The 288,358-nt window shown below is 43.9% G+C and overlaps 3 protein-coding genes and 1 long non-coding RNA gene across 4 annotated transcripts in view; all 4 read right to left on the bottom strand.

Annotated features, from left to right (window-relative positions):
• Positions 1 to 2,626: 2,626 nt before the first annotated feature.
• On the bottom strand, positions 2,627 to 3,139 carry UCN (urocortin). The gene has a single exon (XM_030195121.1). The coding sequence runs from the start codon at positions 3,137 to 3,139 to the stop codon at positions 2,627 to 2,629; it is 513 nt and encodes a 170-aa protein (XP_030050981.1).
• Positions 3,140 to 3,146: 7 nt separating this feature from the next.
• Positions 3,147 to 51,359, bottom strand: LOC115465135. The gene is made up of 3 exons (XR_003941331.1): positions 51,295 to 51,359; positions 4,494 to 4,560; positions 3,147 to 3,157 (listed from the first exon to the last, which is right to left on the bottom strand). It is a non-coding gene; the product is annotated as an uncharacterized LOC115465135 (long non-coding RNA).
• A 30,774-nt stretch (positions 51,360 to 82,133) lies between these two features.
• MPV17 (mitochondrial inner membrane protein MPV17) lies at positions 82,134 to 228,221 on the bottom strand. Its single transcript, XM_030198599.1, is given in 9 exon segments — positions 82,134 to 82,390; positions 90,686 to 90,738; positions 111,244 to 111,276; positions 123,244 to 123,339; positions 130,528 to 130,620; positions 142,894 to 142,952; positions 142,955 to 143,011; positions 201,867 to 201,944; positions 228,206 to 228,221. Coding segments are annotated over 8 exon segments (534 nt in total). The 5' UTR covers positions 201,940 to 201,944; positions 228,206 to 228,221; the 3' UTR covers positions 82,134 to 82,320.
• Positions 228,222 to 237,853: 9,632 nt separating this feature from the next.
• The window catches only part of CAD (carbamoyl-phosphate synthetase 2, aspartate transcarbamylase, and dihydroorotase), a 448,399-nt gene continuing 397,894 nt past the window's right edge, over positions 237,854 to 288,358 (bottom strand). Inside the window, exons 36-43 of the mRNA XM_030198598.1 lie at positions 284,771 to 284,937; positions 282,958 to 283,032; positions 274,665 to 274,877; positions 269,856 to 269,981; positions 258,237 to 258,392; positions 256,872 to 256,973; positions 239,175 to 239,269; positions 237,854 to 238,270 (exon numbers count right to left, since the gene is read on the bottom strand). Coding sequence (XP_030054458.1) covers positions 238,168 to 238,270; positions 239,175 to 239,269; positions 256,872 to 256,973; positions 258,237 to 258,392; positions 269,856 to 269,981; positions 274,665 to 274,877; positions 282,958 to 283,032; positions 284,771 to 284,937 — 1,037 coding nt within the window. The 3' untranslated portion in view covers positions 237,854 to 238,167. The remainder of the gene's footprint in view (positions 238,271 to 239,174; positions 239,270 to 256,871; positions 256,974 to 258,236; positions 258,393 to 269,855; positions 269,982 to 274,664; positions 274,878 to 282,957; positions 283,033 to 284,770; positions 284,938 to 288,358) is intronic.

Raw genomic sequence — 288,358 nt, forward strand, 5'->3', positions numbered from 1 at the left:
CTGGTGAGAGACTTCAGGAGATCCTTGCCTTTGGAAACCTCTTTTCTAATGCATTGTGCTACTATAGTGCTGAATTCAAACAGAAGAAGTGGGACTATGAATACCATAATGAAATGTAAGCTCAAAACCCAGAGTTTAGTAAAAGTCTCCCTGAGTGGAGTGGAACAGGTGGATGTGAAGCGTCTGTTCACGCTTTCCAAAAATACTAGGACTAGGGGGCATGTGATGAAACTACAGTGTAGTAAATTAAAACAAATAGGAGAACATTTTTCTTCACCCAATGCGTAATTAAACTCTGGAATTTGTTGCGGAGCACATAGTGAAGGCGGTTAGCTTGGCAGAGTTTAAAAAGGGGTTGGACGGTTTCCTAAAGGACAAATCCATAGACCGCTACTAAATGGACTTGGGAAAAATCCACAATTTCGGGAATAACTTGTATAAAATGTTTGTACGTTTGGGTAGCTTGCCTTGACTTTGACCTGGATTGGCCGCTGTCGGGGACAGGATGCTGGGCTCATTGGACCTTTGTCTTTTCCCAGTATGGCATTACTTATGTACTTATGTACAGAAACAAGGTCATCTGGTAAGAATTAGAAAATATAGCTGGGGACAATATCCGTTTATGTATTTAAGCAAAACAGGTAGAGGAAACTATTAAAAATTTTAAAACACCCAGTAGGATATCAACAGAGACACAGGTTTAGGACTATTAATGACTGAGCCAGGAAATAATTTTCACCTTTCAGCTCAGTATATTCGGTAGAGTGTGCTAGGGAAACTAATCCCCAAATACCACCCTTCTTGATTTCCAGCCCTGCAAATAAATAATCAAATGGTTAAGAAACTGAAGCCACCAGCTTAGCTTTAGACTCAATATCAGAATGTGAAGGGCAATTCTGTAACAGTGTGTCTATTTGTGGTGATTACAGGGCACCTAGGTGGTGGACTATTCCATAAAGGAAATAGATACCTACCTTCCTATATAGATTACTAGCATAACATATAAAATATGCACCTATGATTTAGGTGTGAGCCAGTGATGATCCTTGGTCGGCTGCCACCCGGGGAGGATTGCAGCTGTGCACCCCCCCCCCCCAGGTGCAGCGGCATCCATCTCCCCAGGGTGCAGCATGACACCCCCCGGTGCAATGACAGCCCCCCGGTGCATCAAACCACTCCCACCCCCGGGTGCATTCTTAGCTGCTGGGAGCAGCCACACGGCTCTGCTGGTTCCCTGCTCCCTCTGCCCCAGATCAGGAAGTAACCTGTTCCGGGGCAGAAGGAGCAGGGAACCAGCAGAGCCGACAGGTGCACTGCTGCTCTTCACCCCTCCAGCAGCGTGCACCTGGGGCGGACCGCCCCCACCGCTCCACCTTCGGTATGCCACTGGTGTAAGCACTTATTCAGCCAGTTCAACTGCTCACATTGAAATTGCCGAAATGCATGTAAATTACAGTACGCTATAATGTTATGCATGGAATTGTGTGTCCCACCCATGCTCTGCCCAAACACTCCCATGTGCACACCCACCTTTCAACTACAGTATTGCACTTAGGCACCTTTTTAATAGAGTAGCGTGTGGCTGGAATTTTAACATTTTTACGCATATGGCACACACGTATGTGTTTTTATACTAGTATTCTAGTCATTTACATACATATTCAATGCATAAATGTTAGCACCTACTTTACAGAATTACACCCATTGTGTCAGATACATTTCCAATTGATTGATGCTTAAGAGGTTGATTTACAAACTGCTTAACGGCTGGAACAGAGCCAAGGGATTGATCTGCTGCCAAGAGATATCGGATGCATTAAAGAAAACTGGCAGGTCCCTGTCTTGCTTTGCTGGCAAACACTTACCCTGCTGTCACATCACCTAATCTGATTCAGAAACTGAGGAAGGGGAAGGGCACGTTCTGACTACTTTAGATTCTACAGTGAGGCAAATCCAACGTATATCATAAGGTATATGAACACCATACCAGAATGGAGAAAGGATGGTGAGGTAGCTAACATGTCCCCTTCCCATTTAATCTGTTAGGACACGTTGAGTTGAATAGCCATATTGTAAGCCACATTGAGCCTGCAAAGAGGTGGGAAAATGTGGGATACAAATGCAATAAATAAATAAATAAATAAAATAGCAATGTGAAAAGTTTTACAGTACCTTGGTACATTCAGGATTCTGATTTAAAATGTCGGCTTATATTATATTACATTTTGGGGTTAGTGCTTAAAATCTTCATTAAGAATTAGGAGGTTGGAAACTTCCTCAGCCTGTTTTATTTTTATAGGGTACGGCAACTCCCTTCACCCCAGTTCCTCTACCCCCACCCCCAAAGAAAATAAGAAAGGAAAGACACTAAAGCCTTCATTAAAATAAGAATATGGTCTGTAATCGTTTGATTTCTAGGTAAATCTTTAGGATCTCAAATGTAGACAGATTAGTTTATGATTTCAGAAGAACAATACATTATACACTCAAGACAGATCCTGCCATTTAGCTTTGCGTTGATCATGTGGCTGAAATTCTTTCCCTAGGTGAGGCAGTGGGTGAATAGGGGAGAAGTGCTACTGAGCTTCCTGGTGAGAACATCCCGCTCCTATCAAGAGTCTGGCCGTTATTTCCCCAGTGAATCGAAGATGATGCGATTCTGCTCCGCCTGCTGCTTCTGATTTTGATTCTTCGCAATTTCAATCATTTGTCTCAAAATGTGAAACGTCAGATCTATAGAAATGGGAGGGTCTTCTCGCTTGAGGCGGTCAGAAAACTCTTCGAAACTGCTCCTGAGGACTTCCTCGGCAGAGGAGCTTCTTTCTGGGAAGATGGACTGCAGGACGTTCAGCACCTGGGACAGCTCCTTGGCCGAGATCTGGTGATCGGGAAGAAAGCGTTCTGTGAGCGGAGCTCTGTTCAGGGTCACCAGAACCCTGGGATTTCCATTGAAATTCCTGTGGAACCTCTCCTTCAAAAAGTACAAAAGGGCTTGAGCGTTGTTTTCGCTCAGCATTTGATTGAGATTTAGATAGGATCCCTCGTAGGTGTTTCTGTCTGCTGGGCGACTGATACTGGGAGGAATATGAGCCAGAAGAAGAACATAGACCACGTGGAAAGCCAAAAGAGTTGTCTTCATTTTGGGCAACTCCTCTACCTGATTGAAATATATAAAGAAAAAAAACAAATCATGAAAGTTGTACAGGACATGCTGCATCCCTGAAAAGTTTCTAATTCACGATAATGAACAAGGCTAACTAGGAGCCCTCCTCTGTCCTAAGGTTTGATCAGTAAGTCGTTCCTCTGCACAACCCTCTCTCTATGTTAACAAGACCAGGTTAGAAGTTAAGCCTACGAACACCAGGTTCACATCTGAGCAACTTTTAGATGGAATATTCTTTCCAATTCCGTCTGTAGTGGATTGAAGAATTTTATGCAAATACGGATTCAGTGAGAGGTAACTTTCATTGTAATTTTCTAGTTGCCCGTGTCCAAATTACTCCAGTCCACTCAACTTATGCTAAGTATCTGCTCACTGATAACCGTGAAAAGCTTTTAAACATTTATCTTTGAGCAGCCTGAAAGCATTTCTGGTTCAGATTAATTTGAAATTATTTAACTAAACTCCTTCTTAAATAAAGTCAACGATTTAGGGCAGAGAGCTGGCAATGCAGCAGTGTCATTGACAGAATTTCCTCTAATAAGACAGAGCGATCGTCGGGACAAATGCATTTCAGTGAATGAAACTTGCATTTCTTGGCATAGCCATAATAACTATTCATTGCTGTGACGGCTCCAAGTAATTTCCCTGGACTTCAGCCTTCACCAATGATTTATTTATAAGGATGCACGCCCGCGTTTTTGTCTCTGCAAACCCGTTTATTACAGAATAAGAGCTAAATCATGGATCTGAAGAATGAGCAGATTTCTATTAACGGTGCTCTGTCAACGATTTCACCAGCTATATTAAAGCTGTCGTTTGTTCATTGGGTCTCCTGATTTTAGAAAGACAAAGTTTTGCATGATACTTCAGCTGGTGAAGTACCTGAAAGTTACAGTGAATTCTGCGCACCTAAATTGTGATCAAATTTTAAAAATCCATATTTTTAGTACTGAATGATTAATGCAATCACATGTTTCTCGCAAGAAAATAATGGCTTTGCAACTGGTGAACTGCAAACAAGATTTAAACCCTTACTGCATACAGAAACTGTGTCTTCAACTAAAAGCTTCACCAATTTTAGAAGGAAAGTAAGTTAAGTAAGACATAAACTGAGTTTTTAATCTGAGAGACTTATAGTTATGCCTATAAAGAGGCATGTTAATTCTTGCACGAATCCGTAAACAAAACCTAAGATCTGATTAGTTCAGAAACGAATATCATAAATCATAGCCACTGCCTTGGTTGAGCCCTTTCCTTCTCACACACTTTTCAGAGCATAAACTTTGTCAGGCAGCAAACAAAGTTACCACTTTTTCATTAATCCACTTACCTCCCGATGCTTTGAAAGGAGCTGCGCCCAGATCGGAGAGACCAGTCAGTGATCTTTTTGAAATGTCCTGTTTGTGAAAAATTAGTCTGTGAGGCTCCTTGCTCAATGGTTATATACATCCAAGGAAGCTCCAATTGACGTCAGTGAAAGTACATGCACTGATTATAGATGAAAGGAGCAAATCTCAACATCATAAAAATTCCAGAAAGGAAGAGTAAGTAACCAAATTGAATTAAAGGTTGGATACTAGCACAGTTTTTTCCTCGCCCATTTCCTAATTAAAATAAATATTGAGCTGCAAAAGAATGATGTCAGAACAAAGTGAGTTTACTTGCAAACTGGAAAAAAATGAAACATATCCTTACATGTAAATTAGGCATTTTGAGAAATGCATACAAGAGGCCCCAGGAGGGGAGATAACTGCAGGATACTGAAGGAAGAACATCCCTTGAACTCAAACTCTTATCGGTAGGGGAGGAGAAATCATTTCATATCATTTCGGAATTACAGCCAAGAATGATTCAAAATGCAGAGCTCATTAGTATTCTGTACAATGCAGAAAGGGAGGCACACTCTTTCCAACAGTATGATAAAGCACCAAGAGAGAAATAAGAAACAAGGAAATCAGAGAGTAAAACTATAGGAAAAAGGAACCACAGAGAGTCTGGCTAAAAGTGGAAAAAAAAAGAGACAAGCCAGAAAGAATAAGCATAGAAGAGAAAAACCTGAAGAAAACAATGAATGAAGAAATATGGAAATAGTTCGGCTTCCATAGCCTCTTAACTTGTCCTAGATAAAGAACAACATAAGAATAGCCATACTGGGTCTGAGCAATGATCCATCTAGCCCAGTATCCTGTTCCCAACTGTGGCAATCAGGTCACAATTACCTGTCAGAAACCCAAATAGTAGCAACATTCCATGCTACCAATCCCAGGGCAATCAGTGACTTCCCCATGTCTATTTCAAAAGCAGACTATGGACTTTTCCTCCTTTAGTTGTCCAAACCGTTTTTTAAAAAACAAATATGCTAACCACTGTTACCACATCCTCGGGCAGCAAGTTCCACAGTTCAACCATTCATTGAGTGAAAAAAATATTTCCTCCTATTTGTTTAAAAGTATTCTCATGTAATTTCCTTGAGTGTCCCTGGTCTTTGTACTTTTTGAAAAAGTGAGAAAATTGATTCACTTTACCTGTTCTATTCCGCTCAGGATTTTGTATACCTCAATCATATCTTCCCTCAGCCATCTCTTTTTCAAGCAGAAGGGCCCTAACCTCTTTAGCCTTTCCTCATATGAGAGGAGCCCCCTGCTCTTTATCATTTTGGTGCTCTTCTTTGAACCTTTTCTAATTCCACTATATCTTTTTTGAGATATGATGACCAGAATTGAATGCAATACTCAAGGTGAGATCACACCATGGAGCAATACAGAGGCATTGTAGTATTTTTGGTCTTATTTACATCCCTTTCCTAATAACTCCTAGCATCCTGTTTGCTTTTTTGGCTGCTGCCACACACTGGGCAGAAGATTTCAGCGCATTGTCTACAACGACACCTAGATCTTCTTCTTGAGTTGACTCCAAGGTGGACCCTAGTATCAGGTAACTATGATTTGGATTATTCTTCCCAATGTGCATCACTTTGCATTTGTCCAAACTAAATTTAATCTGCCATTTGGATGCCCAGTCTTCCAATTTCCTAAGGCCTTCCTGCAATTTTTCTCAGTCTGTACATGTTTTAAGAAGTTTGAATAGTTTTGTGTCATCTGCAAATTTGCCCCCCTGTTTACTAAACCACAGTAGCTGCTGCCGTGTGCTAATGCCGATAAAGCCCTTTCACTTTGAATAGACTGTATTGGCATTGCTGTGTAGTTTAGTAAACGGGGGGGGGGGGGGGAGTTAATCATCTTACTTGTTCCAATTCAGGTCATTTATGAGTAGAGGTGTGGTAGCCGTGTTAGTCACTTTTAAGGTAATCAATAGAAATAAAACATGGAAAAGAAAATACGATGATACCTTTTTTATTGGACATAACTTAATACATTTCTTAATTAGCTTTCGAAGGTTGCACTTCGGCAGATCGGAAATAAGCAAATGTTGGTAGATAACTATATATAAGTGAGACATCAAAGCATTTCAGTGACAGTCTAACAGGATGGGGGTGAATAGGTGAGAGACAGGAAGAGTCGGTTGGATGAGGGGCAGGGAGATATCAGATATGCATGGAGATAGGAGGGTGACAAAGCAGTACAATTTATGGTTTATAATGGGCTACAAACCCAGATCTTTGTTAAGTCCTGTCTGGTGGGTGTCAAAATATTTAATCATTCTGACTTCAAAGGTCTTACGCTCCTGTATTGTTTTAAAGTTTCCTTTCAGGATTCTTACCACGAAGTCACTGGTACAGTGTTCTGGTTTTGTAAAGTGCTGCCCCACAGGGGTGACATCCTTATTGGTACTAGCATTTTTCATATGGTGTCTATGTAAATTAAATCTCTTCTTTAGCATCTGACTTGTTTCTCCAATGTAGCAGCCTTCATTGCATTTTTTACACTGAATGAAAGGCCCAAGAGCTTGTCTCGATGGGCCCAGTTAAACGAGGGCTGGGCCCGTTCGAGAAGGCTCTGAGGGCGGGGGGGGGGGGGGGGGAGAAGAGCGTGCGGTTATGGGGGGTGGGGGGGTCGTGTTCGGCTGGAGAGCACGAGGGCAGCTGGGATTGGTCAGCTCAACAGAAGCTGACAGCACAGACGCAACACAGGCAGCTGATTGGAAAATAGGTTGCTGGGGGGCGGGGCTGTGGGAAGGGAATAAGGGCTCTGCTTCCTCCGAGGCTCAGGGCGTCGTCTGATCCTTGGAGGCGGTTTTGCCCTCCCTCCCACCCTCTCATGTACTGGACGTGAGGAGGCTTATCTGTGTGGTGTTGTAGATGTTGTTTTTCAGGAATGGCGTTGGAGTTTGTCGCACCGGCAAAAAACCTGAGCTACAGTCTGTTCACCATTTGCTACCTGCTGCTTCCCTGTGCCCTCTTATTTTAGCCCTAGTTATTTCCCACCTTGACTATTGCAATGCTTTCTATGCAGGCCTCCTTTACAGTCGCTGAAACAGTTACAACTGGTACAATCCACTGCAGTTAAACTCCTACAAAATGCACATAGATTTGACCATGTCACTCCTTTACTCCACTCAGAACACTGGTTACCAATTTTTGCACACATCAAATTCAAAATCCTTTACTTATTTATAAATCCAGACTACATTCAGCCCTCTCCTATCTCAACAACCTTCTCATCCCTTATACTTCTCTCCGTTGCCTCTGCCTCTGCAGATCACAACCTCCTCACTCTCCCCACTCCTTCTTTAGCTAGACTTTCCTCCACCCGGGAGTCTGTCTTCAGTTTTCTAGGCCTTCCCTTACATATCAGGAACCAGCCCTCCCTCATCACCTTCAAGCAAGCTCTTAACACACATCTTTTCCTCTGTCTTGTCAATGCTTCTTAACCCTGCCCCCTTTTTTTAAACTCTATCACTTCCCTATTTTCTTACTATTGCTTGATGCCTATGTGGAAGCCTAGTGGTATAGCAAGTGTACATAAGTACATAAGTACATAAGTACATAAGTAGTGCCATACTGGGAAAGACCAAAGGTCCATCTAGCCCAGCATCCTGTCACCGACAGTGGCCAATCCAGGTCAAGGGCACCTGGCACGCTCCCCAAACGTAAAAACATTCCAGACAAGTTATACCTAAAAATGTGAAATTATTCCAAGTCCATTTAATAGCGGTCTATGGACTTGTCCTTTAGGAATCTATCTAACCCCTTTTTAAACTCCGTCAAGCTAACCGCCCGTACCATGTTCTCCGGCAACGAATTCCAGAGTCTAATTACACGTTGGGTGAAGAAAAATTTTCTCCGATTCGTTTTAAATTTACCACACTGTAGCTTCAACTCATGCCCTCTAGTCCTAGTATTTTTGGATAGCGTGAACAGTCGCTTCACATCCACCCGATCCATTCCACTCATTATTTTATACACTTCTATCATATCTCCCCTCAGCCGTCTCTTCTCCAAGCTGAAAAGCCCTAGCCTTCTCAGCCTCTCTTCATAGGAAAGTCGTCCCATCCCCACTATCATTTTCGTCGCCCTTCGCTGTACCTTTTCCAATTCTACTATATCTTTTTGAGATACGGAGACCAGTACTGAACACAATACTCCAGGTGCGGTCGCACCATGGAGCGATACAACGGCATTATAACATCCGCACACCTGGACTCCATACCCTTCCTAATAACACCCAACATTCTATTCGCTTTCCTAGCCGCTGAAATAAATAAATAAATGATAAACAGCACCAGTCCCAGTACTCCACTATTCACCCCAGGGGCATAGTCAGACCTCCAGGTGGGAAGGGACCAGAGCCCAAGGTGGGGAGGCACATTTTGGTTGCCATCTCACCACCGCCCCCCTGCCGCTGCTGCCTCGCCACCCCCTCCGCCGCTGTATATCTTGGCTGATGGGCATCCCCAACCCCCGCCAGCTAAAGCACTGCTGCTGTAAATACCTTGGCTGGAAGGGGTCCCCAAGCCCCGCCAGCTGAAGACTTTGTCCAGCACTGGTCTCCGGCACCACTGCATTGCCTGCCCTGTTCTCTCTTCCCCTCACATCCAGCATGCTCCTTTTAGTGAAACTCTCAATTTCATTAAGAGGAGCGTGCCCAACATGAGGGGAAGATAGAGCAGGGCGGGCAATGTAGCAGCACCACTGCAGACAGCGCTGGATGAAGTCTTCAGCTGACAGGGGTTGGGGACTCCTGCCAGCCATCCAGGGGCCCAGAGCAAATTTGGGGGGCCCAGGCCCCTATGGCCCCACCTAGCTACACCACTGATTCAACCTCCTCATTGAGAAAAATGGCCATTTAATCCTACCCTCTGTTTTCTGTCCAGTAACCAATTCCTAATCCACAACAGACCATTGCTCCTATTCCATGATTCTTTAATTTTCTCAGGAGTCTCTCATGAGGAACTTTGTCAAAATCTTTCTGAAAATCTAGATACACTAGATCAACCAGCTCACCCTTATCCACATGTTTATTCACACTTTCAAAGAAATGAAGCAAATTGGTGAGGCAAGAGTTCACTTGGCTGAATCCATGTTCACTCTGCCCCATTAAACCATATTTCTGTATGTGTTCCATAATGTTATTCTTTATAATGGTTTCCATTTTTTTCCCAGCACTGAAGTCAGGCTTGCCAGTCTGTAATTTCCTGGATCACCCCTGGAACACTTTTTAAAAATTGGTGTAACATTGACCACCCTCCGCTACTACGGACAATTTTAATGAAAGGTTCATCCATAACACCTGAAGATTGGAGGATGTCCAATGTAATGCTGATTTTTAAAAAAGGTTCCGAGGTGAGGCAGGAAATTACAGACCGGTAAGCCTGACTTCAGTGTCGAGCAAAATAGTGGAAATTATTATATAGAATCTCTAAGCACATTAATGTCTTCCATTATCATTAAAGACCCTACACCTTGCTAAGGTTATTTAGGCCACCGCCTTGAATTTCTTTCTTTCTTTTTAGCTTTTGTAAGATTTCTTTTCATCTAATGTTTCTTTTCTATCTTGTCTGCCCAAATGCCTGGTCTTCTCACTGCCTGAAAAGGGTGAAATCAGATATTCTAGAGTTAAATAAATTAATTTCTGTTCCTGGCATTCCCACCAGTTACAAAAGATCTCACAGTGTATGAGAGAAAACAATGTGAATTGTTAAGGCAGCGTTTTTCAACCACTGTACCATGGTACATTGATGTGCTGCAGCTGTTTCCCAGATGTGCTGCGAGAGTTTTCTGTCTCTCTTGTCCTGTCCCCAGCCAGCAATCCAGCATTATAAGATTTCTTCTGTAGTGGTTGGCGGCAGTGAGCAGCAATTCAGACAGGCTGCTAGCACTAACCCCCGAGTCTTCTCTCTGCATAGGCGGGAAGCATCAGAGAGAGGGCTTGGGTTGGTGCGAGCAGGCTCTGAATCACTGTCCACTGCCGCAGACCACTACAAGAAAAAAGGTGAGGGAAAAACAGACAGGCTAAATTCCCCAGTTTGTGTACCCAGATACCATGAGGAAGTTAATGGACCCTTCATACTAAATCTACTTTAACTTGGCTATACATTGTTAACTGGCTCAATTATAGTGAGTCCTTGAGTTTGATATGTGCATTCCTGTGGCAGTTTGCAAGTTCTCATCATAAATTGTAACTAGATTATTACACAGTGAAAATTTTGTGACATTCAGATTGTGTCCATTTGGTATGATCTCATTACTTTGTCATTACAGAAGTAGTTCCATAACTGTGTGCCTGTGGGGAGTCTATTGTAAAGGAATTTAGGCCGACAGATCAGATGAGGTGAAGAGATGTGATCATTACCAGCAGTGTAGTGGGTGGGGAAGGGGGTATTCACTTTAAAATTGTTGTTTTTGAATACATGTAATTTGTGGCTAATGTTGTTACCTTTTGAAATGTATTGTTGCTCTTTTCCAACTTGTTTCTTCAATAAAAAATATTCAACTATAAAGGTAACACAATGATTAAAAATGTAATTATTGAGCTTTCAAACACAATCTTAATGCTTGTTTGTTAAATGATAAAATATATAGCCTTAAAAACTGATGGTGTGTCTTGACAATTTTTGTGCCTTGTTGGTGTGCTGCGAGATGAAAAAGGTTGAAAATCACTGTGTTGGTGGAGGAGTCAAGATGGTAACTGTTATGGAGAAGAAGAAAGGGAGGTTGAGGGTATATCCATCTGAACCGCTGCCCAAAGTCTTTTTCCTGATTGTCTTTTCCTCCATCAGAGCCAAACTCCATCTTTAGTCGCTAAGGTACTGGATGAGCTGATGCCACAACCCAGAGGTATGTTGAAGGACTTCGGGTCTGACATCTCATTAACTCCTGGCTTACGGACCTCCCCTCCCACCACCGCAACCACTCCTTGATGCATCACTGGTTTCAGAGACTGGAGCTTGATGCAAGACACCAGAGTCTCCAGCCCATGGAAGGATGGAGTCAGCATCACAGGAAGAAGTATTTTCTTCTCTGGGCCAACTATTGCTAGGAGTGCCATCATGTGGAGCTGAAGCATCAGATATAGATGGGGCTTCTGCTGTTCCTGGAAGCGTACCTAAGGTCGCTGAGCTTGCTGAGATTTTGCTCCGGAGAACAACTGGTGTTTTCTCTAGAGACAATTTGGACTGCAGTTTCAGAAATGGATAAGGCCCTCTCAGTGCAGATTGTTGATGTTAATACTAATATTCAGGTTAATGCCTCTTCATTGACCGCTTTACAGCTGCAGGTGTCCTGTGCCGAGCAAACAGGAACTGAACATGCTGGTCAGATTAAAATGCTACAGGCAGTTAACGTATCTATTATGAATGAAAATAATATTATGAAGAGGAAGACTGAGAATTTAGAAAAACCACACAAGACTTTGTAAACCTTCGGGTACTAATATCTCACATTTATTTGCCCTCTGCAAAAAAAGAGACGCTGCCACCTCAGGAGGAACAAGCTGTTGAATATTTTGGAAATACTGGAGTCTTCTGGAACTGAATTGGTATCCTTGGCCACCTTGGTGTTAACGTTATCTTTGGCTTCTGATTGTGACTGGCAACTTCATATGCTTTTTAAGAAAAGGGATATTGCCTTTCTGGGCTCACAGGTCAGGATTTTTCCTGATCTGTGTAAAGAGACACAGAAAAGGAGAAAAAGTTGTCTGTTAATATGATTTATAGTTGGAATTTTTAAGCTGCCTGCACTTTAAATTAATACAATATTTTTTGAGATATTTTGCTTCACAGTTTTTTGAAAACTCGCTCTCCCACAGTGTTGGAAATGTTTCCTTTAAATTTGTTTTTTCTTTTTGTATTTATTATGATATTTATTTATTTATTTATGTATGTACAAGAGTTTTGCCTTGGATGTAATTTGGAATTGTAATAAAGAAAAGAAAAGAAAATCACTGTGTTAAGGAGAACCTGTATCTGTGGGGATTCAAGCTTTTTAGAATGAGCACTGGGAACTGTCCGTAGTGCTGAAATAACAGTCCTGCCTAAACTACTGCTTTGATTTTATTTGTGGTATCTCAAATAGAGGTGAAATGTGAAACATACAATATTACTAACTGACACCTGCAAAACATCTGCAGGAAAAGAGACTGTACTGAAATACCCTTGCCCCTGCTTTCTGTTCTCCCTTTCCCTGACATCTCCTCCTTGTTCTTTCTCATGCCCCTGCTCAACTAGCCATTTCACCCTTCTCCTTTTCCTCCTCTATCTTGTCTACTACTACTACTTATCATTTCTATAGCGCTACTAGACGTACGCAGCATTGTACACTTGAACATGAAGAGACAGTCCCTGCTCGACAGAGCTTACAATCTAATTAGGACAGACAAACAGGACAAACAAGAGATAGGGGAATGTTAAAGTGAGGATGATAAAATAAGAGTTCTGAACAAGTGAATAAGGGTTAGGAGTTAAAAGCAGCATCAAAAACGGTGGGCTTTTAGCTTAGATTTGAAGATGGCCAGAGATGGAGCTTGATGTACCGGCTCAGGAAGTCTATTCCAGGCATATGGTGCAGCAAGATAAAAGGAATGGAGTCTAGAGTTCGCAGTGGAGGAGAAGGGTGCAGATAAGAGAGATTTACCCAGTGAACAGAGTTCCCGGGGAGGAATGTAGGGAGAGATGAGAGTGGAGAGGTACTGAGGAGCTGCAGAGTGATTGCACTCATAGGTCAATAAGAGGAGCTTGAACTGTATGCAGAAACGGATAGGAAGCCAGTGAAGTGACTTGAGGAGAGGGCTAATATGAGCATAACGACACTGGCAGACTATTAGTCGTGCAGCAGAATTTTGAACAGATTGAAGAGGAGAGAGATGGCTAAGTGGGAGACCTGTGAGAAGCAAATTGCAATAGTCTAAGTGAGAGGTGATAAGAGTGTGAATGAGGGTTCTGGTAGTGTGCTCAGAAAGGAAAGGGCAAATTTTGGTGATATTATAGAGAAAGAAGCGACAGGTTTTAGCAGTCTGCTGAATATGTGCAGAGAAGGAGAGGGAGGAGTCGAAGATGACCCCAAGGTTATGAGCTGATGAGACAGGAAGGATGAGAGTGTTATCCACAGAAATAGAGAATGGGGTCTCCCTCACATCAGATCTGTGGGTTCTTTGAACTCCCAATATTGAGCAAACTCCTTGACTGTGTCCAGGTAGGAGTAATTTGCATTGGGTTTAGCACCCACAATCATTTTGAAAAGTTAGCTCTTATGCCTTCACTTCTCCTGCCTATCAAACCTGCCCCTCCTCTCTCCTTCATGATCCAAGTCTTCTCTCCATGAATCCAACCTTCTGTGCCCCTCTCCTTCTCTCCCCATCTTCAGCTCATGGATCCCCTTCCCAACTTGACTCCAGAATCTGAATCTGATCTGCACCATGAGGCATGCAATTCTTACCAGTCCAAAACAGGTAAGCCACAACTTCCCCCTAGTCATATTAGATATACTATCCAACCAGGCTTTTCTATACATCTCAAAAGTTTCCTTATGAGAGGTACCATCTCCTTGTTTTAAAGTATGAGGGTTAAATGAAGAGTAATGCCTCCATCTCTATAATTCATCAAGAGATGGTAGCATTGATGCACTACCCTCCCAACTTAATTGATTAATAAGCCAATCAGTACCAATAATTGGCTGCTAACAACCAATTATTGTTGTTAATTGGCCTTAATTGGGATTTTTGCTGAGATCATATTCTATAATGATCTGAGCATAAATCCTAAGATGCATATTTTGGGGGGGGGGGATTTATGGGGTGTTTATATGAATTATGCACAATCTTATAAAATATGTCTGATGAGCACCTATAGGTGCCACATTTATGCCTGCTTTCAACAGGCATAAATGCAGGTGATTTAAAAGTTAGGTGTGGATTTGGTGCTTAGGTGTTATTCTATAAAGTGTGGATGCCCTTTATAGAATACCGCTCAATGCATAATTTTGTCTGTGCTGATTTTTCAGCATGATTTACTGAATCTAGATCTATATGTATTCACTTGTTCTTTAAAACCTCTACCTTCGCCATAATTGGTGAGAAGTGTCTGTGTGAAGAGGCTATTTTGCTATTACTTATGAAGTAGAGGTATGCAGTGAGCACTTGTCAATGCAATTTAAGCAGTGTGCTATGGTGGACTTTCTGACTGTTGAAGGAGTCCCTCCAAGTGAAATTCACTACCACATGCAGGCTGTTTATGATGACTGCATTGATGTGTCTGTGCATTGCCTGGCCAAAAAATGTAAAAACTGTAGACTGTGAAAGAGGGGCATAGCCAGACCTTGGTGGGAGGGGAGTCAAGAGCCCAAGGTGGAGGGGGCACATATTAGTCTGCCTCCCCTGCCACCTCACAACCCTGAGTGGCAGGGGAGGGTCACGGGAGGGTCAAAAATAGAGGGTGCCAGGACTAAATCTGTGGGGGCTCATGCCCCCGTGGACCCACGTAGCTATGCCCCTGCTATTAAAGGTTGACTTCTGTGATCAAAAACAAAATGGATGACCAGTGACAGCAATGAAAAAGTATCACATCAGAAAGCATATAAGACTCAGGTCTAAAGGGATCCTTTGCTGGCTTTGGAATCACCTTGGTCAAGGCCTAATTCACACAAAAAAGAAGTTTCCCACCCTCAAGTTACAAAATGTATAAAACCTGCAGCAGCTCTCCTAACTTATCATGCAAAAGTTTATAAAATTCACCTCTCAGGCCATTCAACTGAAGGGCCTTGTAAGTTTCAGCCTGCGGAATAATGAACTGAATCTCATCCATAGTAATCATAGCATTGAGCTCATTTTCCTGCTCCACCATGAGGCTCAGGAGATTATCCCATTACAAATAAGTCTCAAAATGATGCTCAGTGTGTAACAATTCATAGAAATCTTGGAACACTTGTGCGACTTCCTCCAGGGAGGTGACAGTCTGGCTTCACTGGTCCTTAATGATCCCAGTTTTTAATAAGAGAGGACAACATACATCCCAGTTTGTTCCCATACTTGTAATATGGAAGAGAATTTTTAGCCTTCTGATGAATCAATTCTATCAGTGAGACCAAAAAGCTTGCCCTCATCTCCATAGGGACCATGCAAGGCAGCTGGCACCTATCCCTATGGACTTGCCTCTTAAGTGTGATCAGTTTCCTGTCCGAGTTCCTGCTCCTCATATTTGTATTTATAATAATGTCACCCCTCAGGATTGGTTTAGCCATCTTCCAAAACAGAGTGCGTGAGTCATTGTGTTAGTTATTTTTCCACCTATATGCCTCCTATTTCTGGACCATAAATTCTGATTTCTATACAATGGGAATCACAACGACAGATATGTAGCTCCAGCTGTTGTGGGGACCCTGGAGGGACCCGGGAGAACAAGAGAGTTGGGATCTAGCAGGAGATAAGGGAGAAATGGAAAGTCCATGTGAGTCATATAATGAAGGAAGTTTAAGTTTTTCTGAGGCTGAAAACAGTGGCCTTGAAGACTATGAACTGTGAATGCTTGGCATGGGCTAATTAACTGTTCTACCAAATATACTAGCAAAAGGCCCCGAAACCTAGATATGAAAGAAAATAAGAAATTTGTCAGTAACATAGCCAAGGAAGGATGTGTGGGGGCCAACATGATATGGATATTGTTCAGGATGTATGTACTCCTGGATATATAGTAGAGACTCAGCATGTAGTTATATATGATATGCTTTAGATGTAGAGTGGTTGGGTCGAATGTGGCAGTGAAAGGCTGGTATGAGTGAGTTCCAGTGTCTGCATAGAGACTTGGATGTATATTTATTGACAAAATTGTTATTCATAATAAAGTTTTTGAAAGAATTATAAGAGGCGTATGTACAGTGGATTGTGTATTCAGGAGTGTACTTCTAGTTAATTCATTTGTTCCCCGTTGGATATATAGTACCTATTGATGGAACAGACAGGGCCTGAGAAATGAAAAAAGTGTGTTGCTTGCCAATTATGTTAACATGGCAAAGAAAGAATCTGTATTCTGAAATTTGCTAATAAACGCAGTTCAGCAAAAAGGAAAGCTCAGAGACTTATCTTGTAAGGCTGCTGGATTTTTGTAGCTGTGTGATAAACTCTTCCATGGATAGTTTTAGTTGTAACTGTAACCTGTGTTGTTTGTTTATTTCCTCAAACACGCTTTGGGCTCTGAAATCTAAGAACCAATGTAAGAGCAAGGAGTCCCCCAGGTTTCTACAGTCATCACAGCCTGTCCCCAAAACTGGTCTATCCAAACAAGAGAAAGGTCATATATGTCTAGAGGGGTGATCCCTGCCATCACTCCCTCTGATATGCCCCTTCATAACCCCAATCAGAGATTCCTAGTTTATGTTGGTTACTGCTGAAGAATTTTTCACATCACAAGTCTGTGAGGTCTGCAAAGACAAGCCATCAAAATCTGCCCTGCAATATGGCTGTTTGCCTGCCAAAGCGAGGCAGGAAACAGGAAGTTCCTCTATGGCTTTTCACAGGAAACACCAGAGTAGTAGAGGATGACACACAACCTTCAGACAGGAAGTATGGTTAAAACACCTTTATTGTAGCACCAACATAAGAGATCCAACACAGGTCTGTGTTTCGGTGGATGCACCGTCTGCTTCAGGGGTCACATACAAACACTGTATGTAAAAAACAAAAACAAACCTATATGAATACAATTACAAAACATAAGATCAATAAAAGCTGTGTATACAAGTGTGGCTATAACTAAATAGATGTAACATCTAACAAGTGGACTACCAACATAAAGAATTTTAAACAGTTCTAACCTGCCTATACACTAAGCGGTTTCCATAAAAACATACATATTAAAATACAAAAATAAAAGTAACAGAAACAAATCTTCATTGACAAGGAGAGGGAGGAGTTAAGATGGCGGCCAGATGTTGAACCATGGCGCTCCAGAACTTCTGCTGGAAAGTTTTCTTTTCTTTTGTTGCCTGTTTGCTATGCCTTATACAAAGCGTAAAGGGATAGTGAAAGCGTTACCCCCACCAGCCGGATCTTCATTCCCGCTCCATTAGACTTTGGACCTTACCAACACCCATTGACTTAGTGATAAGGTCTCACCCGTTAACCAGGCGGTAATCATCAGCATGTGTACACTGCTGATTGCCACCTGGTTAGCGCAGCGTGCTAGAAAATAAAAAATATTTGCTGACACATGTATTGGATGCGTATAAAAAATGCAATTACCGCCCAAGGCATGCGGTAGCCGGGTGGTAGTTCCAAGTTGACATGTGTTGGACGCGCATAGGTGCCTACTTGCATTAGTAAAAGGGTTCCTTAGCTGATGATGCACTGGATATCAATGGATAGCTGGTTATATCACATGATATAACCTGCTATCTGCTAAGTGCTAACCAGTGATATTCAGTGGAAGATAACTGGCGATCTCCCGCTGAATATATTAAGTGCCATTTAATCGGCTAGGAGTCGTTCCTGGCAGGTTAAATGGTTTTAAATATCTGCTGGAAGGAACACATTTTTAGAGAACAGGTCTCCCCTATCCCTCTGATGGTGTCATCAAATCACATCTAGTGTGCCAAAGCTCTGGGGGAACAAATACACATTTAGGTGCATCTCCCACCATGGTGCATACCTATAAAGCTCTCAGGTGAATCATGGAAATCAAGATGCCCCACACATATCCCACAGCTGTGCATTAGGTTTTTAGGTATGATTCACTGGCCAAGCTATTGGGGGTCAGCATGTCTTGTGAGTTAACACATGGGCTAGGCATCAACGCTACTTCATACAGGTGATGTGTCTGAAGTTACAATTACATTTATTCATAACCTTTTGCAGTCGCTTGCCAAATGGCAGGCATAGGTGTTTTACACTCAGAAAATGTTTACACCTGCCAGTAAGTCCCCTGGACATTTTTGTGGCTTAAACATGTTGTCCCGCCTTTTGTAAAATGCCAGTTTCTACATTTTGGCCATGAAGATGTCTATATGAAGGGATTTGGATGTTTAAAGCGATAGCATTTGTAAAATGACCTCCAAAATCTTTCTTAAATTCACAGTGCTTGCACAGTGAATTTTGCACGATTGTACAACAGTAGAGGTAGCTCCATGATTAAATTTTAGCCACTTGTGAGTCATACAGCAGTCTAATTGTGGGCAGCATCAATGGCTTAAAAGATTGATATATAGAGCTCTTCTACACATATTATTATTAATAATTATTCCATATTATAATATATTATTTATTCAGAGTGCATTTGTCAGTTCCAGGCAGTGCGCTTTTTCTAGCAAAAAAGGTGCCGGTACACAAATGCTAGGCCACCCTTCAGGGGTGGGGTGATAACTGAGGGATCCACCCCACAATAGCCAGGCCCCCTGCAACCAGTCATAGAATCTATGACAAAGCAGAATTGGTATGTGGAGCCTGAGCTCTTTCAGTTTTAGCAGACAATGGAAAAGGTGCCAGTACTCAGTACCCCCAAGTACCCCCTCAAAAAAGCCCTGGTTCCAGGATTGCTTTGTTATTGTACCTTTTTGGTTTACTAATCATGTGGGGGGGTTTTGGTACATTTGAAGTTTATACAACATAGAGGGGCATTTTCGATATGATGTCTAAGTCCAACTTAGGTTTCTGATGGGCTTTGGAGGGCTCACACTTTCCACATGTGTAACCCACAGTTAGAATGGGTTATGGTCCTGGGTCACCTTCTCTACAGTGCATTGCACCAACCATTAGTCTACTCCAGGGACCTGCTTGCTTCTCTAATAGGACTGGCCATAACATCTGAAACTGTCGTAGAGGCTGGTATGTACTGTTTCTTTTACATCTTTGGGGGGTGGGTCAGTGAGCACTGGGGAGTAAGGGGAGGTCATGACTTACTTCCTGCAGTGGTCATTTGGGGCACCTTTTCATGACTTAGTCATTATTAAAACAGATCTAGCCCAAAATGTCTGTTGTGTCCAAGCTACGTGGAGTGGAGGTGATCCCTTGTGACAACACCAGGGGGTGTTGATTGGCAGTTGACGATGCCCCAGAATCTTCACCTAGACCAACCACTGTTCCCTGAGAGTTGAGCTCTCAGGTTCAGGTGGCTGGCAGGACTTGGAGGGTCTCCTGGAGGGATGGAGTAGGGGAACCCCGATGAGGTTGGGCCGATGACGATCAAGTGTAATCAAAACCCAAGCACGGGTCATGTCAGGGCATAGGAAACAACCTTTCAAAATTATTGGGGTTGCTAAGCCTAGTGGAAATAACCCCTCCCTGGACACATAGAAGGAATTTTCTCAATATTGGGGGTGCTCAAACGCCCACAGCATTCACAGAGCTGGCTCCTATGGGTCAGGCAGCAAGCAAGTCATAGTCGAATTCCAGGCAGAGGTTAGAGTCAGGCAGCGAGCAAGGCATAGTTGGATTCCAGACAGAGGTCAGGTCAAGCATTGGGCAGACAAGGTCGGGGGCAAGGCAGGCGAAACTTGGAAGCAGCAAGAGCTAGCAGGACCTGTTGCCAAGGCCATGATTGGACTGTGGAGTCCCAAGATAAAGCCGGGAGTGTGTCTGACTCCGGGCCACCGCCCCAACATCGCTGGCAGCTAGATCAGCAACACAGAAGTGTGTGCACACCCGCACGGGGAGTGACACAGCAAGAGGGAGATGTGCTGAAAAGGTAGGATGGCATGACAATGTCAAGGTTTTAGCCCTGGACATTTTTGCTTTGTTCCATTATGGCAGAAAAACATCCAAGTGTTAGCAACACCAAAATCCCGCCTCCACAACACACCTTTGACATGCCCTTTGTGATTTGAATGCACTTCAGATGAACTGCATAGAAAAACATCTTAAAATAGGTTTCAAAAATGGCAATTTGGACTTTTGGGGAGGGAAAATGTCCCCCATTATCTTATTATAGCAGCCTGATGGCAACTCCTATTTAGTTATTCTGATGACCACATCTCTACTGTTATGCAACAATCCTCTTTATTCCAAGATGATCTGGAGCACGATTTAATGGTATTAAAGTGTCAATTTCTTCAGTCTAAACATTGTAGATCAATAAAGATCCAAAAATCTTTTTGGAAAATCATACGTTTTTGGAGAATGGGTCATCAATATTATAACCAAAACTCCATCATGTTTGGCTGCCTATATGGTTGGCATGGTGGAGAGTTGCATGGGCAACTGGGGCCTGCACAGAGAGGTGGGCTCTGGCCACCTTTTTGGGCAGACTGGAAGGACCATTTGGGTTTTTATCTGCTGTCATTTACTGTGTTATTGTGTGTAATATTGAATAATGCTTCTTGGATTTGATGTTTTGATTATTGAAACAGTATATGAGATGTGTGAATGAGAGATCAATACAGTTAAGACCCAGATTCAATCAATATGAGTGAGGATTCTTTTTGAACGCTCAACAAGATTTGGATCAATATAAACATTCCATCAAACAGGTTAAAATAAAAACAATTTCAGGGAGATAAGAATTTTACCAAACAGGCCCTGTTTATTCATGGCTACATGAGCCCCAGGTCTCAGTGAATAAGAAAAATGTTACATTTTATGCCTCTGATAAGTCCACTAGTAGTGAGAAAGAAACAACAATCTTGATAATCCAATTACTATATGTTATCCTCAGGTCAGAGCCATATTAATACTCAGATTTTAAAAGCTCCATTAGTTTCATTTTGCTATAATATAATCCTTCTTTTCAGAACCTGGTTTGTTATTGATCATGTTACATGAAGGGACATTTTCGATATGACGTCTAAATCCAACTTTGGACGTTTAGGAAAGAAGGTCATTTTCAAAAAAGAAAAACGTCTATTTTTTTTTTTTGCAAAATACTGTTTTGAACAAGGTTTCGTGATTTGGACGTTTTGTTTTTTGGTCCATTTTCAAAACAAAAATGTCCAAGTGCAAAACGCATAAAATCAAGCCACTGGGATGTAGGAGGAGCCAGCATTTCTAGTAGACTGGTCCCCCAGACTTCCTAGGAAAGTAATAGGGCACTCTAGGAGGCACTGCAATGGACTTCATAAAATGCTCCCAGGTACACATCTCACCATTGCTCCCTTATCTTGTCTGCTGAGCCCCCTAAAACCTACTACCCCCAATTGTACTCCACTATAATAGCCCTTACGGGTGAAGTGGGCACCTATATGTGGGTACAGTGGGTTTCTGGTGAGTTTTGGAGGGCTCACAGTTTCCTCCACATGTGTAACAGGTATTGGGAGGTATGGGCCTGGGTCCACCTGTCTGCAGTGCACTGCACCCACCACTAGACTACTCCAGGGACCTGCTTGCTGTTCTAATGGACATGAGTATAACATCTGAGGCTGGCATAGGCTGGCAAGTAATGTTTTAAATCACATTTTGAGGGATGGGAGGGGGTTAGTTACCACTGGGGGAGTAAGGGGAGGTCATCCCTGATTCCCTCCAGTGGTCAAGTGGTCATTTAGGGCACTTTTTGTGCTTTATTCATTATAAAAACAGGTCTAGCTTAAAACGTCTTAGTTTTAGTCCTGGATAGTTTTGTTTTGTTCCATTATGACTGAAAAACATCCAAGTGTTAGGAACGCCCAGATCCTGCCCTTAACACGCCCCTTGTGATTTGAACGCACTTCTGAAGGACTTCATAGAAAAACATCTTAAAATTGGTTTTGAAAGTACCAATTTGGACATTTTTGTGAGAAAACTGCCCAAATGCAGATTTATATCACTTTTTGGTCGTTTTTCTCTTTTGAAAATGAGCCCCTTAGTCACCCAGAGGTGGTGACCATGGTTTTCAATAAGCAAGACAAGAACAGTTCTGGATTCTTGAGACTGGTTTCCATACACCGACTGGTTTTAATAAAGACATTGAATGGAATATCATCTTATGATGATTTTTGATCACACATGTGTATTCCTATACAAAACTTGCAATACATATATAATATTTTGCACACCCCCTTGAAATCTGTGTATCCTGCTGCATTGTCACATGTAAATCAGCATTTACATATATAGGCCTTTTACATATGTACATGTCATGCAACTGTTCTAAAATGACTTCCTAAGTATAATTTTCTGTTGCTTTTTTATTTGTGAAGCCTTTTTGACTCATAAAATCTCTCTAGAGTTATACCTCAGACCAGGGGTGTATCTGGACTCCGGCGGTAGGGGGTGCCAGAGCCAGAGGGAGGGGGCACATTTTAGCCCCCCCCCCCCACACGGCCCCCCCACCATTGCCAGACCCCCTCGCCACCAATGACTTTCTCCACCTCCCCTCCCGCCGCCAACCCTCCTCTGCTGCCGTTGCTTACCTTTGCTGGCGGGGGACCCCAACCCCCGCCAGCCGACCCAAGGTCTTTAAAGTTCTTCTCTTCTTCATCCTCTGTGGCCGTGCTGCTGTTGAAAGCTGTTGAATCCAGTTCGGAGTCTGACGTCGCAGCACGTTGTACTTGCAGGAGTGTCCTGCAAGTACAACGTGCTGCAATGTCAGACTCCGAACTGGATTCAACAGCTTTCAACAGCAGCACGGCCATGGAGGACGAAGAAGAGAAGAACTTTAAAGACCTCGGGTCGGCTGGCGGGGGTTGGAGTCCCCCGCCAGCTGAAGAAATATTTTTAAAGGCAGCGGCAGGTGGAAGTGGACCTCGGCTGGCGGGGGTTGGGGTCCCCCGCCAGCAAAGGTAAGCAATGGCAGCGGGGGAGGGTTGACGGTGGTAGGGGGGTACAGGGTGAAATCTGCGGGGGCCCAGGCCCCTGTGGCCCCATGCAGATACGCCCCTGCCTCAGACACATTGCCTGTAAATATCACACTTTGTTGTAGATCATCCTTGGCAGCTCTGGTTTGTACCAGGGGTAACAGAGAACGAAAATGATCTCTGCCCAATTTCCCCAGTTGTTAGTTCGGCTACTCCACCTGAAGCATGTGCTTCACAGTCCCTGTGCTCATTCACAGCCTACTGCTGGCTCAGTTCTCAAAACTAGAACTTGCAGTTTTCCCTCGGCTACTTCTGGGGAAAAGGGCGTGAATGGAGACCAGGAGGGGTTGAGAAAAGAAGTAAACACGGGTTCATGGTAGGAGCCCACCAATGTATGTTTGCCAGGCCCCAATATAATGTTAATGCAGCCCTGGGAATGGATTCACTGTCCATTATCCACGAGGTGTGCTGTTGAACCAAGAGTTTCTTATTTAATGAAATAATTTAGATTTATATTTCACATTTCAGAACAAGTGCCCAGCGCAGAGAACAACAAGTTCTTATCCTGTGCAGTGAACTGTGTTCTTGGGATCTTTGTCACAGTGCATTAGGAGATGCATTAGCACAAGTGAACATCCCCATCTTGAGCAGAATTAAAAAAAAAAATTAAAGCTACATGTACAAAATTCACTTCACTTTCCTTATTGATCTGACTTAGCATGAATTTGTTTCTTCAGTACAATAAGGAGACAATTGCCTATGGTTAGGCACCAGAATGACATGCACTAACCTGGATTCTATAACAGAAGTTATGCGCATAATTGCTGTTATCGAACACCCCCTCCCCCCAAAAAAATACAAATAGTGGATCAATAATGCTTCAAATCTACTCCAGGATATAAAAGTGTAAGGTGATCATACTACTACTACTACTACTATTTAACATTTCTAAAGCGCTACCAGGATTGCTCAACGCTGTACAATTAACAAAGAAGGACAGTCTCTGCTCAAAGGAGCTTACAATCTAAAGGACAAAAAGTGCAGTCAATGAAGATTGAGGCAGTCTAGATTTCCTGGATAGGGGTACAATGGTTAGGTGCCAAAAGCGACATTGAAGAGGTGGGCTCTGAGCAAGGATTTGAAGATGGGTAGGGAGGGGGCATACAACCACACAGTTCCTACAACATCTCGCAGTTTGAATGCGTTGTAGTCTGCCAAGAGGCAATGGCAGGCGGATATAATCGTAAATCGCTAGCGGTGAGCTTATTCCCCTGAGGAAGCCTATGTGGTGAAATAGGTCCCCCGTTGGGAGTGCTCCTGCTTTGACACTGATTTTTTTACACGCACAGTATATACTCATTCTTGTTGAAAAGACTCAAGAAGAATTTATGTTTCTATTTCAGATAAAATAAATATGGAGGTTTTTTAAGACCAATGATAGAGAACTGTGAGCTCTTTATGAATTATAGGTGTCTACCTGACTGCAGGTCTGCCTGCTTTTTTGGTTAGGTAAGAACGAGGTCTTTTTCCTCCTTTTTAAAGAAATTAAAAAATAAAAAATGTAAAAAAGTAATTAAGTAGAAGGACACTGGAGAGATGTTATAAGAACTGTGTGGTTTTATGATCACCTTATACTTTATATTTTATATCCTGGAGTAAATTTGAAGCATTAGTAATCCACTATTTGTACTTTTTTTTTTTAAGGTGTGTTCAATTTTTGTAATGGTTCTCCTTTTTTTGTTATCAAACAATAGCATAAGTCCATATTTATCTGCCTAATTTTAGGCGCAAGCCCTTATGCCAGCCAAATGGGTGGTGTATATGTTCACACCTAACTGCCAGTTAGCAGAGATGGGTTCATTACCTCTTAAAAGTACTTAAGTAAAAAAGTAAAAGTACTGGCTTCAAAAGTAGTTAAGTAAAAAATACTCAAGTAAAAGTAAGCTCAGCTCTTAAAATTACTTTTTATTACAGAGTAAAAAATATTCTTAACAAGTTGGACCACACAAATCTATGAAAGAGGTTTCTAGGAGCAGATATTTGAGGGTGTGGAAAGTTACTTACTGGCTTGACGCCCAGTACTGCCTTTTAGGTATTTTCAAAAGAGGTGTACCACTCTCTTCTTTGCTGGAACATGATATAGGGAAATAACAGGAGGTTTCACTTACTCTTGTAAATACTGTAGGACCCAATAGCAGTCCAAAACAATTACTACCCTTAGGTTTTGCCTTTGAGTTTAAGCCAGTGGTTCCCAAACCGGTCCTGGAGGTACCTCAGCCAATCGGATATTCAGGATATCTACAATGACTATTCCTGAGAGAGAATATTTCGTCACCGTTTCTGTCTTCACAACCTCTTGCAGGTGGGCATCCTCCACCCTTTCTGTGAAAAAGTATTTCCTGACATTGCTCCTAAGTCTCCCACCCTTAACCGCAACTCATGGTCTCTAGTTCTACTGCTTCCCTACCTCTGAAAAAGACTAGTTTGCATAATAATAGCTTTTAAGTATTTAAATGTCTGTATCATATCCCCTGTATCCCTCCTTTCCTCTAGGGTATACATATTGAAGTCTTCAAGTCTCTTCTCATATATCTTTTGGCATGAGCCCCATATCATTTTTGTCGCCTTCCTCTGAACTGCTTGTTTTGTAGGAATCGCTCTATAACCAAAACATGAAAAATTCTCAAATTTGTGGTTAAATGTAGAACAATGAGATACCAATGGTACTTCAACTTTCCATTTCTGTACATTTGAAAGAAGTTCTTTTATATGTAAATTTAATGCTCTTCTGTGGTTTTACCCACATAAAGCTTATTGCAACAACATTTTAAAATAAGAAAACAAACTCAGGGCCCTGTTTACTAAGCAGTGTTATAGGCGCGTTATTTTTAACGCATGTTAACCATTTACGTGCCAACAATATCCCTATAGGCGCCTACGTGGTTAGCGTGCGCTCTAAGTGTAGGCGCACTAAAAACATTAATGCACCTTACTAAGCAGACTTGAAAGGTAAAATTATGTATAATCATACCTGATAATTTTCTTTCCATTAATCATAGCTGATCAATCCATAGACTGGTGGGTTGTGTCCATCTACCAGCAGGTGGAGATAGAGAGCAAACTTTTGCCTCCCTATATGTGGTCATGTGCTGCCGGAAACTCCTCAGTATGTCGATATCAAAGCTCCATCCGCAGGACTCAGCACTTAGAGAATTACACCCACGAAGGGACACTCTGCCCAGCTCACCACCGCCGAAACGGGGGAGGGGAATTAACCCAGCTCATCCCCACACAAGTGGGGGAGGGGAATCCGTCCAGCTCATCCCCGCGGAGCGGGGGAGGGACACCACACCCGCCGATGCGGGGGGATCTGGCTTATCCTGCAACCGCAACCGCGGGAGGAGCTGACTGACCCTAACACCGCCGAAGCGGGAAGGGTACAAAGCTGCCCTACAGCCGCACGAAGCGGGAGGGAGTGCCGGCAGAATTTTAAGTCTCAATCCAGCCCCGTAAAACGGAGGGGAGAGGAATGCAGCAGCTCACTGTAACACAAACTCGTCTTAACTCTTGAAAAATCCAAGTGAAAAAACTTGAACACGAAGTCTTTCTGAAGTAACTGAAGACTAAACTTGAACCTGAAATGCAACCAGAATAAAAACAGTACAGATATCTGGGAGGGGCTATGGATTGATCAGCTATGATTAATGGAAAGAAAATTATCAGGTATGATTATACATAATTTTACCTTCCATATCATCAAGCTGATCAATCCATAGACTGGTGGGATGTACCGAAGCAGTACTCACCCAGGGCGGGACATTGAAATCCCTGACCTCAACACTGAAGCTCCAAACCGGGCCTCCGCCCGTGCAGCCACAGTCAAACGGTAATGCTTGGAGAATGTATGAGCCGAAGCCCAAGTTGCCGCCTTGCATATCTCTTCCAAGGAGACGGATCCGGCCTCTGCCATCGAGGCCGCCTGAGCTCTTGTGGAGTGAGCCTTCAGCTGGATAGGCGGCACCTTCCCCGCGGCCACATAAGCCGCTGCAATGGCTTCCTTGACCCATCTTGCCACTGTAGGCTTAGCAGCCTGCAGACCCTTACGAGGACCTGCACACAGGACAAACAGATGATCTGACTTCCGGAAATCATTGGTCACTTCCAAGTATCTGATGATGACTCGTCTCACATCCAGATATTTAAGAGCAGAGTACTCCTCTGGGTAGTCCTCCCTACGAAAGGAAGGGAGACAGAGCTGCTGATTCACATGGAATCGAGAAACAATCTTGGGCAGGAAGGAAGGCACTGTGCGAATAGTCACTCCTGCCTCAGTGAACTGCAGAAAAGGCTCTCGACAAGAGAGCGCCTGGAGCTCGGAAACTCTTCTGGCTGAAGTGATAGCCACCAAAAAGACTGCTTTCAACGTCAGGTCTTTCAGAGATGCCCTCGACAAGGGTTCAAAAGGCGGCTTCTGCAATGCTCTTAGCACCAGGTTGAGATTCCACGCAGGCACCACTGAGTGCAGAGGAGGGCGCAGGTGATTAACTCCCTTGAGAAAGCGCACCACATCTGGCTGCGAAGCCAGGGAAACACCCTTCAGGCGGCCCCTGAAGCAAGCCAGAGCCGCTACCTGGACTTTAAGGGAACTGAGCGACAGGCCTTTCTCTAGACCTTCTTGCAGGAACGCCAACACTGAAGAAATTGGAGCAGTGAAGGGAGAAAGTGAGCCTGCTTCACACCACGCTGCAAAGATACGCCAAACCCTGGCGTAAGCAGTAGAAGTACAGCGCTTCCTCGCTCTCAGCATAGTGGCGATGACCTTGTCTGAGAAGCCCTTCTTCCTCAGACGCTGCCGCTCAATAGCCAGGCCGTAAGACCAAAGGGGGAGGGATCCTCCATCACCACAGGACCCTGATGCAACAGGCCCTGCTCCACTGGCAGTCGCAGAGGATCGTCGACTGAGAGCCTGATCAAGTCCGCATACCTGGGACGTCTGGGCCAATCCGGACCCACCAGGATTACCCTGCCAGGATGCTTTGCCACCCGGTCTAGCACCCTGCCCAACATGGGCCAGGGCGGGAACACATAGAGAAGCTCTTGTGTCGGCCACTGTTGGAGAAGAGCATCTACTCCCAGGGATCGAGGGTCCCGTCCTCTGCTGAAGAAGCGCGGCACTTGGCAATTGGCCGATGACGCCATCAGATCTAGGCTCGGCTGGCCCCAGCGCTTCGTGATGTCCAAGAACGCCTGAGCAGATAGCTGCCACTCTCCGGGCTCCAAGGTATGGCGACTGAGAAAGTCCGCCTTGACATTCATGACTCCGGCAATGTGGGCCGCTGAAAGCTGCTCCAGGTTCGCTTCTGCCCACTGGCATAGATTCATAGCCTCCTTGGCTAGAGGGGCGCTCTTGGTACCTCCCTGGCGGTTGACATAGGCCACAGCCGTGGCATTGTCCGACAGAACCCGTACCGGTTTCAACGCCAGTACCGGGATGAACTCCAAAAGCGCCAACCGAATGGCTCTGAGTTCCAGGAGGTTGATAGACCACTTTGCCTCTGCAGGAGACCAGAGTCCCTGCGCTGTCCTTCCCAAGCAGTGGGCTCCCCAGCCCGACAAGGAAGCGTCCGTCGTGACGACAATCCACTCTGGGGTCACCAGAGGCATTCCTGCAGACAACTTGTCCATCTGCGTCCACCAGCTCAGCGCCTTGCGCACTGCTGGGCCCAAGGGAAGGCGCACAGCATAATCCTCCGACACCGGAGTCCAGCGCTGCAGCAGAGAGTGTTGAAGTGGTCTCATATGAGCCCTGGCCCAGGGCACTACTTCCATCGTGGCCGTCATAGAGCCCAACAGCTGCACATAGTCCCAAGCCCGAAGAGGAGAGGCTACTAGGAACTGGTTCACCTGAGCCTGAAGCTTGACAATCCGATTGTCTGGCAGGAACACTCTGCCCACTTGGGTGTCGAATCGAACTCCCAGATACTCCAGGGACTGAGTGGGGCGCAGCTGGCTTTTCTCCCAGTTGATGATCCATCCCAGGGAGCTCAAAAGAGCAACCACCCGGTTCACAGCTTTGCCGCACTCTGCATAAGAGGGGGCTCGGATCAACCAGTCGTCCAGATAAGGATGGACTTGTACTCCTTCCTTCCTCAGGAAGGCCGCGATGACCACCATTACTTTGGAGAAGGTCCGTGGAGCAGTAGCCAACCCGAACGGGAGGGCTCTGAACTGGAAGTGTCGGCCCAGTACTGCAAAACGCAGGAAGCGTTGATGAGGAGGCCAGATGGGAATATGCAAGTACGCTTCCTTGATGTCCAAGGATGCCAGGTACTCCCCTGCCTTCACTGCCGCTATAACAGAGCGGAGAGTCTCCATGCGAAAGTGCCGAACTTTCAAGGCCCGATTGACCCCCTTGAGGTCGAGGATAGGCCGGACAGAACCTCCTTTCTTTGGTACCACAAAGTAAATGGAGTAACGTCCCTTGCCAAGCTGATTTTCTGGCACCGGAACGACCGCACCCAGGCGGATCAGGTTGTCCAAAGTCTGCTGCACTGCCACAGCTTTGACCGGAGACTTGCAGGGAGAGAGTACAAACCCGTCTCTTAAGGGTCGGCAGAACTCTAGCTTGTAGCCGTCTCTGATGACTTCCAGCACCCAAGCGTCTGAAGTTATTGTGGTCCACTCGCCCAGAAACGAGGACAGCCGTCCTCCAATCTGCACTGGAGCGTGGACCAAGACCCCGTCATTGGGTACGAGACCCTGGGGGAGGACCGGAGGGAGCACCTCCGGGACGGCGGTCTCTGCGAAAGGAACGCTGCTTGGGGGAGAAGGTCCTCTTAAAGGAAGAGGAGGCAGAAGAGCCCGACCTGCCCGGGCGGTACCGACGGGCTTCCTGAAACCGTCCTCTGGAGGTACCGGGGCGAGCACTAGCTCGAGCCCTGACCTCTGGTAACTTCTTGCCCTTAGACGTGCCGAGATCGGTCACGATTTTGTCCAGCTCGACCCCAAAGAGCAGCTTGCCTTTAAAAGGCAATCTAGCCAGGCGGGATTTAGAGGCGTGGTCAGCAGACCAATGCTTCAGCCAAAGCCACCGCCGCGCAGAGATTGTCTGAGCCATGCCTTTAGCTGAGGCTCTCAAGACATCATACAGCAAGTCTGCCAAATAGGCCAAGCCCGATTCCAGGGCCGGCCAATCATCCCTCAAGGAAGAATCCGAGGGGGAAGCCCGCCGCACCATAGTCAGGCACGCCCTGGCCACATAGGAACCGCAAACTGAGGCCTGCAAATTTAAAGCAGTAGCCTCGTAGGACGACCTTAAGGCCGCCTCCAATCTTCTGTCTTGGGCGTCCTTTAGGGCCGTGCCACCTTCCACCGGCAACGCCGTTTTCTTAGTCACCGCAGTGATTAAAGAATCCACGGTAGGCCACAGATAGGCCTCACGTTCACTCACAGCCAAAGGATAGAGGCGGGACATAGCCCTAGCCACTTTAAGGCTCGCTTCTGGGACATCCCATTGAGCCGAAATTAAGGTGTGCATAGCATCATGCACGTGGAAGGTTCTAGGCGGGCGCTTCGTCCCCAGCATAATCGCAGAGCCAACAGGGGCTGAGGGAGAGACGTCCTCCGGAGAGGAAATCTTCAAAGTGTCCATGGCCTGTAGCAACAGGTTGGGCAAATCCTCTGGGCTAAAAAGCCGCGCTGCAGAGGGGTCATCCGCTCCAACCGAGCGGGGATCCGTCTCCTCCAAGGAATCCGCAAAGGACCGTTGGGAGACCTCAGACACGCTGCCCTCATCTACATCGGAGGAGACAAATTCCTCCAAGGCCTGGGAATCAACCCGAGGGCGTTTGCCTCTGGGAACCTCAACCTCTTTACCAGACGAGGGAGCAGGGGCAGCGTTGTGCATGAGGAAGGCCTGATGCAGCAGCAAAACAAACTCGGGGGAGAAACCCCCCAAACTGTGCACTTCCGCAGCCTGGGCAACAGCCCTAGACGCACCCTCAACCGGCGCTCGCAAGAGCGGGGGAGAGACATGCTGCGCATCCAAGATGGCGTCCGGCGCGACACTCCGCGAAGGAGCCGCGCGGGAAGAACGGCTCTTAACTTTAGCCGCTTTTGTGCCGTCGCCCAAATTAAGGGCGTTCATGGCATTAATGTCTCCAACCTCAAGGGCGGCCCAAGAAGAAGCCGTCCGAGCCGCGTGGCCGGCCAAGATGGCGGAGGCGAGGAGCGGGGGATGGGCGTTTATGGTGGGAAAAACCGCCACGCCGGAGGAAGGACCGGGACATACATCGGTCACGAAACTGTCACCCAACAAGGGCGAATCAGGCTTGAAGACCCCCGCATCCCCTCTAGAAGCGCTCCAGCGATCCGGGGAGCGACCCTTTGCGCCCTCGCCCTCCGACGCCATATGCCACGAGGAGAAGAATCGGGGAACCCCCTGCCCGCTATAAAAAGGTAAAAATTACCTGCTGTCCGCTCCGAGCTGTAACGACCTGGTGTCCCAGTGAGTAGCTGCAATAGACGCTTAAATAAACGTCGAAATAAACGCCTTTAAGGACGTTCAAAATTTTTTTTTTTTTTTTTTTTTTAACGGAGCCAGCGGGAGGGGGGAGAAAAGGAGGGACCTGGCACCACCAGGTTTGCACTTGCTCAAAAGAGCCCTCAACCCCAGGCACTCAACAAAACCTAAAAATTAGGCTTGGAGGCCTAGCCAGAGCTGCTGCTGTGTGTGACCACCACCTGCTGAGATAGAGAACATACTGAGGAGTTTCCGGCAGCACATGACCACATATAGGGAGGCAAAAGTTTGCTCTCTATCTCCACCTGCTGGTAGATGGACACAACCCACCAGTCTATGGATTGATCAGCTTGATGATATGGAATTGGTAAAACTTTTGAGCTCGAATTTTTAATTATTTATTTATTTGGATTTTGCTTACACCTTTTTCAGTAGTAGCTCAAGGTGAGTTAAAATCAGGTAGATTGGGTATTTCACTGTTCCTGGAGGGCTCACAATCTAAGGGGTCCTTTTGGCCTGTGGTAGTGTGGCTGCACATATTGGATGCGCATTAGACCATTTCTCCACCGCATCTGGAAAACAGGTTTTTTGGGGGCTGGGAAATGGATATTCAGCAAAATGAAAACTGGCACGTGTCTATTTATGGTGATCCCGTCGAACTTTAATACTTACTGCTGGATCCTTAACCGTGGAATACTTAAGCTAAGTGCTTTTTCTAATATTGAGGAAATCATAGCAAATTGACTATAAGATCTCTAATTTATAAGCCAATGGTCTTTAATTTACAAGCTATCAGAGTTTTTTGCCCAATGATAAAAGCTGAACACTGGATACATTGTTAGACACTTAAAAACAGTGTTTAAAACCTGAGACATAGCGTCGGAGGTTTCTGAGGGCTTTTTCTCCGAACAAAGAAACGTTCAGATAGTACTAGAGCTATTGTGAATGAAACAAGCTAGAGCCTGTGTCACATATGAAATGGATATTCAGCAAAATGAAAACCGGCACGTGTCTATTTATGGTCTGAGCCCTTAACGCTACCCATTGACTTAGCAGTAAGGGCTCATGCGTTAGCTGAGCAGTAACCGTCCAGCACACACCAACTGCCTATTACCGCCTGGAATGGCCCCGCAGTAGAAACTAGAAAATAATTTTCTACCGTGGGTTTTCATGCCAAATATGGAATTACTGCCAGGGGCACACGCTAGCTGGGCGGTAATGCCAATTTGACATGCAGTGTAAGTGTGTAGGCCCTTATGCGCCTTTGTAGAAGGGCCCCTAAGCTTATTTCTGATCTCCAGGATTGATAAATTCTTTCAATTGTACAGTAATATCACTTGCTGTACAACAAACACATTTATGTGTCAGGGGTAGACCGCTTTGCACGACTGAACTTTGGTGGGTAACAGAGCTGGACTCAACAACTCCTTTAGGTTCTTGCTCCTTGAGAAAGCAATCTGAAGATTGAAATCTTTGAACACTGGACCTATTTGTAACATTTCCCAGCATTTTCTGACATTTTTTGCTCATCTGCACGTCCTACAAAATATTTCAAAACACAAGTTGTATTTGACCAATGTTTACCTACCAGTTTTGATCTTGGTTAATTTTATATTTGGCTCTCTTATAAGTCCTTTTCAGTACCCTTCCTTGATAGGCACATTTCTGCAAATCCATCATCAGTTTTTTGGCTTGAATTTTGTATTTACCATCATTGGTACAAATCCTCCTTAAATCTTAAAAATTGGAATAAAGGGAGGCTGTTTTTCAAACTGACTGGATGATTACTATTGTATTGCAAAATGGTGCTTCTGTCAGTCTTTGTTTTATACTCTGAAGTATGAAATGCTTCAGTATCTTGTCTAATATCCAGGTCCAAAAAAATTGATCCTCTCCCTAGAGAACTAATGGATAAATTGGATGATAGGATTACAAGAATTCAACAGTTCAACAAAACTGTGTAACTGGAACTCAACCCCAGTCCATAACTGAAAGACACCATTGATATAATGTCTCCACATATACATTTTTTTCCTCAAATCTGGACAAATTAGGGCCTTATTTTATAGAGATTATGCTCCAAAATATATGCACTTACGAGCGTAATATATGCTCCTAGCTCCTAATTTAGGGCCTATTATGCTCATAGATTTAGGAGTGTAACTTTAGGAGCCTAAATTTAGGAGCATATCCTTTACAGAAGAAGACCAATAGGGGTGAATTCTATATAAGGTGCCGAAAAAAATCAGCGCAGAAAAAAATGCTATTCTGTAAGTCACGCTTAAAGATAGGCGCAGTTTAAAGAATAGTGCTTATGTCCAGGAATCATGCCTAACATTCGGTGTGGCCATGTGCACCAACTGAAACATGGTGCAAATGTGCACACCTAAACTGGGCACATATCCCTTCTTATTCTATAACAAAGTGTATACATGCTAGAAATGCCCCCATTCTGCCCATGACCCTCCCATTTCTGTGCCACTTTTTTGTACTCGCAAGTACAATTTATGCATTGATCCCTGCTTAAATTTATGCTTGTAAATTCCAATTAAATCTAATTAGTGCCAATAATTGCTTATTAAAAAGCCCATTATTGGCACTAATTAGGTCGTTATTCAATTAAATTGCACGTTCAAATTAGGAGCATGCCCATACTTGGCAACTTTTACAGAATTAGGGGGGATAGAGGTTAGTAAGAGATGACACAAATGTTGCACCCATGGCTACCACCGAAATGTGTAAACACAGGTCTTTTTGAAACATTAAATAATGTTAAGAAAACTCATAATAGTAAATGAGGTTGTAGTCAGGGCCGCCGAGAGGGGTGGACAGGGGGGGACAAAATTCCCTGGGCCCGGGCCTCCGGGGGGGCCTGGCGCCGCCGCCGAAGTCCGGCCCGCCCCCTCCGTTGCTCCCTGGCATTGAACTTAAGCGCCTCACCTTCAAAAGTGCAGCAAGCAGCGGCAGACCACTCCTTCCTTCCATGTCCTGCCCTCGCCTGACGTAACTTCCTCGAGGGCGGGACACGGAAGGAAGGAGTGGTCTGCTGCTGCTTGTTGCTGCACTTTTGAAGGTGAAGCGCTTAAGGTCAGTGCAGAGGGCCCAGGGGTGGGTAGAGGGCCCAGTGACCTCAGGTAGGGGGGGGGGCCCGGGGGCGGCCTTGTCCCGGGCCTGGCCCAGTCTCTTGGCGGCCCTGGTTGTAGTTTTGAACTTGAAGAAATGAGTGAGATGATACACCCAAGGTCACCAGGAGAATCAGTGAATGAGGTGAGATGTCAGTGGGAGCATCAGTGGTAGACGTGGGCTTTCTAATTTCTTAGGCTGCTGCTCTAACCACTAAGCTATTGTGTCACCGGGATATGTCTGTGAGAGCCTGCATTTGTTTCTGGTAAATGACAGGGTAGATATTCAAACCGGCCAGAAATGGCTCCCAGCTGGTTAAATCGCTTTTGGGGAGTTATCTGTTGAAATTCAGCTACACTTAACCAGTTTGTGCCGCTGAATACCATCATATACCGCTAACTCAAAGTCGGCTATTTTATGGGCTGTCCAGGGATGGAGTGAGCACTTATGTGGTTGTGCTGATATTCAACACTTAGGGGCCTTTTTATAAAGCGGTGGTAGGACTACCACACATGTAACGTGTGCCAAATCGACACTACCACCTGGTTAGCATGCCAACCTGATGGTAATGTCAAACTTGGGACATGCTATATCCAGCGGTAGAAAATATTTTTTCTATTTTCTACCGTGCAGGGCATTCCCAGCAGTAATCAGCAGTGTGGCCACATTAGCGCACATAATCAAAAAAAGAAAAAAGCTCTCATAATAGCTGTGGCACAGAAAAGAGTTTGAATCTATCCCACTAAAGATTCTGTGCAGTGTATCTGTTCTAATTTTGAAAATACAACAAGGGAAAAGTCTCAGAATTCCCCAACCTGCAGCCTCTATATATACAAGGCTTCACATTGAGAGCCGTAATGCTCTTCTAACATTGGGGGGGGGGGGGGGGGGGGGGTTCTCATCACAGACAGAAAAACCCTTGTGTTTCAAAAGCTAAAGCATACTAAAAGAATCCACAGAATCAAAAAAGGAGGGGATCCATATCAAAAGAAGTAATAATAAGTTGAACTTAACTTTTAAGCATGCAGGTATAGATAAAGAAGTGTCATGGGTTACAAACACACCGACTCAGGCCTCAGTTTCGCAAAAAATCGCTGTATCAAGGCGTGTATTTACCACAAATTAAGACACAGGTCTGTTTCCTGCTTGTTAGTCCCTGCACATGTAGTGCGTGAGCCCATCCTGCTAGGTCAATGGGTGGTGGTAAGGGCTCAGGCAGTAAATAGCCATGCACTACTTTTAATTCTAGCGCTTGGCCATTTACTGCCTCCATTGAAAAAAGCTTTTTTTCCCCCAGCTGCGGTAACAAAATGGCCCAGTGCACAACAAAAACATGTGCCCACACAACCGCAGGCCATTTTTTACCACAGCTTAGTAGAAGGACCCCTTAACTACCTATGTTTAGCAGTTAAATCAGACTGCATAAAAGTCTGTTCCATCTTTATGCAGTTAAGTGCTGAAAATCACGCTTAATGGCATAAGAAATAGACATCCACATAAGCCTAGATATTCAACGCCAGTGCCCAGACAGCCTGGCATTGAATATCTGGGAATAACACCGCCAGTAGCTAAAAAAAAACAATCACCGTCACCAGCTGAATATCTACCCCAACATTTCTGTCTGATGCAACCAATGAATAATGCATTTGATTTATGGTTTAAGGAATCAATTTTTGTCTGCTATAAACAATTGTCCATTACAATCATGTCACTTATAAGTAAAATACATTTTATAACTGATTGCTCATTAAAATCATGTCCAATATAGAAAATGCAGAATGTATTAGTAGCAGAGAATTGTAGAGTGGAGGATGTAACATCAGTTAAAGGAAAAATACTGGAAGCCATCATAAAAGATAAGCTAGTTGTGCTCTTGGATGGGAGAGGAATGACTTGCTAGAATCCAAATGGATTCAGGAGGAAAAAAGTTCTCCAAAAATAACTGTATTGATATTTTCAGTAAATATGATTTAGGAAATATCCTGTATAACAAAACCCAGTTTCTTTCTGTCTGTTTTGATCCCCAAGGAGTTGTTTGGTGCCCTGCCATTGAAATTACAGATTGTTTGGGGGTCAGTGTGCACAAAAGGTACTAATTGTTTATGTCCCTATTTGTGAGCCCAGCACAACTGTATCTGAGCTTCAGTTTGAAAAAAAAAAAAAGTAATTAAATCTAGAAACCCAAATTCAGATCTACCCTGAGTTAACATAAGAATAGCCATACTGAGTCAGACCTATGGTCCAACTAGCCCAATATTCTGTTTCCAACAGTGGCCAATCCAGGTCAGTAGTACATGGCAGAAACCCAAATAGTAGCAAGCTTTTCCAAGCTGAAGAGTGCTAGCCTCTTTAGCCTTTCCTCATATGAGCGCTTCCGATCCCAGGAATAAGTAGTGGAGGATATGGGTATCACTTGATTTATGGGGATTTTTTACCAGAAGATCGTACAGGGTTAAGTTGAAGGATGGTTTCTCTTTCTGCTGGCCACAGGGATCCCCCCTTTCCCCCATACTATTTAATGTATTTTGGGGGGGTCTCTCGGCTTCTTGCTAGAAAGTAATGGGTTTTTACATTATATTTAACTTGATGAAATTTTTGTGTTGATCCCACTAAATTCTGTTTTTGATATTGATATTTCCAGAGTTCATTACTATATACAAATAGATGCTCTATCAGAAGTTGAAACTCAATTCTGAAAAAACTAATAAGCCAGAGAGTGCATTCCTAAAGCTATATGTATTTACTGAGATTAATATAAACTATCTACAAATATTAAGATTTTGGACATTCACATTGATAGTTCAATCTCCATGGAGACACAGGTTAATATGTTGGTTACAAATGTTTCGTTCCTATGAGGAAACTACGTAGCATCTAAAAATATTTTAAAGTGGAGCAATTTGAGCATTTAATGCATATGCTTCTACTGTCATATCTTGATTATTGCATTTAAGGGGCTGTTGATGAGACTTCAGACTGTACAAAATACAGCTATACGCCTAATCTTTGGATTATCAAAATATGATAGTGTTTCCTCATTCTATGTTAAGCTTCATTGGTTACCAATTGAAGCTAGGGCTCTTTTTAAATTAGCTTGTTTTATTTTTAAAGTAATACATGGTTTGGTATCAATGTTTTTCTATGCTCATCTTTGCTTTACAGTTTTGAGCTTGGATAACTAATACTTTCAAATTTTTCATTTTTCCTTCATCTAAGGGCAAAAAGAGATTGGCATTGTTTGAGAAAACTCTAGTATACCAGGCTGTCAGACTCTGGAAGGATTTTATTGGAATTATTTTCAACTTCTCGACATTATTTGTTATTCAGAAGAAAGGTTAAAACTCAAAGTTTTTATTACAGAATTGATTTGTATTCTTTCTTTCTTTAGTTATTTGTTATTCCCAGAGGATTGTTCTGGTCTCTTTTTTGTGACCCGCCTAGAACTGAAGGGTATGAGCGGGTTCTGAGTCCAGATGTTATGTTATGTCTTTCTTAATAGCAGATTATAAACGTTTCCTCCAGGAACTTGTCCAAACCTTTTTTAAACTCAGATTTGCAAAGTGCTGTTACCACATCTTCCAGCAATGAGATCCAGAGCGTAACTATTTGTTGAGTGAAAAAAATATATTTTCTCATATTTGTTTAAAAAGTATTACCATGTAATATCATTGACTGTCGCATAATCTTTGTACTTTTTGAAAGAGTGAAAAATCAATTCACATTTACCTGTTCTACTCCACTGAGGATTTTGTAAGCCTCTATCATATCCTCTCTCTTCTTCAAGCTAACGAGCCTTAACCTCTTGATCCATTCCTCTTATGAGAGGAGTTCTATCTTCTTAATGATTTTTGTGGCTCTTATTTGACCCTTTTCTAATTCTGCTATATCATTTTTGAGATATGGTAACCAGAATTACACACAATAGTCAAGGTGAGGTCGCACCATGGAGTAATACAGAGGCATTATAATATTCTTTGTCTTATTTTCTCTCTTTCCTAATAATTCTAAACATTGTTTGATTTTTTTGGCTGCCACCACATACTGGGCAAAGGATTTCAGTGTATTGTCCACAATGACACTTAGATCATTTTCTTGGGTGGTGGCTCCTAAAGTTGAACTAGCATCAAGTAACTATAATTTGGATTATTCTTCTCACTGTGCATCACTTTGCATTTGTCCACATTAAATTTCATCTGCCATTTGGATACCAAGTCTTACAATTTTCTAAGTCCTTCCTGCAATTTTTCAAAGTCTAAATGCCTTTTAACAATTTTGAAGGTTATCAATAGAAATCAAACAAAATAAAACATGGAAAAGAAAATAAGATGATACCTTTTTTATTGGACATAAATTAATACATTTCTTGATTAGCTTTCGAAGGTTGCCCTTCTTCATCAGATTGGAAATAAGCAAATGTATCATCTTATTTTCTTTTTCATGTTTTATTTTGTTTGATTTCTATTGATAACCTTTAAGAGTGGACTAACACAGCTATCACACCTCTCTACTTAACAATTTTGAAGAGTTCTGTGTCATCTGCAAATTTAATCACCTCACTCATTTTTCCCATTTCTATATCATTTATAAATATGTTAAATAGCACCGGTCCCAGTACAGATCTTTGCAGCACTCCACTATTCACTTTCTTCCATTGAGATAAATGGCCATTTAACCCTACCCTCTGTTTTCTATCTTTTAACCAGTTCCCAGTCCACAACAGATCTTTTCCTCATATTTCTTGGATTTTTAATTGTCTCTCAGGAGTCTGGACTTTGTCAAAAGCTTTCTGGAAATCTAAATACACTACATCAATCAGCTTACCTTTATTAATGCCTTAAAAAAATGAAGTAAATTGATGAGGCAAGATTTCTTTTGGGTGAATCCATGTTGACGCTATCTCATTGTCACATGTAGATCTCTTACATCCTCTTCAGTAAAGACCAAAGGAAAGAGTGTATGCAGTCTCTCCACTTTGGCCTTGTCCTCCCTGGGTGCCTTTATGATCTAATGATCCCATGGATTCCTTCACAGGCTTTCTGCTTCTGATATATCTGAAAAAGTTATTACTATGAGTTTTTGCCTCTATGGCAACTTTCTCTTCATATTCTCTTTTAGTCTTCTTTATCAATGCTTTGCATCTAATTTGCCAATGCAGCTTCTTGTTTCTTCATTCAGATCATTTTTCCATTTTTTTTCGAAAGACATTGTTTTGGCTCTAATAGACTCTTTCATTTCACCTTTTAACTACTACTACTACTACTACTACTACTATTAGCATTTATATAGCACTACCAGATGCACGCAGCGTTGAACAATTGACATAGAGAGACAGTCCCTGCTCAAAGAGCTTACAATCTAGGTAAAACAGACAGACAAGACATTACGGGCAAGGAAATTACAGGGTAAACCATGCTGACTGTTGTTTGCTCTTCTTTATTAATACTTCTGGAATACATCTGGTCTGGGCTTCCAAGATGGTATTTTTAAACAACGTCCATGATAGATTTAAGTCCTTTGTGGCTGATCCTTTTAGGTTTTTTTTTTTAACCATTTTATCATAGTTGCCCTTTCAAAACATAAATGTTGCCACAGTAGATTTCCTTAGTGACTTCACTCCAGTTATTAACTCAAATTTGATCATGTTATATCTCTGTTTCCCAGCAGACCCACCATCATTACCTCTTGCACTAAGTCCTACATTCCACTAGTGTCAGACTTGTGAGTTCTTGTACCAAGTAGAGCACTGCTGAGCCCGATACTTGGACCAGGTTCTGCTTGGTGGCCGGACAACCCTGGGTTTCACCTGCGCTGACCGCCGTTCCCAGAGGTTGAACCCCTAGGTGCGGGCGGCCTGCAGGGCTTATGAGATGGAGCAGGAAGCGGGGTGGTGAACATGATGGCCAGACAGGCAGCAGGCAAGAGAGTGATCCAGGTACAGGCAAAGTCAATAGGCAGGCAGCAGGGAAGGGAGTAATCCTGGAACAGGCAATGTTAACAGGCAGGCAGCAGGCAGGGGAGTAATCCAGGTATAGGCAATGTCAATAGGCAAACAACAGGCAAGAGAGAGTAATCCAGGCACAGGTAAAGTCAATAGGCAGGCAGCAGGTCAAGAGAGTAATCCAGGTACAGGCAAAGTCAGTAGGCAGGCAATGCTACTTCTTGGTATAGTCATGGTACCTTCTTTTGGAATGCCGCAGCTATTTGCAACTGGCATTTACGCATGCATGGAGATAGCTCTTATGAGAGAACAATTGTCATTTGTACAGCTGAGTGTGATCAAAATGGGCTTTTCTCAACAGCTTCCATTTTCTAGCTTGGGATGCTCTTGGGCCACATCTAAAGAAGAAGGGGGGAAGGGATTTGATATACTGCCTTTCTTTGGTACAATCAAAGCAGTTTTTATATTATATATAGGTACTTTTTCTGTCCCTTGTGGGCTCACAATCTAAGATTTTTTTTGTTTACTAAAGTGCACTAAGCAGTTAATGTAAGAATTAGCATGTGCTGTTAGTAGACAAATGTGGTAACTGCTTATATGTGCTAATTCACACATTAACTGCACTCCATATTAGGTGACAGGAAATCAACAGGTTATGGGAGGAGAATGGGCATGGACTTAATGCATGCTAAAGAACTTTTTTATAAGGTAACTGCAGGAAACACTCTAGACACACCCCACCAGTTACCACACAACCTTTCCATTTATCCCATGTTCATTTTTGCAGTTAAAGTGTGATAAGAGCAAAACTTTACTGCATTTGAGTAAACAAGCCCTGTAATCTCGCTGAGTGTATGACTTCAGATAAAGCGCACAAGTTGAGAAGTAAAAATGTCCTTTGCAAGTGTTTAACCTTCAGTAATTTTCATGCCTTGCTCCTCACTACTGACCTCAGGAACCCATTTCTTCATCCTCAGCTGGGTGTTCTGCCCTCTCAGCTACTATTCTGCCTCTTGTTCCTCTGCCTCATCTCAGTGGTATCTGTCTCAAGAACTTCCAGACTTTTGGAAACTTAACTTTCCCTGTTCACAGAGACTCCATCCATAGATGGCCATTGGTCCTCTGGGTCCCAGCACTTCTGGGAAATGTAGTTCTGCTACTACTATTTTTACTCTGGGTTCATTGACATTTTATGGCTTCTGCTTTCTGTTGCTCACAGTTCTGCTCATGCAAGTGTCTTTGGTGTATCCTAGAAATACATATTAAGGTACAGCATATGGAGCATCCAGGTTATCAAGAAGAGGCAAACATAACTGTTTTCTTAACCATTAATGTCCCATATCTAATTTTCCTAACAACCATAGGACACATGTTTTCATGTATTAGGATTGGAGTTTAAAATGCAGCCTCACTCTCTTTCCCACACCCCCATATGTAGGTGAAGACCCCTTCCCAGCACCCTAGACATGGCAAGAGACCCTTTACAGCACCTCCCCAGCCCAGACACCCTTTCAACCATCCCACTCAGAATAGGCCTCCCCCCCAAAAAACCTACCTGGTGGTCCAGTGGGGGCAATGGGGACAGGAGCGAGCCCCACTTGCTCCTGCCCCTAGTGGCTGCCTCCAGAAATGGCTGCTGCAACCTTTAGTAGCAGACTTGTGGTACTTTGGCTAAATGTCGGCCAGAATTTGACTTTTCAGCTCAATATATTCAGTAATGTGTTGTAGGGAAAGTAATCAGTACTAAAATTAGATTAAAAGGACAGACTATGAGCCAGCAAGAATGTCTAAACTTGCCTTTCATAATTTCCAGTAGTTTATCATTCACATTAAGGGCTTCTTTTATCAAGCTGCGCTAGTGGCTCCCGGTACGGTAATGCCAACAAAGTCCATTTACTTTGAATGGGTCCGTCAGCATTGCCCCATGGGAACAGCGAGCACAGCTTGATAAAAGAGGCCCTAAAGTTGGGAAGCAGAAAGAACAGATTTCCAATGTGTTGCTTGTAAAACAAAATCCTTCTTCCTGCTTCTCCACTGAATTATAGTAAATATTGAAGGGCCTCAAATGTGGAATGCGCTTCCTGAGAGCTTGCGTAATTTGAAGAATTATGTTCAGTTTCAAAAACTATTAAAGACATTGTTATTTAAACAAGTGTTTAATTGTAATTGAGAACAGGACTGAGAGCCATGGAGAGGGAGAACATATTGATGATTGTTTTTGTTTTTTGAAGTTTTTTAATTGCACTTTTTATGTATGTTGTGTTGACTTGTAAACTGATAGTGTATATAAACTGTGGAAATAAATAAATGACTAAATCCAGTTCTATAATGCATTGAGGAAGGCAGATTTGTCTGCTTAACTTCTTGCCGTGTTTCAAATAGGTGGATAAAAAGAAGGACCAGGCACCACACGAAGAAGGGAAGGAAAACAAACACAGTGAGAAGATGCAACCAATGTGTTGCAAATAGGTTCTTTCTTGTTTTGTTTTTTTAATTCCAACCTCTCATATTTTGATATTAATGAATGTTTTTTCTTAGAAAACCTGAGCAAAAAGGATCAGTATACTGGGATAGGGATTATAAATTTGAATGGAAATCCAAATCATTTAACACTCGGCAGTACTATAGTGCATTGCATCTTCCAACATCTACACCAAAATAAATCCCTATATATTACCCCTTCTTTATTCCCAGACCTGCAAATAAATAATCCAAGTTTCCAAATTTATTTAAAATTTCCTATCTCTTCCTCCAGAGGACCATCAAAGCGTAACTTGCGTGAGTGCAGGACACAGGGAGGGAAGGCCCGAAGGGAGGCGATCTGCAGACTGCCGCTGCTGCGCTTCTTTCACACGGAGCGAGGTCAAGGTGAGGCCCAGTGGTGGATGGAGGGGGGCGGGTGGAGGGGACTGCGGCGCTGGGCCCCCCTTGGAGGCCCGGGGAATTTTGTCTCCCCTGCACCCCCCCCTCGGCGGCCCTGAATCACATCAATTTCTTGAATGAATAACTCCTTAATATTTGACTTTTAAATATAATATTGTACAACGTTACTTAGCTTAATGTTAAACAGTCGGCACAGCCGACTTTGTTTAACATTAAGCTAAGTAACGCTCTACAATATTATATTTAAAATTCAAATAATGAGTTATTCATTCAAGAAAAATGACATGATTTAATATATAAAGTGATAATACAGTATCCCCTCCCAGCATTTGAACTTACTGACTGCTAAGCACCCATACTGAGGTCCGTTCAAAAATCTACTGTATTAAGTGAGTCAACACAAATACATTATAACATTGTATATTCAGGCAGGTGAATGATGTCCTTTTTATAGAGTAGCATGTGGTTGGAATTTTGACATTTATGCACAAATGGCACATATATATATGTGTGTTTGTATCGGTAATCTAATCATTTACACACACGTTTACTCCCAGAAGGGCTACATAGTACTCGAGACTACCTCTACTTCAGGAAGCAGCTGACAGCCTGGCTCTTCTCCCAAGCTTTTAATACATAAGATGACTTACTATACACTCATTCTGCACCTGGATTAGCTTGCTACACACACTGTAACTTAGATCAGTTCCTTATATCTTGTTTAACTGTACAAAGAAATTGCCTTGAATTTAGCCACCCATTTATTTAAACCAACTGTCTGTACCACGCCATCATGTCCCCATCTATATATCTGCATTTGGCCCCTATTTATGTGGTATTGTAGAAAAGCATTAGTATCATAGCTGTGTTATTTGAATGCTCTAATGCATGCTTATTAGATGTTTCATTAGTGTTATGCCGACATCGCATTATTTTTCTGTTATTTGAATTTCAGTGCTGTGAAATGTGTATATTTTTGATCCTGCTTCAATTTGCTGTTTTCAAGTTTACCTCATTTATTGTATTTATATTTATACTTGGTCATTTTACTATTGTTATGCTTTTAACAACATTGTAAGTTTTATGTTAAACTGTACCTGCTATACACCATCTTGGGTGAATCTCTTCAAAAAGGTGGTTAATAAATCCCAATAAATAAATAAACATATTCAGCGCACAAATGTTAGCACCTACTTTATAGAATTACTTTCTACAATTTCCAATAGATTGAATAAGAGGTTAATTTACAAAAACGCTTAACGACTGGAACAGAGCCAAGGGATTGATCTGCTGCCAAGAGATATCGGATGCATTAAAGAAAAACTGGCAGGTCCCTGTCTTCCTGCGCTGGCACACACTTACCCTGCTGTCACATCACCTAATCTGATTCAGGAACTGAGGAAGGGGAAGGGCACGTTCTGACTACTTTAGATTCTACAGTGAGGCAAAACCAACCGTATAGCATAAGGTATATGAACACCATACCAGAATGGAGATAGGATGGTGAGGTAGCTAACATGTCCCCTTCCCGTTTAATCTGTTAGGACACGTTGAGTTGAATAGCCATAGCAATGTGAAAAAGTTTACAGTACCTTTATACATTCAGGATCCTGTTTTAAAAATTTAGCTTATATTAGATTACATTCTGGGGTTGATGTTTAAATGTTCCTTAAGAACCAGGACTCTTGAAAACGTTGTTAGCCTGGATTACTTTTCATAGCATAAGCAACTTCCTTCTCCCCCCCCAATAAACAAAAACAAAGGAAAATAAAAAAAGGAAAGAAACTAAAGCCTTCATTAAAATAAGAGCAGGCTCTATCATCATTTGATTTCTAATGAAATGATTAGGATTTCAAATTTAGACAGATTAGCTTATGACTTCAGAAGAAAAATAAACACTACACTCAAGCCAGATCCTGCCATTTAGCTTGCATTCATCATGAGGCTGAGAGAAACTGTTTTCGTAGGTCAGGCAGTGGGTGAAGAGAGAAAAATGCTACTGAGCTGCCTGCTGAGAATATCCATATCCTGTCAAGAGTCTCTGCTCATTATTTCCCACTGAATTAAAGATGATGTGGTTCTCCTGTGCCTGTCGCTGCTGCTTAAGTTGGCTGGAAAACTTGTCCAAACTACTCTTGAGGACCTCCTTGGCAGAATTGCTATCCTCTGGGAAGACGGAATGCAGGATTCTATGGACGTGGGGCAGCAACTTGCCCGAGATCTGGTGATTCTGAAGAATGTGGTCTGTGTTCAGAGTCTCCTTTGAGGTGACCAGGACTCTAGGATTCTTACCCAAATTCCTGTGGAATCTTTCCCTCAAAAAGTACAAAGAAGCTTGAGCTTTGTCTTCCCTAAGCATTCGGTTGAGATTTAGAGAGGATCCCTTGTATGTGTTTCTCTCTGCTGGATGACTGATACTGAGAGGAATATGAGCCAGAAGAACCACAATGAAAGGCAAAAGATCTGTAGACATCTTGGAGAACTCCTCCACCTGAGTGAAACATACAAAGTAATGCAAATCATGAAAGGGAAATATAGTTGCACTTCACATCAAGTTGTACGAGGACATGCTGCATCTTTGAAAAGTTACTAATTCTCCATAATGGGCAAGACAAACTAAGAGCCCTCCTCTGTCCTAAGATTCGATCAGTAAGTTCCACAGCACAACACACTATGTATAAAATTCTATAAATGGTGCCTAGTGTTATACACTATTTCCATGCCAATGTTTTGGCACATGAAAGCGTTCTAATGGAAGCAAGATGCCAAAACAGCTCAAAAATAGCTGATCCATGCTCTGTTATAGAATAATGCCTAAGTGTTTCCATGCAGATCTGAAAAGGGGTCATAATATTGGGAGGGACAGAGGTGAGTCAGGGATGCTCTCTTAAAATGCAGGCTGTGTTACAGAATTCAGGGGATCCGCACTCAACAACCTTGCCTGGATTTACACCTGGTTTCAGTTGGTGTAAATCCCCACACCAAAAACTGGGTGCAGATCCCAGTGCTAAGCACTATTCTATAAAAGGTGCCCTACTTGGAGTGTCATTTATAGAATAGCTCTTAGCGCTCATTACTGAAACTAGTCTTATATTAACAAGACCAGGTTCACACCTAAGTGACTACATTATATTACATTTTACGGGGCTTCTTGTCTGCAAATACCAAAGCTTTTAGTTCATTGTGGATAACAATAAGAATCCAAAGAGTCATAACTCTAGAAAATACATTAAAACCTTGAAATAGGAGATGCTAGCAGGCTGCATTCTCGCTCCCTGAAAGAAAAATTTATCTAATTAAACATGCCGAAAAGACGAGGCCGTCCTGCCTCCAAAGCCCCGCAACGGCAAGTTCTTACCTCTCAAGACATCCAAACATTACTTCAGGCAGCAACTATCCCAACTATTTCGGCGATTCAGATGTCGGAAGGTAGCCCGCTGAGTAGCGCCGGTGCGAGTGGAGGCCCGGAAGCTTCTCCTGGGCTCGAGCTGACGCTCAGCCCCGACTCGAGGGAACCGCCCCCACAACCTGCAGGGTACAGCACACCAACCGAGGCGTCTCTGGACTTGCTTTCCCGAAGTGGTACGAGTTTACAGGGCCGGGAGGAAATAGATCCGGTTGGAGCTGACTTGAGATCCTGGACACAAACATCTACTCCACTGAATGTGGAAGAAGCTGCTAGTTTGGAACAAATTCACGATAAAGAGGTAATACCCACACAATTCCCTTTTGACTTTAAAAAACCAGCAGAAGTAACGCTGGATTCGTTGTGGACTTTGATAATTACTTTAGGAAAGTCTCTTGTTCCGCAAGTAAATAAATTGAATCAGGATTTTCTGGCCCTTGAGCAAAAAACTAATATTTTGGATACTAAATTTGAAAAACTAGAGAAATTGCATGATGATAAGACTTTGGAGATTAAAAAATTTCAAACTCAACAAGAGATTATGATTAAAGATTTGACTTTCTTGCGAAAAAAACTGAATTATTGGAAAATTCAGTTAGAAGTAATAATCTTCGTTTGTTAAATTTCCCAAGACAATTATCTAAATCTCCAATGGAAATGTTAAAGAAGTATTTAATGGAAATACTTGAAGTAAAAGAAGAGCTGATTCCACCTTTCTCTAGGATATATTACCTGCCAATACTAAATCAAGAAAATCAGAAACAAGATCTCAATATTTCTGCTATACTTGAATCCTCAGAAAATGATCCAGTCATCCCAACAACATTGATAGTGACTGTAGCATTACCACCAGATAAGGCATGGCTAATGAAATTGTACTTTAGAAATAAGGATAAAGTGTTCTTAGGCCAAAAGATCCAGATATTTCCAGATGTCTCTCGCGAGACACAAAAAAAGCGAAAACAATTTCTATTGATGAAGCCAGCAGTTTTACAGCTGGGAGCAATTTTCTTTCTCAGATTTCCCTGTAAATGTGTGGTAAAATACCAATCCCTTAAATATGTATTCTTTGAACCGTCTCAACTAACAGCTTTTTTAGTGTCCAGACAAACAAGGGATTCTGAAAATGTCATCACCCCCTTGATATGAATAAATGTAACACCGAATATGTAGCCTGTGAATTTCTCAAGTAAATATCTTTAGAAATGTATTCCTGTTAAAATAATTCCACTTTTTCTTTTCATCTTGAATCCCATTTTGTGGACTTGAGTGGGGATTTCAATTTAAAATATGTCTTTTCTCTTTCCTTTTGTATATGATGAAATATACCACTTTTCAAACAAGTTTAATACTTGATTTTATTTGTAAAATTGTTATAAATAAAAATAATAAAAAAAAACCTTGAAATAAACCCATTACATTATAAGGAATACAAAAATGAAAGTCTAGAAAACTTACTGCTCACTACCCAAAACCTTTTTGAAATAAAACAGTTTGAAGAACTTTCCAAAATAGTTGCTAATATAGAAGACGGATCTGTAAAGGAAGGGATTTGCACAAAGAAACAATTCAATAATACAAGGAAGAATCAAATAGCTTCCTTAATCTAATAGAATGAAGCGAAAGAAATTTCAATACCATTTGATTATGGGGTTTCATAGTATTAATAGAAGTATGATGTAAAAGTTCTACCAGATTGCATACATAGAGTGGTGCAATACCATAAATAATCTGGAATGCAATAGTGTACAATTTAAACTGTGCCCTGGTCTCAACCAGTTACAGTAGTCAGTGCAACCTCAATCAGCAGCAAAGTGGCTGATGCAGATCTGGCGACTGAGAAAATCAATCGCGCTGCCCTGTTCTGAATGAGCTGCAGACGTCTAATGAGTGTCTTTTTACAAACAGTAAAAATGATACTATAGTAGTCCAATCTGGACAGGGTCAAGGCTCGAACCAATAACCTGTACTTATCAAGTTCAAAATAATTTCAGATCATTTTCGATTTTCTCATTGTGTAGAAGGACTTCTTAACTAGGGATTTTACATGAGTAAAAAAAGTAAGTAAACTATCCACCTGCACCCTCAAAACTCTAGAGCAAAAGTCAAAATAGAAGATGTTCGCTCCGGTGGAAAAATGAGAGGCACATTTTGAACAATGAAATGAACCCAGCCAAAGAAACTTACCCCCCTGTTCACTAAGCATTGCTAGCAGCTGCCACGTGGCAATGCCGACACAGCCCATTCAAAGACCGGGCTGTGTTGGCATTGCTGCGCGGTTTAGTAAACAGGGAGGTTAGTTTTTTCTGGGTTTAATTTAAGTTTGTGTGTTATACTCCAGCCCTCAGTAGCCTGTAAATAATTTACAATATCTGATAATGTGCTACTCCAGTCCCCAGTTATCTGGAGCAGTAAGGTGATATCATCTGCATAAATTTAAAAACAATGGTATTGTAAACCTTTCCAACACTAAGCCCAGAGGGTGGAGTAGCACATTAAACAGTGATGGGGACAGCAGGGAGCCCTGCAGGACCCCAGAGCCCGGGGCCCAACCTGCAGAAAAATTTCCCACTTTATAACTACGAGTTGTGAGAAAGCCATTAAACCAGCTCAGTACAATGTTTAGATGGAATATTGTTTCCAATTCCTTCATAGCTGATTGAATAATTTTTATGCACACTCAGATTAAGTGAGAGATAACTTTCATTATAATATTCTAGTTGCCCGCATCCTAGTTGCTGCAGGTCACTTAACCTGTGCCATATACTATGTGCTAAGTATCTGCTCCCAGTTAACCATGAAAAGCTTTTTAACATTTACCTTTGAGCAGCCTGAAAGCATTTCTGGTTCAGTTTCATTTGAAACTGTTTAACTAAAATCCTTCTTAAAGCCAATGATTTAAGGCAGATTGCTGGCAAGGCAGCAGTGTCATTAACAGAATGTCCTCTAATAAGCCAGGGCGACCTTCAGAACATATGCATCTCAGTGAATGAAACTTGCATTTCTTGGCATAACCAAAATAACTATTCATTGCTGTGCTGGCTGCAAGTAACTTCCCAGTACGTCAGTCTTCACCTGTGATATGGATGGCAGAATGATGGTACAGCTACCTAAGGTATGCAAGTTAAATAGATTGTAAATATCTTGTTAAGTAGTTTGAATACAACATTTTAATAGAATGTTTATAAAGAAAGCAGACCTGCATTTCGTCTCTGCAAATCCTTTATTACAAATTAAGTTCTAAATCATGGATCTAAAGAATGAGCAGATTTCCATTAACAGTATTATAACAACGATTTCACCAGCTATATTAAAGTTGCCATTTGTTTTAGTTCTCCTGATTTAAAAAAAAAAAGAAAATTTTGTAAAGTACAGTTGTTGGCTTCAGCCAGTGAAGTAATTGGAAGTTGCAGTGAATTCTTCTGTGCCAATAAATTGTGATCAAATTTTAAAAATCCATATTTTAGTACTGAATGGTTTTTATTTATTTATTTGTTACATTTGTATCCCACATTTCCCCACCTACTCGCAGGCTCAATGTGGCTTACATAGTACCGGAGGGCATTAGCAGACTCCGGTGTGATCAGTTACAGGGTGATGTTGTGGTAAGATAAAGATCGTGTGGCACTGCCACCATTAGTGAAACGTACGACGGACCAGTTGTGTTATGTCCAATACATTCTTTAATGTTGCTGTGTTGCAGAGTTCAGGCATTTATGGTGGATTGGTAGGCTATGCCTTGTTGAACAAGTTAGTTTTTAGTTTTTTCCGTAAGTTTAGGTGGTCGAGCATGGTTTTCAAGGCTTTTGGTACTGCGTTAATGCAGCCACATGTTTCTTGGAAGAAAATGATGGCTTTTCAACCAAAGTAAAACAAGATTTAAAACCCTTATCACATACAGAAACTGTGTCTTACATAATAGGCTTCACTAAGTTTAGAATGAAAATAAGGCACAAGCTGAGTTTTTCATCCAAGAAGGTTATGTATATAAAGAAAATTTTTAATTCCTTGCATGATTCCTTTGAAAAAAAACAAGCAAATCTATGATCTAGTTAGGTCAGACTCAAATAGAATAAATTATAGTCACTGCCTTGGTTGAGCTCTTTCCTTCTCACACACTTTTCAGAGCATAAACTTTGTCAGGCACTAAACAAAACTTTTTCATTAATCCACTTACCTCCCGATGCTTTGAAAGAAGCTGCTCCCAGATCTGAGAGACCAGTCAGCGAACCTTTTGAAAATGACCCACTTGTGAAAAAAATTAGTCTGAGGCTCCTTGCTCAATGTTTATATACATCCAGGGAAGCTCCAGTTGACGTCACTGCAAGTACATGATGAAAGGAGCAAATCTCAAGATCACATAAATTCCAGAAAGGAAGAGTAAGTAACCATACTCAGTTAAAGGCTGGATAGGATGCAAGCACACAGAGAGGGGCATTTTCAATATGATGTCTAAGTCGGACTTTGAACGATTTGCACTAAACGACCTAAATCTGAATAGGAAATATAGCCATTTTCAAAACAATAAAATGTCTATCTTTTTTTCCCCAAAAAATACCACATGTAACATGATTTTGTGCTCTGTGAATTTATCATTTTGGTCCATTAAAAAAATGTACTAGTGAAAAACGTAGAAAATCAAGACATTGTGTTTTAGGAGGAGCCAGCATTCTTAGTAGACTGGCCACACAGACATCCCAAGAAAGCAATAGGGCATCCTAGGGGGCACTGCTGTAGACTTCATATAAAATCTCCCAGGTACGCTTCTCATCATTGTTCACTTATTTTGTCTGCTGAGCCCTCCAAAACCCACCTAAAACCCACTACCCCCCCCCCCCCCCACTGTACACCACTACAATAGCCCTTATGGGTGAAGGGGTCGCCTATATGTGGGTACAGTAGGGTTTGGTGAGTTTGGAAGGGCTCATGGTATGCACCACAAGTGTAACAAGTAGAGTGAGATATGGGCCTGAGTTCTCCTCTCTACAGTCCACTGCACCTACCACTAGACTACTCCAGGGACCTGCTTGCTGCTCTAATAGACCTAGCTATAACATCTGAAGTTGTCATAGAGGCTGGTAAGTATTATTTTTATTCACATCTTTGGGGAGTGGGAGGGAGTCATTGACCACTGAGGCAGTAAAGGGGGCTCACGATTCCCTCCAGTGGTCATTTAGGGCACCTTTTAATGCCTTATTCATTCTAAAAACAGGTCTAGATCAAAATGTTGAAGTTTCAGCCCTAGACGTTTTTGTTTTGTTCCATCATAAATGGAAGCACATTTAAAAAATGATAATTGAAATTGCTGATTGATGATGATTAAGTAAATAACGTGCAATATAGGGCCCAATTTACTAAGGTGCACTAGCGTTTTTTAGCGCATGCTAAAAATTAGCACGCTCCAACGTGTAGATGCCCATAGGAATATTATGGGCATTTACACAGTTAGCATCCGCTAATGCTTAGAAAACAATAAAAACGCTAGCACGCCTCTAATGCAGCTTAGTAAACAGGGCCCACAGTAACATAGTAAATGACGGCTGATAAAGACCTGAATGGCCCAACACTCATACTCATTATGAAGTCATGATTAAACCAGCAATGAATGTGATATTTGATCATTGCCATTCTTTGGTATTTCTGGGACATAGACCATAGAAGTCTGCCCGGCCCTGCCCTTAGGTTCCAACTACTGAAGTTGCCGTTGAAGCCCACTCTAGTTTATCCAAATCCATCTTGTCATTTGCGGGACACAGACCATAAAAGTCTGCCTGGCACTGTTCTCATGTTCCAAATTACTGGAGTTTCCATGGAAGCCCATCCTAAACCAGATTGCCATAGGGAAGTCGTCCCAACCCCTTTATCATTTTCATTGCCTTTCTCTGTACCTTTTCTAATTCTGCTATATCTTTTTGAGATGTGATGACCAGAATTGCACACAGTATTCGAGGTGCAGTCGCACCATTCGAGCAATACAAAGGCATTATAATATTCTCATTTTGTTTTCTATTTCTTTCCTCTGCAAAAAGGGAGTGCTTCTTTTAGCCTTTCCTGCACATTCGCAGAACCAGTTCTGATTTTTGTGCTGATGGGTTGGCATCTTCAAGAAAACAGACTGAAACTGAAGAATGAAAAATAAAAAAATATATTAACCATTAAAAATATACTGTTAGCGGCTACTATCAATCTTAAACCATTCGCTGTCAATGTGTGATTTCTCATACTTCTTATAGCCCACCGGGCGGTTTATCCTACCAACTCTTTCTACTCTGGAATTCTGAACACTGGTGCATTTGCGCTTCTAAATTGCTCCCCGTTTATGATGTCACTCCTGGGATGTCAATTAGATCACAGGATTAACCATTCTATTTCTTTATTTAACTCTCATGGGGCTACTGTGTCCCATAAAAAGATTAAACATTGTTCTTTTCTTTTTAAATACTTGGTACCAATGTATTATCAAAGGCACTTCCCTTTTTCTGATTAGCAAATTACTTAAATGTTCTCCCACTCATTGTTTAATTTTCCTTCTTATGTGCAAGGGGAACAAATGACATAGAGTACCTGAGAGGTATTACAATCGGTCCTGTTTTTCAAATTAATAGGGCATCCCGTAGCTGGATTAACAACTATTTGCATAACCAAGGCATATTGGTAGTAAATGCAATTATTGCATCTAAATGCCCCATTTCTGTTTGTAAACTAATAACTAAATAAGTGGAAGAGGAATAAAAGTAACTCAAAAACCTAACTACACATACATCAAATGACCCACTATATTGATAAATGAGTGTAAGTGAAAACATTGCACGTTCTCTTGAAAGAAGGAAAAGCCTCAAGGAGCTCCTGACCAATAGCCTAATGAGCTACCAGCGATCAAAATGACCTATCTTGTGGTCAATAAGATCTGCTCCTCATCATTGGCTAAAAACCTTCTTATGTTCTTCCATAGTAATTTTCAGAAAAAATTCAAAAACGTGTCCAAAACTCATGTTTTTTCAAAACAGATACACCGCTTCAAACTTCAAAATGCAGTTGATATATACTTTAAGCACACAACATCCTTAATCATGCTTCTGGTGCATGAGCGGTAATTTGCATTGTATGCATATTGACGATTAGCGCTTGGTTAACGCGTGAGACCTTACCACTAAGTGAATGGGTGGCGGTAAGATCTCAGGACCCATAATGGATGCTTGCCAATTTTCATTTTGCCACATGTCCATTTTTGTTCCCCCCCCCCCAAAAGGCATTTTTTACACATGCACTGAAAAATTGATCTGTGCGCGTCCAAAATATGCGTCTACAGTAGCGCAGGCCATTTTTCAGCACCCCTTAGTAAAAGGACCCCTAAATGAACTAGGTATGTCAGGTAAAGTGCTTGTCTGGTTTGAACAATTTTTGAAAAATAGATCTCATACTGTAAAGGATATTCCCCCAGATTCTATATAATGTGCCTAGCATTCCACACCGAATTCTAAAATGGCCTGCGTAACTTAATTGACTTAACAAGCCAATCAGCATTATCAGCACTTAACAAGCAATAATGAGCACTAATTGACGATAATTAGGAATTTATGCACACAAATCGCTAAGCATATTCTGTAATTCAGAGCGCCTAAATTTTAATGCATGCAGGCAAAAATGGGCGTGGTTATGGGCGGGGAAATGGGCATTTTATGGGTGTTCTAAATTTTACATTCGTAGTTATACAATATGGCTCAGTGCACCTAAATCTATGTGCCAGGACTTATGCCATGTTTTTGTTTGCCTAAATGGAGGTGCGTAGTTTTAGGGGCTGGGCTATCAACTAAGCGCATTCTATATACCGTGCCTAAATCTAAGTGCCACTTATAGAATATGCTTAGGTGGAAATATTTTATGCAAGGATTTTTTAGGCACTATATACAGAATCTGCCCCATAATAGAAAATCAGCTAGTTGGAATCCTGGCTGTGGAGTGCCTCAGGGCTCTCCACTGTCCCCTCTCTGTTTAATATCCATTTAAGCTCCTTGGGTCATTATTTCTTAGATACAGGAATTACTATATCTTGTCATATGCAGACAATATTTTTCTTCTTTGCCCAGTGTTAGAGAATTTTGAAAACATCTTAAGCTTTATTAAATATTATATTTAATTTATTGATAAATGGGCTTCTGAACATTTTTTTAATTGAATAAGCAGAAGACCAAAATTCTAAGGTTTGGAGACATTAAAAAGGTTTCAGTTAAACTGATGACACTTCTGGTGAAATCTTAAAAATTGAAGATCACTCAAGAGTTTTGGGGATAATTTTGGACTCAAAATTAACATTTGATAAACAGGCGTATTGAGCATATGGTTCTTTTTATAAGCTTAGGCAATAAGATCATCTTTACAGCAGGATGATTTTAGGGTTTTAGTACAAGCAATTTTGTTACCACAGCTGGTAACTCACTGTTTTCTCAGATTTCAAGTAAATTGAATAAGCGTTTGCAGTGGTTACAGAATACGGCTGCCAGACTGATCTCTGGATTGGGTCGTTTTGAGAGTGTCTCCTATTCTTAAAGCTTTCCATTGGTTGCCCCATATATCAACTCATTAGATTCAAGATTTTGTGCTTAATTTTTAACTCAATTTGTAGGTTAAATTCAGAATGATTGGGTGATTTGTTTGTAATCCTGTCTTCTGGAAGAAATTTATGCTTTCATCGGACTTTTCCAACTCTGAAGAACTTTAGGTTAAAATTGATTTATGAGAGCTGTTTTCCTTTTCTGGGGGCAAAATATTGGAATTTATTACCTTTGAATGTGAAGACTTTGCCATCTTACTTATTTTTCAGAAAGGGACTGAAAACCTATCTATATAACCAGTAACTAATATGTTCTTAAACTCAATTATTTTTGGTTTTATATGAATTTTTATTGTAATGTTTCTCTATTGTTGAGAAATCTTAGTTTGTGAACCGCTGTGAATCCATCTTGGAATAACGTGGTATATTAGACAGAATAGAATAAAATCATTGACACCTATGTTCTGTGAAGAAGCCTTTTTGATTGCTTTTTTTTTTTAGTACCAGGCTTCTTGGTTTACATTCTTTTGGGTCACGCCTACTACTTTTTGTATTGTTTCTCTTGGAGGGGAACTTGTTTTACATTTTTTGTTCTCAGTTTTGAGGAAAGACTTTGAATGAAGATCATGGGGGGGTTGAGTAAAGATGTAACCACAGGTCCATAGAAGGGGCTCACAAATGTATGATTGCCTGGGCTCTAATATATTGTTAATCTGGCCCTGAGAATGATTCACTGTCCATTATCCATGTGTGCTGTTCAACCAAGAGTTTCTTATTTAATGAAATACATCAGATTTATATTTCACCTTTCAGAACACGTGCCAAAGGCAGAGAACAACAGGTTTTTATCCTGTGCAGTGAACTGTGCTCTTAGGATCTTTCTCACAATGCATTAGGAGATGTGTTAACCTGACTACCAGGAAAGCACAAGTGAACAGACACATTAAGGTTATTCTCCCATCTTGAGCAGCTTATTCTTCTTCCCATTAAAAAACAAAAATTAAAGCTACATGCGCAAAATTCACTTCACTTTCCTTATTGATCTGAATTAGCATGAATTTGTTTCTCCAGTACACATGAACAATCAATTTTCAAAGGGACATATTCATTAAGGAGGTAATTCTCAATAGATTGCTGTGGTAACAGACTGGTAATTGGGAATCAGTGCTAGTACTGGGCAAGCTTTTACGGTCTGTGCTCTGATTGTGGCTGGACAGATTCACCTTTAACTTCAGAAGTTGGAGACTAAGGACAGTGTTGTACAGACTTCTACGGTCTATGCCCTGAAAATGGCAAGGACAAATCAAAACCACTTATACATATAAAGTAGCACATACCATATATAATGAGTTTATCTTGTTGGGCAGACTAGATGGACCGTACAGGTCTTTATCTGCCATCATCTACTATGTTACTATCAGGCTTATTTTCGAAAGAGAAGGACGCCCATCTTTTGACACAAATCGGAAGATGGGCGTCCTTCTCACAGGGTCACCCAAATCGGTATAATCGAAAGCCGATTTTGGACGTCCCCAATTGCTTTCCTTTGCAGAGATGGCCAAAGTTCCCGGGGGGGGGGGGGGGGGGGTGTCGGAGGCGTAGTGAAGGCAGGACTTGGGCGTGCCTAACACATGGACATCCTCGACCCATAATGGAAAAAAAAGGGCGTCCCTGACGAGCACTTGGACTACTTTACCTGGTCCTGTTTTTCTTACGACCAAGGCACAAAAAGGTGCCCGAACTGACCAGATGACCACCAGAGAGAATCGGGGATGACCTCCCCTTACTTCCCCAGTGGTCACTAGCCCCCTCCCACCCTCAAAAGAAATCTTAAAAAATATTTTGTGCCAGCCTCTATGCCAGCCTCAAATGTCATACTCGGGTCCATCATGGCAGTATGCAGGTCCCTGGAGCAGTTTTAGTGGGTGCAGACCCAGGCCCATCCCCCCCCCCCACCTGTTACACTTGTGGTGGTAAATGTGAGCCCTCCAAAACCCACCAGAAACCCACTGTACCCACATCTAGGTGTCCACCTTCACCCGTAAGGGCTATGGTAGTGGTGTACAGTTGTGGGTAGTGGGTTTTGGGTTTTTTTTTTGGGGGGGGGGGCTCAGCACACAAGGTAAGGGAGCTATGTACCTGGGAGCAATTTCTGAAGTCCACTGCAGTTACCCCCTAGGGTGCCCGGTTGGTGTCCTGGCATGTCAGGGAGACCAGTGCACTATGAATGATGGCTCCTCCCATGACCAAAGGGCTTGCATTTGGTCGTTTCTGAGATGGGCGTCCTTGATTTCATTATCGCTGAAAATCAGAAATGACCAAGTCTAGGGACGACCATCTCTAAGGATGACCTAAAATTCAGGATTTGGGCGTCCCTGACCATATTATCAAAATAAAAGATGGCTGTCCATCTTGTTTCGATAATACGGGTTTCCCCGCCCCTCCATCGAGACATTTTGCAAGGACGTCCACAGCAAAACTTGGGTGTCTCTTTCAATTATGCCCCTCTATGTAATATGAGTGAGTGCAGGGATGGAGCCCAGGTTAAATAGAGCCACACAGCAAGGCTATGGTGAATGAAAACAGTATTTATTAAAAATGTCAGGTGAGAGATCCTGTTGAATTCACAGGTGGGGGAAAAAATAAATACAAAAATGTTCCTTAGATGTAACAATGTTCTCAAGTGTGACCTGTTCAATTAGGGACACGATGTACATTACTTTCTCTCAGCATGGCAGCACACTGTACTTGTCTCTGGCCTGGTTCTCCAGTTAGTCAGGTCAAAAATCCAAATCTGCATGGTGACATATGCTGTGGAGCATTGCTGCTTCTCTCTGGGCCTCCTCAACCTAGCTGTGGCCCTCTTGTGTCATTTTATTCCCCTGGGCGGGACTGTGAGTCTTAAGGGAAGTCATCCCATCCCCTTTATTATTTTCGTCGCCTTCCTCTGTACCTTTTCTAATTCCACTATATCATTTTTTGAGATGTGGTGACCAGAATTGCACACAGTATTCAAGGTGCGGTCACACCATGGAGCGATACAAAGGCATTATAACATCCTCGTTTTTATTTTCCATTCCTTTCCTAATAATACCTAATATTCTATTTGCTTTCTTTGCCGCCACAGCACACTGAGCAGAGGGTTTCAAAGTATCATCAACAGTGACTCCTAAATCTTTTTCCTGGTTGGTGACTCCTAATGTGGAACCTTGCATTACATAGCTATAGTTCGTGTTCCTCTTTCCCACATTTATCATTTTGCACTCCCAGAGCCTAGATAGCAGCAGACGCAGGAGTAGCAGCCAGAATTGGAGCAAGAAGAAGTGGGCATCCCCCTCCCCTGCCCACACAGCAGACCAGGCACAACACCAGCTGGGAGTGCAAGCATGACAAAGGCTGATACAGAGACACTGATAAAGAGAGTGAGTGCTACATTTATTTCCTAACAGAATGTGACAAATCCAACAGCACCTCCTCTACCTTCCCCCAACAACCTCCTCCTCTCCCTCCCTCCTCCCCCAACATCTTCACCATTCCTCCACCACCACCACCCCTACAGAATCTCCCCCAACCTCCTGAATCACCTACCCACCCTAAACTCCCACACACCCAATCTATCCCACTGCCCACCCCCATCCACCACCCCAGTGATATGTCTCACAACACACTCTCTGCCCCTCACACTCTCAGTCACTCCTTCTCCTCCTATGTCACCTCTTCTGGGCAGCCCTCCCGCCCCTCCCTCTGGCCCCAGTTGAAGGTCCAGCCCTCTCAGGAAGTGAGGCAGTGTCTGACCCCTGCCTTGTGGAGCCCTCATTGGTGCCTGAGTCATCGAGGTAGCCAGTTGCTTCTGCTGCTGTGGCAATATTTGGCCACCTGATAGTGCTTGTGCCTCCAATGCTGCCAGTCACCATACTCAGTACTGCATGGTGGGTTGCCTCTGTAGGCCCATTCTTGCTCTAGGACACATGTGGCCTGCCACCGATTTGGCTGAGGTGGCCACATTTGGCTTGTGGTCCCTTGCTGCTTGAGGAGGTGGGTGCTGCCAGGCCCCCATAGCTGGTGCCTGCTCTGTGGGAAGTTGTTACCTGTGCAGAGGGTGCTGCAGTCTGGCTAATGACCCTCTGGAGCCAGGAAGGGGGAAGGGCCAGCTGGGTAGGGTGGTTGGAGGCCTGGCCTGCAAGGTTAGACTGCAAGTCCCTCTGGAGATCCAGAAACTACAGCAACAGGTTGCCCCAAACCTCCCGGGAGTCCTGCTGCATCTCCTGCAGCACCTGCAGACTGCTCTCTTGTGCCTCCATCAGGGGCGTAGGCAGACCTCCCATTTTGGGTGGGCCCAGAGTTAACCTGGGTGGGCCCTTCCCACCCCCACCCCCACCCCTACCCCTGTATATACATACAATATAGTGGTTTTTTTTTTAAATGACCCAACATCTGCCCGTTTCTCTCTGAACCCCCTCCCCCGGTCCTACCTCAGAGCCGTTGCCCATCACAATTCCTATCGGCAACCTGCGCCAGCCCTGCAGACTTCTCTCTATCACATCCCCACCAAAAAAACAAGAAGTGACATCATTGAGGGCAGGACATGATAGAAAGAAGCCTGCAGGGCCAGTGCAGGTTGCCGCCAACAGTAGCTCTGAGGTAGACTGGGGGAGGGGGTAGACGGGCAAATGCCAGGCCACAAGTGGAGAAGAGGGAGAGGGAGTAGTGAGGCACTGCCAATGAAGAGTTTTGGGGGCTTCATGGGCTGCTGACTGGGTGGGCCTGAGGCAAGAATGGGTGGGCCTGTGCCCACCCAGGCCCAACCTTAGCTAAGCCACTGGCCTCCATGCTGCACTGCTGCAACTGCACAGCCTGATTGAGCAGCTCTACCTTCACATGGCGATAGTCTACCAGCAGCAGGGTATGTCACAGGATTTTGGAGGCCAGATTGAACACCTGCCATCTGTGGTGAGATGCTCCCCTCCTTGACCCCCATGGCTCTTCATCAGGATCCTCAGCCTCACCAGTACCATCTGCCAACTCCTGGAGTGAGGGGGGGCAGGTTCCAGGGTTAACCGTGGCTGCTCTTCCTCCCCTGCAAAAGTCTGCTGGCTTCGCTGCTCCTGTGCCTCGGTGTCCTCTGCTGCTACAGCCTGCTCCTCTACCTGCAGATTGGGTTGCCCTGGTACAGGCTGCTAGGTCCCACTTCTGCCTCAGAGTCCAACTCAGGGTTTGCAAGGTCAGTAGAAACACATGTCTCAGTTGCTAGAGCCATCATGTTAGGCTGTCACATCCTCTCAGAACACACCTCTACATGTGCACTCTGCTCTCACAGGTGATGAGGACTGCCACTGTCTGCCAGCACCCTATCTATGCCCTGACATCTCACAGTGGAGAAGAAGATGGACCTCGTGCACCTTAGAACTCGGGAAGTACAGGCACAGACCAAGGTGGAAAAAGGACACAGGGCAGTGTGTGTGCTCTACAATATCAGGGGTCAGTGCAGGCCTGAAATGTCAAAGGGAGAAATGTCCATTTCACAGAATGCACTAACACCATTTTTACCTTTCAGGAAGTTGGGGAAAAGGGGGGAGAGTCCACATGAAAAGGCAGACAAAGCAACATTGAACCTGTGACCTCAGGGCTCCCTGACTTGTGCAATAACCATAATGCTACACTGCAGTGTTAGAACAGGACTTCTGCAAACTTGGTGCTCTGTCACATGTTGCGGTTGTTCCCTCTCTCAGGTGACTGCTAGGACAAAAAAGGATTCCTATCATCCCCATACCTAGTGTCCCAGCTAGATAGGGAAGAATACATAAAGCAGTGCACACGGTTGATCTTACCCATTTCCCCAGCCACTGCTGAAGTGTCCTGGCTTACCACCCCATGGATCGATTCTGCAGGGATCTTGGTCAGCACCATCCACTCCACAGCTATCAACTGTGCGAGATCCCTCCCTATACTCCTTTCCTACCTTGGCCTTGACATCCTGCTTCAGCTTTCACCACTTATTTTGCAGTCTTTCATGTCTCTGTTGGCATGGAAGACTGCATTACGTTTGTGGACTAATGTCAGTCACTCTTTTTTTTTTTTGCTTGGTATAGGCCCCAAGTCCCTGGCCTTTAGGGACAAAGGGACTGTCATGGTGTGAGTTCCACTTCTCCTGTACTGAAGTTTTCCTTTCTAGTGAAGCTATCCTTGCTGGTATCCTAGCTGGCTACCATGGTGACAGTGGGATGTGGAGGTTTGAAAATACCAACCTGGACATCTTTATAGGGCATTTTGGGCGTATCAGCTGCAGTCACTTAGATGTTTTGGATTTGGACTTTTTTAATTGGCCACACATGTGGGCATTTTGGGGAGAATGATGTCTACACTGAACAATCTAGATGCTATTTTTGAACTTTAATGTTGCAGAGCGAGAGGTGGCTTGCCATGATGCAGGCACCTTCATCACATATGAAACCAACTAATTTGCTCTCCATCCTGTCCTGTCCCCCCCAGCACTAACCAGCCAAACCCAGGAAACCAAGAAGCAGCAGGATGCCTCATTTGCAAGTGTCTTCAGGTCAGCTGAGGCCTCAGAGCCCACCCTTCCATTTCTAATGAGATAATCTGAGATCTGGTCTGCATTCTGTTCTTGTAACAAGGGATTCCTTGCATTTTGCAGGACCTCACTATTGGACACGATAAACAGCAGGTTCTGGGTCAGCCTGGACACAAAGGACAGCTGTAGCATTTGAGGCACAATGCTTTCAATGGACTTCAGTATTTATTATTTTAAATACACCTCAGTGTTGATGGATTTTTATGGACTTCATTATTTATATTTTTACATGGACCTCAGTATTTATTGTTCCTAATGGACCTCACTATTGCCAACCACTCCTGCTGCTTGGTATACGCCCCAGTTCACTGACTTGTTCCTCGTGTTCAGCAGACCCTTTGGAATTCATAAGAACAGCCATACTGGGTCAGACCAATGGTCCATCTAGCCCAGTATCCTGCTTCCAACAGTGGCCAATCCAAGTCACAAGTACCTGGGAGAAACCCAATTAGTAGCAACATTCCATGCTACCAATACTGGGGCAAGCAGTGGCTTCCCCCATGTCAATCTCAATAACAGACTATGGACTTTTCCTTCAGGAACTTGTACCATAACCGCTGTTACCACATCCTCTGGCAGCAAGTTCCAGAGCTTAACAATTCTTTGAGTGAAAAAATATTTCCTCCTATTTGTTTTAAAAGTATTTCTGTGTAATTTCCTTGAGTGTCCCATGGTCTTTGAAAGAGTGAAAAATCGATTCACTTTTACCCATTCACTTTGCACTTGCTCACATTAAACGTCATCTGTCATTTGGTTGCCTAGTCTCCCAGTCTCATAAGGTCCTCTTGCAATTTTTCACAATCCTCTTGCGATTTAACAATAATTTTTGAATAACTTTGTGTCATCAGCAAACGTAATTACCTCACCACTTATTCCCATCTCTAGATCATCTATAAATATGTTAAAAAGCAGCAGTCCCAGCAAAGATCCCTGGGGAACTCCACTATCTACCTTTCTCCATTGAGAATACTGATCATCTAACCCTACTCTCTGTTTTCTATCTTTTAACTAGTCCTTAATCCACAATATGATGTTACCTCCTTTGTGAAATGCGTTTTGAAAATCCAGATACACAATATCAACTGGCTCACCTTTATCTACATGTTTATTCATCCCTTCAAAGAAATATAGTACATTGGAGAGGCAAGATTTCCCTTGACTAAATCCATGTTGGCTTGGTCTCATTAATCCATGCTTATGTATATGCTCTATAATTTTGTCCTTTATAATAGTGTCTACCATTTTTCCTGGCACCAAACATCAGTCTCACCAGTTTATAATTTCCTGGATTATCTCTGGAACCTTTTTAAAAATTGGTATTACATTGGTCAATCTTCCGGTACCGTGCTTGATTTTAAAGATAAATTACATATTACTAATAATAGCTCAGCAAGTTCATTTTTCAATTCTATTAGTACTCTGGGATGTATACCATCCAGTCCAGGTGATTTGCTACTCTTCAATTTGTCAGATTGTCCCATTACATACTTCCAGGTTTACAGAGATTTGTTTCAGTTTCTCTAACTCATCAGCATTAAATACTATTTCTGGCACTAGTATCTCTCCCACATCTTCCTCGGTGAAGACCGAAGCAAAGAATTCATTTAATCTCTCCGCTATGGCCTTGTCTTCTCTGGGTGCCCCTTTTACCCATCAGTCATCTAGTGGTCCAACTGATTCTTTTACCAGCTTCTTGCTTCTAATAAACCTAAAAAGGTTTTTACTATATGTTTTTCCCTCCAATGCAATCTCCTTTTCAAAGTATTTGTTTGCCTTCCTTATCAGAGCAATAATGTTTTGGATTCATATCAATTTGGATTTCGGAAGGCACATAGTGTTGAATCACTGTTGGTCTCTACTGTTGATATGATTAAGAGGAAGATGAAGGATGGTACTTGTTTTTGTTTGGTTTCACTAGATATCTCTGGTGTCTTTAATTCAGTTGACTTAGAGCTTCTGCTTGTGAAATTGAAACAGGAATAGGTTGGCAGGTGATAAAAAGTTTCCAATCTTATTGTTTGGAAGAACTATGGTAGTGCATGCTGGCTCTCAGGCTTCTGAAATAGTAGTAGTGGAGCATGGTGTACCACAGGGTTCAACTCTATCGGCCTCTTTATTTAATATCTTTTTGGCACAGTTAGGTGCAGCGTTTGAATCTCTAGTAAAGGCTTGGGGTCATAGTTTGGATGACCAGTTGAGTTTCTATATAGAACGAGTGAGGAATTGGATGATGATGAATGGTTTGGCTTTGAATATTGCTAAAACCAAAGTAATGACTGTGGGAAGAAGTGAGTAAGATATCTGGCCTGATTGTGTGAACTTAGGGGATAGATATATTGTTGTGTAAAAAGACATGAGGTTATTAGGAGTTTATTTGATCATGTAATCATTATGAGTGAGAAAGTCTGTAAAGTAGTACAAACCGGGATTTTTTTCAGCTACGCCTCTTGCACAGATTAAGACCTATGTTATCTGCAGATGACTTCAGAACTGTTGTGCAAAGTTTGATATCATCTTGGTTGGATTATTGCAATGCCCTGTACCTTGGTTTATCATCTCCATGACTCAGGGAATTGCAAGTAGTACTGAATGCCACAGCATGACTTATTGTTGGTGTGTCAAATTTTCACATATATTACTGGTTCCTAAGAATTTGCATTGGCTACCAATTATTCAGCGCACCCAATATAAATTGTTGGTCTTAGCTCATAAAACTATTTATGCTGTTACCCCTTTTGTTCTGACCTGGTTTTACAGCCTGCCTCACTGACACAGACTACTCAATAATTACTGTGGATTCTTTTGGATTCGTATTAAGTAAATGAGACTTTTATTAGAGGTTCTATGATACACAATAATTAAGATATATACACAATGATTAAGCTATATAACTGAAAAGAAACAATACCTATCTATAGTTAAAAGGAAAGAATCATTACATCACTGGCCCCTACATCCAAGCAATGCTAGGAGTCTCTTGACAAGGAAAAGAAGCAATAATACACTATATATACATCACTGATCCTTACATCATCCAGGCTCTTATCATCAGCTGGGGGGGCCCTGTTCACAGCAAAAGCCAGGAGTTTCTTTGACCAGGAAATATGGTTCTCTGCGCAGTACATACGTTACTCACAGACAAGCTCCCAATTTCACTGACAAAAAAATCCCCTTTTATTAGGCTTAGAACTCATGCTGAAGTCTGGCTACGCCCCTGATGTGGTCACATGTTTCTCCATCCAGGTGGCCAGTGTGAGCTCAAAACATGCTCCACCTCCCTCTTCACATACCAAATTGATTAGAGCTGTGTCTTATCTTCTTCTACATTCCAAATCATTTTCACACAATACAGAATACACAATCATTTTAATGAGCGAGTGCACTGCCGGTCACTTAAACAGAGTTGAAAAGCAATCTCTAAAATCCTTCCATTATACCCTTTGTACTTTAAATGTGCTCAAACTGTACCATCCTAAAAGGCATTTAAGATCAGAAAACGCAACACGGCTGTCCTCGGATACAATGGTGCAGACACATACTGTTATAGGTCACTTGCGGCTTTGTAGTAATGTGATGAAATTTAAGAAACTTCTGAAAACACAGTTGTTTGTGGCTGCATTTTATTGAGATTTTGGAATGTTATGCTCTCTGATACAACATGAATTGAACTGTGATTTTGTATAAAAATGTCTGTATGTTAGATTTTATATAACATGATTATCTATGTTCTTTTTTAAATCACTTAGAGGGGCATAATTGAACGAAAATGTCTATCTCCATGGGCGTTTATCTCCGAGAACGGGTCCGTAAAGGGGCGGACCGAACTGTATTTTCGCAAAAAAATAGACGTCCATGTTTTATTCGACAATTTGTGAGCTGGGCGTTTTTGTTTTTCAGCGATAATGGAAAATGAAAGCGCCCAGCTCAAAAACGAATAAATCCAAAGCATTTGTTTGTGGGAGGGGCCAGGATTCATAGTGCACTGGTCCCCCTCACATGCCAGGACACCAACTGGGCACCCTAGGGGGCACTTTTACAATAACAAAAAAAAGGTAAAAGAGCTCCCAGGTGCATAGCACCCTTCCCTTGTGTGTTGAGCCCCCCAAATCCCCCTCAAAACCCACTGCCCACAAGTCTACACCATTATTATAGCCCTAAGGGGTGAAGGGGGGCACCTACATGTGGGTACAGTGGGTTTGGGGGGGTTGGACGACTAATAAGCATTAAGCAGCACAATTGTAACAGGTAGGGGGGATGGGCATGGGTCCACCTGTCTGAAGTCCACTGCACCCCCTAACAACTGCTTCAGGGACCTGCATACTGCTGCCAGGGAGGTGGGTATGACATTTGATGGTGAAAATAAAAAGTTGTGAAACATCATTTTTTTGTGGTGGGAGGGGGTTAGTGGCCACTGGGGGAGTCAGGGGAGGTAATCCCCGATTCCCTCTGATGGTCATCTGGTCATTTAGAGCACTTTTTTGGGACCTGTTCGTGTGAAAAAAGGGTCCAACAAAAGTGGCCTAAATGTTCGCTAAAAACGCCTTTATTTTTTCGATTATCGCCCTAACGCGTACATCTCTCCTCGGCCGATAACCACGCCCCAGTTCCACCTTCGCCACACTCCCATCAACTTTGTCTGCATCCGCGACGGAGTGCAGTTGAAAACGTCCAAAATCGGCTTTCGATTATACCGATTTATTCATTTTTGTGAGATAAACGTCTATCTCCCAATTTGGGTCGAAATCTAGGCGTTTTTCTCTTTCGATTATAAGGTGGCCTGTCAATTAAGTGGCATATACGTTTTTTAAATAAATGCATAAATAAATCAGCACTTTGCATTTGGCTTGCCATTCTTTATGCTGCTTTCCTATTATTTTCAGTCGGACCCTTCTTCCATTTTCTGAAAGATTTTCTTTTAGCTCTAATAGCTTCCTTCAACTCACTTTGTAACCATGCCAGCTGTTGTTTGGCCTTCCTTCTCCTTTCTTAATACATGGACTTTATTTGGCCTGGGCTTCCAGGATGGTATTTTTGAACAGCATCCACACCTGTTGTAAATTTTTGACTTTTTGCTCCTCTGAGTTTTTTCATTTTTACCCTTCTCCTCATTTTATCATATTCTCCTTTTTGAAAGTTAAATGCTAATGTATTGGATTTCCTGTGTTTACTTACTCCAGATTTTATATCAAATCTGATCGTGTTATGATCACTGTTATCAAGTGGCCCCAGCCCCATTACCTTCTGCACCAGATCATGCGCTCCACTATGGACTAGGTCTAGAATTGTTTGCCTCTTGTTGATTCCTGAACCAGCTGCTCCATAAAGCAATTCTTAATTACATCAAGGAATCTGACCTTCTTAGCATGCCCTGATGTTACATTTACCCAGTCAATACCAGGGTAATTGAAACCACCCATTATTATTATTATGTTATCCAGTTTGTTCGCCTCCCTAATTTCTGATAACATTTCTGCATCCATCTGTTCATTCTGGCTAGGTGGATGGTAGTACACTCCTATCAATATCCTTTTCCTCTTTACACATGGAATTTCTATCCATAGGGATTCCAAGATGTGTGTTGTGTGCTGCAGAATTTTTAGTCTATTATTCAATTCAAAGCCCTCCTTAACATATAATGCTACCCTCCACCAATTCTATCCACCCTTTCACTGCGATATAATTTGTACCCTGGTATGAGTGTCCCATTGGTATCTGATCATTTTTCACAAGTCTTAATGTTCCTAGATTGTTTTAAAGTCTCCTTTTAGCACCTTGATTATGCAGTCATTGATTTATTTATTTATAGCATTTATACCCCGCTCTTTCCCGCTCGATAGCAGGTTCAGTGTGACTTACAATGTAGGGGTACAAAGTATCACTGAGATGACACAATGTTTGGGTACAAAGTATCACAGGGTTAACACAATGTATGAGTACAAAGTGTCATAGAGGTAATACAAGGTATCAAAGAGGTAATACAATGTGTGGGTAAAAAAAGTCACAGAGATAATGCAATTGTATAGAGCAGGTCCAGATGAAGAGAAGTGGGGGGAGGATTAAAGCATGTTTAATGTTAGTAGTGTGGAATTGTGGTTGTAAATTAAATTGGGTCGTTGGGATAGGCTAGTTTGAAGAGGTATGTTTTCAGCAGCTTTCGGAAGCTTAGATGTTCATTTGTCGTTCGTATGAATCTTGGTATGGCGTTCCAAAGTTGGTTGCCTATAATGGAGAAATTGGATGCATAGTAGGTTTTGTATTTGAGAACTTTGCAATTAGGCAGGTGAAGATTGAGGTATGTTCGAGAAGATTTGGACCCGTTCCTAGCTGGGAGGTCGATTAGATTGGTCATGTAACTTGGAGATTCTCCGTGGAGGATCTTGTGGATCAGTGTGTGGGCTATGAAGCTTATTCGTTCCTTGATGGGGAGCCAGTGGAGTTTTTTTGCGAAGAGGTGTTGCTCTTTCGAATCGTGATTTACCAAAAATGAGTCTGGCTGCCGTATTTTGGGCGGTTTGAAGTTTTTTTTAGGATTTGGGCTTTGCAGCCAATGAAGATACTGATGCAGTAGTCAGCGTGGGTGAGTACTGTGGATTGTACCAAATTGCGGAACGTTTGATGCTATTTACTAGTTCAGAAAGTGCTCTCCACTAATGTATCACCTTTGTCTGTTTATGGTATCTGATCTTATCTACAGTGATATTTATTGTGAGGAGGTCCAGGATAGAACCCCTATTAATCACAGGAAAAGTCCCAAAGGGGAGGGGTCAGGTTTCCTGGGGTATAGGGCTGTCCATTAAAGGAAGGAGGGGCTCCCGGCTGCCTAGAGGGGCGGAAGTAGAGAGGTGGGACAAATATCAGGAGAAGGAAGGGAAAGCCAAATGGAGTGAGAACCATTCAGACCAAGGAGAGCCCAGCAGAAATGGAGGCAGAAGGAACCAGCTCGCGCGGACTTGAAGAATTCGGGACCCATATCACAGAGGAAGCCATGGAGCTAAGTTTTTGAATATTTTTCTTTTCTTTTACCATGGACTAAAGCCTTTGTAGAAGCATCTGGAAATTGTTTTTGGCAGCCGTGGATGGGCCAGTGTGAAAAAGCAAACACTGAATGGGAGGTGGCTGCCCAGCCCTGGCAAAGAAGAGCCAGGGCTGTATTTCCTTTTGGGACTGTGATATTATTTATACTACTGCAAAGGACCTTTAATTATATTTTGATAAGAGAAATTACTCGAGGAACTTGGGCACAAAAATAGAAAAAGCAGAGTCTGAAGGGTTTTTTAAAGGGAAAGAAAGGGGGGGATTCCCCCTCCCCCAAAGTGCAGGGATTCTTGAAAGGAGAAGAATCCTGACCTACATGGAGTCCTGGAAAGGGGAGGGAGGCTGGAAAGAGATACAAAACTACAAGCACAGTTCTGTAGAATAGAGCTTAAAGACTCTGAGGAGAGTACTGTAGGGGGAACAAGCCCTCTGAGGACCAAGCTGTGTTTGTCAATGTATGTGAACTTAGAACTTTATTTATAATGGGACCTCCGTGCAGAACTCCGGGGGAGGGAAGGGGAGTAAAAAATTCTCCAGGACACCTTTAACATACATCTTAATAACTGATTTGTTTTATTGCAAGCAATCATTGACTTGTAGGGATCCTGCAAGCCCCCTCCCTACCCATCTTCAAATCCTTGCTCAAAGCCCACCTCTTCAATGTCGCTTTCGGCACCTAACCATTGTACCCCTATCCAGGAAATCTAGACTGCCTCAATCTTCATTGACTGCACTTTTTGTCCTTTAGATTGTAAGCTCCTTTGAGCAGGGACTGTCCTTCTTTGTTAATTGTACAGCGCTGCGCAACCCTGGTAGCACTTTAGAAATGTTAAATAGTAGTAGTAGATGAGAACAGCTGGAGGTAAGAAGCTGACTAAAGGACAAACTCACTGCCAAAAGCACCCACACCCGTGACATTATATACAGCTATAACCATAAAGTTCTTAGCAGTTCACACTTTCATCAAGAGACTAGGACAACTCCCAGGAGTTATAAAAGTTGAGTTAAACAAAAATCCAATTACTCTAATTATTTAGCCAAGAAAAACTTCTGAAACAGATAAGTTTTGAGATTCCTCATAAATAAAGCAATAATATGAGTAAAACATATTGAAAATTATTGCCAAAATTTAGGGGCTTGATATGCTCCCAACGTTTCATGAATTTTCAATCTCTTACAACCTTTAACAGAAGGAAAACTAAAAGGAGAATTGGACTGATTTCTGTCTAATATCTAGGTTGTTTTAATGTGGCATCATCCTTTGTCACATTTTCTGCATTGAACTATATAAACTACATTAGAGGAACCACTTGTTGGTTTCTCTCAGGGGGCAAAAAGTGTTGGTTTTGCTTATACCATGACAGTAATAAACCTCACTCCTAAACCAGGGTATAGGGATTATGATTTCAGTTTCTCAAATTTACTCCTAATACTAGCTATAGCATTTATTTGTATCATGCCAAAAACAGTCTGTACCTAGAGTTCATAAGATGTGCTTATTTTAAAAGCACTATTCATTTTTTAGGCATTCATAAAACCTGGCACTTAGACACCCACACTGCATGGATATCTAAATCCCAATTTTACAATGTCAGGATATGAACTTTCATAACAGAAGAACATGCATCTAGCAAGAATGGTCTGGGTATGTTTTGCATGGTACTTGGGTGGCTGAAACAATGGATGTTCCTTCCCCATTGCAGAAGGGAAAAAAACATCCATGTCGTAAAGCAAAGACAGCTGGAGTTAGGTCAAGGCGACCCTTTAAGGAAAGAGCAGCCATGTTTGCACTTACCCTGTGTTAACAGCAAAACATAAAACAGGGTAAGTGTAAATCCAGAGCAGTAAATGCAGGGAGCATGCTCAGTAAGTACCACCCTCGATTAGTGGTCTCACTGAAGCTGTCTTTAAACAGTCTATTGACCACTGCTGTATTGGTTTCTCCAATATCATTTTTAAGGCCTTAAAAATCAAAACAGAACATGGATCTAAAACACATGATATGTTATTTAATCTGGTAATCACTTCAATGATCTGTTCAGATGTTATTTGATCAAAATATGTCTCTGGCCATATTCATACTAGGCTAAAAGCCCACCTTTTTGAGGTTGACTGATTTTAACTTCTAACTCCTATTCACTTTATGCAGTACTCGTGTTTGTTTTAATCATTCCCACAACACTTAATTCCCTTATTTGTCTTGATTAGATTGTAAGCTCTGCTGAGCAAGGACTGTCTCATACGTGTTTAGGTACAGCGCTGCGTACTTCTAGTAACACTATACAAATGATTAGGAGTAGTAAAATATACCCATTGTACTGTCTTTGGAACCAGAAACACATAAAACAAGCTAGTAATTCTTTGAATTTTATTACAGAAAGCCTTTGCAAAATCTTGTGAGGAAATTATGGGCTTCTTTTACAAAGCCACACTAGCGATTCCTGCACGGCAAATGAGAGGAAACCCATTCAGCTCCTATGGGCTTCCACCCAATTGCTATGCAGGAATCGCTAGCATGGCTTTGTAAAAGAAGCCCTATTTTATCTTTTATAGGCATTAACAATTTATTTGAGGTTAATTTCTTAACTAAAGTGAAGAGATCCTTATTCTCCATAGGCAAAGTTATTAATTTTTAAATTAAAATATTCTTTTTTGTAACTAAACTTAGGGGCTTTTTTTTTTTTTACTAAAGCTTAGAGCACACTAACTCCCTGATTTACAAAAATTGCCAAAAATTATGTGCACAAATTTAGGCGCATTCCCAATTTGTGCACACAATTTAATAGATAATGAGCCAATTAGTGCCAATAATTGGCTTTTTAACAAGCAATTACTGGCACTAGTTAGATTTAACTGGGACCAATGCATGTAAAGTAAGGCACGGGATCTGCGCCTGAAATTTACATGCGGTCCAAAAAAAAGGGCAGGGAAATGGGAGGGTCATGAACGTTTTAGGATGGAATGGGGGCATGGCTTTGAGCTACATGCGTAATTACAGAATTGTGCTCTGCATGTAAATTTAGGCACGGCCTTTGCATTATGATTTCATTGATGCAAACGGCCATGCCCAAATTTATGCATGATCCTCCGCTTAAGCGTGTATTCTACAAACCATGCCGAACTTTAGGTGTGGCTTACAGAATACTATTTACATGGATATGTTTCGGAGTCGATTATTTAGGCGCCATATATAGAATGCAGCCTTAAATGCTAAGAAGCCCATTTTATACCAACGTGCTTCTTAGAATTTAGCGTATGCCAAGCTTTAGTAAAAGGGCCCTTTAATATTCAATATTGTTCTAATTTCATAGAGAAGCTAGGTGTATTTGCCACATAGGTTCAAGTTGTCTTAAATTCCTGTTTTTCATTCTTCAGTTCTTTAAAAAACCAGGGAGAAATCAATCTTCTCTGAGTCACTTTTTCCTTGGTGTCACTTGATTAACCGATTCTCATAATGATGAACCCCATTTATCAACTGCCTCAGATAATGTCTGCTCTGATCAATCTTGCAACATAGGATACCACTTTCGTTTGAGGTCTTCAATTTCATATGTGCCCCGAAACATACTTTTGATCTCAGCTTTTGAGCAATGATGAATGATCTCAATCCTAAACTGCATGCTAACTGCATGCTAAATAGTGCACGGTCTGCCAAGGAACAGTCCTTGCTATATGTCTTATATATTCATAATCAATAATTTTCTAGTTCACAAAAATCATGCCCATGAGTGTGTCCTGCATTGTGTGTAGGATAATACAATAATTGATGCAACCTGATATTAAAAGTACTTGAAGAAAATCTGATACTGTGTGATCCTGACCTGCAAAATCTATATGTAGGTTAAAATCACCTAATCAAATAGTTTATACTTCTGGAGGGCATATTAGCTGAACAGTTTCAACTAAAAATGAATAATCTGCATAAAGTGATCCAGGAGGACAATTACATCACTACTGTACTAAAAAGACCTCCTTCTTTCTTTCCCACTCTTGGCTGAGAATAAGCTATATATCCAGTAGGACAAATATGATTAATAATGACAGTATCCAATTCTGCAATAAAAACAATATCTAATTTTAATTCTATAATCAAGTCATGAATAATATAGCAAATTAAATTTCTTACTGATCTAGAATGTAATAGATCTACCTTCTTTGTACTTTGTTTAAAACAATATCTCATAAAGATAGACAATGTAATATCCAATCTGATCTGTGCTGTTTCTGAGGGATGGATAAAGTTTCAGATCTGCTTTGACCTGTTGTAACTATCAGATTACAGGCTTCCATTATATTTAACTAGTTTCTATAATATAAAACATTTTGGGCGCTTATCCAGCTTCCTGGAGAGTGGAAGAAAATGTGGTGCATAGTTGGTCAGTCAGTGTTTTGTTGGTGATTTTGCATGCCAGGATTTCAATTGTTGAGGATTTGTGTTTAGTGACAGGTTCTGCTGTGAAGTAGGATTTGTATATTATTGTAATGCCTCCTCCCTTTCTTTTGGTTGTGTTGATATGTATTATTTTGAATCCTGGTGGGCATGTCTAGTAGTGCAGGGTCATCTTCAAGGTGCAGCCATGTTTTAGTTATGAGAAGTAGTCTGAGTTGTTCCATTTCTAAACAGTCTCTTAGTAGTGTTGTCTCACATTTATGTAACCTATTTGTATTGGGATATACATGTTGTGTTTAATGTTGGTGTTTTTAACAGTTTGTAGTTGACTGTGTGGCCTGCCTGGTTTGCTGTTGTGGTTTTGTTGGATGTTGTTCATGTTTGGTTTCATGTTGCTGGTTGTTTGTTTGGCCACTGCGTTGTTGTTTAGATGATGATTGGGCTCTTTCAGTTGTTGGAGTGGGCATCTTCTTCCTGTGATGCATACTGGTATTGTGTTCCATTCTGTTGGAGTTATTGCTGCTATCCCCATTATCCACATTGTTATTGTATAGAAGATCCATGCCCTTAGGTTGGTCATTTTTGGGGGTTACTTCTGGCTTGGGGGTGCTTGCGTGTGAATATGTGTATGGTTGGGCTCTGAGGTGCTTGTGTGTTGCTTGGGGCTGTTGCTTTTTTTTTTTCTTTTACCTTGGCTAGGAGTTTGCCTGCATCAATGCCAATGATCAGATAGAAGAGAGGTAGCTAGTACACAAAAATAATACCTGCAGCAGTGAGAAATGTCCTTCAGTAACAGTCAAGTCTAAAAGATAAATGAGCAGTGGAAGTTCTTGCTCAGAGAGTGGAGGACACAGTGGCTAATCATGGCAGCCAAGAGCAGCAGCATAGGGGGTGCAGCATCACCCCCAGGTGAGAGGTCTTGGTTCTAGGCTGCTGTTCAACGGTGGGTCGTGCTACTCTGAATAGGGTGCCTGCAACTTCATGTAAGGTGCCTGCAGTATGGGTGGTGGGCCATCCAGAACTGGGCTCTCGCAGAGCACAGACCCCAACCCCTAATAGCAGCTTACCTTTCGCGGTTCAACTGCATCCAGTGTTTCCGCATGTTGCCGAGCGTGGTGAGGGTGAGACTACTTTATTAGCACTGATGGCAATAGCCTCTCAGTGATACTTAGAGGAACTACATCTTGACTGGCAAAGTAACAGACATCAGAGAAAGGTGTTTCTGTCTCTCTGTCTTTCAGGTCAACTCCATCTGCTCTCTGACCCTCCCTTGCCCAGCAAGAGTGTATGATTATAGAGGACATCATATCACTTGTAAAACAGTTCTCTGATTGGATGAGCTGGGCACACAAAGACTTTCTTGCATGGGGTATGTATGTGGACAGTAGATGGTAAAGCTTTGGTCCACTAGGATCACTGAGCTAACCAGATGGTAATTGTCATAGTATCAGCTACAGGTATGCTTGCCCTGTAGATGATATAATGAGGCCCTGGCTTTGCAGATGGCCCTCCTTATCTGAGCTGATACTGCTGGTGCGTTACAAAAGATGGCCAACAAAGATGATCACATACCAAAGTCAGTGTAACTCTCTTTCTGTAGGTTTCACACCAGAGAGAGACAATGCAGATGCCCCTTGGAATGTCAGTGTCCAGTGCTGCAGGAAGTCTTGTAACTGCCATGATAGTACAGTATTGTCCTAAAAAGATGGTTCCTGGCCTAGTCAGAGTTTGGCTCATAGGCCTCACTCAGTTAGGCAATGCAGGCCTTATGCATATAAACAGGTATGGGCAATGTATCCCAGTACAATAGAAATAGTCAATCTCTCTTTTTCCACAGCCATCTACCCCAGTCTTAAGTCACTATGATGTTGATTGATGACAGATGGGTAGACAAAAAGCACATGGATTAAGGGGGTGACCAATCCAGATCCCTCCAGTGGAGTGCTACATAAAATGAGTAACATTCTATAACCTAGACGACTCCAGAAGCAGGTATAAATCCCAGTGTTGATATTGGTGGACGTAAAGGTAAATTCACCTTCTGAAATTGAGAATGCATGTATATCTTTTTGCCCCAGCCAAAATACAGCTCCTTGCCATGTGCATATACTCTAGTTTTGGTCGTGTACACCCTGGCTTTCTAAAAATGGGATTTAGATGTGTATGCAAAATACATGTCTAAATACCGGTTTTGATCATCATGACATTTTTATGAGCCTCATGCCTCCTTTGGTTAGGGACTGTACAGTCTTAGTATACACTGATTCTTATAAATGAGCTCATGGGCATGGAAGAGGAGTTCCTCATGTCATTACATATCTCTTCATTATACACAAATATTCCTCAGGATGAGGTGATTGAATTGATAAACTATGAAACTTTCTGAACTGGATTATGCTGTTGGGCAAGTTTCTTCTTTTTTATTTATTTACTAGTAAAAAAAAAAGGCCGTTTCTGAAAGAAATGAAATGGGCGCTAGCAAAGTTGTCCTCTAATGGCAATTATGTTTTTAAGGAAACTGTTAGGAGAGAGCATGTGTGAGTGAATCAGAGTGTGTCATTGAGAGTCAGAATATGTGTGTCTGTCTGTGTGAGTGAGTGTAGTGTGTGGCCCATGTGCACCAATTATGCTCTCTCCCCTGCATTCATCCATATACAGCAACGTCCTCTGTGCCCTGCCCCCTTCATCCATCCATGTGCAGCATCTCTCCCCTGCCCCCTCCATTCACCGTGGTGCAGCAATTCTCCTCTGTCCCTTGCCCTGCCCCCCTACATGTGCATCAACTCTGCATTCTCCCCTGGCCTCTCCTCCATCCACCCGTATCCAGGGCCCCCTCCCTCCATCTCTCCCCCCTCTGAGTTCCAGGCCCCCTCCTTACCTCTCTCTCTGTGTGCCCTCCCTGTTCCAGGCCCCCCTCCCCTCCCAGTTCCAGGACCCCCTCCCTCCCCTTCGAGTTACATGCCCCCCATTCTCATTTGAGTTCCACACCCCTGTGCCTCCCTCCCTCCCCTTCGAGTTCCAGGACGCCCCTCCTCCGACTTCCACGCCTCCCTCCCTCTCTCTCACTCTCTGCCCTCCAAGCACGACCTGTCCTCCAGCAACCCCTCGCCTTCCTAAGTGCTGGCTGTATTTTAAAAACTTCTTACCTTGGGGTGCGGCGTCCACAGTGAAGGCAAGCGGCGCTTCAAACTGCCTTCGCATGTGTCTCAGCTCTGCTCGCCTTCACTGTGGATGCCGCACCCCAAGGTAAGAAGTTTTAAAATACAGCCAGCACTTAGGAAGGCGAGGGGCTGCCAGAGGACAGGTCGTGCTTCGAGGGAGGGAGGCACGGGGGCGCAGAGTTCCCTCAAGGGCGGGGCGATTACGAACACTACATGGCTTCAGGCTTCACAGCTTTACTGCCATGGAGTCAGCTTCAGAACGTTGGAGGTGCAAATTATTAGATAAGTTTAAATCATTATATCAAGGATTTACACTTGTTCAGGAAAGTGTTATAACAATCACGATATTACAGAAATATTAAATAGTACATACAGCTTAACACTCAAGTCCACATTATTGGATTCCAGGATTAATGAAAAGAGGAATATAAGGCAAACTTTGCACCTAAGACGGAACTGGTATTAAATAATTCTAATTACTCCCCTCAAGATCTTTTTGAGGCAACAAAGGATGTTAAATAAGAGGGTTCCATGAATACATATTTAACTGCATTATATTTTACTATACATTTACAAGGAAATCTCAAATAGAATGTTCACCCTAACTGCAAAACAGCAGATTTCAAAATCAAAAATTGTTTCGGTCTTTGCTGGGTTTCCCTCGAAACGTCAGGAAACAAAAGCATTTTTAAACCCCAGAATAATTTCTCTTTATTCTTAAAAAAACATTTGGAAGAGCCACTGTTTGTCAGGTAACAAAGCCACGGTAGCTACCAAAGTTGCCGCCGGGGCTAATTCAGTTCCGAGGTTTCCAACAAAGCAGAAACATCAATAGTATTTTGTTGTTGTTGTTGAACTAATTCTTTCTTCGGAATATAATATACTTCAGTAAATGGAGGTAAATTTTCTTCAGGTATTCCCAGGATTTCTTGTAGGTAACGTTCTAATTTTTCCATTGGTTTCACCATTGCCACCCTTGGAAAGTTCATAAACCTGAGATTGTGATTTCTCATATAATTTTCAAACATTTCCGATTTATACCTTAGATTTGAAATATCTTTTATCATTCATGTTTGTACATTTTCCATATTTGTTAAATTCTTTTCAACAATTTCAAATCGTTCAAAGATTTAATGTCACTATCATTTTTATACATTCTCTGTTCAACCAAGGCAATTTTCTGTAAAACGTTATTTGTTTGAACAAGAAAAGTTTGTCCTAATTGGGAAACTAAGTCCCACAATGAATCTAATGTTAACTCTGCCGGTTTTTGAAGCAATTCACGGGGGGCAATCACCAAGGATTCAGGAGCCTTCTCTTGTTCTGTGCCTTGTTGACCTGCTTCCATTGTTGTAGGGACACTCTCTCTGGGGAGCTCTAACAGCCCCTCTACCTCTCTCTCACTTCGATGATGTAGAGCTTCACTCGATCCTGGGCCCAAACCGCACCCTGGCGGCAGCCCCGTCGATCTTGAGAGGGGAGAGCTAGTCCTCTGTGGTTGCGGGGGCGGAGCTCTGCTATCGGTGCTCAGCGTCGTCTCAAACCCAGGGGACGCCGAGAGTTCCTCCAGCAAGCCGGCATCCCCTATGGGACCGCTCCCGATCTGCAAACTTGGTGTGGAAGAGGAAGAGGGGAGAAGCGAATCACAGGGAGGTTACAGAAACAAAGGTGAAATGATGTGCATGGGATGGGGGAAAGGGAAATGGGACTTGATATACTGCCTTTCTGAGAATTTTTGCAACTATATTCAAAGCGGTTTACATATATTCAGGTACTTATTTTGTACCAGGGACAATGGAGAGTTAAGTGACTTGCCCAGAGTCAGAAGGAGCTGCAGTGGGAATCAAACTCAGTTCCCCAGGATCAAAGTCCACTGCACTAACCACTAGGCCACTCCTCCAAAGTGGAGGTGCAGTGTGGGGATGGTATATGGACACAGAGGGGCAATGCCAGACACAGAAGAGAGATGTTGTTCAACACAGGGGGAGATGATAGAGAGACAGAGAGGTGATGATGGATTTGGGGATATGATCATAGGGGAGATAATGGATAGGAAAGTGGAGGGACACAAAAGGGAGATGCTGAACATGGGAGATGACAGGGACACAGAAATGGAAAACGGATGCTGCACACGGAGAGAGAAGAGAAGTCAAATGGACAGGAGAACCTGATGACTTAAGAGAATACAGAGAGAAGCAGAAACCAGAATCTGAGACCAACATGATTTAAAAAATACAATGACCAGGAAACAAAAAGTAGAAAAAATAATTTTATTTTCCATGTTTTGATTAGAGTATATCAGATTTGAAATGTACATCTTGCCAGAGTTAGTGTTAAACATAGCTGGGGCACAGGACAGAAATTGGGGAGGCTACTGTTGTTGTTATGCATCCAACTAGCTATGTGCCTAACAAGCTCACATAACTTAAGCTCCGTATCCTCAACATAAGAGTCAAACAGAAAAAATAACTGGATATCATCTGCATACATTCTCTAATACATATCCAGGCTCTTCAACCGCCCATGCAAGGGAACCAAATACAAGTTAAACAATACTGCCAACAACACTGAGTCTGAGTCTTGTGGGATGCTGACAACCAGGAAAGCTAACACGGAAATCTTACCACCCACCTTTACTTCCTGGTTCCTCTCTGCCAAAAAGCACAAAACCACTCCAAAACTGTTCTCCGTATTCCAAACATCTGGAGCCGCTCTATCAAAATACTATGATAAACTGAATTGAAAGCAGCTGAAATATCTTAAAAAAAAAACATCAGAAAATTTTTACTCTGAATCAAACCCTATCAAACACATCCACTGCAGATAACGAAGATTCAGTCTTATGGGCCTTCTGAAACCAATACTGGTATGGATCCAGTACACCACCCCTTGTCAAATACTCATCCAGCTTCCTCAAAACCACACATGCTAACACCTTGGCCAAAACCGGCAAAGAAGAAACAGGTTGATAATTACTTAGCACATTTGGATCTAATGTAGCCACTTTGGACCACCACACTGTAGCCACTTTGGACCACCACCAGATTGCAAAGAAGAATTAATAATTACTGTCAAAGGCAATGCAATTAAAGCTTGCATTTGCTGCAACACCAATAGTGTTTATGTAACATTATACAATGCAGCGTGCAGTATACATATGTATTTGCTGTGCCCCACTGATTATTTTTTTGTTTTTTAAAATCATCTATATCATCTAAAAATAAGTTTACCTATCAGCCAATTTTTGCAAGTTTGGCGACTATGTTCATCAATGGATGATTCTGAGGTGCATGCTAATGACCTTAGAAAATTTTTTGAATCATGGATATCCTCCTATGATTATGAAATTAGCAAACAGATGGGCAAAACATGTATACAGAGATTGTTAGATTACAGGATGTGGGACAATAATGAACAGCTTACCTATGTGCTCACTTTTATGATAGACACATCCCACACTGCAGATATTCTGAAGAAATATTGGTGTGTGTTATCTACCCGAGTTGTGTTCTCAGAATTGCCTATACTAGGGGATGGAGTTTGGGAGAGAAATTAACACACACTTTACCTGTTCATATGCCAGAAAATAGGGGTCATTAAAAGTTCAACAATTGCAGTTGGTGTGAAAGTATGATTGAAGGGGTACGGCAGAATCTGTTAAGAGTTTATGACATCACAGCTCAGTAATCTAGAATCTGTGACTTTTTCTTTGTGGTTTATATAATCACTAGTAAAAAAGGCCCGTTTCGGTAGGCAATGAAACGGGCGCTAGCAAGGTAATCCCCCACCCTCCCTGTCTCGCTCTGTCCCCTCCGAGACCCACGCCTCCCTCCCTTCCTTCCAAGTTCCAGACCCCCCTCCCTCCCTTCCAGTTCAAGGCCCCCTCCCACCGAGTTACAGACTCCCCCCTCCTTCCGATTTCAACACTCTCCCGCTCCGCGTTACTGACCCCTGGACCCCCCTGCCGCGACCCTCCCTTTCCGCCAAAACCCCTCCCCCGCTGCCATCGCGTACCTGTGCTGACGGGGGACCTCAACCCCCGACAACTGAAGTCCTCTTCTCGTCTGCGCCGGCGTTGCTTGCTGAATGGTCTGATCAAGTTTCTGTGCATGTGTCTGATGTCAGACGCACGCACAGAAACTTGATCAGATCATTCAGCAAGCAACGCTGCGGCAGCCGAGAAGAGGACTTCGGCTGTCGGGGGCTCCCGTCAGCACAGGTACGCGACGGAGTTGGCTCGCGCTGCTATGTTGTGATTGGGCACTGTCGCTGCTGACGCACCCGGAAGTGGGAGACGTAATCATTTCAGGAGATGGATACAGAAGAACGAATGCCTCAAGGCTTATGTCCACGCAGTCAGCTTCAGAACGTTGAAGGTGCGTTTTATTATATAGGATTTGTCTATGTTGCTTAGTATACTCGGGGAGAACTCAAAGACCTGCATTTGAATGAGCACAAAAGCCAAATTCATATGGGTTATGAGACTGCTCCGCTGGTCTCTCACTGACAAGCGGTGCAACACACATGGAAAGACATTAGGTGGCAAATAATTGACTGGGTTCAATATCACCCTTGGAAGGAATTCAAGCTCGACTTCTTGCCTATCAGAAACAATTTTGGATACAGAAAATAAAGACAACTCACCCGGGAGAAACTGGATTGGACTACCCTGCTCTGATTGGTGGTCAGCTGATGACGCTTGCCAGTTTAGATTGGATGATTCAAATTGGAAATTTATATTTTAGGTGATGCCATTTTCTAGTTTGTGGAGTAAATGTACCTGTATACAATATGTAAGCCGCATTGAGCCTGCCATGAGTGGGAAAGCGCGGGGAACAAATGTAACAAAAATAAAAATAAAATTCAGGTTAAGTGGATGGTGAAATAGAGTGTATGCTATTTTATTTTTAGTACAGAAATATATTATACAGTACACTTGATCTATATTGTTTTTTTTTTTCCAGTTAAGGTTAAAAGCTGCACCCTGAAGCAGAGTCATCACGCTTGAAACATGAATGCATTGGTACTTCTCTTGCTCTTTGCTAAGATCTAAAAAGCCACACTTAAGTTCTGGTCTTTTTAATGTAGTATGAGCCATAAAATTCTACTGTCTTTCTCCTTCTAATAATCATCCATCTCCCTCCATCCCCTTCAGCCTATCACTGGAAAGCATTTATGATTCCACTGTATTTTCTAGTATTACCCTTTTTATTTCACTCTATTCTGAGCTTAGGAATGGTGTGTTAACTTCTGAAACACGGCCAAGAAATGTATTAAGTTACTCTAATAAAAAGGTATCACCTTGTAATATTTTATTTATTAACCTTTCTCTCTGTGCATTTAAGTGGACTAACATGACAACCACATTTCCTCATCCAAGAGTAGAGAAGACGATGATCATATTTCCCATCTTGCTGATATTCTGACACTTATGCAAATGGAAGGCAAGGGGAAAGCAGAAATGTTTGCTCCCATTACACCTTGTTAGCTTTCCAGGAAAGGTAAGAGTTCCACACAATAGCAACACACTGGACAACAGCCAACCTGAGAAGTGAGAAGGACGAGAAAAGATTGATGTGAGGAACAATGGGACCACAATGGAAACAAAATGCAAATGAAATGGCCCTCCTTTTTACCCTTCATTCTCTCTAGTTGCTCCCCCCTCCACCGTATCTTGATCATATTTTAATATTTTTGCTTTTCTGTTAAATTCTCTTCCTCCAGTTGTCTCTATTTTTCACCTTATACCCCTCCTCTTTCCACTTAGCCTCTGGTCAGGTTCCTCTCATTTTTCTCATCTTTCTTTTTCCATGTACCTCTCTAACTCCTCTCATCTCTTTAGACTTAAGGTTTCTTCCTTTTCCCCTACTCCATGGATCTGCAAACCCATGGCTCCTGAGGTGAGTGCAGCTCTAGTCCATCATGGATGCTGCAAGAACAGGCAGCATATCAGCATCATCCACCCACGTGGGCCAAAAGGGAAGGAAGAAGGAAACAGTATCATTGGCTTGTGTGGGATGAAAGGGGAGAGGAGAGGACTGCATCATGGCCTTTTGCAGGCCAAAACAAAGAAAGCAAGTCGTGTGAAGTGTCTTCTAGATGGGATAGAATACGAGAGATGTATATAAGTACATAAGTACTGCCATACTGGGACAGAGTGAAGGTCCATCAAGCCCAGCATCCTGTTTCCAACAGTGGCCAATCGAGGTCACAAGTACCTGGCAAGAAGATGTTGAAAGACTGAATTCTGGGGAGAGAGAGGTTGCTGAGGATGAATAAGGGATGAAGAGGAAAGCAGAGAGCATCAATACAAGGTGGCAAGCGGCTAAAAGTCCCTCCCCCTCCAAAATAAACCATGGCTTGTCTTCCTCCTTTGCCTCCTCAGTTAGTCTCTTCTATACAAATTCTCAGCCTTCATTGGCTAGGAGGAGAAGAAACAGTGTCAGAAGCAGAACAGGCATGTATAGGCCTACAGGTGGAGACAACTGGCCCACACAGGCCCAGAGGAGGAGAAACTTGTAGCAATGGTGGCAGCAAAATCAGCCAGCATGCCAGAGGAAGGAGAGAAAATGAAGTACGTAAGCTTTGGGCACTGTCATTTTGGTGCTACCATTTGGGCATTGTTAGGGCACCTATGACTTTTGGTGTTTGAGCACCAGACCTTTGGATGCCCAAATGACAGTGTCAAAATGTTCTATTTCTACTTCCTCCCCGCACTGACCTCTGGTACTGGTTGATGGAAAGCAAGGCCCGTGGCTGCTTGCTGCTTCGGGGGTATGTGGGCTGCCCCAGGCGGTACATGTGAGGGAGGATGGAACAGACTTCCTGAAGAACCATCCTCCCTCACAGGCACTGCCTGGGACAGTCTACATCTCCTTCCTGTTCCAAGGACCCCCAGCCAAAGCACTAGGCAGCCTCCACTGATGAAGGTCAGTGCAGGGGGAAGTAGGAAGAGGAATTTTTTTATGCTGCCATTTGAGTGTTGAAAACTCCAGTGGCCAAAAGCCTAGCAGCTAAAATTTTGGCACCCTAACTGTGGTGCCCAAATGGTGGTGACAAGACAGCAGCACTCAAAAGTTCCGCTTCGGAAAAAATGTTACTAGTGGCAGAATGGGCCTGGGTTCAGTCACAGCATCAGGTGAGAGCATTAGAGGCTGGTAAGAGTGGCCCAGATGCAGAAAGGGGGAATGACTGGGCGCATCCTGTTAAGAAGGGGGTAGGAGGAGAGTGTTGGAATCTCTCCCAGAGAGGAAAAAGTATTTTGAAGGGAGTAGTAAATGAAAAGGATGTTGGAGACTGTCCTAAACGAAGGGGGGTCATTTGGGAAAGGGACGTGCTGAGGTTCATCCTGGGGATCAAAATTAGAGAGAGACAGAGACTGCTTGAGAAGGGAGTAGACAGAGAGAACGACTGCTTGTAATAAAAAGGTACTGGGGTCAGACTTGGAGGGAGGTATAAAGAGTGGAAGTAAATACGCTAGGATCACTTTGGTCTTACTTAAACGACTTCAATCTGTCCAAATTACAGCTATCAGGATTTTTTTTTCATGTATGGAAATTTGATCATGCTTCTCCTCTGATTTTTCAACATCGCAGGATTATCACTCAATTTAGAATTTAAGATCCTCACTTAGGCAAACAAAGTGTGCTGTACTGGCATACTACTTTACTTGTCTTCTTTATCTACTATTACCACTTATCATTTCTATAGCTCTACTAGATGTACTTGATACATACAGCCCTGCTTGACTACTTCTTTCGTCTCAAGAAGTTCATCGATCCAGCCTCCCGTGTGAGGCTCAATTCCACATCAACCCTCTGGAATATGCTGCCACCCTCCATTTGTAGTGAATCCTCATACTAAAAATTAGGTCTGTGCTAAAGACCCATTTATTTCAGCAAGCATTAAATGGATCATAGGTACCACAGAGTCAGGCAGTGGGGTTTCTTTGTATGCAGCTTTCTCTTTCCGGTTTCTGAATTGTAAGGGCAATTCTATAATATGGTGCTTACAATTAGGTGCCCAAAGAACGTATGGTAGGAACCTGTTCTATAAAGGAAAGGAGGTGCCTATTTTCATTTAAAGAATATTAGTGTAATCAAGTGCATATGCTTAGGCATGAGCACTTATGCCAGCCATAGAGCTGGTCTGTTAGATCCTAAGTGCTGCAGATACCCATGTAACTTACAGAATTCTGTAAGTTATGTGCATAAGTTTGAATCTCACCAATGCCTCCTCTTCGCAAATACACATTCGTTAAGTGCATATTTATAGAATAGCATTCAGGTGGAATTTTGGCATTATTCTAAACACTTATGCATGTAACAAGCCATAAATGTTAGAACCTATGTTATAAAATTGCCTCCCTATATCCTTTCCCCCCTCTGTTCTTGTTTTTTCTATCCTATCCAGTCAGATTTTTGGAGTTCCTTTTCACGTTTAGTTTTATTTTGCTTGTAACCTGCTCTGATATGCTCATCATGAGAGATGCGGTATAGTAAAAGTTAAACACAGACATAAACAAGTGTGAAAGGGAAGGGAATGGTTTCAGCATTATGGAAGTAAGTTAGTTCACATGCATCACCACCATCACATGCCCTGTTAATACTCAAGGTGATCAGAATAATTAATAGATATTCTTAGTGTTTTACTGTTTGATTTTTCTATTTGTGGTGAGGGTCTGTCTGAGCTGAGCAATGTATAGGTCAGATACTTCAGATGACACGAGTCAAATGACTCAAAAGGAGCTTTCATCTGCTGGGTAATGACAACGTTGATATCCCACAACACACTGGGAGGTTTGATGGGAGACTTTGTCAACATCAAACCTCTCATGAATCCATCAATTAGAAGGTGTACAAAGATGAGCTTACCCCCTACACACTGATTGCACCCAGGGGCACAGCAGCGACAGCGAGGGATGTTGGGTTGAGACAGGATCAGGAAGGCAGGAACTAAGTGTTGGACTTGTGGGGGGAAGACGGGGGCTGGAGGGAAGGGATAGTGTTGCCGGACCTGTGGGAGGAAGGGGATTGGATGGAAGGGAGAGAGTTGCTGGAGGTGGGAGGAAAAGGAGGAGGGGATCTGGATGGAAGGGAGAGAGCTGCTGGACATGGCAGGGAGAGGAGGAAGGGGCTGGAGAGCTGCTGGACAAGGGAGGAAGAGGAAGAAGGAAGGGAGAGAGCTGCTGGACATTGGAGGAAGAGGAGGAGGGGACTGGATGGAAGGGAGAGAGCTGCTAGACATGGGAGGGAGAGCAGGAAGGGGCTGGAGGGAAGGGAGAGAACTGCTGGTACAGCACAAGGAGGGGGGAAGGGAAACAGAAATACCAGACCAAGGAGATGAAGGAAAAGGGAACAAATACTAAACCTACAGCGTGAAGGAGGAAGGGAGGGCAGGCAGGCAGGCAATCAAGCAACCAAACCGGACCCTGGAAAGGGGAGGGAGTGAGAGGGAGAAAAGCTGGATGGGGTAGGGTTAGAGACGGTAGAGATATATTGGCACTGGGGACGAAGAAAGGGGAGAACCTGGACAGAGAAATATAAGGACACAGAGAAAGGGAGATATTAAACATGGAGGAAGATAGAGGTACAGAGATGGAAGATGGATAGTGGACATGGATTGAGAGTAAAATATCAAATGGACATGAGACCTTGGTGAGTGAGTTAAGAGAAGACAGAAGGATGTAGAAACCATAGCCCGGGACCAACATGACTTGACAAATAAAATGAGCAGACAACAAAAGGTAGAAAAAAGAATTTTATTTTTCTATTTTGTGACTAGAATATGTCACATTTGAAATGTACATCCTGCTAGATATGGCTGGGGCCCAAGGCAGAAGTTTGGGAGGGGACACAAAAGCTTACTAACAGGCTACACCTTTTTCAGCTTCCAGCTGGCCTGGGGTTCTCTCTGGCTAGGGGGCCAAATGCAGTTGCCCTAGTTGTACCTCCCCCCTAACACTATCTCTTGCATGTGCTATCATATTTTGCACAGTATAGGAGAAAATGCATCTCTGTATTTCTCTGTGCTGTGCTAAATGCAAAGTCTGACCTCTTGGGATTTTGATTTAATTTATGGTTTGTGGTCACTTATTCTGTATTTGGCATTTGTGTTCTGTGTGTGTGACCAAAGCATTCTGTTAGCATAAATTTTCTATGTAGTACTCTATAGTACTTTGGCTTGTTCAGTTTTCTTGATAGATGTATTGATACTTTAGGGCCCCACTGTAATATTTAGGGCATATTTGGGGGAAGCATAAGTGTGTTGGAGGACCATGGCTCAGTGAAGGATGAAGAGTGCACCCTCCTATATTTCCCCTAGCTCTCAATGTGGCCTGCAGCCACTGAAGCCAGCACTGCTACTCCCATTAAAGTTATTGGGAGTGGGGTAGGTGTGCGGTAGGAGTAGGGGCGTGGGCAAGGCATATCAGGTGGCAGGTGTTTCTCTAGTGCCCATCCATCCAACCTGTTGGCCCACCCAAAAATTGCCTTCTGGCTACACCACTGATTGCACCAAGATGTACCCTTACAGAGTTGGTCTTCAAACCAGACTCAAAGAGATGCAGGAGTTATTTAAGCAGTTTTTGTGTAGGGCAAGAAAGAGGATCTAGGGCCTTGCCCTCACACCAGCTGGCAAACCTTCTCTATTTAAAAGAATAACACCTCTTTGTAGAATCTTTCCTGGGAGCAAGCAAGATTTTTGAGGCATTCTCAGGCAGATTTAAGGATTGAAATTCTATGCTCTCAACTTCCAGGCCAAGGACTGGAGGTAGGGGTGCAGAAGGGACCCCTTGTTCTGCATTATGAGGGTTGGAAAACACTCCAATCTCCACAGTTCTTTGAAGAACATCTCCAGAAGAAGTGGGAACCAGATTTGCTACAGCCAGTAAGGGGTGATTGGGATCAGTTTCTTGATCTTGCTTGAGTTTCAGCAGTGTCTTCTCTATAAGAAGTATCAGAGGATATACATACAGAAGACCTTCCTCCTCAAAAGTGAAGAAAGGCATCTGACGCTAGTCTGCCATGTAATCTGAGCCTGGAGCAGAACTGAGGGACTTTGTTGTTGAGATGAGTGGCAAAAAGATCTACCAAGTAAGTGCCCCAGTCTGTCTGCCAGGCTGTTGTCCTTGCAAGCCAGGGACGTGGCTCGAAGTACCTCCCACCAAGGAGGGCCCACTGCCAAATCCATACTGCTTCCTGACACAAGGGGTAGGATCCCATACTCTCCTGTTTGTTCACATACATTACAAACTGATTGCCAGTTTGAATGAGAACAATTTACAGCACTTCAAATGGCCTTTAGCTCCAGGAGGTTGATGTGGAGATCTGTCTCCTCAGCAGACCACTTTCCTTGGGTGTGGAGTCCTTCCACATGAGCACTCCATCTCAAGTTGGATGCATCCATTGTCAACACCTTCTGAGGAGGTAGAATTTGGAATGGGAGTCCCACTGTCAAATTTGACTGAACTGTCCACCAGAGAAGGGAATGAATCAGCTCTGGAGAAATGTGGATGACATCCACTAGGTTCCCAGCAGCTTGAGACCACTGGGAAGCAAGTGTCCATTGGGCTTCTCTGAAATGGAGGCAAGCCATGGGAGCAACATGCACTGTAAAGGCCTTGTGGCCTAACAATCTTAACATTTGCCAAGCTGTGACCTGCTTGCTGCTTTGAACTTGCGTGGTGAGTGCTATCAAGGTACCTGTTCTCACTAGGGGCAGAAAAGCCTGAGCTTGCACCGTTCAAGCAGGGCTGCTACATACTCCAATTGTCAAGTTCGAAGGTGGGACGAGGTAGTTGAGACAAACCTTAGGAGCTCCAGCACCTGAATAGTTCTCTCCATGACTCTTGCACTCCCCTCCTGTCTGTGCTTTTGATCAGACAATTGTCCAAGTAGGGAAACACAAACTCCCAGTTTGCTACAACTACTGCTATATACTTGGTGAAGACCCTAGGAGCTGACGAGAGGCCAAAAGAACAAGATATTGGTAGTGGTGTTTCCTCACTCAGAATCTGAGATACTTCCTGTGGCTGGGAAGTATTGAAATGTGGGTATACGTATCCTTCAAGTCCAGAGAGCATAGCCAATCTTTCTTCCTGAATCAGAGAGAGGAGGGTGCCCAGGGAAATCATCCTGAATTTTTCATTGACCAGGAATTTGTTCAAGGCCCTTAGGTCTAGGATGGGACAGACTCCATCCATTTTTTTGGGCACAAGGAAGTACCTGAAATACAATCCCTTCGACCGTATTGGCCTGTAGAATGGTGGAGATTTCCTCTACAAGTACCTGCTTGTGCTGAGAGCTGATGTAAGATGCTCACAGTGTGCAATTTGGTGGTCTTTGACACCAATGATGTGTGTAACCGAGACAGACTACTTGAAGAACCCACCAGTCAGTGGTTATAAGGGGCCATTGGTAGGCCGTCCGGGACTGTTATTTGGATTGTGGTTATGCTCTCCTGGATCAAAAAAAGAGGAAAGGTAACTGTGGCTCTAAAAAAAATCAAATTAGACAAAATATTGAAGAGTCCAGTATTATTGCAAGATATATATCACTGTTCTTGCTTAAACGAGGAAAAGACCTCAATACACCCGGACACCTACTTAGATTTTGGTGTCTTTAACTGGGGTTGTGGTGATTATCATCGGTCTAAAAACCTCGTAGCATATTTTTTCAAATTAGTTTTTATTTATTAAGTTTTAATCCTTAGTTTAAAACATGTATTTGTTTCTTATTTCTTTTCTTCTTAATTTTTCACTGAAGACTGCATTCTTTTATTATTTATTTCATACTCACTTTATATTGAACTCATTTCTAAAAGAAAAAAAGTTGAGCACTTAGCTAACACCCGACGGTGGCCAGATCTGTTTCACTACAACGGCTTCCTCAGGGGCTGTGCTTTGGCATTTACAGATTTCCAAGGATGGTGTCATTCAATTCAATGATCACATTAAGCATCCTACTATGCCAAGTATAAAATAAACTAATAAACTGAGGAGATTGATGCTAATGGAAAAATTAACAGCCATACGGTACATGTCTTATGGTCAATTTGAAAAGGAAAGGAAGGCATAGACTACTTGTCTAAAAAGAAAATAAATATGATCACCAACTAAGACACTGACACTAAGAGAAAGGAGAGGGCAGTAGGGGTAGGGGAAAACTTTGTTCCATAATTACAGGATACAAACTTTGGAGTTGTACACTGCAAAGGAAGAAAAACTGACCCATGTAACTTCAATGAGTGTACCCCAGTTTTATTACTTTTCAAAAGAATAAACAATCAATTTACAGTTACCCATTCTACACCACTCAGGATTTTGAAGACCTTTATATTACCCCTCAGCTGTCTCTTATGACAGGAGTTCCATCCCCCTAATCTGAATCAGTTCTTTACAGCATTTGTTATTTGTTCTTAAAAAATAAAATTAAAAAAAACATAAAATGGCTGTTTTGCTTGGAAAGGATGCAGACTTCTGCATGAAGAGAATAATAGCCATAAAAACACGGGGGTCCATCTTTCTTCTTCTCTTGTGGTGCCCATATTAATTTTGTCGTACTCTACCTGATCTTCTCCACCTTCAATGTCCTCTTCTCTCACCTAACAACGTCTCGGCTTTTTCTAATTCACACCATGTATTAATTCCCTTTTCTCATTCATTCTTGCTCCCTCTAATCTTTTCCTCCATCAGCCATTACCCATTCTCTCCCCTCACACCAACATATGTTTTTCTATCTTTAATCACTGTTCCCTCTATCTTCTTGATTTTGTTAGCCAATTGACTATTAAAGATCATCATAAACACATGAGAAAAAAAACTCACTCACACTTACTTACCTATGGTTTAATGGTATAAAATAAAAATTGGCAATTTGCACTGCTGGCCAGATCTGAAATAAAGCAAAAAATAAAGATAGCTTTGTTAAAGTGGTAGAACAAAGTAAAATGATACAATTCCGGAAAAACTATGGTAATGGCTGATGTGACTTACCATTCTCTGCGTAAGCAAGCATTGAACAATTTTAACAATATGTAGATCAATTTTTCAAAGAAAACAAAGTGAGTGGAGGAGTGGCCTAGTGGTTAGGGTGGTGGACTTTGGTCCTGGTGAACTGAGTTTGATTCCCACTTCAGGCACAGGCAGCTCCTTGTGACTCTGGGCAAGTCACTTAACCCTCCATTGCCCCATGTAAGCCGCATTGAGCCTGCCATGAGTGGGAAAGCGTGGGGTACAAATGTAACAAAAAAAAAAAACCTAACAGTTTTGCAATTCTATCAGTTTTCAAATTTTTCAAAGGATAGGTCATCAAATTTTCCAGTTCTTTGGAAAGAATACACTGGAGCTGACAAGTCAAAACAATTTACAAGAACATAAAAATAGCCATACTGGGGTAGACCAATGGTTCATCTAGCCCAGTATCCTGCTTCCAACAGTGACCAATCCAAGACACAAGTACCAAACAGAATCCCATGCTACCAATCCCAGGGACAGCAGTGGTTTTCACCATTTCTATCTCAATAGCAGACTCCAGGAACTTGTCCAAACCTTTTTTAAACCCAGATATGCTAACCACTGTTTCCACATCCTCTACTAATGAGTTCCAGAGCTTAACTATTGGTTGAGTGAAAAAATATTTCCTCCTATTTTTTTTTTTAAGTATTACCATGTAGCTTCAATGAGTGTCCTGTAGTCTTAATAAGTTTTGAAAGAATAAACAAATGATTTACATTTACTCGTTCTACACCACTCAGGATTTTGCAGACTTCTATCATATCCACCCTCAGCTGTCTCCTTTCCAAGCTGAAAAGCCCTAACCTCTTTAAGACTTTCCTCATATGAGAGGAGTTCCATCCTCTTAATCCATAGGTGGTTGGTGTTACAGTCATTTGGGGAGGCTAACAAGGGGTGGGGTGGGTGACGTGGGACATGGTGGAGCAAGTTAAAATCTTTTGGGGGAAGTGACACCTCTCTCTGTTGCTTCTCCCTCATCCAGCATTACCCATTTTCTCTCTCTCTCTTTCTCTTCTCCTTCATCATTACCTCATCTCTTTCTCTGCTCTCCCTCTCAATCCAGAATCACCTGCTTTCTCTTCTCCCCTCCCACTCAACCTCTTGTAGTGTTTCCTTGTAGGTGCAGGCTGGAAGCACTCAACTTTAAAAGGAATGCAAAGGTGAGTAGGACCAGCTTTCTCTGCATGCTGCCACTAGCTCTGCTGGTCATGACCCCTCTGATGTAAATTTCCTATGTCGGAAGGGTGTGACCGGCAGAGTTAGCGGTGGCATGCAGAGGAAACTGGTCCTGCACATCGTTGCATTACTTTTATTGCTGCCGCCAACCTGGGAAGACAACGGTCTCTGCAATGGTGCCAGCAGGAGAGAAAGGAAGGTGACAGTTGGGGCTGGGAAGGCTTAGCCTTCCAAAGCCTCTTATATGTGGCACCTATACCTCAATCATTTTGGTTGCCTTTCTTTGAACCTTTTCTAGTTCCATTATATCTTTTTTGAAATGCGGCAACCAGAATTGAACACAATACTTAAGGTGAGGTTGCACCATGGAGCAAAACAGTGGCATTATAGTATTCTTTATCTTATTTTTCTATCCCTTTCTTAATAATTCCTAGCATAGTGCTTGCTTTTTTTGGTTGCCGCCGCACATTGAGTAGAAGATTTCAGCATATTGTCCACGTTGACACCTTTTCTTGAGTGCTGAGTCCTAAGCTGGAATCTAACATCAGGTAACTATAATTTGGATTATTTTTTTTCCAATTTGCATCCCTTTGCATTTGTCCACATTACATTTCAACTGCCATTTGGATGTCCAGTCTTTTAATTTCTTAAGGTCTTCCTGCAATTTTTCACAGTCTACATGTGTTTTGACAACTTTGAATAGCTTTGTGTCATCTGCAAATTTAATCACCTCACTCATTCCCATTTCTAGATCAGTTATAAATATGTTAAATAGTATCAGTCCCAGTACAGATCCCTGGGACTCTCCACCACTGACAGAAATGTCCATTTAACCCTACCCTCAGTTTTTTTATCCATTAACCAGTTCCTAATCCACAACAGAACATTGCCTCCTATCCCATGACTTTTCAATTTCCTCAGAGTCTTTAGCACTTTGTCAAAAGCTTTCTGAAAATCTAGATACACTAAATTAACTGACTGACCCATAAGTCAGCCAAAAATCTGCTTAATCAGGTAAGGGATCAGGTTAAATTTAAGCAGATTTCTTACAACTTAATATCAGCTTCATTTTGCACAGTTTGTTTTGATCAGATCATACAAAGTACCTGCTAAATAGGCCAACCCCATTTCCACATCTGGGAACTCAGGAGAAGCCGTGCTCTGGATTGAATTGCAGAATCAGTGGCCTGTTGAATCCACAACAAACAAGCTCTAGCCGCATACGAGCTGCAGACCGCAGTCTGCAGAGCAAGTGCAGAAACTTTATAAGAAAGTTTCAGAGAAGCCTCATGCTTGTGGTCCTGAACATTCTTAAGGGCTAAACCTCCTCCCACAGGCAAACTTGTCTTCTTAGTCACTACAGCCACCAAAGCATCTACCTAAGGCAAACACAACTTGTCCTGCTTGCTCTGAGAGATCTGATAAAGCCAAGACATCACCTTGGCCACCTGAAGAACAGAATCAGGCATGGCCCACTGTGCAGTACATAAGTACATAAATAATGCCACACTGGGAAAAGACCAAGGGTCCATCGAGCCCAACATCCTGTCCACGACAGCGGCCAATCCAGGCCAAGGGCACCTGGCAAGCTTCCCAAACGTACAAGCATTCTATACATGTTATTCCTGGAAGCTCCTGCATCATCTTGTGAATAGGAAAGGCTTTGGGCGGCTTCTTTGTGTTAGCCATCTTAGGGTTAAAAGAAACCACCGACTGCGTCTCTGAGGAAAAAATTGCACAATGCCTCCAAGACTTTAGAAATAAAAACCAACAGCTCTTTCCTGTGGACTGCCGTGAGGTCATCCACCTTATCTGGCAGAAACTCTCCTAAATCTTACAGCCCTTGAGCAGAAAGAGCAGAGGGGGCTAAACCCCCCCCTCAGAGAGGACAGGAAAGGAAGGGGCAGCCGAATCCTCCTCAGAACCTGAAGAAACATGTTTCAGTTTAGACTCTGACTGCCCGAACCCAGGCAGAGCTGTTCTGGGGGGGAGGGAAGCTGCCACATCAAACACCCCAGCCGCAGGCAACAGACCCCGGAGTAGCCCGCTTCAATAAACAGGCTTGGTGTAATAGGATAAACTCTGGAAAAAAGAACTCCCTTGTGCCCCCCTTCCCCCCCAAAGAAGCAGGGCTACCGCCGGCACCTTTGGATGCAGCAGGAAGCTAAATGACCGCCCCCATAATTGGGAGCACAGTGGGAGCCACAGTGGTCTCAGTATCACAGGAAGACAAAATGGCCACCGACACCACGGCTGGATGACGGGAAGATGGCTGTGCTTTCTTCTTGTGAGAAAGCATCATGCCAACATCTCCGCCATGATCGTATGCAACCCCAGGCACAAACACCCCCCTGGACAAACTCCTGATGCTGCTCGCCACTTAACAAGTTCAGCCGTCATGCAGAGAAACCGAAAGAAAACGATGTGAGTGCAGTCCAGAAAAGAGGTTTAAAAGCACACTCACCAGTGCCACAATGGCTAGCTGGAGTGCTCCCCCTTAGAAGCTAATGCTGCGGGAGCCCAGGGAAAGACCTCACACTCTCACTTAACAGTTCACCAGGACCCTGAGAGGTGGTAGCCCACTAAACCAGATGTGACGTCTGTCAGTCTGTTCCTGTGGTTTTTTTCCCCTTAAATTCTGTGAGGAAAGAGAAACAGTGGGCAAAGGGCAAAGACATGGGTCAGGGGTAGGAGAGGGACCTAGAATCACCAGGCATACTCTCAAAAGCTGGCACTGGACAGCTAAAGCAGCCCCAAGCTCCACTAAAGTAGAAAAACTAGAGCTGCAAGCAGAAGAAGCCAGGAATCTGTGGAAGTTTGTCCATCCACCTGCTGGAGATAGAGAATACTGGTTGGCCAGGGATCATTACGTCTCATAAGGTACAATTCAAATCAGTGCTCTCTATCTCCACCTGCTGGTAGACAGACACACGTCTCTTGATTCATCTGCTGCTGATGCTAAGGAATGAATGTAGAAATAAATTGAAAAGTGTTGGGGATAGCAGAGATCCTTGAGGGACACCATTTGGATTTTGCCAGCTGCAAGATAGAACATCTCTCATCTTCACCCTGTAAGATCAAGTAGTTAGAAATCCCTTGAACCGGCACAGCACCTTTCCAGCAATTCCCACATATTTCATGTTGCTTTGATGTTTCAGCTTTCTTTTTGTCTTTCTCCTTCTTAACAATTCCTGTAGTCACACAGAAAGCCCTTGTAAAGGGAGGGAAAGACTCCTTTGGTATCTGCAAAATCTTCCCAAAATATTTTTTAATCATGTCCATGGCTGACAATAAGGGAGTCTTGGGAAAATTAATGAATCCCAAATTCAGATGCCTATTAAAGTTTTCCTTCATTTCCATTTTTTTAAAGTATCCAATTCTTATCCTTTATTATTATTTGTATAGCGCTACCAGACGCACGCAGAGCTGAACACCTGACGTAGACAGTCCCTGCTCAAAAGAGCTTAGAATCTAAATAATCAGATCTTGCTGACATCCTTGTATTATTCCCAGTTCTTTGTCTAATTGTTCCAACTTCCTAGTATGGTTTTACAACAGCTCTTGATATAGACCCACCTGGTCTTGTACAGATATTAAACCTTCCCAAATTTAATCTAATCTTTGTGTAATCAAGTGTTCCATACCGTCAATAGCTGTACAGAGTTTTTGCCAGAGACACAGTTTCTGACCATCTCCTTCCATTTGCTGTTATATCTGTTGTCCCTGGAACCACAGCATATCTCCTCTAGCCCTCTCACCTTCCATAGCAGGACAAGGACTCAGTTCCTGAGGGTGTAGTGCATTCATCACCGAAAGAATCCCGCCATGACCAGCAACCTCTGCAGTGACTTCCACATCAGAGCTTGCTGGTAATACCTTCAGCATAACTGGAGAACATGGTCTCGGAGAACGCTCACATTGATCAGGACTTAGCGAACCTTCCAAAATAGCAATGACGGTTTCTCCTTGTCCCGTCCAAAAGTCACACAAAACTTGAGTAGCACCAAAGCCAGAAACTGCAAAGCTCTGAATTGATGACTGGACCATGGCCAGGGCAGAGCTAGACCCAGGCGGGTAGGTGGTCCTCCCCTTTTCTCTTCTTGCCCATCTATCATCACATTTTCAATGGAACTCAGTCAGCATCTGACCTTCCTGATCCAATCTTGATTCCCTATATAGAATATCATGCTGAGTATCTTGATGTACAGTGAAAGTAGCTACCCTTCAGAAATTGTACCACATCCATGTATTTCAATCTCCCATCTCCTCCTGTGAGCTGACTTGGGCTGTAGTTGAAGCAAATCAATAGATCTTGACAGCCACATATACTCAAAGCACCAACAACGTAACTTTTACCTGCAGGAAGGATGGATAATTTTCAAATAGCCCATTTAACTAGGTAAATTAGTTTTAAAAACAGTGCTAATATTACAGACTGTTACAAAAAAAAAAAAAAAAAACAACAACAACATTTACACATCTATCATTTAGGTGTGATGTAAGCATGCATGAAACACCAGAGATACAGAACTGTGGGACATGAATGCAAAATAGACCAGCGCTCCTGAAAATACTTTTCTTTAGATATATCTGTTTCCTATTTATTATATCCCTAAGTACACAGTTACATTTTAGTCAGATTTTCAAAGTGAAATGACCTGGGTAAATTCACTTTGAAATCTGCCTAAAAGGCACACAGGTATGAAAGGGCCTGCATATTTTAAAAATATTATTTCTGCTGGTGGAGATCCAAGGAGAAAATGCAATCCTGCATGTGTACGCTTCTCCTCTAATCTGACTATATTCTGGGGAATGCCTACTTGCAAAACAGCAGAGAATAGTGAGGTAGTATTTACTGGCTGTTTTATTTAATTTATGACCTATATATCACACCCGCAGAATGCCCAATGCAGTTTACACATATGCAACATAAAATTAAAAGAATTACAATACCAATTACAAACCCTATTCCACTATACAAAAGGCTCCTATTAACTGAACTAATCTAAAGCATCACCCTTACCCTTAAATAACTGGTTACAATCACAGCAACTGCAAGCCACAATTTGATATAGGCTTACTGTTTTGTTTTGCTTTTAAAGAATCAGAGAACACAGTCTCAACAAGACAATCTTTGGAACAGGGCAGGCAAAGCAAATTTCAAGGGCATTCTATCTAAGCTTATTAGAAGACATACTGAACATTCTTATTCATAAGTTAGCAACAGTCCTCTCAGCAGAAGGCTCCATCTTCAGATAAATGCTGAAGATTGAAGTTAGATGTTTCAATTTGATAGAGGGTGCATAATGAAGTTAAGGGTACTTGCTCTGGAGATAAGAGACTTGTACCAAATGGACTACAGTTATTTAGAAAATAATTTAAATAGAAGGTTTAAAATCAGGGGGAGGGGGGGAGGGGGTCCAGCTGTCACAGTGCCCACTGATTGTCAATACACACACTTTCCATCTTCCAGTTATTTAAATACAAACAGGCACTTCCTGGATGATAGTGTCCTGGTGGGAGAAACTCAAGGTCCTTGGTTTTGACTTGAGTCTTTCCCACACTCTGGGGGTCAAAGCAGAAAGCTACCGCAGGCAAAAAGCACGTGGTTAGCAAGAGGTTTATGAACAAGTATAGCTGCTCAATGGGGGAAAAAAAGTTTTACAGTGAAGCAAAATCTTTCGTTAGGCACCAGTGCATAGCATATTTAAATGAATGGTAAAGGGGCTATTGGCTATTCTGCCCTGATGCAGAGAACCTGGTGCAGAAGACTTTAAGGTGAGCACAATGCAGTAACCTAAACACCAGGTCTAAGGAGGCATAAAGAGTTAGCTCCCCCTTCAGAAAAGCTAACAGGCCCCACTAATGGACCCCCAGATTCTTAACAGAGTGGAGGAGTGGCCTAGTGGTTAGAGCACTGGTCTTGAAAGCCAGAGGTGGCCGGTTCAAATCCCACTGCTGCTCCTTGTGATCTTGGGCAAGTTACTTAACCCGCCATTGCCTCAGGTACAAACTAGATTGTGAGACCTCCTCGGACAGAGAAATATCCAGTGTACCTGAATGTAACTCACCTTGAGCTACTACTGAAAAAGGTGTGGGCAAAATCCAAATAAATAAATAAACATGTTTCCAATCCAATCATTGTAATTCTGCTCACTTTAGTTCTCATGACAGGCAATCCGATGTGAAGTTATTGTCCCTCTGAAATTCTGGTTCAGAATTGAACAGTAAATTAGTACTGTCAGCAGTTTTCCAGCAAACTAAGGTTCTAAATAAATGAGTTGAATGAATTATTGTTTGCACAATAAATCTAGAGCAAACTGGTTTTGTTAAGGGTACGTGTGGGTCTGATAATATAAGATGCTTACTTAATAATATTCATTTGGCTACTAAGCAGCACAATAAATCAGTAGTAGTTTTTCTAGATGAGGAACAAGCTTTTGATAAAGTGGAATGGTCTTATCTTTATCGAATTTTAGAAAGCTTTGGAGTTTCTTTTATTAGGTGGGTGCAGGATTTGCACTTGGCTCAACTACAGTGCTGCTAATGGTTGGACTTCCCCTGTTTTTTGGTTGGGGAAGAGTACCCAGCAGAGTTGCCCCCCTCATCTCTCCTATTTAAAACTGGTCATTGAGCCTCTAGCTAAAACAGGTAGGGTGAAAGGAATCCAGATGGAGAGGAGTTTCAAATCGTTTCTTTTTATGTGGATGACACTCTAATTTATTTAGCTGGTCAATGGGATATACCATTAACATCTTCAAGACTGTGATTATGTTCTTTTGTTCATATTCAACAGACAAACTATGTAATTTGGTTTCCTCTGAGTTATATTGGGTGTCCAAATTTATGTACTTAGGGATTGTTTCACGTTGCTTGTGTTCTTTGTGTACACTTGATTATGGAAATCTCTCAGGGCCTATCAAGTTGGATTTATAAAACTATAGTGATATATTTATTACCTGGTTAAGAAGGGAAGTTGGATGTAGGGGTGTAGGGGAATATTGGTGGGGAAGGTGTGGTATGTAGTAGTGGTGGATGTTTGATTTGTTGTATATTTTTCATGCATTTATCTATACATTCCTTGTAACTTTTTTTTACACAGCTCGACTGGTATCATTAAATATGAATCAGGCTCTGTGCTGGCCTTTGGCTGCAGCCTAAATATCTGTGGGCAGGCGATATTCAGCATGCTACCCAGTTAGTGATTGGCCCAGTTCCTTATGCCTTGTGGGACTTTTCCTTTTGGCTCGTTTTTTGTCTGTGTATGTAGCCTGCACATTCTCTTTCCATTGAGTAATAGGAATCTGTCTGCAGCATGCTTGATATGGACTGAATCTAACACTGTGCTTGCTGCTTTAAGTCTTTCAAAAGCCTTGTAACATCATCAGATTTTCACCATTTAAAATTATTGACAGCATTACTCATCAGCCAGTGCTGGTTTCCCTGGTTACTGGGTGAGCTGGTAGAGGTCAGACTCCCAGTTTTGCAAGGCCGAGACATTTATGCATCACTACAAACTGTAAGTCATATTTTCTTTGTTTGATTTGCATTAAAGAAGTTTTGATTCAAGAGTTCTGAGTCTTCACAGTGATGTGCTATACTATGGTTTAGCTAAGTGTGTGAGACAGCACTAGAGAATGACACAGGGATGGGGACCTGTGGTAACCGCGGGGGCGGAGACAGAGCTTACGGGGATGGGGCAGGGACAGATTCAACGGGGACGGGGTGGGAACAGGGAGAGATTCCATGGTGATGGGTACAAACTTTGTCCCAATGTCATTTTCTACTTTGAAGCCTGTTAATGAACTGGACTGTTATTTATATTTTGATTTTTTTTGGAAAAACAAGCAAACATGCTGGCCACAACTAGCAAAATTTGCATGGGGGATCATGTACATCCTGCTACCAGCACATCTTCTAAGAATATATCTTCTATTACAGGAAGGACTGTGGAAGACGAGAGAGCTACACTGAATCTTGAGATTGTTGATAACTTCTTATTAATTCACAGATTAAACAGGGAAATATTTCTCCCCTCTGGGGCAGACAGAACGGGTTGTATTTTGTACCCCTGGACATTTTAACAGGCTGGATTAGGATTCCTTGGGGTAGTAGAAATCAGCTATTGTTGGGGTTGGAAGGGTAGAGGGTGGTGGTGAGGAGGGTTATTATAGCTGCTCGCTGTTATTGTTTTCTGTTTGTAATTTATACACAGTAGTTGCATAGCATATTGTTGCTGCGGGGATGGGGCGGGGACGGAGACAGAACCTGTGGGAATGGGGTGGGGCCGGAGATAGAACCCACGGGGACAAACTTTGTCATTCTCTAGACAGCACTTCTGCAAAGACTGTACAGTGAAAATTTGTAGAAACTACAATGACACAATAAACTTGGGAAAGGTGCAAGGTGCAGAATATTACAGGCATCATCACAAGTATATTAGAAAGCAGAAATTAATGTGATTGGTGCTGGTCATCTAAGCAGACAGCATACAGTTAGTGCAAACGTGCATAATTAATTAGCTGGCAGATGCACAGTTAGCAAAAGTAACAATTCTTGCATAAGCTTCATCATTGCCATAGCAATCAGTAAAGTATCTACTCTTGCAGCAAACCCTCTCATCCTTACTATAGTCATCGCAAACAAAGTAGCAATTTGGGCACAGGCAGTGGTGTGCTGGAGCAGGCTCTCACAGGCTCGCAAGAGCCGGTTGTTAAGTTTTTAAGAATTTTGGGAGCCGGTTGTTAAAGTAGGGCCCTCCATGGCTACTTTAACAACTGGCTCCCAAAATGTGGGCTTGGGCCCCCTGCTGAATTCTCTTTTACTTTGCTGGTGGGGATGCTGAGCCCTGCCAGCCAAGTAAATAGACTGCTGCTGCTCCCAGCTCCTTGTTTCCAGCTCTGAGCAGCAGGCTGGGACTTCTCCAGCATGTGTGAGAAGTTTCAGCATGCTGCTCAGAGCAAGACGTTGGGAGTGGTGGCAGTCCGTTTATTGGTTGCCAGCAAAGGTATGCCTAGCGTGCCCGCACGAAGGGAGAGAGGAGAGAGAGGCAAGTGTTGCCCCCCCCCTCCACCCCTGGCCCAACTGCAGAGCTGGCTACGTCCGGAGAAATAGCCTACTGTTAAAAATTTACCAGCACACCCCTGGACACAGGCTGCCAAGACATTGTAGCTTTGTCGGTCTCAAGCAAAAAGCATCCATTTGGGACACACCCCTCTCCAAAGCACACTCATTGCTTGCAAATGAAAAAAAAAATACCACATATAGACTTTCCTAGCCTCTCAGCAAAACATAACATTTTTTGGCACAAAGCCAAGGTTTGCAGTCACATTTATTTATTACATTTGTACCCCGCGCTTTCCCACACAATGCAGGCTCAATGCAGCTTACATAGTAATTTGAAATACAAAGTCATATAATAGAAATTTCAAAACAATATAAGTTGAACTTGATAGTGTATGATAAGTTGATCTTGATAATGTATGATTAGTATAAGAGAGGGTAGACAGGATAGGATAGTATAATTTGGGAGAAAAGGGTTAAGGAGGGATAAAATAAAGGGGAGATGGAGAAGCAGTGGCATACCAAGGGGGGGGGGGGGGGGGTGCGGTCTGCCCCGGGTGCACGCTGCTGGGGGGTGCTGCGGTGCGCGCCTATCGGCTCAAGTTCGAATCGCTACGCTAAATTCTCTCGTTCGCTGCAGCTCCCTCCCTCTGCCCCGGAACAGGTTACTTCCTGTTCCAGGGCAGAGGGAGGGAGCTGCAGCGAACGAGAGAATTTAGCGTAGCGATTCGAACTCACAGCTGACAGGTGCGCGCCGCGGCACCCCCCCAGTGGCGTGCACCCAGGGGGGGCGGGGGTGTCATTTCGCCGGGGGGGGGGGGGGGCGCATCGGCAATCCTCCCCGGGTGTCGTCAACGCTAGGAACGCCACTGTGGAGAAGAGAAGGATGGGATGAGTAGAGGGGGAATGGGGAGGTGGGGTAAGTAAAACCAATGATGGGGTCGTTATCTAATCTTTGCTGCTGAAGTCATGGCAGACTCTTAAGTCATACAGTCAGACAAACCAGTAACTGAGGAGGCTGAAGTAACTGAATAGCACACAGACACAGCATAACCCAGCAACAGCAGTGACAGGGGTTCAAAGTCCACAAGACTACATAAACCAATAGAGAAAGTCAAAGAGGTGTATGAAGCTAGCTGAAGTAAAAAGATAGATTTCCCTTGTGAACAAACTCTGGGTCAAAGTACAGGAAGGAATGCATGAAGTTCCAAAGGGAGGCCAGGCTGAGGACTTAAATACTGACCTGCTGCAGGCTGCCTATCAGCAATATCAAACAGAAACCACAGGAATATTGTGAATTTCTGAGCAGGCAAAAAACATCTGACAGTTTGTCCCAGAAGAAGAGACAGCAGGCCACAGACCTCACATAACAGGCCATGGTGGCCGAAGTAATTAAAGGCACAAAAAACACACACAGTCCCTGTAGAGCAGAATCTGTCCCAACATTATGGCAGCACTAGAAGTACTAGGTCCCTGAAATCACACAGGACAATCCATACTAGCAGGTGCACTACTGTCTCTCTTGCTCTTAACAGGGCCGCTGAGAGCCGGGGCCAGGCCCGCGACAAGGCCGCCCCCAGGGCCCGCCCCCCCGAGGTCACGTCACATTACGCCCCCCCCACCCGAGGTCGCCGGGCCCCCCTCCACCCGCTGCCAGTGCCGGGCCCTCTGAACTAACCTGAAGCGCCTTCATCTTCGATGCAAGCAGCAGCAGGACAGACCTCTCCTTCCTTCCCTGCCCCGCCCTCGCGGACGTTACGTCAGGCGAGGGCGGGACACGGAAGGAAGGAGTGGCCTGCCCTGCTGCTGCTTGCGTCGAAGATGAAGGCGCTTCAGGTTAGTTGTGGGAGTGACGGAGAGCGGGTGGGCCGGACTGCGGCGGCGCCGGGCCCCCCCCCGGAGGCCCGAGCCCGGGAACTTTTGTCCCCCCTGTCCCCCCCTCTCGGCGGCCCTGGCTCTTAAGTTGCAAATGGATTCAGTTGTGGCCAAATCGAGAGTTCTTTATGGTGAGCAAGAAGCAGCTATATAAATGGAGAAACTTAAACTAGAAGAAGAGAGAAAGAAAGCAGCTTTGAATGCTGCGGCTAATGCTGCTGCTGAAGCTAAGACTGCCGCCATTGCTGCTGCCTCTGAACGCAATGAGGCAGAGTTAGACATTGTCCTAGAGTTGCTCCAGCAGAAGGAAGAAGCAGCTGTCCTTGAGGCCCAAATAAAAGTTTTCGAAGAAGGTATAAAGTAGGATGGCAGAGAGAGTCAGTTCAGACGCATTATCGCTGAAGATTTTGCCAGCGAACAGCAGAATATGTGAAGGCCCATAACATGGCTCACAAAAGCACACAGTCATACTCTGACTCAGAAGAGTCATCAGATTCTGAGCAAGCACGTTCCTCCACACCCGAGAATCACTCGCCCAAAAGAAGCAAGCCTAAAGTAAAGCAAGTCTAGGAGGTGAACTTCCGCCAGAGTGATCCACACTCTTGCACGCAAATGGATACACTGCATTGGCTAATCACTCCGGGAAAGCACACCAAGGGAGACACTTCATTTCAATCACAGACACTGGCGCTACCCGGGAATTTATTTTTGTGGCCAAAAACGGATGTGTGGCAAAATTAAAACCAGTGAGCATCTATTTTTGGCATGAAACCTCACCGCCACCCATTGACTTAGCAATAAGGTCTCATGCATTAACCGGGCGGTAATTGTCAGCGCGCATACAATGCTGATTACTGCTGGGTAAGTGCCACATGGTAGAAAATTTCTACCATGTGTTTTGGACGCTTTGTAATTACTGCCCGGGGTATGCAGTAGCTGGGTGGTAGTTCCAATTTGATGCATGCTGTACAAGCGTAGGCGCTTAAGCAACTTAGTAAAAGTCCCCTGAGACTGCTAGCATGCTATGGGGTCCTTTTACTAAGCTGCGGTAAAAAGTGGCCTGCGGTAGTGTGAGTGCATCTTTTGGGCACACGCTGGGCCATTTTTTACCACGTCTAGGAAAAAGGGCCTTTTTTTAAGGGGCCAGAAAATGGATGTGCGCTAAAATTGAAACCAGCGCATGCCCATTTTTGGCTTGAGACCTTACCGCCACCCAATGACCTTGTAGTAAGGTGTCACTCGATACCTGCACGGTAAGCATACAGCGTGCGCCAACTGCTGTTTACCACCGGGTAAGCGGCAATGGTAGAAAATTATTTTTTACTGCGGGATTCGGCACACGCCAGATTCGGAATTGCCGCCTGGCTCATGCCCTAGCCATGCGGTAGTGCCAATTTGGCACACACTGTACATGCATGGGCCCTCCTGTTCCTTTGTAAAAGGACCCCTATGTGTTGAATCCATTACAGCTGTGTCTCCCCTCCCAGAATCACTCATTTTTACTGAAAAACGACATTTAAGATGCTGTAAAAACATTTAAAAAAATAAAATTTTTATGCTTTCCAGTGGCCATATTTGGTGTGTTCCAATGATGCTGATGACATCATTGGATATCAAAACCAAATGGTCTTCGACTGGAATTATGTTTAAAATAATATAAAAGCAAAAAAAGTTACATAAATAAGTGCCAAAATGAACTAAAAGTTGACCTTACAATTAGACAAATGGACCAATAATAAAAGCATAAATCAATACATACAAATCTTTTAATACATATAAATGAACTCAAACTGAAAACATATGTAAATATATTTCTATGAATCATAAAATGGATAAAGCAGTAAATACAGTAAAATCACTCATTAAGTAAATCATGTGCTACTGTAAATAAATGTTTAAATTAGTACTTTATGAATCCATACTAAAAGTTTAGTACATATAAATAAATCTGTTTATACATATTAATGAACTCATGTAAAACAACATTACACAAAATCGCCCCAATCCAAACCAGAATATCACACAGGAAAAAACCAAATTCCTGGTTTACTGAAGAACTGAAAGACCTTAAAACACAAGTCAGGAAACTAGAACGCGCTTGGTACAAAAAGAAAGATGAACAAACACTAATTGCCTGGAAACTACTTCGGAGGAAATACAAATACACCATAAAACAAACTAAACAACTACATTACAAAACAATAATCGGACCAAACTACAAAGAGACACACAAACTCTTCAACCTCGTGAATAAATTGCTAGACACCATGCCAGTTACAAACAACAACAAAGACGTACCAAGTGTAGACAACCTTGCGAAATACTTCGAAGAGAAAATTATACAACTACGACTGAAAATACCCACTAGCCCTAATGAATACACCACACTCCTAGACTGTCTAGACCCAGAAGATGGAATATACCCAGCAGACAGAACTTGGACCGAATTTGAATTAACATCAGAAGACCTCATCTTTGAAACACTCAAAAGATTCGCCAAATCCCACTGCAAACTAGATGTATGCCCAAACAACCTCATGAAATCAGCTCCTCAACAATTCATAATAGACCTAACGAACCATATAAACTCCATGCTACAAAACGGACTCTTCCCAAAAGAAAAAGGAAAAATTCTACTTACCCCAATACCCAAAGACACAAAAAAAAGTGCAAGCGAAATAACTAATTATAGACCAATAGCATCCATACCACTAATAACCAAAATGACCGAAGGGATCGTAACAAAACAACTCACAAACTATCTAAACAAGTTCTCCATACTGCATGACGCCCAATCAGGATTCCAATCGAATCACAGCACAGAAACAGTATTAATTACCCTGATGACTAAATTCAAACAAATGATTGCAACCGGCAACAACATACTCCTACTACAATTTGACATGTCAAGTGCCTTTGATATGGTTGACCACGAAATCCTACTACATATACTTGAATACTTTGGCATCGGAGGCAATGTCCTAAATTGGTTTAAAGGGTTCCTAACCTTGCGCTCATACCAGGTCACATCAAATTCAACTACATGGACACCAGAATGTGGAGTACCTCAAGGATCACCCCTTTCACCAACTATTTTCAATCTGATGATGACACCCTTAGCAAAACTTCTATCAAACCACAACCTCAATCCATACATATATGCTGACGACGTAACAATATACAGTGGTGGAAATAAGTATTTGATCCCTTGCTGATTTTGTAAGTTTGCCCACTGACAAAGACATGAGCAGCCCATAATTGAAGGGTAGGTTATTGGTAACAGTGAGAGATAGCACATCACAAATTAAATCCGGAAAATCACATTGTGGAAAGTATATGAATTTATTTGCATTCTGCAGAGGGAAATAAGTATTTAATCCCTCTGGCAAACAAGACCTAATACTTGGTCAGACGTCTTCTGTAGTTGATGATGAGGTTTGCACACATGTCAGGAGGAATTTTGGTCCACTCCTCTTTGCAGATCATCTCTAAATCATTAAGAGTTCTGGGCTGTCGCTTGGCAACTCGCAGCTTCAGCTCCCTCCATAAGTTTTCAATGGGATTAAGGTCTGGTGACTGGCTAGGCCACTCCATGACCCTAATGTGCTTCTTCCTGAGCCACTCCTTTGTTGCCTTGGCTGTATGTTTTGGGTCATTGTCGTGCTGGAAGACCCAGCCACGACCCATTTTTAAGGCCCTGGCGGAGGGAAGGAGGTTGTCACTCAGAATTGTACGGTACATGGCCCCATCCATTCTCCCATTGATGCGGTGAAGTAGTCCTGTGCCCTTAGCAGAGAAACACCCCCAAAACATAACATTTCCACCTCCATGCTTGACAGTGGGGACGGTGTTCTTTGGGTCATAGGCAGCATTTCTCTTCCTCCAAACACGGCGAGTTGAGTTCATGCCAAAGAGCTCAATTTTGTCTCATCTGACCACAGCACCTTCTCCCAATCACTCTCGGCATCATCCAGGTGTTCACTGGCAAACTTCAGACGGGCCGTCACATGTGCCTTCCGGAGCAGGGGGACCTTGCGGGCACTGCAGGATTGCAATCCGTTATGTCGTAATGTGTTACCAATGGTTTTCGTGGTGACAGTGGTCCCAGCTGCCTTGAGATCATTGACAAGTTCCCCCCTTGTAGTTGTAGGCTGATTTCTAACCTTCCTCATGATCAAGGATACCCCACGAGGTGAGATTTTGCGTGGAGCCCCAGATCTTTGTCGATTGACAGTCATTTTGTACTTCTTCCATTTTCTTACTATGGCACCAACAGTTGTCTCCTTCTCGCCCAGCGTCTTACTGATGGTTTTGTAGCCCATTCCAGCCTTGTGCAGGTGTATGATCTTGTCCCTGACATCCTTAGACAGCTCCTTGCTCTTGGCCATTTTGTAGAGGTTAGAGTCTGACTGATTCACTGAGTCTGTGGACAGGTGTCTTTCATACAGGTGACCATTGCCGACAGCTGTCTGTCATGCAGGTAACGAGTTGATTTGGAGCATCTACCTGGTCTGTAGGGGCCAGATCTCTTACTGGTTGGTGGGGGATCAAATACTTATTTCCCTCTGCAGAATGCAAATAAATTCATATACTTTCCACAATGTGATTTTCCGGATTTAATTTGTGATGTGCTATCTCTCACTGTTACCAATAACCTACCCTTCAATTATGGGCTGCTCATGTCTTTCTCAGTGGGCAAACTTACAAAATCAGCAAGGGATCAAATACTTATTTCCACCACTGTATATCCCTTTCAAACAGGACACTAAAGAAATCCTTAACGAAATCAACCAAAGCCTACAAATCATGAACACCTGGGCTAATGCATTTCGATTGAAATTGAACGCAGAAAAAACTCAATGTCTGATACTCACCTCCCAATACAACACTAATGAATTCACCGCAATAAACACACCAAACCTAAACCTTCCAATCTCAGAAACCCTAAAGATCGTTGGAGTCACTATCGACCGCCATCTAACACGCGAAACCCACGCTAGCAACACAACCAAAAAGATGTTCTACTCCATGTGGAAACTGAAGAGAAAAAGACCTTTCTTCCCAAGATCCGTCTTCCGCAACCTAGTGCAATCACTCGTACTCAGCCATCTTGACTATTGCAACTCACTATATGCAGGTTGCAAAGCGCAAATACTGAGGAAACTTCAAACAGCCCAGAACACAGCAGCCAGACTCATCTTCGGGAAACCAAAATACGAAAGTGCAAAACCACTACGAGAGAAGCTACACTGGCTCCCACTTATGGAACGCATCACTTTCAAAGTATGCACACTAGTCCACAAGATCATTAATGGTGAAGGCCCAGCCTACATGTCCGACTTAATAGACCTACCACCCAGAAATGCCAAAAGATAGTCTAGAACTTTCCTTAACCTCCACTTCCCAACTTGCAAAGGCATAAAATACAAACTGATGCACGCATCAACCTTTTCCTATATGAGCACGCAATTCTGGAACAAACTACCACGAAACCTAAGAACGACCTATGAACTAACCAACTTCCGCAAACTACTAAAGACTCATCTCTTTGAAAAAATCTATCAAAAGGATCAAAGCACATGAAGACCACACACACTGTTGGCAACGCATTAACACATTCTCCTATTACACCTATCCCCATAATTCTAACACACCCAGCCTTTTTCTCTTCACTATTATTCTTTCCCCTTATCGATACCTGGACATTGTTTCAACTCAACTCCTCATAATGTAACCATAATCATGTAATAACTTATTGTACTTCCATCGTTACAATGTATTGTAAGCCACACTGAGCCCGCAAATAGGTGGGAAAATGTGGGATACAAAAGCAATAAATAATAATAATAAATAATAATGATAAAAACACGTGTTAGTACGTATAAAAATGAATCATAACAATATAGAGAAGAAATATTGTAAAACCAATCAATTGAGTCAAACATTATGCACAGTAATATTGAGGCACTGTAAGGTTATCATACAAAAAGTGTCCTTCTGAATATTTAAAAAAAAAAAAAAAAAAAAGAGAGAGAGATCTGATTCAAGATTCAAATCATTTGGTGTAACAGTGTTGTATTTAAATATGAACCTCTATTCCTCCTGCAGTAACAACTTATTAACATCGCCACCTCTTCAATGTGTTTTAATCTTGTGCAACACATAAAACGCAAGTCATTAAAATCATGTTTTCTGGATAACATGTGCTCCACAAGCAGTTTGTCAATGGACTCTCTCTTCACTGAACTCGTGTGTGCTATAAAACCTTTGTTCAATGCCCTCATTGGTTTTCCAATGTATAATAATTTACAGGGACATATGATTACATAGACAACATGTTCAGTTTTACAATTACAATAACGTCTTAGTTCATACTTATCACCAGAAACTGGATGTACAAAAACCTTGGATTTAAGATTTACGTGACACACAGAGCAGTTGTGACACGGAAAATGTCTTCTGAGGCATTGGAAGTACTGATGGTGCAAGGATATCCTTTAAATTCCTGTATCTATTAAAAGCCACCAATCTATCTTTGTCAGCAAAATGCAGTATGGACTAGACAATGGGCTAATATTTTCAAAGTATACGTATAATGTTGTCAGAAAGATGGTCACAAAATAAGGTCCCTCTGTGTTTCCCCTCCACTCTAATCCCAGTGCTGCCCTGGGTTCAAAATTGGAGGATTAGATCTAGGGCTCAGATGAACTAATTTGAACCATGGGCAGCATCAGGACGGGAGCAGAAGGAGACCTCTCCTGTCCTGGACCACTAGGCCCCCCCTAGAATAGGCCCCATACAACTCTCTCCCTGGGTAAATCATGGGAGAGGCCTTTTGTAAAGGCCTATCCTGGGGGGGGGTCTTATGGAGAGGATTGAATCAGGTGTTGCCATGTGATGGGGGTCTGGCCTAGGTGGGGAGGCCACTGGAGGGATTGGATCAGGGGGATTACCGTGTGGGGTGAGGTTTGCAGGGAGGGAATTGGATCAAAGCGCCTTGATTAGGGAACCTGAGTTCTACATGTGGAAGGGGAATGGATCAGGGGAGGGAACATAATAGCAAATGTGTGAAACCAGCCTGCACATTAGTTGTCACTGGCTGCAATGCCCTATCTCTGCCAATTTCACACCCACAACCTGGCCCTACCCATGTTAAGCAGCTAGCATGAGTTTTTTTACATGCTGTTTTGTGATATGCTGGCTTATCTGAGTTTATACACTGACCCCCAAAGCCTACAGGTAATTTTTATTTTGTATCTATTTTCAAAGGGAAAACATTCCCTTGCCTAAGAAAAGAACCTGCACAACTTTATACCTGCTTTTTATAACAGTGCTTTTTTCAGCATGTACCATGTTTGCTTGCTTGAAATGTAATATTAGGACTTGACAAATAGCTAATGGGTTGAGGGGGGGAATGTTAAAAGTTTGATGATGTTTGTATTCCTTGCAACTTTCATATATGCTAGGGAAGTTTTTTTTTAGTCAGTTTTCGGAAACATGTATGTTTATTTGTCATCAATAAAAATGTTAAACTATAACAGTGCTTTTTTCTATGTAAACGTATACCCATACTTGCAAGCTTCACCCCAAAACCCACCCTGTGGGAACACCTTCCCTTCACTCTTGGTGACATAATGCACATAATGTTCGGGAATATAAGTGGACAGTTTTTTCTGCAGCTAATTTACACACATATGGTTACACTTTTGAAAGTACGCGTGCGAATACAAACATTCGATTTATATAAACTTTTGTGCCAATGTATGCATAAAATTAAATACTTATAGCCTTCAAATGCATAACTGTCTGGACTCAGCTCAGGGGTTTCAGGATGCAGGATGGGAGAGGGGATGACTTACATTTACATACTTACATTTTATTTATTTATTGTTTATTTATGACATTTATACCCCACATGTTCCCGCACAATAAGCTAAAAAGAAGTCATTACAAATTATGAATATGAAATTGTGCCATATAACCCTGAAACTTTATGTATGCTAAAGAGCAACTGCAAATTTAATTGTAAAAGTGCCCTGAAGTCATTTTTACAGTGTAAATACAGTCCTACTACATCCTTCTGATTGAAAAATTTGCCAAAGCCCACACAGGGAGAAGCATGGTCACATTTATCAATGTTTGCAATTATAAAATTACCCTCATAGTATTTTACTTTATATTTGTTGTACACGTCTTTTGGTGTTTTTTTTTTTTTAACTAGGGAAGCAGTATAAATATCAGATTTGCAGGAACTAATGTGTAAACTTACATAATAGTTGACGACCAAAGCATCACAGTAGTCCTGGAAGACACAGAAAGCAGTCATTAGCCAAAAGAAAGCAGAATATAACAGGAATGCTAGGATGAGCTAGATCAGGGCTGGAAATTTTGTACCTTTTGAGATTGGGATTAGGCCTTATGTAGAACAGTAATAACAATTCTATTCTTTTTATCCTAAGAAGTCTAAAAACTTGAGTACTCTAATAAAGGGTAAAGGTAAAGGGTTTACATCTATTATAAACAGGTACTTTTTCTCTGTCCTGAGTGAACTCAACATCTAAGTTTTTGTACCTGGGACAACAGAGGGTTAAGTGACTTTGGCCAGGGTTACAAGGGGAGCTGCCGAGGGAATTGAACTAAGATCCCCAGTTTCTCAGCCCACTGCACTATTAGGCTACTCCACTACTAACAAACATACATCAGGCTGAGAAAACAATGTGTTGCCCATGTAGGGTAATTTTATAACAGAATACCTGTAAGTCCAAAAAGATTCCTATTTTAAGCCTATTTGATAAAGCCACAATGGTGCCTATTTGCCTTTATAAAACAGACATGCAAAATCAGCTCCAATAGTGTGCAAATTTACCCCTCCCCCCAGTGGCATAGCCCACCCAACAGTAATACATATTTAGCAGTAGCTGGTGGGGATCCCAATCTCTGCCAGCTGAAGACTCCCCCCTGATGGTAACGAAAACGCTACTCTCCACGATACCGGCACCTGCACATTCTCAGTTTTCCGCGCCTGCCTGCTGCAGAATGCTTTTCCACCAGCTAAGATATTTTTTTGGTGGGGTGGAGAACACTTGGTGCCCACCCACTTCTTGCCTAGGCCCATCCAAAATCTGCTGTCTGGCTACGCCCCTGTTCTCCCCACCCCAAAAAAGGCATATGTCACCACTCAGCCTCTGCACTGCTAAAACCACACCCTTGGGAACATGCAATTTTATAAAAGCCCTTTTCTGAGCTTAAAACCAGCTTTAATGCTGACAAAGCTTTGTAGTGATAGTCTGCAAATCCTTAAAAACTGTGATGGTGGCATTGGAAATCTGCTTAAAAGACAGATTGTCACGATTTTATTATGCAGACAAACAATACACCGCCAAAATAGCAAGCAGCACAGTATTATTAGCCACCAAGTTCATACAAAGTTAATTATTTTCAGTGGAAATTAAATCTGTTGTCTGCCTGCTATGTGAATATTCCATAAATCTTTCATTATTGCTACTATGTATTACATATTTAGGGCATATACCTTAAGCATAGTTTAAATTAATTTATCTAGGCCTTATATGCACCGTTAAACCCAAAGGCAAAACCTAAGGGTGGTTAAACAATTTGGTCTAAACTACGTTGTTCTTTGCAGCTCTCCTTCCAGTTTCTTCTTTCCTCTTGTCACCTCCTCAGATTCTTCTGTTTCTCCCATCTCCCTTCAGGTCCCTTTCTCCTCTCAACTCCCATTACATTCCTCTATCTCCTCTCTCTTCCCTTCTTCCAGTTGCTTTAACCCTTCCCCTTCCAATTTAGGTTTGTCTCCTCTCAATCACTTTTCCAAGGTTTTTTTTTCATTTCTCCAAACTCTCTTCACATTTCCCCCTTCTGTCCTTCTCTCCAAAGCTCGTACAATGAGATCATATATTGCATGCAAGCAAGCAAGCAAGCAAACAAACAAACAAACAAGTAAACAGATAAAGAAGACCTGCAACAAACTTCAGGCATACAGTAACAGCATACTTTGGGTACCTGAAGCTGTTGCTTTACATCCCCACTCCTCTTGTGACACAGGATGAAAGCAGTTATGGCAATCCAAAGCTCATGCTTACTGTGTCTCTGCTCTGATTTCGCCTTTGCTGCCAGGGATGTGGGAGAGGATGAACAATGGGGTACAGAAGCAGCTGCTCACCATATCCACTGCTGCATTTGAGAGGAGGAGTAAGGAGATTGGGTTCTCTGCTGTCAGGTTGGGTCCACCCATAGAAGCCAGTTCTGTCAGTGATCACCCCTAATATTGAGAAAACTTCTTTGTGTCCAGGGAGGGGTGATTTGTGTTGTGTTACCGCCAAATATTTTAGAACGTTAGCCTCTATGGAGCCACTCCAAAGCAGCCACACTTTCTCCTCGTCCTCCTTGGCCAAATTAAGACGTAAAAAGTTCAGGTATATCTATTCTCCCAGTCTTTGTCCTACCTGCTCTTCACAGCATCCACAGTTTATCCATGGCTACTTTCACCAGCAACTTTCTTCACAAATATCTCTTCTCCATGCCTCAAACACTTTCCTCTTTTTAAAAAGAACAATTTATTTCCCAAGTGTCAGGTTAATTTTGTTGTTTACTGGATTAATAGCTGTGGAGTAAGTGACCTTAGCATTTTTTTTTCAAGGACAAACAATTGCTGGCTGGGTGTATTGCTCTAGGCAGAGACTGATGTCATCCCCAAGAGAGAGCTTAAAAATATCTGCTCACTTTACTGAGGTAGATTCATTACAGACTTTTAGATAAGGTCCTAAAAAGTATTTGTAAAAGCCTGTTCAGAAAATAAAATGTGATTCTGTGACTGATTACACTCTCACAGTAAGTCTCTCTCTTCTGATCTCTAACCTATCCATAACAAATAACTTATCATCAAGTGTGTGGGGAGGGAGAAAAGGCATCACACTGAAAAGAAAGAAGGGAGGGAGGGTTAAATGCATATCCTGCTTGTGAAAGGTGCCAGATAAGTGAGTTACCTCCCATGATGCCTATCTACATCACAGATAAAGCAATAAAAGGAGCAGCAGCATTGCAAGCCTACTCCTACATGCCTTTACTGCAGTTATCTGTAAAATAATTTTTTTTTCTGCTGTTACTTAACATCACTTAGCCTAATGGTTGATGCAGTGGCCTGACAACTAGGGGAACCAGGGTTGATTCCCACTGCAGCTCCTTGTGACCAGTGGCGTAGCCACAGGTGGGCCTGGGTGGGCCAGGGTCCACCCACTTAGGGCTCAGGCCCACCCAACAGTAACATGTTTAGCAGTAGCTGATGGGGATCCCAAGCTCCGCCAGCTGAAGACTTCCCCTTGATGGTAACGAAAACGCTACTCTCGATACTGGCACCTGCGCATGCTCAGTTTTCAGTGTATGCCTGTTGCAGACTGCCAAAGTGGAAAGAAGCATTTTCCCACCAGCTGGGATATTTCTGTGGTGGTGGGGGGAGAACACTTGGTGCTCACCCACTTCTTGTCTAGGCCCACCCAAAATCTGTTGTCTGGCTATGCCCCTGCTTGTGACTTTGGGCAAGTCAGTTAACCTTCCATTGTCCAAGGTACAAAATAAGTACTTCTTTATAACAAGTAAACCACTTTGACTGTAACTACAGAAAGGCAGAATATCAAATCCCATCCTTTCCCCCTCTCTCTTCCTCTTATTTGTATCAGTGGAAGCATGGTCTAGCGGTTGGATTGATGGGCTAAGAACCAGAGAAACCAGAAAGTGGATTGTTCAGTCTGACAGAAAGTTCATTCAAATCAGGTCAGGTTACAATATTACTGAAGTCTTCTGACTGGATCTGTAGGTCATGATCAAGGGAATCTCTGAAACACTTGACTTCTATATAGTAAAGAGCAGTGCTTTTTTTGTGCCGGTAGTATAAATAAAAAATTAATAATAAAATAGTTAATAAAATCAAATGGAAGTACAAATAGAGGGAAGACAGAGTAACAGAAGTGCAAAACATCATGAATTCCTACTTAATATATATAAATAAACAAACAGCTTGCTTACTGCAAAAAAAAAAAAAAAAAAAAAGATAATTTTTGCAACACCATCACTGTTGGTAATTCAACTAAGAAAAAAGAGTAAAAAAATAAATAAATAATAATGAATATTAAAAAAAATAATAAATATGATAAACTTCCTGTGCAAACTGGGAGGTTCTCTCATATTTATCCATACTGCATTTTTCTTCTTTATTTTATTTATTTTTTAATTATTATTATTCTTTACTCTTTTTTTTCTTAGCTGAATTATATTATTCTCTATAAATTCAACTGTACATAAATTGCAAATTTGTACCAGCTTACCTTTCAAACAGCAGCAGGTATTTATCTGCTGTCATTTTACTATATTACTATGTTACTATGTATGTTACATATGCTGCCTAGTTTTTTTTTTCAGTCAAGTGCTCTGCACAGAGTAACTTATTTTTCACACACCAGTTTGCATCATCTTTTTCATTCCACATCCACTCTTCTAATTATCTGCATAGAAATGCATATCTCTATCTTTAACTTAGAATTCAAGAGTTCAATGACTGCATGCTCCTTTCTGAATTAATCACCTTTCTGTTTTTTTTGTTTTGCCTAGTTACCTACTATGAATATCTCTTTACTTTTCCCACACAGTACAGGTCGAAATCCATTTTGTACAGTCATCTCATTAAGCAATTCTTACTGGTTTGTTTCCATGCTACTCACAGCATTCTGTCACTGCACTTTTAACTCCTACAAGGATGATGTTCTACTATTTAATGCTAAATTAAAAAAAATACAAACTCTGAAGCTCCATTTAAATAAACTTAACATAAAATTTATAGGGTCTATGTTTTGGTATTACTTCATCTGAATCATATTATTTAAAGACTATGCCATTAATACTCATCTGTTCATGTTCAGACAATCGAAGTATATTACATGACTACTCAGAGATGGATGTATTAAGCACTTTCCCATTAATACAGATTGGGAGAAAGTTTTCCGTGTACTTAACCCTCTGTGTCTATCTAAAGATCAGTAGTGCTCTGGCTAAGGGAGAAATTCAGTGAGCCAGATTTAATGGAAATGTAGCTCATGTGCTAAACATTTTAAAGGTTTTTCTGTTTAAATGTTGCAGTTTGGTAGGTTTTTTTTTTGTTAATTCTGCAGATTTAATGCAGACTTCTAGTTGAGAAATCATTAGAGGAAATTTCGGAGTTTTTACTAAAGCTTAGCTCGAGTTATCTGCAGCAGGGCCCATTTTATTCCTATGGACCCTGCTACAGATAACTCGAGCTAATGTTTAGTAAAATACCTCCTTTGTTAGTTACCAAATATCTCTAGAAAGACTAAAGTACATAAGTATATAAGTAATGCCACACTGGGAAAAGACCAAGGGTCCATCGAGCCCAGGATCCTGTCCACGACAGCGGCCAATCCAGGCCAAGGGCACCTGGCAAGCTTCCCAAACGTACAAACATTCTATACATGTTATTCCTGGAATTGTGGATTTTTCAGTGTATTTCAGAAGCTATTCTGAAGCTATTTGTTATTTAGTAAATACTAAATTTCATAACATCAATTCCTTAAGCCCTCCACTCCTATCCTACTGCTCATACCCCTACACAGGATGGCCCATTCCTCTCCTCATCCCCTCTCACAGTCTTTGCTATAGTCCTTCACTAGTTTAGAATTCTTTCAGTTTTCACTTCCTCTTCCGTTAACATCTCTGTGGTAAAATTATGTCATACCTGATCATTTTCTTTCCTTTAGTCCTACCAGACCAGTCCAGACCAATGGGTTATGTCCATCTACCAGCAGAAGGAGACAGAGAAAAACAGCTCCAAGTAATTCGCCCTTTAAGGGTATTGTGTAGTCTGGAATGTTCAGTATTTCAAATAGACAAGCAATGGTGCTCAAAACATTTATAGGAAAGAACACTGAAAAACTGAATAAACAATGACGCCATGCGGCTTTAGTTGCAACATGCAAAGAGGCACATCCTCCAATGTCATACAGATATTTCACTCAGTCAGGCACATACTCAACTGACGGACAGATATTACACTGAGTCAAAAGATGTAAGACATAAAAGGTATTGAGATGGTAAGCCAAAAAATCATCATCTCGGCATAAAGAGAGGACCTAAGGAAATCCAGATAGGGAGGGTGTCTGAATTAGTCTGGAAGGACTAAAAGAAAGAAAATTGATAGGTAAGATATAATTTTAGCTTCCTTTATATCCATACCAGACAAGTCCAGACCAATGGGATGTTGCAAAGCAGTCTCCCAAATAGGGTAGGGATACCAGAGAAGAATTGGAAAAAGAAGAACCTCCCAACAAAAGGGAGATCGAAGTCAGGAATAAAGGGAAAGAGCTGAGAGCACTTTAAATGGCAAGCACTGAGCTCCAGGTATGCCTGAGGAAGGGAAGAAAATCTCCACTATGTAAGCACTGCAGAACAGAAAATAAAACCAGATAAGACAAAGAAACATTGTCTATATCAATGCTGAAGGCACTGTTGGGCTAGAATTACAGAGGGAGGTAAACAAAATGAAATTCCATAAGGCCAGAATTAAACAACTATTCAAAATTCATGGATCATAAAGCAGGACTCAACATATTTTCACAAAATCTAGGAGCCAGCGACAGACACCTCTCTTGTTTCTCCTTCCCCATCTTTCCAACATTGTCCCCAGTGAAGTTGGGGGTAGGGAAATCCCCTTTCAGATCAGCAACAGCTCTTTCAGAAACTGGTTTCCTAAGGGCTCTTTTCCTATTTTGTGTTTTTGTCAAAGAAACTAGAAAATCAGTTTCCTACAGTGTATCTGCAAATCACTAGTAAAAGCCAGTAGTCTCTCTTTCCAAAGCATGTTGTCAGCTGTGTGACAGCACTCTCTAGACAGGTGAAACAAAGAAGCAATTGCCTCTTTGTTTCACATGTCACCAAAATCATCAGTCTCTCTCTTGCTCGCACATACCCACTCCCCTTCAGCCTTTACCCAGCCCCCCCCCCAGCCTTTTGCTCGCACATACCCACCTCCCAGCCTTCACACCCCGCCCAGAGTCTTCACCTATAGGCCGATGCTCAGAATCTAACGCCGAATGCTCAGAGGGCACTAATACTAAGGACAATGTGCAGGACAATGGCTGCAAGTAGCATTAAAATTTGGTCCATCCTATGTAAATGAGGTCCTTAGCTATCCCCTTCTGAATGTTCAGAAACAGCACACAAACCAGCTCAGAGTTGGTGTCAGGGTGTTGCGGTTCTGTGAGCAGCAGGGGGAGGGATAGGCCATCGCAAGCACCCTGAACTGTATCGTGCTTCCTTCCCTCTTTATACATCCTGAGAACGGGATCGTTATTACAGCAGACGGAGGAGCTGCTCAGATGTGCATCAGTGGTGTGCGCTTAGACTGAGCTGATTGATACAGGGTTGTGGGAGGGAGAGGAGCACAGGAACAGAATGAAAGTGGAAACTTTCATAAATCCTGTCTCTTGTGTTGTTCAGTTCAAAGTCATCTTTTAACCTGGAAACAAAGCACGTGCTCCCTACTCTCCAGTTTGACTGGGCATGTGCACAAGAGCTGTGCTTACCACAAAGCTCTTGTACACATATAACAGGCACGTTCCTCCCCCTTAACTTCCCAATGCATAACACTAACAGAATGCATATAATTTGCATGTTATTAATGTTCAGTAGTAGTAGTAGTAGTAGTAGTATCTCTGTGCCATTCCCTACAGTGCTAGTCAGGCCCACCAGTCTCTCTCAACCCCCCCCCAGCCTTCACCCAGTCTCTCACTCAAATTCAACCCGTCTTCACCCAATCTCTCTCATCCTACTACTACTAAACATTTCTAGAGCTCATCCTCCCCAGCCTTCACCCAGTCTTTGGCTCACTCACACATACCCACCCCCCAGACTTCACCCAGTCTCTCTCTGAGCCCCTCTCAGCCTTCACCCAGTCTCTCTCTCAACTCCCCCCAGTCTCTCTCTCAACTCCCCCCTTCTCAAACCCTCTCACTCAGCCTTCACCCACTCTCTCTAACATTGCTATCCCAGGTACAAAATAAGTACCTATGTATAATATGTAAACCGCTTTGATTGTAACCACAGAAAGGTGGTATATCAAATCCCATTCCCTTTCGCATTTGTAGCAGTCCTTTGACACTGAATGCGGTTGTTTGTATCAACTACTGTATTATTGGCTTCGTATTTTTTATAGTGAATAGATGCTGAGAGATACTCTGACTCCTGAAGCAGGCATATTTTTGCTGAAACACGGGACTGTGACAAGTCCATTGTATCTGGTAATAAAGATTTTTATCCATCTACCTCTGGAGCCCTGCCTGATTTGGTTGTCCTACGTCCATTCACTACTCTGTTGGACACTACCCTAGAATTTTCCCTGGCAAGGCCTAAGGAACTGCTATAAAAACTTCTGCTGCAAAGTAACAAAGGTATGCCATAAGGTGGCCACATAAGTTGCACTCAGACCACCCGAGAAAAATGAAACAGATATTTAGTGCACCAGCTGCTGACCAACGAAGAAGTGCCAAGATGCAACCCAAAGAGATGTCTCATACAAGAGGATGCAAACGTTGTAGGAAAATAGGTGTTTGAGCAGTTGCTAACAACACATAGCTTACAAGGCAGCAATATGTCACAAGAAAAGGCTGAGGCCGAAGAAGGGTGAGGAACTAAGGCATGGTCCGTAACCAGCACAGAATAATGAACTTCAGAAGTAGGGCACTCTCGTCAACACTGCCCCCTAAACCTTGCTTTTTTTTTTTTTTTTAAACAAGGTTGCTCTGAAGCTATCGCCATAAATACCTTATGAAAGGTTGAGGCTGCTGTCACTGAAGTAACACAATAAAATTTATTTATTTATTGCATTTGTATCTCACATTTTCCCACCGTATGGCAGGTTCAATGTGGCTCACATATTGCTAAAAAGGCAGTTACAAAATTTAGATTTGTAGAAGTCTAGTACATAATACAGAAGTACAATAAACGCTTAGGTTGATATATTAGCATACTGCGAGAGAGGTTAATATTATTGTTTTCCATTTCTGAACTTTTCGTGATGTATGGTGGTGTGGGATTAGGCAGATCCAGGGGGGAAAGACTTCTTGAAAAAACGTGTTTTCAGGATTTTTCTGAATTGTAGGTAGTTGTCTGTGAGTTTCAGGTCTTTGGGTAGTGAGTTCCAAAGTTGTGTGCCTATAAACGAGAGGGTGGTGGCATATGAAGATTTGAATTTTATACCTTTGCAATTGGGGTAGTGAAGGGTTAGGTAGGATCTTGCTGTTCTCGTCACGTTTCTTATTGGTAGATCGATAAGTTCTGTCATGTAATCTGATGCGAGTCCATAGATGATTCTGTGGATTACTATGCATATTTTGAAAGTTATGCGAGTGTTAATATGAAACCAATGAAACCTTCTTAGGAGGGCTTTGCGCTTTCGAAGCGTGTTTTTCCGAAGATGAGTCTGGCAGCCGTGTTTTGTGCTGTTTGTAGTTCTTATGATTTGATCTTTGCAGCCTATGTAAATTGTGATGCCTAAGATTTTCAAGTGGTCTGAGACTGGGAGGGATGAACCCTGTGCGTTAATTGCCAAGGGGGGAACATTATTGTATTGGAACGAGAGTGTGAGACATTGGGTTCTATCTCTATTGAGTTTTAACTTGAATGCTGATGCCCAGGATTCCATGATGGTCATGCTGTTTATTATTTCCTTGGTGATTTCTGTGGGGTTCTGTTTGAAGGGAATATAGATGGTGATGTCATCTGTGCAGAGAAATGGATTGAGGCCTTGTTTGGATAGAGATTTAGTCAGTGGTGTCATCGTTAGGTTCAATAATATAGTTGAGAGCGGTGATCCTTGTGGTACTCCACAGTAAAGCCAGAGAGGCTGCTGCTACCATGGAGCTCAAGAGGCTGCCGCCACCGTGGATCCCAGGAGGCTACCGCTACTGCTCTGCAGTGCAACCCAAGCGGCTGATGTTACCATGCAGCCTAAGTCCAAAAACTTGCAGCTGCAGCGTAGCCCAAGAGGCTGGAGCAGCAGTGAAGCTCCAGAGCCTACCACCTCAACACCACCCACTGCAGAGATGGTCAGCATTGAAGCCCACAAGGCCTCTGTCCATAGCAGGGCATGATGAGACACAATGCAGTACAGAGGCTAACAATACAGTGTAGCCAACAAGTGTTGTAACAGTACAGTCCAAGAGGCTGCTGGCACCCTGCTATTCTAGAGGCTTCAGAAACAGCGCAATCCAAGAGGCTGCTATCATTGTATAGCCAAGTCAGCTGCCATAAGACAGATGCTGTTTCCGTATAGTATACACAACTGATACCATCACCCCAACCTGAGCAAGGTAAAATACAGGAGTGCAGTGTCTTTGCAAGGAGTGAAAGGCAGCCCAAACAGAAAAACCAGCACGTACATATTACCGACTGCAGCATCAATAGTCGCTGTTGAAAAGCAATGCAGGGCAAAATGGAACAATAAGGTAGAGTTAGTAATCAAAGGAGTGCATGGCAGCATAGAGATCAATGGCTGCTTAAAATACCTTCCAAGTGAGAGAGCAAAGTACAACATCAGATGCACATGAGAAAAGAATAATTCCCTTACTCACAGCCAATGGAGAGCAAAGAATTATACATGGTAACCTCAGCCATTGAATATAGCTCAGAGTAGAAAAGAAGCACCACATTGGCTTCCAGGAACTCACCGCACTGAATAGTAATCCCCATACAGAGCAACACGGGAGGGGAAGGGACAAGGGGAGAGGGAGGGCAAGAAGCTGACCTGCAAAAAAAAAAGATAACAGAATAGGAAACACAGGAGCAACCAAAGAAGGAAGGAAGGGAAGGTATCCCCCAAAGGAAAGTAGAATTTCCTGCCATTAGACAACAGTCAGAATACACAAGCTTACCTTGGGGGAGTGAGAGAAAGTAAGGATCATATACTTGCCCAATGCAGTCCCTACATGAAAAGCTGAAGAAATTTTTTCTCCATTAAAACTCCTTTCAGCTGCTGTATAAAAAAAAAAGGAGTGTAGGCAGGAAGAGGAGGGAGCTGGTACCACCGCGTGTCACCCTAACTGGAGGATGAGGGACCCAGCACTACCGAGTGTCATCCTGGCTCAGAGACATTCCAGGCTGCTCGATACCCTTAAGGGATGAATTACCGGGAACTAATTTTCCCTGTCTTCTTCTGTTGGTAAACGGACATAACCCATACTGGTCTGGTATGGATATAAAGAAAAGGCCATTACTCCGTCATCTCTTTCAACCTCAAATTGTACTAGGCTGAGGTGGTAATAATCTTGTTTGTTTTCTTCCTTATATCCTGACTCTATGCTATCTTAACAGCTGTCAGTCATCTGTGCTGTTGGATGATACCCTCCTTATCTTTCCATAGCATATTCACTAATGGCCCCCTTTCAGAGCTGTTATACAGCACCTTTCAGTTCTGCAGTCTTGCTTCAAGCTAATACAGTAACCATAATTTTATGCAGGGCCGCCGAGAGACGGAGCCACCCCCCCCCCCAGGATCGCCGCCGCCGCCCCGCCTCCCCAAGGATCATCCCCTCACCCCTCAGCTACTGCTGTCGCCTCCCTCTCCTGCTTCCAGGCCGCTGGCGCTGCAGTTCCCCAGTCTCCACTTACCTACCCTCTGCTCCCTTCTGCCTGCCATCCGACCCCCTTCATTTAAATTTAAAAAAGATCTCTAAAGTAGCAGCACAGTGCCTTCTGTGCGAAAGCGGCAGATCGCCTCTGGCGGGCCTTCCCTCACTGTGTCCCTCCCTCGCAGAAATAGGAAGTTACATCAGAAGAGGGTGGGGCACAGGGAAGGCCCGCCCGAGGCGATCTGCCGCTTTCGCAGAGAAGGCACTGCATTGCTGCTTTAGAGATTTTTTTTTAATGCAGGGGTCGGAGACAGACAGAAGGAACTGAGGATAGGCAGGTGGAGAAGGGACTGCGGCGCCAGCGGCCTGGGAGCAGGAGAGGGCGAGAGACTCCGGCGCTGGGCCCTCCTTGGTGGCGGGGAATTTTGCCCCCCCCCTTCTCGGTGGCCCTGATTTTTTGATGCTTCATGTTCCATTGTAAGTTACCTACTGCCCTATACAGTGCCAAACACACAGATGACCCAAATAAGTTGCCTCATAATATTCATGCATGGTTACAATGTAAGGCACAGTAATATTTGCCTATTAAATTAAATCTTGCCCCATATAGAAAAGTCACTTACTCTTTTTAGTTTGTCCCACGTTTCTTCTATTGAAAGACCGTTAAGTGTCGATGCAATGCAAAGAAAACAGGCAAGGAAACCTGGGGCAAATAGACCCTAAAATAAAAAAATATATATATATACATATATATATATATATAAATACAAGATAAACAGCATAACTAGACACCAGTAAGCATAGACTTAGGAAGCATAAGACCACTTCTCTAATTCCAACCTGCATATTTGGAATGTTATTTCATGAAAGACTTGACTGCAGTATAGCCATCAGCAGCACATACTTAAAAGTTTTTTTCAAGAACAGTAATACTGACTAGGTTAGACATCCATATTTTTCATGTAAAAACTTGAGGAAAATAATACAGCATAAGGGTAAAATCTATTCCTCCATAAATATCTAAGTACCATTCCTTGGTATCTTAGCCTGCGGCACTAGTAGGCTCAGGGAACAGGGGGAGAGAGAGAGAGAGAGAGAGAGGAGAGAGAGAGAGAGGGGAGAGGGGGGGGGGGGGGGGGAGAGAGAGAGTCGGCGTAAAGGATGAGATGAGAAAGGAGTGCAGTTTGAAAAATGCAATTCTTTAATCCCTTACAGTAGGTTAGTGTTTGCATGCCACAGCTATTAGAACTGCTTCTCCCACAGAAATGCAATGAGGTTTCATTTCTCTTTCTTCCTCCTCCAACCACATGAAGAACCCTCACTTGTACAACACAAGAACTTCTCCCAGTTCAACCTCTTCTCTTCCTGTAACTAAAGCTGTGCTCTACCCCCACAACATTCACTGGTTGGATCCTATTCACAGTTTCTGTGCAAGTTACACTAGAAACAGGAGGCCAGAGACTTAGTCATGGAAAGGGGGTGGGGGTGTTTTAAGACAAATATATATAGTTCAAATAAAGGACACAGCTATAGGAGCCACAATATCATCTGACATGACCAAACAATATGTGGGTTGATTCGAAGAATTGTATTTGACTAATTCCCCTTTCCAGATCTACATTGGTCTTTGGAAGAGATTCATTGATGAAATTTTGTTGATCTGGTTGGGGTCTCCTCAGGAACTTCAAAGTTTTTTTGAATGGCACATCTTTTGTGATAGTAATTTGAAATTTACTTATATTTTTTATTTTTCTCAAGTACATTTTTTAGATTTCACAATCTCTATATCTGAAACAGGATTTACATAATCTGGTCCCTGTTTACTAAGCCGTGCTGTATGCGTGCTAACCTTTTAGCGCATCCTAAAAATTAGCACATGCTAATGATAGAGACATCTATTATATTCCTATGGGTGTCTCTATTGTTGCACATGCTAATTTTTAAGCACATGCTAATAAGTTAGCACGCCTACAGTGTGGCTTAGTAAACAGGGCCCTTTGTCTATTGTAAACTAACTGACAGGAACACATTGCTACAGTTACCATCCCCATAGACTTTGTGAAGATTTACCTGTTGAGACGTATCTGCTACACAGTTCACAAATTTAAACTCTAAGCGCAACATATATTTCAAAGATTTAAGGAACAGGGTTACCCTGATTTGTGTCATCAAGAGAGCATGCTGTACTGAAAGATCTTTTGTTGTTGCCATCTTCTAGATCAGTTTTGGATCGCTTAGTGTGCATCCTCCCTTATTCACCTGGCATTCATAGAGTTAGATCTGTTATTCTTCAGTACTGGCATATTTTGCAGTTACAGCTTATCTGCTAGGAGCTGCCCCTGTTTGCTTTCAGGAGTGGATAGAATCTCTGAGACATACTTGCTCCCTCGTATCTTTCTCCATAGATCACACAGATATTGTTCCCTCTGACCATATCATTGTGGACACTGCAGTGTTTGTTCTTCCTCCTATAGTGGGAATACAGTAACTCTAAATGGAAAATTGATCGGTTTGAAATGTGCATCTATGTGTCAGATCTAAAATATAGTGTATGCAATATGGTGCCCATGTACTTTGGTGTACATAGAGAAGACTACATGCCCTTTAAAAATTCATCTTATTGAACATTGTAGTTGCCTGCAGAGTCAAGATTTGAAAGCCCCAATTGCCTCACATTGTGTAGACTGGATATAGTTTTAACCAGCTACATTTCAGTGAAGTAGAAGTCCTCTGTTCCTGTCCTTGAGGTGGTCATTTTAACTCTTTGTTACTTTATAAAGAGAACTGCTGGATATTTAAACAGAATTGCATTGCGTCAACTGGTTTAAATAAGGAAATAAGGAAACTGAATGGTTGTAACATGTGGTGTGCGTAGAATTTATTCAAGATTTGAACATAATACAGCACACCCCTTTTTTGGCTTTTTCTCAGAACCACTTGTGTTGTCTAACGGTTGTGAGCATGGTGTAGAACTCTCCAGATACACTGGAGGGAGGGAGGACAGCTTGGATGGGAGGGGATGAGCCTAGCCCAGAGGGAGAACAGAGTAACTGACAATAGGTGTCATAGCTGGGGTGGAGTTGGAAGACGATAAAAGTGATAGGATTAGTGATAGGATTAGCGAGCACATGGTCTTTGGTTGCCTTCATCCCAGGGGATGTCCTGATCAGTCCCAATAACCTAAGGCTGAATAAAGAGTAGGTTTTTGCCAATAAAAGCATTAACTAGAGTGTGAGGAGTACTCCGGGTGGGTAGAAAGGGTTAACCCAGCCTGGCAGCAGAACAGGGAAGTGTCTGTTCAGTGCCAGAGGCAGCAGGTCTTAGAAGTACACCTCTGGAGGAAGGACAGACAGGGAGGTCTGGTCCTGAGTGGGTCTGGCGGCTGGGTAAAAGCCCAGCAGGACAGCTTACTGCAGCAAGTGCAGCAAACACAGTCTTGTTCTGCCAGAAAAGATGGCTATTGGAGAACTGAAAGAGCTGTAAATATGTAAATAACCTAGGATTTATTTATTGCATTTGTATCCCACATTCCCCCACCTATTTGCAGGCTCAATGTGGCTTACATAGATTTATTGACATGCAAGGTTCCACGTGAGGAGTTACGGACCAAGAAAGGGATCTGGGTGTCGTCGTCGATAACACACTGAAACCTTCTGCTCAGTGTGCTGCTGTGGCTAGGAAAGGGAATAGAATGTTGGGTATTATTAGGAAAGGTATGGAAAACAGGTGTGAGGATGTTATAATGCCTTTGTATCGCTCCATGGTGCGACCGCACCTTGAGTATTGTGTTCAATTCTGGTCGCCGCATCTCAAGAAAGATACAGTAGAATTGGAAAAGGTGAAGCGAAGGGCGACTAAAATGATAGCGGGGATGGGACGACTTCCCTATGAAGAAAGACTAAGGAGGCTAAGGCTATTCAGCTTGGAGAAGAGACGGCTGAGGGGAGACATGATAGAGGTATATAAAATAATGAGTGGAGTGGAACAGGTGGATGTGAAGCATCTGTTCACGCTTTCCAAAAATACTAGGACTAGGGGGCATGCGATTAAACTACAGTGTAGTAAATTTAAAACAAATCGGAGAAAATTTTTCTTCACCCAACGTGTAATTAAACTCTGGAATTCATTGCCGGAAAATGTGGTGAAGGCGGTTAGCTTAGCAGAGTTTAAAAAGGGGTTGGAAGGTTTCCTAAAGGACAAGTCCATAAACCGCTACTAAACGGACTTGGAAAAATCCAAAATTCCAGGATTAACATGTATAGAATGTTTGTACGTTTGGGAAGCTTGCCAGGTGCCCTTGGCCTGGATTGGCCGCTGTCGTGGACAAGATGCTGGGCTCGATGGACCCTTGGTCTTTTCCCAGTATGGCATTACTTATGTACTTGCTTATGTACTTATGACATTGTCATATCAGGATATCAGATACAGTTAGTCATGTGTAGCGATCAAGGAAGGGAAGAGGGAAGAAGGAAGGGAGATTAGGATAGTTATGGAAGGTGGGATTTATAAAGAAACTATTAAATTCATTTGTTGGAACTGCTACCAAAAGTCTTGGCAGAAAATAATATTTTTTCAGCAAAGTGAACTGTTGGATAATAATATGAACCATTTGATATGAAGAAAAAGTAAGACATTTGGATATCTGCCTATTGCAGCATTCCAATAAAGTTCTGTTTTGCATAAAATACAAATCCTGGAGTGGAGAGTTTTTTTGGAGTGAGAGTGAAGTTATTTTGCTCCCAGACTGAGAAAGAAATCAAGTGAAAGTGAGGCTTATAAGCCTACGGCCTACCAGGATCAAGCCGGGCCCCAGCCCGTCCAACTCAAAGGACTAAAATTTTATTTGTGGCCCTGGTTTGGATACTGCCCCGAAAAGCTAGCTAGGTACTTGGAACTTTGTGATGAGACCAGGGTTACATTTATACTGATTTTAAATGTGGTGGGATTGATAATATGGGATTGAGCAAAAGAGTAATGGAGTATCCTTGGTATATTTTGTGGGTGCAGCTCTCTTTGGGGTTAATCTTGAGGAGAGGGGATTTGAGTAAGATTGGGTCAGGGATTCCAGAGAACTAATCGCATTTGTGCTACTTTGCGTCATGTGACGAAGAAGCATAACAACACAGCATATCGTGCTCTTTTGTGTGCCTTTTATGATGTCATTTATCACAGTTTTGCTAATCCTTTACTCCACTAATCAATCTGGATTCTTCATTTGCCCATCCCTGTCCTATGTGGCCAGCGATTTTCCTCGTCTATGTATTATCATCTGTCTCTGAAAGTTAGTTTTTGAGCTCTTATGCCTATACTCTCCTCAATTTCTGTACTAAAACCTCCTGAAGCAGTACTTCTGAACAACCACTCCGTTCGTCATAAATCTGATTTCATTTATGCTCATCTTGATATTCTTTGCCTCAGAAAAACTTGGCTATTTGACTCTGACTTATTGTTTCTGGGGCAATTCTGTCATTCCCCCCCCCCCCCCCCCCCCCGCGGCTTTCAATTCCTTTTCTCTAACCAGGCATATAGGAGCAGTGAATGACTGGTGGTACTATTCTCTTCTCTTCAGATTATTCAGTTATACACTTACTCCTCTCCCATCCTTGAATATAAGACGTTTTGTCTTCAATCATCCCCATCCCCCTTCCTCATTTTAATTTGTTTACCATCTCCCATTACCCATGTATTGTTGCAAGCTTTTATGACACTGTCTCTCCTTATTTAATTGACCCATTGCCTTTCATCATCCTAGGTGATTTTTAATATTCATCGGATTGTAAGAACCCTATTGTAATTGATTTATGGTTTTTTCTCTATGCCTCTAACTTAAGACAGTATGACATTTCACCTACCCATTCTGTAGGACGTACATTAGATCTCATCACCACCTATTCTCTTTCTACTTATTTAAATGTTACCTTCCTAGTGTACTTTAGAGTAAATTCTCACCAATAATGTGATATTTACTATTGTAAGTTAAGCCAGAGGTGTGTCTCCGCTCCACTCTTATTAATATCATCTTATGTAAACTGCTTAGATATTCTTTTATTTGTGGCATCAAACATATAAACGGCAAGTGACCGTACTCACTTGCAAATGCGCAGTACAGACTTCCCTCTCTGTCCCGCCCTCGCATCAAGACGTCATGATGTCAGAGGGCGGAACAGAGAGGGAAACGGAGTCGAATTGTCGGACGCCGCTGCCGCCTGGAAAGGAACATCGCGTGAAACAAGCTCCACCCTCCTCCCCCCGATGCCGCTCCCGCCCCCCTCCATATCGGGCCCCCTGCACTGACCTGACAGCGCCTCTCACCTCCGTGTGGAAGCGCTGCAGGCAGCAGCAAAGCGATCTGCTGCTGCCTGTAGCGCTTTCACACGGAGGCGAGAGGCGCTGTCAGGTCAGTGCAGGGGGCCCGGCACAGAGGCGGGAGGGAGCGGCGGTGATGAGGGTAGCTGGACATGGGGGGAGGGCAGGGGGGAGAGGCCATGGTTGCTGGACTTGGGGTGAGAGCAGGGCACAGAGGAGGGTTGCTGGACATGGGGGGAGGGGGGAGGCCAAGGGAAAGAGGAGGGTCGCTGGATATGGGGGGGAGGATCGGTGGATGGGGTGAGGCCAGGGGAGAGAGGAGGGCTGCAATACTCGCCTGTTTTTACGGGCTTAACAGCTAGTATTAAATAAATTAAATGTGAAATAAGCCCCTTCAAAAGATGGCCCAATGCATTTCTGCAGCCTATAAAAACTTACATAAGTAAAGCACAGAAGTAAAGGAATTCCTCCTTTCAAACTGCTTTTCTCCACTCTCTACTCCTCCAACACCCCACAAACTACTCCAGCAACTACCTCACCACATCCCAATAGTATCCCGTCACTTCCCTACTGTTTCACTATCAAAACTACCCCTGAACTAATTTATTTATTTATTGCATTTGTATCCCACATTTTCCCACCTCTTTGCAAGCTCAATGTGGTTTACAATACATCATGAGTGATAGAAATATATTAGAAAATAGACATTTAGTGTTACAGAAGAATCTTTGGTAACATGATAATGATAAGACACGATAGTAGTATTACAAGCAAGTATTATAAGATAATTCTGAATGTGTGTGGAGGAGTTGTGTATATTCATATTGGTTGATCTTTGTAGTAAGCCTGTAACCACCCCATTTTCTTCAAAGCACTAAACACTACACCCATAACTACCCCTCCCCCATCTCATCTAAGTCAAAAACTCATACAAGAGACAGCACAGTTACACACACATGGAATAGTTGTAAAGAATTCCATGAACCATGCTGTGCATGTTTTGCTTACTTGTTCTGTATTGCTTTATTCCAAAAATTTGAAAGTTACAAATCTTACTTTGTTAATAGCAATTAGCCTGTGCAATTTGGCATATATGATGTGTTCTCTTACAGAATACAGATACAAAATTGATTAGCAAAAAAACCCCAAACAAACCCCTCCCCACTATGTTCAATAATTTTTTCACCAAAATTTGCTTAAAACAAATGCATTAAAGTACTGTTGAGAACTAGAAAGTAAAAATAGATCTCTTTTCAATCACTGGCAGATAGTACAGCACAAAAATTTTTTAAATGTTTTTAGGGGTATCAGAACAAGAGGCAAGTGGGATCCACAGTCAACAGCAATAGGAAGAGAAAGCGGATCAGTAGAAGATGAACTTAAAAGTGGTGTCTTTTATAAGTTTTTACACATTGTAACTGTGTTTTCCAATATGTTTCAGTTTTATCCCCTGACACAACCCCTGGAGTGGTGAAACATGGCCACATAGGGCTAGGCTATTTTAATAAAATCACTTTTAAATTCAACTTCTAATGATTCACTCTCTCTATAATTTTTTTTTAAATGTACATTATCCAACAGATGACAATTTCATGACTTACCTGATCTAGCATCACCTTCTTCAGTACCACTGTTTTGCCTTTTCCTGGTATACTTCGATCTAGAATCCTAAACCAGCCACCAACAGTAGGGCCCTGTGAGATTGTTATCCAACATAAGTCAACTAGGCCATTAATCTATATTTCTATTATATCTTGTCATTAAGTCACGGGGCAGGCAATTTTGAACTTTATTTATACAGCTAAATAGTGAATCATGCACATAAACTGGCCAATTGAAAACTGTCCATATGGTATTTCACAAGCCACATACTTTAGATTTCCATGTGTTTACATTGAAGGAGGAAAACATATGTGCGCAGATTGCATTTTGAATGCTATGCACATTTTCTATCAAATATGCACCTGCGCAAAAAGCAGGCAGACGAACGTCCATAGCAATTTCAAAAAAGAAAGCACTTTTCCTTTCAAAAGTGATGCACAGGTAAAAAAGTACTTTGCCCTGGTATGGACAGTTGCCAAATTTTTCTCTAAAGGAGCAATTCTATAACTGGACACCTGAGTCTCTCTCTTTTTTTTTATTTGATTAAAATCATCTGCAATAATTTTCTCTAAATCTCTATATTATTTATTTGGATTTTGCTTATACCTTTTTCAGTAATAGCTCAAGGTAAAGCGAAGATACTTACCTGTAGCAGGTATTCTTCGAGGACAGCAGGCTGATTGTTCTCACATGTGGGTCGATGTCCACGTCGGCCCAGGAAACGGCAAATTTTCACCAGTAAAAATAAAAAGTTTTGCCAAAGCCTTGTGGCGCACGAACCGCGCATGACTTCCTGCCCATCGCATGAACATGCCTCCTCAGTTTAATCAAAAAGCATATAAACAAACAACAACTCCAAAGGGGAGGTGGGCAGGCTTGTGAGAACAATCAGCCTGCTGTCTTCGGAGAATACCTGCTACAGGTAAGTATTTTCGCTTTCTCTAAGAACAAGCAGGCTGCTTGTTCTCACATGTGGGGTATCCCTAGCAACCAGGCTCACTCAAAACAATGAATATTGGTCAATTGGGCCTCACAACGGCGAGGACATAACATAGATTGACCTGAAACCATAAATAACTAACTGAGAATGCAGCCTGGAACAGAACAAAAATGGGTCTAGGGGGATGGAGTTGGATTCTAAAACCCAAACAGATTCTGCAGCACCGACTGTCGCGTCGGGTGTCCTGAAGGCAGTAGTGAGATGTGACTGTGTGGACTGATGACCACGTTGCAGCCTTGCAAATTTCTTCAATGGAGGCTGAATTTAAGTGGGCCACTGACGAAGCCATGGCTCTTACATTATGAGCCGTGACATGGCCCTCTAGAGTAAACTCAGCCTGGGCATAAGTGAAGGAAATGCAATCTGCTAGCCAATTGGAGATTGTACATTTTCCGATGGGGACTCCCCTCCTGTTGGGGTCGAAAGAAACAAACAGCTGGGCGGACTGTCTGAAGGGCTTTGTCCGCTCCACGTAAAAGGCTCTCTTGCAGTCCAAGGTATGCAAACTGCTTTCGCCAGGGCAGGTACGAGGACGGGGAAAAAATGTTGGCAAGACAATTGACTGGTTCAGATGGAACTCCGACACCAACTTTGGCAGGAACTTAGGGTGAGTGCAGAGGACTACTCTGTTCTGATTGAGGGTGTATCCTTACTCTGTTGTGATGAAACTTAATATAAGGTGCATGCACTACTAAGGCCTGAAGCTCACTGACCCTACGAGCTGAAGTAACAGCCACCAAGAAAATGACCTTCCAAGGTCAAGTACTTCATATGGCAGGAATTCAGTGGCTCAAAAGGATCTTTCATCAGCTGGGTGAGAACCACGTTGAGATCCCATGACACTGGTGGAGGTTTGACTGGGTGCTTTGACAAAAGCAAACCTCTCATGTAGCGAACTACTAAAGGCTGTCCAGAGATAGGCGAACTACTAAAGGCTGTCCAGAGATAGGCTCACCCTCTACACGGTGATGATAAGCACTAATCGCACTAAGGTGAACTCTTACGGAGTTGGTCTTGAGACCTGACTCTGATAAGTGTAGAAGGTATTCAAGCAGGGTCCATGTAGGACAAGAAAAAGGATCTAGGGCCTTGCTGTCACATCAGACGGCAAACCTCCTCCATTTGAAAGAGTAACACTTGGGAGACATGCTCTGAAAGATCTAAGGAGGCAATTTCTAAGCTCTCAACATCCAGGCTGTGAGAGCCAGAGACTGGAGGCTGGGATGTAGAAGTGACCCCTCGTTCTGGGTGATAGGCTCGGAAAACAGTCCAATCTCCACGGTTTTTTGGAGGACAACTCCAGAAGAAGAGGGAACCAAATCTGACAGGGCCAAGAGGGCGCAATCAGAATCATGGTTCCGCAGTCTTGCTTGAGTTTGAGCAAAGTCTTCCCTATTAGAGGTATGGGAGGATATGCATACAGAAGGCCTGTTCCCCAATGTAGGAGAAAAGCATCTGACGCTAGTCTGTCGTGGGCCTGAAGTCTGGAACAGCACTGAGGGACCTTGTGATTGATCTGAGTGGCAAAAAGATCCACCGAGGGAGTGTCCCACGCTTGGAAGATCTTGTGGGCTACTTCCATGTTCAGTGACCACTCGTGAGGTTGCATTATCCTGCTCAGTCTGTCGGCCAAACTGTTGTTTACGCCTGCCAGATAAGTGGCTTGCAGAAACATGCCGTGACGATACGCCCAAAGCCACACCTGGACGGCTTCCTGACACAGAGGGCGAGATCCGGTGCCCCCCTGCTTGTTGGTGTAATACATAGCAACCTGATTGTCTGTATGAATTAAAATGATTTTGTTGGACAGCCGATCTCTCGCAGTTCCAGGAGGTTGATCTGAAGACCTTTTCCCTGAAAGGACCAAGCTCCTTGAGTGTGAAGCCCATCTACATGAGCTCCCCACCCCAGGAGAGATGCATCCGTCGTCAGCACTTTTTGTGGCTGAGGAATTTGGAATGGACGTCCCAAGGTCAAATTGGATCGAATCATCCACCACTGAAGGGAATTCTGAAAGTCGGTGGGCAGTTGGATTACATCCTCTAGATCCCCCGCAGCTCAATACCACTGGGAAGCTAGGGTCCATTGAGCTGATCTCATATGTAGAAGTGCCATGGGAGTTACATGAACTGTGGAGGCCATGTGCTCCTGGAGTCTCAACATCTGCCGAGCCGTGATCTGTTGAGACGCTCAAACCATGGACACCAGGGACAGGACAGGTTGTCTGTCCTTGCGTCGGGAAGATAAGCTTGAGCTGTCTTTGTGCTCAACAGAGCCCCAATGAATTCCAACCTGTACTGGGGTGAGATGGGACTTGGAGTAATTGATCACGAAACCCAGTAGCTCTAGCACCTGAATAGTCATTCACATGGACTGTAGAGCACCTGCCTCCGAGGTGGTTTTCACCAGCCAATCGTCAAGATAAGGGAACACATGCACTCCCAGTTTGCTTAGCAACGCTGCTACTACCGCCAGACACTTTGTAAACACTCTGGGCGCAGACGCCAGACCAAAAGGCAATACACGGTAATGAAAGTGCTGAGTTCCGAGCCAAAATCGAAGATACTTCCTGTGAGCTGGAAGTATCGAGATATGTGTGTAAGCATCCTTTAAGTCCAGAGAGCACAGCCAATCATTCTACTGAATCATGGGAAGAAGGGTGCCCAGGGAAACCATCCTGAACTTTTCTCGAACCAGAAATTTGTTCAGGCCCCTTAGGTCTAGGATGGGACGCATCCCCCTGTCTTTTTCTGCACAAGGAAATACCTGGAATAGAATCCCAGCCCTTCTTCCCCTGGTGGAACAGGTTCGACCGCTTGAGCCTTTAGAAGGGTGGAGAGTTCCTCTGCAAGTACCTGTTTGTGCTCGGAACTGTATGAATGAGCTCCTGGTGGGCAATTTGGAGCTTTGGATTCCAGATTGAGGGTGTATCCTAACCGGACTATTTGAAGAACCCACCAGTCGAAGGTTATAAGAGGCCACCTTTGGTGAAAAAATATCAACCTCCCTCCAACCGGCAAATCGTCCAGTATGGACACTTTTATTGAGGCTATACTTAACTGGAGCCAGTCAAAAGCCCGTCCCTTGCTTTTGCTGGGGAGCAGTATGGGCCTTAGATGCACGCTGTTGACAAGAACGAGCGCGCTGGGGCTGAGCCTGGGCAGGCTGTCGAGAAGCAGGAGTGTACCTACGCCTAGGATAGGAATAGGGAGCACTCCTCTTCCCCCCAAAATACCTCCTAGACGAGGAGGCAGTAGCAGAAGGCACCGGTGGGAGACAGAATCCATAGCATCATTACGCTTCTTGATCTGATCAACAAGATCCTCTACTTTTTCACCAAAAAGGTTATCCCCCCGGCAAGGAACATCCACCATTCGCTGCTGGATAGAATGATCCAGGTCAGAGACACGCAGCAATGAGAGTCTGTGCATCACTATACCTTGGGCAGACAGACAAGAAGTGCAATAAGCACACAGGCAAATACAAAGAAATAGCTATTGGCTAGGCAGTAACAGGGTACAAAGGAGAAGAGCTGGGCTAGGCTGGAACAGGGGTACACAGGAGCAGAGCTTGGCTAGGCCGGAACAGGGTACACAGGAGCAGAGCTTGGCTAGGCCGGAACAGGGTACACAGGGGCAGAGCTTGGCTAGGCCGGAACAGGGTATACAAAAGCAGAGCTTGGCTAGGCCAGAACAAGGTACACAGAGGCAGAGCTTGGCTAGGCAGGAACAAGGTACAAAGGGACAGAGCCAAGTCAAGATAGAAAAAAGACACTCAAACTGGAAGGCTGAACTGGAATCCGTGCAGTGCACACAAGAGACCTCTTATACGGGCCGAAATGGAACCCAAGCACAACAGCAGAAGGCAAAGGAGGAGGCATGTACACACAGGCAGAGGCCTAACAAGAGAAGAACAAACACAAGAAGGCTGAACACACACCAGCAGCAAGGCTGCACTGGAACCCACACAAACACAAGGGCAGAAGGCAAGACCAAGCTCACACAAGCACATAAACAAGAACCAAAGGCAGAAGACAAGGCAAACAAGGCAAAACTCAAGGCAAGGCAGACATGCTAAAAAAGCACGCTAGCAAACAAGCAAGGCAGAAGTGCTAAACAAGCACACAGGAAAACCTGGAGACCTTCGAAGTTGCAAAGGCAAAGTTTGAATGTCCTCACGTTCCTCATGAGAGCCTTCACTGATGATGTCATGACTTCAGGAAAGAGGCTTGAAACACACTGAAGATTGAGGCTTGGATACTAGAACATCAGAGTGAGGTTTGAATTACTCAGGAATGAGGCTTGAATACAGGAACATCAGAGTAGGACTGGAATAATCTCTGGAACATGATTTGAGAAACAGGGAAAAAGCAGTCCGCCGCAGCCACAGAGCCTGGTCACCAGGAGGAGAGGTGAATCTGGACACGGGGGCACAGGCACGGCCAAAACAGTGACAGTACAAATATAACACTATTTTTATTAATATCATTTATACACCGCTTTCTATAACCAAAGCTAATTCAAGTTCTAGTAATGCTTTCTCCCTTACATGTCTAGAGTCTGGAAATTTTGCAGAGGACATCTGATCTCTTAGCCTTTTTTGGAGTGGATTCACCCATACAATGGTGTGGCCACCGGGGCTTATAAAATCCTTCCTGTTGAGAAGAAAGGCAATTTATACAGTGTTTAGACAGCAGAAGTGCAGTGCATGGGTCTCCAGCAACATCTTCCATAAAACCTAAAAGAGAAGATGGATGGGCAGTGGCAGCAGCTCTTTAGAGGTCTCTAGGTATTTGAGAAGGCTAGTCCCTTTAGAAATCAGACTTCTAAGAGTGGAAATAAGTAGAGCCTAGGATCCCGTAAACTCCTTTTAGAACCATATTTTTAGAAGGTCTGCAACCGTACTAAACCCAAAGCTGAACACTGCAGTGACTTAACACTCAGGTTGGTGGGCCTGAGGATTCCAGCTCAAGGGACAGAAGATGACAGTTTTGAATTCACTTGAGACTTGTTGGTGCCAAAGGCACTAAGGAACAGAGTGTGAACTGTTGCTGGCACAGACATGCTTAGTGCCAAAGGGGAGGTGCTTGGGGGAAGACTGCTTGGTGTATCTGGTGGAGTTGAAACACGTAATGCTGGAATTTAAACTCTATTGAATTGATGAGGGAATGCCTTGGCAAACATCCTATTCAGTTATGCCTTGAAAATGGCTTGAGGTTTGGCAAAGACTCGATTCAATTTATTTTCCATCTTCAAAGCCCGGTTTCGATTTACACCGAACAGTGAATTTTTAAAAAATTGTTCTTAGACCTACCTTTAGGCTGAGAAAATTAAGAAATCGAGTCTATCTTTGGCAAGGCCTACAGCGGCACAATTGAACGGGGGGGGGGGGGGGGGGGGGCCCAAGTTTTCATGAGGACGTCCTCGGACATCCCGACGAAGGTGCAGGGAAACCCGTATTATCGAAACAAGATGGGCAGCCATCTTTCGTTTCGATAATACGGTCAGGGACACTCAAATCTCCCCATTTAGGTCAACCTTAGAGATGGTCGTCCCCGGTTTCGGCGATAATGGAAACCGATGACGCCCATCTCAGAAACGACCAAATCCAAGCCATTTGGTCGTGGGAGGAGTCAGCATTCGTAGTGCACTGGTCCCCCTCACATGCGAGGACACCAACCGGGCACTCTAGGAGGCACTGCAGTGGACTTCAGAAATTGCTCCCAGGTGCACAGCTCCCTTACTTTGGGTGCTCAGGCCCCCAAAACCCACTTCCCACAACTGTATGTCACTATCATAGCCCTAAGGGGGTAGAGGGGGGCACCTACATGTGGGTACAGTGGGTTTCTGGTGGGTTTTGAAGGGCTCACATTTACCATCACAAGTGTAACAGGTAGGGGGGTGGGGATGAGCCTGGATCCGCCTGCCTGAAGTGCACTGCACCCACTAAAACTGCTCCAGGTACCTGCATACTGCTGTCATGGAGCTGGGTATGACATTTGAGGCTGGCAAAAATATTAAAAAAAAATTTTTTTTTTTTAGGGTGGGAGGGGGTTGGTGACCACTGGGGGAGTAGGTGAGGTCATCCCTGATTCCCCTCCGGTGGTCATCTGGTCAGTTCGGGCACCTTCTTGAGGCTTGGTCACAAGAAAAAATGGACCAAGTAAAGTCGGCCAAGCGCTCGTCAGGGACGCCCTTCTTTTTTCCATTATCGGCCGAGGATGCCCATGTGTTAAGCATGCCCCAGTCCCGCCTTCGCTATGCTTCCGACACACCCCTGGGAACTTTGGTTGTCCCCGCAATGGAAAGCAGTTGAGGGCGCCCAAAATTGGCTTTCGATTATGATGATTTGGGCGACCCTGTGAGAAGGACGCCCATCTCCGATTTGTGTCGAAAGATGGGCGCACTTCTCTTTCGAAAATGAGCCCCACTAGTCACCAGTGTTGTGTTTGGCTCCGTGCTGGGTCTTCAAAGGAGCAACACTTAAGCTACAAGCAACGAAGGCTCAAAGTGCATCCTTTTAGGCTCTGACCACTCTAGACAATACCTTAACATAGAGCTTGCAGCGTCACAGTTCCTTGTCTGACATTTATAGTAAACCTCTGCATGAGTGGTAATAGACATCTTTTGGGAGTGAACTTGAAGTTGCTGATAATAATCAGTATGGTGAGAACAACTGACGTAAAATCAATGTTCCTGCTGTCTGAAGACAATTTGAAGAAGAAATACATTTGACTATGTGGGTGTTGGTACAATAAATCTGAAAAAAATGTGGCACTGGTAAGTCAGATGTTAAAAAATAAATAAAACTTGATATACTGCAGAAAACTTGACCAGGAATACTAACAAGGCAAACTATTTGGCAAAAAGGTATAATTAAAGACAAAGAAGATTCCTGAACATTGCTGAGGACAAAGATCAGCGTCTGTGGGCATGGCAGCAAAAGCTGGGGGACGGTCTGGATGTTTTCTATTTAGGATGATGTACAGTAAATGTACTTACTTATGTGACTGAAGATGCTTATCTTTAGTAGAAACATAAAAAGTAACATAGGGGCTCATTTTCAAAGCACTTAGACTTACAAATTCATAGTAACCCTATGGAACTTTGTTAAGTCTACGTGCTTTGAAACTACACCTCATAGTATCACTGGACTTGATTCAATATGGTCAGGATGGCTGCTGAGAACATGTTTGAGTCAGTGTTGTAATTTTCTGGTGGTATCTGTGTTGTTATTGAATGGGAAGAAGTATGTTTTTACCTGATAATTTTCTTTCCTTTATCCGCAGCAGATGAATCCAGTGCTAGTGGATTTTGTCGTCTACCAGCAGGTGGAGATAGAGATCACCGACTTCAAAATAGTGATATGGGACGGATAGCTCATCAGAAAGTCAGTATGTCTTATCTATCAAAGCAGTCACCGAAACAGGCATCAACGGTTCCCTGGTCGGTCCTCAAGTCATGCTGCAGTCCTCCTGTTCCAGTCACAGCAAATATGCCCTGGCCTCTAGAAACCAAGGCTGAATGCGACAGACAACCGCCCATGCAGCTGGCTGGTGTTCTATGCTATGAAATAGATCTCTTTCTTCTTCTTTTTTTTTTCTTCTGTTGGATTTGTCTTCTTGTGGTTCATAGTTGTCCTCAAGTTGTAGAACAAGAAAAGAAACACAGCACAGAAGAAAGGATGCTGGATTCATCTGCTGCAACTAAGGAAAGAAAATATGAGGTAAGATAATTTTCCCTTCCTTAGCATTCAGCAGCGATTAATCCAGCAACTAGTGGGATGTAGCAAAGCATCAACTAGTGGAATATAGCAAAGCAGTCTCTAAAGAGGTGGAGGGGTGCGGATCGACAAGCACCGCTACACCAAAACGAGTCTCATTGAACACCATCACGTCCAAATGATAATGCTTACAGAAAGAATGCAGAGGCCCAAATGCCGCCCCCGACAGATGTCTCTCCAAGGAAAAAAAACCCTCGATTCACCCAGGGTCACCACAGCTCATGTAGAATGTGCCTGCAATGCTCCCAGGATCTGATGACTGCCAGCACGTATGCGGACACAATTGCCTCCTTGATCCAACATGCCACGGTCACCTTAGAAGTGGCCAGACCTCTTCTGGGCCCCACCAGCAGCACATCCAGCCCTTCAGACCCGAGCTCCCAGCCTCTGCTGAAAAATCACCAACACCTTGGCATTAGCCCAGGTTAGCATCAGGTCCATTGCCGGCATGCCCCATCGTTCCATGATGCAGAGGAACACCATCGGGGACAACTCCATTCCACAGGATCAAATGACATCCTGCTGAGGAAGTCTGAGAAGCAGCAGGTGGACTCTCCGCCCATGCACAGAGAAGGCACGCCTCCGCTGCCAGAGAAGCGATGCATGTGCCTCCATGTCGATTGATATATGTGACTGCCTTCGTGTTGTCAGAGAGCACCCATACTGGCTTGCCCTGAATCAGGCCCAGGATGCCTCCAACACCTGGAGCTTCCCAAGTGATTGATGGACCCACTGCCACCGCTACCGTGGACCAATGGCCCTGAGCACTGCATTGCAGGCAATATGCCCCCACAGCCTGCCAGGCTGGTGTCCGTCACTACCAGTATCCACTGTGGAGACGCCAAAGGCATCAACTTCTTCAAATTGCTCTCCTGAACCCATCACTGCATGATGTGCCAAGCCTGTGGTGTCAAACAAAGCCTCACCTCTCCTCTGATACAGGCAACCAAAGATTCAGGAGGGAGATCTGTAACAGGTGCATGTGCACACTTGCCAGGGAACTACATCTATGGCCACTGTCATGGACCCCAGGACCTACATGTAGTCCCACATCTGTGGGCATGGCATCCTGAGCAGAGCCTGAATCTGACCCTGCAGCTTGCAATCCCAAGAAGGTAGCAAGAAACACTCTGCCCTGGGCCTATCAAACCTCACCCCCCAGACATTCCAGTTTCTGGAAGGGAAGGCAGATGGCTCTTGGCAAACTGACGATCCAACCGAGAGACTGCAACAAGTCCACCACCCTGGCAGTGGCATCCGGCTTTCACGCTCCAAGGACACCTGAAACAGCCAGTCGTCTGTTACAGTGTGAACTCGAATCCCCTCCTTTGGGAGGAACGCCGCCACTATCACCATGATCGTTGGAAAATGTATGAGGTGCCACTCGCCAGGCTTAAGGGGAGGACATGGAATTGGAAGTGGTGGCCTAGCACTGCAAACCGGAGGAGAAAACGTTGGTGCACAGGCAAATGGGAATATGCCTCCTTGAGATCCAGGGTTGTGAGGAACCCCCTTTCTGCATGCAGCCAGGACAGAATACAAAGTTTCCATGCGAAAATGCTGGATGCTGAGAAACTGGTTATATGCTGGAGGTCTAAAACTGGTTGGTAAGACCCTCCCTTTTTAGGTACCACAAAATAAATCGGTTGGAACGGGCACTACAGCATCAAGGTCCTGCAAGGCTCTCAGAGTGGCGAGAACCGCCAATTGCTTGGATGGCGCTCTGATGGGGATTCCAAGAAAACAAATCTCCTATGAGACAGGAGAACTTTAATTTGTACCCTTCTCTAACAATGTCGAGAACCTGGCCCACTGCTTGAAGAACAGGGTCAGCCGAACTTGAAATGAGCAGCAAACCGTGCCTCATCATTGGGCAGCCCTCACTGGAGGTTCAGGATTAGACATAGCTCTAGAGCCCCACTTGTCACTGCGAAAGGGTGAGCACTGCTGGAACTGGACCACTGAAAATCTGAAGAGGGAACCAGAACCACCGCCCCCAGCCCAGACGATACTTCTTAGTCTCCTTAAAATGAGGCTGTACTGTACTTGCCCTGAACGCCAGTTTTTCTCGATCCTCAGGTTAACCGTTGCATCTTGGAATCCCTCAAATCCTTGACCAGCTTCTCTAGGTCCTCACCAAACAACAGATGACCCTGGAAGGGGAGCTCAGTAAGCCACTGTTTTGAAGCTTCGTCTGCCACCCAATGACAAAAGCCACAAAGCCGCCGATCCATCACGGCCAATACTATCTGCTTAGCAGATGAATGCACATCGTATGAGTCCGCCAAATAAGCCAAGCCTGATTCTAAGGAGGGAACATTAGTCACTGGCTGATCATCTACCAACGCCATGTCAGCCACATGTTAAGCCCCAAAAGACGCAAGCTCTCACCGCACAGGAGCTGCAGATGGAGGCCCTGGAAAGAAAAGCACCAAGACCTCGAAGGCCTGCTTCCGTGACACCTCCAGCTTCCTGTCTTCTACATCTTTTAAAGAAATAACCCCTTCCACTGCTGCCACCCAGTGTGTCCCACTCACTGGAAGCTGCAACTTTTCCAAGTAAGCCTAGGGCATCAGATACAGACGAGACATGGCCTTTCACCACCCATAGACCAGCATCAGGCGTGGAACCACTGCACTAAGTATGAGCTCCCTCAATAGCCTCATTCACAGGAAAAGACCAGGTAGGTCTCCTGGTGCCAGCCATCTTGGGATTAGCTGGGCTGGCGTCAGGAGTTCAATCCACCGAGATATTAAGGGAACAAAGGAGCAGCTAGCTTTCTTGGTCCACACGTCTCAGACAAATAAGAAAGCACAAGAAGCAGGGTTTAATCCACTCCACTCAGAACCACTTTGGTTTGTTTTTTGCTTATTTTTGTTTTGCTGAGAAGAGGGCAAGCTGAAAAGACAGTGGCAGGGGGATGCCCTAGGTGGGGGAGGGACCCGAGGTTACCAGATATACTGAAAATAATAAAGACCACTCTATCAGAACCCCAATTATAGGATTGGAAACTCAATGGAAATGCTCAAAAAATGAGATCAGATGAAAAGTTAAATGGCCAAGGAAAAGCCTGAGACCCTAGTCTGAAACTGCTACTGTTCTCACAGACTTTATATAGGGCTCCTCACAGGTATAAAAATCTCTCTTTTTTATTCCAAAACTAAACAATTTTTAAATCAATTCTCAAATTTTTCATTTTTAAATATTCTTGTCTATCAAACACAATTCATATTCAAGTACCAGATTTTTTTTCATATTAATAATGATACTCATGAGAGCAAATTAATATTAATATGAAGTCAGTGATCTCTATCTCCACCTGCTGGTAGATGGACACAACCCACTAGTTGCTAGATTTATTTGCTGCTGATGCTAAGGAAATTATAATAAATGTGTATACATATTTAAAAAAGAAGTAATGAAGAGGTATTAATGAGATTCATCTATCTTGGTAGGGGACGAAGGGAAGGATTCCTAAATACAAGTATCCTGCTGAGGACAATACTAGATATAATGCTATGAGAGATTCAAAGAAAAGTATTAGTGCTGTGAATGATTCTAGATTACAATAAAATGATAAAACTTACACAAAAAAGACCCCAATGCTCATCATCTTCAGCGTTCTTACTGTGCTGTAGTTTTCAGACCCTTCTTTTCTACCAACTGCTGTGAAGTAATGTCACCAACTCCCATCAAAGTCCCTGTAACAAAAAAGGGCAGACATTTAAATCAGAAGAGGGTCTTTGCAGCACCATACCATTAAGGCCAGAAACTAAAGATCCCTGTTCCAGGTAATCAGCTATAGCATACTGACAAAAATTACCTATACAATGAAAAGAGCGCACTGAGAGGAAAACAAGCCAATCACTGCCTGCCCATGGAGGTATAACCAATAAAGTCATAGGACAGGGACAATTATCACTAAGCGGAATGATTTGATTGTAGAACAGTGGCAGTCAATGCTTGTCTAAAGTGTCATAGGGAGGTTTGCAGACCGCTGGACCAGATGATGTATGACTATAGAGATAGCAACAGGGCTAATGACAGGCTCTCCCCTCTATGTACCTCCAAGGTTTCTAAGTTCCCCTCAAGAAGCATCCCTAACCACACTTTATCCAAAGGAAATCATGCAATGTGACATTCTTCAGCAAGCCTTCTCAGGAGTAACCTGGTCTTTTGGGGGAGTGCATTCCAAGTAAGACTATCTCCGCAGGTAAAAGCCTATCTCTTATCCAAAGCTTTAGTGGAAGAGGTACTACATCTAGCTATTCACTCACACAGGACTAACACTGGCTGCACATACTGCAGCAGGGCTTGCTTACATGTACTCTAGCGAGATCAGATGCATGCACCTTTTCTGACTGCAAGTGCAATTTTTTTCAACAATTAGTCACCCTATCATCTATCTAAACTCTTGTTCCTCTATTTATCTGTCTATATATTCCACCTCTGTTTACCCCTTTTGCTGTGTATAAGGTGTTTAATGTGTATTGTGTTGACATTGTAAGTAACACACTTTGCTTTAACTGTATATTGTTGTTTAACTATTTTATTGTTGTAATGATTTGTTGCCTATATCTGAGTTACATTTATACACTGCCTGGGTGAATTTCTTCAAAAAGAGTAGAAAGTCTAAATTAATAGTTAATGTGGTCATGTGCACTGGTCAGGAATGTGTGACCAACTCTTTACTCAGATTTATGGTCATTATGCATGAAATGGTAGACCGCACAGAATGGGTTTCTGGGGCCTAAAATTTTAGGCCCCGGAAAGCCAATTAGAACATACGTAGAGATAAGAAGAAAGTTTGCCTAAGATATAGCTATTTTAACATCTGATTCCAACTGAAACACTGACAGTGCATTCTTTGGGAAGATTCCACGTGTTTGATGTAAATCTTTCACAGCATGTTGGCCCAACGTTCTAGAACCAGAGCCTTCACTGAGTTCCATTAACCTAAGACATTGGGCTTCAAACTTATGTTCCATTTCCCATCTTGGCCTCTGACCAGTTGAAATTAAGCTCTTTTAAATTAATGGAAGAGTCATTAGGATATTAAAAGTTGGTACATCTACAAGTATGAATGATGACAATGGAGCCAAGAATTTTTAACTGCTAGTTTTTCAGATTTATCTAACATTAAATCTTTGAATAGGGTGTCTCTAAGAATTTTTAGCTCTATGGGTAACGTCTCTATATGTGAGTACATTTTCAGATACATTTCAAAGCATAAAGACCGCTTTAACATGATAAAGGGCCTCTTTATACCAAACTGCATTAGCAATTCCTGCTCAGCAATGCAACAAAGCCTATTAAAAGAGAGGTCCAAAGTGTTTCAAAGGAAACAGACACTTAGGTGTCTTTATTAAACTTATTGCATTGTAAGCTACAATGAAAACCTTCATAATGTATACTGTGTGATAACCATTAGTAAATTACTCCCCTCACTGTATTCAATCCCCCCAATATCTTTGTGTTGTCATAATATGCTTACAAACACTCTTGCAGGAGCAGAGCTCATCACATTCAAAACAAAGATGTCTAATTAGCAGATGCCTTAGCAATAAAGGAGGCCCTTTTACTAAAGGGGACTAAGCTCTGTGTGCTTAATGCACGAGGAAAATGCTCACTGCAGCTATCTGATCCAAGATGGCGCCTAGAGCAGACGTGTGTGAAGCAGTCCTGACTCTTAATAGGAATCTTTCGTTTGGGAGTACTCGGACCCATAAGGGGAAAGAGGAAAGGGAAGCCCAATGTGCCTACCTCACAGGCAGAGCGAACCCTCCTCCCACGCGACAGATGACCCTGGAGAATCGGGCATGCGAGCTGCCGGGAACCCGAGTGGACGCCTCGAGGGGTCTGGGAGATACATTTGACCACAGCGCTGAGGGAGCGTCATTAAGTCCTCCCCCGACAACTGCACCTCCAAAACCCGGAGAAACGGCGGCAGCGACGGGCAACAGCATGCTGAGACCGGAAGTGGGTCCAGCTGCTATAAGTGTAGACCCCGTACCACGTCGTCGCCAGTGATGAAACAACTCCCCAGGCAGGTTCTGTAAATCGGTGTACGTGTCTGAGGGAATCTGGCGCGGCCCTCCGTGAGGGTTGGAAGTATTGGCGAAACCTGCGGTTGTTACAATGGAAACATTATGGGAAGTGATCCAAGGACTGAATACAAGCCTACAACAATTATCAGGTACCTTGCGGGGGGAAGTGGCGGAATTAAAATAGGCTCAAAATCATTTATTTGGCAAGGTGGAAGAGCAGACGACCAAAACTGAGGTTTTTGATAATGATATAAAATCAGTGAAATCTTCTACAGTAACACTAATAAAAGATAGTAACTTCCAAAAACGTAAGATTGAATATCTGGAGAATCAGATAAGGAGAAATAACCTACGTTTTTTGAATTTTCCTAAGTCTCCTCTCACTCCAGCATTAGAAATGTTAAAAAAGTATACTGTGGAAGTACTGGGTGTCCCCCCTGAATGTTTTCCACCAATCACTAAAACCCAACATATTACTGGTACTGGAATAACAAGACTGCCTGTTTCTCCTCAACCTGACTTAAATTTAACTGAATTCCTTGAAAATTCCATGGAAATTATAACAGAAAGAACAACATTGTTGGTCATGTTTTATCTAGAACCGGATCGAAATAATATATTCAGACTTTATTTCCGCCACATGAACTCTCTTTTCCTGGGATCAAAAATACAGATGTTTCCTGATCTCTCACGAGATACACAAAAAAGAAGAGAAGAATTTTTGTTGCTAAAAGCAAGAGTCCTTCATTTAGGGGGGGGGGGGGACTTTTCTTCTCAAATTTCCGTGTAAATGTAATGTTTCTTTGAATTCCACAAATTAATTTTTTTGACCCAGGGAAATTGTTAGAATTTATTTCTACTAAAGAACAATGTTGTAGTAGTCCTTGATCATTAGCGCTAAGCCTCGGCTGTGTTCACTCATGTTCCTTCTACTCTATAGATTATAATTGTTTCAATTAATTTAATTGAGATTTAAAAACTATATTTCCTAGATTCTGGATCAATAATGGTGGACTAAACATATGTGCTATTTTCCTGTATTATGATTTAATTTCTTGATTATTTTTTCTTTATATTCCATAATTTATGTTATTGCATAAATGTAAATATGAAAATTCATAAAGAAAAAAAGAAAAAAAAAAAGAAAATGCTTACTGCAAAATGTGTTAAAATGTTTTGCAGTAATTTCCTCTTTTCCACATAACTGCAAATGTTTTTTTGGAGGGGTGTGCCATGGGCGGGGAATGCGCCTATAAGTATTATTCAGCTAATACCTAAATAGGAGGCAGAAAGTAGTCCCCCATTAACTTTTTACAGGTACCATGAACTAAGGGCAACATTAGCACATGGCCTGCACAAAAAAAAAAGGAAAATATTCTTTAAAAGTGCCACACTGAATCTAGGGTTAGTGCACAGGAAAGTTCCACGTTAAGATGCACTAAGCCCAGATTCTAACACCTTTAGTAAAAGGGCCCTTTCTAGCATCATGGGTTTTCCTTTAGTTTATGGACAGCACTTAGCCTTAGAATTTGTTGATGGTAATGATGGAACCAAAGCAATATCATTTTTTTTAAAGCTTGCTATAGGAAGACCTTTATGCCTGAAGTATTTTAATAGGAACAATGTACAGTCAGTCACCTGAATTTTGAAAATGCTTCCTGTGCAGGCAGGAACAAGTACTCATTGGTGGTCACTGGGATGAATTACCCCAGGTTGCTTTTCCTGTTCAGCAAATGATGATTGGATACGCCACTGCCCAGAGCTCACCTGTTGTCTTCTTCAAACTACAAATTTCACTTTGACACCACTTAAAATATCACCTTTCAGAATGAGTCAATTATAAATAAGGTCTAGACCAGGGCCGTGATTGGTTCATCTTTCTTCTCACATTTCAGTCCAGCTGGTCCACCATGAGGTGCTATGCCTCCAGATATTGATTAGACCAGTGAAGGAGCAAAATAAGCATTATGAAGCACTGCACTCGATGTGTTCCCATATAGCAAAGGTATATGAGATCATAATACTGACACTGTCCAGCATTAATAACCTGACTTCAGAAATGCAGACCTAAGTTAATCCCGTCTTTCAATACAAAGCCTAGGGGACACAAGATGAAATTAGAATGTGGTAGGTTTAAAACAAATTGAAGAAAGTTTTCTTTACTCAGCGTGTGGTTAGACTCTGGAACTCATTGCCAGAGAAGGTAGTGACGGCAGCTGGCCTTGCTGAGTTTAAAGGGGGTCTGGACAGATTCCTGAAGGAAAAGTCCATTGATCGTTATTAAATTTTGGGTTTTTGCCAGGTTCTTGGGGCCTGGATTGGCCGCTGTCGGACCTTTGATGGACCTTTGGTCTTTTCCCAGCGTGGCAGTGCTTGTTTGCTGAAGCTGTGACCTTGCATACAAACAAAGACTGACAAGGGTCCTGATGTGCTAGAATAACAAAGGTTGTCATCAGCATCAACGTCATGGCCAGAACAGCCAAGGACTCTTGGAATTACCCTTGCAGCTGGAGAGATGCTATGACTGGCAAATCGCACATTATCAAACCTCAGCTTATTGTCAAGGTGACTCCTTCAGTAGGGTGCCAGTGGGACAATCAGATGGCCTTTGAAGCCACAATATTTGGGGTAAACAAAGTCATGTGTGCGTCACCCCCAAGCAAGAATGTACAACTTCAACACAGTTGCAGCCCATGATTTTGGTATAAAAAAGGGCTCTTATCTGATGCAAGGGCTGCTGTATTGACATCCCATAACAAAGAAGACCTGCGTTGGACCCGACTGACTGAGGAACACGCTAACACCTAGAGGTCTGCATCAGGTTATAGCTTGCTATGTACCTTTGTATACTTGCTATGGGTTCAAAGTGACTCTTTTATTTAGGAGTCTAGTTAGGGACTTATGGGCGTTTACGCTGTTTCTATGGTAAGACTTCCTGTGTTTTTATTCTTGCTTTCTTTGCTGCTCTTGTAAATAAATTCACACTTATTTTTACAATACTGGGTTGTGGAGTTAGTTCTTCCTATTATTTAGGTAATCAATAGAAATAAAACAAGGAAAATAAAATAAAATGATACCTTTTTTATTGGACATAACTTAATATATTTCTGGATTAGCTTTCGAAGGTTGCCCTTCTTCGTCAGATCGGAAATAAGCAAATGTTGGTAGATGACAGTATATATAAGTGAAACATCAAAGCATTCCAGTAACAGACTAACAGGATGGGGGTGGACAGGTGAGATATGCATGGAGACAGGAGGGTGACAAAGCAGTATGATTTTCAAAGCAGTACAATTTTATGGTTTATAATGGGCTAGAAAACTCAGATCTTTGTTAAGTCCTATCTGGTGGGTGTCAAAATATTTAATCATTCTGACTTCAAAGGTCTTACGTTCCTGTATTGTTTTAAAGTTCCCTTTTAAGATTCTTACCATGAAGTCACTGGTACAGTGTTCTGGTTTTGTAAAGTGCTACCCCACAGGTGTGACATTTTTCATATGGTGTCTATGTAAATTAAATCTCTTCTTTAGCATCTGACTGGTTTCTCCAATATAGCAGCCTTTGTTGCATTTTTTACACTGAATGATATATATCACATTGGAAGATGAGCACGTGAAAGATTCTTTAATGTTGAATATTTTTCCTTTGTGAATGACTGTGGGGTCCTGCAAAATGCTTTTGGCATAGTTTGCAGCTGGACATATTGAAAGGATGTGTGACATTCTTTTCTTTTTGAGTCTGTGTTGGGAATCTTACTTCTAATTAGCTTGTGTTTTAAGTTGGGTGGCTGTCGGAAGGCCAGCACTGGTGGGGATGGGAATATCTCTTTCAGTAATTTATCCTCCTGGAGTAGAGGCTGCAGATCTTTTATGATTTTTCCTAATTTTTCCAGCTCTGGGTTCTATGTCACTATAAGGGGGATTCTGTCTATTATTTAGAGTGCAGCAAGCTCGGATCTAAGGATAAGAGGGAACACACTTGCAGTTGCATCTGACACTTTACTCACTGGGGCTGGTATCACTACTACTACTACTTAACATTTCTAAAGCGCTACTAGGGTTACGCAGCGCTGTACAATTTAACATAGAGGGACGGTCCCTGCTCAAGGAGCTTACAATCTAAGAGACAAGTGAAAGGACAGTCCGATAGGGGCGGTCAAATTGGGGCAGTCTGGATTTAGTGAACGGTAAGAGTTAGGTACCGAATGCAGCATTGAAGAGGTGGGTTTTAAGCAAAGACTTGAAGATGGGCAGGGAGGGGCTTGGCGTAAGGGCTCAGGAAGGTTGTTCCAAGCATAGGGTGAGGCGAGGCAGAATGAGCGGAGCCTGGAGTTGGCGGTGTTGGAGAAGGGCACAGAGAGGAGGGATCACAAGAGACCTAGTTCTGTTGGTATTTAGGCTAAGTGTCAGGTATCCCGATAACACCCTGGTAGGATTGTATCTGTATGCACTCACACCAGAAAAAAAAGCTTTTTTTTTTTTTTTTTTAATACTTTGATTGAAGACTGCACACACAAAAAAAGTAGCCACCTCTAAAGAGAAAGGGTACAAAACATTTGTTTTTAATATTAGGGATAAACACGCACTCCAGTTATATGTTGAGTACAGAGTTCTGCTAAATATAGAGGGAGAAGATATTGTAAGCAAAGGCAATTGTATGAATGAGAAGGGAATGTCACCAATAGTGGAAACCAAGGAGACCAACCACTCATATTAGACTGGCTGGCCTTGAAGTAGTAACCTAGTACTTAGAGCAGTGAGCCGAGCGAAGAAATAAGTTCATACACAAATAGTATGTAGATTTGCATACAGTAATGCAATACAACTAAACATAGAATCAAAATCATGACAGCCCACAGGGGTACAAATGACTGTTACAAGTAGCATTCACGCACTTTGTAAAAGCAGAACTGCTGAGCACACAAATTATTTTTTAAAATTCCGTGTAGCAAAGACTACATGAATATGATAAACACCATAGTTAAATGATGCTGAGAGGTCAAACTATGGGTAAGCATTTTTTTTTTTTTTTTACTTCTTGTCCTTAGTTCTCAAGGACATCACATTCTGAACATTTCACAATTCATTTCTTCCATCCTATTCCAACACTGAAGTCAGTGGTATTTTACTGGGATAATTTTTTATAAGTGCAAACATTTTCACTTAGAAAATTTATCAGGACAAGGCTGCAAGTATAATGGTGGGGGAGTACTTTAGTTGAAATTATTTAAAAAATGCAAAAGTATACATGTAGCTCCAAATCCCATTTCAACCCCACGCCAAAGAACGCCTCCTTCTACAACCAGTAAAAGTACACACAAAATGGCACTTCATACAAACTTTTCCGGCATGCAGAAAGGATAGGTTTATAAAATCATTTTCAGGGGTAATGATTCATTGTGTTCCTGCAGAAATGGGTTTTTATAAAATAGCCCTCTGCATGTCTAATAAAGTCTTATATATACTGTAATGAAAACAATATATTATGTGCTGGAGAACAGGAATAAGACTAAAATTTCAGTGTCATATTGAGTATAAACCACCAAATAAATACATAATCCACCATCACAGTAGATCTGAGAGAAGAGGACATTTCTCTGGTAAGTGAACACTACTTTGCTTGTGCTTTGGGAAACTTAAAGGATTGGGGTTTTAAAGGAGGAATGTAGGTTTAGTGGTTAGGCAAACTAAAAAGGCAAATTTCAACAGCTAACAGAAAACAGCTAATCTCCATAGTCCTTTTCCACTTAGTTTTAAAAGCCTTGTAGCCACAGTCATTAACAGATAGAATCTAACAAGCCACTGCAGGATCTAAGTTATATTCCCACCCACCCCGAGGAACAACTCCTCATTTATAGTCAGTTATTGTAATTAGTAGTAACAAGCAAGGAGTGCTCTATAGGAGTTTTAGAAATACATTTCATTACCATCTAAGAAAGGAAATACTAAAATCATACAATGACACTATATAAAGTAAAGACAGCTTTATACTAGGCCTAATATCCTAATACTGTAGGCAAGTTTTAAAATATTGGAAAACTCAAAAACACTAAGATGGGAGTGTCAGCAGGTCCAGCAGCGAGGAGGGGTGCTATCCAGTCTTTTGGCATTGAGTGTCACAAATGGGTATGATTATCTCCCAGGTGGTGAGATGTCATATGTTTGCGCCCGATGCAAAGAGCTCCTAGCTCTAGAGAACATGTCCGTTCTCTTGAGGCTAGAGTAAGCAGACTTGGTGGAGCTGAGGGAGACAGAGAGGTACATAGAGGAGAGCCTACAGGGATGTTGTAGAGAGGTCCCACCTCCAGTCTAGTAGCCCTTGTGCTACCTTGGAGGAGGGAGGTCTCCTAGAAGGAGAGCAATCACCCTGGTGAAGTAGGAAGTACTCCTTTAGCCAGGACCTGCCCACCATGGGATGTACTATCCTCTCGCACTGAGGTAATGTCTCCAAGTGCTGCCCGGGAGGGAAAGGTTAGGACAGCTGTTGTAGTTGGTGATTCGATCATTAGGCATATTGGGTGGCTGGTGGACGTGAGGATCGCCTGGTGACTTGCCTGCCTGGTGCGAAGGTGGCGGACCTCACGCGTCACCTAGATAGGATTTTAGATAGTGCTGGGGGAGGAGTCCGCTGTCTTGGTACATGTGGGTACCAATGACATAGGAAAATGTGGGAGAGAGGTTCTGGAAGCCAAATTTAGGCTCTTAGGTAGAAAGCTCAAATCCAGATCCTCTAGGGTAGCATTTTCTGAAATGGCTACCTGTTCCACGGCAGGGCCCAAGAGGACAGGCAGAGCTCCAGAGTCTCAATGCGTGGATGGGACGATGGTGCAGGAGGAGGGTTTTAGATTTGTTAGGAAACTAGGGCAACATTCTGGGGAAGGGGGATGCCTATTCCGAAAGGATGGGCTCCACCTTAAACCAGGGATGGGACCAGGCCTGCTGGCGTCGGCATTTTAAAAAGGAGATAGAAGCAGCCTTTTAAACTATAAATTGGGGGAAGGCGGACAGTCGCGTCACAAAGCGCATGGTTCGGGAAAGGTATCTTGCAAAGATACCTCACAACAGGGAAGATAGGGTTTCTGGATAGTGAGTTGCACAACCCAGACCAGTGGTAGGCCAGGTGCCCTACATACAACATAAGATTCAGACAAAAGATGTCAAATCAGCATAGTTTCAGGTACTAAGCATCATGCAAATAAGAACACAAACATACTCTGAAATGTCTATATGCAAATGCTAGGAGTCTAAGAAATAGATGGGAGAGTTGGAATATATTGCACTAAATTGGATATAATAGGCATTACTGAGACCTGGTGGAAGGAGGATAACCAGTGGGACACTGTCATACCGGGGTACAAAGTATATCGTAATGATAGGGTAGACCGGACTGGTGGAGGAGTAGCATTGTATATTAAAGAGAGCCTTGACTCAGATAGATTACAAATTCAGCAGGACACAAATCACACCTTTGAATCACTGTGGGTTGAAATTCCATGTATAAAAGGGAAAAAAATGGTGATAGGAGTGTACTACCGTCCACCTCGCCAGGATGAGCAGGTAGACACAGAAATGATAAAAGAATCAGAGACGCGAACAAAATGGGCAATGTGATAATAATGGGTGACTTCAATTATCCAAATATAGACTGGGTAAATGTAACATCGGGACACGCTACAGAGATACAATTCCTTGATGAAATCAAGGACAGCTTTATGGAGCAACTGGTGCAGGAGCCGACGAGAGAAGGAAAAATTCTAGACTTGGTCCTTAGTGGAGCGCATGATCTGGTGAGGGACGTTATGGTACTGGGGCCGCTTGATAACAGTGACCATAGTATGATCAGTTTTGACATCAACCTTGAAGTAACTGTACACAGAAAGTCAAATACGTTAGCGTTTAACTTTAAAAACGGAGACTATGATAAAATGAGAAGAACGGTAAAAAAAAAATTAGGGGGGCAACTGAGAGGGTAAAAATGTACAACAGGCGTGGATGCTGTTCAAAAATACCATCCTGGAGGCCCAGGCCATACATATTCCGCGAATTAGAAAAGAAAGACGGAAGTCCAAAAGACACCCGGCCTGGTTGAAAAGTGAGGTGAAGGAAGCTATTAGGCTAAAAGAAACGCCTTCAGAAAATGGAAGAAGGAACCGTCTGAAAATAACAAGAAACAGCATAAGGAGTGTCAAAGCAAATGCAAGACGCAGATTAAGAAGGCCAAGAGTATGAAAAAAGATAGCATTAGAGGCAAAAAACATAGTAAAATTTTTTTCGGTATATTAAAAGCAGGAAGCCGGCAAAAGAATCGGTTGGGCCGCTGGATGACCGAGGGGTAAAAGGGGCGATCAAGGAAGACAAAGACGTAGCGGAGAGACTGAATGAATTCTTTGCTTCGGTCTTCACCGAGGAAGATTTGGGTGGGATACCGGTGTCGGAAATGGTATTTCAAGCGGACGAGTCGGAGAAACTTACTGACTTCACGGTAAACCTGGAGGACGTAATGGGGCAGTTCGGCAAACTGAAGAGTAGCAAATCTCCTGGACCAGATGGTATTCATCCTAGAGTACTGATAGAACTGAAAAATGAGCTTGCGGAACTACTGCTAGTGATATGCAACTTATCCTTAAAATCGAGCGTGGTACCGGAAGATTGGAGGGTGGCCAATGTAACGCCCATTTTTAAAAAAGGCTCCAGGGGAGATCCGGGAAATTATAGACCGGTGAGTCTGACGTCGGTGCCGGGGAAAATGGTAGAGGCTATTATCAAAAACAAATTACAGAGCACATCCGAGGACATGGATTACTGAGACCAAGTCAGCATGGCTTTTGTGTGGGGAAATCTTGCCTGACCAATTTACTTCAATTCTTTGAAGGAGTGAACAAACATGTGGACAAAGGGGAGTCGGTTGATGTTGTGTATCTGGATTTTCAAAAGGCGTTTGACAAGGTACCTCATGAAAGGCTACAGAGGAAATTTGAGGGTCATGGGATAGGAGGAAATGTTCTATTGTGGATTAAAAACTGGTTGAATGATAGGAAACAGAGAGTGGGGTTAAATGGGCAGTATTCACGATGGAGAAGGGTAGTTAGTGGGGTTCCTCAGGGGTCCGTGCTAGGACCGCTGCTTTTTAATATATTTATAAATGATTTAGAGATGGGAGTAACTAGCGAGGTAATTAAATTTGCTGATGACACAAAGTTATTCAAAGTCGTTAAATCACGACAGGATTGTGATAAATTACAAGAGGACCTTACGAGACTGGGAGACTGGGCGGCTAAATGGCAGATGATGTTTAATGTGAGCAAGTGCAAGGTGATGCATGTGGGAAAAAAGAACCCGAATTATAGCTACGTCATGCAAGGTTCCACGTTAGGAGTTACGGACCAAGAAAGGGATCTGGGTGTCGTCGTCGATAACACACTGAAACCTTCTGCTCAGTGTGCTGCTGCGGCTAAGAAAGCGAATAGAATGTTGGGTATTATCAGGAAAGGTATGGAAAACAGGTGTGAGGATGTTATAATGCCATTGTATCGCTCCATGGTGCGACCGCACCTTGAGTATTGTGTTCAATTCTGGTCGCCGCATCTCAAGAAAGATATAGTGGAATTGGAAAAGGTGCAGCGAAGGGCGACTAAAATGATAGCGGGGATGGGACGACTTCCCTATGAAGAAAGACTAAGGAGGCTAGGGCTATACAGCTTGGAGAAGAGACGGCTGAGGGGAGACATGATAGAGGTATATAAAATAATGAGTGGAGTGGAACAGGTGGATGTGAAGCGTCTGTTTACGCTTTCCAAAAATACTAGGACTAGGGGGCATGCGATGAAACTATAGTGTAGTAAATTTAAAACAAATCGGAGAAAATTTTTCTTCACCCAACGTGTAATTAAACTCTGGAATTCGTTGCCGGAGAAAGTGGTGAAGGCGGTTAGCTTAGCAGAGTTTAAAAAGGGGTTGGACGGTTTCCTAAAGGACAAGTCCATAAACCGCTACTAAACGGACTTGGAAAACTCCAAAATTCCAGGAATAACATGTATAGAATGTTTGTACGTTTGGGAAGCTTGCCAGGTGCCCTTGGCCTGGATTGGCCGCTGTCGTGGACAGGATGCTGGGCTCGATGGACCCTTGGTCTTTTCCCAGTATGGCATTACTTATGTACTTATGTAAAAAATATGGTTGGGAAAAAATGGTGCTTCAGACTGGGTGAAAAACAGCAAAAAGCAGAATGGGAAAAAAATTTGACAGCACATAACTGGTTGTATGGAGGCAATCTGAAGATGGAAAGAAGGCTGTAGCAAATAACTATTGTTTTAAAAATCCATTTTGAAAGGGCTGAATAATGGAAAATAGGCTTCTATTTTGTATTTGAGGCATTTGGGAACAGCCCTGTTATAAGCCACAGAATGCATAATGAATTTACGTTCTGACATATACTAAGTAAAGTCACTCAGGGGCCAAGGTAGAAAGGCCCAGGTTAGTGCTGCTTACATAATTCGAAGTTCTCACAAAGTATTTAGTGCGGTACACAGTGATCAATAAGCATATTACTCCATGGCAAAATGTCACACTTCCTGTAAGAGCCTGATCTGGAAATGGGAATGATGTGTGAGGTGATCAAATTCGCAGATGACTCAAACTATTCAATGATGTTACAATATTCCACATGAGGATTGTGAGAAATTGCAGGAGGACCTTCAAAGGTGGGCATTCAAATGGCAGATGAAATTTAATGTGGACAAGTGCAAAGTGATGCACACTGTGAAGAATAACCCACGATGCTAGGATCCACATTAGGAGTCAGCACCAAGGAAAAGGATTTAGGTGTCACTGTGGACAATATATTGAAGCTGACGAGTCGGAGAAATTAATGAATTCTCTGTAATCCTGGAGGATGTAATGGGGCAGTTCTACAAACTGAAGAGTAGCAAATCTCCTGGACCGGATGGTATTCATTCCAGAGTACTGATAGAACTGAAAAATGAGCTTGAGGAGCTATTGTTAGTAATATGTAATTTATCCTTAAAATCAAGCGTGGTACCGAAGATTGCAGGGTGGCCAATGTAACGCCAATTTTTAAAAAAGGTTCCAGAGGAGATCCTGTAAATTATAGACTGCTGAGTCTGACATTGGTGCCGGGCAAAATGGTAGAGACTATTATTAAGAACAAAATTACAGAGCATATTCAAAAGAATGGATTAATGAGACAAAGTCAACATGGATTTAGTGAAGGGAAATCTTGCCTCACCAATCTACTACTTTCTTTGAAGGGGTGAACAAACATGTGGATAAGGTGAGCTGGTTGATATTGTGTATCTGGATTTTCAGAAGGCGTCTGACAAAGTACCTCATGAAAGACTACAGAGGAAATTGGAGAGTCATGGGATAGGAGGTAGTGTTCTATTGTGGATTAAAAACTGGTTAAAAGATAGAAAACAGAGAGTAGAGTTAAATGGTCAGTATTCTCAATGGAGAAGGGTAGTTAGTGGGGTTCCCCATGGGGTCTGTGCTGGGACCGCTGCTTTTTAACATATTTATAAATGACCTAGAGATGGGAGTGAGGTAATTAAATTTGCTGATGACACAAAGTTATTCAAAGTCATTAAATCGTGGGAGGATTGTGAAACATTACAAGAGGACCTTATGAGACTGGGCGTCTAAATGGCAGATGACGTTTAATGTGACAAGTGTAAAGTGATGCATGTGGGAAAGAGGAACCCGAATTATTGATACGTCATGCAAGGTTCCCCGTTAGGAGTCACGGACCAAGAAAGGGATCTAGGTGTTGTCGTTGATGATACGTTGAAACCTTCTGCTCAGTGTGCTGCTGTGGCTAAGAAAGCAAATAGAATGTTAGGTATTATTAAGTAAGGAATGGAAAACAAAAATGAGGATGTTATAGTGCCTTTGTATTGCTCCATGGTGCGACCGCACCTCGAATATTGTGTTCAATTCTGGTCACCGCATCTCAAAAAATATATAGTGGAATTAGAAAAGGTGCAGAGAAGGGAGATGAAAATGATAAAGGGGATGGGACGACTTCCCTATGAGGAAAAGCTAAAACGACTAGGGCTCTTCAGCTTGGAGAAAAGGCGGCTGAGGGGAGATATGATAGAGGTCTATAAAATAATGAGTGGAGTGGAACGGGTAGATGCGAAGCGTCTGTTTACGCTTTCCAAAAATATCAGGACTAGGGGGCATGCAATGAAGCTACAATGTAGTAAATTTAAAACGAATAGGAGAAAATCTTTCTTCAATCAACGTGTAATTAAACTCTGGAATTCGTTGCCAGAGAATGTGGTAAAGGTGGTTAGCTTAGCGGAGTTTAAAAAAAGTTTGGACGGTTTCCTAAAGGAAAAGTACACAGACCATTATTAAATGGACTTGGGGAAACTCCACTATTTCTGGGATAAGCAGTATAAAATGTTTTGTACTTTTTGTTGATCTTGGCCACTGTTGGAAACAGGATGCTGGGCTTGATGGACCTTTGGTCTTTCCCAGTATGGCAATACTTATGTACTTACTAGTAAAAAAAAGGCCCGTTTCTGTTAGAAATGAAACGGGCGCTAGCAAGGTTTTCCTTGGAGTGTATGTTTCAGAAAGAGCGTGTGTGAGAGATGGAGCGTGTGTGTCAGAGAGAGACAGAGTGTATGTGTTTGTGCGAGAGAGAGTGTGTGTGAGAGACAGTGTTTGTGTTTCTGTGTGACACTGTGTGAGAGAGAGGGACAAAGACAGTGAGTGTGTGAGTGAGAGTGTATGTGGCAGACAGAGAATGAGTGACTGCGTGTGTGGTGTGAAACCCCTCACCCCCTCCCTCTCCCCTGCCCCCTTGCAGCCAGGCATGTGCAGCGACCCTCCTTCCTTGTGTTCCCCCTGCAGCAACCCATGTCCAGCATCCCTCTGCAGCCACCCATGCCTATCAACCCTCCTCTCCCCTGCTGCGTCCTTCCGGTCTCCCCTGCTCCCCCTGCAGCCACCCATGTGGTCTCAGCCCCCCCCCTCAGCATCCCTCCTGTCCCCCTGCAGGCACGCATGTGCAGCGTCCCTCCTCTCTCCCCTGTCCCCCCTGCAGCAGCCATGTCCAGCGACCCTTCTGTCCCCCTGCCCCCCCTGCAGCTACCCATGTCCAGCGCCCTCTCCTGTGCAGCCACCCATGTCTGAGACTCATCTCCTTTTTTTCCCTGTTCCTCCCCTGTGGCCAGCCATTGTCCATCGACCCACCTGTCCCCCCTGATGACCACCAACCCTTCTGTCCCCCTGCCCGCCCCTGCAGTGTCCGTCCTGTATCCCCTGTTCCCCCTTGCAGGCACCCATGTGGTGTGTGGAGCCCCATCCCTATCTCCCTGTTCCCTGCCTCCCCTGCAGCCACCCATGTGCATCGACCCTCACCTGCCCCTCCCTCCCCTTGCTTCCTTCCAGCCACCATGTCCAGCGAGACCCCCCCTTCCCCCCCAGCCGGCGCAGCACCCAAAGAGAGCCCCTTGTCCCCCCCTTCGCGCATCACCCGACCCCCCCCCCACCAAGCCCCTCCCTCCTCATCAACCCCCTCGCCACCCGCAACTGCTAATACAAACTGTGTCCGGCGGCTGCTGCTTCTGCTATTCAGCAGCAGCAGCCCGTACATAAAGAAAACAAAAAAAAAATCCTCCTAAAACGCACCTCCGTTGAGAAGCATCTCACATTGGCTGAAGTCTCAGCATGCGCTCCTCCTCTCCCCTCTGACGTCTCGGCGTTTCTGGGTCTTCCGGCAGGGGCACTGACGTTGAGGGGAGAGGAGGAGCGGCTGCAGAGACGTCAGCCAATGTGAGATGGTTCTCCACGGAGGTGCGTTTTAGGAGGTTGTTTTTTTGTTTGTTTGTTTTCTTTATGTACGGGCTGCTGCTGCTGAATAGAAGCAGCAGCAGCAGCCGCCGGACAGAGTTTGTATTAGCGGTCGTGGCTGGCGAGGCGGTCGATGTGGAGGGGGAGGGGTTGGGTGATGCGGCGAGGAGGGAAGGGGGGTAGGGGCTTTCTGATGCCCCGTTGCATGGGTTGCTGTGGCGATGCGGCGGGGGGGGGGGCACTTAGAGGTGCACCGTCGAGGCTGTTTGTGTGTGTGTTTGTTTGTGTGTGTGTGTATGTATGTGTTTGTATGTGTTTGTTTGTGTGTGTGTGTTTGTGTTTCTGTGTGTGTGCATTTGTGTGTGCGTTTGCGTGTTTACGTGTGTGTGTGTTTGCATTTGTGTGTGTGTGCGTGTTTGTTTGTGTGTTTGCGTTTGTGTGTGTGTTTGCATGTGTTTATGTGTGTGTTTATGTTTGCGTGTGTGTGTTTGTGTCTGTTTGTGTGTGGGGGGGTTGCAGGTGGCTTTTGTGGTCGTGTGGTTGGGGAGTTTGCCAGCAGTCTGTAGCGATTCCTAGGCAGGGGGAGGAGTAGGTTTGTGTGTGTGTGTGCGTTTGTGTGTGTGTATGTGTGTGTTTATGTGTGTGTGTGTGGGGGGGGGGTGTTTGCGGGTGGCTTTTGTGGTCGTGTGGTTGGGGAGTTTGCCAGCAGTCTGTAGCGATTCCTAGGCAGGGGGAGGAGTACGGAAACACTCCCCCTGCCTGGGTCGTTGTTTGTTGGAGGGGGTTGCCAGTTGGTAGGGGTGCCTTTATGGATCCCTTTACTCTCTGTGTTCCGCCCTCGAGGGCGGGGCAGAGAGACATGGTGAGTTGGATGGCTTCACCACCATGAACTTACGAACTGTTTATGGATTTTGCAGATGGCTTCAGCAGGTTGTCTTCAGAATGTTGAGGTAGCGTTTTATGTACAGATGGGGCGTGGCTGAGGGTGGGTCTATGAGTGAGGGTGACTGGTCCTAGCCTATGAAGACTACAGGATTTTTGTGCTTCTCTGCCTTGGAGTGAGCTTCTCTGCCTTGGAGTGAGCTTCAGAACGTTCAAGGTGGGATTTATTAATATAGATGAAATATTCTGCTCTGTGTGGAGCTGTGGCCAAAAACACAAATAGAATGCTAAGAATTATTAGGAAAGGAATAGTTTAGTTACATTTATTTCCATTTGATATACCACTAAAAGGATGTACCAACAAAGCAGGATAAGCTATGGCTTTCCTCAGGTCTGCTTTAATAATGGTTTGTGGACTATTCCTCCAGGTCTTTCCCCAGGACTAACTTTATAATGGTTTATGGGCAGACTCTCTTCTCTTCCCACACCACCCCATCAGTACATATTAATTGTGGGCATCCTGAAAACCTGACTGGCTGGCTGAGGGGTCCACTGGAGAGGTTTGGGAAGCTCTGTTCTAATCAATTACATTTAGTCTCATCCCAAGCTATCTCTTATTACTCAGCCTAGTTGTGATACACACTGTGGGACCCCTAAAGGAGTACACTAGGGCTGTAATCATCAGAGACCTTTAATAAAAAGTACGCTGGTTCCTGAGGCCACTCACCAGCTTACTTGGCCATCAGCCTGTCTGAAGTGGATATTTAAAAGCTTACCATCACTGTTCCTTTTCTGTTCTTGCAGATTGGATAGAAATTGTGCATGAAGGGAGAAGCCCACTAGAGAATGACATAGGGGCAAAGTTTGTCCCTGTCTCCACGGGCTCCGTCTCCATCCCTGCCTCCCTGCCGTCTCCTCAGGCCCTATTCTCTGTCTGTCCCCGCCCCATCCCCATGGGCTCTGTCCTCATTATTTTTACTATTAGCATTTGTATAGCGCTACCAGATGCATGCAGCACTGAACACCTGACACAGTGAGACAGTCCCTGCTCAATAGAGCTTACAATCCAAAATACAGACAAGACAAATAAGGGGCGAGGGAAGTACTGAGTGAGAAGGAACAAGTGGGGAGGGCAAATGAGTAGTGGCTAGGGGCCAAAAGCAGTGGTGAAAAGGTGGGTTTTCAACATAGATTTGAAAACAGGTAGAGATGGAGCTAGATGTACAGGCTCAGGAAGTCTATTCCAGGCATAAGGTGCCGCGAGAGAAAGGAATGAAGTCTGGAGTTAGCAGTGGAGAAGGGGGACGACAAGAGAGATTTGTCCAGTGAGCGGAGTTCACAGGGAGGAATGTAGGGAGAGATGAGAGTGGAGAGGTAATGGGGGGCTGCAGAATGGATGCATTTAAAGGTCAGTACGAGAAGTTTGAACTGTATGCGGAAGCGGCCAGTGAAGTGACTTGAGGAGTGGGCTAGTGTGGGTATAACGATTTTGGCGGAAAATAAGTCGTGCTGCAGAATTTTGGACAGACTGGAGAGGAGAGAGATGGCTGAGTGGAAGACCAGTGAGAAGTAAATTGCAATAATCCAAGCGAGAGGTGACAAGGGTGTGGATAAGGGTTCTGCTAGCGTATTCAGAAAGGAAGGGGCGAATTTTGCTAATGTTATAAAGAAATGACAGGTTTTGGCAATCTGTTGAATATGTGCAGAGAAGGAGCGAGAGGAATCAAAGATGACTCCAAGGTTATGAGCCGAGGAGACAGGGAGGATGTGAGAGCCATTAACAGAGATAGAGAATGGGGGAAGAGGGGAGGTGGGTTTAGGGGGAAAAATGAGAAGATCAGTTTTGGTCATGTTGAGCTTTAGATGGTGTTGAGACATCCAAGCAGCAATGTCAGACAAGCAGGAAGAAATTTTGTCCTGGATTAAGGTTGAGATCTGCATAAAGATGGTATTGAAAGTGGGATTGAATCAGGGTACCAAGGGAATAGGTATGGATGGAGAAAAGGAGGGGTCCAAGAACAGAACCCTGGGGGACACCAACTGAAAGCGGGATGTAAGTTGAAGAGGAACCGCCAGAGTGAACACTGAAAGTGCGAAGTGAGAGGTAGGAGGAGAACCAGGAGATAACAGGACCCTGGAATCCAATCGAGGATAGTGTATCTAGGAGTATCTGCAGAAGCCTCAAACACTTAAGATTTTATATTTAAAGTATTTTTATTAAAGTGTAAAGGGGAACAATATTCTGTGCAACTGTTTATAAATCACAATTAGAAAACAATAATTACAATGAGCAACTATAATACCCCCTCCCAGCATCCTCTACCATTCCAAACACCAACAATAGCTGACTTCTGCTACCCCAAGGAACTCTAATCCACCCTGTTAAAATGTCCATGGGTACAAAATACAACCTGCTCTGTGTGCCCTAGCAAGGGGAGAAATATGCTCTATGAAGCAATGTTATGATTTTTTAATCAGTGGATGAATAATAAGTCATCAACAATCTCACATCTAGCTCTCTTGTCTTCCACAGTTCTTCTTGCAATAGACAATGTCTTTTCAGAAAATATGCTGGTAGCAGGAATGCACAGTATACCCCTGTGCAAATTTTGCTGGTTGTGGCTAGTGCTTTTGCTTGTTTTTCCAAAAAAATGAAAATATAGTCATTTGCATCACTCGAATATAAATAACTGTCCAATTCATGTGGAGGGGCATAATCGAAAGAGGCGCCCAAGTTTTCCTGAGGACGTCCTCGCAGGACATTCCCAGACAGGGGCGAGGAAACCCGTATTATCGAAACAAGATGGGCGTCCATCTTTCATTTCGATAATACGGTCGGGGACGCCCAAATTGTGAAATTTAGGTCGACCTAAGAGATGGTCATCCCCGATTTTCGGCGATAATGAAAACCGAGGACACCCATCTCAGAAACGACCAAATCCAAGCCATTTGGCTGTGGGAGGAGCCAGCACTCATAGTGCACTGGTCCCCCTCACAAGCCAGGATACCAACCGGGCACCCTAGGGGGCACTGCAGCGGACTTCAGAAATTGCTCCCAGGTGCATAGCTCCCTTACCTTGTGTGCTGAGCCCCACCCCAACACCCTCTCCTCACAACTGTACACCACTACCATAGCCCTAAGGGGTAAAGGGGGGCACCTACATGTGGGTACAGTGGGTTTCTGGTGGGTTTTGAAGGGCTCACATTTACCACCACAAGTGTAACAGGTGGAGGGGGGGATGGGCCTGGGCCCGCCTGCCTGAAGTGCACTGCACCCACTAAAACTGCTCCAGGGACCTGCATACTGCTGTCATGGAGCTGGGTATGACATTTGAGGCTGTCATAGAGGCTGGCAAAAAATATTGAAAAAGTTTTTTTTTTTTTTAGGGTGGGTGGGGGTTGGTGACCACTGGGGGAGTAAGGTGAGGTCATCTGGTCAGTTCGGACACCTTTTTGAGGCTTGGTCGTAACAAAAAATGGACCAAGTAAAGTCGCCCAAGTGCTCGTCAGGAATGCCCTTCTTTTTTCCATTAACGGTCGAGGACGCCCATGTGTTAGGCAAGCCCCAGCACTGCCTTCGCTACACTTCCAACACGCCCCCATGAACTTTGGTTGTCCCCGTGATGGAAAGCAGTTGAGGACGCCCAAAATCGGCTTTTGATTATGCCGATTTGGGCGACCCTGTGAGAAGGACACCCATCTCCCGATTTGTGTCAAAAGATGGGCGCCCTTCTCTTTCGAAAATAAGCCTGTAAGTCATCAAAGCAGAGAAAGACACAAGGATAAAGTTTGTCCTTGTCATTCCCTAGAGCCAACACCATGTGCTAACAGCGCTGTCCGATGACATCCGAGACCTTGAATAAAAAAGACACTGATTCCTGAGGTGTCACGCCGAAGGGATGTGCCAAAAGGGCACCAAGATCAGCGCCTAACCAAGTAACCCTGGTGTAAATCTTTGCATCTAAATTAGGCACAAATCCCCCTTATTCTATAATAGTGCGCATACCTTGTAGGAACTCCCTCCATCCACCCATGATCCTTCCATGGCTGTGCCCCCTTTTTGGAGCCATATGTATCCCCCGCCACTAAAACTGCATGCATATATTTCAATTAATGCCAGTTAGTGGCTGACAAATAATTATTAGCACCCTATTATCGCTAATTAGCTTGCTATTCAATTAAATTGTACACATGTCCAAATTTGTGAATGCAATTTTAAGCACCATTTATAGCAATTCGGGGGTCATTACATTATGCTCACTACTACCCAAGTATTACATTCCACTGGGAATTACATCTAAAGTAGTTCCCCCTCATCACTTCCAGAACCAGCTGCTCTATGAGTCAGTCATTTGTATTCCTATTTACCCTATTTCTTCTCTACTTTAAGGTAGCCATATTTAGGTCAAGTCTCTTCTTGTTTGTCATCTGAAGTAGACCCCACACCATAAAATCATAGAATATCACAGCTGCAGAAGACCATCATGCTTATTTTCGAAAGGGATCGCCAGCGATCTTCCGACACAAATTGGGAGATCGCTGGCGATCTCTCAATCCCGGCCAAATTGGTATTATCGAAAGCCGATTTTGGCTGGCCCCCAATTGCTTTTTCGTTGCAGCGGCAGCCAACCTTCAAGAGGGCGTGCTGGTAGGGTAGCAAAGGCAGAAAGGGGGCGGGGCAGAGTTACGAGATGGCTGGCTTCACCTTATTATGAAAGAGAAAAGGCCGGCTCAAACGAGCATTTCGCCGGCCGGACTTGGTCCATGTATTTTTAGGACCAAGTCCCAAAAAAGAGCCCCAACTGACCAGAAGCGGGATCACCTCCCCTTATTCCCCCAGTGGCCACCAACCCCCTCCCACACACACACAAAAAAAAAACAATTAAAACATTTTTTGCCAGCCTCAAATGTCATACCCAGCTCCCTGGAGCAGTTTTTAGTGGGTGCACTGCAATTCACACCCCCCCTACCTGTTCCACTTGTGGTGGTTAATGTTGAGCCCTCCAAAAAACCCCAAAACCCACATGTAGGTGCCCCCCTTCACCCCTTAGGACTATGGTAATGGTGTAGACTTATGGGCAGTGGGTTTTGGGGGGATTTGGGGGGGCTCAGCACACATGGGAAGGGTGCTATGCACCTGGAAGCTAATGTTGTTTTTTTTTAAAGATTTTTTAAGTGCCCCCTAGGGTGCCCAGTTGGTGTCCTGGCATGTCAAGGGGGGCCAGTGCACTACAAATGCTGGCTCCTCCCATGGCCAAATGCCTTGCATTTCGCCGGGCTTGAGATGGCCGGGTCCGGTTTCCATTATGGCTGAAAATCGGAGCCGGCCACCTCATCTAAACCCGGCAATCCGCCGGCGATCCTGTTCCAAACCCAGCGAGCGATTTGGCCGGCGCTCTAAAGATTGTCGGCCATCGATTTGGCCGGCGCCATTCGATTATGCCCCTCCATATGGCCTATCCAGTCTGCAGTCCAGTCTCTATAATCCCTTTTTCCTTAGTAATGTTCAGCATTTCTCTCATACTTGCTTGAACACTGATATTGTCCTTTCCACCACATCCACTGGAAGGCTGTTCCACATATACAGAGCACTAAATGAAGAAATATTTCCTTAGAATACTCCTGATTCTACCTGCTTTCACCCTTATGCTATGGTCCCTCATTCAACAGCTTCCTTTTCATTGAAAGAGGCAGAACTCCCATGAATGTATACCTTGAAGGTATTTAGATGTCTCTATCATAGGTCTCCTTTCCTGGCTCTCCTGCAGAATATACCACTTTGATATGGCATGGATGGTGGAACATAAAGAATGGTAATAAACAAACATGTTTAGATTTTAACCACGTACCCACTTTATGACATAGACCATTAACTATTTGGTAGGCACCCTCTAGAGTGACTCCAACTAATTTATATCCCTTTGAAGGTGTGGTCTTCAGAACTGCACACCATATGCTAAATGAGATTTCACTAGAGACTTATCTAGAGGCACCACCTTACTTTTTCCTGTTGGCCATTCCTCTCCCTATCCTTCAGGATTTTGTTTGGCCACCTTAAGATCATCAGATTTGATCATTCCCAGATTCTCCTTGTTTGTGCACAGAACTTCATCCCTTATACTGTACAATGCCCTTGGATTTTGCACGCCAAATGAATGACCCTGCATTATTTTGTAATAATTTTTAGCTGCAAACTCTAGACCAGTAGTTCCCAAACCTGGTCTTGGAGGCACCCCAGCCAGTCAGGTTTTCAGGATATCCACAATGAATATTCATGAGAAAGATTTGCATGCAGTGGAGGCAGTGCATGCAAATCTATCTCATGAATATTCATTGTGGATATCCTGAAAACCTACTGGCTGGGGTGCCACCAGGTCCAGGTTTGGGAACCACTGCTCTAGACCCTTCTTCAATCTTCAGTAGGTCTCTCCTCATGTTTCCCACTCTTTCCAGGATGCCTATACGGTTGTAGATTCTGCTGGTGTATGCAAAAAAGCAAATCTTTCCTGACAACCTCCTCCACAATGTCACTTACAAACATTTTGGGGAAGAAGAAGAATAAAAAAAAACAGTCACGCACCATTCCTTGTGGCCCACACCATTAATGCCACTTTTCTGGAGTGAACTCCACTTACCACTAGTCTGTTGACTCTTGCGCAACCGGTTTTTTATCCTGTCAGTTACTTTTGGGCCCATAAAAAGGGCACTCAATTTGTTTATTAATTGCCTATATACAGAACCAAGCTAAAGGCTTTGCTGAAGTCTAAGTATACCACATCTAGTGCTCTCCCCAAATCTTTGTCACACAGTCAAAGGAATTGATTCAATACATCTGACAAGACTTATTTCTGGTAAAATTATGCTGCCTCAGTCCTGTAATCCATTGGATTCTATAAACTGCACTGCCCTATTTAGGAGAGACGTCATTTACTCAACAATGAGGTCAGATTACCCAGCTTGTACTTCTACTTTTAGTTGTTTTCTCCTGTCATTCTTACCCTCCTCATAGCCTCACTGAGGTATACCCTCCAACAAAGTATTCCAAGTGAGACTTCATTGATGACCTGTACAGACTATCATCTTCCACTTCACCCCCCCCCCCTTTTTTTTATTTTTTTGCTTCTGCTGCTTATTCCTCCTTGCAGCCCAACCACTTTGTCACACTGAGGTTTTCATAGTTATGAAAATAAAACAGACTGGATGCAGTTCTACGTTTCAGCGCCTGTGTCACCCGCCTCAGGAGTCAATCAAGTACTATATCAGCCAATGATGATAAAAACAAATAGGCAAAGATATCAGGTTACAGCGTAACAATGTGATGGATCATAAAGATCGCCAAAGCAAAGCGTGTTGTGTGTACTTGATTGACTCATGAGGCAGATGCCACAGGCGCCGAAATGAAGAACTGCGTCAAGTCTGTTTTAATTCTTTAATTTTAATAAAACCCAATGTTTGGATATTCATTTGGTCTGTCCCCTACTTTTTCTTTTGTCTACACTTTTTTTGTGCTTTCTTGTTAGGGGAATACTTCCGCTTGTTTTGTTTGTTTTCATAGTTATGAAACTGACACTACTGCCCTGAAGGCTGTGTCCTGATCACTGCACATCAGAAATGTATCACTCTGCATTTCTTCACATTAAAATTTAGCTGTCAAACATTTGATCAGTCTTCCAGTATTTGTAAACCAGTTCTCATTTTGTTTATTCCCTCAGGGTGTCCACTCTGTTACCAATTTTCATGTCATCTGCCAAAGGTTTTTTCTAATCCACAATATTGATCACAGAGATATTAAACAGAATCATTACTAAAACCAATCACTGAGGCACACCACTATGCAACTTTCTTTTCTCCAAGTGAATTCCATCTCTCAGTCAGTTACCACCTTGAGATCCAGGCTCAGGCCGCTCAGTTAATTCATGAGCCTCCTATAAAAAATATCATATAAGGCTTTGCTGAAATCTGGGTAGATGACTATCTAGCAATTTAGTTCTCTAGTCATCCAATGAAATAAATCAAACCATGAGATTCTGAATAATTATCAATTTTCCCCTACTATCTAGTTTAAAAACTATTTTCTCTCCTTTTTGAATTTTAGTACTAATAGCCAAACCTAGGTTGAAGATGAACTATAACCTGTTACCCCTCACCAAAAACTGTTGTTGAGGTGGGTAGGCAAGAAAGGTGGGGGGAGTTAGTGAAGAATGAATCCTAATGGGCAGTAAGGCTGGTTCTGATTGTTGGAAGCCAAAATGAGCAGGATAAAACAGAGTGTTCCTAACATTTTAAATGATAAATAGGCTTGTAATGGTGTATGTGTCCCTTGTGCCTGACAACAGTTGCTGTTTGATGTCTCAGGCAGGATAATAAGTCTCTGCACTTTGTGGCCAAATGATTGCATCCTTCCTTAGTCAAGCATATGACATATTACTGCTCTAGTTATTGATCTGTCAGTGATACTGGCTGGGAATTAAACCCTCCTTTTCATTGTTCATTGTCAACATGACGTATCTCGGGGCACTTCACTATAAAATTTAGAAATATCTGGCTCGTTAACCTTGCCATGCAGGATAATGTCTGGAGAAATAGGAGGGAGTCTAATGCTAAGCAGTGGTCAAAGTCCTTTTTCTGAAACTGATTTTGCTGCAACCCTGTGCAAAAGTGTATGTCTGCAATGCCATATGTACAAATAACACCAATTAATTATGGATGCAAAACGTTTGTCAAATTTAACCTATGTAATACTTAAGAATTGTATGCATACAAGAGAAAGATTTAACAGAAAACACTTCCCCCCCACCCAATTTACTAAGCCATGTGGCTTACTAAACAGGGGGGTTTATTACTAGAAATATTTTAAAAAAATAAAAAGGACTGAGGGGCCCTTTTACCAAGTTCTGGTAAAAAAAAAAAAGCCCTGCAGTAGCAGCTATTTTTGCCGCAGCGAGTAAAAAGGCTGCAAAAACCTATGGCCATGCGATAAGATTGCTCTTACCGTGTGGTCATGCAGGGGGGAGCACTTACTGCCACACACTAAGGTGGAGGTAAGGGCTCCTGCATTAACTGGGTAGCAGGTGGCACTGCCCGATTACCACAAATTAACCGGCATGCAAAAAAAGCAAGCCCTATTTTCCCCAGCACAGGAAATAGCACATGCTGGAGCTGGAACTACCACCAACGCCCACAATGGGATGTGGTAGAGTAGTGGACTTTGGTCCTGGGAAACTGAGGAACTGAGTTCAATTCCCACTTCAGGCACAGGCAGCTCCTTGTGACTCTGGGCAAGTCACTTAACCCTCCACTGCCCCATGTAAGCCGCATTGAGCCTGCCATGAGTGGGAAAGCGCGGGGTACAAATGTAACAAAAAAAAAAAATTGGCACATGTTAAGCCCACGTTGGGCTTACCACCGCTTTGTAAAAGGGCCCCTGAAAATATAAAATCAGTTAGATCCTCTTTTTAATTTGATTTTTAGCTCACATGTAAGGATAGATTAATGTATAAAGTTTATGAAAAAAGTGGCTCTTATATACACCAGTGTTAATAACCTAGGTAAATGAGATGCTAGTCTTGTGATCCTCATTATAACCCCTTGGAGGAATTACAATGACACACACAGGGCATGCATATAACATTAATAACTGAGGCGTGATCTAAGGAAAGAATATGTTTTACTCGAATAAGTGTGAAATTATAATAATGTAAATTCTTACACAGAAGGCCTAAGGCTAAGACCCCCAAAAAATTATAAAGAAAAGAAGCAATATAGTACTTTAAAAGGCTTGTTGTTTTAATGCGGGTGAAATCGCTTCATAAATGGCAGAGATGATAAGTTTTTACATAATACATTATCATTAGAAATATTTCAACAAGTACATGTTTCTTAAAAAATTACCTGCCATTTTGTATAACTATATATGCTTTTAATGTAGCTTTATTTTATGTTTCTATCTATAATGTCTGTTTACTATAAATCACCTACAGTTCAGCTGTGCTTCAGTCCCTAGCCTAAATACTTTACCAGACCTAAAAATTCCTAAGGGAGTCACATCAGTAGCGCAAAACTGCCAAAATTGTGTGATGCCACTGTAATCCCTACAGGCACTATGCAAGTGTATCCTCATGGTACTATGAAAATACATTATTTGGTAAGGATATAAAGGAACATCTGGAATACAGAATCCCTGCCAAAAAGAACCCATCTAGTTACCAGCAGTGTGGGAATGTTAAAACATTTATTCAATAGGGTGACCCACTTTTCAGTTCAACAACCATGACATAGGGTTACATTATTTTTATGGGATAGACTGAAATTGTCATGATTGTGGCCGTGACCTCCCCCAGACTTACCTTATTTCTGGGGGTCAGCTTCTGTGCTGGCTTCTGTTTCCTCTGTCTGTCCTTTCTGAGCTAGCTCTGTCTCTCTGTGCTGGCTGCTTCCAGCAGCATGACTCTAATTGCTTCACTATACGGCAGCTGTGTGGGTTAAGCCTCACTGGGTTTCAGTGTGCTGGCTCCCTGTGTCTAGTAGTTGTGACATCATCAGGCAGGGCCTTGATAAGGAAGTGGTGTTCTTCCCTTCAGGGCCTTTGCAACGTTTGCTTTAGGTAGGGGTGGTGCAGTGTGCACTTCTGACTTTGTGTCTAGCTTCCCTGCTTGCATTTGCTAAAGGTTCAGGTTAGTGTGGGTGCAGTGGGCACTTTTGACTTGTGTTTAGCTTTCTTGCTTTTCCCTTGTGGCTCTCCTGCTTTCCCTTTTGGTGCTTAGGAGCACCTTTGGTAGTTTAGTGCTGTGGAGCACTGCTGTAGCTTGGTGCTTAGGAGCACCTGTGTTAGCTTATGTGTTTAGCTTTCCTGCTTTTCCCTTGTGGCTCCCCTGCTTTCCCTTTTGGTGTTTAGGAGCACCTTTGGTAGTTTAGTGCGGTGGAGCACTGCTTTAGCTTGGTGCTTAGGAGCACCTGTGTTAGTTTATGTGTTTTGCTTCCCTGCTTTCCCCTTGGTTAGTTTAGTGCTGTGGGGCACTGCTGTAGTTCAGTGCATAGGTGCACTGTGTTTAGGAGCACTTCTGTTAGTTTAGTGCTTAGGAATTCTTCTGTTGGTCTTCTGTTAGGAGCACTTCTGTTAGTTAGTGGGCTGTGGAGCACTTCTGTGGTTAGGTACTTAGGAGCACTTCAGTCTGGTTCGCTATAGGTACTCTTCTGAGTTGCTGGGTTTCCCTGCTTTTCCCTGTGTTATACTGTATCCGATAAGTCCTGCCGGCCACTTGAACCCAGGGGCTCAACTCCTGGGGGACAGTGGCTAAGTGCAGGTGAAGCAGTGCGGACCAATCCTGTGTACTCCAGTCTGGTGTGTTCCAGTCCAGTGTGGACCAGTCCGGTGTACTCCATTCCAGTGGGTTCCGGTCCCGTGTGTTCCAGTCCAGTGCGGACCAGTCCGGGGTCCTCCAGTCCAGGCGGTTCCAGTCCATGTGTTCTGGCTCGCTGGGAAGTGCCTGCAGTCCTTGCCTGTGCCGGTGTGATGGCCCAGTGTTGGTTGGTGGGTTTTGCCTGCTGCTGTTGCTCCTCGTCAGCAGCCCAAGGGCTCATGTTTGCTCCAGAGCCCGGTCCTGCAGGCTCTGAACCAGAGAACCTGACAGAAATCAACTTGGAGAGACAATATCCCCTAAAAGCTCTGAACCTGGTATGTCACAATCATGCTGTTACCAAATACAAAAGCTCCTCATGCTCAGGGATGAAAATAAATCTCTAAATGTAAATTTTTATACCGTGGTTTTAGAGCTTATTTCATCTTTCCTCTCCAAAAATATATTTAAAAGAGTCACTCAACCCTGCTGCCTCTGTAGTTTTCTGGGAAAGTGTGCAGTCAGATGTCACTAACTACTACATTAATCTACAACTTCAAAACATCCTAAGCATTGGTGGATACTTTAAATATCTGCACAGGATTTGGCAAGATGAAGGAAATGGCATAGCTTGTTCCTTTGCTAAATATATTCGATTTAAAGTAATGGATTTTGTGTCACTGCTGTCATGCTCTACACATTATTAAGAAATGATAAAGCAGCCTGATGAGAATAAGGTCACCTAGGACACCTCCCATTCATCCTTCAATGTTTTTGCATTCTGAACATTTTATACTACCAAGTGTCAACCTGGCTGTCTTCACATCCCACAGTCCATCAAAACTCAGTTATCATTAAGTTGTGCTCTTTTTTTGGTGGTTTGTAATATTTTCCCCTTTGTTCTTGTTTTTAATTTACCACAGAAAGTGCAATTTTAGCCTCTTAAATATTGCAAGCTCTTAAACCAAGGGGATTAGGGTGCCTAATGGCTTTCTGAAACAGCAACAGAGATGTTAATGATGTGCGAGAGGTAAAGTGACAGGTAACAGATTGCAGACAGATTCTGTGTGGTGGTTGATCTGATGCCAAGATGGGGTTGACATAGTAGAAAGGAGCAGAGGGGAAAGGAGAGTGCTGTAGGAGAAATAGATGGAACCAAAGAGATGAAGAAAATGATTACAGCAAAAGCAGGGACAGGGGCTGCTTAAATAAATCTTTTGGGCAATTGCTTGCATTCTATTGTGTGACCAGAATTGCAGTGCCAAAAGCAGCAGCACCAATAGGATAAATTGCTAAAAGAACATACAACTTAAAAAAAAACAAAAGTTGGACTGCTCAGTTTTCAAGAGTTAAAGAGGAAATATCAGTTGGATCACGGAAACATTTATGTGTACATACAACTTAAACATTACCTCGTTCTGCTGAGCATGGATGAACTCCATGTGGGATTTGGATGGTGGATCCAGAGCTTTTTAAGAGACCACCACCAGAGGAGGTTTTCTATATCTAAGATGCATAAGATTCTTAAGGAGCTCTTGGCCCTCGATAAATTCAGCATGGCAAAGGCTAGATGGGCAAGGGAATTAAGGATTAATAGCAGGCACTTGGATATTTGGAAGATAAAAGGTCGAATACCAGAATTATCTCATAGTGCAGACTTCAAGAGTGCTAAATAGAGGTACCTTTTCACAACAGCAGGCCCAAAGGGTAGAGGATAAAGGAGAACTGCCTTAAATGTCAGGATGAACAGGGGCAACTGGAACATTTGTTTTGGTCATACCACAGAATCCGGGCATTTTGCATTCTGACCTTCTCTAATTTGATCTATAGGAAATTTGGTAGGACAAAGGGTCAATTTAGATCCCAGTGGACTGCTACTTGACCAGCTAGAGATCCTGGGTGCCCAAGGTAAAAGAGCTCACACCTTCTGGTAAGGTAGACTTGTCTGATAAGAGAAAAAAATAATTCTGCAAAACTGGGTACAGTCTAAGGGCCCCACAATTTGACAGTGGAGGAGCATGTTCCATCAGTCCCCGAGGCAGGAACAGGAGGGGGCTAAACTGACTCTTAACTGGGAAAAGCTATTTCTATTGGTTTGGGGACACTACATACACATATCTCCCCCCCCCCCCCCCCCCAAAAAAAAAAGGTCAGGAGTTTGGTCCTTAATAGATCTGAGCTCTAACAATGTGTTACTAGTCTGGTAAGAAAGGTGGATATGAGTATTTATTTATTTATTGCATTTGTATCCCACATTTTCCCACCTCTTTGCAGGCTCAATGTGGCTTACAATGTGTTGTTATTAGTAGATCGTAGATTAGGAGATAAACAGTTAGTGTTACATGGAAAGTAGCATGATCAAAATTCAGACAAGTTAATATGAGTATAAAAATATAACTGATAATAGGTAAGGTGAAGATGTCATAGAAAATAGCGTAATTGAAATTCAGACAAGTAGGTGTAAGCAAGAACATTGTTGATAATAGGTAAGGTAGCTGTGAGGCATATTTTCAAAGCACTTTGGGAGGCTAAGTTCCATAGGTTTCTATGGAACTTTGGGAGGCTAAGTGCTTTGAAAATGAGCCTCTATGTATTACATTTCTAGTTGTTGCTCTTATTGGTATGCATTGTTGAATAGGTGGGTCTTCAGGGATTTGCGAAAGTTAGTTAGTTCATAAGCAGTTTTTAAGCTGTGCTTTAATGTGTTCCACAACTGTGTACTCAGGTAGGAGAAGTTAGACGTATGCGTTAGTTTGTATTTTAGGCCTTTACAACTGGGGTAGTGCAGATTAAGGAATGTTCGAGATGACCTTTTAGCGTTCCCGGGTGGCAGGTCTACCAGATCTGACATGTAGGCTGGGGCATTTCCGTGGATGATTTTATGAACTAGAGAACATATCTTGAACGTGATGCGTTCTTTAAGTGGAAGCCAGTGTAATTTCTCCCTCAGGGGTTTAGCACTTTCATATTTTGTTTTTCCATATATGAGTCTAGCTGCGGTATTCTGGGCGGTTTGCAGTCTCTTGATGATTTGCTCTTTACAGCCGGCGTAAAGTGCGTTGCAGTAGTCTAAGCGACTAAGCACTAGTGATTGTACTAGGTTGCGAAAGATGGTCCTCGGGAAGAATGGTCTTATCCTTTTTAGTTTCCACATCGAATGGAACATCTTTTTAGTTGTATTTTTCACGTGATTATCAAGTGTAAGATGCTGGTCAAGGGTAACTCCAAGAATTTTCAGTGTATCCGATACGGGAAGGGATAAATTTGGTGTGTTTATGGTGGTGAATTTGTTCGTGTTATGTTGTGAGGCAAGTATAAGGCATTGCGTTTTTTCTGCATTAAGTTTCAGCTGAAATGCATCCACCCATGAATGCATGATATGGAAACCTTGGTTGATGTCATTGGTCATTTCTATTAAATCTTGTTTAAACGGTATGTAGATCGTTACATCATCTGCGTAGATGTATGGATTGAGGTTTTGATTGGATAATAATTTGGCCAAGGTTGTCATCATTAGGTTGAAGAGGGTCGGCAAGAGGGGAGAATCCTTGTGGGACTCCACATTCAGGTTTCCATGTGTCTGAGGTGGTAGAGTTAGATATTACTTGGTAAGATCGTGTGGTTAGGAAGCCTTTGAACCACTTGAGGACATTGCCTCCAATTCCGAAGTATTCAAGGATGTGTAGTAATATTCTGTGGTCAACCATATCGAAAGCGCTGGACATATCGAATTGTAGGAGAAGTATGTTGTAGCCAGTTGCGATCAATTGTTTAAACTTAGACTAGAGAGTAACTAACACTCTATATCCTATATAATAAAACTCACCCTCAACGTTCTGAGGACACTGACGTCACTGTCAGGTCCTCCGGGCACTTCCTTCCGGTTCGAAGCCTTCATGGTGGTGAAGCCACCGAAAACAGTGTTGGGGCCCCGCCCTCGCGTCAAACGTGATGACGTTGAGGGCGGAGCAATGTCAGCAGATTGACGGTGGCATGCCGAGGTCTGCAACAATGGCGGAAGAAAGCTTGACGGTGTGAGTGGGGGGGGGGAGGTCCGGACGGAAACCGTGCTAGCGCCCGTTTCATTGCCGCAAGAAACGTGCATGTTTTACTAGTATGTTTTATATTTTTAACATCTACATCATGATTATTTACTGAGGTCAGATAACCTGTTTTGTAAGTCAACACTGCAGATTGAGCCATAGATTGAACTGCTCTGTGTGGTTTTTGAGACTTCATTATCCTCTTGTCCTCTTTATTTTTTTATCATTTTAAATTAAATACTACAGATTGAGCTATACATTGAGCAATCACATCTTTTCAAATGAGACATGCTCTGTGTTTTTGTAGTTTATTTCCCTCGTCACAGCATACACAGCGTATGTTCTGCGGCAGTTTTAGTTATTTTTCATCCTGTTAGGTAAGCCTTGTTTTCAGAGCATGCGGACACTTGTACAGTTAAATTTTGGGCATCACCAGATCCCAATTTATATGATTAGATGTTTTACATACAATATTGCTTTAGTTACTGGGTGAGACAACATGTGGAGGGGCATAATCGAACGGGGCGCTCAAGGTTTCATAAGGGCGTCCTCGCAAGACGGCCCCCAAAAGGGGCGGGGCAACCTGTATTATCGAAACAAGATGGGCGTCCATCTTTCGTTTTGATAATATGGTCGGGGATGGCCAAATCATGAAATTTAGGTCGACCTTAGACATGGTCGTCCTTAGGTCGTTTTTGAGATGGTTGTCCCCGGTTTTCGATGATAATGGAAACCGAGGACGCCCATCTCAAAAACGACCAAATCCAAGCCATTTGTTCGTGGAAGGAGCCAGCAATTGTAGTGCACTGGTCCCCCTGACATGCCAGGGCACCCTAGGGGGCACTGCAGTGGACTTCAGAAAAAGGTCCCAGGTGCATAGCTTCCTTATGTTGGGTGCTGAGCCCCACAACCCCCCCCCCCCCCACAAACCCACAACTGTACACCACTACCATAGCCCTTAGGGATGAAGGGGGGCACCTACATGTGGGTACAGTGGGTTTCTGGTGGGTTTTGGAGGGCTCACATTTACCACCACAACTGTAACAGATGGGGGGAATGGGCCTGGGTCCGCCTGCCTGAAGTACACTGCACCCACTACAACTGCTCCAGGTACCTGCATACTGCTACGATGGACCCGAGTATGGCATTTGAGGCTGGCATAGAGGCTGGCAAAAAGTATTTTTAAAGATTTTTTTTGAGGGTGGGATGGGGGTTAGTGACGACTGGGGGAGTAAGGGGAGGTCATCCCCGATTCCCTCCGGTGGTCATCTGGTCAGTTCGGACACCTTTTTGATGCTTGGTTGTGAAAAAAAATGGATCAAGTCGGCCAAGTTTTCGTCAGGGACGCCTTTCTTTTTTACATTATCGGCCGGGGATGCCCATCTCCTAAGCCCACCCCAGTCCCGCCTTCGCTACACTACCGACAGGCCCCTGTGAACTTTGGTCGTCTCAGTGACGGAAAGCAGTTGAGGGCGCCCAAAATCGGCTTTCAATTATGCCGATTTGGGCGACCTTGCGAGAAGGATGCCCATCTCCCGATTTGTGTCGGAAGATGGGCGCCCTTCGCTTTCGAAAATTCACCTGATAGTATTGTATGGACAATGATACCATAATATACTGGATATATAATTTTTTTTTCATTTTTGTCTTTTTGATTTTGCTTGACTTTCTTATTTTCATACTGTTTCCAGCAGTGCTGTTTGAAGTATCTTATCACTTTTTTTGTTTGAGAGTACTCATTTATATTGGTTAGACAGGCAGATTTTAACAACCACATACTCAGCTTAGTCACTCTCAACACTCACATGCATGTTTCTCATCTTATCTTTCACACATTTTGCAATTTATGTATGTAATAGTTCAATGAATAATATACATGCTCTAATTTAGTAAAACTGCGTATTATGAGTTTTTGCTAATTTGTCACTCTATGAATACATTTTCTATATTTTGTGCATGTAATCACAATGAATTATTATTGGATTTTACATGTATTTTGAGTATGAGGCATATTTTCAAAGCACTTAAACTTGTCCATAGTATCCTACAGAACTTTTGTGAGTCTAAGTGCTTTGATCTCTCATGTATATCATTGTGGCACAGAATACTCATTTTCTATGTAAGTTTATTATTTGCATGGATATCATCACATCTTGTTTTATATGCATATTTTAAAATGTATTTTACTTTGTTTACATTGTATTTTAATGTTTTTTTGGGGTTTTTTTTGTCAGACCCCTGAAGCAGGCGTAGTCATGCCTACAGCGTGGCTTAGTAAACAGGGTCCTTAGAGAGTTATTACTGTACAGAATAGTACTTCCGTTAATATAAAACTTGTTGCATATTGTTTTAGAGGGAAATGGTTAAAGTAGGAAAGGGAAAGAGAATAGCAGAGAAAATGGTGGGGGGGGGGGGTGGGGGGAGACAGGATAGAGGTATAGAGAAAAGAAAAAAAAAAAAAAAAAAAAATGGAAAAAGAGTACAGTAACATTCAATAGGAAAACAGCCTGCTGGAGACAATTGTTCTTGTTGTTATAGATATGTTGTTGAGGGAGGTATATTGCTGACAGTCCTGTTCTGATTTGGATATGTTCTGAAAAGATTTATGTTTGCCATGGTGTTCTATGGTACAAATAAAGCATATTAAAAAAAACAATATATAAGCATGAGTGAACTGAGTAACTTCGATTAAAATACAAAAATAAAAATGAAAACATGCAAGAACTTTTGGTGTTGCTTAAGAATTAACAATAGCTTTTTATATTTCATAAAAAAGGAAAGTTTCACTATTCTAACTCCAAGTCAAACTATGTGGATAATTAAAACAGGGAGGATTCTGAATGATCCCTCAAAAGCTTTAAGATAGGTCTGAAGAGACTAGCACTGGAAGCTTAACTAATTTTCAGGTGTGCCTGCTTCAGAGTCAGTAAACTGAAGCTTCATCACATCTGGGTTCTTCCATCATGAAGCTCTGCCAAAGCAGATTCTTCACTTGAGACTTGGTACTTGCTAGCCTGGGCTCTTGGAGCAATTTATTTATTAATTTAAACTGATTACATGCCTCAACCAGGGAAATTAAAACTTGGCTCAAATCTCAGCCGATCATCAGAATGAGTTGCTCAAGAGATCATCAGCCTTGCCACCAATGTGACTATGATCAGTTTCCTTGGCTGTGTCTCAAGTCCTTGAGGTCAGTTTCTTTTGGGAAAGAAATACTTTGGATGACGTCTGAAGCAGATTTCACAGCCATCAGCAATGTGGCTCTTCTGAAGGCAGAAGGAAGCACACTTTGTAATGGTTGATGGACATGTTTCCTGTACAATTGGGATGGAATTTAAAACCACAGGCTTGTTTCTCTGATAAGGGGAGACAAAAAAAAATGTGCATCTGCATGAGAAAAAAACGCTGGAGGCCTGGCCAATGCCCAGTTTCCCACTAGGGTACCCCCCCCCCCCCCCCTCAGAAGTAGGAGGCACCATTCGGCAGGAAAGAAGACAACAAAACTTAATGAAGAGCCAATAAAACATGATTAGGGAACTAAGATGTCAAAACTAAGTTTTTAGCCAGTTCAGGAGGAACAAGTAGTGTAAATGCTGAAGCAGTTGGGAAGTTCACAAGAATGCCTGACTAGCTTAGTAGAAAAAGGATGAGCTAGAAAGAGAGGGGATTTGGGATTTAGCTCAAGTATAATTGGTATTTCCTGTTGCTGGAGGGCTTACCATCTAAAAGGTTTATGCAATTACCTTGTATAAGAGTGGTACACTAAAGCTCTGTGCATGTTGCTCTCTAATGTTGTAAACAAATAGCTTGCAAACAGGCAAACAACAAAGTGTGCACTAACATGTGAAAACACTGTGTACACATATGCACACGGATCTGCACTAGTCGAAACTGTCTTGCACACAAAAAAACTGTATCAGGCCTTGTCAAATTGCATGTGCGTTCATCTGCAAATATGATGGAATGTTAATTTGTGCATAAAATACCAATATTTAGGCACATAATACCATTACAACCTGTGCACATGTAATCCAGTGAGTACTGCTACCCATTTGTCAGCAGTCCAGCACTTTTCTCTTTCTTCGGCACACCTCCATTCAGCTCTCCATGCTTTTCATGGAAGGCAGAAAAAGGTTACAGGTTCTTACACCCACAGCAGTAAAGAGAAGAAACAGGCATAAAACCGCCATTAAGACTACTACAGAAGAATGATAGCCTTTTATTCCTCCTCAGACCTTGTATTAAGCTCTGGTGTTGCTCTCAACATGTTGGCCTTCTGCACATTTCTCTGCATCAGAGCAGAATAGCTAATAGCTTCATTACCATACATTTCAATGTGTTGTGCATTAATGTCTGCATGGGCTTTAAATACAGGAAGCTTCTGTGCAAAATTCCTTTCTACAAAGGGCATACACAAAATTATATGCAAAAGCCAAACTAACCTATACACAAGCCCAGCAGAGTTTACTGTATCAGCCCCCAAATTTGCACCTATTTATTTCCTACATTTGTATCCCACATTTTCCCACCTATTTGTAGGCTCAATGTGGCCTACATAGTACCGGAGAGGTGTTTGCAGTGATATTGTGGTAATATATATATAGCAATGGAGGATTAAGAGATTTGCCTAAGATCAGAAAGAGCTGCAGTAGGATTTGAACCAGGCTTCCTCCACTCCAAGGAAAAGGAAGAGGCTACACAGTAACATGAAGTAAAGACTGTCGTCACCAGAAAGCTCTGGAAAAGTTCATTCTGCTCATCTTTCCTTTGTTTTCAGAGAAAAACAGCATTTAGATCAATATTCAAAAGGGCTTACGTAGATAATTTTCGAAAGTTAACTGGACTATCATTGTCTCTAGACCATATGAGTACTTGGGAGATGCTACATTTGAGCATCTGGTTCTTTTAATAAAGATGAAAAGGAGAAGCTCTTACAATTCATTTGGCTTTTTCCATTCATTGATAAATTTGAGTCATCTGGCCCTCCTCCTTCACCCGTCTCATCCATAATTTATAGATTTACTACTGCTACAGGAACAAGAACACCACTTCAGCTTGTCTCAGAGTCATTTATCCAGAGACAGTTTTTAATCATCTCATACCTGTGATCCAACCCAGCTCAGATTTACTGTAGCAGAGAAAGAATGGAAAAAATATCTACTTAACATGAATACTGAGCTGCTTCAGCAGCTGCAGTAGTCTCACGGATGAGATTAATAACTCCATTCAGATGATTTCAGACTTTCCTTTTAAAATAATGTTGAGTCTTTGCCAGTTCCATTTACATTATTTCATCTAAATATAAAAGGATTCCCTTCCTCCTTAAACTGAGAACTCACTTCCTTGTAACTAAATTAGTTTTGTGAACAGGGCTTTGCATTATTTGGGACCCATATGGGAGGGCTGTACACGTGTGTGTGTGTGGGGGGGGGGAGGAGGACAATAAATGGTCTTTATTTCCCAATTTCATGTGGCCTAGATAGTTGAGTGGCCTATGACAGAAAGCTTCAAAGTCACCTATGAAGAAATGCTGCCAATGGACATATATAAACGTGACAGGAGTTGCAGACTGGAGGAGTAGCCTAATGGTTTGTGCATAAGTACATAAGTATTGTCATACTGGGAAAGACCAAAGGTCCATCAAGTCCAGCATCCTGTTTCTAATAGTGGCCAATCCAGGGGGCTGACAACCTGGGAACTGGGTTCAACTCCCACTATAGCTCCTTGTGACCCTGGACAAATGACTTAACCTTTCATTACGCCAGGTACAAAAACACCCGAGTATAACACCCCAGAGGCTGGAAAAGAAAGACCTATCTGCCAAGCCTCTAATAGAGATTCCCCAGGCACAGAAGAAGAAGTAGCAGCATTATTGCTTTATTATTATTGCTTCTCATTTTCCCCCCCAAACCCACCTCCCCGCTCCCCCCGTTTTCTATTTCTGTTGATGGCTCTCTCATTCTCCCTGTCTCCTCAGCTCGAAACCTTGGGGTCATCTTTGACTCTTCTCTCTCCTTCTCTGCTCATATCCAGCAGACCGCCAAGACCTGTCGTTTCTTTCTTTACAACATCTGTAAAATCCGCCCCTTTCTTTCCGAGCACTCTACCAAAACCCTCATCCACACCCTTGTCACCTCTCGTTTAGACTACTGCAATCTGCTTCTTGCTGGCCTCCCACTTAGTCACCTCTCCCCTCTCCAGTCAGTTCAAAACTCTGCTGCCCGTCTCATCTTCTGCCAGGGTCGCTTTACTCATACTACCCCTCTCCTCAAGACCCTTCACTGGCTCCCTATCCGTTTTCGCATCCTGTTCACACTTCTTCTACTAACCTATAAATGTATTCACTCTGCTGCTCCCCAGTATCTCTCCACACTCGTCCTTCCCTACACCCCTTCCCGTGCACTCTGCTCCATGGATAAATCCTTCTTATCTGTTCCCTTCTCCACTACTGCCAACTCCAGACTTCGCGCCTTCTGTCTCGCTGCACCCTACGCCTGGAATAAACTTCCTGAGCCCCTACGTCTTGCCCCATCCTTGGCCACCTTTAAATCTAGACTGAAAGCCCATCTCTTTAACATTGCTTTTGACTCATAACCACTTGTAACCACTCGCCTCCACCTACCCTCCTCTCTTCCTTCCCGTTCACATTAATTGATTTGATTTGCTTACTTTATTTATTTTTTGTCTATTAGATTGTAAGCTCTTTGAGCAGGGACTGTCTTTCTTCTATGTTTGTGCAGCGCTGCGTATGCCTTGTAGCGCTATAGAAATGCTAAATAGTAGTAGTAGTAGTAATATTATTAGCCTCTAAAAGATAGAGAGAGAGAGAGAGAGAGAGAGAGAGACTAATGGGCTCACTTCCTACCTGCTGGGAGACTGAGAAAATACTGAGGCTAGGGTCACATGGCCAGGGCTCTCTTTGGCTCTCTAGTCTTAGAATTTTCTCAGTCTCCACCTGTTGCTCTGTTAGTTATATTATTTTATTCCTATGGGCTTCTTAGCTTTTAGCGCATGCTAATCATTAGCGCACCTTAGTAAAAGGAGCCCTAAATGAATTTGCATCAGCAATAAAATATGCCAGAAATGCTTGAAAATACATTATGAAGGAAAATGGGAATGGGGTAGAGCAGTGCAGAAGCTGTATTTATGCTGGGTAGAATATAGGTGCCACAGATGGCAATATCATTGCATTTGTGTGATGCTATAGTTCTGTTTCTTCCCTGCAGCATGTAGTCTGTTAGTGCAGATGTGCACAACTGCTGAGTTCTACTGTTGCATTTATTCTCTGTTAGAGTTTGGGTTGGCTGTCATGAAGTTTGTAGAATGTCTTGTTCTCAGCTTGATGCCTGCTGTCACCATCTAATGGGATGCTTTTGAACAAAAATATAAATAAACAGAAGTTACATATTACTGCTTTTTTTGTGTTTTTCTTTATTTTGTATGTGTGGGCTTTTTTTTTTTTTTTTTTAACACTGAGCTGTTGAAACTTAACTATATTGTAGTGGTTTAATTTTACTAAGAGTTTCTGTTGACTTCTTGAGGGGTAGGCTGAGGGATGGCATAAATCCTATTTAGTACCCCCCCCCCCAGGTACTAAATATAAATGGGTCTTAGTCTTTTCAGGGACATCTCTCCTTTAGGTGGGATTAGCTCTTATGACATGAATGAGGTCAAAAGACAGGGAGAAAAACCTCTGCAAAGATCCATTCTGTCTGATAATATTTGTTACCTGTCCAAGATTTGGGGGCAGGAGGAGATGACTAATATCTGTCATGAAGTATCAGTTGTGCCTCTTCAATTGTCATTTTGTGCAGAGAAAGAAGTTACTTAGATATATCTGCAGTTTAACTGTTAGTATGCAGCTAGATCCCAGATATTCACTGAAGTCCCCTATCCAGGTATTAGATTCCTTTGATCCCAAATACTCAAGGGAAATATAACAACAATACTACAGAAGTGTACATACTAGAGAGGTTAATATTTGAGACCACCATAGCGTCAGCAGTAGATTGATTCATCCCACTGGTTCCTGGATTAAAGCACTCCCTACACAGAGTGGGAAGCCGCTGCTCCCCAAGCCAGCACTGTTGCACCAAAACGTGCGTCTGCTCGCGCAGCAACATCTACTCTGTAATGCTTGAAAAAGGAATGCAACGACACCCATGTAGCAGAACTACAAATCTCTAAAGACAAGATCCACATTTCCGCCCAAGAGGTAGCTTGAGCCAGAGACGAATGAGCATCCAGCTCCACTTTGGGGGGGGGGGGGGGGGGGAGGGGGTGCGACTCACCAGGATATACGCCAACGTCATGGCTTCCTTAAGCTTTGACGCCCCGTGGACATCTGCAAGTATGTAGAAGAACCCTCTGAACATCCAGCAGTTGGAGAGAAGCAAACTGCATTGGATAGTCTTCCTTACATTTAACAGTTTACGCTGCACTATCTTTGAACAGTTGAGTGTATCCCTTCATAGAGTAGATTTGCATAAACTGTTAAGCCAGAAGTTAAGCATTGCTTAATAGAACAGAGCCTGGGGTTTTTTTTTTTTTAAATTATTCTTTTATTGATGTCACACAAAACAAGTTAGTGGGATTAAATAACCATACAATACAAAGACAAAGCAGAAAAATCATCTGCAATCAGACAACTTCCAAATTCACCCCCCCCCCCCCCCCACCAACAGTTGCTCTCAACTCTCACCTTGCACCCCCCACTCCAAGAAGTTATCAACCAACATAAAACAGTAAGCCATCCCGATCTGAGTCATCTGCATGGTTCCTTCACGGTGACTCAAACCCTAAGACAGCTGAAACACTCACAAAATCATATGAATCTGGCACGATTTGGAAGTAATTTGTTACAGCGATGCTCTGGAGCTGTGAGTTTTTGTTGCAGTTTGAAAGTAGCTTTAACTCAAATTCAAGCAGAGATCACTTGGATCTCAATTTTGGACAGCTTTTATTCCTACATTGTATTTTAAAGTTTGACCCTGATGCAGGCGTAGATGCCTAAACACGGTCCGTGTAAGGTCACACCAAGAATTTATCTGATATTCCAGTTCTGGAGGCCCTTAGTGTTGTTTTTTTGTTTGTAATATAGTATTTAACTGAAGTCTTTTTTTTCTCTATTACTCCAGATATTTGACATTTGCAGGAATTCAATGATTGCTGTGCGAGTGCTTTTATATAGAAATTATATATATTTTTTGTCTTTGCTGATTTCAATTACACAGATATTGACTGGATAAATGTCACATCAGGAAATGCTAAAGAGGTAAAGTTCCTAGATAAAACAAAAATTACTCCTTCAAGGAACAGCTGGGTCAGGAACCAACAAGAGGGGGAGCTATTTTAGACCTAGTCCTTTGTGGAATGCAGGTTTTGGCGTGAGAGATAGAAGTGCTGGTCCGCTTGGTAATAGTGATCGTAACATGATCAAATTTGAGTGAATAACTGGAGTGGAGACCCTAAGGAAATCTACTGTGTCAGTATGTAACTTTCAAAAGGGCTTTGACCAACTACCTGCTCCTATGACCCCTCCCCATCAGATATGATGCAGCAAGCAAGCAGAGGCCTCTTAAAAGGGGCCACAAAAATTGTGGTCTCCTCAGTCCTCTCTTTCTAATGGATAACTACCAACAGCACTAAAAAGGGTAGTGGTGTGTCCTCTGCTAAAGAACAACCTTGATTAGGACAAGCTCAAAAGTAATTGGCCAGTATTTAACGTTCCATTTCTAAGAAAACTTATAGAAACCCCCGCCCCCCCCCAAAAAAAAACATTATAGATCAGCGATTTGACTAGAAGAGAGAAATTGGCTAGATTCAGAGGTCAAGCCTGGATATGGAATAAAGATGATCCTCATATCCCCCACAATATGATCTTCACAGAAACTGACGAGGCAATCCTTAGGGTCTCCACTCCAGATATTAAATAAAATCTATGACGTAGCATTTTAATAAAATCACAATCAGGATTATTTTGGCATTCATGCTGTCATAGTAACATAGTAGATGACGGTAGAGAAAGACCTGTACGGGTCCATCCAGTCTGCCCAACAAGATAAACTCATATGTGCTACTTTATATGTATACCTGACCTTGATTTGTGTCTGGCCTTGAACCAGGGAGACGTATAACGCTGCAAAGTCTTTATTAAAGAACAATCATCAAGCGGCTCAACACAGCAGCTGTGTTTTGGCGCCTATGCGCCTGCTTCAGGAGCCATAAAAGTGTTCCAAAGGTTTATACAGAACAGAAACAAAGTTTCTTGTGCAGTTATTGGATGTAACAATCCAAACAATATGAAATGATACTTCCTAAGTCTGCAAACAGCAGTGTGGGAGAAAGTTTCAAAGAGGAACACTTTTAAGGCTCCTGAAGCAGGCGCATAGGCGCCGAAATACGGCTGCTGTGTCGAGCCGCTTGATGTTCTTTAATAAAGACTTTGCAGTATTATACGTCTCCCTGGTTGATTGACAAGGCCAGATCATCCTACTCCTCCTTTGCTTGCACTACTTTGATGTAGAAATTGAGGGTTCCTCCACTTTCTGTGGTTGCTCCTCGTTTTCATCTTGATTTGTATCTGCCATTTCAGGGCATAGACCGTAGAAATCTGCCCAGCACTAGCCCCACCTCCCAGTCACTGGTGCTGCCACCCAATCTCCGCTAAGCTTCTGAGGATCCATTCCTTCTGAACAGGATTCCTTTGTTTATCCCACGCATTTTTGAATTTCGTTACCGTTTTCATCTTCACCACCTCTCACAGGAGGGCATTCCAAGTATCTACCACTCTCTCCGTGGAAAAAAATACTTCCTCCTCAGAAATATTTCCTCAATTATTACTTTAAAAGAGTGAAGCCTGTGAAAACTGGCCTTGAAGAAGCCAACCAGATGATCAGTGTGGAATAATGAATTAGATGAGTAATATCTGGGGATAATCAGGTTAGTACCACGTTTTTTTTTCCTGTTTACTGTTTAATTGAGCTCCTTGTCTTGTTTCACTCTCCCTATTTAGTTGTCTAAGGAACAGAATAGAATTACCTGACTGAAATAATTCCTATATATTACTTTCTCTGTATTTCTGGCAAGTTTTTTTATGGCTTGTAAAAATTTAAATGGTTATAAAAAAATACTTCCTGAAATTTTTCGAGTCTGCCCCCCTTCAATCTCATTTCATGTCCTCTAGTTCTACCACCTTCCCATCTCCAGAAAAGGTTTGTTTGCGGATTAATACCTTTCAAATATTTGAATGTTTGTATCATATTGCCCTGTTTCTCCTTTCCTCCAGGGTATACATGTTCAGGTCAGCAAGTCTCTCCTCATACGTCTTGTAACGCAAATCCCATACCATTTTTGTAGCTTTTCTTTGCACCGCTTCAGTTCTTTCTACATCCTTAGCAAGATACGGCCTCCAAAACTGAACACAATACTCCAGGTGGGGGCTCACCAACGACTTATACAGGGGCATCAACACCTCCTTTCTTCTGCTGGTCACACCTCTCCCTATATAGCCTAGCAACCTTCTGGCTATGGCCACCGCCTTGTCACACTGTTTCGTTGCCTTCAGATCCTCAGATACTATCACCCTAAAATCCCTCTCCCTGTCTGTACATATCAGACTCACCGCCTAACACGTACGTCCTCCCATGGATTTCTACTCCCTAAGTGCATCACTTTGCATTTCTTCATTGAATTTTAATTGCAAAACATTAGACCATTCTTCTAGCTTCTGCAGATCCTTTTTCATGTTTTCCACTCCCTCCGGGGTGTCAACTCTGTTAGAAATCTTGGCGTCATCCGCAAAAAGGCAAACTTTACCTTCTAACCCTTCAGCAATGTCACTCACAAATATATTGAACAGAATCGGCCCCAGCATCAATCCCTGAGGCACTTCACTACTCACCTTTCCCTCATCCGAGTGAATTCCATTTACCACCACCCTCTGGCATCTGTTCGTCAACCAACCAGTTCCTAATCCAGTTCACCATGTTGGGTCCTATCTTCACCTGTCAAGTTTATTCAAGAGCCTCCTGTGGCGAACCGTGTCAAAAGCTTTGCTGAAATCTAAGTAGATTACGTCTATAGCACGTTCCTGATTCAATTCTCTGGTCACCCAGTCAAAGAAATCAATGAGATTCGTTTGGCACGATTTACCTTTGGTAAAACCACATTGTCTCGGATCTTGCAACTTATTGGCTTCCAGGAAATTCACTATCCTTTCCTTCAGCATCGCTTCCATTACTTTTCCAATAACCGAAGTGAGGCTTACCAGCCTGTAGTTTCCAGCTTCTTCCCTATCACCACTTTTGTGACGAGTGACCACATCCACTCGTCTCCAATCCCACGGAATCTCTTCCATCTCCAAGGATTTATTAAACAAATCTTTAAGAGGACCCACCAGAACCTCTCTGAGCTCCCTCAATATCCTGGGGTAGATCCCGTCCGGTTCCATGGCTTTGTCCACCTTTAGATTTTCAAGTTGTTCATACATGCTTGCTTCTGTGAATGGTGCTGTATCCGCTTCATTCTCATATGTACTTTTGCCAGTCTATCGTGGTCCTTCTAGAGGATTTTCTTCAGTGAAAATAGAACAAAAGTATTTGTTTAGCAAATTTGCTTTTTCTTGATCATTATCCACATAGCGGTTCGCATCTTCTTTCAGTCTCACATTTCCCTTTTTAGTCTTCTTCCTTTCACTAATGTACCCGAAGAAACTTTTGTCGCCCCTCCTTACATTTCTAGCCATTTGTTCTTTGTCATCACAATTTAGATGTGCTTGTAAGTTTATACTCTTAGAGCAGACATACCACAGCATTTTTAGTTGGCGGGAATATTGGTATTTCTATTAAGGAGCTGTATCTGGCATTGATTCAACTAGATACTCTTTTTAATACGACACAGGGAAGATTATGTTCTTAATCTATTTTAAGTTTGGGCCATTAGGATATCATAATTTTGATTGTGGTTTGAAGTTTATTATCTAGTACCCACTTATTTTAGGGGTGCCACTTTTACCTCTATATTCAAGACCAATGGGACTTACCACATTAAAATTACAACACCGGTATATAATACATATCTGTCTGGAGTGTAGTCACTCTTGTTTTTGTTTATAAGGAACGTTTCTGCTTCAGTGTCATATTAAATTCAAGGCATACAACATTTTTCAAGCCTCAGCCTATCCCTCAGTTGTAAGACACTTAAATGGGGCCAAGGAAAGTTTTTGGTTATACATAAATTAGGATCAGGTCAGGTGAGGGGATGGTTTCTGTAGGTGCAGAGCACATGGGACATAATGTTTACAATGTTTAAAATGGTTATTTTTGCTGATCATTATATCTAATGCGCTAGTATGGAAAGGTGCCTAGATGCATTGTGCTGTATTAGATATACAACAGCTCCTGTGTTGCTGTTTTTTTATTGTTCAAAACTAAGTAAAGATGAAGTTAAAAAAGAAAGAAATATTTATGAAACAGGTAATGGGTGTGTGGAAGCATCTCTGAACAAGGTCATTATCTGAATTCAAGAAAGCATGAGACAAGCACAAAAGATGTCTGAGGGAAAGGAAGGGATCATTGTGCTTAATAGTTGGAGTGGATGAATAGACCAGATAGGCCACGTACCCTTATCTGAAATCATTTTCTCTGTTTCAACGTAATCAAAAGGAAAAATACACATTCTCCCTTGGAAAAAAATATGTGCCAAAATTGGCATTTCTTTTTGCAGGTACTTGAAAATAAGCATAGATTTGAAAATGTAATCTACATTTGTAAATTTTCCTCCTCAAATCTAAACACAACCATCCACTTTTAACCTGACTATAAAAATGCACACATTGTTGATCTCCACACATATTTTTTGGTTGACAAGGGCTGGCCAATTTCAGATAGCCAAATATATCAGAGTATATAGCTTCTGAAAACTGCCCTGCCCATGTCTAGATTACAAACTGTAGGATTAAGTATTGTGACAAGGCTACATCCCAGATGTATAAAATGAAGCAGCAAAACCCTAAACTACATCTCCCAGAATGCATTTCTAGTCCCAGCAGGGGGAGCCTGGGGATAGGCAAGCTGGCCATATACCGACTCTGACCACAAGAGGGAGGGAGAATGAAGGAGCCCAGTTCCCTGGACCCGCAATATATCATGCAGCCCACCTGTAATAGAGGGGGGTGTGGTGAGAAGCAGGAGGAGGATTGGATGGAAGAGGGGGATTAATCAGGCTGAGCTGGGAGAAGAAACCAGAATGAAATGGGAGCCTGAAGCCCTGAGGAGTGCAGTACCGGAAGGTTTGAACATCTACCTTGGTTGGAAGTTATTTTGATTTAAACCCTGCTTGAATAGAGAAGCCTGTTTTTCTTGGGTGAGAACGGTTTGCTTTGGGGAAACCTTGACTGTTGGGAGGTGGCTGGAAGAATTACCCAACCGGGTTCCCCCAAACTTAAACCTGATTAGTTTAGAGAGACTGTGGAAATTGGAAAGGCTTCTTTAGGAAGGGGAAGCCAGATGCTTAATGTTTGCTGCTTGAGGGGGCAAGCCAAATGCCTAATGTGTGCCACTTGATTGGGTGTGCCTGGTGCCTGGGAGAGAAGGTCTTAAGGCATGTGGGCCAGGAGGAGCCTCTCAAAACCAGGAAGGTCCTAAATGCCCTGATGTTATAAGGCTGTTGGGCTTGATAACTGGCTAAGTAGGGGGAGCTGTGTCCTAAAAGACTGAGCACACATTAACTGAAGTGTTTGTCATGAACTTGGAAAATAAAAAAATATTTTAAAGTCTCAACTGCTGGAATTTTGTGGGGTTCTGGCTATTCGGGGGGGGGGGGGGGGGGGGGGGGAGGAGGCTGCCTTCCCCCACATACTGGCACAGCGGGTTCATTTACAGTATAAGACTGTAAATGTCTTATAGACAAGTTGTCCGTTTCAGAAATCATTGATGGAAGTTTAACAACACTGAGTACATCTCGATGAAAATTCCTTGTGGGAAATTACTGACTTGTTTTCTTGCTAGAGATTTTGAAGGACCAATTATAATTAACAAGGGATGGTAGAGACAGATGATCAAAATCAAAGCCATCCAGTCAACTGCAGCATTTATTTTATTTTAAATATTTATAGCCACCTATCTTCACAGTGCTGAGTGTGTAACAAAAGAACAGCCAAGTATATATGCACTGGATAGAAGAAATCTATTCTGATCCTAGGAAGCATAGTTAAACTCCTCAGGGTCCTTACTGTGATACCATCACTGAGATCCAGGGAAGGAAGGACTGCATCAAAATCAGTCTGCCAACAGCAACTCAGTAGATCAGCAATTTCAGTGGCTGTCTCATAAAACTGATGGGAATTTGCTGTATATCAAATATACTTTATGAACATGAAGTTATAATACACAGCACACCTGTGTCCTACAACACCAAGAAGGGTTAGTTGACCAGAACAAACTTATTAAAAAAATTCAAGACCACCATATATTGAGGATGTGCTTTGCATGCTCCCTAAATTTTTTTTTAAATTCTTGAACAGTAATTGCTTACCTCTATTCTAAGTTGTCCCCAAGTGGGTGCTTTTCTTTCTTTTTTTTTCACAGCTCCCAATATATTTATATCTAATACATTAACAACATGATATAAGACTGAAGGAGGACAGACTGGTAGTAGAGTGAAGCATTTCTATTCATCATGGGAGGAGAGTGCATCAGACACATCATAGAACTTATGTGCAAAAATTATACCAAAATTCAATAAAGCATGACATATGTGGAGAACATAGTTAGCTTGAGGGAAATGATGGTAAATTGAAGAGATCAAGCAAAGTCTTGGCAATTAGATAAAATGAACAATTCACTTTTATTTGATATAATGCAAATCATTACAGACAAGCAGATCACAATGATAAAATCAATAAAATCAGCAGAGAAGGATACTAAAAGAAGAGTGGCTGAGTTACAAAGTATTAAACAATAACATTATTAAATGCTGGAATTTGTTGCCAGAGAATGTAGTAAAAGCGGTTAGCTTAGCGGGGTTTAAAAAAAAGTTTTGGATGGCTTCCTAAAGGAATAGTCCATTGACCATTATTAAAATAGACTTGGGGAAAATCCACTGCTTGTTTGTTTGTTACATTTGTACCACGCGTTTTCCCACTCATGGCAGGCTCAATGCAGCTTACATGAGGCAATGGAGGGTTAAGTGACTTGCCCAGAGTCACAAGGAGCTGCCTGTGCCTGAAGTGGGAATCAAACTCAGTTCCTCAGTTCTCCAAGACCAAAGTCCACCACCCTAACCACTAGGCCACTCCTCCACTCCATTTCTAGAATAAGCAGCATAAAATATATTGTACTGTTTTGGGATCTGGATTGTGACCTGGATTGGCCACTGTTGTAAACAGTATGCTAGGCTTGATGGACCTTTGATCTGTCCCAGAATGGCAATACTTAAGTACTTAACATAAGGGTAGGGAATAACATATAGTTATTATAATTAAAATCTAAGCCACAAAAGGAAGGGAAGGAGTACTAATAGAATTCATAGACTGTGAGGCTCACATAATGATTAGCTTTTGTATTAACTTGAGGATATATCTGAGTGAAACGATCATTTTTAAGACATGAAGGACAAATGAAATGGGTTTTAAAGTTTTGATCTGGTTTTGTCAATTTTCATATTTTTGTTTCTGTGCTATCCTGCAGTAGCCGATGCCCCCTTTTCAGTTGTTGGCAATTTCCCTTGACATCACAGACCACTGCAAAATCTATTTTTCTTTTTAACTTTAAGAAAAATAGTGGCAAAACACTTCACACCTACTACTCAGAAATAAACGAGATGGAAATCAAATCATTAGGTCATCAGTTAAATGCCAAGTCTACAAACATTGTAGAACGAAGGTATCTTGCTATTAAAAGATGAACATAGCAAGATACAGAGATTAATCTCAGTCTGGCTTAGTCACTGACCCTAATAAAAAGCAGGATGCTCCTTCAGGAAATACCAATCAAGGTCTCCCAACTGAGGCTTAATTGCTTTTTGTCAGGTCAAACTTGCACAGTAGTATGAGGGAGAGGGAAAAAGAAAAAGGAATATTGGGGGAAGCCGCCTTAACTGTCTGGAGCTATAGAAGCAGAGCTGGCACAAGGGTATTTGAGACTCTAAACCAGGGGTTCTCAACCAAGTCCTTGGGATATACCTAGTCAGTCTGGTTTTCAGGATATCATCAATAAATATGCATGAGATTTGCTGCACTGCTTTCATTATATGAAAATCTATCTAAAGCATATTCATTGCTTAATATTGTTGATGAATTATCAAAAACATATGGATAAATTACCTTCATTTATAACACATAATATAAACTAATACCTAAAAATATATCCCCATTGGCTCTCACTGGGAAATAAAAATGTGTAATACAAGACCACATATAAAAACTCATATTCTACTAACATATTTATGTAACTACACACTGAGGTGTATTTTCAAAGCACTTAGACTTACAAAGTTACACAGAGGAGCATTTTCAATATGACATCTAAGTCCGACTTTGGACGTTTTGCAAAAAACGTCCAAAATCCGAAGAAAGGAGGTCATTTTCGAGAAAAAAAAACAAAAACAAAAAACGTCCAAGTGCAAAATGTACAAAATCAAGCCACTGGGATGTAGGAGGAGCCAGCATTTTTAGTAGACTGGTTCCCCCTGACATCCCAGGACAGCAATAGGGCACCCTAGGGGGCACTGCAGTGGACTTCATAAAATGTTGCCAGGTACACATCTCACCATTGTTCCCCGACCCTTGTGTGCTGAGTCCCCCAAAACCCACTACCCTCAACTGTACGCCACTACCGTAGCCCTTATAGGTGAAGGGGGCACCTATATGTGGGTACAGTGGGTTTCTGGTGAGTTTTGGATGGTTCACAGTCTCATCCCCATACAACTGCTGCAGTTTAAGTATGTACGTTTCAATGGGTTCATTGTCTGGTTCCCAGCGCTGTGAAGTAAGGACAGAAAAATCCTTACGGGTGGGAAAGGTGGTACGGATGGCGGCAAACATGCCTGCCTCAATGATTGAGAAGGGACTGCCATCATAGGTGGTGTCTGTGACGGTATGGCCATAACCGGCTTGGGCAAAAAGGTCAGAGACATTGGCTTGGGGTATGCGCCCTAACAGCGCTTTTATGTCCCCAACGGCAAGAGTTGTCCCTAAAGTGGCCATTTTAAATTTACGGATCCATTTGTTCCCGTCCTCAGTGAGATCTGGTAATTGTTAAACAAGCCCGTTCAGTTCAACAGCCGAGTATGGGGTATATTCAGTGTGAGGATTACCTGCCGACATTTTGTGCAGCAAGGGCAGGACTTTAATCCCTGTGCTAGGTGGAAATTCATTCTCATATTTTTTCCAGATTTTAAGACCCTCTATCATATAAGTGAGAACCCTAGGACCCCAAGCGGGGTCGGGGTAATAGTGGATAAGGCGGTGCGCCAGTTGGAGATGGCGGTGGAAACAGAACCCTCACCGGGGTACACATCAGACTGGGGCTAAAGGGATTCAGACCAGCGGGCAAGGTTATCAGCCCACGAGTCCACAAAATAGTAAGAGTTCTCTTGTTGAGCTACATATTCTAGGGACGAGTCAGGGGAAGTGCCAGTATACCCCAAAAAGTGGCAACCAGTGGCACCTTCAATGGGGATGACGATGCACCCATCCTTGGGGCGGGTGTCTTTGTGTGACGTGGAGGGGCATAATTGAACGTCGCCGGCCAAATAGATCACCGGCGATCTATGTTGGCGGCGGCGCTACAGCTGGCCGGAACCGTATTATCGAAAAAGATGGCCGGCCATCTTTTTTTTCGATAATACGGTTTAGCCCGGCCAAATGCCGTGGAGTTCGCCGGGTTTGAGATGGCCGAGTTTGTTTTTCAGCGATAATGGAAAGTTATGTCGGCCATCTCAAACCCCGGCCAAATTCAAGGCATTTGGCCGTGGGAGGAGCCAGCATTTTTAGTGCACTGGCCCCCCTGACATGCCAGGACACCAACCAGCCACCCTAGGGGTCACTGCGGTGGACTTCAGAAAAGCTCCCACGTGCATAGCTCCCTTACTTTGGGAGCTGAGCCCCCCAAACCCACTACCCACAAATGTACTGCACCCACTAAAATTGCTCCAGGGACCTGCATACAGCCTCTAAGACTTATTGCTGCTGTATAACTTTGGCACACCAGTTCACACCTGAAGACTAATCTCTCTGAAAAAGTCCTTTCTTGAAATAACCACGTTTACTCACAGTTAACTGTAGATCAGAGGTTGTGCCCCACTGGCAAAGAGTCCCCTAGTACTAAGATTAGCAGTAGGTCAGAGCTGGCACAATGGTGTACAATGCCCTCTTTCAGCATCATTCAAGGTAAGAACTACGTTCTCTAACGTGGGTAACACAGGAAAGGGAACTAAAACTGGCTTACAAAAATGGCCACTACTGCATGGACTACAACAGGAAACAAAAACTCTGACCCAGTTAGGAGGAGGGAAAAGCACCATGGGAGTAGAGCCCTGTACCCTACACCCACCACAATGCATTGCTAATGTGACTCTGCAGGGCACCTAACAGAAAAGGTGTCACACTCACCCAAGAGCCACATCGCAACCAGGGAAAGGCTGTCGGAGGATACAACATATTCTGCTGTCACGGAGGTGGGTACGGCATTTGAGGCTGGCATACAGGCTGGCAAAAAAGGTTTTTAGTTTTATTTTTTTAGTATGGAAGGGGGTTGGTGACCACTGGGGGAGTATGGGGAGGTCATCCCCCATTCCCTCCAGTGGTCATCTGGTCAGTTGGGGCACCTTTTTGAGGCTTGGTCGTGAAAATAAAAGGACCAAGTAAAGCTGGCGAAATACTGCTTAACGCCGCTTTTTTTTTTTTTTCCATTATGGGCGAATGCCGGCCATCTGGTAGCCACGCCCATGCCCACCCATGTCCCACCTTCGCTAATCTACCGACACGGCCCCTTGAACTTTCGCCGGCGAAGCGACGGGAAAGCGGTGATGCTGTCAAAAATGCCGCTTTCGATTATACCAATTTCGCCGCTTTTAAGAAATCGCCGGCCATCTCCCGATTTGTGTCAGAAGATGGCCGGCGATCACTTTCGATTATAAGCTGGCTAGTGTGATTGGCAATGCAGTCACTGAACTTGTGTTGCAGGCGTGAAAGTGACTGATCAGTAGTTTGGAAACCACCGGCGGCAGCAACCTAGGCCTGCTGTAAAGCACAAAGGGTATCTTTTACTGCCTGTTCAAGTCTTTCCACAGCGAGGGATGAGTCCGTTTGTGCCTACATGGAATTTACAGGGTGGGTAACCGGAAGTGGCTCATCAAAAGGCTTGAGTGTAGGGGGCATGGAATTAACGGGGTGAGCGACAGGGAGTGACTCATTGAAAGATGTGAGTACAAGGGGCACATCCCAAAGGGGACTGGGGTCCATAGGTGATAGGTCCACTATTCCCTTAATCTGGACCCTAGTGGGGTCAGATAACTTAATAGGGTCGTGCGTGATAGTGACAGAGATGTCCTCGGATGTCTGCAGAGAAGTGTCCTCCCGCTTAAGTTCTGGGGATAATTTCATGTAACCCACAGCAGTACCACAGGCCATTACTTTGGTGGTACATGGGCTGTCATAAGGTGGCGGGGCAGATGGGGCAGTGGCCACCAGTGGTGCAGGGGGGTGAATCCCCGAAACAGGTAGGGGAGGTAGGAGCCTAGGGTCCACCTGTCTGCAGTACACTGCACCCAACACTAGACTACTCCAGGGATCTGCATGCTGTTCTAATGGGACTGGAGTATAACATCTGAGGCTGGCATAGAGGTTGGTAAGTAATGTTTTTCATCACATTTTTGGGGGGTGGGGGAGTGGGAGGGGGTTAGTGACCACTGGGGAAATAAGGGGAGGTCATCCGGTTATTTAGGGCACCTTTTTGTGCCTTATTCGTAATAAAAATAGGTCTAGCTCAAAACATCTTAGTTTTAGTCCTGGACGGTTTTGGTTTGTTCCATTATGGCTGAAAAACGTCTCTAAGACTTAGAAACGCCCAAGTTCCATCCTGAACACGCCCCTGGCACTGCCACTTGAGATTTGGATGCACTTCTGGTGGACTTCAGAGAAAAACATCTAAAAATAGGTTTCGAAAATGCTGATTTGGACATTTTTGTGAGAAAAACGTCCAAATGCAGACTTATGCCACTTTTTGGAGGTTTTTCTCTTTTGAAAATGAGCTCAATAGTAACCTATGGAACTTTGTATGTAAGTCTAAGTGCTTTAAAAATGAGCCCCATTGTACTTAGCTTAAACCACTGTAATACAGTGTAAAATACGTAATATAATATCCTTGCCCAAAAACGTTATCTCCTCTTGTAAAATCAAAAATCTTCTACAATGGAGAGAATAAAATACAGAATATCAAATTCCACTAAGACCTTCTTTCAAAAATTGGAAATCTTAGTCCATGGAATCAAAAAAGTTATTTCTCTCAAGAACTGTCCTCTTGAAAAACTATTCAGGCACAAATGCTAACAACTGCTACCCTTAAAATATAGTTCATTCACAGACGCTACCAGTGGCAATGACTCTCCAATATAGTTCTATTACACATTTTTATATCTCAGTGAGGTCCATGGGAATGTAGTAAGTATAGATATTAGTTTATATTGAGGGGAATTTTCGATATGAGTCTAAGTCCAACTTTGGACGTTTTGCTAAAAACATCCAAAATTCAAGTGGGAAATACAGCCTTTTTCAAACAGAAAAATGTCTTTTTTTTCCTCAAAAATTACTATTTGCTAGATGTTTTAGTGCTCTATGAGTTCTTTTTGGTATATTTAACAACCCCCCCCCCCCCCCAAAAAAAAAAACATCCAAGTGAAAAACATACAAGATCAAGCCATTGGGAAGTAGGAGGAGCCAGCATTTTCAGCAGACTGGACCCCAGACATCCCAGGAGAGCAACGGGGCACCCTAGGGGGCACTGCAGTGGACTTCAAATAAATGCTCCCAGGTACACATCTCACCGCTGCTCTCTTGTCTTGTCTGCTGAGGCCCCCCACCCTCAACTGTACACCACTACTATAGCCCTTATGGGTGAAGGGAGCACATATATGTGGGTACAGTGGATTTCTGGTGAGTTTTGAAGGATCCACAGTTTCCACCATAAGTGTAACAGGTAGGGGAAGATATGGGCCTGGGTCCACCTGTCTGCAGTGTATTGCACCCATGACTAGACTACTCCAGGGACCTGCATGCTGCTTTAATGGACCCGAGTATAACATCTGAGGCTAGCATAGAGGATGATAAGTAATGTTTTTAATCACGTTTTTGGGACGGGTGGAAGAAGTAAGGGGAGGTCATCCATGTGGTCATTTATAGCATTTTTTTGTGCCTTGTTATAAAAACAGGTCTAGCTCAAAATGTCATAGTTTTAGTCCTGGACGGTTTGGTTTTGTTCCATTATGGCTGAAAAACGTCCAAGTGTTAGGAACGCCCAGATCCTATCCTTAACACGCCCAACACACCCCTTGTGATTTGAACGCACTTCTTATGGACTTAATAGAAAAACGTTTAAAAGTTGGTTCTGAAAATACCAATTAGGCCGTTTTTGTGAGAAAAACGTCCAAATGCAAATTTATGTCACTTTTTGGATGTTTTTCTCTTTTGAAAATGAGCCCCGTGGTGTGTTATAAATAAAGAGGTAATTTATCCATATGTTTACTATAATTTATCAACAATTAAATAGGTTACTTATTTGTATTGTTGAATTTGTATTTGATTGCTAGCCCTATTGTTCTATATATATAGAAGCATATTCATTGGGGATACACTGAAAATCTGACTGACTATAGGAGTGTCCCGAGGACTGGGTTGAGAACCTCTGCCCTTCCCCCTCCCCGCAATAAAGGGATGGCTCAAGACCCTACCTCCCATGTCTAGCATCTCCCCTCCTTGACCATAGTGTCCAGCATACTTCTCCTTCCCTACCTACACCCCCCTCCCAATGGAGTCCAGCACTCTCTTCTTCCCTTTCTCTCTCTCCCCTCCCTTTCAGTGGCTTCCTTCTTACCTCTAGGATGGCATCATTGCTGTAGTTATAGAATCTATAGAAGATTCATCATGGCTGGTGCAGTACCTTGAGCATCTGTGCATGTTCAATGCCTGTCAGGTCCTGCCCCCTCTGAACTTCATGCTCAAAGCCCTGAATGGCCACAATGAATCTCCTAAAGATACCATGACTGTCATATCAGGGCCTCCCTAGGCAGACAACTAGTCTGCCTAGAGGCACGCCAACCTTATATAGCAGGCAATTTTGGTCCTCCAGAGCTTCAAAATGTTCTGCTTTTCAGTGAAACCAACATATGTAAATTAACCAACCTCTCCTATATAATTCTTTCCAGCTTCCACTGGGTTGGAAGAAACAACAAAAGATAAACCATGCTGAGTCAGATCAAGCCTTATATCAAGTCTAGCATCCTGTCTCAGATAGTGGCCAGTTCAGGTTACACAGCAGGTTCAAAAGGCAAATCAAATTACTCATCAGGTCAGTGCAAACCTGATTTTTCTCTCATAGAGGGCCGCACACACGGGCGCAAACTCCTTTCGCGCTGCAGCCACACGTGCAGAATAATCCTGGAAGGAAAGGATTATTTGGCCGTAATGGCTGAGTTCTCCTCCAGCCCATACAGCCTGTAAGATCGCCTGCTTGTGACCATAATGAAGGATTTTCAATATCACTGCCCCTGGTTGCGCCGCACCTTGTCGCCTTGGTCCCAGACGGTGCGCTCTCTCAATCCGCAGCGGGCCCGGTAGGTTGTTCACCTTCAGTGTGCTTGGAAGCCAGGTCTCTAAAAATCTCCCCAGCTCCGAGTCCTTGATCTGTTCAGAGAGCCCAATCAGTCGTAGATTGTTACGACGAGACCTGTTCTCTAGGTCGTCCAATTTGTTTTCCAGCTCCACGATTCTCTTCTGTAGGGCCTCTGCCGGTTTCCTTAAGGAACTTAGCCAGACCTCTTTTAAGCCCTACTAAGTTTGTCACTTTGACCACACCCTCTGATAATAAAATTCCATAACTTAATTATGTCCTTAGTTTCATGGTGTTCTCTTGTTTTACGTTTTGAAAGGTTAAACAACTGTTTTATAAACTCATATCATGAGAGATCATGTGATGCGTTGAGGAGAGCGGACGTGTTGCTGCTTTCCTCCGGGTCCCCTCCGCCTTCCCGCCCGGGACCGTCGCGGTATTGAGCACAAAAGTGAGAAATTATCGTAGAGCTTGAAAGTACTTTATGTATGGACCTCTTTGTCACCTGATCTGAGGCCATGATGCTGAGTAAAGCTGGCAAAAAGGAATCAGAAAAGGTCAATGGTCAGAGTGACTCCAAGATGGCGAGGAGTCCTAGTGTGGAGCAGCTGTTGTTTACTTCCCCACAGCTCCAGCAACTAACAGAAGCTGTAAAGAGCGCTATGGAACCTCAGCTGACAACTTTCAGATCAACTCACCAGTCTGGAGGTGATGCTGGATGATACAACACGTCGAACTGGAGAATTGGGAGCAGCGTGTGGCTAGGGTGGAAGACAAGGAATCCACTATCACTGCGTCTGTAGAGACGCTTCAACGATTGGTACAGGCCCAAGTGCAGCAAATCGACGATCTGGAAAACAGATCTAGAAGATCTAATATTCAGATAGTGGGTTTCCCAGAGTTGGTCTCAGACCAGGCCATCCCCCACATTATTAGAACGCTGGATGGCTTCGGAATTTGCCCTTTCCAACAGCACAGGGGTGTTGTGTTTGGAAAGGGCTCACAGAATGGGCCGAAAGCAAGCAGGGGAGAAGAGACCACGAGTGATTATATATAGTTGCCTCGATGTCATTTCTCACGTTCAGAGCTACTCCTCCACCTTTTCGACCCTCTCTATCCTTCCTAAATAGATTATAGCCCGGTATGTTTGCATCCCAATCATGAGAACCATTTAGCCACGTCTCCGTGATTGCAACAACGTCTAAGTCTGCCTCCAACATCAGGACTTGAAGGTCATGAACTTTATTGCTTAGACTGCAAGCATTTGTGGTCATCGCTTTCCATCTACATTTTCTGGTATGTGTTTTAACATTTGTGATTTGGGGGTGTTTATTGTCTTTGGGTACCTTCATATCTTTTTGTTCCACCTCCATTGCTTTTTCTTCCGCCTCAGTTCTATTTTGAGGAACATCACAGTGCTGTAATGGAGCAAAAGAATTTTGTAGGGCAACACTTGTGAGGGCGGATGCCTCTGTGTCACACAACAAAGTCTGCCTGAGCCTACGGTGAACCATCTATTCTTAGGAGGTTTTATCCTTTGAGGCAGTGGTGTGAATTTGGCTTGATTCTGTGCAGTCTTAGAAGTTGCTTTAAGTGCATCTAATTCCTGCTGTACTTTACTGAGCTCCTGTTTTAAACTAGTGAGCTGATGACAGATAGGACAAGCCTTAAGGCTCCAGATGATTTGCCTTGAAACTAAAGCACCACAATTATTACAGAGAATAAAAGTCATCCTGATTTGTTGGAATGGGTATCAACAGGTATGCTATGATGGGGTTTAATAGTGTGCAAGATTAATTTTACTTCTCAGCAAACTGAGACAGTTGTAATTAGGGTGCAGAATTTGTGATAAGTAGTGTATTTAGAAAAGCTATTTAGGAAGTGTCAGTCTTGGGGTGGGTGTGCTTAAACTTAAAACCTGTGGAATATAGCTTCTACCATTTTGCCCAGCACCAAAATCATGCTCATTGTCTATATTTCTCAGATCACTGGAGCTCTTCTAAAAAATGATGCAACATTAGCCACCCTCCAGTCTAGAGGTACTCCACTAAAGATTACTAGCATCAGGTTAGCAATTTTATGTTTGAATTCCTTCAGAACTGAGAGATGAGTAGCATTCGGTCCTGGAGATTAAGGGGCCCTTTCACTAAGCAACACTAAAAAGTGGCCTGCATTATCCCCAGCATGGGTCTTTTCTGTGTGCTAAGGCCAGGAAATGGCTGAATTTTCTATTTTGGCAATAATAGCCATGCACTAATTTTCCCATTAGCACGTGGCAATAAGCTCATATGCATTTATCTACACCTATTTTGTAGGTGGTAAGGGCTCATGCACTAATCGGTTGGCATGCGGCAATGTAGCTGCACTAACTGATAAGTGCAGAACATGCCTGCTCTCCACCACCAGTCCCATCCCAGCGCTAAAAAATAAAAACTATTTTTTAGCGTGTGGGTAGCACATATACATGCAAAAACTACTGGCGAATTCACCCTGTGCTAGTGCAGCTTAGTAAAAGGACCCCTTAATTTGTCAGTGCGTTCTATTCTCAAGTTATTTCTCCAGCTTCCTCAATACAATGATTTAACAAAGAGGTAGGATTCTCTCACCAGCTGTCATAATCTGGACCTTCCATGGATGTTTGAATAGAAGTTTCTGGTAGAACCGCCACACTCCAGCCATGGTTCCTAAGGGGAAGGGAAAAAAACAATCAGTACCAGTAAATGGATGAACGGCAGCTCCACTCATTAACCCCCAGAAGCCAGCAGTGCAAGCAGCGATGTGGGCTTCACAGAAACACACAGATATGCGAGGTTAACAACAGGTATCACTCTAACATACTGACCCTTCATTACAACCATTTGATATACCACTTGTCCAGGTCTAAGCGGTTTACAAAAGATAAAACCTTGAATGTTGTGTACACATTTGACAATCGCATCTCAAAAAAGGTACAGAGAAGGATGACAAAAATGATTTCACTGAAAATTCATGAGCAACCACAAAGCTTGGAGACAACTCAATTAATACAAAGATTGAATATGAATATTTATTAAAGAGTATCAGAAGGATGTGCAAATACACTCACTAAAAATATGTAACTCACTAAGAACCTACTGATCTTCAGAACAATACCATCAGACAGGCTGAAAAATGGTCGGTTTATTTCAAACTATGATCAAGATCCAATAACCTACAGTCACAGAAATATTTAGAAGGGAGGTGGAGTGAAGAGAGGTTTGTAATCTCCATTTTTAGCCTTGCAACACTTTACAGCAAGCACATGAAGCTGAAGGAAACACAAATTATAGAAAACTAAAATAAGAAAGCTCCACAGACATAAAAGAATGAACACTTTACAATCTTAAAGGCAACAATGAGGAGAAATTAGATCTTACCTGCTAATTTTCTTTCACCGAGTTCCTTAGACCAGTCCAGACATATGGGTATAATGCTCTTCTGCCAGCAGATAGAGATCTAGAACCACTAGCATTATGACATCAGGGGTTTCTCAATCCAGTCCTCAGGACACACCTAGCCAGTCAGGCTTTCAGGATATCCACAATGAATATGCTGAGACAGATTTGAATGCAGTGGAGATAGATTTGCATGCATGCATGATCTCATGCATATTCATTGTGGATATCCTGAAAACCTGACTGGCCAGGAATGTCCCAGGGACTGGGTTGAGAAGCACTGCTTTGGAAGTATCTTATACAGCTCTCAGCTAGCCAGTATTTCATTAACAAAGCAATAACCAAACACATTTTTTTTGCAGATGACATTGTTGTATTTTTTTTCCTAATCCAGTTCAGCCTGATCTTTCTATACTTAATGAGTGTTTATCAGCTTTATCCTCTTGGTTGGAGGCTCATTGTCTAAAGCCAAATCCTCTAAAATCATCTGCAATGTGGGTTACAGGGAGAACTTCAATATCAACCTGCTCTCCTGAGCTTCTTGGTCACTCAGTGCCTTTAGTTACGTCACGCAGGATTTGGGGGGGTTATTTTTGATAGTCATTTCAAGCTCACATTTCATCTTTAGTTAGGTCCTCTTTTCAGGTCTATTAGGGATACGAAACCTTTTCTTTTAGAAGGAGTCAACATTGTTTACACTGGTTTTCGCTCTTTTAATTAGGTTAGATTATTGTAATACACTTTACAATGGTTTACCTCAAATACTGTTGTGTTGACTTCAGATGGTCCAAAATACAGTCACTAAATTAATTACTGGTTCACATAAATAAGACCATGTTTAAAGCATACCTATTGGTTGCCAATTTCTTTATCCTGTTAAGTTTAACATTTTGGTATTGGCACATTTGGCCTTATATAAAGGAACTCCAAGCTATTTGCCTAAAGTAAAATTAGGTCTTACCTGATAATTTTCTTTCTTTTAGCCGCAGCAGATGAACCAGGATTGTATCCATCTATCAGCAGGTGGAGATAGACATAGCCAAACTGAAGGCATTGATAGCAGACGGCCAAGCCCCTCTCTTAGTTAATATATGTCGTATCCAAAGTAGGAAACTGAAGAACGCAAACCTTCATCACAAGTAAACAGCATAATTCTACATCAACCAACCAAGATTTAACCTAACAAGTTATACACAATAGGACAGATGCTTCCCGAGCATCACTCTGATATGTGTCTAGCATCAGTGCTTCTTCTGCTTTTGTCTCTTTTTTTTTTTTTATAATGTGCATCTGAAAAGAAGCCACGGCCCCCCCTAAAGAAGAAAGGGACCAGGCGATCAGCAAGACAAAGGAGCAATCACGGCTGCCAAAAAAAAAAAAAAAACAGGGTGGGATCCTGGATTCATTTGCTGCAACTAATGGAAAGAAAATGATCAGGTATGACCTAATTTTACCTTCTTTAGCGTCAGCAGCAGATGAATTCAGAAACTGGTGGGATGTAGCAAAGCAGTTCCTAAGAATATGTAATGGAAGTGAATTTTAAAGATTGTTTTTTATCTCTCTCTTGACTGACCAGTGCACTCGGGGTCTGTATTGTTGATTAGAAGTAATTCTGTTTAAGTTGGAATGCAGAAGATAAGAGACAGCTCTAATTAATTTGTTATGTGAAGGGAAAGATGGCTCTTGTTTTTGGAAGTTCAGCCTGGCCACCTGGACTTGAGAAAACATGTGACCACGTTCCCTCAGTATGGCTTGTTTACCTAAACAGAGAAGCATTCTGTAATTTTCCTTAGAAGCATTCTGTAACTTTCCATTAGCTCTGAACATGAGTTCTGAGCCTAATAAAAAGGGGAGTTTCTTTCAGTGAAATCGGAAGCTCATCTGTAACGTACGTACTGTGCAGAGGATCTGTTCCTGGTCTAAAAAGCTGCTGGCTTTCGCTGTAACGGCCCCCCCCCCCAGCTGATAAGTGTCACATCCCTCGCTAACTCCGTCTGTGCTTACCTAGAGGCCGGCCCTCGCTGCCGGGCTATGCGCCTGCTCCTCGCCCTGATGGCCGGCCATTCCAGTCTCGAGGAGATACCGGCCAAAAGCGGGGGCCGGCCACCGCTGAGACTGCGGCCGAAGACCGGCCTACTGTGACTTCCGGTTTTCCATCGCCGGCTATGGAAGTTGAGCTCGCTCCGGCAGGGAAGATGGCGCCGGGAACTTGGGGCCAGCGTCTCTTCCGCCTAGTGAACGCGGGAATCAAGATCCCGCCCTGGAGGACCCTGATTGGGTGGTTGGGACCAAGGCTCCGCCTGAAGACCGGCCTTGAACCACTCCGAAGGGTTCCTCGAGGGAGCTCCCCCGAAGTCTCCACCCCTGTCAGCTGAGGCTCGCCTGCTGATTACTAGTAGTATTTAAAGCATCGCCTCCGGCAGGCATATTGCTTCGGCTTCTGTTTCGTGAGGCTCCAGCTTAGTGGTGATTCCTGGACTACTTTGCTTATCGCCTGTCTTGACCTTTTGCCTGTCCCTAGACTACTCTGCTCGCCGCCTGCCTTGACCTTTTGCCCGTCCCTGGACTACTCTGCTCGCTGCCTGCCTTGACCTTTTGCCTGTCCCTGGACTACTCTGCTCGCCGCCTGCCTTGACCGCTGGCCTGTCCCTGGACTTTGCTGCTCCTTGCCTGCTCCTCTCCCCTGCTGGGGTTGGGAGGCTAGTCCCCTTGTGTCCGGTCAGTCCGTCCACCCCCGCGGTTCCAGAAGTCCCGTTGGCCACCTGCAGCTGGGGGCTCAACCTCTGGTGGTCGCTGCGGGTGAAGTCGGGGTGCTCGGCTGTCCTTTGGGGGAACATTGAGGCATTCCTTACGCTCTCCTGGGGGACCCAAGGGCTCACAACTCATTAGTCAGGACAATAAGAGCCTGGATGATGTAAGGACCAGTGATGATTGTATGTATAGTGTATGTATCGCTTCTTTTCCTGGTCTAAGAATTCTTGGCATTGCTTAGATGTAGAGATCAGTGATGTAATGATTGTTTAGCTACTCATTGTGTGTATAGAGCTAATCATTGTATATGTACTAATCATTGTATATATCTTAATCATTGTAGAATTTATTTCCTCTAATAAAGGTTTCATTTATCTAATATGAATCCAAAAGAATCCACAGTAATTACTGAGTAGTCTGTGTCAGTGAGACAGGCTATAAATCCATAGCAATGCAGAAGGGTGGGAAGTCGCTACCCCCCGAGACACTCCCACAGCCCCAAATTTGTCTCTGCTCGAACTGCGATATCCAATCTGTAATGTTTTAAAAAGGTATGTCAAGAAGCCCAAGTAGCCGCTCGACAAATCTCATCCAAAGGAAGCACAGAAGTATCTGCCCACAAAGTTGCCAGAGCTCTCATGGAATGTGCCTGGACAGCCTCTGGAGCTGCCCGACCTTCCAAAATATACACAGACACAATGGCCTCCTTAAGCCAACAGGCAATGGTCGCCTTAGAAGCTGCGCTCCTCGTGCAAGGCCCCGAAAACAGCACAAAGAGATGATCAGACTGCCTAAAGTTATCTGAGATCTGCAAATAATGAAGCAGAACGCGATGCACATCCAACAAGCGTAGTTGGGCAAATGTCCCTGTCCATGGATAGTCCTCCCGTCTAAACGCAGGTAGAAAAAGGGACTGATTGAGATGAAGAAATGACCTTAGGCAGAAAGGATGGAACCGGCCGAATCGTAACTCCTGTTTCGAAAACTGCAGAAAGGGGTTGCAACACAACAACGCTTGAAGCTCTGAGACCAGACGAGCCAACGCAATAGCCACCAAAGACAACGTCTTGAGAGTGAAATCCTTTTCAGACGCCCAGTGCAGAGGCTCAGAGATGCCTGCATCGCTCTAAGGACCACACTCAGACGCCAAACAGGACAAGGTCGGTGAAGGGAATGGCAAAGATGAAGCACCCCCCAGAAGAAACCACACTCAAGCATTCGCCATCGTGATAGCTAACTTGCAAGCTAGGAGGCAGTCTATCACTGCATACGAGTAACTCTTCTTCCTCAACCTAGACCTCAAAAGAGCCAGGCTGCAAGACCAAAGCGGGAGGGAGCCTCCATTTGAATCGGCTCTTGATGGAGCAGATCTGGTGACACTGGAAGACGAAGAGGCGTGTCCCTCAGAAGACGCATCAAATCAGCGTACCAAGGCCGACGCGGTCAGTCCAGGGCCACTAGGATGACCGGACCCTTGTGTCGTGCAATCCTCTGCAGCAGCCAGCCTATTAAGGGCTATAGAGGGAAGATGTAAAGCATATACTCCTCCGGCCAGGGCTGAAGAAGAGCGTCCAATCCTTTGGACCCAAGCCCTTGCTTTCTGCTGTAGAATCTTGGTACTTTGGCATTCTCTTTGGTTGCCATCAGTTCGAAGTCTGGAGTTCCCCACGTCTGACACATCAGGCAAAATGCCTCCGCAGACAATTCCTATTCTGCCGGATCTAGCCGATTCCGACTGAGGAAGTCCACTTGAACACTGCTGTGTCCCGCAATGAGTGCCACCGATAAACACAGCACAGGACTTTCTGCCAATTCCAGTAGGCGGTGCGCTTCGGCTGCTAAAGGCAAATTCTGCGTTCCCTCCTGCCGATTGATGTAGGCGATTGTCGTCGTGTTGTCTGACAGCACCCGCACCGCCTTGCCTTCCAACAGGTCCTGAAACTCCCAGACGGCATTCATTGCCCGCAGCTCCAGAAGGCTGATGGGCCACTTTGCTTCTACCTCCGTCCAGCACCCTTGGACGTAACAGTGGAGACAATGGTCTCCCCAGCTCAAAAGCTAGCATCTGTCACCACTACCACCCACTGCAGAGACGTCAAAGGTATTCCCCTGCACAAGTTGGCCAGACGGAGCCACCAAGACATGCTGAGCCTCACCTGAGGCAACCACTGTAGACAACGTTAATAGTCCTGGGAGATCAGTGATGATCTGCTCAGAAGGGCAAGCCCATGGGACCACCTCCAGCGAGGCTGCCATTGATGCTACCACCTGCACATAATCCTAAGCTCGAAGGCAGGGCAACTATAAAATGTTTCAAACTTGCACACACAGCTTGAGTTGCTGGTCTTCTGGCAGGAATACCAATCCTTGTATCGTGTCGAATCGAACACCCAGGTACTCTAGGGACTGAGTCGGCACCAGGTGACTTTTGGCAAAACTGTTCACCCAGCACAGAGACTGCAAAAGAGCAACGACTCTGTTGGTAGATGTGAAGAAACAGTGTGTTTTAAGCATGTAAAATGTAATGGATACTTTTTCCTGCTTTAATTATGTCCTGAAGTGTATTTCTCCTATTTTGTCAGCAGGTGGTGTTTCTTTGCTGTAAAGCTGTTAAAGGGACCTGAATGTTCTTTTTCTTTAACACAAGCAGGAAGCAAGCAGCAGTATACTTATAAATCTTGTTGACTGGGTTCTGATTGGCCCAGGAGCTCATTTCCTTTAGAGTGTGCTGGTTTTGCCTCCAGTCTTAGCCCAACAGAAGAGAGAGACAGATCTCTTTGCTGAGGCTCGGTAAATTATATGTCCTGATCTTCCTAGGTACTGTTTAGTGTTTAGATGTTATACAAATATTTAGTTAGTTTTCTAATTGACCCATATTTCAGTTACCTGTTATTGTTTGCTGATTGCACTATTTTTTTTCCACTGTTCGGTTTTTAAAAGACAATAAACAATATTTAGTTTATTGCCTCTATCTGGACTGATAAAGAATTCTGGTGGTTTGTGCGTTGGGTCTGTGAGTGCTTTCTGGGAACTGTGGGACCACTAGGAGTGTAGCTCCAGTAACCTAGAAATCACTGGGGATAACTTGGTAGCGGGAGACTCGCCCAGAGGCGTTTGTGACCCAGTTGGTGGGAGAAGCGTGCTAGTGTAGAGCATAAGTAGCAGGTGGACCTGAGCTGGGGATAGACCCTCTAAGTGGCTGCGGGGTGACCCCAGGTGAGTAGGTGTTTCATGACAATAGCCAAGTGACTCTCCTATTCGAGTCCACACAAATCAGCCAGTTGTTGAGATAAGGATAAACTCGAATGCCTTCTTTTCTGAAAAGGCCACCACCACCACCATGACTTTTGAGAAGGTACGAGGAGCGGTCGCAAGGCCAAAGGGCAAGGCCCAAGTCGGCAAACTGAAGAAACTGCTGAGGAGGCCAGATTGTAATATGTAAGTATGCTTCCTTGATGTCCAGAGCCATTAAAAACTCCCCCGGCTGGACTGCCACAATGACGGACTGCACGGTCTCCATAAGGAAGCGATGAACCTTGAGAAACTGATTGAGCTTCCTGAGATCTAAGATGGGGCGAAAGGAATCCTCTTTCTTGGGAACTACAAAATAAATGGAGTATCGACCTGTATGCAGCTTGGGAGAAGGAACCGGAATGACGGCCCCTAACCACAGAATATCCTGCAAGGTCTCAAGAATCACCACACGTTTTGAGGCTGTAGCACACCTAGACTTGGTTAGGATGGCTGTTTTAGTTGGAGATTTTTAAGCATGCAGATGGCTGGCTGGTGGGTATGAGGATTGGTTGGTCACTTTCCTGCCTGGTGAAAAGGTAGCAGGCCTCACACATCACCTAGATAAGATTTTAGATAGCACTAGATAAGATTTTAGATAGCACTGAAGAAGAGCTGGCTGTCTTTGTAACATATGGGTACCAACAACATAGGAAAGCATGAGAGACTGTTTCTAGAAGCCAAATTTAGGCTCTTTGGTAGAGAGTTGAAATCCAGAACCTCCAGAGTAGAATTCTCAGGAATGTTCCTCATTCCAAGCGCAGGATTCAAGAGGCTGGCAAAACTCTGGTCTCAATGTGTAGATCAAACGATGGTGCGGGGAAGAGGGAAAACTGGGAGCATATTCTGGAGAGGCTCCACTTTCACTGGGGTAGAACTAGGCATGGGATGTACACAGAGGATCTCCAATTAGAAAAATGAGACAAAAAAATCCTTAAAAGGTTGCATATGTGTTTGCATGTCAAGTAGGTTCTAATTAGTTGTTAGTTTCTTATGCGGACAATATTTTAATGCTAATTTCTGTACTTGATGATTTAGGAGACACCATTACTAAACTGTTTTCTTATATGGACAAGATTCAGTACTGGGCCAAAAGCAATATGTTGAAGCTGAATACTAGTAAAACTAAAGTTTTGTGGTTTAAGAACCCTGGACATTCTTTTTTCTTTTCTTTTAATTATGCTTTAACCAAAAATTAACAAGCAATAATACTTGTACAGAAACAAGATTACAAAGAAAAGAAAGACATTATATATATATATATATATATTGTAACCAGGTCACCCTTCCAGGTGAGAGCCGGGGTCGACCCTGCTTAGCTTGGCTAGCTTTTCCCCTGTACGAGCTGCAACCACGGCCTTGCTGCACTGCTTGTCCTAGTTTAACTGCTGCCCAGCTGACCTGCAACCAGGATCAGCTCACGACTGGGACACACAAACCTCCAGCAGTCTTATAGTTCTTGAAAACCACAGGTCTTTATTCTCTCAGCATCTTTTAATACAGCTTTAATCTTCAAGCAGTTTCTTCATCAAGAATGCAAGAGTCAGTTCAGTTTTTCCACATTCAGCTTATTAACACAGTCCAATCTTAACTCAGAATATCACACCCAGCAAACCTTTGTCTTGCTCCCCATTGTAGCCTCCCCTCATCAGCACTATCTTCTACCCTTAGATAGTTTATGGGTTAGCTTCTTCCACCAGTGGCTTCCCCACTGGATTATCTTATCCTCTCCAAGTATGCACAGCTTGGGCCACACTCCCGCCACCAAAGCCTTTACCTTTCCTGAGGAAGTTTGAGCAAACCCTCCAACCTCCATGCACTCCTCCTTACCTTCTCCTTCTACCTCCTCTTTATTCCACTCCATCTCCTCCTCCCCAAGCTCCACCAGCTGTTCCCCATCTCCAGGATCAGACCTCATCTCCCAATCAGTCACTCCACCCTCCCCCTCCTGGGAGTTCAGCTGACCCCGCACTGGCTTCTGGGAAGTGTAGTTTTTCTCCTGTATTACAGCTTTCCCTGGCCGTTTGATCCCTAGAGGGCGCCCTGTTCTCCTAGCTGGGCTGAATGAACGGGGATGATGCCGGCTGAAAGACCCACTATCCCCTTTCCCTCGCACCAGCCCTCCAGAGTGCTCACACACCCCCCTGCTCAAACGATTGCCAGTCTTCTCCTGGCCTGTACTGGCAATTCGCGAAAGAACATCTGCGTTTGTCAGAAATTTGCCTGATCTATGCTCCACCTTGAATTGATAGGGCTGTAAAGCCAGATACCACCTTGTGAGACGACCATTACTATTTTTCATCTGGCCCAACCACCTCAAAGGCGCATGATCCGTAACCAGAGTAAATTTCCGACCATCTAAATAGTAATGGCACATCTGCACGGCCCATTTTATCGCTAAACATTCTCTCTCTATGGTTGAGTACCTGACCTCATGGGGGAGCAGTTTCCGGCTCAGGTACATCAGGGGATGTTCCTGCCCCTCGTGTACCTGAGACAACACGGCCCCCAAACCTACCCCCGAGGCATCAGCTTGCAGTACAAAGGGCTTATCAAAATCCACGGCTCGCAGCAGGGGTTCCTGACACAGGGCCACTCTCAACTCATTGAACACCCGCAGCCCTTCCTCCTCCCATCGTAGACTGTTGGGGGACCCCTTCTGAAGTTTATTAGTGAGGGGTGTAGCAATGGAGGCAAAGTGGGGTATGAACCTCCTATAATACCCCACTAGGCCCAAAAAGCTCCTTAACTGCTTCTTATTTTTGGGGTATGGAAAGTCCTGGATACTCGCTACCTTATCCCAGAGCGGAGTTATTTGACCATTCCCCACCCAGTATCCCAAATATTTAACCTTCTCCTGCCCAAAACAACACTTTTGCGGGTTCAAAGTCAAACCTGCTTGACGGAAAGCCTCTAATACCGCCCTCACCCTTATAATATGCGAGGGCCAATCCTCACTCTGAATGATAACATCGTCCAGGTAAGCCGCCGCATATTGCTGATGCGGTCTTAACACCTGATCTAACAACCGCTGGCAGGAAGCAGCCGCTGAATTAAGACCAAACGGCATGCGTTTAAATTGATAGAGCCCCATGGGTGTAGAGAAAGCTGTCTTAGGCTTGGCCTCCTGAGTCAGAGGGATCTGCCAATACCCTTTTGTCAAGTCCAGGGTGGACAGATATCGTGCAGTACCCAAGCGATCCAAAAGCTCATCAATACGTGGCATCGGATAGGCGTCGGCATCAGAGAGCGCATTAACTTGCCTAAAGTCGATGCAAAACCGCCACGTACCATCGGACTTGGGCACTAACACCACAGGACTCGACCAGGGACTGACAGATTCCTCAATGACCCCAAAATCCAGCATCTCCTGTACCTGTCGGACCACCTCTTGTTTCTTTGGGGGTGAGAGACGGTAAGGTCTCTGTCTGACCACCCGGCCCGGCTCCGAGATGATATCATGCATGATAAGGTGAGTTTCCCCTGGGCAAGGAGTCAGGACATCCCGAAACTCCTCCACCAGTGCCTGAACCTCTTTCTGCTGACTCCCTGGCAATGTAGTAGCAATCTGCGGTTCTCCTGCCTTAAATATCTCCGTGATCTGTGGTCCTAATTCTTCCTCAGCTTCTATCCTAGACTGACCAAATAGTCCCCTTCTCTCCTGCCAAGGTTTAAGCACATTAATATGATAGGTCTGCTCCCGGCCTTGCTCATTCCTTACTAAGTAGGTGACTGGACCTAACTTCTTTTCTATGACAGCAGGACCCCTCCAGCGTCCTGTGAACTTATGAGGTGAGTCTGAAACCATGATCAAGACTTTGTCCCCCACCTCCAATGCCCTCTCCACCCCTTTCCGGTCATAATAGGCTTTCTGGTAATCCTGACTCCTCTCCCAGTGTTGCTGAGCCCCGCGGCTCAATTTATGCAACCGTTCCTTCAGCTTCACTAGATAGTTCACTACATCCCTATCCTCCTCTTCCGGAGGAACCCACTGCTCCCTAGATCCCATTCCTCATGGGAGGAACCTAACCCTTTCCTCAACAACATTTTCAAGGTTTTATTGAATCTCTCCACCAGGCCATTAGTCTGAGGATGGTAAGCTGCGGTCCGAATATGCTGTATCCCGAAAGCCTCCCACACCTGGGCCAGGGTTCGTGACATGAAATTGGTCCCCCGATCGGTAATCATTTCCCTAGGAAACCCCACCTCACAAAAGATCCGAATTAGCTGGGCCGCAATAACTTTCGCTGAGGTGGTACGAAGCGGCACGGCCCAGGGATACCTTGTGGCCATATCCATGATCACTAGAATATAGGAATACCCCCTTCGGGACTTATCAATGGGCCCGATCATATCCATTGCCATACGGGTAATAGGAGTCCCTATACGGGGAAGGGGTTGTAGGGGCACTCTGTTCGGTATTTGCTCTGATACCCTCTGACACTGACTACAGGAGCTGCAAAATTGTTCCACCTCTTTATACACCCCGGGCCAGTAAAATCTGTTTAATACCTGCCGGAGTGTATTCTGAGCCCCCTTGTGACCCCCTAAGATATGATCATGAGATACCCGTAACACCAGGTCCCTAAACCCCCTCGGTACTACTAACTGCTTCTGAGGTTCCTTCCCCCCCGGCTAAACAGGACAGCCGATATAGCAACCCCTTGTCACTAACAAACCGAGGGAAGCTGGTTTCTCCCTCTTGATCTACCCGCTCCCACGCATATTGCAATGTCTGGTCATCTTTTTGCTCTTTGGGAAAATCAGGGAATCTCTCTAACACCTGTTCCGTATCCCCTGGGAACCTCCCCTGATGAAGGAGCTCTTGACAATGCTGCCGCCTTTGCTCCTGACCTCGTTTCTTTTGCTGAGAGCCTTTCCTTGTCTTCCCCGGCCTTCCCATAACCTCTCCCTGGAAGGGAAATACTTGTGCCAGGGACAGTTCCTGCTCCTTTCCCTGCCTCTCCTGGGCCCGGGTAGATACCAAGGCTTGCTTACCCCCAAGGCAGTATGTGAATGGAGCCCAATCCCTTCCTAAAATGAGATCCTGAGGTAGCCTAGGAAGTACAGCCACCCACACCCACTGAAGGCCCTCCTGGTCCTGTATGTCTACTAGCCGGACTGGATACCTTGAGGAGGCCCCGTGTATGCACTGAATAGCCACAGACCGGTCTCTCTTCCTACCCTGCTGACCCCCTTTCCGGGCAATCTGCCCCCACAACTTCTGGGAGCACATTGTCTGGTCCGCTCCTGAGTCCAAAAGTCCTTCCACCGGGACCCCTCCTATCTTAACCCAATGCGTAAACTGGGGTTCCTTAGAGGGGGTTACCTGAGATATGAGCCCCAACTTGGCCCTACAGTCCCTCCTCAGATGTCCCGACTTCCCACATCGGTAGCACACTCTATCATCCTCCTTAGGCCCTTCCTCCCTCCACCCAGATCCTTTGAACATTTTACCCCGACCACCCCGCCAGACATCCTCTCCCCCCTTGGAGTATTGTGACTCCAGGAAGTATTCAAAGCCTTTGATAGCTTCTTCCAGAGTCCCACATCCCTTCCTGATCAAATTAACCCGGATACTCTCCGGTAGAGCCTCTAAAAACTGCTCCAGCACCAGATCCTGCAATAACTGGGTCACTGCCCTCTTATCAGGCTCTAACCATTTGATAGCCAAGTCCATCAGCTTCTGGGCCAAGGCCTTCGGAGTCTCCCCCTCCCTCCACCTCCAACTCCGGAAGCGCCTGCGATAAGTTTGTCTGCTTACCCCATACCGGTCCAAAATAGCCGTTTTCAGCTTTTGGTAATCCACCACGTCCCCTGGCAACAGGCTCCGAAAAGCTGCCAGGGCTTCCCCGGACAGGGCGGGAGCCAGTCTGATGGTCCATTGTTCTTGAGGCCAGGCAGCCGCCAATGCTACCCGCTCAAAAGTCCCCAGATAATCCTCAATGTCGTCCTGCTCTGTTAATTTGCCCCAAGGCAGCCAATTAACCCGTCCAGGCTCCAGGCTTCCAGGCACAGCTCCAGTGGCTGTAGCCTCCAATGAGGTGCTCTCTTTCCTCGGTAGGGGTACTGCCCGTAACAATTCCTGCACCACCTCCAGCACCGGTTGTATCTGTGCTCGAGAAGCAGCCAAGGAATCCTCTAGAAGTCTCTGAGCCATTTCCTGCTGCTTTTGGAACTGGTGGGCCATAAAAGACAGCAGCTCCTTCGACTCCATGTCGCCTTAGCCACCGGTACCTGAGAGAAAGGGAACAACAAAGAACACTCTCCAAGTGCGGTATTACACAGCTCTGGCCCTCTATCCCCCCTCCTCCTGGTTACCCGAGTCCCGTATATGCTTACCGGAACTCGGAGCAATGCACGCTTCTTTTGCCGGCGGGTTGTTCAGACAATCCCACCACTGCCACCATTCTGTAACCAGGTCACCCTTCCAGGTGAGAGCCGGGGTCGACCCTGCTTAGCTTGGCTAGCTTTTCCCCTGTACGAGCTGCAACCACGGCCTTGCTGCACTGCTTGTCCTAGTTTAACTGCTGCCCAGCTGACCTGCAACCAGGATCAGCTCACGACTGGGACACACAAACCTCCAGCAGTCTTATAGTTCTTGAAAACCACAGGTCTTTATTCTCTCAGCATCTTTTAATACAGCTTTAATCTTCAAGCAGTTTCTTCATCAAGAATGCAAGAGTCAGTTCAGTTTTTCCACATTCAGCTTATTAACACAGTCCAATCTTAACTCAGAATATCACACCCAGCAAACCTTTGTCTTGCTCCCCATTGTAGCCTCCCCTCATCAGCACTATCTTCTACCCTTAGATAGTTTATGGGTTAGCTTCTTCCACCAGTGGCTTCCCCACTGGATTATCTTATCCTCTCCAAGTATGCACAGCTTGGGCCACACTCCCGCCACCAAAGCCTTTACCTTTCCTGAGGAAGTTTGAGCAAACCCTCCAACCTCCATGCACTCCTCCTTACCTTCTCCTTCTACCTCCTCTTTATTCCACTCCATCTCCTCCTCCCCAAGCTCCACCAGCTGTTCCCCATCTCCAGGATCAGACCTCATCTCCCAATCAGTCACTCCACCCTCCCCCTCCTGGGAGTTCAGCTGACCCTGCACTGGCTTCTGGGAAGTGTAGTTTTTCTCCTGTATTACAGCTTTCCCTGGCCGTTTGATCCCTAGAGGGCGCCCTGTTCTCCTAGCTGGGCTGAATGAACGGGGATGATGCCGGCTGAAAGACCCACTATCCCCTTTCCCTCGCACCAGCCCTCCAGAGTGCTCACAATATATATACACACATACACGAAAAACTTAGAAGAAATACAACCATCTCATAGTCCCCAATATTAGGATCTTACAGAAATATCAGAAAAACAAATATTATATGAAACAAAAAGCTCCGACAGAATCAGACTGTAAGTGCATGCTAAATCACACACCCGATTGATAACCTTTCCTATTCTAAACAGCAAAAACTAACACTTCATTATCTAATCAATAGGTCTATCACCAATCTGCAAAGGAAACTTATCTAGAAATTTTTTAAGCTGAACAGGGTCATAGAAAATATCTCTCACATTTTGTAATTTAACCAAACATTTTACAGGAAAACGAGAAATTTGCCACCATTTGGAACCACACGTTGGCGTAATTCTAAAAAACATTTACACCGCCGCTGTCTCTTTAACAACATCAGGAAAACACCACAATCTATGTCCCTTAAAGAACTTCTATACTTGAAAAACAAAACGAAGAATTAAATTTTTATCAGATTCAAACACGAATGATACCAGAATAGCTCTTGTGTTCACAGTATCTTGTGATGTTTCCAGGACTTCTCAGATATTCAAACTATCAGGAGAGACCCCACCTTCTTCACTATTTCCAGCTTGGTTCATTGTCTCAGAAGATTGTCTTTTCTTATATGGGAGATAATACGTCTTATTCAAAGGGTACAAAGACTCATTGGACAACTACAGTATATCCTTAAAAAGTTCCCTAGCTGAAAATAGCTCTCGGAAAACTTAAGAAATCTCAAGTTGCAGACACGTAAATAATTTTTCACATATTCCATCTTATACTGTAAATGCAACACAGCTCTCATCAATCTAACTTGCCCTTACTTTAAACCCTTTCTTTCTCCTTAGCTCTCCCCATCTCCAGTTTCTAACTGTGTCACTCGCTGGGTAACACTATTCACTGCCTTCTCCACAGCATTCATTTGTGTACTCACAATTTTTGTCAGTGTAGTAATAGCTTGCCAAGTAAAGGCAAGCGTGATTTCTGTTGGAATATCTACCACGATTCCAAGTTCTTGATTGCATCCACTGGTGTCCCCAGGAGAAACCAACTCCCCCATGGGCCCCAGAGGTTCCATGTTCTTTGCTCCAACTCCCTTCTTGGTATTCCCCAGACTGGAAGGGGCTGCCCCTGATATCACCATCCTCTCGGCAAACCTTCGCATCTGAAGGTGCCACAACAGCCTGCACAGTGGGAGCAGTTCATGTCGTCAGTGAACTGCACACTAATGATTGTGGTGGGTACAGGCCGGCGGGCTGAGTAACACACTCACCCCAAACCACGATTCATCTTCCCATGTAAAACTAGGTCACATGGACAAACAATACATTAGCTAAATTACACGTAGTGTGCTGTGTAGAATGCACTCTACATGTGGAACGAGGGGTTCTCCAATCTACTCCTGTTATAGAGAGGCCACACCACTGACAACCCCAACAACTATAATGACTTTGTGTGGTGTGGTGTGGCCTGGCCTATCTATAACGGGAGTAGGTTTGAGAGCCCCTCGTTCCATACGTAGAGTGTATTCTAGACTGCACACTACATGTAATTCAGCTAATGCAGTTTATATTATTGTTTGTCCACGTGACCTATTTTACAGGGGGAGAACTAGTCAGGCTATTAAAAGTAGGCTTTCTGAGCATAAATCCCACATTAATAACGAGGTCACATCAGTGGCCTTAGTATTGAATTTGCTTCAGAAAAAAATCATTCTTCGGATGACATACAATAGGAGAATTATCGACAGTATAGAGCTGGGAGTGGAGGGAGGTGATCCTATGTCTTTGTTTAATACAAGGAATAAAGGTGGACCTTTTTTTTTTTTTTTTTTTTTTAGATATGATTGGAATTCCTTAATGTGAAGCAGCTGTATTATTGGTCCTTCAGTCAGTCTATCAGTGGTATTTAAGAAGTCTGGGTAGGTGCCGCCACTTAAGAAATATGTTGAGAGAAATGGAGAGCAATTGGCAGTCAGGTATATTCAGCAATTGTGGGAGATAGTAGGATAGTAACCATGCTAGTTTTAATTTGTAGTTTTTTACATTTTAGGTCCACACCCTGAAGCAGCTGGGGCTTATTGTCTAGCAAAACATGGTCTGTGTAAGCAGCGGATCAGAATACTGGACGCTTATAAAAGCTAAGTTGAAGTCATTTTTATATTAGCATCAAGTACTTGCAGAGTTGCGCATTTAAGTATGCAAATATGAGCATTAAATTAGAATAAAAAGTAAAATTTGTTTTTTGTGATCGATGAGGAGTAAGGCGAGTCATGGGCAGAACAATCATGTGTAACGAGTCATCGCTGAGGTCACCAGTAATGAGCGTATTTCAGATTGTAGCTCCCACTCATGAAATATTTGGAGTCTGACCATTTAAAGGGACATCGAATGTACTAAAACATTTGAAGATAAGAGATCTAATTCATTTAATGAACCGACATTAAAGGCTAATAAAGTTACACGAAACTTTATGAATTCTTTTTGAAAAAGTTTCATTATAATTCTTATTTCAGACAGTCCATAAAAGCAAGGTGAATGCTTACACCAAGCATAAAAAAGCATGCAAAAGACCAGCAGCATCTGCATCAGTTGAAGAACTGGCAGCAAGAACCTCAAGAGGGACTAAGAAAATCTGCATTCGTGAAAACCGGTTTCTGACATAATTTCAAAACATTCCTGTTAAACATGACAAAGTTGGCAAACTGGTTATGAATATTATCAGTGAAATGAGGCCATTGTACACAGTGGAGAAGAAAGCCTTCAAATATTTAGTTACTGGCTTGTCACTATTACACACTGTTTATGTCGAAAAACTGACAAAACGACTGGAAGACAAATTTAGTTCATGTGTGATATACGTCAGCAGATTGCATAACATCCCGGTTTGCACAACAGCAGATATATGGAGCTGTCTTTAAAAAGTTATGTTGGCATAACAGTTCATTGGATTATTTATTTGTGGTATTTATATCCCACATTATCCCAAGGAATCTTGAGTTCACTGTGGCTTACAGCAATTAATCAATATAGCAGTGGAAGGAACAGAGTAGAACCATAGTAGTCAATTAGATATAAGTTGAGAGATTGGGAAAGTTATATCAAGTAAGTATAAGAAAAATATTGATTGTAATGGCTGGGGTGTTACAGTTGTCTTGGGACAGATGTCTTTTGTCTTTACTAGACACAAAGTTCCTCTGTGCTTTTTCTGGCTCGATGTATCGATGTTCCCAGTTTACTTGACTTGTTATTCATTGACCATATTAATAAACAGATTTAAACATAAATACTTTTAAAAAGTATTTCACCCAACACTGAGTAGCGGACTGGTGAGGCAAGACCTTCCATGGCCAAATCCATGCTGGCTCTGTCCCATTAAACAATGTCTGTGTGTTCATAAATTTGTTCTTTATAATACCACACTGCTTAACCAATGCTTTGCATCTAGCTTACCAGTTCTTATATTTCATCCTATTTTCTTCATTTGGTTTTATTTGCTAATGTTTTGAAAGATATACTATGGCCATAATAACCACTTTCACATCACATCAGCAATTGTTTAGCCTTCCATTCGTATTTTTTAATGCTCGGAATATATCTGGTCTGGGCTTCCAAGATGGTACTTTTAAATAACATCTATGCCTGATGTAAACTCAACCTGCTCCATTAAGGGATCCTTTTACCAAGTGGAGATAAAAGGGGCCCTGAGGTGGCGTCAGAACATAGATTTGCCATACACTGAGGTCCCCTCTTACCACAGCAGGTAAAAGACTTTTACATTTCTCTCTTGAATATTCATTGTAGACATCCTGAAAACCTGACTGACTGGGGTGCCTCCAGGTCCAGGTTTGGGAACCACTGCCTTAGATAAGTGGAAGACTGGGCATCTAAATGGCAGATAAAAATTAATGTGGACAAATGCAAAGTGATGCACATTGAAAAGACTAATCCAAATCATAGACACCTAATGCTATGGTCCAGCTAAGCAGTCAGCAATCACCCAACAAAAAGATCTCGGTGTCATTGTAGACGATATGCTGAAATCTTTTGGCTCAGTGTGAGGCGAATGCCAAAAAAGCAAACAGGATGCTAGGAATTATTAGGAAAGGGATGGTAAATAAGACCAAGAGTAATAAAATGCCTCTTTTCGTTCCATAGTGCAACCTCACCTTAAGTATTGCGTTCAATTCTGGTCGCTGTATCTCAAAAAAGATATCGCAGAATTAGAAAAAGATTCCAAGAGCAATGAAAATGATAAAGGGGATGGAATGGCTAAAGACGTTAGGGCTCTTCAGCTTGGAAAAAAGACGGCTGAGGGGAGATATAATTCAGATCTACAAAATCTTGAGTGGTGCAGAACAGGTAAAAGTGAATAGATTTTTTTACTCTTTCAGAAAGTACAAAGTCTAGGGGACACTCAATGAAGTTACATGGAAATACTTTTAAAATAAATAAGAGCAATAATTTTTCACTCAAGTAGTTAAGCTCTGGAAGTCGCTGCCAGGGGATGTAATAACAGTGGTTAGGGTATCTGAGTTTAAAAAAAGGTTTGGACAAGTTCCTGGAGGAAAAGTCCATAGTTGCTTTTAAGATAGATATGGGGAATCCACTGCTTTCTCTGGGATTGGTAGCACGGAATTTGGCTAATATTTGGGTTTCTTCCAGGTACATGTGACCTGGATTGGTCACTGTTAGAAATCAGATATTGGGCTGGATGGACCATTAGTCTGACCCGGTATGACTATTCTTTCTAAGTATGGCTATTCTTATGTTAGAATTTTTTTTAACTCATCTTTTCCTCATGTTTACTAGTTTAAGAGGCAGCTGATAGGGCATCTTAACTCAGTGCTGATGGTGATTTGTGTAGAAGGCAGATACTCTGTCTGGGGAGATTTTAGGCAACTTCACCTGACAATTTTTGCTATGTATTTATTTACTGTACTACTTGTATTAATTTTGGTTTATTTTAGCTTGCTTTATTATTCTGTGTTACATTTGGTGTGAATTTTTACTGTAAATCTTTTATTATTGTGAGCTGCTTTGAATGGCTGCCCAGGAAGGCAGTACTCAAAAGGTTATACATATTAGGGTAGTTGAAATCACCCATTACTAGAATGTTGCCAAATCTGTTAATCCACTATGGACTACTGTAATTAGAACAGTAGAATACAAAAGTTATAAACATAGTAGATGACGGCAGAAAAAGACCTGCACGGTCCATCCAGTCTGCCCAACAAGATAAACTCACATGTGCTACTTTTTGTGTATACCCTACTTTGATTTGTACCTGTCCTTTTCAGGGCACAGACCATATAAGTCTGCCCAGCACTATCCCCTCCTCCCAACCACCAATAAAATAAGGGGTAGCCATGCATCTGAGAAGCACAGTGGGGATGGACAGCCACTGGAGCAATAGAAAGAACAGAGGGAGTCCAAAAGCTAAGAGATGAGGTAGGGCCACAGGAATAGAGATCCAACACATGTTGTACAGATAGCCCAGAGAAGGTAAGAACAGCCAGACAGAAAAACTCCATGGAGAGAATGCATAGAGGCCAGAAGACAGCCCCTCAGAGAGAGCAGAGACCCCAGAGACATGCTGCAGAAACCTCTATTAATAGAGCTAACAAAGCCAATAAGACACGGACAGAGGAAGAAGGGAACTGGAGCAGCTGAAGAAGCAGACCCCCTGTAGGCATGCTAAGGGAACAAATCACTGAGACAGAAGGGCAAGAGTCACGGCAAGTCACTGGGCAATAAGTTAAAGAATCACTAGAGTTAGGCAGAAAGCCATTTTTCATTTTATTTTATTGAAAAACATTAGTGTTTTCACACAGCATAGGCATGTTTTCATGAGATGATATAAGGTCTGCTGGTTGGGATCAAAGGTTTTTCTGTTAGTTTTCTTAGTTAGTGTTTAGTGCATTGAGATTAGATGGCATTATTGCCCACAGCACAGGAGCTGAGCCTACCATCAAGGGATTCCAACTCATCCTTCAGTCCAGGAAATCTGCAATTCAGATGCAGACCTTTAAAAAGTGCCCAATGGCGAGACCTCACAAGACATACACCTAGCCAGAACATAACACACTTAAAGTTAGTTAAAACATAAGTGCTGTAACTATTTTGGGGTATATTGGGACTTTAGATATATAGAAAGAAAAGAACTACTTACCTGGGTTATTATATTCTAGCAGTTAATTCACATTCTTATGCTCACCCCAAGAACCTGGAAGGGTTATCTGGAAGACAAAAGGATTACAGGGATTTACCGGAAAGAATCTGGATCCCTCAAGTAATTTGTCTGGTAAAAGAGAGACCAGTAGTAAACGCAATACTTATCTAATGTTGCTGGGAGATCCCATACAAAAAGGGAAGAAACCTATTTTTTTTTGAACAAGTAAAGCCTGTCCTGTAGAATGTAAATAAAAGTTACTGCTGTTTAGTCTTCAAAGAAATAAAATAGACCGTATTTTGGGCCTGCTTTTCTAGTGAAAACACTACATTGTGTTTGCAAGAGAAATTTCTGGGAATTTTTCTTACTGTAATGAAATGCTTTTCTGTTTTGATACGCTGCTTTCAAAAAAAAAAAAATCAGTGAACAAAATGAGAGAACTACTTCTTTACCGGACCTCAAGAAAGAAGAAAAATCTGGTCAAATACCACCTTTGGTGTCCTCTACTATTCCTCAGCTCCTTGCCCCTACCTCCGTGGGAAACCTTATGTGATTGCCCATAATATCATTGTTGGTGGGGGGGGGGGGGGGGGGGGGTTATTGTGCCTTGCCCTCCCACAATTACTGTGCAGAAGCTGAACCCAGCATCTGGTGACACAGCAGAGCCCAAACTACAAACTAACCCTGAGTTGACAAAAGGCTACAAACAAGCAAAATTAAGTAAGAACAGTATGAGTCACAAAGCAAGGAGTAAATCATGAAAACTGCCTCATTGGAACTACTGGTAAGAGACTCGATAACTGTACAAAATTAAAAAAGAAACTGGTGATGACTAAACAAGACTGGAGTAGGGTGGGTAAGTGTGAAATTATCAGATAATCATCAGAGGGGACGAACTGAGCTGGACAAATCTGAGACAGCAGTTGGAAGAGAGGAGTGGGTGAATGTCCATGTAACTACCAATGCCCATGATTTCGCATTAATTCATCATTGCCTGCATTAGGAGTTACACCGAACTAAAAGATAATGCTGCCTTGCATCTCAAATATCTTTGTTTGTTTTGGGTGTATTTTGACCCTGACCCGTTTTCTTCCTGCTCTTTTGGGTTTCCAGCTCAGGACTAAGTTCTGATACCATGAGTCTTCACTTGTAACTACTACGTCTGGGAGATTTTGCGCAGAATTCCCCACCTCTGTGTGGTCTGCTTTCTGGCTGCCTCCCTCCCTCACACTCCCCAGCACAGCAACAGGAGGAGCTGCACAGCCACAGGTCAGACTGCTTCCTCCTCTGCCACATTGGTCTCTGGCAGTGCCATAAGCTGCAGGGCTGTATGGAAATTCACAAGGCTCAAGAGAACAGTCAGATCTGGGCCAGCAGAGGAGCAGGAAGCAGCATGAAGAAAGACTGTGCAGCTCCTCCTCTTACCACACTGGAGCAGTGAGTGTACAGGGAGGGAGGGAGTGGGGGGGTCTGGAAAAAAATGTGAATGGCATACGTGTGCGAGGGGGTGGGGAGGATGGACAAAAGGTGGATGTGTGTGTGTGAAGGAAGAGGAGCTGGAAAAAGGTGGATGAGGTACATGTGCACGTGCCATGGGAATGGGATGGATATCTGCAGGAATGTGAAACTGCAGTGGTGGTGGAGGAGTATTTCATGTATGGGGGGAGATGCCAACCCTTATAACGGGGGAATTTTGTGCAAGAAATTTACAAATAAAGTGTGCAAAAGTTTGAGGAATTTTCAAATACTGTGCACACAATTTTCATATTTTTTTTTTGTAGAATTCCCCCAGGAATAAACTGCTCAGGGATTTTTCTCCCTCTCCCATTTCATATCCCCTTCCAAATTACTTTCATTTGATCATTACAGCAACAGTTATTGGATATAAGCCACAAACAAGACATTCTCCAGGAATCCTGTAATCATGGACCCTGTATCTGACCGCTGGTTGAATATGGTGCTCTCTTTGAATAATCCTGTCCCTAGGCAAGTACAAGAGCACGACAGATAGCACTGGAAAACCTTCAGACTTGTGTCCCCCTTTAAGGTTCATGGGCTACCCCTACACCCAAAATGTTGATAAAACTCATTATGGACCACTATTATCCCTTCCAGAATAATACCACAAAACATAATTGGACATAATACATTATAATATTAAGAACTGTGGATAGATAAATATGAAACTAAACTATTCCAGATGTCAGTGTGATGAATGTATAACACCTGTGATATATCTGCAGGGGGGGAGGGGGAGACCAATTAAATAAATAAATAAATAAATAAAAATTTTAAAAATCATAACACATTGGTGGAATGTGCGCCCCATAGCAAAAAAAAAAAATTGCAAATTTCCTTGTCACGTTAGTGACAGCAACACAAACTCCTTCCATTATAATGTACTTTGAAAGTAACCAAACTCATCAAAACCTATGTAAGCAAACTTCCTATACCAAAATACCAACAACCCAGAATTCAAACAGCAACAATCCTAGAACTATTATTTAGGGCTAGATTCTATATATCACGTCTAAAAAAAATTGCCTCCCCCCCCCCCCCTCCAGAAAAAAATATGTCCAGAACATCTAAATTTAGGTATACTTTATAGAATACACCTAAATTTCCACACGGTTTATAGAATACGTTGAGCAATTATGACACGTAAAGCTTGGTATAATAAATTAGGTGTGGACCGGGTGTATTCTATAACAATGCACATAGATTTTAGAAACACCCATGACCCACCTATTCCACGTCCATGGCCATGCTCCCTTTTCAACTATATAACTTAGAATTTACACGCATCACATTACAGCATACACTTAAGACAGCTATGCGCATAAATTCTAATTAATGCCAAATAGTATATGCATGCATTCTTGTATCCCACTATTATCCAAAAACAAATTTCTATTCAAAGTGGCTTACAATTTACATTTTGGTGGAGTTACGATAGTGTTGTGCAATGTGGAGAGGGCATCTACAGTTTGTGTGGTTATTCACAGAGTTTTTGATGAGACAGATTTGAAGAGAAAAAGGTAGTGGTAGATTTGTGTTCAGTTGTACAGTTTTGGTGATGTTTATTTACATAATTTTTGGAGAGGTTGATTTGAAAGGAAGGCGATGATATCTTTGTGATTAGCTGTAGAATTGTTTTGAAGAGGTAGGTTTTCATTTCTTTTCTGAACTGGAGGCGATTTGTGATGCTTCTTATGGTTTTTGGTATCGAGTTTCACCATTTGGAACCCAGGTAGCTAAATCCTGCTGTGTAGATAGTGTTTTTCCAGTTGGGAAGATGTAGGAGTAGGTAGTTTCTGTTTACTGGGCTGGCATTTCTTGCAGATAGTTCAATTATGTTAAACATATATCTGGGTGCCATTCCAATCATGAAGATTAGGGTGCTCGCTTTGAAAAATATTCTTGCCTTAACTGGTAGCCAGTGTAATGTTTCAAGCAGTGGGGTTGCTCTTTCGTATTCTGATTTCTTGCTGCCGTGTTTTGTACTGTTTGCAGTGATTTTAGTGTGTTTTCCTTGCACCCTACATATACTGCATTGCAGTAGTCTAGTTGATTAGACTAGTGTCCCCAAAAATAGCATATAGAAGGGTATTCATTAAATACTTGATGAACCGTCAATACATTCCAGTGTCTCATAAGTGCTTTCTGCAAAATCATGGACTGTTTAGAATATGGAAGAAAGCATGTCAAGCATTCATTCCGCTCAGTTGTCGACTCCTGTAGGAGCCACTCCCTGTGCGTATTTTTAGCCCTCTTAAGTGCTCTCTTAATAACTGATTTTAGATATTTTTGTTGAGCAAATCGTTATGCCAGTATGGATGCTTGATAATTGTAATCTTCCTCATCCAAACACAACTGTTTAACCCTTTAACCCTCAGCAGCTGATCTATCGGGATCCCATCCCTTAAATGTCTAAGATGAAAACTCCGGTAATGAAGAAGAGAATTTTGATCTGTTTTCTTCCTAAACAATGTCGTGCTAAATCTACCACCATTTAAAGTAAATGTAATGTCCAAAAAATTTATGCTATCAACAGCTACATTTTCTTCAAAACTAATCTTTTCATCGCATTGATTCAGATAGACAATAAGTACTACACTTGAATCAGAGCAAGTGTTTTGTTTTGTTTTTTTCACAAGTCTGAATGTTCTGAAGATCCAGAAGTAAAAATAAGTTTTGAAAATATTTATATGCTAGAAGGATTCCATTATATTTAATGGAATCCTGGGCTAAGACCTTTAAGCTGAAGTTAAACAGAGACAAAACAACATTTTTGGTGATTTCTAGTCCATTTAACCCTATTTCATGTAACAAATTTTGTACTGGTCAAAAAAATTTTCAATTAGATAACATAAAACTCTTGGGAATAACTTTTGATCAATATTTGTCATTTGAGATACAAACATCAGTACCTGTGTCAAAAGTACTTCGAGCACTCTGGCAGTTGTGAAGGCTAAAATTTATTTTTCAAAGTCTGTATTTCACAATGTGGTCCACAGTTTCATGATGTCCCAAATAAATTACTATAATGCTGTTTTATAATCAGATGTAGGGAATACTGTGTTTAAAAAATTACAACCAAGGAACAGCGCTGCACGTTGAATCTGTCAAGCATTATGATATGATCATGTTACCCCTTGTTACGATCTTTTAATTGGTTGCCAGTCTGCGCCAGAGTTGTTTTTAAGACCTGTGTGCTCATTTAGCAGATTCTCTCTATGGATTGTCTCTAAGCTACATACTATCCTCGATAGAGCTACCTATGCATAAAGCCTTTGCACAGGCATAAGATTATCTTATCCTCCATTTGCCAAGCTGTAAAGGACTGGGCCATCTCTCTGACCTCATGCAACTTTCTTTAAATCAGTTACCTTACTTTCTAACTCTTCTTACTCTCTTACCTATCTACATGTTACATCTTTGCTTTACTCTTTACAATCAATTAAAATGTTCTATTTTGTATTGTGTTGACATTGTAAGTAGTATAGCATGCCATACTTTGTATTGTTACTTGAATATTTTTACTGCTGTAATTGCCTATTGCTCATGTTTGATCTATTCTTACGTACACCGCCTTGAGTGAATTCCTTCAAAAAGGTGGTAAATAAATCCTAATAAAATAAATAAATCAATGCATACTGCTGGCTTTCAGTACGTTACTAAATAGGTGAACTGCCTTATCTAAGAATATTCTCTGAGATCTTATGAAAGATTTAGAAGAAAATTAAAAACTGCACTTACCACTAACATAGTAGATGACGGCAGAAAAAAAACCTGCACGGTCCATCCAGTCTGCCCAACAAGATAACTCATATTTGCTACTTTTTGTGCATACCCTACTTTGATTTGTACCTGTGCTCTTCAGGGCACTAGATATGTGTTAAAGGTGATTCATATTCTCTTTTTAGGATTGTTACATAGTCATGATATTTCAGTGTAATATAATTTTATTTTACCCTAATGGTACCTTGTTGATGTTATTACAACTTTTGTAAGCCACTTAGAACTAGATTGGATATTCCACAAACCTCCAAATATAAATGTAATAAAATTAAAAATATTAAAATGAACTAGAAGGAAGCCTGGGCTACTTTGTGGCTCAGTACTTTCCTTTACCCGGGTTACTTAGAGCCACTATTTGCCATACACAGGCTATAAACCCTATTTAAAATCTAGCAACACTACAGCCAGTTGACAGGACAGAGAAAATGGTGTTGAGGGGTGCAGAGATACGCCCAGCTCAGAGAGTGGCCAGAAACAGCTGTGCGAGGTGACCGGTCACTGCCATTTTTCAAGTGGCTCAGCGGCCCTGGACCTCGGACCTCCTGAGCCCCTAACCACCAAAGTCTTCCCGGTGGCCCAGCGACCATCACCGGCACCCTTCACGAATCTGCCCGGACACCACCTGAACCCAACCCCCTGGGTAAAAAAAAAAAGGCCCAAAAATGCCATAATCTAGCTGGCATCAGACCGATATAGAAGTTCACCCTAACCTAGAAGAATATACCTGACGCGAAAAACAGTCCAAGACTCGTCCTCCCTCATGGCCACATATATTCATTGAAAATGGAGGCGTTTTACCGGCCAGGTCCGCCCCACGCCGACGTCATGACGCACAAGGCAAAGGCAGTAGTAGGGTAGGGTTAGGGCCCAGGGGGCCGGCCGGCCAGCCCACACAGCACAGATCGCCACGCCAGCAGAGTGAATGATGGCTCGCGCTCCTTGGGACTCGGAAGATACAGTTTGATCCGGGAGGGAAAGCAAAGAGATTCTGCCACGATACGAGGCCAGCTAAGATAAGGGCTCCTGGGGCCGAGTAGCCTCGAAAGTACGAGTGGACGGGGGAGGGTCGTGGCGGGCTAGGTCACTATACAATTTTTGTGTCTGTGGTTCGATCAAAGTTAGATTGAGAACAGGAGACAGTATGAGGCCAAGGAGGTTTATAGACAGGAGACGAAGTGACCGTATCTAGTCCACTGTAAGAGCTGAAGCCAGTAAGCGGAGCTTGCCGTGGTTTTAGTACACCCAAAACAATAGCAAAAGCTTATTAGAAGTTAGGGACTGCCTATGGGTGGTCGCATCTGTTTGAAGAGAAAAAAAAAAACAACAACTCTAAACTTGATCCAGTTGAATAGGCAGTGCCTACAAAGGTGGGGGATGAAAGTGTTTTGTTTTTTTTTTTTAATTGGACAGCTTGTTAATTTGAAAGCTTCCCGTCTCAAGCTATAAATATCAGGAAATAAAAATATCACTAAAACAGTTTGAAAAACCTTATTATAGCTGGTTGCAAACGCAGTTATAAATTCTGTAGTATGTGCTCATTTTTCTACACTGTTCTATACAATACAGATGGCAAATATTTCACTGAGGATAGCCATGGCCACTCTTAGCAATTACAGAGCCCTATGCAGACCAGTTCAGTGAGGGCCTCCCACCCCTTATTGAAAAGATGATTAAAATTTTTTTTTATTTCAAATCAAGCAAAACTTGTACAGAAAAACTAAGTCAAATAAGTACAATGCTAGCATAGGAAACCTTTGGGTTTCAAAAGCAAAACGATGTGTATGGAAGGACTGGATAAATGAATTAACAAATGCCCATAATATGTAATACTTGGTAGCAATAATGAAACAGTGGTTGAATATTCAGAGAGCAAGCAGCCCGAGCCAAAAGATTTATTTTCTACCGAACATAATTAACTGTCTTTGAACTTGGCTGCTACTAGTGTGCTGAACTGGACAGTGTTGGTACATTTAGACTGACTGGACAGTTCTGCATAAAGGAAACCCCTCATTATTCAATACCTTCTCTATAATATAGTAATAATAAAAAATAAAAGGCAAGTGCATTTGTTATACTATACCACTGCATCCCACAAAGCAAAAGGAGCACGTTCCCACATGCCATCTTTTTTTTCTTTTGATGTAGGCTTAATGTGGTATATACAGTGCTTTTTTTGTAAGAAAAAAAAAGGTGCCGGTACTCATGCAGGGCAACCTGGGAGGTGGGGCTACTATAAATGCTCCGCCCCATATATTGCTCTGCCCCTACAGTAACCACACCCCACAGTAGTCATGCCCCTTTACCAGCCATAGAGCATATAAAAAGCATCTTTGAGAATATTACACCAGTCCCTAGAATACCAATATATCTCTTACTGAAAAAACATAACAAACAGGATGTTCCACACAGAACTACATATCAGAAGATCTTGATGGAGTCACAATAAGTAATGCTGATCTTAGTGCCTGGGTATAATACTAACAATCTGACCTGCCTTATTCCAGCAGCATTAAGAACCTAAAATGTAGAAGTCCACAATTCTGCTATAGATAGTATTTAAAAACACTGTAAAGTGCTATAAAATGAATGGATGAAAAAAGTACACAAAAAGGTCCACTAACATAACTTTCAGGAACAAATAAAGACCTTCCTTTTTTTTCCTGTGTAAATTAATGCATTTTAGTGAAGCATCATGCATTCATATGTGCAAAACTGAAGTTTCATTATTTCTTCCCCAGCTTTACTAAGATTTCTCAAGCAGTGACGAATCGTTCCTGCTATCACTTATTTCTGCACTACTGCTACCTATACCTGGATCAGTTCTGAACAAAAAGTAATAAAGCAAAATCTAAAGCATTTGTTAATTTCAGAACTATATCTAGCCATCCACATTGTGCTCTCTGTTTGTTTGCCTTTTCTGGCTCATAAGTGCCCTTAGCATTACATTTTATATACTTCATTTTCTTGAAGCTCTAATCCTGTATTTGTGACATCAATCATTTCCAGAGCAAATTAGAGATCATGCTGGTGTAAATAGATGCAAATGTCAGTATCTTTATTCTTTAGCATAAGCTTTCTCTAATCTGCTAGATGTAGATGCAGACCTTAGCAGATACCAAAACACATGCATTTGATTGCCTTCACATACACCAAGAACCAACCCGCGGTCTAGCTTCTCTACTACTACTACTAACGTATAGCGCTACCAGGCACACGCAGCACTGAACATGAGACACATAGAGACAGTCCCTGCTCAAAGAGCTTACAATCTAGGTAAAACAGAGTGTGATGAGCCTCCTACATGTTTACATTTATTAAATGCTTGTTCCATATCATCATGCTGATCAATCCATAGACTGGTGGGTTGTGTCCATCTACCAGCAGGTGGAGATAGAGAGCAATCCTTTTGCCTCCCTATATGTGGTCATGTGCTGTCAGAAACTCCTCAGTATGTTCTCTATCTCAGCAGGTGGTGGTCACACACAGCAGCAGCTCTGGCTAGGTCTCCAAGCCTAATTTTTAGGTTTTGTTGAGTACCTGGGGTTGAGGGCTCTTCTTGAGCAAGTGCAAACCTGGTGGCGCCAGGTCCCTCCTTTTCTCCCCCCTTCCGCTGGCTCCGTAAAAAAAAAAAAAAATTTTGGACGTCCTTAAAGGCGTTTATTTCGACGTTTATTTAAACGTTTATTGCAGCTACTCACTGGGACACCAGGTCGTTACAGCTCGGAGCGAGAAGCAGGTAATTTTTACCTTTTTATAGCGGGCAGGGGGTTCCCCGATCGATCTCCACGTGGCCTATGGCGTCGGAGGGCGAGGGCGCGAAGAATCGCTCCCTGGACTGCGTGTGCGCTTCTAGCGCGGATGCGGGGGTCTTAAAGTCTGATTCGCCCTTGTTGGGTGTCAGTTCGGAGGCCGGTCAGTGTCCTGTGTCTTCCTCCGGCGCGGCGGTTTTTCCCGCCATAAACACCCATCCCCCGCTGCTCGCCTCCGCCATCTTGGCCGGCCACTCTGCTCGGACAGCTTCTTCTTGGGCCGCCCTTGAGCTGGGAGACGTTAATGCCATGGCCGCCCTTGATTTGGGCGACGGCAAAAAAGCGACTAAAGTTAAGCGCCGTTCTTCCCGTGCGGCTCCTTCGCGGAGTGTCGCGCCGGACGCCATCTTGGATGCGCAGCATGTTTCTCCCCCACTCTTGCGAGCGCCGGTTGAGGGTGCGTCTAGGGCTGTGGCCCAGGCTGCTGAAGTGCACAGTCTGGGGGGTTTCTCCCCCGAGTTTATTTTGCTGCTGCATCAGGCCTTCCTTATGCAAAACGCTGCCCCTTCTCCCTTGTCCGATAAAGGGGTTGAGGCCCCCGGAAGTAAACGCCCTTGGGTGGATTCCCAGGCCTTAGAGGACTCCGTTTCCTCTGATGTAGATGAGGGCAGCGTATCTGAGTTCTCCCAACGGTCCTTTGGGGATTCCTTGGAGGAGACGGATTCCCGCTCGGATGGAGCGGATGACCCCTCTGCAGCGCGGATCTTTCGCTCAGAGGATTTGCCCAACCTGTTAGTGCAGGCCATGAGCATTTTGAAGATTTCCTCTCCAGAGGACGTCTCTCCCTCAGCCCCTGTTGGCTCCGCCATTATGCTGGGGACAAAGCGCCCGCCTAGAACCTTCCACGTGCATGATGCCATGCACACCTTAATTTCGGCTCAATGGGATGTCCCGGAAGCGAGCCTCAAAGTGGCTAGGGCTATGTCCCGCCTCTATCCTTTGCCTGAAAGTGAACGGGAGGCCTTTCTTTGGCCTACCGTGGATTCTTTAATCACTGCGGTGACTAAGAAAACGGCGTTGCCGGTGGAAGGTGGCACGGCCCTAAAGGACGCCCAAGACAGAAGATTGGAGGCGGCCTTAAGGTCGTCCTTCGAGGCGGCTGCCTTAAGTTTGCGGCTCCTATGTGGCCAGGGCGTGCCTCACGATTGTGCAGCGGGCTTCCCCCTCGGATCCTTCCTTGAGGGCTGATTGGCCGGCCCTGGAATCGGGCTTGGCTTATTTGGCAGACTTACTGTATGATGTCTTGAGAGCCTCGGCTAAAGGTATGGCTCAGACAGTCTCTGCGCGGCGGTGGCTTTGGCTGAAACATTGGTCTGCTGACCACGCCTCTAAGTCCCGCCTGGCTAAGTTGCCTTTTAAAGGCAAGCTGCTCTTTGGGGTCGAGCTGGACAAAATTGTGACCGATCTAGGCACGTCTAAGGGCAAGAGGTTACCAGAGGTCAGGGCTCGGGCCAGTGCTCGCCCCGGTATCTCCAGAGGACGGTTTCAGGAAGCCCGTCGGTACTGCCCGGGCAAGTCGGGCTCCTCTGCCCCCTCTTCCTTCAAGAGGAATTTCTCCCCCAAGCAGCATTCCTTTCGCAGAGTCCGCCGTCCCGGAGGTGCGCCCTCCGGTCCTCCCCCAGGGTCTCGTACCCAATGACGGGGTCCTGGTCCATGGCCCAGTGCAGATTGGAGGACGCCTGTCCTCGTTTCTGGGCGAGTGGACCAGGGTAACTTCAGACGCTTGGGTGCTGGAAGTCATAAGAGACGGCTACAAGCTAGAGTTCTACCGACCCTTAAGAGACGGGTTTGTACTCTCTCCCTGCAAGTCTCCGGTCAAAGCTGTGGCAGTGCAGCAGACCTTGGACAATCTGATCCGCCTGGGTGCGGTCGTTCCGGTGCCAGAAAATCAGCTTGCCAAGGGCTGTTACTCCATTTACTTTGTGGTACCAAAGAAAGGAGGTTCTGTACGGCCTATCCTCGACCTCAAAGGGGTCAATCGGGCCTTGAAAGTTCGGCACTTTCGCATGGAGACTCTCCGCTCTGTTATAGCGGCAGTGAAGGCAGGGGAGTTCCTGGCATCCTTGGACATCAAGGAAGCGTACTTGCATATTCCCATCTGGCCTCCTCATCAACGCTTTCTGCGTTTTGCAGTCCTGGGCCGACACTTCCAGTTCAGAGCCCTCCCGTTCGGGTTGGCTACTGCTCCGCGGACCTTCTCCAAAGTAATGGTGGTCATCGCGGCCTTCCTGCGAAAGGAAGGAGTACAAGTCCATCCTTATCTGGACGACTGGTTGATCCGAGCCCCCTCTTATGCAGAGTGCGGCAAAGCTGTGGACCGGGTGATTGCTCTTTTGAGCTCCCTGGGGTGGATCATCAACTGGGAGAAAAGCCAGCTGCGCCCGACTCAGTCCCTGGAGTATCTGGGAGTTCGATTCGACACCCAAGTGGGCAGAGTGTTCCTGCCGGACAATCGGATTGTCAAACTTCAGGCTCAGGTGGACCAGTTCCTAGTAGCCTCTCCGCTTCGGGCTTGGGACTATGTGCAGCTGTTGGGCTCTATGACGGCCACGATGGAAGTAGTGCCCTGGGCCAGGGCTCATATGAGACCACTACAACACTCTCTGCTGCAGCGCTGGACTCCGGTGTCGGAGGATTATGCTGTGCGCCTTCCCTTGGACCCAGCAGTGCGCAAAGCGCTGAGCTGGTGGCTGAAGACAGACAAGTTGTCTGCAGGGATGCCTCTTGTGACCCCGGAGTGGATTGTCATCACGACGGACGCCTCTTTGACGGGCTGGGGAGCCCACTGCTTGGGAAGGACAGCGCAGGGGCTCTGGTCTCCTGCAGAGGCAAAGTGGTCTATCAACCTCCTGGAACTCAGAGCCATTCAGTTGGCGCTTTTGGAGTTCCTCCCGGTACTGGCGTTGAAGCCAGTACGGGTCCTGTCGGACAATGCCACGGCTGTGGCCTATGTCAACCGCCAGGAAGGTACCAAGAGCGCCCCTCTAGCCAAGGAAGCCATGAATCTATGCCAGTGGGCGGAAGCGAACCTGGAACAGCTGTCAGCGGCCCACATTGCCGGAGTCATGAATGTCAAGGCGGACTTTCTCAGTCGCCATACCTTGGATCCCGGAGAGTGGCAGTTATCGGCTCAGGCGTTCTAGGACATCACGAAGCGCTGGGGCCAGCCGAGCCTAGATCTGATGGCGTCATCGGCCAATTGCCAAGTGCCGCGCTTTTTCAGCAGAGGACGGGACCCTCGATCTCTGGGAGTAGATGCTCTTCTCCAACAGTGGCCGACACAAGAGCTTCTCTATGTGTTCCCGCCCTGGCCCATGTTGGGCAGGGTACTAGACCGGGTGGCAAAGCATCCGGGCCGGATAATCCTGGTGGGTCCGGACTGGCCCAGACGTCCCTGGTATGCGGACTTGATCAGGCTCTCAGTGGACGACCCTCTGCGGCTGCCAGTGGAGCAGGGCCTGTTGCATCAGGGTCCCGTGGTGATGGAGGATCCCTCCCTCTTTGGTCTTACGGCCTGGCTATTGAGCGGCAGCGTCTGAGGAAGAAGGGCTTCTCAGACAAGGTCATCGCCACTATGCTGAGAGCGAGGAAGCGCTCTACTTCTACTGCTTACGCCAGGGTTTGGCGTACCTTTGCAGCGTGGTGTGAAGCAGGCTCACTTTCTCCCTTCACTGCTCCAATTTCTTCAGTGCTGGCGTTCCTGCAAGAAGGTCTGGAGAAAGGCCTGTCGCTCAGTTCCCTTAAAGTCCAGGTAGCGGCTCTGGCTTGCTTCAGGGGCCACCTGAAGGGTGCTTCCCTGGCTTCGCAGCCAGATGTGGTACGTTTTCTCAAGGGAGTTAATCACCTGCGCCCTCCTCTGCACTCAGTGGTGCCCCACTGCCGGTGCTCAGCTGTACCCTGCCTGTTGCAGGCATTTTTCCAACTTTGGAGCATATAGAGGGAGCAGTAGTGCTGGTGAGCACTTGTTGACGGCGTCAGTTCTTCTCTGTCCCGCACGATTCAAGGCAGTGCACGAGGCAGGCAGGAGCAGGACCTGGCTTCACAACACGCACGTGCCATTGCTCAGGTGACCTCTTCGTTGCAGTCGGGTGCGTGCTGTTGCTGGGCCTGCCTGCCAAAGCTGATAGGGTAAGGGGTTGGTGACATGACAAACTTCATCCGCCGCCATAGCGGAGCCACTCAGCAGGAGACTCAGACTTCAGCGAGAGAGTTCTGTCAGCCTGAGAAAAAAAGGTGCCGGTACGCTGTACCGGTGCGTACCGGCACAAAAAAAGCACTGGGTTTATAAATGCCATAAAAAAGTAAATAAATAGAAACTCTGAATGTTAAACACCTGATTCTCACTGAAAAATGTGTGCTCTCTATCTCCCTCTGCTGGTTGATGGACACAACCCATCTGTAATGGCTGCATCTGCTTGATGACAAGGAAAGATATAATTTCTTCCACCTAAATTCTGGCCAGTAAGCAACCATTATTATCTTTAAAGGCTCACTCTACTAGAGGGCTTTCTACTTCCTGGGCAGAATCTAGAGCAATTTCATTAGATGAGATTTACAGGTCGGCAATGTGGTCTTTCATTTATACATTTTCCAAACATTATAGATGGGATGTTACAGCTCACAAAGAGGCTTCCTATGGAGATCTGGTGCTATCAGCAGGGCCATCTGTTGCCCTCCAAACTTAAGGACCACTTTGATGCATTCCACAAGTTCAGGACTGATCTGTTGGGATGCTAAGAAAAGAGGAGTTAGGTTTTATCTGCTAATTTTCTTTCCTTTAGTCCCCTACAGACCAGTCTGTGGTATGCTAATTAAAAGACTTTAGTCTTTCATTGGCCAGAAACCCCCCCACTAAGAAATCACTATTTTAATTTTTAATTTTAACAATATATATTTTTTATAAAAATAATTCAGTCCAAACAACCATGAAGCACACATCTTTTTCTTAGGGTTTTTTTCTGGCAGATGAAAAATAGAAGTCTGATGAGTGTTGCATTAATTAGTATACCACAGACAGGTCCGCAGGGTGCTGTATTACCAAGGATCTCTGAGGCCTTTTCCCCTTATTTGTATTAATACAACAGTGTGGTGTTAGTAACAGTAGCTTAGTATCAACATATATAGATATCCACTTTGCTTGACAGTTTATCTGAGATTACATGTGGAAAAGAATACAGTTTGGTGAACAAGGTTTCCTTTTGTCCCAAAAGATCAGTTCAGAAACCTGCCCTTCTCTGCTTTTTCTCTGTTTGTTTTTGTAATAGATTTCAGATATTTGAATTTCTCTGTTTGGATAGGCATCTACAGTTTCACTATTTTGAAGGTTTTTTTTTCTGTTCTCCAGCAATTTCTAGAGGAGGAGGAAGAAGTTTTGTCTTTTATTGTTGCTGTAGTTATACTTTTTCACTGCTTTGTTATCTAAATAATGGCTTGGATCAGCTGCACACCAACCTATGTGGCACAACTCAAATTAGTAATCTATCTCCACCTGCTAGTAGATGAGTATAACCCAAATGTTCTGGACTGATCTGTTTGGACTAAAGAAAAGAAAATTAGCTCAAGATAGACCTAATTTTCACATACAGTTCAAAGGTTTGGGAGTGCAAAGATCTGCTCTGAATTGTAAATACAGAATAAAGGAAAAAAAAAACATTCATTATTCAATTTGTTTAATAAAGCAAAAACAATAACAAAAAAACAACAAAACCCCCTAAAACCTTCTATAACAGCTTATATTATAAAATAGCATCTACAAATAATACTAGATTTCCTCTTACTTGGTCATCCCTCGTCACACTTCTGTAATCTTATGATTTACAGAACACAGCAATTATATGGCTGAAGAGAAGTGCACATGGGAGTATGTCATTGGCAGTATTAGGAAACAAAGATATTCAAAGGATCTGAGTATTAAGGGACAAAATGAGAAATGCCCACAATAAGAACAGAGCACATCCTGTCTGATTATCCAAGAGGGAACATCATGCCTAATGCACCTAGCCAAAAAGTGTACCCAGGATGAATTCAGCAAAATCTTTATTTCACAAGAAACAAGAGTAATCCCTTTTCATAATTCATTTGTATTAAAAAAAAAAAAAAAGTTCAACTAAAGGTTTCTATGCAGTCCGGAACTGTAAAACACTTGATCAGGTTTTCATAAAGCATCCAGGGGTCTGGATAAACTGTCTTTTACCATATCTTAAATATATGCACAGGAGGGGAGATCACTGACCAGTTCATATGCTGGGGCATCAGAAGATCCCTGAGTTTAGATGTGTGAATTTTATAAACCCATCCCATACAAAATAGGGTATATCACCCTTCTCATTTTCATACACAAAAACATTTTCAACCTAGGTTAAACCATGGTTTTGGGAGCTGGCTGTTCCAGTGCCTGCAAAAGGAATGACCCAGAACCTCCAGCACAAAGGAGATAATACCTGTCTTTTCACATCACTGGGCATAGGAATGAGTGTGCTGAAGTGGGTGATACTTGTGAATAAGCATACAAGTTGATGTGTGGCACAGGCTCCTTTCCTCTTGATAGCGGCCGTTTTTTAAAAAGTTTAAATAGGAAGGACTTTGAGAGCGTATCCTTTAAGCCCTTTCAAAAATGTTATGTCTCAATGCTAGCTTTATCCCCCCCTGTCCCTTTTTTTTTCAGTCTCTGTAGTTTATCTGGACCCTCTTAATTTGTGCTTGCAGTCCTTGTGAACAATATGCCTTAGTTCTTAGGAATCCCTGAGGTCACAGTCACTGGATGTGGGAGGACAGAAGAAGAAACTGCTGCATTCCATTCTATCAGTTCTGTTGCATGCAGAAACGGTCAGATTCAGGTCTCCTGGTTGTGTAGCTTAGCACACATAGGTCACATCCTCTAGTACTTGCCCAGCACTGTGGCCAACAGAGCCATGCGGATAAACATTCCATTCTCTGCCTGCCGGAAGTAGGCAGCTCTTGGATCAGAATCCACTTCGACACTAGACAAGGTGGGAGAGTGATTAGAGAAGGTGTTAACTCTCAATCAGTGTATGCCATAGCCAATAAACCTTTAAAGCCTGTAGGTTAAATAGTTATATTCATATGAATACAAATGCTAACTCTAAAAAAAAAAAAAAAAGCAAACAAAATAATGACTAAGGCACAAATGATTTAAAAAAGACAAGACAGACAGCTGGTTTCTATGATTATATCATTATGAGAATGTATCACTTGTCTCTTCTGTATATTGAACACCAGAGGTAAGCTTGTACCACATAGCAGAAGTATTTTTCTTTTTTTTTTTTTTTTTTAAGTTTTCAGGACCACAAATATTGAATTTCTTGTGATTGTTCCCAGTCTGCTTAAGGTTAAGCTCAGACAGTGGTGAAGGAAGATGATTTATTTTTATTTATTCAGTGGAAATTTATTATATGTTTTGCTAGGGGAAAACCGCCACTCTCGGCTGATTACAATTTTACATATAAACATCTTTAAAGTTGTAACCAAAAACAAAACAAAACATACAAAGTCTAAATCCATAAATGCACTTAAATCTCCCACCCCTCTACAGACTCTCAAGAGCCATCTACAACTTCTTTATACACTGCAGTGCAGGATGAATGCTGTCATCCCCAGGGGCCTGAAACCCAACCTCCAGAGTTACTACAATACAAGGATGCAGTAGGGAAAACAAAGATAACTACTCTTTGAACTGGCTCAGTTCATGGGTCCTGGTGGATAATGATGTGAAGCCCTACAAGGTATCGCTGTAAAGAGGACTCTCACAAGGTCAACAATACTAGTAAACTTATTTTTAATAAAAGGTCTACAAGCAAGACTAATTACCCATATCTGACATTAAAAATAAGAGCTATGTTAGCCTGTCTTTCTTTCCTCCTTTACCTGATCTCATTGACACGTGGCATGGGATGCATCACCACCATCTTTTTCTTTGCTCTGGTCATAATGTGCGGTGTCAGAATAAACTGCCCAAAACACTGCAGAAGAACAACCACCAGGAGAGAGAGAGAGAAAAAAAAAAGCAGAGAGCTAGTGAGCAAAAAGGAAATTTAGCAGATATGTTTACTAGATAAGATTTCTGTTTCATGCAAGCCATTTCAGAAATAGCAAAGTTACTTATATGTAGAAAGTGTCTGACGAGGACAGCAGGCATACAGTCTCACATGTGTGTGATGTCGCCCATGGAGCCCGGTGTGGACACTGCCATAGTGCACTAACACTTTAAAAAACTTTGAGGCAGTGCCCTCACTGCGCATGTGCAGGTGCCTTCCTGCTCGACGCTCGAGTGTGGGAGCAGCAGTATAATATGAAAGCAAAGAAGACGACTTCAAAGGGAGGTGGGAGAGATGTTGAGAATATATTCCTGCTGTCCTCAGAGGACACCTACTACAGATAAGTAACTTTTCTTCAAGGACAATCTGTAATAATATTCTCACATGTGGGAGTCAGTAGCTGCCAGGGTCACAATATCATTAATTAACCTGGTAACTGAAGTAGAAAGTGAACCTGGCAAAAAAAAAAAAAAAAAGGGCTGGAGGATGGAGTTGACATTCAAGTAGTAAAAAGATTTTGCAGGACTGCTTGTCCAAACCATCCATCCTGCCTGGAATGTTGCTCCAGATGTGAAAGTGTGGATAGAAGACCACATTGCCGCTTTGCAAATTTGTTCAATGGAGGCAGAGTGGAAATGGGCTACTAAAGCTGTCATGGCTCTTTCATTATGAGCAGTGACACACCATGAAGGGTAAAGCCCAGCATGAGCATATGTGTAGGAGATACAGTCAGTCAGCTAGCCAGCCAAGCCAAGATAGTATGTTTGGTGAAGGGAATTCCCAATCTGTTAGAGCAGAAAGGTACAAAAACTTGGGAGGATTTCCTATGAGGTTTAATACGCTCCACATAATAAAATAAGAGTACACTTGAAGTCTAAGATATGCAGTGTTGCTTCTCCAGGATGAGAGTGTGGCTTAAGGAAGAAGGAAGTACAATGTATTGATTAAGGTGGAACTCAGATACCACTTTTGGGAGAAATCTGGGGTGGGTTCGGAGAACAACTCTGTTGTGGTAGAACCTGGTGTTGCCATGAGCTTGAAGCTTGTTTACTATTCTGGCAGAAGTGCGTGCTATTAAGAACAGTACTTTCCAAGTGAAGAATTTCAAAGAACAGGAATGGAGTGGTTCAAATGGAAGTTTCATGAGAGCTGTGGAGGTGGTTTGATAGGAGATTTAATATGGAATAAACCTTTCATGAATCTAACTAGCCAGGGATGTACAGAAACTGGCTTATCATCAACCTTTGAGTGGTAAGCACTAAAAGTACTCAAGTGCTCTGAGGCCAGAACTAGAAAGATTGAGGAGGTACTCTATAAGGGAAGGAACAGAACACATAGTAGGGTTGAATGCTTTGGCTGCACACCAGAGGGAAAATCTTTTTCACTCGAAACGGTAACATTTCTGTCTAGGTGGCTTCCTAGAGGCTAGGAGTATCCAAAGGCACCGTCTGAAAGATTTAAAGCAGCTAAATCTATTTTGTCAAGAACCACACCATCAGGGCCAGAAAGCGGGGTTCTGGATGCGGAACCCCTTTGTTCTGTGTTATAAGGTTTGGAAAGGGATCTAACCTTAACGCTTCCTTGGGTTTCAGGACAGAGATCTCTCTCTTCTGTATTCCTACACTGAGACTAAAGAAAATCCAGTACCTGCTGGCTAGATTTGAACTCAAGGACCAATCAGTGCCCAGAGCACCAACTTTGAAAGCATCTGGTCAATGGTACTGCAATTTCTCTTTTTACAAGGCTAAATTAAAAAAGAAAGTAATCTCTGCAACAAATTAAAACACAAAACAGACGCTATTTGATGGTCAATTAGGAGAAAAACATGTCATTAGTAAAAATAATACAGTTCACAGGCTTAGAAACCATAGCACCATCTTTATGAAAAGTGAAGATACTTACCTGTGGCAGGTATTCTCCGAGAACAGCAGGCTTTATATTCTCACAAGTGGGTGACGTTGGTCCGCATCATCCGGTCCGGCATTTATCATAGCTAAATAAGAGCTTTGTGGAACATGAGATGTGCTCCACCTCGCGTGCACGAGTGCCTTCCCGCCCGCCACAAGAACGTGGTCTCCTCAGTTAAATACTATAGCAAAAAATAAAGTAAAAATAACAAAGGAGATAACTCTAAGGGGAAGTGGGAGGGACTGTGAGAATATAAAGCCTGTTGTCCTTGGAGAATACCTGCTACAGGTAAGTATCTTCGCTTTCTCCGAGGACAAGCAGGCTTATAATTCTCACAAGTGGGGAATCGATAGCATCCAGGCTCATGAAAAAAACAACAAATACTGCTCAATTGGGCCTCGCAACGGTGAGGACGTAACACAGATTAACCTGCAACTATATACAATCTGACTGAGTGCATAGCCTGGAATAGAATAAAACGGGCCTAGGAGGGTGGAGTTGGATTCTAGACCCCAAACAGAATCTGCAACACTGTCTGCCCAAACCGACTATCACACTGGGTAACCTGCTCAAGGCAGTAGTGTGATGTGATGTGAATGTGTGGACTGAAGACCACGTCGCAGCCTTGCAAATTTCTTCAATGGAGGCAGACCTCAAGCAGGCTACCGACATTATGAGCCGTGACATGACCCTCCATGGCCAGCCCAGCCTGGGCATAAGTGAAGGAAATGAAACCTGTCAGCCAAATAGAAATTGTGTGTTTCCCAATGGCGACCCCCATCCTGTCGGGATCAAAAGAAACAAAAAGTTGGGCGGACTATCTGTGGGGCCTTGTCTGCTCCATATAATAGGCCAATGCTCTCCTGCAATCCAAAGTGTGCAAGCTGCTTTTGCCAGGACGGGCATGAGGTCAGGGAAAGAATGTAGGCAAGACAATCGACTGGTTCAGATGGAACTCAGACATCACTTTCAGAAGGAACTTAGGATGCGTGTGGAGGACTACTCTGTTGTGATGAAACTTAGTATAAGGTGCATCCACTGCTAAGGCCTGAAGCTCACTGACCCTATGAGCTGAAGTAATAGCCACCAAGAAAATGACCTTCCAGTGCAAGTACTTCAGATGGCAGGAATTCAGTGGCTCAAAAGGAGCTTTCATCAGATGGGTGAGAATGATGTGAGATCCCATCACACCAGTGGAGGTTTGACAGGGGGCTTTCACAAAACCAAACCTCATGAAGCAAACTAGAGGCTGTCCAGAGATAGGCTTACCCTCTACAAGTTGATAAGAACTAATTGCACTAAGGTGAACCCTTACGGAGTTGGTCTTGAGACCAGACTCTGATAAGTGTAGAAAGTGTTCAAGCAGGGTCTGTGTAGGGCAGGTAAGAGGATCTAGGGCATTGCTCTCACACCAGATGGCAAACTTCCTCCATTTAAAAGAGTAACAGCTCTTAGTGGAATCTTTCCTGGAAGCCAGCAAGACCCGGGAGACATCCTACGAGAGACCCAAGGAAGCAAATTCTAGGCTCTCAACATCCAAGCTGAGAGAGCCAGAGACAGGAGGTTGGAACGTAGAACTGACCCCTCGTTCTGAGTGTCAGAAAACACTCCAATCTTCACAGTTCTTTGGAGAATAATTCCAGAACAGGGAACCATATCTGCCGTGGCCAGTACAGTCCGATCAGAATCATGGTTCCACAATTTTGCTTGAGTTTCAACAAAGTTTTTCCCACTAGACGTATTGGAAGATACGCATACGGAAGACCTGTCCCCCAATTGAGGGAGGCATCCAACGCTAGTCTGTTGTGGCCCTGAAGCATGGAACAGAATTGTGGTTGATCTGAGTGGCAAAAAGATCCACTGGGGGGGGGGGGGGGGGGGCAAGCTCGGAAGATCTTGCAAGCTATGTCCATATTGAGAGATCACTTGTGCAGTTGCATTATCCTGATCAGTCTGTCGGCCAGGGTATTTTTTGTGCCCACCAGATAAGTGGCTCAAAGGAATATGCCATGTTGGAGAGCACGAAGCCATATCTGGACGGCCTCCTGACACAGAAGGCGTGCCCCCCTGCTTGTTAGTGTAAGACATTGCAACCTGATTCTCTGTTTGGTTGAAAACAATTTGGTGAGATAGCTGATCTCTGAAGGCCTTTAGAGCACTCCAGATCGCCCGAAGCTCCAGGAGATTGATCTGAAGATTCGTTTCATAGGAGGACCAAACTCCTTGAGTGGGAAGCCCATCTACATGAGCTCCGCATCACAGGAGAGATGCATCCGTTGTCAGCACTTTTTGCAGCTCAGTAATTTGGAAATGGAAATTCCAGAGTCAAATTGGATCGAATGATCCACCACTGAAGACAGCGCACAAGTTCTGGGGACACTTGGATGACATCTTCTAGACTCTCCGTGGCTTGATACCACTGAGAGAGACTAGGGTCCATTGAGCTAATCTCATGTGAAAATGTGTCATAGGTGTAACGTACACTGTGGAAGCCATGTGACCCAACAATCTCAACATCTACCGAGCTGTGACCTGCTGAGGCACACAAACCTTGGACGCAAGTGAGAAAAGATTGTCCACTCTCATCTCCAAGAGGTAGGCTCAAACCTTCTGTGTGATAAGCAGGGCTCCTATGAACTCCAATCGTTGGACAGGGTGGAGATGGGATTTGGGGTAGTTTAAAACGAACCCTAGTAGCTCAAGCACCCCGAATAGTCATCCGCATGGATTCCTGAGCACCCTCCTCCAAGGTGCTCTTCACTAGCCATCATCGAGATATGGGAATACATGGACTCCCAGTCTGCGTAGCGATGCTGCAATTACCGCTAGACATTTTGTGAAGACTCTGGGAGTTGACATGAGGCCAAAAGGCAACATACGGTACTGAAAGTGATGTGTTCCCAGACAAAATCGAAGATACTTCTGGTGGGCTGGAAGTATTGGAATGTGAGTATATGCAGTCATTTAAGTCCAGAGAGCATAGCCAATCATTTTCCTGAATCACTGGGTTGCTGAGGGAAACCATCTTGAACGTTTCTCGGACTAGGAAATTGTTCCAGGCCCTTAGGTCTAGGATGGGACGCATCCCCCTTGTTTTCTTCTGCACAAAGAAGTATCTGGAATAGAATCCATGCCCTTCTTCCCCTGGTGGAATGGGTTCAATTGCATGGGCCTTCAGAAAGGCAGAGAGTTCCTCTGCAAGTACTTGCCTGTGCCGAGAGCTGAATGAACAAACTCTCAGTGGGAAATTTGGAGGTTTGAGATGCCAATTGAGGGCATATCCGAGACGGACTATTTGAAGAACCCACCGGTTGGAGGTTATAAGAGGCCACCTTTAGTGAAAACTTTTTAGCTTCTCCTAGACCAGCAAGTCATCCAGGATGGACACTTTTACTGCGGCTCTGCTCTGCTGGAGCCAATCAAAAGCTTGTCACTTGCTTTGCCTGGGGAGCAGCAAGAGCCTTAGGCACACACTATTGATGTGAATGAGAGTGCGGGGTTGAGCCAGAGTAGCCTGGTGAGCCAAAGAGTTGTACCTATACCTAGGATAGTAATAGAAACTCCTCCTTGGTTTGCCAGAAGTCCTCCTAGCTGAGGAAGTTGATGCAGAAGGCGCCCGGCGGGAGAGAGGAGGAGATGATATTGGTGTGGTTTTTTTTATTTAGTCAGCGACCTTTTCAACCTTCTCTGCAAAAAGGTTATTCCCACCCCCCCACCCCAGCCAGCAAGGGGCATCCGCAAACCTCTGCTGAACAGAATGTTCCAAGTCAGAAACACGCAGACATGACAGTCTGTGCACTGCTATACTTTCAGCAGAGATTCTGGATGCCACATCAAAAGTGTTGTAAATGCTCCTGGCTAAGAACTTTTGACACGCCTTCTGCTGCTTGACTAACTGGGGAAGCGAATGCTACATACCTGTAGAAAGTATTCTCCGAGGACAGCAGGCTGATTGTTCTCACTGATGAGTGACGTCCACGGCACCCCCTCCAATCGGAATCTTCACTAGCAAAGACGTTTGCTAGCCCTCGCGCGTCCATGCGCACTGCGCATGCGCGGCCGTCTTCCCACCCGAACCGGCTCGTGTTCGTCAGTCCCTTATGTAGCAAGACAAAGACAAAGGAAGACACAACTCCAAAGGGGAGGCGGGCGGGTTTGTGAGAACAATCAGCCTTGCTGTCCTCAGAGAATACCTTCTACAGGTATGTAGCATTCGCTTTCTCAGAGGACAAGCAGGCTGCTTGTTCTCACTGATGGGGTATCCCTAGCCCCCAGGCTCACTCAAAACAACAAACATGGTCAATTGGGCCTCGCAACGGCGAGGACATAACTGAGATTGACCTAACAACTTATTCAACTAACTGAGAGTGTAGCCTGGAGCAGAATAAAAAATGGGCCTAGGGGGGTGGAGTTGGATTCTAAACCCCAAACAGATTCTGAAGCACCGACTGCCCGAACCGACTGTCGCGTCGGGTATCCTGCTGCAGGCAGTAATGAGATGTGAATGTATGGACAGATGACCACATCGCAGCCTTGCAGATCTCTTCAATAGTGGCTGACTTCAAGTGGGCCACTGACGCAACCATGGCTCTAACATTGTGAGCCGTAACATGACCCTCAAGAGCCAGCCCAGCCTGGGAGTAAGTGAAGGAAATGCAGTCTGCTAGCCAATTTGATAAGGTGCGTTTCCCCACAGCCACTCCCCTCCTGTTGGGATCAAAAGAAACAAACATTTGGGCGGACTGTCTGCTGGGCTGTGTCCACTCCAGATAGAAGGCCAATGCTCTTTTGCAGTCCAATGTTTGCAGCCGACGTTCAGCAGGGCAGGAATGCGGACGGGGAAAGAATGTTGGCAAGACAATTGACTGGTTCAGATGGAACTCCGACACCACCTTCGGCAAGAACTTAGGGTGAGTGCGGAGGACTACTCTATTATGATTGAAATTTGGTGTAAGGAGCATGGGCTACCAGGGCCTGAAGCTCACTGACTCTACGAGCTGAAGTTACTGCCACCAAGAAAATGACCTTCCAGGTCAAGTACTTCAGATGGCATGAATTCAGTGGCTCAAAAGGAGGTTTCATCAGCTGGGTGAGGACGACATTGAGATCCCATGACACTGTAGGAGGTTTGATGGGGGGCTTTGACAAAAGCAAACCTCATAAAGCGAACAACTAAAGGCTGTCCCTAGATCGGCTTACCTTCCACATGGTAATGGTATGCACTGATTGCGCTAAGGTGAACCCTTACAGAGTTGGTCTTGAGACCAGACTCAGACAAGTGCAGAAGGTAGTCAAGCAGGGTCTGTGTAGGACAAGAGCGAGGATCTAAGGCCTTGCTGTCATACCAGACGGCAAACCTCCTCCATAAAAAGAAGTAACTCCTCTTAGTGGAATCTTTCCTGGAAGCAAGCGAGACACGGGAGACACCCTCTGACAGACCCAAAGAGGCAAAGTCTACGCTCTCAACATCCAGGCCGTGAGAGCCAGAGACTGGAGGTTGGGATGCAGAAGCGCCCCTTCGTTCTGGGTGATGAGGGTCGGAAAACACTCCAATCTCCACGGTTCTTCGGAGGACAACTCCAGAAGAAGAGGGAACCAGATCTGACGCGGCCAAAAAGGAGCAATCAGAATCATGGTGCCTCGGTCTTGCTTGAGTTTCAACAAAGTCTTCCCCACCAGAGGTATGGGAGGATAAGCATACAGCAGGCCTTCCCCCCAGTCCAGGAGGAAGGCATCCGATGCCAATCGGCCGTGGGCCTGAAGTCTGGAACAGAACTGAGGGACCTTGTGGTTGGCTCGAGATGTGAAGAGATCTACCAAGGGGGTGCCCACACTTGGAAGATCCGGCGCACTACTCTGGAGTTGAGCGACCACTCGTGAGGTTGCATAATCCTGCTCAACCTGTCGGCCAGACTGTTGTTTACGCCTGCCAGATAAGTGGCTTGGAGCACCATGCCCTGACGGCAAGCCCAAAGCCACATGCTGACGGCTTCCTGACACAGGGGGCGAGATCCGGTGCCCCCCTGCTTGTTGATGTAATACATGGCAACCTGGTTGTCTGTCTGAATTTGGATAATTTGGTGGGACAGCCGATCTCTGAAAGCCTTCAGAGCGTTCCAGACCGCTCGTAACTCCAGGAGATTGATCTGTAGACCTTATTCCTGGAGGGACCAGCTTCCCTGGGTGTGAAGCCCATCGACATGAGCTCCCCACCCCAGGAGAGACGCATCCGTAGTCAGCACTTTTTGCGGCTGAGGAATTTGGAAAGGGCGTCCCAGAGTCAAATTGGACCAAATCGTCCACCAGTGCAGGGATTCGAGAAAACTCATGGACAGGTGGATCACGTCCTCTAGATCCCCAGCAGCCTGAAACCACTGGGAAGCTAGGGTCCATTGAGCAGATCGCATGCGAAGACGAGCCATGGGAGTCACATGAACTATGGAGGCCATGTGGCCGAGCAATCTCAACATCTGCCGAGCTGTGATCTGCTGGGACGCTCGCACCCGGGAGACGAGGGGCAACAGATTGTTGGCCCTTGTCTCCGGAAGGTAGGCACGAGCCATCCGAGAATCCAGCAGAGCTCCTATGACTTCGAGTCTCTGTACTGGGAGAAGATGGGACTTTGGATAATTTATCACAAACCCCAGTAGCTCCAGGAGGCGAATAGTCATCTGCATGGACTGTAGAGCTCCTGCCTCGGATGTGTTCTTCACCAGCCAATCGTCGAGATAAGGGAACATGTGCACTCCAAGTCTGTGAAGCGCTGCTGCTACCACAGTCAGGCACTTCGTGAACACCCTGGGCGCAGAGGCGAGCCCAAAGGGTAGCACACAGTACTGGAAGTGACGTGTTCCCAGACGGAATCGGAGATACTGTCTGTGAGCTGGCAGTATCGGAATATGCATGTAAGCATCCTTTAAGTCCAGAGAGCATAGCCAATCTTGTTCCTGAATCATGGGAAGAAGGGTCCCCAGGGAAAGCATCCTGAACTTTTCTTTGACCAGATATTTGTTCAGGGCCCTTAGGTCTAGGATGGGACGCATCCCCCCTGTTTTCTTTTCCACAAGGAAGTACCTGGAATAGAATCCCAGCCCTTCTTGCCCCGGTGGCACGGGCTCGACCGCATTGGCGCTGAGAAGGGCGGAGAGTTCCTCTGCAAGTACCTGCTTGTGCTGGAAGCTGAAAGACTGAGCTCCCGGTGGGCAATTTGGAGGCATGGAGACCAAATTGAGGGCGTATCCTTGCCGGACTATTTGGTGAACCCACTGGTCGGAGGTTATAAGAGGCCACCTTTGGCGAAAAACTTTCAACCTCCCCCCGACCGGTAGATCGTCCTGCACGGACACTTTGATATCGGCTATGCTCTGCTGGAGCCAGTCAAAAGCTCGCCCCCTGCTTTTGCTGGGGAGCTGAGGGGCCTTGCTGAGGCGCACACTGCTGATGAGAGCGAGCGCGCTGGGGCTTAGCCTGGGCCGCAGGCTGTCGAGAGGGAGGATTGTACCTACGCTTACCAGAAGAGTAGGGAACAGTCCTCCTTCCCCCATAAAAACGTCTACCTGATGAGGTAGATGCTGAAGGCTGCCGGCGGGAGAATTTGTCGAAAGCGTTATCCTGCTGGTGGAGCTGTTCTACCACCTGTTCGACTTTTTCCCCAAAAATGTTATCCGCACGGCAAGGGGAGTCCGCAATCCGCTGCTGGATCCTATTCTCCAGGTCGGAGGCACGCAGCCATGGGAGTCTGCGCATCACCACACCTTGAGCAGCGGCCCTGGACGCAACATCAAAGGTATCAAATACCCCTCTGGCCAGGAATTTTCTACATGCCTTCAGCTGCCTCACCACCTCCTGAAACGGCTTGGCTTGCTCAGAAGGGAGCTGGTCCACCAAGTCCGCCAGCTTACGCACATTGTTCCGCATATGGATGCTCGTGTAGAGCTGGTAAGATTGAATCTTGGCCACGAGCATGGAAGAATGTTAGGCCTTCCTCCCAAAGGAGTCTAAGGTTCTGGGGTCTTTGCCCGGGGGCGCCGAAGCATGCTCTATAGAACTCTTAGCCTTCTTCAGGGCCAGATCCACCACACCAGAGTCGTGAGGCAACTGAGTGCGCATCAGCTCTGGGTCCCCATGGATCCGATATTGGGATTCTATTTTTTTGGGAATGTGGGGATTAGTTAGTGGCTTGGTCCAGTTCGCCAGCAATGTCTTTTTCAGGACATGATGCATGGGTACTGTGGACGCTTCCTTAGGTGGAGAAAGATAGTCCAAGAGCTCAAACATCTCAGCCCTTGGCTCATCCTCCACAACCACCGGGAAGGGGATGGCTGTAGACATCTCCCGGACAAAGGCCGAGAAAGACAGACTCTCGGGAGGAGAAAGCTGTCTTTCAGGGGAGGGAGTGGGGTCAGAAGGAAGGCCATCAGACTCCTCGTCAGAGAAATATCTGATGTCCTCCTCTGCCTCCCACGAGGCCTCATCATCGGTATCAGACACAAGTTCACGGACCTGTGTCTGAAGCCGTGTCCGTCTCGACTCCGTGGAACCACGGCCACGGTGGGAGCGTCGAGAGGTGGACTCCCTGGCTGGCAGCGGCGAAGCTCCCTCCCCCGACGTCGTCGGGGAGTCCACCTGGGAGGCAGCCGAAACCGGTACCACAAGCGGCACCGGTACCGGGGACCTCACCCCGGGCAAAGGGCCAGCTGTCGCCTCACTCGACGGCACCGGTGGCGAAAGCACCCCCTGTACCGGAGAAGGGCGCAACAGATCCTCCAGAATGCCAGGAAGAACAGCCCGGAGACTCTCGTGCAGAGCGGCTATGGAGAAAGACTGAGAAGCCGGTGCAGGCGTCGAGGTCAGAATCTGTTCCGGGCATGGAGGCGGTACCGGGCTGTCCGGGGTAGAGCGCACAGACACCTCCTGGATGGAGGGTGAGCGGTCCTCCCGGTGCCGATGCCTGCTGGATGCCAACTCCCTCGGCGACCCAGAGCTCCCGGTACCAAGTCGGGAAGGTGACTGGTGACGATGCTTCTTCGAACGAAGCATGTCACCGGAGCTCCCCGGTACCGATGAGGAGGACGTTGAATCCAGACGTCGCTTCCTCGGGGCCGGGGCCGAAGATGGTCGATCCCGGGGGGGGGCTGTATCGCAGGAGCTCTCAGGGCAGGAGGAGACCTACCCGAAGGCTCACCGCCACCAGCAGGGGAATGGACAGCCCTCCCCTGCACTCCAGACGAAGCACCACCGTCCGACAACATCAGCACAAGAGGGGGTCCCGGTACCACCGACGCCGACACACTCTTTCGAAGCCTCGGTACCGACGATGCAGGAGGAAGACGCCTCGATGCAGTCGACGTCGATGCGATCTCCGAAGACGTCGGTGCTGCCGACGCCGATGCACCCGACGAATCTCGAGATGCTGCTGCCGTCGAAGCGCTGGAGAACAGAACGTTCCACTGGGCTAATCTCGCTACCCGAGTCCTCTTTTGCAAAAGAGCACAAAGACTACAGGCCTGCGGGCGGTGCCCAGCCCCCAGACACTGAAGACACGATGCGTGCCTATCAGTGAGCGAGATTACCCGGGCGCACTGGGTGCACTTCTTGAAGCCGCTGGAAGGCTTCGATGTCATGGGCGGAAAAATCGCGCCGGCGAAATCAAAATTCGCGATGATGTCAAGAGGCACCGAGAAAAAAAGTAAGAAAAACCCGTGCGGGCGACCAACAAGGCCGCTGCCAACAGCGAAAGGAAACTTACATTGGGAAAAAACTAGAAATACGGGAAAAAGGGTTCTTTTTCTTTTTTTTGAAAGAAACACAAAAGACGCGTGAGGTCTTCTGAGGGGCACGAAACGGCGGCAAAACACGACCGTTCCGAGCGCGGACAAAAGAAGACTGACGAACATGAGCCGGTTCGGGCGGGAAGACGGCCGCGCAAACGTCTTTGCTAGTGAAGATTCTGATTGGAGGGGGTGCCGTGGATGTCATCCATCAGTGAGAACAAGCAGCCTGCTTGTCCTCGGAGAAAAATGCTTGGCCTGCTCCGAAGGGAGTGTCTCATCCAAGTCCGACAGCTGGCGCACCGAGTTTCGCAAGTAGATGCTCATGAAAAGCTGGTAAGATTGTGTATGGGAAATGAGCACTGAAACCTGGTACATCTTTTTCCCCAAAAGAATCCAGGGTTCTAGCTTCTCTGACTGAGGCTGCCAAGGCATAGTACCTGGAACTCCTGACTCTTTTGAGAGCTGATTCCACCACCATGGAATTTTGAGGCAACTGAGGCCTATCAAAACCAGGCACACTGTGCAGCTGATACTGGGTGTCAATCTTCTTGGGCATGACAGGGACCGACAGAGAGGACTCCCAGTTCCTGACTTCCTCGAGTATCCTGTGGACAGGTGCAGTCACAGCCTCCTTAGGAGCAGATGTGTAGAGTCTAGGACCTCGAGCACCTTGGCCCTGGGCTCATTCTTCACTTTCAAAGGAAATGGAATGGCATCAGCCATTTCCTTTACAAAAGATGGAAATGAAAGGCTCTCTAGAGGAGACTCTCTTTTCAGGTGGAGGGTTGGGCTCAGAGGGAATCCCATAAGACTCATCTGAGGAAAAGCATCTGGGATCCTCCTCTGAATCCCATGAGTGCTTCTCTTTGGTGTCAGACAGTACCTTCCCGATGGGAGAGTCGAGACCAAACCTGCCTCGGTGCTGAGGAACCACATCCTTCAGACTCCTGTCTTGACTCCTGTGAAGCTTCCTCCACCAACAACAAGGGAGTGCTGGCTTGGGTGGCAGTCGACACCAGGGCCGCATATGGCACCAGCATCGGAGGCCGCACCACAGGCTGATGGTCAAGTGGGGCAGCAACGGGAGGCAGGGTTTCCTTCCTCTCTCTCAAGTTTTACTAGATCCTCAACTAATCTTGCTTAAATGCCACAGTTTCCACCTCTACAGGAGTTACTGATCAGTGGCCAGGTCAACCAAAAATGTGACATGCCATTTTATAAGGAGACACACCGGTGCTTGGGTTCCAAGATGGCGTTGTAAGCGGACGCACCTGAGTTTGCTCCTGAGGCAGTCGAGGTTTTCAGCTCCGTTGGTGCTTCTGGGGAAGCGAAGGGGAAAGGTTAAGGAACATCCCTCGGTTCCTGAGGCCATCCCAACGTTGAAGCAGACGACCTTGCCATTTTCAAAGCAACAACCGGGGCCTCGGGGAACTTCGACCCCCACTGCAACTCTCGACGCACTGCCGTCGATTGAGAGTCCTAACGGGGCTTCCCTGAGCCCTGTGGATCGTATTGCTCCGCCTCAGCCTGGGAGAGAGTTGTTTGCAGCCCGAACAGCGATGGAAGCCGAAGTGGCTCAACCGAACCTGCTAGAGGGAAGGTCTGCAGCTACAGAGAGTGGATCTCATGGCCGAGAGCAGCTAATTCAATTAGCCTCACAGGTATTACCTCAAGACATTGTTTCAAAATTATCTCAAGCTGAGGCCCAACCTCAATCTCTCCCAGTCTCTAGTGGCGTGGTTAGACCAGCAGTAGTGACACTTGAGTCACTGTGGGACATGGTTTATGGCATTCAGGTTTCTATGCAGAACACATTGAAAGAAAATACTGGCGATATTAAAGTTTTGTCTGAAGCTGCGTTGCTCCAAGCGCAAGTGACTGCACAGCAATCCTTGAAATTAGATAAAGTGAATACTGAGCTTCAAGAAATGGGGAATTTGGAGACTGCATTGGTTAAAGATAATAATTTCATGCACAAGCGAATGGAATACCTGGAGAACCAGGTTAGGAAACTTAACCTTAGGTTTCTAAATTTCCCCAAATCTCCTTTAATTCCTCCTGTTGAAATGGTAAAAAAATATATGGTGGACATTCTTGGATTGGACAAAGACTCACTACCCCCCATTACACGAGCCTTTTATATATGGAATCCGAAGGGGACTGATGGAAACCCCCCAGTAGTGGGGGATGGAATGAATCTTACTTCCTTCCTGGAAAGTTCACTGGAAATAATTACACAGAGGTCAACTATGCTGGTTACTTTTGTATTGGAGCCTGATCGCAATGCTGTTTTAAGACTTTCCTTAAGACACTTAGAAAACTTGTTTTTGGGTTCAAAGGTTCAAATTTTTCCAGATCTCTCGAGGCCCACACAAATAAGGCGCAGGGCTTTTTTGGAGCAGCGCCCTAGAGCGTTGGCACTGGGAGTAAATTTTGTATTACGATTTCCTTGTATTTGTAATGTATTGCTTGAGGGTAAACAGTTTCAGTTTGTAGACCCAAAACAGTTTAAAGAATTTCTTGATGCTAGAGCCGATGTGAATGTTGTATGCCCTCCATAAAAAGCAGGCTAGGGTCGATAACCCGAGGTAGCAACCGCTAAAGTAGTCTTTAATTTCTTTTAGAATTTTTGAATTCTTGGAACCCAATTTCTTTGTTTGTGGACAAATAGGCTGTTAAGAATTTTTCTTTCAATTATTTAATTGTATTTTGAATTTCATTTGTGAAATAATGCCGATTGCGTATTTCAGGGGCGTATCTGCGTGGGGCCTCAGGGGCCTGGGCCCCCGCAGATTTTGCCCTGGACCCCCCTACCGCCATCAACTCTCCCCCGCTGCCGTTCTTACTTTTGCTGGCGGGGGACCCCAACCCCCGCCAGCCGAGGTGTGCTTCCACCTGCCGCTGCCGTAAAAACATCTTCTTCAGCCGGCGGGGGACCCCAAACCCCCGCCAGCCGCCCCGCGGTGTTTGAAATTCATCTTCGGCCTCCGTGGCCGTGCTGCTGTGATAGGCGCTGTTGAAATCCACTTCGGAGTCTGACGTCGTTGTACGTGCTGCGACGTCAGACTCCGAAGTGGATTTCAACAGCGCCTATCACAGCAGCACGGCCACGGAGGCCGAAGATGAATTTCAAACACCGCGGGGCGGCTGGCGGGGGTTTGGGGTCCCCCGCCGGCTGAAGAAGATGTTTTTACGGCAGCGGCAGGTGGAAGCACACCTCGGCTGGCGGGGGTTGGGGTCCCCCGCCAGCAAAAGTAAGAACGGCAGCGGGGGAGGGTTGGCGGCGGGAGGGGGGTGGAGAGAGTCACATTGGTGGCGGTGGGGGCGGCGGCGGGGGGGGGGGGGGGCTAAAATGTGCCCCCTCCCTCTGGCTCTGGCCCCCCCTACCGCCGGAGTCCAGATACGCCCCTGGCGTATTTACACTCTGTAGTGGAAAATTGAATTTATAAATAAAGACTTTAATAAGGAGACACACCAACACCACAAAGGTGCATTTTCTAAACAGCTATATGGAAGCTTCTTCTCCATCAACCTTTAAATAACACTTTCTGTAATGAAGCATGGCTTCTTCACAAAGTGGTAGGTTCCGATATATACACAGGTCACAAACACCAGTCAGTGTGAATCAAGTAAATCAGCCAATCAAAGCATCTGATGTAATAGGCTGCAAAAGTGAGACAATTTGTCAGCACCTTTATCATATGCAAGTATTTTGAGTGCTCTAATTCTGAGAGGATTCAATCACAAAAATGCTGGATCAAATACATTTTTTAAGGCATACAGCTCTGCTCTCCTCAGGCCATTTAAGTAGGATATTAGGCATTCACTAGGACACAGCACTTGGTTATGTCCATAACGCGTGGAATATACAAGACCGACAATGTGACTGGGAAATAATGGGTGATCTTTATTCCTCCAAAAGCTAGTGATGTTTAAGGCTCTGGGGATGATTTGAAGTTTACAGCTGGTGAAATCAGTCTGCAGAAACTGGAGCATCTAGATTTTTCTATATTAAATATGGAGTCAGCTGGTTATAAGCTAACTGCTTGATAAAAATGTTTTTCAATTGTAGAACAAAGGTATAATCTTTGACAAGAATTTCAAATTAATAAACAGAAGAAATTGACATATTCAAAATCAGAAAAATGAAAATCTTAAACATAGTCCACATAGGAGAATCCAAAAGCAGTAAATCCATGGAAAGACTGATATTCTTTAAGAAAATAATCAGAAGCAATAAGAAAACTTCTCAATCCCACTGATCCTGATTACACACAGTTATCTTGAACAATCATGAGAACTCCCTGGGGAGATCAAACAGAGGTTACATCCTTTCCTTCAAGAAAAAAATCTTGAGAAGGTTCATAGAAAATGTATCAAACATTCTGATAAGTAATGTAACATTTACAAGGAAATCCAATAACAGAAGCATGTAACTCAAACTTCTTCCGTCTAGATTGCGTCCATTTAGAGACACCAGGAAACACCTGTACTTTCTCTCCCATGAAAGAGGTATCTGGAGTCTTAAAATATAGTCTCAGAACAGAGTCCCTGGTCTTGGTGGAAAAAAAGATACCAATAAAGTAGCCCTAGTAGTCACTATATCAGATATACTAGTAAAAAAGCCCCGTTTCTGATGCAAATGAAACGGGGGCTAGCAATGTTTTCTTTTGTGTGCATGTGGGAGTGTGTGTGTCCCTGCCCTCTGGCCTCTCTCCCCTCCCCCCTCTGAGTCCTTCACTGTTACAGAGCCAGCGATTTGATTTCCTGCTCTGCTGTTTTCCTTCACTGACTGTGTTACAGAGAGGGCGGGGCAGACACTCATAGGGAAACCGGATATCTTGCCCCCTTCACACTTCCGGCTGGAGGCTTCATAGAATGTTGGTGTTGCTTTTTATATAGAGAGATTTAATTCCAGAGGGACCTGAAGAGAACTTGTAGCAGAAGATGATAAAAATGTTTTTTTTAATGCTTTTGAATAGAATATTGCTTGAAGATAGACTGAGAAAGTTTTTGATAAGAGATTCTATATAAATTAGGTTGATGGGATCGATGATTAGAATCTGAAGCATTGCTGGAAGGCTTTATTCATTTGTTTGAAAGCAAATTTTGTTTCTTATATGATGGTCTTTATTTATTTATTGCATTTGTATCCCACATTTTCCCACCTATTTGCAAGCTCAAAGTGGCTTACAGAGTGTGGTTATTACATAATCATTTCGTGATAACAGGTACAATTCTTATAGTTTGAATGTTGGTAAGAGAAGATAGGCAGTCATTTCATGATAACAAGTACAGTTATTACTGTTTAAAGATTAGGTAAGGGATAACAACAACTTTTAAAAGAAGTTTTAATAACAACAACTTTTAAAAGAAGTGCTTATTTGGGTATTTTGATGTTTGTTTGAGAAATAATAAGGGCAGGCTTGTAAGTGGAAGTTTCTGAATACTCAGCAAATATATGGCATGTAAATTTACCCAGTAAATAAAATTACTAGTGTAGGAGTAGCCTAGTGGATAGTGCAGTGGCCTGAGAACCAGGGGAATTGGGTTTGATTCCTCCTGCAGCTTCTTGCGACTTTGGGCAAGTCACTTAGCCCTTCATTGCCCCTGGTATAAAATAAGTACTTTATATAATATGTAAACCACTTTGATTTAAACCATAGAATAGCGGTAATTCAAATCCCATCCCCTTACTCGATGGACATAAACAGACAGCATAAATGAAAATGATTTGATAAACAGAACTTATCGTATGTGGTATGTTTAGTGAGTGTGGGAGGCATGCAGCAGCATGCTCCAAAGCTCTTATTTATAGCCCCTGCCCTGGTATTGCTAATACTCACAGAATTGTACTCCTGGACAGAATCAAACCTTTCCTTCTGAATTCGAGTCATGTATAAAACATCCGTGTCAGGCAGCGCCTCCTCAATGCTATCAAACTCTTCCTGCCAGAGAGAGAAGTATCAGTCTTATTATACTGTACTGTCATGTATGACACCGTTATCAGTGGCATAAAGGGGGTGGGTAGGTGGGGGCAGAGTGTCCTGGGTGCCATCTTAGCAGGAGTGCCACCCAACAGCAACACAACAGCGATGTGGCTGGTGGGGATCCGCAAGCCCTGCCAGCTGAAGACTCCCGGCATCTTTTCTCCCACCTCTCTGGTACCTCTTAAATCCTTCTATTCTTTGCTGGCAGCGAGGGAAGGATCGAGCTGGCATGAGCAGTGGATAGGAGTCCCTGCTTGCTACCAGTGAACAGCAGAAGGATTTAAGGGGTACCGGGGGGGGGGGGGGGGGTGAGAAGGGCAGTAAAGAGATTCCCCATCTCTGGGGGGAGGGGCTGGGTGCCATCGTCCCTCACTACGCCACTGCACCATATTACACCACACACCAGAAGTGCACCCCAGATTACACCACATTATATGGTAGAGTGGAGCAGAAAACTGCACTGTCAGGAGATGCCAGGGTTTGCTGATTTGTATCATGTCAAACAAAATCAACAGAGCAAAAGTTAAGTGATAGAATTATAAGCTTTATACCATTTATCATTTCTAAATGAATCTTTCTACTCTCCTTTCCCTTGGCTGCGCCTCCCAAATAAAATGTGAGCATCATAAACAGGTCATGAGTGATGAAACAAGAACATCAAGATCTTTACAGGATGTTATGGTAATAGCTTGGAAGAAGAAAAATTATACAACTACAGCTCTATGGCTGGTGTTAACTGTGGGCACCTAAATGTTAGGTGCTCTGCTACTGCGTTATGCTTGTATTCTATAAAGGAACTTGGGTGCCCAGGTACTTGTATAGAATCAGCTCCCACCACACAGAGCAGGGTGCCTCAATGAAGCCATCTACTTATAGAATTGCCTTCATACTGTATAAAAATCAATCAGTCCTTTGTTTTGATGCACCTACTTTTCATGTGAGTGTGTGCCTAGGCAATTTTAGAGAGCCATTTTCTGTGTCTAAACACGCTTTACAAGTTGAAAATGTTTCACAAAATTGTGAAACCATACCCCCAAGATAGAATTTCAATCAATGCACAACAGTGTTGAGGTCTTATGCAATATATAATTTTGAAAGCTATTTGGCGGTCTTGCTGATTTGATTCAGTTTGTTTCTACCTGCATTTAATCAGCTGCTGCTTTTATCTCACAGCAATAATGTCAGAATTTTCTCACCATCAAAACCAAAATAGCTATTTACCTGTTTAATCCCCTTGGAGGCCACAAAGTGTATGATATCAGAGGGCATGCGCAGGTTGCGGGGTGTAACGTAGCGCAAATTCACACGATATTGAGTCAGCAGGCAGGCGAGTGAATGCACAGTACGGCCATGTTTCAAGTCTCCCACCATCGTGATCTGAAGAGAATAAAATAGTTTCTTCACTTTAACATACGATAAAGACCTAAAGCTGAACATAGAGGACAATGGATGCTCTTGCTGGCTCAGTAAGCTAAATATAGTAGGCTTTTCAGCTCAGAAGTCAAATTAGATTGAGGCACTCACAACACAATTAAGCCTGTGATTCTAACCCTATGGGTTAGGTGGCATTTGCAGGTGGTGCTCTTTGCATTAGAAATATGTATAATGGGTTTCAAATGGCACACTGCAGATATAAACAGCACCAATAACTATACATTGTGTGTTCTTTCATGTGCACATGTAATTAAAATTGCTGAAAATAAGCCACCAGTAGGTATAGTGTAGATACATACCTGTAGAAGGTATTCTCCGAGGACAGCAGGCTGATTGTTCTGATTGGGTCGTCGTCTGCGACGGCCCAGGAGACCAGCATATCTCTAAGCAAACAAAAACTTTCTAGAACGCACCGGCGGGGGGGGAAGAGCGAACTGCGCATGCGCGAATGGCTTCCCGCCCGCGGCGCGAGTGTGCCCCCTCAGTTTAATAAAAAGCAAAACAGAGAACTAGAACAACTCCAAAGGGGAGGAGGGTGGGTTTGTGAGAACAATCAGCCTGCTGTCCTCGGAGAATACCTGCTACAGGTATGTATCTACACTTTCTCCGAGGACAAGGAGGCTGCTTGTTCTCACGATTGGGGTATCCCTAGCACCCAGGCTCACTCAAAACAATGAACGAGGACATAACAGAGATTGACCTGAAAAGAAACACAACTAAGTGAGAGTGCAGCCTGGAACAGAACAGAAATGGGCCTAGGAGGGTGGAGTTGGATTCTAAACCCCGAACGGATTCTGCAACACCGACTGCCCAAACCGACTGTGTACCTTTTCTGCGACATCTTTTTTGAGATGCAGCTACCAAAATTGCACACAATACTGTCATCACTTTTATGCTTTTCTCCCTTCCTCTAAAGGCAGAAGATCATAAATCAGGCTTAAATATTTTTATTTCAGTCCACAGCTCCAGGAACTAACCGATAAGACATGGAAGAGAAGCCTTTTTTTGAAACTGAAATCTTTAGTGCTGCTGAGCCAGGGATGGAATGCAAAACCCTCCAGTTCCAAGCATATCAAGTATTTCATTTCTGCACTCTGCCTGAATGGGAGCCAGGCCACAGACCCAACCCTAGAAAATTACTGCCAAGCATAAAATCTGCAGAGAAAAGTACCAGTTGTACATTTTGAATAAATTAGGTCATACCTGCTAATTTTCATTCCTTTAGTTCCACCAAACCAGTCCAGAACCTGTGGGTAATGCCTGTTGACCAATAGATGGAGACAGAGAAACAAAGTAGTTCTGTGTGATTCACCCCCTCAAAGGTACTGTGCAGCCTTAGAATGCTCAACATTTTGAATAACCAAATGACCAAACAATGGACCTTGAGCTCTTCCTTGGGCTAGAAATTTGGTCTGATTAATCCTGTTATCTTATCGTCGATAACAAAATTGGAAAAATTCAACCGCTAGAGAAAATTAAAAGTTGAATATGCAATTAACCTGCTCAAAACTGTAATGAAAAGGTAAGATTATTGAGAATTAGAGCGGTTAGAAAAATAAACATATACTAGAGCAGGTTTCTGGATTGGTCTAATGAGACTAAAGGAAAGCAGGTAATACCTAATTTCTCCTTTCTTAGCATACTCACTAGACCAGTCCAGAACCTGTGGGATGTAGCAAAGCACTTCCCAAGATAGGTGGAACTTTAGAGAAAGACAGTGTAAGCTTCCACTCTGCAGAAATGGATGGGAAGCAACGCTTGCAACCAAACCACAAAGATGAAAACATATCCGGTAAACAGGATAGGAAACATATCTGCAAAGTACCAGGCAAAAGATTTAGCACTTTGTTACAGCTTTCTGTTTCATGGAAAGGAGGTAAAAACGTGCCCTACCCTCAAAATTTGTTGGATAGTCTAAGCTACCTCAAGAGATGTGCAACAAAGAAATAACTTTTGAACCTCTGTTGAAATGCTTGATTGTGAAAAAGAAAGTACGAAGTTTAAACCTACCTAGAATGAAGGTAGCACTTTTGGACGAAAAGGACATAACTATAGGCCCCTTTTACCAAGCTGTGGCCACAGGGGGCCTGCGCTGGCATCAGCGCATGTTTTTGATGTGCGCCAAGGTCCCATTTTACTGCAGCTGGTAAAAGAGTAGTCTTTCTTTTCTGTAGGAAATGGCCGTACGGCAAGTAAAGCACCTGCCGCACAGCCATTTCGGGAGGGAGCCCTAACCGCCACCCAGGTGATGGGCTCCCGTGCTAACCAGGCAGTGCCTGGCACTGCCTGATTACCACTGGGTACACCCCCCGGCGCTACAAAAATATGCTACTCGACAGCCCATAAGAAACAAGGTCATAGTCTCACTGGACCTAGCACATAGAAGTTCAAAAAAAGTAAGCATTGCACAGAGCTGCTTGAAGAAATCATAGAAATGTTTGATTCAATAAAGAATTCATGTAATCATGCTCATCATCTATTGCAGAGCCTTCTTCCACTAAAAGAGAGGAACCCTGGCAACTGCTGATCACAAGACATGTACTTCAGGCTGTTAAAGCTTGACTATTTCTCATGTACCAAACAAAGTCCAACTAGAAATAGCACTATCTCCAGAACAGAAGCCTCTGCAGAAAAAGCGAATGCTACATACCTGTAGAAGGTATTCTCCGAGGACAGCAGGCTGATTGTTCTCACTGATGGGTTGACGTCCTCGGCAGCCCCCTCCATCGGAAAGTTTACTAGCAAAGGCCTTTGCTAGTCCTCGCGTGCCCATGCGCATGCGCAGCCGTCTTCCCGCCCGAAACCGGCTCGAGCCAGCCAGTCCAGTATGTAGCAAGACAATACACTCCAAGGGAAGACTCAACTCCAAAGGGGAGGCGGGCGGGTTGGTGAGAACAATCAGCCTGCTGTCCTCGGAGAATACCTTCTACAGGTATGTAGCATTCGCTTTCTCCGAGGACAAGCAGGCTGCTTGTTCTCACTGATGGGGTATCCCTAGCCCCCAGGCTCACTCAAAACAACAACCATGGTCAATTGGGCCTCGCAACGGCGAGGACATAACTGAGATTGACCTAAAAAATTTACCAACTAACTGAGAGTGTAGCCTGGAACAGAACAAACAGGGCCCTCGGGGGGTGGAGTTGGATCCTAAAGCCCAAACAGGTTCTGAAGAACTGACTGCCCGAACCGACTGTCGCGTCGGGTATCCTGCTGCAGGCAGTAATGAGATGTGAATGTGTGGACAGATGACCACGTCGCAGCTTTGCAAATTTCTTCAATGGAGGCTGACTTCAAGTGGGCTACCGACGCAGCCATGGCTCTAACATTATGAGCCGTGACATGACCCTCAAGAGCCAGCCCCGCCTGGGCGTAAGTGAAGGAAATGCAATCTGCTAGCCAATTGGATATGGTGCGTTTCCCTACAGCCACTCCCCTCCTATTGGGGTCAAAAGAAACAAACAATTGGGCGGACTGTCTGTGGGGCTGTGTCCGCTCCAGATAGAAGGCCAATGCTCTCTTGCAGTCCAATGTGTGCAGCTGACGTTCAGCAGGGCAGGAATGAGGACGGGGAAAAAATGTCGGCAAGACAATTGACTGGTTCAGATGGAACTCCGACACGACCTTTGGCAGAAACTTAGGGTGAGTGCGGAGGACTACTCTGTTGTGATGAAATTTGGTGTAAGGAGCCTGGGCTACCAGGGCCTGAAGCTCACTGACTCTACGAGCCGAAGTAACTGCCACCAAGAAAATGACCTTCCAGGTCAAGTACTTCGGATGGCAGGAATTCAGTGGCTCAAAAGGAGGTTTCATCAGCTGGGTGAGAACGACATTGAGATCCCATGACACTGTAGGAGGCTTGACAGGGGGCTTTGACAAAAGCAAACCTCTCATGAAGCGAACAACTAAAGGCTGTCCTGAGATCGGCTTACCTTCCACTTGGTAATGGTATGCACTGATTGCACTAAGGTGAACCCTTACGGAGTTGGTCTTAAGACCAGACTCAGACAAGTGCAGAAGGTATTCAAGCAGGGTCTGTGTAGGACAAGAGCGAGGATCTAGGGCCTTGCTGTCACACCAGACGGCAAACCTCCTCCAATGAAAGAAGTAACTTCTCTTAGTGGAGTCTTTCCTGGAAGCAAGCAAGATGCGGGAGACACCCTCTGACAGACCCAAAGAGGCAAAGTCTACGCCCTCAACATCCAGGCCGTGAGAGCCAGAGACTGGAGGTTGGGATGCAGAAGAGCCCCTTCGTCCTGCGTGATGAGGGTCGGAAAACACTCCAATCTCCACGGTTCTTCGGAGGATAACTCCAGAAGAAGAGGGAACCAGATCTGACGCGGCCAAAAAGGAGCAATCAGAATCATGGTGCCTCGGTCTTGCTTGAGTTTCAACAAAGTCTTCCCCACCAGAGGGATGGGAGGATAAGCATACAGCAGGCCCTCCCCCCAATCCAGGAGGAAGGCATCCGATGCCAGTCTGCCGTGGGCCTGAAGCCTGGAACAGAACTGAGGGACTTTGTGGTTCACTCGAGATGCGAAGAGATCTACCAAGGGGGTGCCCCACACCTGGAAGATCTGTCGTACCACACGGGAATTGAGCGACCACTCGTGAGGTTGCATAATCCTGCTCAACCTGTCGGCCAGACTGTTGTTTACGCCTGCCAGATATGTGGCTTGGAGCACCATGCCGTGTCGGCGAGCCCAGAGCCACATGCTGACGGCTTCCTGACACAGGGGGCGAGATCCGGTGCCCCCCTGCTTGTTGACATAGTACATGGCAACCTGGTTGTCTGTCTGAATTTGGATAATTTGGTGGGACAGCCGATCTCTGAAAGCCTTCAGAGCGTTCCAGATCGCTCGTAACTCCAGAAGATTGATCTGCAGATCGCGTTCCTGGAGGGACCAGCTTCCTTGGGTGTGAAGCCCATCGACATGAGCTCCCCATCCCAGGAGGGACGCATCCGTGGTCAGCACTTTTTGTGGCTGAGGAATTTGGAAGGGACGTCCCAGAGTCAAATTGGAGCAAATCGTCCACCAATACAGGGATTTGAGAAAACTCGTGGACAGGTGGATCACGTCCTCTAGACCCCCAGCGGCCTGATACCACTGGGAGGCTAGGGTCCATTGAGCAGATCTCATGTGAAGGCGGGCCATGGGAGTCACATGGACTGTGGAGGCCATGTGGCCCAGCAATCTCAACATCTGCCGAGCCGTGATCTGCTGGGACGCTCGCACCCGCGAGACGAGGGACAACAAGTTGTTGGCTCTCGTCTCTGGGAGATAGGCGCGAGCCGTCCGAGAATCCAGCAGAGCTCCTATGAATTCGAGTCTCTGCATTGGAAGAAGATGGGACTTTGGATAATTTATCACAAACCCCAGTAGCTCCAGTAGGCGAATAGTCATCTGCATGGACTGCAGGGCTCCTGCCTCGGATGTGTTCTTCACCAGCCAATCGTCGAGATATGGGAACACGTGCACCCCCAGCCTGCGAAGTGCCGCTGCTACCACAGCTAGGCACTTTGTGAACACCCTGGCCGCAGAGGCGAGCCCAAAGGGTAGCACACAGTACTGGAAGTGGCGTGTGCCCAACTGAAATCGCAGATACTGTCTGTGAGCTGGCAGTATCGGGATGTGAGTGTAGGCATCCTTCAAGTCCAGAGAGCATAGCCAATTGTTTTGCTGAATCATGGGGAGAAGGGTGCCCAGGGAAAGCATCCTGAACTTTTCTTTTACGAGATATTTGTTCAGGGCCCTTAGGTCTAGGATGGGACGCATCCCCCCTATTTTCTTTTCCACAAGGAAGTACCTGGAATAGAATCCCAGCCCTTCTTGCCCGGATGGCACGGGCTCGACCGCATTGGCGCTGAGAAGGGCGGAGAGTTCCTCTGCAAGTACCTGCTTGTGCTGGAAGCTGTAAGACTGAGCTCCCGGTGGACAATTTGGAGGTTTTGATGCCAAATTGAGGGTGTATCCTTGCCGGACTAATTGCAGAACCCACTGATCGGAGGTTATGAGAGGCCACCTTTGGTGAAAAGCTTTCAACCTCCCCCCGACCGGCAGGTCGCCCGGCACTGACACTTGGATGTCGGCTATGCTCTGCTGGAGCCAGTCAAAAGCTCGCCCCTTGCTTTTGCTGGGGAGCCGCGGGGCCTTGCTGAGGCGCGCGCTGCTGACGAGAGCGAGCGCGCTGGGGCTTAGCCTGGGCCGCAGGCTGTCGGGAAGGAGGATTGTACCTACGCTTACCAGAAGCATAGGGAGCAGTCTTCCTTCCCCCGAAAAATCTTCTACCTGTAGAGGTAGAGGCTGAAGGCTGCCGGCGGGCGAATTTGTCGAATGCGGTGTCCCGCTGGTGGAGAGACTCTACCACCTGTTCGACTTTTTCACCAAAAATGTTGTCCGCACGGCAAGGCGAGTCCGCAATCCGCTGCTGGAGTCTATTCTCCAGGTCGGCGGCACGCAGCCATGAGAGCCTGCGCATCACCACACCTTGAGCAGCGGCCCTGGACGCAACATCAAAAGTGTCATAGACTCCTCTGGCCAGGAATTTTCTGCACGCCTTCAGCTGCCTGACCACCTCCTGAAAAGGCTTGGCTTGCTCAGGGGGAAGAGCATCAACCAAGCCCGCCAACTGCCGCACATTGTTCCGCATGTGGATGCTCGTGTAGAGCTGGTAAGACTGGATCTTGGACACGAGCATAGAAGAATGGTAGGCCTTCCTCCCAAAGGAGTCTAAGGTTCTAGCGTCCTTGCCCGGGGGCGCCGAAGCATGTTCCCTAGAACTCTTAGCCTTCTTTAGGGCCAGATCCACAACTCCAGAGTCGTGAGGCAACTGGGTGCGCATCAGCTCTGGGTCCCCATGGATCCGGTACTGGGACTCGATCTTCTTGGGGATGTGGGGATTAGTTAAAGGTTTTGTCCAGTTCGCAAGCAATGTCTTCTTTAGGACATGGTGCAAGGGAACAGTGGACGCTTCCTTAGGTGGAGAAGGATAGTCCAGGAGCTCAAACATTTCAGCCCTGGGCTCGTCCTCCACAACCACCGGGAAGGGGATGGCCGTAGACATCTCCCGGACAAAGGAAGCAAAAGACAGACTCTCGGGAGGAGAAAGCTGTCTTTCAGGAGAGGGAGTGGGATCAGAGGGAAGACCCTCAGACTCCTCGTCAGAGAAATATCTGGGATCTTCCTCTTCCTCCCACGAGGCCTCACCCTCGGTGTCAGACACAAGTTCACGAACCTGTGTCTGCAACCTCGCCCTGCTCGACTCGGTGGAACCCCGTCCACGGTGGGGGCGTCGAGAGGTAGACTCCCTCGCCCGCATCGGCGAAGCTCCCTCCGCCGACGTAGTCGGGGAGCCTTCCTGGGAGGTGGCCGCGGTCGGTACCGACGTCGGGGACCTCAACCTGGGCGATGGGCCAGCCGGCGCCACGCTCGACGGTACCGGAGGCGCAAGCACCGCCGGTACCGGAGGGGTAGGGCACAACAGCTCTCCCAGAATCTCTGGGAGAACGGCCCGGAGGCTCTCGTTCAGAGTGGCTGCAGAAAAAGGCTGAGAGGTCGATGCAGGCGTCGACGTCAGAACCTGTTCCGGGCGAGGAGGCTGTTCCGGGCTGTCCAGAGTGGAGCGCATCGACACCTCTTGAACAGAGGGTGAGCGGTCCTCTCGGTGCCGATGCCTGCTGGGTGCCGAATCCCTCGGCGACCCAGAGCTCTCGGTGCCGACACGGGGAGGGGACCGGTGTCGATGCTTCTTCGACTTCTTCCGAAGCATGTCACCGGAGCTCCCCGGCACCGACGAGGAGGACGTAGAATCCATCCGTCGCTTCCTCGGGGCCGAGACCGAAGAGGGTCGATCCCGGGGGGGCTGTACCGCAGGAGCCCTCAGGGTAGGAGGAGACCCACCCGAAGGCTCACCGCCACCAGCAGGGGAATGGACAGCCCTCACCTGCACTCCTGACGATGCACCTCCGTCCGACGACATCAGCAGACGAAGTCTCGGTACCACCGACGTCGATGCAGTCGCCCGATGCCTCGGCGCCGATGCAGAGGTCCGATGCCTCGATGCAGTCGATGGAGCGGCGGCCAAGGAAGATGGTCCGGACGCTGACGACGTCGATGCACTCGATGCCTCCGGTGCCGATGTCGACGAAGAGCCCGAGAACAACACGTTCCACTGGGCTAATCTCGCTACCTGAGTCCGCCTTTGTAACAGGGAACACAGACTGCAGTTCTGAGGGCGGTGCTGGGCCCCTAGACACTGAAGACACGCAGAGTGCCTATCAGTGAGCGAGATTACCCGGGCGCACTGGGTGCACTTCTTGAAGCCGCTGGAAGGCTTCGATGTCATGGGCGGAAAAATCACGCCGGCGAAATCAAAAGCCGAAATGGCGAAAATTGAAGCACCAAAATTTAAGGGGAGAAAAAATCTCGACCGAGGCCAAACTAGGCCTACCCCGACAACGAAAGAAAACTTACGGGGCAAAAGCTGAGAAATTACGGGAAGGGCAGAAAACCCGAAAGGGTCTTCCGGAACACTTCCGGAGCGCTTCCCGAACTTTTGTAACGAAAAAGAAGAAAAAACACGTCGAAAAGGACGCGCGAGGTCGACTCTCTGGGGCACGAACGGCGTAACACGACCGTACCGAGCGCGGACGAAAGAAGACTGGCCGGCTCGAGCCGGTTTCGGGCGGGAAGACGGCTGCGCATGCGCAGTGCGCATGGGCGCGCGAGGACTAGCAAAGGCCTTTGCTAGTAAACTTTCCGATGGAGGGGGCTGCCGAGGACGTCAACCCATCAGTGAGAACAAGCAGCCTGCTTGTCCTCGGAGAATAGGCATTATATGACTCCCCAAAAATGAGAAAAAAGTTATTGAAGGCTTCAGACTCCCTTTAGACTAGACTTCTAGCAAGGAAAGGGTTTTGTTTCTCTTAAGGCCACTGGGAGAAGGGCCAAGCAAAAGGAAGCTTCCTCCTCTGGAATCGGACTATTAAAGAAACAGCTCCTCTATTCACAAACAGCTGCTCAGCTTCCAGATGTTCCGGTAGGTATTTAGAAAAAGCTACTGAGATAGAAATGGGAAGCCACTGCTTGACCCGGGATTGGTAGCATGGGACGTTGCCAGGCACTTGTGACCTGGATTGGCCACTGTTGGAAACAGGATACTGGTTTAGATGGATCACTGGTCTGACCCAGTATGACTATTCTTATGCTATCAGGGAGCCTCCAGAAAGAGACCACAATTGACCTTTCTGAAAGAGAATCCCACACCCACAAACCATACTGTTGCCTTTGTACTTTCTATTCCAAACATGGAAACAGAAGAGAGTTTCTTTCTTTTCTTTTTTTTACATTGCAAATGGCAGAAGGAGAAACCTTGCTCCAGGAAGTCTGAAGAACTGCATGAGGATACTAAGCATCCCTCACAAAAATGAAAAGAGCTACTTCTGTAAGCGACCCAGCTGAAAGTGTTGACTGGCCCTCCTGATAAGGAAACTGACTTAAGCAGTCACAGAAGCTAAAACCAAAATATAGCTGCTTTCCCATGCTTTACTCCTGTGAACCGTAGGACTGCATAGGCATCAGTAAATACCTTTATGGTGCTAGCTTGATCTCCTGACATAGCCTTCCAAAAGGCACTAGAGGAGGACTGCCATGATAAGAGAGTTATATGGACACCAAGATGTGTTGTAAGATGAGCAGTGGCAAATGTCCTGCAAGAAAAAGCTCACATCTCATACCCCTTACTGCTGGAGCTTAATTGGTATCAAATGGAGAGACAATTTCCTGATGTCTTGGTTTGAGTAAAACAGCTTGCCACCCATTTACACCCCTTATTGGGGAAGGAAGAAAAAGCAGTGAACAAAGGGAGGGAGATGATGGATGAAGAACTTGAACTCCTCCAAGTATCATTGCGGCGCCAAGGTTTTGTCTCTTTCTTTTTTGGAGCTCTAAGCTTTAAAAACAAAGTACCCTCTGCTCAATTGACTTCCAGTTCTATAACTGAGGGGTCAATAGACCCGCTGGAAAAATTACCGGGTTGCAAACAGTGACCAATGCACAAAGAGGATCATATGCAAAATGTGTTGCAAAGATCCCCTTTTGTGCATCGATTGCTGTTTGCGACTGGAAGCTGTCAAATGAGGCCAGCAGACCCCCCCCCCCCCCGAGTAACAAACTCCCTCGTGGTCTACTGACCCCACCGTCACTTCCACTACATAATCCCTAGTGGTCCCAGTGGACCCCCAACCCCCTCCGGACCAACTCAAAGAAGAATCGCAAACCCCGAACCCCCCCAGCAAGAATCGCCCCTGGTGGTCTAGTGACGCCCTCCTCTCTTCCCCTCCCATACCTTGAAAATGATGGAGGCAGGAGGGCAGGAGCAACACCATCTCCCTCTGGATCCACCTAGTGCATTCTGGGATACATCAGGCAGGTCTAAATGCCATATAAGGAAGAAAACTCCTTATATGGCGCTTAGCCCCACCCAGTGCATCTCAGGATACACCAGTTAGGGCTGTGTTTTCTGCCATCTTGCTCAGGGTGGACCTAGAGATACGAGGGAGGTGGTGTTGCTTCTGCCCGCCTTCCTCCATCTTTTCAAAGATACGGAGAGAGGGAAGAAGGGGGTCACTAGGGGTGATTCTTGCTTGGTGGGTGGAGGGGTTCGGGGTTTGAGATTCCTGCTTTGGGGGGGGGGGGGGGGTCCACCACTGATTTCTTTGCGAAGAGTCAGAAGGCACGGGGGTAGGGCCGTGTGTGCAGTTCACTGGACCACCAGGGATGCCTAAAAGCTCGGGGGGGGGGGGGGGGGGGGGTCCGTGCACTTGAGCGCTTACCTTTACCTTATGAAGGGTGCAGTCTTTTTGCACTACTATTTAGTGCAAGCAGACTGCTGCCCATAGTGACAGGTCCAGACCCTGACATAAAAGTTTACACGTTAAAGGTTGTTGTTCCATGCATGGAACTGTCTGTGCATTACTCGGAATGCAGATTTTAGCACTAATGCATTTGCATAGGGTTTTGGTAGCTGTGAATGGCAAATGTTAGCACGGTAAGCTTTCTGCATTTGGCCGAGTTAGGAGCTGTTTCAGGAACCAGTTCAGGAGCTACACAGTCCACCCATCACCATCCATTGGAGACAGAGGAATACTGAGCATTCTAAGGCTGCACTATACCCTTGATGGGAAAATCTCACAGAACTATTTTGTTTCTCTGTCTCCATCTACTGGTTGACGGATATAACCCATAGGTTCTGGACTAGTCTGGTGAAGATGCTAAGGAAAACTGAATTACTGAATACATTCTGTTAGTGTTACATAAAAATTCAATGCCGAGGATCTACAGTGGGCACAGACAGAGAAAGCAAGATGGAAGGAATATCAGACAGTAAAATCCATGATCATGTCCTCACCGTCATCCCATTGACTGTTCCCAGCTCTTCCCGGATAGTGAAGATGTCCAGCAGAGCTTGGGTGGGATGTTCTCCAACTCCATCACCGGCATTTATGACTGGCTTCCGACAATGCTTTGCAGCAAGCTGAAGAACAATTATTAAAGATTATATAGATGTATATTCAAACATTCTTATTCTCTCTCTCATATTTATTATTGGTGACATTTATATCACCATTATCTGAAACAAGTTTGAGTTCAATGTGGCTTAAAATACAACAGTATAGGATACATAACAAAGAATAATGCATAAGAAAGTAATTTGTTGTAAAATCCAATTTTACAATACAGTATCATAAACGTACTGGGATAGCTATGAATGTTTAACATTTAGAAAATCTATTATGAATGAGAAATTGTACATGAAGCAAAGAGAAGGTTAATGGTAAATAAAGTAATAACCAATTCAGGTAATAATTAGTTGTTTGAGATATGGTTATTTTTGTGAGGGTTTGTTTGAATAGGAACGGTCTGAGAATTTTGCGGAATCTAGTATATTCCTGTATATTTCTTATTTTGGGTGGTAAGGAGTTTCACCATTTGATTCCTAGGTAAGTGAAGTCTGCAGAGTGGACAGTTTGTAGATCACTTTTTTGCAATATGGGAGGTGTAGTCTGAGATAGTTTCTTCCCTCATATTTAGACTTTGAGGTAAGTTTATTAATGGTACCATATAGTCTGGAGCTGTGCCAGAATTTGAAAGATAAAAGTACATAATTTGAAGGTGATTCTCACTTTGATGGGAGCCAGCGTAGTTTGATTTATAAAGGGGAGGCACTTTCAAAACAAGAGATTTTGTATATATGAACCTGGCTGCAGTGTTTTGAGCTGTTTGGAGTTTTTTCAACAGGTACTCCTTACAGCCAGCATATATGGCATTACAATAATCGAATTGGGATAATGTTAATGATTGTACCAATAGTCTGAATGTTTCTGATGAGAAATAGGGTCTGATCATTTTTAGCTTTCAAAGACACCTGAAGGATTTTGTGATTACTGAGGAAACTTGCATATCAAATGTTTGTCTATAATTATACCTAGAATTTTCAGATTATTGTCAATGGGGAATGAAGATCATCTAGATATAACACACACATACAAGAGGAATCCAATAAAAAACTTGTATTTTTACTGATTTGATGCTATACTTAAATCCACCCATATATATGTACATACACATATACACAGATAATAAAATTACAAACATATATAGACAGACAGATGTCAAAGGTAATTCCATAACACACTTATTAGGCCTATTCTCTAAAGAAAAGTAGGTGCAAATGGAAAGAACACGTACATCTGGGTGCAACCACTTACACCAGCACTACAGCTGGTGTAAATAATCTACACCTAGATACTGTATATGCATGGATGCATGTAAATCATATAATTCTTTAATTTACATGCATACACATGCACTCCGCCCATACGCATGCCCACAAGCAAAGTACGTACCATGAAAGTATAGCACATTCTTTTCTACTAATTGGCATTAGTAGCTTCTTTGCATACCCCGTAGTTCTTGTATTTTTGGAAAAACCAAACAAGCAATTCACATTTACCCATTTCATTCCACTCCATATTTTATAGACCTCTATCATATCTTTCCTCAACTGTCTCTTCTCCAAGCTGACGAGCCCTAGCCTCTTTAGCCTTTCCTCAGAGGAAGGTTGTCCCATCCCTTTATTATCTTTGTCGCCCTTCTCAGTGCCTTTTCTATTCCGCTATATGTTTTTTTGAGATGTAGAGACCAGAATTTAACACAATATTTGAGGTGTGGTCACACCATGGAGCAATACAAAGGCATTATAATATTCTCAGTTTTGTTACTCTTTCCTACATGCATCACACTGCACCTGCTCACATTTAATGTCATCTAAGATCCTCTTGCAATTTTTCACAATCCTCTTGTGATTTAACAACTTCAAATTTGCTAACACCACAAAGTTATTCATCACCTCACTCATTATTCTTGTTTCCAGATCATTTATAAATGTTAAAAGCAGCAATCCCAACACACATCCCTGGGAAACTCCACTATTTATCCTTCTCCATTGAGAATATTGATCATGTAACCTTACCTGGTTGGGGCTTCCAGGGTGGCATTTTTGATTGTTTTATCTGCTCCACAAGTATTTTTGAAAACTATTTTCTTCATTTTATCTTAGTCTCGTTTTTGAAAATTAAATGCTAACATATTGGATTTCCTGTGTGCACTTCTTGCAGTTATTAAATCAAATTTAATCATTTTATGATCATTATTGTCAAGTGGCCCCAGTACTGTTATTTCTTGTAACAGATCATGCAGTTCACTAAGGACTAGATCTAGAACTGCTCCCCCTCTTGTTGGTTCCTGAATCAGCTCCTCCATAAAACAGTCCTTGACCTCCCTAGCATGCCCTGATGTTACACTTATCCAGTCAATATTGGGGTAATCAAAATCACATATTAATGTGTTACCTAGGGGTCCTTTTACCAAGCTGCAGGAAAAAGGGCCTGCGATAGCAACAGGGGCCGTTTTCCCCACGTGCTAGGGCCCTTTTTACCACAGCAGGTAAAAAGCCCCCAGATAAACTTGGCCACTACTACTACTACTACTTATCATTTCTATAGCGCTACAAGGCATACGCAGCGCTGTACACCATACACAAAAAGACAGTCCCTGTTCAAAGAGCTTACAATCTAGAGAGAACTCCTACCACATGGCCATGCGGCAGGGAGCCCTTACCGCCACTGAGGTGGCAATAAGGGCTCCCTCGGTAACCCAGAGGTAACCAGGCAGCGTGTGGCAATGCCCAATTACCACCGGGTTACTGCTGCGCAAGCCATTTCCAAAGGTTTTCTTTTTCCCCCTGAAAATGGCGCGTGCTTGGGGCAGAACTACCGCCGGCAGCCGCGTCGGGCCTGCAGTACTCCCGATTTAGTGTTCGGTAAGCCTGCGCTGGGCTTACCGATGCTTTGTAAAAGACCCCCTTGTTTGTTAGCTTTACTAATTTCTGCTAACATTTCAACATTTGTCTGTTCGTTCTGGTCAGACAGAAAGTAGTATATTCCTATCATTATCCTTTTACCCTTTACACATGGAATTTCTATCCATAAAGACTCCAAGGCATATTTTGTATCCTGCAGAATTTGATTCAAAGCTCCACCAATCTGATCTACCATATCACAGCAATATAATTTGTACCCTGCTGTGAATGTCTCATTGGTTATATTCCTTCTATCAGATCTCAGTGATGTCTATATCATCTCTCTTTTCATTAGTGCTATATATTCTAATTCTCCTATCTTATTTTTTAGGTTTCTAGCAGAATCTATGCTGTGGCAGGATCTGAAATGAGCAGTTTATATATGAAAACCTACAAATGTGTCTGAACTAAAGCAGTTCTGCAAAGAAGAGTGGGTTACGATTCCTCAACAGTGACATGAAAGACTGATATCAAATGATAACAAGCATTTGGTTGCAGTAATTGTTGCTAAAGATGGTGCAACCAGGTATTAAGTTTAGGGGACAGTTACTTTTTCACATGGGTGATATGGACGGATAACTTTGTTCCTTAAATAAATGAAGCTGTAATTTAAAAAAAATTGTGCTGCTTTTTTACTCAGGTTCCCTTTTGACTAAATATTACACTCTGTTCAGAGATCAGAAACCATTCAGTGTGACACACAGCAGGGCTGTTTTACCAAACGGGGGGTAAAAAGTGGCCTTAGTACATCCTTATAGGGTCATCCCCGTGCGCTAAATCCATTTTTACTGCAGGGGTAAAGTGGCTCATTTTTCTATTGTCACTATTAATGTCAATATGCTAATTTTCCCATTACTGCGTGAGCGCCTAATGTCACCCATTAAGCAGTAAGGGCTCACGTGCTAAGCATGTGCTAATCAGCACGCTGCAATGTAGCTGTGCCAGGGGCGTATCTGGAATCCGGCGGTAGGGGAGGCCAGAGCCAGAGAGGGGGGGCACATTTTTGCCCCCCCCCGCCGTCAACCCTCCCCCTGCTGCTTACCTTTGCTGGCGGGGGGCCCCAACCCCCGCCAGCCAAGGTCCGACCCGCAGTCTTCATATTTCGTCTTCTTCAGACTCCTCCGTGGCCATGCTGTAAGTAACGCTGCTGGTTCGTTGAATCCAGTTCGGAGTCTGACGTCGCAGCACGTTGTATGCGCGTACAACGTGCTGCAACGTCAGACTCCGAACTGGATTTAACGAATCAGCAGCGTTACTTACAGCATGGCCACGGAGGAGTCGGAGGAAGATGAAATATGAAGACTTTGGGTCGGACCTCGGCTGGCGGGGGTTGGGGCCCCCCGCCAGCAAAACTAAGCAGTGGGGGAGGGCTGACGGCGGGGAGGGGGGCCAGGGCGAAATCTGCGGGGGCCCAGGCCCCTGTGGCCCCACGCAGATACGCCCCTGAGCTGTGCTAACCGATTAGTGCAGGACACGCCCACTCTACCTCTAGCATTAAAAAATTATTTTTTAGTAAGTGGGTAGCACGCACACATCCAAAAATTACCACGAAGCACCTCAGCGAGTCCCATGGCAAGTCCTTTTTTGCCTCCGTAAGCACATGTTAGTGCTTACCAAAGCTTAGTGAAAGGACCCCTATATATGCTAATAGAAAGGGGAAAAACGTTTTCACATCACTGTATAACCTCAGATTGCACATAGTGACCAATATAACTATTACTGAACATGTATCAGGGAAGCCAAAATGAACTGTAGCCACCCTCTCATTTCAGAAATGATGTATTCATGCCTCTGTACCTCCACGGCACCAGGGTTGGGATGGCGGAGTACTACCACATCAGCATAACAACTCATGGTCTGCACAGAATCCGCCAAAGACTCTCCCTTCTGGGTAGATGAAGTAGACTCGGAGAAGCTGATGACTGAGCCCCCAAGGCGATACATAGCTGCAGAGAAAGAGCTGCTGGTTCTGGTGCTGACTTCATAAAACATGGAGGCCATTACCTTGCCCTGTTCACATGAGACAGAGAGAGGAGCATATAAATATAATGAAGCATGGATGTCATTATTTTATCTTGCTATATGGGAAAATGAAGTCTCTGTCAAATCCAAAAAACTGAGTGCCTGGTTCAGCTTAAAAAAAAAAAAAAAAAAAAACCTCACAGTTCACACACAATTCATGTGCATTACAACAATATCATATCCAGTGAGGCATCTAGTCCTAACAAACCACTAATAGCAAGAATACATTCCTTAACATCCATAACAGACCAGTTCAGAACCTGCAGTTTATTTTATATCCATTGGCCAATGGATGGAGACAGAGAAATAAAGTGATCTGTGTGATTTGCTCCTTAAGGGCATTATGCAGCCTTAGAATGCTCAATATTTCTGTCTCCAGCAGATGGGACAGATAGACCATGCAGCTTCTGGACTGTTTTAAGAAGCTCTTGACCCAGTTGGAGTACTGTTGTGTCAGTATAGCAGAAGAATTCTTCATTTGAGGATAATACACCAATTAAAAAAAAAAAGGGGTAAGACAAAGAAGAGTTGCAGCGCTGCGTATGCCTTGTAGCGCTATAGAAATGCTAAACAGTAGTGGTAGTTGAATTGGGTTTTGTTAATGATGCTCCTGGATCAGCTGGAGGCTTATACCAGTAGAACAGGGAGTGACTTTAATTTAGTTTTCGGCTCTAAAATGTATGTATTTGGATAAACAACACTTTATAAAGAGAGCTGAAGGGATAACTAAGATGAGTTGAGTTCCCTCCCTTCCACCTCTCATGGCTGAATTTCTTTCTGCAATAATCCTGCACCAGGTGAGAAACTGCTTCCACACTGTGTTTGGGAAAAATCTCTTTGCTGTGGCTAGTCCACCAAGGGAGCTCAGATGCCAAGATTCAAATTGATGCTGCAGTGCAGTATGGCAATCAGTCACTTGGCCAAAGCCTGGGCTGCTTATGCTTTTATAAAGAAACAGCAGACCTGTGCTGGCAGGGATTTTTTTCCCCTTACAGCAGCACTTGACTTAGCAGCGGATTTGTGTTATCTAGTCCTTGGTGGGGAGGGTGGGGGCTTGTTTTTTGCTGGCCTGAATATTGGCACAGAGATTACTGGCTTCTGGGTTTTTTTTTTTTTTTAAAGGATTCTCCCGGTAGGCTGAGTCACAAAAGGTACATCTTATATTTCTGGTGGTCTTTAAGTGTGTGCCAATTGCTAGTGTGGCTGGGTACTGACTTTCATACAAGTGTTTTTCTTGGTACAACTGCCTATGTTTCACTAGCGGTTTGCCAGTTGTGTGGGAAGAATGGCCATCTCACCTCTAAGCAACCTCTGTGCCTTAGTTTGAGTTTTGGCTGCAGGTTCTGAAGTCCTCAAGATTTTTCTCCAAGTTCCTCTTTCAGGCTTGTGTTTTTTCTTCTGTCTTTCGCATGGTGAAGTTTACACAGGGGGATACCATACGAAGAAGATTTTTTTTTTTTTAATTTGCAGCCTTGTCTTCCTTACTTGCACTTTGAGAAAGACAAAAAACGATACCTAGAAAGTGGCTGCTTCTAAACCTGAGGGTCACAGATTCAAACTAGTCACTAGTCTTGGTATGTCTTACAAAAAATAAAATAATAATAGAAAATTTGGAGATACTTGGAGAAGTCCCTTCCCTCTTCTCCATTCCCTTGGTGAGGGCCTTTTGGGGTTGAGGTGCCTTTAAAGCTTCAGGAGGAAGTTAGATGGAATGCTCACAAAAGTCAAGAACGTTGACTTTAGCTTGGGCAGCACTGCATGGAACAGAACCTGAAGCACAGCATATTTAAGCACGGAGATACCACGACATTTGCTGGTAGAGTTGCTGTGGCTGAGGATATCTGATAAACCATGGCAACACGAGAAATATCTTACATTTCATGCTTTGGCTTTGGACTTCTGCTGCCTAGAAGCACTAGTATGCAGATTTCAGGTGCAGAGCTGTTGGGGTAGCTGCTGCTTAATGCAGGGCTGAGAATATTATATAGAAACACAAAATAATGTAGGCAGATAAAGACCATATGGCCTATCCATGCTATTTACTCTCCCTATCACTCCCTTAGAGATCCTGTGTACTTTTCCCAAGCTCTCTTGAATTCAGATACTGTTTTTGTCTCCATCACTTCCACCATGAGGACATTCCATGAAGAAGTATTTTCTCAGGTTACTTCTGAATGTACCCACTTTCACCTTCACCCTATGCCCCCTCGTTCCAGAGCAAGACTTGCTTCCTGTGCATTTATGTTGCATAGGTATCTAAATGTTTCTAACATCTCTCTCCTCTCCTGCCTTTCTTCGAAAGTATACAGTGGGGGAAATAAGTATTTGATCCCTTGCTGATTTTGTAAGTTTGCCCACTGACAAAGACATGAGCAGCCCATAATTGAAGGGTAGGTTATTGGTAACAGTGAGAGATAGCACATCACAAATTAAATCCGGAAAATCACATTGTGGAAAGTATATGAATTTATTTGCATTCTGCAGAGGGAAATAAGTATTTGATCCCCCACCAACCAGCAAGAGATCTGGCCCCTACAGACCAGGTAGATGCTCCAAATCAACTCGTTACCTGCATGACAGACAGCTGTCGGCAATGGTCACCTGTATGAAAGACACCTGTCCACAGACTCAGTGAATCAGTCAGACTCTAACCTCTACAAAATGGCCAAGAGCAAGGAGCTGTCTAAGGATGTCAGGGACAAGATCATACACCTGCACAAGGCTGGAATGGGCTACAAAACCATCAGTAAGACGCTGGGCGAGAAGGAGACAACTGTTGGTGCCATAGTAAGAAAATGGAAGAAGTACAAAATGACTGTCAATCGACAAAGATCTGGGGCTCCACGCAAAATCTCACCTCGTGGGGTATCCTTGATCATGAGGAAGGTTAGAAATCAGCCTACAACTACAAGGGGGGAACTTGTCAATGATCTCAAGGCAGCTGGGACCACTGTCACCACGAAAACCATTGGTAACACATTACGACATAACGGATTGCAATCCTGCAGTGCCCGCAAGGTCCCCCTGCTCCGGAAGGCACATGTGACGGCCCGTCTGAAGTTTGCCAGTGAACACCTGGATGATGCCGAGAGTGATTGGGAGAAGGTGCTGTGGTCAGATGAGACAAAAATTGAGCTCTTTGGCATGAACTCAACTCGCCGTGTTTGGAGGAAGAGAAATGCTGCCTATGACCCAAAGAACACCGTCCCCACTGTCAAGCATGGAGGTGGAAATGTTATGTTTTGGGGGTGTTTCTCTGCTAAGGGCACAGGACTACTTCACCGCATCAATGGGAGAATGGATGGGGCCATGTACCGTACAATTCTGAGTGACAACCTCCTTCCCTCCGCCAGGGCCTTAAAAATGGGTCGTGGCTGGGTCTTCCAACACGACAATGACCCAAAACATACAGCCAAGGCAACAAAGGAGTGGCTCAGGAAGAAGCACATTAGGGTCATGGAGTGGCCTAGCCAGTCACCAGACCTTAATCCCATTGAAAACTTATGGAGGGAGCTGAAGCTGCGAGTTGCCAAGCGACAGCCCAGAACTCTTAATGATTTAGAGATGATCTGCAAAGAGGAGTGGACCAAAATTCCTCCTGACATGTGTGCAAACCTCATCATCAACTACAGAAGACGTCTGACCGCTGTGCTTGCCAACAAGGGTTTTGCCACCAAGTATTAGGTCTTGTTTGCCAGAGGGATTAAATACTTATTTCCCTCTGCAGAATGCAAATAAATTCATATACTTTCCACAATGTGATTTTCCGGATTTAATTTGTGATGTGCTATCTCTCACTGTTACCAATAACCTACCCTTCAATTATGGGCTGCTCATGTCTTTGTCAGTGGGCAAACTTACAAAATCAGCAAGGGATCAAATACTTATTTCCACCACTGTACATATTGAGATCTTTAAGTCTGTCCCCATACACAAAGACCACTGACCATTTTAGTATTTGCCCTCTGGACAGACTCCATCTTGTTTATATCTTTTTGATGCGGTCTCCAGAACTGTACACAGTATTCTAAATGAGGTCTTACCAGAATCTTATACAGGGACACCATCACCTCCTTTTTCCTACTGGCCATTCCTCTCTCTATGCACCCAAGCTTTCACCGTCATGGGAGTAACTAGCAAGGTAATTAAATTTGCTGATGACACAAAGTTATTCAAAGTCGTTAACTCGTGACAGGATTGTGAAAAATTACAGAAGGACCTTCCGAGACTAGGCGGCTAGATGGCAGATGACGTTTAATGTGAGCAAGTGCAAAGTGATGCATGTGGGAAAAAAGAACCCGAATTATAGCTACATCATGCAAGGTTCCATGTTAGGAGTTACGGACCAAGAAAGGGATCTGGGTGTCGTCGTCGATAATACACTGAAACCTTCTGCTCAGTGTGCTGCTGCGGCTCGGGAAGCGAATAGAATGTTGGGTATTATTAGGAAAGGTATGGAAAACAGGTGCGAGGATGTTATAATGCCGTTGTATCGCTCCATGGTGCGACCGCACCTTGAGTATTGTGTTTAATTCTGGTCGCTGCATTTCAAGAAAGATATAGTGGAATTGGAAAAGGTGCAGCGAAGGGCGACGAAAACGATAGCAGGGATGGGACGACTTCCCTATGAAGAAAGACTAAGGAGGCTAGGGCTTTTCAGCTTGGAGAAGAGACGGCTGAGGGGAGACATGATAGAGGTATATAAATTAATGAGTGGAGTGGAACAGGTGGTTGTGAAGCGTCTGTTCACGCTTTCCAAAAATACTAGGACTAGGGGGCATGCAATGAAACTACAGTGTAGTAAATTTAAAACAAATCGGAGAAAAGTTTTCTTCACCCAACGCGTAATTAAACTCTGGAATTCGTTGCCGGAGAACGTGGTGAAGGCAGTTAGCCTGGCAAAGTTTAAAAAGGGGTTAGACGGTTTCCTAAAGAACAAGTCCATAAGCCGCTACTAAATGGACTTGTGGAAAAATCCACAATTCCAGGAATAACATGTATAGAATGTTTGTACGTTTGGGAAGCTTGCCAGGTGCCCTTGGCCTGGATTGGCCGCTGTCGTGGATAGGTTACTGGGCTCGATGGACCCTTGGTCTTTTCCCAGTGTGGCATTACTTATGTACCTTTTCTACTTGTTTGGCTACCTTAAGATCACCACATACGATCACACCTAAGTCCCGCTCCTCTTTTGTACACAAAAGTTCTTCACCCCTAAACTGTACTGTTCCCTCGAGTTTTTGCAGCCCAAATGCATGACCTGCATTTTTTAGCATTAAATCTAAGCTTCCAAATTCCAGACCATTCCTCTAGCTTCGCTAACTCCTTCCTCATGTTATCGCAGATTTTGGTGTCATCCGCAAAGAGGCAAACCTTACCAGACTGTCCTTCAGCAATATCGCTTGCAAAAATGTTAAAAAGATCTGGCTCAAGAACTGAACCTTGTGGCACACCACTGGTAACATCCTTTTCCTCAGAATGAGCTCCATTTACCACTACCCTCTGTCACCTTCCATTCCACCAGTATAAATGTGGACCACACAATATTTTGCACAAGTAACGTAGTCTTACTCTGAAAAGAGTGCAGCTGAGATCTGGTTTACAATTCCTCACTCGTGTTTGTTATTTTCAGACTGTTCTGAAACAGCTGTGGGTGAAATGTGCCTTCTTTGGTGCTTTTCTAGCTACTTATCTGCAAACAGATTTTGTTTTGATTCGGTTTCCCTTTCCATTAAGAGAGAAAATATTAGGTACACTGTTCCTATAATGGCCTCTTTTCTTAAGCTGCATAAACAGCAGACATCTTGCCCTCCCTTCTCACCATCCTATTGTTGCTGAGAGGAATCATGCAGGAAAGGCACTGCTCTCAGTTCCGCCTAGGACTGCACTCCTGAGGTAATGCTGGAGGCTAGGGGGCCCGCAGACTTCAAAAGCAATTTTATGAGGAAGTACTGGAGTCTATTATTTTCCGACTTCAGGTCAGGTTGGGGACCATCAGTCTGCAAAGGTCATCATGGTAGTTTGGGGATGACAACAAGGCAGTTCCACCCTTTCATCCTAGACTGGATTTCTGTACCAACCTGTCAGTAAATTAAAAAAAAAAAAAAGAGGACCAGAGTTCCACAATGAAAATAAAGAATGGGACTGGTCTGGCTTCGATCTGGGGTATACTCAGAAGACTGAACTCGTCTCTCTCTTTCCTTGTATTTTACTCATATGGGACTGCAGTTTTAAGGAAAGGAACAGGCTACACATGCAGAACCAGCAGTGACAAGAACTGCTTATGTCACCGCAGTAAATATTACTATTTACGCGGAATCAATGAAGGGAAAGGATTTTGGGATGGCTTGGATCTCTATTTCCATACTTAGTTGTAGGCACCAACAGACAAACAAATGGTTGCATGTTACCTTCCTGTTTTCCAGACATTCAGTAAGTAGTATTTGGAGAGGCAGACCATTGTATCATCTGGGCCATTCTCTGCATGCTCACAAGCTAATTTTTTTCTATTTCACTTTTCAATTAATCTTCCACAGTTTTACCACTAAGCGATCATCTTCATTATTGGGGAAGTGCAGTAATGCATTCCTCATGCTTCAAAATTTCTTCTTGGGTCCTGAGGGAGCACAGGATACTTTACTGCTTTCTTCAACCTCCCATGATATTGGCAAATATAAGTTCAGGCTACATGCAATAGGTTCTGCCCCTACTTGCCAGGGTCTCTGCTGGAATTGTTCAGTTGTAGTCTGTTTCCTCCTGGAGGTCCATCTCAGTGAAGAAGCTGTAGCTCACCCCCAAGTCTGCAGTCTTTGCGCCATGGGGTTCTGGGCTAATCCCTGCCACTTTTGACATACACACAAAAAAATAGTGGGGTTGCTGAATAGTTGACCTAAAGTAAGCAGATAAATTATCCACCTGTTGGGGACAATATACAGAGACCAGGCCACCACACATTTTTGTTAAGGCATGTTTAATGGGAGAGTTCCTTCTAAGGTAGGAATATTTTCCTGTTTCTTCAGTCTTTGGTTTATTAAATTCTGTATCTTCTGCATTTCAGGATTATTCTGGAATCAGGGATGGGAATTATTTGGTGTTCTGTAAGTTTGCCTTTGGCCAGTGGCCTGAAGTCCAATCTTACTCCAGGAAAATCAAGTACCTCATACAACTTCAACAGCAATGGGAAAGAGTATTTCTTTGTATGTGTGTAATCAGAAGTTTTTATTCATCTAATATTTGTCTTCTCTTCTACCAATCTATTGGTCTTAAGAGGCGTGTTGCAAAGACAGTTTCCGTTTTTAGCTCTAGTCTGAGCTTTACATTGCACTTTGCATTTGCCTCCAACTTTCCTATCCTTTGGTACGGTCTTTGTTCGGCCAGGGCTTTGAAGTTTCACCCTATTTGGGAACTGCTTTGCTACACCCCACCAGTTCTGGACTGATCTGGTATGCATGGTAAGGAAAGAGAAATGGTGTCTTTCTTAATAATTTTCTTTTCTTTAGTCCTACCAGACCAGTTCAGAAGACCTGCCTAACTGAATATTAATGAACATGCTTCTATTCTAAATTGTTTTCCTGTTTTCTTAGTTCTCTGTTCGAAGTGCTTCTATTTTACAATTCCTCTAATTTATCTCACCATATTGTGAGGCAGCTCCTAACTCAATTTGAGAACTGTGGGTCAGTAGAGTACAACAGTGATTTGTTGGTAAAGGTAATGGATGAATACAACAGTTGGAGAATTGTGTGTCAATACAGCATCACAGTGCCTTGTTAGTAAAATAATGGATACAACATTTGACTGCAAGTGTGAACATGAGCACTACTGCTTGGTCATTCTCAGGCTGCATGGTACCCTTAACAGGCATCACACAAAACTATTTCGTTTCTCTGTCTCCATCTGCTGATCGAGATAACCCAAACATTCTGGACTGGTCTGATAGGACTAAAGGAAAGAAAGTTATCACGCGAGACAATTTCTTTAGATTCATATTACAGATGGAGAAAGAAGCAACTAAAATTAAAGATGACCACGACATTTTCAGAGTACAATATATAGAATTAACCAACCCTCTCACCTTGAGAATGTCCAGGGCTCTCTCTTTCTGTACCATCATTCGCAGGTTATGAGCCACATTAAACAGGTGAGACATCTGGAATAGGAAAACAAGTGTTTATTTATTTGGATTTATTTATTGCTTTTTTGAAGGAATTTATTCAAGGCGGTGTACAACAAGAGTAAGTCAAACATAAGCAACAGACAATTATAGCAATAAAATTATTCAAACAATACTACAAAATAAGGCATGGTATGCTATATTACAATGCAACACAATATAATTTCAATAGATAGCATAAGGTGTAAAAACAAATAAAATTCATACTGTCCATAACCTGGATCATCCTCCTTCATTTCCAGACTGTATGTCTACAGGTACAGTGCTCCGAAGTCAACACTAAACAATCAGCTTAACTGAAGTAAGGACGCATATTGAAGACTTGATATGTAGATGTTCATTTTAAAAGAATTTCATCTCATTCACCATTGATCAATTAGGGATGCAGAATAAGTTTCCATTTACTTGATAACTCTCTAAGTGGTTACAGGATTAGCTCCAGGCAGGTGGTTAGGCATTTCGTGGCAATGGGATAATCACAGGGGATAATCAGGCCCTCTATTAGCTCTTTGCTGTGTCTGTATTAAGGATATTGTATTTACCATTGTATGTGCTATGTTATGTTGCATGCATGTATTTTCATTGTTTTCTATGATGTAAACTACTTTGGGTCTCTTATTAAGAGAATAAGGTGGTATATAAGAGTGAAATAGCATTAATGATGGGTAGCCAGATACATAAATGATATTTTAACACAATGAAACCATAAGAAAGTCTACATAGCATAAAAAAATGTAAGTTGTAGCAATGTTTGGAATCTATCAGAGATGAGGCATTAGAGACATTAATTATTGCATTCTGACATGAAGCTTGAAAGTGGCAGAGTTAAATATAATGGAAGGTGCAAGTGATTTTCAACTTCAATATAGACCAGCATAAACTTGAGGAGAGAGATTAAGCTAAGGCCTCCTAAAATTGTCCTGTGAGCCCATAGCCAATGGGTCTTCAGGATAGCCACAAAAAGAGTCATGGATTAAATTTAAAATACTTTATTAATCCACAAGGCATTTTAACATGAAGTTGCACATTACTTATCCCCCTCAGACCAAACAGAATGTGAATTTTATAGTCAATTTGCATGACTGGAATAAATATTAAATCCAATAAAGCTTAAGTCAGTGGTTACCAAACCTGGTCTTGGAGGCATCCCAGCCAGTAAGGTTTTTCAGGATACCCACAATGAATATTCATGAGAGAGATCTGCGTGTAGTGGAGGCAGTGCATGCAAATCTCTCTCATGAATATTCATGTGGGTATTCTGAAAACCTGACTGACTGGGGTGCCCCCAGGATCAGGTCTGGAAACCACTGGATTAAGTAAAAAAAAAAAAAGTGGTAATTGAGTGAAATTAGTACAACCTCATGGAAACATAATGAAAGAATGTGGAATTTAAGCCAGTTCACACAGCAAATCTAAGCTATCTTGGGTCCAAATGATGGAGCCTAATTCCCAAGGAAATAAGAGGTATTAATTATCTACTGTTTCATAAAAACAAAAAAACATACCTTTTAAAGAAATATTTTAATTAAGAAAAAGTTCAAGAAACTGAGGTTGTATCTTTGTGAATGAAATCTTATTAAATGTAAGCTATATAGAATGTAATTCTGTTCGTTAATTGTAAACCACATTGAACTGAAATTAATTTTTGGATAATATGGGATACACGAACAAATAAATAAATAATGAACAGGAGTCTTGAAAGAAAAGAAATTACCTGGTCTTTGGAGAACTGTTTAACTGACAGGACATGCTGCCCAATGAAGGGATGCAATAGTGGAGAAGTCTGTGGATGGGGGAGAATCTGCATAAGCACATTTTGTGGGGAGGGCATCCTGGGTAATGGAGGAGGGTACAAGTAACCATCTTGGATAACTGCCAGGTCTAAAAATAATTAAAACAATTATTTATTATGCAAATATTATCATAAAGTTTAAAGTGAAACAAGGCCCAAAAATTAAAGCTCGGCTGAATAAATTATTTTGGTTACAAGAACAGACTCTTAAAATCCGGTTTCTGGCACAGCAGAGAAAACTGGCAGCACAAAACCCACATCATCATCACTTAACCCTCCATTGCCCGCCGCATTGAGCCTGCCATGAGTGGGAAAGCGCGGGGTACAAATGTAACAAAAATAAAAAAAAAATATATATATATCTCCGTCAAAGACTCCTCACAGACTAAAGCTTGGACACTAAGCTCTGGCTGAGCAGTTGGGGCACTTTAGCTAATTTACATCTGGTAACCAACATGCTTCTTGTGTTAAATAGATGTCAATTACATTTCTAACCACACTGCCTGATGTCAAAAGAAAATACCATAAGACATCATATGATGACCGTTATCAAGTGGCCCCAGCACCATTACTTCATGCACCAGATCATGTGCTTCACTTAGGTCTAGCTCTAGAATTCCCCCCCCCCCTCTTGTTAGTTCTAGAACCAGCTGCTTCATCATGGAATTTTCTCCCTTAGCATGTCCTGATTTTACATTTACACAGTCAATATTGGGGTAATTGAAATCACGAATTATTAATGTGTTCCCCAGTTTATTATCATCACTACTTTCTGATATTTCTGCATCTATCTGTTCATCATGGCCACAGTGGCGTAGCTATGTGGGGCCAGGGGGGCCTGGGCCCCCGTAGGTTTGGCCCTGGACCCCCCTGCCGACGACCCTCTCAACCCCCGCCAGCCGAGGTCCTCTTCTTCCCGCAAAGGGCTTCCTTCTGTTTCTGACGTCCTGCATGTTGACATCAGAAACAGAAGGAAGCCATTTGCGGGAAGAGGACCTCGGCTGGCGGGGGTTGGGGTCCCCTGCCAGCAAAGGTAGGCGGCGGCGGGTTGGCGGCGGGAGGGGGGCGTCGAGAGGGTCGTCGTCGAGGGGGGGGGCGCAAAGTTGGTGGTGGTGGTGACGGTGGGGTCGGCAATGGCGGGGGTGGGGGGCTAAAATGTGCCCCCTCACCTCGGGCTCTGGACCCCCCTCCTGCCGGGCTACGCCCCTGCATGGCCAGGTGGACAGTAGTATACTCCTATCACTATCCTTTTCCCCTTTACATATGGAATTTCTATCCATATGGATTCCAAAATGTGTTGTGTGTCCTGCAGACTTTTTAGTCTATTCAAGGCCCTCCTCAACGTACCATCATCGTTTGAATGGATCCTAACACATATAAGCTTTATCCTTCAACATAACACGATCAAATTTGAGCTGATACCTGGAGTGAAGTCACTAAGGAAATCTACTGTAGCAGCTTTTAATTTTCAAAAGGGCAACTATGACAAAAAGAGGAAAATGGTTAAAAAGAAGCTGAAAGGGTCGGCCGCAAAAGTTAGGACTTTAAATCAGGCATAGTGGTTGTTTAAAAATACCATCATGGAAGCTCAGACTAGATGTATTGAACGTATTAAAGGAGGAAAAAAGAGCAACGACAACCAGCAAGGTTAAAAGGTGAGGTGAATGAGGCTATTAGAGCTAAAAGAATATCCTTCAAAAAATGGAGAAAAGATCCAAATGAAGAAAATAAGAAGCAACATAAGCACTGTCAAGCTAGATGCAATGCATTGATAGAGAAGGCTAAAAGAGAAAATGAAGAAAAACTTGCCGCAGAGACGAAAACTCATAGTAACACTTTTTCATGTATATCAGAAAAAGGATGCCTGCAAAGGAATCTGTGGGACAGCTAGACAAAAGGGAAATGCACCATTGTGTCACACTAAGTGTATCCACTTTCTAATTTGTTTTTGTAAAATAAGTACTAAGGGGACATAAAAAACCCCAAAACATACTCAAGTGTTATGTCCACCGCAATCCAGCTGTCTATGTAAACCTAATATTTGGTATGATTAGGTAGCGCCTTATATTTCATTATAATCATATACCAAAAATAGCCATAGTCCTTTATTTAAAAAAGTAAATTATTTCTAAAAACCACAAAAGCTTTTTTGGGATCTTGCCAGGTATTTGTGACCTGGATTGGCCAGTGTTGGAAACAGGATGCTGGGCTTGATGGACCTTTGGTCTGTCCCAGTGTGGCAATACCATGTATGTACAATTCATGGTCTTTTCATATCAAATGCAGAATGTATTCCATTTGAAGGTATATGACATAGTAACATAGTAGATGACGGCAGAAAAAGACCTGCATGGTCCATCCAGTCTGCCCAACAAGATAAACTCATATGTGTATACCTTACCTTGGATTTGTACCTGCCTTTTTCAGGGCACAGACCGTACAAGTCTGCCCAGCAGTATTTCCCACCTCCCAACCACCAGTCCCGCCTCCTATCACCGGCTCTGGCACGGACCGTATAAGTCTGCCCTCCACTATCCTCGCCTCCCAACCACCAACCTCTCTTCCCCCACCTGCTCCGCCACCCAATTTCGGCTAAGCTTCTGAGGATCCATTCCTACTGCACAGGATTCCTTTATGCATATCCCACGCATGTTTGAATTCCGTTACCGTTTTCATCTCCACCACCTCCCGCAGGAGGGCATTCCAAGCATCCACCACCCTCTCCGTGAAAAAATACTTCCTGGCATCTATTTTGAGTCTGCCCCCCTTCAATCTCATTTCATGTCCTCTCGTTCTACCGCCTTCCCATCTCCGGAAAAGATTTTTTTGCGGATTAATACCTTTCAAGTATTTGAACGTCTATCATATCACCCCTGTTCCTCCTTTCCTCCAGGGTATACATGTTCAGGTCAGCAAGTCTTTGTTCATACGTCTTGGAGCGCAAATCCCATACCATTCTCGTAGCTTTTCTTTGCACCGCTTCCATTTTTTTAACATCCTTCGCAAGGTACAGCCTCCAAAACTGAACACAATACTCCAGGTGGGGCCTCACCAATGACTTGTACAGGGGCATCAACACTTCCTTTCTTCTGCTGATCACACCTCTCTCTATACAGCCTAGCAACCTTCTCGCTACGGCCATCGCCTTGTCACACTGTTTCGTTGCCTTCAGATCCTCGGATACTATCACCCCAAGATCCCTCTCCCGCTCAGTACCCATCAGACTCTCACCGCCTAACACAAGTCTCTCGTGGGTTTCTACTCCCTAAATGCATCACTTTGCATTTCTTCGCATTGAATTTTAATTGCCAAACCTTAGACCATTCTTCTAGCTTCCTCAGATCCCTTTTCATGCTTTCCACTCCCTCCCGGGTGTCCACTCTGTTGCAAATCTTAGTATCATCTGCAAATAGGCAAACTTTACCTTCTAACCCTTCGGCAATGTCACTCACAAATATATTGAACAGAATCGGCCCCAGCACAGATCCCTGAGGCACTCCACTACTCACC

This window comes from Microcaecilia unicolor, chromosome 3 (genome assembly GCF_901765095.1).
Source record: "Microcaecilia unicolor chromosome 3, aMicUni1.1, whole genome shotgun sequence".
NCBI lineage: Eukaryota > Metazoa > Chordata > Amphibia > Gymnophiona > Siphonopidae > Microcaecilia > Microcaecilia unicolor.

What these genes read in the sequence shown, in the direction of transcription:
- UCN (XM_030195121.1), bottom strand. Translation starts at nt 3,139, where the DNA reads ATGAAGACAACTCTTTTGGCTTTCCACGTGGTCTATGTTCTTCTTCTG.